A 282,017-nucleotide genomic window follows, 5' to 3' on the forward strand; every position below is an offset into this window, starting at 1 on the left:
GGTAAAGCAACAGATGTGCATGCATTCAGACTGAGGTGCCCTGTGAAGGGACATGGGGGATTGAACTTATTAACATGAAACTTAGTTTACAGCTGTGCCACTAGCGGTACCCTGATAAAATGTGACATGTCAGATGCACCCATGGAAACAACACATTTCCAAACCCTGGTGTCCTCCTTGACAGCTCACGTTCACCTGCATGACTCCTCAATCTGTTGTATCTCTCTTTGCAGATGGAAAGCCACGGAGCAGCAGGAATAGTGCCCAAGAGCTGGAAGAGTTGCTGTCAGCTCTTGTTTCAGCATTGGGCTTGTGTCAGAGTGCAGTCACCCTGGGGAACTGCATTTCCTCAGGGAAAGAAGCAATTAGCATAGCATCTCTGCAGCTGTAAGGGAAAACAGACTATGTCCTGAGGTCAGTCTCTCCCCAGAAGTTCCCATCACAGGCCCTGAAACAGTAGAAGAGAAAAGGCTCTTTTGGGCACTGAGGGCAAGGGGCTGCTCTGAAGGATCTGTTCCCAGCTGAACAACCCCAAGGCCCACAGAGAGGGAAAACATGCTCAGAACATGCTAAAATCTTCAGCTGAGCTTGCAACGCAGTCCAGAGTGAGTGAGTTGCATGTGAGTGAGTGAGTTCCTCACACGTGCATGTGCTGTGCAGGGAGGGAAATACAGGAAATACCACAGTGTGAAAGTGTGTGCCAGCAAGAAGACCAAGCTGAGGAAAGGGGCAGCAAGCCATTACCCTGGGGAAGAAAAGGGGCATGGGGATGAAAACAGGCAGAAAAGCCACAACAAGGCAGCACTGTGTGGAAAAGAGATCTCTTGGAAGAAGTCCTTAATGACAAAGGAGAGGAATAAAGCTGCTTACTCTTTAAAGATGCCTTTCTGAGGGTGCAAGAGCTATCCATCCCTCTGAATAAGAGAGCAGGCAGGGGAGACAGGAAACCAGCATGGTTTGGCAAGGACCTGCTGGTCAAACTGGGAGAAAAGAAGGGCAAGTACAGACAGTAGAAGCAAGGGTGTATCAACTGGGAAGAATACAAGGATGCTGTCTGGACTTGCAGAGATGGGATTAGGAAAGTCAAGGCACAGATGGAACTGAACACGGTGAGGGATGTTAAAAGCAAGAAGGAGGTACATAGGTGAGAAGAGGCAGGCCAAAGAGAGTGTACCTTTTCTGAGAAATGGGAAAAACAACTGGCTACAACAGATACAGAGAAGGCTGAGGTAATCAGTGAGTACTTTGCCTCAGTCTTCACTGACAGCCAGGTTTTTCACATCCCTGAACATCACATCCCTGAACCTGAACCTCTAGGTGGGAAATGGGGGAGCAAACTGCCCCCCACTGTAAGGATAGAGCAAGTCCAAGACCAGCACATGAGAATGAATGTGTATAAGTCCATGGGGCCAGATGCATACATCCCAGAGTCCTAAGAGAGCTGCCTGCTGTGGTTGCTGAGTATCTGAAAAGTTGTGGCTATCAGGAAAAGTCCCTGGGGACTAGAAAAAGGAAAACATCACTCCTGTTTACAAGAAAGGGAGGAAGGATGACCTGGGAAACTACAGGCCAGTGAGCCTCACCACTGTGCCCTCTGCTCCTGGGTGACAAGCAGGAGGGCAGAGCTTTGGGACAAGGGCTGAGTGTGTATGTTTGAGGGTGATCTCCTAGGAGACTTTCCCCAGGCTTGGGTGTTGCCCAAGGAAACATGAGCTAGTTTCTGCACTACTTCACTCCCAAGCTCATCAGCAGAGAGGGCTCTCCTGAGCAAACTTCTCAGGTGGGTTTTACTCCAGAAGCCAGAAGGCTTCTGCACATGTATCTGCCAGTGTCCTCAGCATCCTCAAGTCCTGCACAGCCTTCTGTAGCCCTGGTCACAGGACAGCAGACTTGATCTCCTTACAGTGATTAATAACTACCCTCCAGATGCCTTGAGGTAACATTGAGCCTTCCTACAGGGTCAGATCCAGCACTAGAACTCATGTAGGTGAGCAAGGGGAGAATCACCACTCCACTACCCTGGGCTCAGACCTGCTGCTACCCCAGCACCCTGCATCTGCCCACTTGCAGTGCAAGGGGATGCTTCAACACCAGCCAAACTACCTTGTCTGCAAAAAGCAGAAGGACACCTGAGTGAATGAAGCACCAGCACTGGAGTCATTGATGGCTCAGAACATCAGCACAGCTCTTTGGAAATAGCACAAGGGGGTAGAAGGGGGACAGGGAGGTCAAGTAAGTGTTTTTGACATTCCTTTCTTAATAATGTATGAAGGAAAATACCCTGAAATAACAGCCAAGATTGGCGGTGGTTCTGTGGCACTCACCAACTTCTCCTCCTGGTCCTCCACACCGATAGCAGCTGCAGGCAACGGGTCAGCAGCTTGGTCATGGTGGCTTCGGAGCCAGCAAGCTCAGCAGAGATGCTGGACTTCTAGGAAAGTAGAATGTTTAGTTTAGCAATGTCTTTCATTTTGGAGGGGTCAGGGTCTTCTGGTCCAGGCTCTGGATGCAGGCAAAGGTCCCATGTATCTCCAACTCAGGCAAAAATGTAAACCAGCTCACAAGATGTTGCATAAAGATGCCAAAATGTGAGCTTGGGTACCAGCTCACCATCTGCCTCTAGGTATGTGTAACAACACATTAAATACATCTGCATGTGTTTGCAGATATAACAGTCAGCTAAGTGGTAAGGATGGTACAGAAAAGGTCTGCTTAGGAACAAGAAATGTTAAAAACATGCATCTCCACCTTTGTTACTACCACTGCTTCATATGGAAATAATGCCTTCATTGGTTAGACCAAAAGTGGTCATCACAGATGGTAAAAATAATCAGAGGGTAATAATAAGAAGGTTGCTGTTTATCTTTGTGTGTATTTTTATAGACTTGCCTGTGCTCAGGTGTTCATAGGTTCATAGGTTGCCACGGTATCCCCCTCAAAGGAGAAAAGGAAGAAGAGAATATAGAGAGAGGTGACCAAAATGGCATGGAAAGAGATGGAAAGGATTTGTTGAAAATCTTTTACACCACAGGCCATCTCCTCTGGCTTGTTAGACAAGACTTAACACACTCAAGACTAGAGGAAGCCCAAACAGTCAGCTGTACAGAAGACTAGTGATGCATTTCTGCTTGTCTGTGTCTTATCTCTTCTGGCCCAGAGACAACCTAGCCATCTTCAACTGATTTTTTAACACTGCCAGAAACAGTGCCAAGGAACAACTCATTCCACAGGCTTAGGAGTGACCCAGATGCACAGCCATAGCTTTGCCAACTAGCTTTGGGAAAGATGAGAACCATTGGGTCTCATAGTACGGCATCGGCTACTGCATGATGGTAAGGAAGGTCACCCTCCAGGCAACTGAACCTTTAAATGAAATAAAATGAGACTTTTTGCCTTGATGTGAAAGTCCTGGGGTCCTTGACCATGCCCAGAACAGGCTAGTTGCTGATACCTTAATCCAGCATGGCACTTCTGCCCTTCCACAAGAATCACATGGGAACACAAAAGACAGTTCACTTTTGCCAATGTTTCTATACCCTCTTGCTTTCAGCTGAAGACAAAAGCCTGGGTTTTAACTTCTGTTTAGACAAAGATGCTGCTGCCAGCTTCCAGAAATGTGGCCAGGAATTGGCAATGCACCTGGATGAGGATAGGCTGAAGAGCTGTCCACAAGCATCGCAGTGCAATCTGATGCAGGATGAACTCCTTTGGAAATGCAGCAGCATCAGCCTGTTCAGATCGGAATAAAAGGGAGAGTCTCAGAATGAGTCATATTGGAGAGACCAAACAAGAGATGAGGAGAGTTAAATTTTACCACAGGCATGTCCAACCCGTGACCCATGGGCTGCATGCCACCCAGCACAGCTTGCACTGTGGCTGTCCCTGCACCACACCATCGTGGTGGCAGCTCTCCCTGCCAAGCAGCCCGGCCTGGCCCACAGTGTGCACTTATTGCTCACAACGACCACACAGCGGTGTGCGATTGGCACTGAGCTGAAACCAGGGCACAGAGAGGGTGGAGCGCAGTGCTGACTCAAGTGACAGCATAGTAATTTTATACGTTTTGATACACTGGCTAAACTCAGCCCTGGGAATGGTGAAAAGTGTGTGCTTTCCAGTTTGATACAGGAATTTGAGAACAGGTTTCAAGATGCAAAAAAATCATCCTTTTTTTTTTGTTGTTTATTTGCATCTCCTTTTTCAATTGACATAAATACATTACTTGCAAATCTGCAAATGGAGTGTGTAGAGTTGCAATCAAAAATCAGATTGTGACTCTTTACCTGACTTCTATAAGCTTTCTCTTACCAGAGAGAAATGCCCCTCACTTCATAGCCACATCTTATTCATGTCATCACTTTTTGGCAGTGTGTGCATTTCTGAGCAACTGTTTTCAAGAACAAAGTACAAGAACAGTAAAATTTCATCAAAAATCTCTGACAAATACCTTGAGAGCTCACTAATGGCAACCACTGCCATTGAGCCAGACTGATGCACTAGTTTCACAAAAAAAAGTTACCAAATATCCCACTAGTTTATGTTTTAGTTGCTTTCTTAGTTATATGTTTTAATTTAAAAAGAAAAAAAAATTGTTACTTATATACATTAACTATATATTTTGTGAGCGCTGCACTGAAAGTAATGCTTCCTATTTTATGATGTTGGCCCATAGCATCAGAGGCAGATGTTGGTGGTATGGCAGTAGAGGTTGAACTTTCCCAACAATATGCCATCACATTTTGTGTGATAAACAGCAGTAGTGGGGCAGTCTGACAGAATGGTGCCTGACATGGAAGTGCATATGAAGCAAAAGTATGTCATCATTCCTCTATGCAGAAAAAATGGCATCCACTGACATTCATCAATGCTTGCTGAACATTTCTGGAGACCAAACAGTGGATGTGAACACTGTGAGGGGGTGGGTGGTGTATTTCAGCAGGAGTGACAGCAACAATGGTCACCACCACTGGTGTGGATATTTATGAGTGTGGCATGCAGGCTTTTGTTCATCACTGGTGAAAATGCAGCAGTAATGGTGATGAATGTTGAAACATAGTGTTTTGTAGCTGAGAATCTGCTCTGGTTAATAGTGTTATTGCACTCTATGTATCAGTTGCCTTTTCCATGGATATTATTAGGATGCATTACTTCTGGAGCAACCCTGTGGCCTTAGATGATTCCTCTTCACTCAGTGTAGCCCAGGAAACCCAAAAGGTTGGACAACCACGTCCTAACATCTTTAATGTAGGACTGTAGACATTGCCTCTCTGTGATGGCAAACATCATTTTTTCAGGCTTCTGCTTGAAACCCACACAATCAGAAGAAAAGGCATCAAGGACCATGACAGACACTTATCTATACTGCAGTATTACCTAGGCTAATAACCATCAAAATGACTGCACACTTATGTCTTCTCGTGAAAAAATGCCCTTTATACAAAAAGGTTTTATTGTGAGGCAGCATACGACAGACTGTACACTTTGAGGATGTGATTCTCCTCTAGATGTAGCCAGATCCTCACGGAGGGGAGTTTTGTTCATCCCTCGTATTGCTCCAGGGGCTTTCACTGGTGTCTGGCACTTCCTGCCCCTGGAAACCATTGCTTCTTTTTGCAGCTTGCTTGTGAGTGCTTCCTTTTATGCCTGGCTTAGCCTAACTCCCAGATACAGGGGGGCACTTCCCTTTCTGCCGGGGGACACTTCCACTTTCACACTCTCATGCGCTGGCACACTCTGGTTGCATTTAGATTCCCAGCTTTGCATAGAGAGGAGTTTAAAGATGTGAGATGTCCCCGTGGAAGGTACACCGCATTTCAAGAGGACGCTACTAGCCCTTACAAAAAAAGTAAAAACAACTACATCTTTGTTCCTACCTCTCCGACAGTGTCCCTTTAACAGCACTCAACAGCTGTTAAATGGGATAATCGCCTGTTATCCTCATGTCATTAATTCAAATGCTAATGGCTGTCAGTGCATAAGAGGTTATTCAGCCATCCGGCACCCCAGGTACGCTGTGCATGAGAAGGATGCTGAAGCGATTAAGCTTCCTTCTGGGACTCTAGGAACATTTAAAAGAAATGCTTCCAGATGAACTTGGAGAGGAGATAATGGCCGAGATGGAAAGAGAAACCGGGCAGGGAGGATGCCAGCAGGAAGGATTTGCACATTTTGATCCTCTGAGGTGCTCCATCCATCCCTATGCTGAGAGACCCCGAGCTTGCTTTAGCCTGAGCACAGTCCCCTATGCCAGCAGATTTAGTCAAGGCTGAATTGGATTTCCAACACTTAACCCATGCAGCAGCAGCATTCAGAAAGTCCATGCAAGTCCTAAGTGAATTGCTGTGCTACATGCACACAGTTGCAGCAGTGCAATGCTTGCTATTGACACAGATTAATTCACAGTGAATTTTGTTTCTGCCGCATGTGCCTCACTAGAACCTTCTGTTCAAGGGTGCCCAGATCTCAGACATTGCCCTCACAAGCCTTGCAGATATATATAAATATATAAATATATCTGTTGCTATGACAGTGGTGTGGGTTACAACCATCAATTTTAGCCACACTAAGCTTAAAATGGCAACGGAGTTAACAACTGCTCTGCTTCCTCCTGGGACACGCAGGGCCGGATGCAGGCCGCCAGCTCGCGGGTGCGGCCAGGCCTCTCCTCTGAGGGCTGAGGGCGGCCACCATGCTGCAGCATTCCGTGCAGCCTGCGGGGCTGACCCAGTTTCTCCCTGGAGCTGTCATGGCAACCTGCACGGTTGGGTCTCTCGCTTTACGGAAGCAAGGCCCTGAGAAGTGCGGGGGGACGAGCAGGAGGGGACTCGGCTTTTTTGCTCCTCCTTGGCCTGCCTCAGTAGCGTAGCAAAGAGGCTGCCTCTCCTTTCTCCCATCCCCGAGAACACGAGGCCATTGCCCACCCAGAGCAAACACAGCTGTGAAGGCCGTCAAGCAAAGCGCAAGCACGGCTTAGTCCTCAAAACTCATCAGCCTGAGTGGGAGAGAAAAACGCTCCACACTGTGGGGCAGACACCCAAAAGCAGCTCCTTTGTCATGGAGAGGAGGAAAAAAAAAAAAAAAAAAGCTGGCTGTGAGGTTTGATTTACAAAGGGAAATGTGTGATAGTGTGCCCAGCCTGGATAAGCAATATGAAGCACAAGGAAAACGAGTAGCAGCCAGCAAGTGCCGGAAGGACCCTGGAAGAAGGAAAAAAGGCACCAGTGTGCTCACAGGCAGCGAGAGGTGCAGAAAGCGCATGCTAAGCGGGAGTGCTGGGATGACATTTGAAAAGGGGGAGATTTCAGCAGAGCAGCAGGAAAAGCTTCATGACAGCGAGATGTATTTGCTGGAGCCGTCCCTCAGGAGCAGCCCTGGAAGCCTCATCACTTGGCATCCCAGAAGTGAGCCGGAGGAGAGCTGCAAGTCCTGGAAAGGCCTCAGCCAAAGCTTGCTGAAGTCAACAGCCAGGCGTGCATTAACTGCAGGAGGCTTGGCCCAGAGAGAACTCTACAGCAGGGGTTGAGCCTGCAGAGAAGAGAGGGGCACCAGGAGATGATGGGGTGATGGAGGATCTGGGATGAGTGGCTTCCTCCTCCTGGGAGCTGGGAAGCAAATGGGGATGGGAAAAGAAAGCATCCCTTCTCCTTTAAGACAGCATATTTGCCAATGAGGAGCTGCTCCGCTCTGGCCATGGCACAGAGTCAGGGCTCAGGCTTCTGTTAGCCTGGGCCCCTGGGAAGGCCAGCTGCCAAAAGGAAAAAGAAGGGCAATTTTGCTTTAGTCAGGCGGTAAAGCATGGGTGGGTGGGAAAGAAAACGAGGGAGAGAAGGAGTGAGCGCACACAAGAGAGAAAACACATGCACCATGTACGTCTCTGGATGCTGAACAGCAAGCAGCTAGGCAGGAAGGAGCTTGGATGTGGGGGCAGAGGCAATTGATGCAGGCAGTAGCTATGGCTCCACTTCCCTCCTAACAAGGAACAGCCTTGCCCCCAGAACTATGCTAAAGATGTCCCTGAAGCTCTCTAAGTCACCATCCTCCCCATCCCACCGCAACACCCCTCTCATAGGGAAAATCCTTGCTCGGATTGCCCTTGGGACTGGCACAGCCTCTTAATGCCAGCTTCCCATCCCACATGTGTTCCTCATGCCTCCTCAACAAAGGCACCTGTGCATGAAGGGCAACCACTGAGTCAGGCAGGAGATGGCCAGATGTGGGCAATTAAAAGACTAACCAAGCTGTGTGTACAGAAGCTCTGAACGTGCTTGATGTCTTTGCTGTCCATCACTGCTTTTGCTGCTGTATCCCACTATTTCAGTGTGCTGTCCTGTCCATCCAAACAGCAGAATCCACAGGGCAGGAAATGACAGCCTGCACTATGGCCAAGCCAACAGAAATAAATGGCGTTAAAGTGGAAAGCCTAATTTAAAAGGAAAGCACATGGTGCAGAGGTTACACTTATTTCCAGTCCAAGCATTGCAAACCTAGGGAAACCAGAGTTAAAGTTATGCCTAAAATAAATTCAAATTTGTACAAGTGTGGCAGTGCGGAACCAAGAAGTACAAACAGCCTGAATTCTGCCCTGCAGTGACACATAACCATATGATTGTGATTAAAATGTTTTAGTACTTGTGCTCCTACACCAGATTACCCTGATAAATACGTTTTTTTATATTCCCTTCTCTTGTCCCTGCTCCAGCAAGCCTCTGCCCCAGATAGTGACACCAGCATTGATTTTCCCGCCTGCCAGGAATGGCAATACAAATGGTGGTTCCAGCACATCTGTGATGGAAGCCTGGGCCTCCCATCTCAGAAATCACATCCCTGTTGCTACTGGGCCCCGGGCAGTGGGAGGGGAGCTGAGGCCTGCATCAAGGCTGCTGAGGAAAAGGGAAGGCTTTCCTTCACACCTCACATACTGCTGTATTCTACACCCACATCGTTATTTTACAAGCCCTTAAAACCTGGCTTTTCAAGTGCCGAGAAAATAAAAGGGAGACAAAGAAAAATCATCTGGATAAACAATTATGGCTTTTTGTCAAGGACTCGGGAAATAATCGAGTCCAGATCCGTTCCACGCTCATATTTACATGCAAAATTGTACTTACTGAGCTAGAAAAAAGTCCAATTAGTATCAGGAGCCAGCTGTGCCAGCAGCTGGGTGCATGCAAGCCCAGAGGAACTAAGAGGGGCTTCCCATGCTAGCAGAGGGCAGCGCCTGGCCCCCAGTACCTGCAATGGCCATGTAAGGGCCTCTTCTGCCCCAACTGCCCTCCAGTTTGGTCTGAAATGCCTCTGCAGAAGTCCTATTTAATAGGAGCGTGGGTGGCCTGAATCGTCCCCATGTGTTTAAATATTGGGCATGAAGTTACAGCCATTCCCTTGTTTGCACTTTGGCTGCTGGGCAGCAGGAATACCCTTGGCATTACTCAGAAGCAGACGTATTAATGAGCTGGCAGATATTTCATCGTTTACAGTTTATCATTCTGTAGTTTGCATAAATACACATACGCACACTCTATCTCTGCCTCTTCCTCTGCTGAATTCCTGCAGGTTATTTTAACTGTCCTTTCTCTATCACTTTACAAATGTTTTCTGCTGGGTAGAGGAGCAGGTCTTGTCATCAGCAGGCCTTTTGTATGTTACACGAATCCCAGTGACCGACTGGTGGTATTATTTCCTTGTGACCGGTATGCCTAATGGATGCTAATTGTGAATTGTGAATAATTCTTATTAAATAGAGCGTTAGGGCTTTTACCAGGATTATGTTATAGAGTGGACTCAATGGGAGCCAGCTTGGATGTCATTTTTTGGTGTGTGAATAAAGCAGTTTTTCATCAGAAAAAAAAATGCTTTATTTGCTGACACTGAAGTTTCTTGTGGGAATGCATCACTTTTTTAATTAAATTTTCATCTGGAAGTTTTTTTCAGGTCAAAAAAGGAATTTCTGGTCAAAACCATAGCGGGAAAGAACACACAGGAAGCCAGGCTGTGATCCGAGCCCAGCAGAGCCTCTCAAATCCCAGCGATGGAGCCAGCAGCCGCCCTGCCACGCAGCCACACCTCAACTGGCCGCCCACACCCTGGGCACCAGGAGCATCCCTGAGCAGGAGAGGACCCACTGCCGCAGTGCCGGTTGGGAGAGGATGCCTGCCTTCCCTCCCATACTGGCAAACTGCTTTCAGGTAAAGCATCAGTTGTGCTGTGGTGGCTGCAGTGCCCTCCACCCACCCATCCGCGTGGCACAGCTCAGCTGGGATGCGGGATGTGGGATGTGGTTGTGACCTGCTCCTTGGTTCACCCCAGCCAGCGTACGTCGCAAGCGTTGCAGCTCCTCCAATGCAGCCAAAGGAGAACTGAACGCTGTCAGAAAGGATCAAAATCAGGCCTGGCGCATGTGTGCGTGCGTGCGTGTGTGTGTGTGTGTGTGGTTTCACAACACCTCCCTCTCCACCCCAGCAGCCACACCAGTTTCCTCAAAGAAAAGCAGAACAGTGGAGCACAGACCCAATGCTCTGCCACAATGTATTAAAGCCTTGTTTTTCCCACTGCTTGAAGAACTGACCCAGCCCCCTCAAATGTTCCCAGCATATTTGGATTGTGAGTCAGAGACCACAATGGAGATACTTGCCTGGCTTGACAAAGTTTAAGCATCTCCTGCCAAGTAGTAATCGCTGATTTTTGCTCTGTCACTCTGAAGCCCCACTCCTGCTGCCCAACCCATGCAAACACACAGCCTCATTGAGAAAGCAGGGACTGACTCTTGGGTGCTTATCTGCAGCATCTGCAGCACCTCGCACTGCCTTTGGTGCAGAGCAGGATGGGAACCTGCAGGTAGCCATGGTCAAAGCAAGGAAGAGAGAGCGTAGAAAGGACAGAAGCAACACTGTAAAGCGAGGAAAGCAGGAGGGGCTTCATCTTGGCAGTCAGGGTCTAACATTCAAAATAAAGAGAAATCAAGACCAATTTCCACGGACTGGGCAAGCAGCTCAGTTAGCAAAACATCCTAATGCTGAAGAGCTAATCTATGAGGGGCCACTTGCACTCCATTTGGCGACCACAGGCAGCACTGCAGAAACCTTTGGCATAAAGAAGCAGCCAGGAGCAGGAAGTATTAACTGTGTCATTTGCCATAGATGAAGCCACCTGCTGCCATAAGTTAGCATCCAAAGAAGCAAAATATTTTTGCTGCTCTTTGCCCTGCAGATGCAAGAGGGCTGCAGCTGTGAGTAAGCCTCTCCCCCCAGCCATGTTGGGCTGCGGCGCTGCCACTCATCAAGAAGGCATGCAAGGTCGCTCTGCCTTCCAGCACATTAACCCAGCACTACCCAAAAACTTCATCTTCCCTAGTGTTTTTTCCTCACTGCCGTTTTTTCCTTGCAGCACCAGCAGAAATGCTGCCATCCAGGGACAGAGCTGAGAGCAAACACAATGTGGGGCTGGGCAGATGGGCTCAAGCACATGCCCTGTCCATTCAGTATCTAAAGGGGTTGCTATAAGAAAGAAGAAGACACACACTTAAGCAAGATCTGTTGCAGTAAGACAAGGGGAAATAGCTTCCAACTAAAGCTAGCGAGATTTAGATTGGATATAAGGAAGAAGTTTTTTTACAGTGTGAATGATGAGGTGCTAGAACCGGTTGCCCAGAGAAATGGTGAAAGCCCCATTCTTGGAGGCAGACATTCAAGTCAGGCTGGACAGGGCTCTGAGCAACCTGATCTAGCTGTAGGAGTCCCTGTTCACTGTAGGGAGGTTGGACTAAATGACATCTAAGGGTCTCTTCCAACTCAAACTATTCTATTCCACAAATCTGTGATAAGTCTTTTAATTTTTTTTAAATCAGCTTTTTTCTCTTCTCTTTCTCTGACACCAAAAGACAAGATTCCCCAGAGGTCTCAGTGCTCTGGCAAGGAGGAAATCCCCATGCATCACTCCACAAGGCTTGAGCTGGCAGCACCATGCTGCTCCTTGGTACCCAACTATGGGGCTGTGCTGGGAGGACTGGGGGCTGACAAAACATTCAAACACAATCAAACCCTCCTGCACCACAAAGTGCTGCGTGTGTGTGCTTACTTCTTTGCTTGATTTTCCTTTTCTTTCCACCACAGCTAGAATTAATATTTCTACAGTGGTTCTATGCTCAAACATGCATCAAGAAACTATGCCCATTATCTCCTCATTGCTGGGCCCAGCACAGCAAACAGTGGCTGCCTGTGGTTTCAGACAGCCGGGCTGCCAGGTGGGTGAGATACAGGAGCTTCTGGGCTCTGAGGTGCTTGAGAAGGATGGAGGTGACTTCAGGTGCTCTTCTTCTTGCTCCACAGGAACACTGCTTTCACCTGCTGTGGGAAGCATGGGGGAAGGACACAGGAGCAGCAAGAAGTAAAACTTCAAGATTTTCTCTTTTCCCTAACAGTTACCTTTGCAAAAAATAAAAATAAAAAGAACTATGGAAATGTGAAGGGTGAACAGGTCCAAAAGGATTTCATATAATAAATGCAAACACTGCACTTTGACATCACTCAGCTTTTCAGGAGAGGGTGTGTTTGACTGAAGCCATAGGTGAAGCCACAGACAGAGACTCAGGAACTTTATGATTTCCTTTCCAGCTCCTCCTCAAGCCTGAAGTTTGAGGACTGCTATGTCCTGATGACAAATTTGAGCCTTGTTAAAATGAAGATAAAATGTTAATGACCCACCTTAACCTCCCACACCCCAAGCATGTGCTGCCCTGTGCTGTGCACACATGCTTGACTCTCCCAGCACAGTCCTGTGATACCCAGACCTGGGCTCCACCCCACAGGCTGCCCTATAACACAGGAGAACATCCTGGAGGAGCATAAGAGAAAGCAAAAGAAACTAAGCTGAACTCTGCAATGTGCAGCAACAAGAGGCCAGATCCTAAGCCCTTCCAACTCAGAGGGTTTGCAAAGCCTCTACTGGGCTTTGTCTGAAAACAGTAAAAACAGTGTTAAATACTGTGGCAGCAGGACTGAGTGCAAGCCCACAAAGGGGGACTTTGCCAGGACGGCTACATTGGGAAAGCCACAGAAGTCTGCTTGCTGACCTGATTACTGTGCAAGCTGGTATCATCCATGAGCGACAAAATGTGCCCAAGAAAAACTGCACCAGCTAGTGCTATTGACCAACACCAAGCTGAGTGCTGCAGTACAATAGAAGGATGGGATGTCACCCAGACGGACCTGAGCAATCTGGAAAGGTGGGTTCATGTAAACCTAATAAGATTCAACAAGGCCAAGCGCGAGGTGTTGCACTTAGGTCAGGGAAATTCCATATATATGTACAGACAGGGAGAGGAGCTCCTTGAGAGCAGCCCTGACAAGATGGATTTGGGGGTCCTAGTGGATGGAAAGCTGGACAGGAGCCAGTAGTGTGTTTGCAGCCCAGAAGGTCAACGGTATTGTTGGGCTGCATCAAAAGAGGAGTGGCCAGCAGGGAGAAGGAGGTGATTTTCCCCCTCTGCTCTGCCCTCATAAGGCCCCGTTTGCAGAAGTGTATCCAAACCTGGGGCCCCCAGCACAAGAATGACATAGATCTGTTGAAACAGGTCCAGAGAAGGACCACAAAGATGATCAGAGAGCTAAAGCACCTCTCCCGTGAAGATACACTGAGCAAGCTGGTCTTGTTCAGCCTGTAGAAGAGAAGGCTCCGAGAAGACCTCACTGCAGGCTTCCAGTGTTTAATGGGAGCTTATAAGCAGGAAGGGGAGAGACTTTTTACATGGTCTAATAGTAATAGGACAAGGGGAAATGGCTTTAAACTAAAAAAAGGAAAATTAAAAAACTAAAAGAGGGAAAATTTAGGTGAGATGTTGGGGATAAATTTTTTACTAGAATGGTGGCGAGGTGCTGGCAGAGCTGTCCAGAGAAGCTGTGGGTGCTCCATTCCTGGAGGCACTCACTGCCAGGTTGGATGTGGCCCTGGGCAGCATGATCCACTGGGTGGCAGCCCTGCCCGAAATGGATGGTTGAAACTGGATGGACTTTAACATTCCCTGCAACTCAAGCCATTCTATGATTCTGTGATCAGAGGCATGCCGAAACAGGAGGCAAACAGGTGAACAATCCTGCAAAAGGCCTCAAAGCTCCTTGCACCACAGTTCAAACAAGGCTGAGCCAACCAACCTAGAAGGAGAGCTGTCTTTGCAAAGGGGTCTTCTACAGCCGTCTGCATGAGACCACCCTCATCTGAGCTGAAGGGAAAACCCATCTGTGCAGCCACAGCGAAAGACTGGGCCAGCTTCTGTCAGGGGATGCATTGCATTTTTAGAGCACGCTATTCTGGGCAAAGAGATTTGGAAAGTGTGTCTGGAGGCTGAGCCAGCCTCACAGTGCTGGCTCTGAAAACGCGCAGTTCTTGAAAAAAATGTATTAAAGAAATTTGGATTGTAGTCTGAATGCCAGCAGGTTTCTGTTCTCCCTCCTCAGAGGCAATGCAAACAAGACCAAGCAATGCAAGGGGCATCAAGTGGCCCCGTAACAGCCTTAGCCCAAGGCTTGTGCTAGCTCCCTGAGCCAGAGAGATTCCCCCAGACTGCTCTTGGTGCTGTTTGCAGGAGCAGAGGCTGCAAAGTTCTCTCCCAAGTGGCATCCCCCCACTGAGCCATCAGCAGAGCAGAGAGATGGGCAGCTGCTCCTTAGCCAGCCAAATGACTCCTGTTACAAAATCTGGAAGAGTGATGGAAGCTGAAACCAGAGAAGCTGCAAACAAGGGCTAGCAGCTTCTGGCAACAGAGCAGGAAAGTCTGCCCACCGAGAGAAATGCCGGCACCTGGGAGAGGAGAGTTCTTCAGAGTTGGGTGCTCAGGAAACATGGGTGAGCATAGGCACAGTGTGCAATGAACCACTAGCTCCTTGCATCTGGTATGCAGAAGTGAAGATATCAGGAGCTTGAAACAGCAGACGCACCTTTCTCCTGCCCTACAAACAACAGCAGAAGTCCCCCCTCCAAAAATCCACTGCCAGCATGTCCATCCCCCAGTCATCTGCAGCAACGATACACCCTGACAGATGGGCTTGGCAGATCAGCCTCCCCACCAAAGCGAGTTCTGTATCAGGGGCTAAAGATCAAACCCTATCTCTCTGAACACACCTTTGTTAGTTTTGGCTGCACCTTTTCAGGTATCACCTGCCTCCCCAGGCAAACACTTTCCTGTCCTGATCTCTACCAGCCTGCTGCACTCTTCTGAGAGACAGTTTTGCCCTGTGGGCATCTCTGAGCCCACCACATCCACAGCAAGCAACCAGAGTAGAGGGTTCAGCAAGTGTGGTGCAGGGAGAAAGGGAAGAAGATGGAACCAGGTCTGCTGTCGGGTTGGGGCTGGAAACAGGATGGAAAACTGGCAGCGAAGTCTTGTCACCCCAACAAACAATGCATTCATATGCAGAGCTACGGAGCAAATGATACACCAGTCGTTCATCTGGAGAACAGGTTTCACTAGCCTGGATTAAATGATTACGTTGCCGCAGCATGTGCTGCTTGCTGCTCTGGGAGATAAAGGAAGCAAAGCAAAAGAGAGAGGCCTGACCCCAAAACCCAGCTCCAAACTCCTTTGTACTCCAAAAACTAAGGCCTGCCATCAAGCACCGTGGTGTGGAGCAGGTGCCATTTGAAGGGAAGTGTTGCAGTGCCGATGCACTAATTGACAGTGCAGGGAATAAAGTTTGAATTACAGGAGGCATCTCGTTTGACTCAAGTTACTGCCTCCAGATGTGCAGCAGGCTGAGCCTGTTCCCGAGCTTTCTGCTCCCTGTTCCCACAAAACACACAAAGCTGAAGGGTGAGTGCACTTGAAGTCCAAAAGTGCACATGCAGCAGTGACAGGCTCCACAGAGCCCCCGCTGAGTGACTCCAAGGATATGACTGCAGTCAGCTCCATTCCCAGCTGCGAGCACAAGCCTGGCTGTGGATACTGCTGCACAAGGGGGAAAGGAGTATACAGGAGAAAGTGCAAAGCAACACTCTGTCACTCCCAGGGCACTTAGAATAAGGAAGATTTCCTCTGTAGCAAAAGGTTCCTTGGCTGCCTTTGGCAGCCCTGCCAGCTTCCTCACATCAGTCTTTGGCAATGAAGAAAGGTTCACACCTGCTTAAGGCTCAGACTACACCCACAGCCCCTGGCAGCACCTCCAGAGCCTGCACAGGCAAAAAGAGGATGCCCAAGGAACCAGCATAGCAGCTTTGGGTCCCCCAGGACCCAAATGGGACGAACCCCAGTGCTGGGAGCTGGCAGCATCCTTCCTGCCCCACACTCAGGGGAAGATGCAGCTGCAACATGGGGAGAATGGCAGCAGCCACTGCCCTCTCCCCCACCACGTTTTGCAATGTGAATAGCAGATACTGCTTTCGCATTTGTCTGGCTTTTTTGGAATGGGCAAATCCACATAGAGGCCCTAGTTTGTATACGGGTACAGCCCAAAGGAAACTTTTAGCCCAAGCAGTTACAAGCTGACAGACTTCTCAGCCATCAAAAGTATGGTCTTATCAATGAATAGCATCAGGCTGGCTTAAGCAACAAGATACGTCACCACATACAGTGGCTGTGAACACACATGTGATGTGTCCAGTTAGGCTGGCTCCCACTTGGGCATTTACTCTTGCAACTGATAGGCAATTCTTTAAAAATATAGCCACCAGACACACACAAGGTATACTTAAATCCACCAGCACAACACTGAAGGGGTGTGTTCAATCTCGAATGACTCAGTCTCCCAGTTACAGAAACAAAATTAGCAACCACTCGTAGAAGCCTTAAGTCTGAAATGGGGCTAGATGGCACTGTAAGTTAGTGAATGCTCAAGCCCTTCACCTCAGGAGGTTTCACTTTGGCATTACGATCATGGAAAGCCAGGAAAGCTGGTGCTCTCTGGGGTGTTTTCCAGAGCTGGAGTAGCAGTGTGTGCTGACAGACCAATCCAACACGTTTCCTAGGTGCCAGTTGGAGGCTGTGTCCAATAGTTTAGTCATTCTGTGGAATTTACTTATTTTATTTTTTGAGCAAATAATTCTTGGCTTGCACTCATTTAAACATGTAATATTTATTATAAAACATATGTTTTTCCCCAATACTGAGCCTACAGTTTCCCTGCTTTAATTTATCCCATTTCTCCCGCTTAACCCCTGCCCCCACCCCCGTTGTTCCCATACTGGATGCCTCTACCTCTCCCAGGAGAACAATGTTGAAATGACATTCGCCTCACAGGCCTCCTGGCACATCACCCCTCCTCGCTGGGATCGGCTCTGAGAGGCAGAGAGCCCTCTGGCCCCAAGCCTCGGAATCACTTAAGGATGAACGGCTGAAACGGAGCAAGGCACAGTCACCGAGGTGCCGGCTGCAGCTGCCTTCAGGTTGGGGCACTCAGATCCCTGCAGCCTCCAGACTCCGCATGAGCTCTTACGAGACGGGAATGAGCAAGGAGCCGCTGCAATTGGAAGGGCCAGACCTTCCGCAATCCCCCTGTGCTCCCTCTTCGAGCGAGCACTCCGCGGCTGATGGCAGCCTGCCATGGCAGGGAAAGGCAGCCACGTGCTTGGGGAGGCAGAGGGGGACGTGCCGTCCTGCTCAGCCTCCTGGGCCTGGAGGGGAACGGCTACCTCCTTAGCAGAGACCACATTGCCAGCATCTCCTCCTCCGATGAGTATCTCTCCCCCGTCAGTTAACGAGGGGACCATCCCTCTGAAAAAACTTTTCCCAGCAGTGAATCTCATCGGCTTCCTGACAGGCTGGGTCATTCATGTCTGTGAGTCCGCCTTCCCTGTTCCTCAAGTAACAGATTAGTCACGTACTTTTGCAGTGGCAGCGAATCTGCCAAGTTGCTGGGGAGCAGGGAAGGAGGAGGAGAGAAGCAGCATGATGAGGACAGGCAGGGGAAGGGAAAGAAGAAAACCCATTTTTTCTTCCTCTTCTCTCATGCTCCTTCAGTTCTGAACAGTGCATGCAGAAGCTGCAACACATGCATCGCATACTTTAGGTGAAAGCCAGGCTTGTTGGAGCTGGGAGACCTGGGCATCCCTGCCCCTGCTGTGTTGCTGGACACAAGAATCAATAGCTCTTCTGAGGCTGGGGCCAGATGCATGTCTAAATATGGGTGGCATCTGGCAATGGGGAAAAGATTTCACTCGAGCTCCCATCTTACACGTGACTGACAAATGCCAGACCCCATGAGGGCTGACAAGGCTCAAGCCACACAGCATCCTACTTAGTGGCTGGTCCCTGGGAGAGGAACACATGCATGCAAAAAGGCCCCAAAAATCCAGCTCCTGATTAATACACGGCTGACTGGAATCTGCTGCTTCCTTCTTCCAGCATCTTGCTGGAAAAGCCACCATCAGAACAGCAGGGCATGGATGGAGCCTGCGAGCAGGTCAGCCTGCACCTCAGTGCTGAGTGCTGCCCACGTGGATGTCAAGCTGCCCCTGCCCATGCTGCCAGACAAAAACACCCCAGAAGGTAACAAAGAGAGAGAATCGAAGCAAAAGAGCACCTGAGCAACAGGAAAAAAGAAAAAAAGAAAAAAAAAAAGCAGGCTGTTTCGGGTCATGTGAGGTGTGCACACATTCCCAGACATTCAGTCTGTCCCATGTAGCTCCGGGAAATGCTTAATGGGCAGCACCGCCTGGAGAAGCTGTGCACGGGGCAAAGCAGGGAGCGCCTAGGGGGAGGCAGATGGGCGGGTTTTGGAGACGAAAGTTTGCTGCTGCAGAAACGGATAAGGAAAAGTGCAGGCGGTCCTTGACCTGCTAATAAACAACGTATGCTAACTCTTAATGCCTCTAAAATACACACTGGTTCTGCCAGCCTGTCCAGCACAAAACTAATTGCTGCATGTCAGCACCACAGAACTCCCTTCAGCTGTTCCATGGAAAGAGAAAGCATTGCAGGTCAGGTCCCAGCACCTCATGTGCCAGCAGAGGACACATCCTTGTTATCACAAAAGTGATGTTCTCTCCCTGCATCCCCCACTATAAGGAACACTGCTGAAGGGGATTATTACTGTCTCACAGTAATAACCCATTGATGCAATTTATGCTAAAACGTGTGGCACTGTGGTCTGGTTTTAATGGTAACTGTGGAGGTCCTGACCTAAACAACCACCCTTTATAGTGAAGCAGTGTATTTTGGGAGGATTTTTTTTTTTTTTTTTTTGGTTAGCAGTTTCCAGAACTGCACTAGAATACTGTTTTGCTTAGGTTTTTGCCTCAACATATATTTTTTGCCTGTTTACTTTTCAATCTCAAAGTAAAAATGCAGAGCAGTAACCAGCGCAGCACATACTTAACATGCAACACGTGTTTACCCTTCCAGCTCACCCATGTCTTGTTCCTGTTCTGGGTATTTATTTTTGTCCTGCGAGGGCTCAGATGTTCAGGAAAGATGCCATTTTTAGAATCACTGGACCTCAGGCACTGGAGGTACAAAAACAAGCAGTGTGCTGAGGCACAGGGTGCCAACAACTTTCCTAGGTGGGTGGCTATCTCACAGAGCCAGGAGCACAGAGCCCAGAGCCAGACCTGGGGATAAGCACATCTCTGCGGGATTTTTGTACTCCACAGAGGTGCTTTCCTTACACAAGAGATCATAGAATCATTCAGGTTGGAAAAGACTTCTAAGATCATCTCGTCCAACCACCGACCCATCCCCACCACGCTCACTAACCATGTCCCTCAGTGCCACATCCACACGGTTCTTGAGCACCTCAAGGGACAGTGACTCCATCTCCTCCGTGGGCAGCTGTGCCAGTGCTCCCCACTCTTACTGGGATGGGTCATTGGAGGGAACTCCTTTCCCCCCAGCACTCTTAGCATCTCCCTTGCTGCATGCACTGAGAAGGAGGTGTGTACCACAAACTGAACAAAGCCAAGCGAAAAAGATGGTGCAACCTCTGCTCTGGCCTCTGCTCATTTCACACACAGTGAAAACACAGCACTAAAAACTAAACCACGCTCCTTCAAAAAGCCCTCGGGAGGGTATATTCAATGGCATCTTTTTTTGTTTTTTTTTCTGCTTCTTTCTGATTCTTTTTTCTGTTGGAGTTGACATCTTTTCCTCTTGCTGAACCAGCATTTCCTGACAGCAAACCATTGTCAGAAATTTTCCATCCAGCTCTCAAGTGGATTTCAACACTCAGTGTTTGCACATATGTACGAGAAGAGGTTAATGTCAATCTCAGAAAATTATCTACAGGATGTGCACAAGGGTACCAGCAGTGAGGAGCAGCACATTTGTTTGGAGAAGTGCAGACACTGGCTGCTTTCTTTGCCTTAGAGCTGGTGTCGGCTCTGCTCTGCTCAATTACAGCTGTAATGGTGATCCTCTCTCATGTGTTTACTGCCCAGCTGACCCGTCATTAGGAAAAAATCCTTCCGTGGTGAACACTGCCTTTCGTGACACAGCGAAGCTCCTTTCAAAAGCCCTGGGACGTTCTGATGGTTTTGAAAGAAAACATCTAGGAGAGGAGCGCTGCTCTCTCATAGGCAGCAGCACAGGCTGGCCTCAGAAGGGAAACAAGTGAGGCGGGTACTTGTGAGGGGGACATGGTAACAAATGCAACAGTGAGCTCCTTAATCACAGGCATGATCACTGCCTGTGCTGCCTGAGGACAATTCCCTGTCACAGCTGCGCTCTGAATAGCAGCAACAGGACCGGTCTCCACGTTTGAAGCACTTTAACCAGCAAAATCTCTCCAAAGATAACAATGCACTGGGAGCGTATGCATGCCCAGGCAACGTTTTAAAGAAGTTAAAAAAGAAACATTCCCCACACTGTCACAGAGCTGCCAAGCACGATGCAGCCCAGGGACAGCAGCCTCTGCTTGTGGTGTTGGCACTCTAGAGATGTGGACAAAAACCCCAACTCCTGGGACTTATAAGGGACCGGGAAGGGAAGCAGCCTGTCCCCATTCAGATTTCTGCAGCCGAAGCTGCCTTTACATGCACACTTAGGGGGAGGGGGTCTCAGCACCCCAGCAGTGTGTCCAGGAGACAGCCTTTTCTGAAAGAGACAGCTGATTCATTGCCCTGCAGCCCCAGTAGCAGAGCCTGGACCTGTCTGGCAGCAGCCAGCCGGCATCAGCTGCCTCCTGGAGAAGGAGAGAAAAGAAAAAAGCTTCAAAACGAGAGTGAGCAGAGGAATGGAGGGGGAAAATGACTGGAGGACTGGAAGAGGTGGGTTTGCAGTCTCTGGTTGGGTAACAGGCTAATTCCCTCCTGCTCCTTGCCCTGACTCCATCTAATTACCCTGTTTCCTCTGAGCTGATTGGAAAGCAGCCTTGTGTCTGGAAAAGGCTGTAAGCATCTTATGTGCATCTGTTCCCCCTAATCCCCAGCAACCAGTGCCGGCAGAGGCTGTGGGGGAGCCACACGCAGCTGCTGCCACTGTGCCCCATCACCGTGCCCCATCCCTGTGCCACAGCATGCTTGCTGGGGTTGGGGGCTTCCAGGCAACTGCAGTTGTTCCTCTTCTGCCCATTTCACAACCCAGAGGCCCTCTTTCCTCCTTCCCCTTGCAGGAAAATAAATAAATAAATAAGGTGGCTGGGCTGGAGTGAAGAGAGGGACTCATTTTGCTGAGACCTGCTGCACTTTGGAGCTGTTTAAGCCACTCATTTTCCCCTTGCCCTAATCCCGCATTATCCTTCAGGAATGACGTTCAAGTCCTGAGAGCAAGGGAGGGCAAAAAACTGCTCTCCAGGGCCCTGCATGGTTTGCCCAGGAATTTGGATTGCACTTCTGATGTGCGTCTCTGGAAAGGGGCAGAGGGACAATTAGGCAGCAGTTTGGTAGCATGCAGGCATATTTTCAGCAGGCTCCTATTAGCGGGAGCTAACTCAATGCAAGGAGAGCACGGGGATAAACAGCTCCCTTTGCCAGCAGCAGGATTGTCACATCTGGAGTTTACACAAGTTACGAGGAGTCAGGAGCCACTATTTTGTTTCACTCGCACTGCATCGTAAAACATGTTAGCGCGTTAAGGGTGCTGCAGCACCGACACACGCAGTGTTGCACGCGTGCAAAGGGGACAGCTCTGTCTCACAGCCCCACCTCCTTCACAAGCCATCTGCATCTTGCTCAACTCCCTCAGCTTTGCTCCAACCCCCAGGGTGGGAGGATTTGGGCATCCAGCGAGTTCTGGTTGGGGCCCCACTTCATAATTCCGTGTGACAGCCTGGGGTTTCCTCATGTGGGAAGCCAGCAGGCCCCTGCAGCCAGACGGAACCCCTCAGCCTAACCCACGTGGAGGCCAACTGTTTTAAACCTGTTTCAGAAAGGTTGCCTGCACCTCCGTGGGGCACTTACTTCCAAGCATCTTCCATGTTTAGCCAGCCGGTTTCCTGCTGCTTTGCTTTGGGATTTCTGCAGCTGCAACCACAAGGGCTCCCCCAGGGAGGGCCTCCCCTCTCATCCCTCAGCAACGGCAGAGGTGGTGATCAGTCTTGCGGACTCAGCTGCATCTGCTCTCCATAGGAAGCCCTCATCCTAGCCCTAACAAAGATGATGGCGCCCACTCAATCAGGTGGGGAGATACAGTTGTACACAGGCCGGGCCCATCCTGTCACTCCTCCCTGGACGCAGCTCTCCTTACTGCTTAAATGCTGACTACAGGCAGTCATGGGCTTCTCTGCCAAATTCTGCTCCTGGGATGGTGGCCAAGTTTCCAGCAAGAAGAAAGCTGAAGTCAGTGACATTAGGTATGTTTTAGGTCTTTGGAGCTTCTCACCTGCACAAAACCCGTAATGATGAGCAAGCTAAAACTCATCAGCACCTTTTTTTCCTCATTTTATATCAAGTACCAGCTACCCAAGAGATCTGCTACCTCCCAGCAGCTGCCCTGATGTGGGACATGCCTTCTCTGTTGATTTTGGGTCAGACGTTGGCACAAACTGGCCTCCATTGTCCTTCCCCACCAGCAACTCTAGTCAGAGCTCCTGAGAGGAGACTGAAGAGTGGGAAGCGGGGAAGCCTACACCTTCATTCAGACATAGATGTCCTCAAGCCCCATGTTTGGGTCACAGTCATGAACAGTATTCACAACTGCAAATAGTTTGGGCCAATGGACTTTGGTGAAAAGCTAGACTGGCCTGAGTAAGATAGCAAGCAGGAGCAGAAAAGCCATCTCTTGGCCCATGGCAGGGTTTCTTAAACATTGCACAGAGGTCAAGACCTGGAGGCTATGGTGTGAGAAGCAGGCTGTGAGCAGTTTCCCTACCTCATCTTCCAATCACAGGACAAAGAGCTACCTCTGGGAGACCATCTCAACTTACAGAAGTGCGGGACGGCTCTCAGACTTCCTCATCCATCAGGGAGGAGACACATTGCCCCAAGTCCCAGCAGCACTCACACTGCCCAGGAAGGATGGCATGAAGCAGGGAGAGTCCTCTGCCCTCTCGTGACTGGCTCAAAAAGTGAAGTGAAAGAGAACTATGGGAAACTGCATGGTTGCACTTCGCCTTTAATGCTGTCCTCCCAGTTCACAGTCTTTATTCATGTGTTTTATCATAGAATTTTGTTTTCTATTTTCTCTCAACTTTAAGAGTAAGTTGCACTGTTTTAACTTCTGTTTTGCTAGCATGATGCAGAAGATGCTTTGCATCACTTGAAGTAAAATTAAAACCCCCACAACAAACAAGCCAGCAAACAAAACATGTATCTAAAACCTTCATTTTTAGGTACCTGGTAAGTGGCATAAATACTGGAAGTACTCAGAACCACCAGCAGTTTTCTGTTAATTCAGTCTATAGCACTGTGAAACTGGAGGTGTGCTCGGTCACATCTGTTCTAGAGCTCCAAAGACAACTTTGCTCAGCACTTCGTAAAGCCGGGCCATGGGCACAGGGCCCTAAGAAATCACTGTAGATTCTGACTTGACCTTTTCTTTTCCTCCATTCTTAAAAGAGAGAAAACAAAGTCTGAAGCTTCAGTTTGAAACTGATGTTGTTTGAGGATGGGAAAACGGAAAGAACCAGGGCGTGGCCGCATATTCCCTTCAACTTCCTGAAACCACACTTCTCTGTTGCACGTGCTCTTCTGCTAACCTTTCCTTTCCTGGAGCTTTTCAATCACAGTTAGGGCCAGAGGTTTGTGTTTACAATTCTGATGACAATCTCACTGCTTGCTCCTCAATACCCGGCCAGCATCAGGTAGGACAAATCCAACTGTGCAGCAAGCCAGAATGTCTCTAGCCCCATGGGCATCACAGCCTAGTAAACTAGCCCTTAGAAAAAAGAAAACAAACAAGCTGTTCCTCAAAAGCTCCTCTGGCTTGAACTCTGTCCTCTATTACATCTCTGAATGACCAGAGCTATAGAGGGTAAGTGGGAAGAAAGTTTGGCTTTAATAGATTTCTTCTATTAAGGAGACAGCACAGGTGAGCACTTAACTTACATCAGGACACCTATTACCTGGTATTTCCATGTTGCAACTTGTCAGTTCAGAAGATGGGTCAAGTCAGCAGTGAAGAACTCAGATTTCTCTTAGGCTCAGAGCCATCTCGGATCTCAGAACACTTCAAAACATCTTTCTGCAGAAAATCTTAACCCATCTGAGTGCGGGGAGATGGGAGAAGTTGAAAAGAGAGGGTAGGCTTGGCTGGTCACAGTTAATGAGCAGTCAGCTGACCATTCCCAGCAACTCTGAAGCTGTGTCTACAGAGCAGAGTTGTGATAACTGAGACAGCTTTGCACAAACTCTTTCAGATGGAAGAGTAGTCAAGCTACAGCAACACAAACTGGCATTGGCACTCTTTCCTCGTGGAGGCAAGGGGAGGTAAACCACTTGCACCCTAATGCCACAGCAAGGAAGTTCATTTCAGGCTACTTTGAGAATTGCTGTTTTGCTGCACTCAGAGCTGTTGGGTCCTGTGGCAATATCCTCCAAGCTATGAAAACAAGTGAGAGAAAAACCAAAGACAAGCTAGGTATCCAAATACTTTTGGAAATGCAGGTTTTCAGGGCTAGAAAATAATTCCTATCAATTACTTGCAGAACTAGGAGGAGATCATATATACACAGTCATCTACACTTCCCATAGGAAGGATATATAGCAAAACTGACCACAACTGAGGAGCTGTGGCTGATGGTCCTGTGCTTTATGTAGAAGTTTGCAATCAGATCTTCAATGTCTCACATTTTTTGAGACTCTTTCCAAATCCAAATCTTATTTCCAATAAGTTTTTGAATGAAAAAGGCTTCACAATGCATGCACAGACACAATGATTCTCAAAACTGCTAAAGGAATAAATTCACTGTATCCAAATCAGTGCTCTGCATATGGCCCAGTGCTCCCAGTCAAAGTGTATGAAATAAAACAACAGTTATTATATTTTCTGTCTGAGCTAAGCATGAAGAGTCCCTCCATTTTCTACTCTGTTTTCAGTTATGTCCCATCTTTCCAGGATGAAAACATAGTGATTATTCAGGTTTTGGATACTGAGCAGATGTATTCTGACACTCTTCTCTGGGGAAGGAGTGCAGCTTCATAAAAATGGTCAGTGAGAGCAGCATCAGCACAGTCACAGCCCAGTGAAGGGAATTCCTTATCATCCATTCCCTCTGCACTGATTGACCCTGGTTAGCAATGGCTGATTTTAATTGTCCACACTCTTAAGGTAGGATCAAATCCCCTTAACTGCATTAGAAATCCTTCTCTCTAATTTCTGCAGCTGAATTTACAGCTTTCTTCATGATTCTTTGTTTTTGTTTTTGTTTTTATCTTTCAGTCTTGTATTCTTTGAACTAAGTCATATACTGCAGACCACACCTGGGGAAAATCTGTAGATGCCTCTCTTGGCTAGGGGGAAACCTGAGCTAACTTGGAAGATGGCCTTAATTCTAAGTTTCCCTCCAGAAGTCCCTTCTAACCTACATTTCTTTGAGACTAAGGCATTATACTAGATGACCAAAAGCAGAGCCAAATTTGCATGAAAATGACCTGATCCAGATTTTGGCTGGGGTATCTGATACCCCTATCAGGCTGGAGATGCATTACTTTAGGGCACATCAACTCAACTGAGATCTGCTGTCTCCTTTGGGGCTATCGATATTCAGCCAGGTGACCACGCTTGAAGATTTTAGCTGAAAGATCTTGTCCATAGCTACTATTAAGTAAGTTGGCAGAAGAGCAATGTAAGCCTCCATTTTCCCAGTTCCAAGATCTCTTCTTTAGCCACAGGTTCTGGGAGGGGAGGGGAGAGGAGAGGAGGGGAAAGGAAAGAGGAAAGGAAATAGGAAAGAGGAAAGGAAAGAGGAAAGGAAAGAGGAAAGGAAAGAGGAAAGGGAAGGGAAGGGAAGGGAAGGGAAGGGAAGGGAAGGGAAGGGAAGGGAAGGGAAGGGAAGGGAAGGGAAGGGAAGGGAAGGGAAGGGAAGGGAAGGGAAGGGAAGGGAAGGGAAAAGGAAAGGAGATACTTAAGCTGGAAAGATAAAGTAATGACATTGTAATGACATTGCAAATACTTGAGAACTTCAACTAATCTTCTGAAATGGGAAAATGTAGATGAGAAATTTCTATAGCAGATAACAAACTGCTTTACAAATGACAGATGGAGAGCATACCACAAACATTGCAGACTACCCAACTGAGGAACTGAGTAACACAGACCCTGCACTTTTCCATATGAGCTGCTGCAAATGATTCAGTCGATCATTAGCACAACAGAAATCTAGGTGTTCATTCTGGCTGTAGCTAATTCTGCTATGACTTATATTTGAATGCTTTTACAGTATCTTTCACACCAGGGTGTGGGGGCTCCCAGGCAGTAAGAGATACAATGAGATAAAAGGGCAATTTGAAGGCTGTTTGACATTTCATCCTTACTTCTTCTTGTCTTGCCTTGGTAGGTTTAAAACCTAATCTTTTTACTAATTAAATACACATGAATATTCTGTTGTCTGCACAATGAATATATAATTAGACTCAGGAGAAAGATTACATGTTCTCTAGCTGATGCTAACACTTCAGCATAAAGGTACCTGTGATAAATGAATCCTATGAGCTTCTGCTGTTCAAGATCCATTCAGGACCACTTTTCCTCCTTAGAAACATAGAAAAATCTCTTAAATAAATCATACTAGGCAGGGACCTTTCTCTAGTTCACAAACTGAAGAAGCATAGCTGCTGCTTTATGCTCACAATGTGCATACTTTAGAAGTATGCTACCACTCAGTGCTATTATTTGCTATATCTCATAAATATCACACTCCTGTTATTTTCCTCTCCTTGGCATTCTTTCCACTGTTTTCAGGTTGGTGGTTTTGGTTTCGTTGATTTTTAACAGAGGTTACCCTCTCAGCTCTCACATGATAATGCCTTTCTTTTCTCCTGTGTGGTTCGACCAGCCTAAACTACTAGGTAAATATTGTGGGGAACTGCCCCTTAAATACCAAGTTTGTCTTATGCTTTTCATGAAGGTCTCTATTTCTTTAAACTGTAGATGGTCTCTTTAGTCAGAATGGAGACAAACCTGTTGTAGTGAAACAAGAAAAATGAAGAAAAATCCCCTCAGGATATTTCCTGTGGTAAAATGGGGTCAGCAATATTTCAGGACAGTTCCAGACAAATTCAAAACCAGATCTTCCGTGAGGTTCAGTGAACTCTGCAAATTGTGTTTCCTCCATAACCCCAAACCAGGCAACTTGAACTCGATTTTGGAATCAGTAGTGGGATGCTGACACTTGGTAGTTGTGAAGAAGGTTGAGTTTTCTTAAGATGTGGCTTTTTTTCAGAGCAAAGTTTGCTTTAAAAACAAACAAAAAAAAACAACAGTGGACTAGCTACTGAAAATCAGCTGATATGAACTGGTGTTGAATAAAGATTTAGAGAAGGAAAGGAAAAGATTTTCCTGAGGTCAAGACAAAACAAGAGAGATGAAGCCTCACCGTCAGAAGTACTGATACATTACTAGCATTACCCTCAAGTTAGTGCAGTGTAATCTTGATGTGAAAAAGCAGTTTTCAACATAGATCACCTTCACCACGAAAAACAACCCTCCAGTCAGAAGTGCAGTTTTCCAGACTTCATCTCTGTAAACTCAAGAATGCAGACATTTTACTCATTTGTGGGGGAACAAACCTCAGTTCACCACATTCATTCATGTCAAAATACTGGCTGGATCAAACCCAGAAAGTGTTGGGGTAACACTGCAGTTCACACAATGTTTGGCTATTGGTCTATGGGTTCTAACTGCTTAAGTAACACCCTTCAACAGCAGATGAAGGATTTTTGTTTGTTTGGTTTTTTTAAGGAATTTACACAGTTGATAAAATATGTCTTCTGCTGTCCAAGGTTGACATGAGCTTGGGTTTAAATAGGAAACTCTGAAGTTGAGAAAGGGGTCAAGAAGGAAGCATGGGTGTCCTTTACAGCCTCAGACAAGGCAGCTTGGAAAGCACTGAGATGAAACAAGTATTTCAGCTACAGAGCATTGTCCTCAGGTCTCATCTTACGTGAACTAAACCAAAATAAAACCCCTAGCCCTGGTGTAGCCACTCCATGCCACTCACCCTCTGCTGCTTTCAGGGATTTGGTGATTGCAGGTACCGACTTGCATCCTCCTGTGCATCCAGGAGCCTTCATTCACTTTTCCTGAAGTCCTTTCCTTTTGGGAAGGAAAACCCAAAGTGCCTGCCTGTCAAGATGAAATCATACCACATATCTCAGACAGAGCTGCTGAAGCAGATTGCTAAACTTAATTACCAGTTCCAAGGGCTGAGGTTGTGAATGACAGGTCAATTCATGCAGTGAGTTAGCAAAGATTGCTGATAAATGCTTTCTAATTGAAAGGATGATAAAACACCTATTAGTCACTGAGAATCTTGAAGGATGAGTTAGTCCTGGGGATTTCTTATTCCATGAAGTTCAAGAAGTGCTAATCTCATCAGCACTCTGCCATCGTTTCCTACCCACCTCGTCACTCACATGGTTCAGGAAGGATGGTGATACTGCAGGGGGCTGCCCGGTCACTGCTCACTCACTCCTATTAAGGAGAGAAATGGAAATAGGCAGGAGCAGCATGGCTGAGGTCTATTGTACTCTGGAGGATATCTGACATTTTTGTGAGCTGGGAAAACAACAAAGAATAAAAATAGCCTCTCCCATAAAGCTCCCTTGGAAAACTGACTGTATTAACAACATATTGTGTCCTCTTCACACAGCATCTTTTAGCCCAAGGACTGTGCAAGCTAGTGGGCATTAGGAGGCCTACCTCCAGCTGTAGCAGCAATCTGCTGTACGTGAGCAGTTTGGAACTGGAAGGCTGGACTTTGCACTAGAAAGATCACTACATAGGTGCATGTGCCTTTTTCTGCTGACTGGGGCAATAGGACAATAACTCTGGCAGTAGGACATGGCAAACATGCAGGAAGAGAAACAATCCTGAAATGTCTCGGTGGGAAAGGCCTTGAGCATAGCTCTGACCCAGGAGTCACCTTTCTGCAGCACTAAGTGACACAACACTTGCTGCTGGGAATGCATGAAAACAGCCACCACCCATGAGCAGAAACCTACATTGCCTTGTTTCCATGCTGAGTGACGCTGAGTGCATTTCTGACCTCTGTTTCTCTTTCCCTTCTTGCTCTTTTTGCTGGCCTTTTTGTACCACGAGAGCTTCAGACTGAGGTTGTGTCTCACCGCATATTTGCATGTGTACGGTGCACAATGGGGCACAGTCTGAGCTTAAGCTTCTGGATACTGCTGTCATGTAAATACAAACTCACACCACTTGTGCACGCACCAGATAGCTGACACATAGCCACACTAGCACTAAGATTGGGACAGGGCCAAGCAAGACATGTCACAGAGCATGCATGAAGCGCAGCATTGTCACAGATGGGAGTCAGACCATTTTAAAGTCCTTAAACAGCAGACATCACCTTAGCTATTAGGATGCTTTATTCTTCCCTTTCTCTCCCTCTAACATATACACACTTTTCACTATATGGTATTTAGTTTGTACATCCTGGAGCCCAAGGTTTTCCAGGGGGTTTCAGCTCTCCTGAAATTGTGCTTAACACGTTTAACTGGTGACAGATTTACTGGCCCTACATCTACAGAAAATCCTCTACACACAGAAAAAGAGCATTTTTTGGAAAATGAGTGTTCCAGGTTGGAAGATCTAACCAGACATTGGCACAAGGAGAGAGATAAAATAGTTCAATTAATTGAAGTGTGAAGGTTGTCTAATGACAGCATGATTAGCAATGCTTTTATTTATGGACTCAAATAGTGTATAAACTTATAAAACTCTTAGAATCTTTTTCTTTCAGACCCCCAGACTCTCCTCAGCCCAGGTCATTCTTGGTCAGCCAGCCCTTGCTGTACTCAGTATGATTTGCCACAAGCCAAAAGCCTCGGGCTATGATAGTAGATACTGTGACTGAAGTGCACAAGGCAAATCAGATCAGCAGCTCTGCCAGTACATCTTAGAGATGTAACCTGCAGAAAAAGGACAGTGATAGGCAACTGTGGGCAAAAAATTCTTTCAGCAGTTGGATCCAAGTGACATTATAGTGACTACGACATTACACTTGAAACAAGCTGTCTAATTTAGTGCCTTGCCACAGACGAAGGTCATCCCATGCCACTTGCTTTACAGTGCACATCTTAGGCTTGTCCTCCATACACTCCCCACACGTTATAATTATGTACCAAATATAGGTGGGTGCTACTATGTATACATTTTAATTGATGTGATCTCTAAGAGTACTGTCTCTGCTTTGCAGGTACCTATGCTGGTATAAAACTGCCTTTTGATGATGAAGTACGTTATCTTTCTAACTTGTGAATAAGCCTTGCCCCATAGAAACATATAAACTGTCAGATTCATGCTCTCACGGCAAGATTTTATATAAGACATTTGGAATAGTACCCCTGTTGATGTAGGCCAGTCTGTACTTGCTATGGTCGCACAGAATTTTAACGTGGGCTCCAGTGAGGGCTGCCCAGCCATTCTCACACATAGTCTTGGCATATCTCTATGAAGCAGAAGTTCTTCTCCTTCCCTCCACACTCATCATCAGTGAGCATCCTTCTGATCAAAGACTGTTGTCAAATCCCAGAGAAGAGCAAAGGCTTCCTTTGCTCTGCCCTTCCCTGTGTTGCAGTGCATAGTTTAGGCATTTGGTCCTACAACAATTTATCAGGCTGCATTGCAAATCACATCAGGCAAACCGATCCTTTTCTAATTTTCTTTTTTAAATAAAAACACCTTTCCTTCTCCAGGGTGTTGCTGCTGTTTTTTTTCTTGAAACACTTTCTCAAGCCAGCTGCAGCTGCAGCCTCCGTCTCAACAAACCACAGCTTGAATTAGCATCCATTCAAACAAATAAGACAGATATCCCAAGTTTTACGTTTCATGCCTACTGCAAAGCTGAGCAGATGTGAAGCATGTTTACAAATGCAGAGACATTTTGGGAGTCACCCTGTTTGATGTCTGGGCTTGTTTTGTACACACTTCCTATATTGCTGCAAGTTCTTGAAGGAGGATCCTTCCATGGTGACTTTACTAAATGAAATAAAATGAGGCCTCCTTCTGTTTGAGCCAAAGGGAACTTGGCCTCAAGCTTTCTTTGCAGTTGCATGATAGCTCTTCATCTTATATCTTACTGTGTCATCAGTAATTAGACATGTACAGGAAATCAATCTCAACAGGGATGTAAGAGTCAAAACCTGCCAGTAAGCGTTAGATAACAATTCTTTTTAAACACAAGCTCTTCAGATGGATGCTTATTAGTGAAACACAGTGCCTGAGCCAAACTCCTAGATAACCTGACAATTATTAATTTTGTGCAAAGTAATAATCCTAAGCAGTTTCGGTGACCATCAGGGAAGAGACCACTAAGATAAAACTTGGCTATGGCTCCTCTAGGCTGAGAAGTATGAAAATGCAGCAAGACAATTGCTAGGAGGGATGCCAATATAAAAACAAGCTCTTAACTGAAATTTAGGCCTGGAAAATGAATGTCAGCTTGGACAGAACTGTTCCTGTCAGCCTGGAGATTCAGGATGTACTTATCCTGTACGAAGCACAAGGGTTGCATTCAGGGCACATTTACTCTGATTCTTTGCATCAAAAAGCTTTCTCAGGTACGTATTGTAGCTAAGATTTCCCACCCAAGCCCACAGGAAAACACAGTAAAGTAGAGATAATTTGTGTTCATAGTTGTACTTCCATTCCTCAAGTCTGACTCTACAAATACTCACAAGTATGCAGATCAAATGCTGAGCTGCCGGGAGGGAGCATCACTCCACTGGTTGAATGCCTACACACACAACATCGGGTTCAAGTACAGATGATGTAAACTGAAGATGATATGTTTAAGTCAGCAGTTAGGCCTCCTGATGCTGACCCTAAATATCAGTTTACAGGTAGAGCATGCCCTCATAAATCCCAGCAGATCACAGAATCATAGACTGGGTTGGGAAGGGACCTCAAAGCCCATCCAGTTACATACACCTGCCATGACAGGGCTGCCACCCAGCAGCTCAGGCTGCCCAGGGCCCCATCCAACTTGGTCTTGAACACCTCCAGGGATGAGGCATCACAGCTTCTCTGGGCATCTTTCTTGTGCTGGGGACCCCAAGCCTGCAGGAATTGCTACAGGTGAGGCCTCACGAGGGCAGGGTAGAGAAGTATCCACTGAATCAGAGACAATTTACAGCAAGCCAAATCTGCCCTTTTTTCTTCCACCTGCAGCCCATTAATCCATAAAATCTGGAATACAATGAAGACTCATTGCAATTTATTATTAGATTTAAAAAGTCTTGCAGATTGCTGGATTACTTTCAGGGGCTATGCTAGGGAGCTTGCTCCAGCAGCAGTTCTTGAGCTGTAGTCAGCAAACCAAGACTGAAAAAACAAAGAACCCACAAATCAAGTCCCAGAGGACACCAGCTACTTTCATTGCTTCTGACAGTAAGGTAGTTTTAGCCATGCATTCATCTGGGCATGTGTCCGTAGTGATTTTATAACTGGAAAGAACCTAGTAGATATGTTGAATTGGGGTACTGCCAGTAGCTATTGCTTTCAAGACCTTTACACACTGAGATGAGAAGAATGTGTCCGTGAAATAGATACTGGACCATGTGTGTTTGTGCATGTGTGTGTCAGCTTCAGAACCAGAAAGATCTGAATGAGTTAGGTCTGTAAACTTAGCTCTCTTTGGGAAAAGTCTTCCTTCAGAAATCTACTACTTATTTAGAAATCAGCTCCCCATTTCGTATACTATGTCATTCCAGCAAGCAGTGAGATCAGCGTATGGCACAAACGAGAAATAAAATAGCAAGATCATCCCAGAGATCTACAGAAGGCTTAATAAACTGCTTAACATTCACGAATAGCAGTGCATGGGTACTTGGATACATCTTCATGCTTGCTCACAACAGTTTTCACTTAATGAATTATTTAGGCAAAGGTCTTCTATAACCCAGAAAGAGGCACTGGAAGACACTCTGAAAACAAACGGACATCGGAGTGCTCTCCCTCTCTCTTTCCATCTTTTCAAGGAGGAAAGAGGTCCTAGCCCTCATCCAGCCATGGCAGCTGAGATCAGCTGGGAGGCGCCTGCAGCCAGCGCTGCGTTTGACCCCTCCAAGTCCAGCAGTGAGGATTTCTCAGATGAGTGCTCCTGTGCTGGAGCTTGCTCCCCTTGGCAGCTGCTCAGACCTTGAGTCTAATGACCTTCAGGTCACCATGCAAGCCTCATTCATTTTGTTTAACATTCGATTAACCGTTTCTGGGTTTCTCCTGTAATTTAATCCAAGATCGAGGCCACCATGGCAATTGGAAGTCAGAAAAAAAACTTATAATTTTTTTCTACAGAATGCAGCATGACAGCACAATAAATAGCATTTGCTCAGCACAATCTAAAACAAAAAGCAATGCTGAAATGCATGCAACAAAACAAATCCTGAAATTGACAGCCTAAAAACACTGTCAGGGGTCTGCAAAAAGTTGGCTGGCCCTACTCTAATCCTGGCAAAGAAACAGCACAGAACAGAGATACAGCAAAGGGCCAAATGAAAATGAACAATTAGTCTTTTTTGTAGGAACACCTGTTACGCTAAGGATGCCATAAATGTTTTTCTATTTCTTTTCTCTCTGAGCAGTTGCTAGAGCTGCTACAGAGATATTTTGCAATTTCAAGTGCAAAAGGAGGTGGTTTGTCTGGCAGTCAAGATGTGTCTCTCGTTATGAAAGAGTGAAGAGTCTTGTGTTGGCATGCATATACCAGCTACTCCCTCATGTGATCCTTGGTGCTGCAGTTCACCTATTCTCCATTTTTCTTCCAGGTCAGGACTTTGTCCTAAAGTCCAAACTAGTTGCCCAGGGCTTCAGATGCTCCCTAACCACAAACAAACTGCATCAAGGAATGAGACTAGCCAAAGACTCATGTACTAGTTCCTAATAACAAAGTTACTAATCATGCTCCAGCTCCGTGTCTCTATCTCCTTCATAACTTGGTATGTACCTGCAGAACTACATGGGTTTCCAAGCAGCTGCAGAAGGAGGAGAAGAAGGAGAAGGACGAGAAGGATGAGAGGTTTGTTGATCTTTCCCAATGATACTTAGAATTCACATGTACCACAGCAGTGCAGGATTTGCTTTCAGAGTCAACAAGGCTGGAGCACATTGCATTTACTCAAAGATAAGAAGGAGGATAATTTGACGCTTTACCCGAATTTGCAGTAATGCAGTTGAGGTTCATGAGTCATGATGGTAAACGCTGCAATGTACAAAAGACTCCTAATTCAAAGTCTTCTCTGTAAGAACTTTTCCTGCCTCAAAGAGAGCATTATGGATCTCCTAGGTAGATCTTAGATAGCAGAAACCTACATTATTGCAAAAATCACTGAGATCTCTGTGGTCAAATCGTGTCCACTTACTGGGCAAACAACAAAACACAGGATCAAACATGTTCATACTCAATGGGCTGGGCCTGCTGAGACCAAGGAAAAGGAAAAACCAAGTACTACACTTTTTGTGCCTCACCCATACAAAAGGACAAACTACTGCATTAATAGCTCCTATTAACACAACAATTAATATTGTGTGCATTGGGTTTTCAGCTGATAAGTTTTTCAGTTTGATCCCTGGTAAGGTGAGATAGCATTTAGTACACACACAGTATATGTTTTGGGGAGCCCATATAAAACAATGCACATTCAAAACCAAGATCTGCATCCATATTTTGTAGCTAATTTGCAGACCTCATTTTCATTAATAGTCTTGGAAAATAATAGGAGGGCAAATCAAAAATTTCCTATTCTGTATGATGGAAGTCCCACTTAGGTAATTATCTGTGCTATTCTCCCACAAAAAAAGATGCTAGGAATACAAATAATTTTACCCAGCTGAATGCAAGTGTATACCCCTGCTTTGAGGCAGCATTTCCAGGCAGACATCAAAAGGTTTAAATGAAGAACAGAAGCCATCAATGAATGTGAGAATGAGTAGGCACGCAGCTGTTGAGAAAATGGGAGGAGAGGAGGAAACAATTCAGCAGGAGCATGTAGTGGAAATTTGAGTGATTCATGGGAGTAGCAACTTTCACTCAATCCAGCCATCAAAATACACTCTTGGTGCCCACAGCACAGTGGGTCTGTGCTTACAGGAGGTGTCTTGGCATTCACGTGGCAGAGGTGAGCACAGAGCACCTTGGCATGCCTGGAACTTCTCCCTGTTCATCTGATCATAGAATCATAGAGTTGCTCAGGTTGGAAAAGACATTCAAGATCATCAAGTCCAACCACAACCAAACCATATTAACCAAATGCTAACAACCCACTGCTAAATCATGTCCCTGAGCACCACATCCAGATGGATTTTACATACATTCAGGGATGGTGACTCAACCACCTCCCTGGGAAGCCTATTCCAGTGCTTAATAACCCTTTACGTAAATCAGCTTTTCCTTACATCCAAACTAAACCTCCCCTGGCACAACTTGAGGCCACTTCCCCTTGTCCTGTCACCTGCCGCCAGTGATAAGAGACCAACCCTGCTCTCATTGCAATCACCTTTCAGGTGTTTGAAGAGAGCAATAAGGTCTCCCCTCAGCCTCCTCTTCCTCAGACTAAACAGCCCCAGTTCCTTCAGCTGCTCCACATAGGACATATTCTCCAGGCCCTTCACAAGCCTTGTTGCCCTTCTTTGGACCTGCTCCATCACTTCCATGTCCTTTCTGTACTGAGGTGCCCAAAACTGAACATAGTACTTGAGGTGTGTCCTCACCAGCGCCATTGGTTTTCTTGGCCCACTGGGCACATTGCTGGCTCATATTTAGCTGACTGTCCATCAATACACCAAGGTTCCCTTCTGTCAGGAAGCTTTCCAGCCATTCCTTCCTAAGCCTGTAGAGTTGTTGCCTGGGGTTGTTGCGACTGAAATGCAGGACCCAACCCTTGGCCCTGTTGAATCTCATACAGTTCACCTTGGCCCAATGATTAAGTCTATCCAGGCCCCTCTGTGGTGCCTTTCTAACCTCCAGCAGGTACACTCCCTTCCTGCTTGGTGACTGCAGACTTAACTGAGGGTGCACTCAACCTCCTCATCAAGATCACTGATAAAGATATTGAATTCACCAACATAGCAGCAGGACCCACAGGTAGAAATTCTGCATTGCTCCCAAGGGCTGCCTGCATCTTTTTGCTTCAGGGCTAGTCAACACAGGTTGTGCTCCCACAGTGCACAGCCACAGTGGGATCTGGGCCTCTGTGTTGTTCCAAATATGATTTTCTTTAATCTTCTGGCAGAAGTATGGCAGTGGGAAGGACAGAGAGGGAAGAGGAGATCACAGAGCATGTAAGCACCCAGAGGTATCACTCATCACCAGGGAATCCCCCAAATATTTTCCAGAAAAACTAGCCAGCTCTTTGGAGCTTTGGAGCATCTTTTAGCCCACTATTGTTTATATTAAGGATTCAGCATGACCTCTTTTAATTCTCTTAATAATATCTTTCATTCACTTTCCACACCTAGTCATGCTCTGAAATCAGACTGACCTTTGTAAACATGTATCACTCTCTTCCTGGAAAAGCCTGACATTATTTCCTAGTAATAACCGGAGAATCCTTGTGGAAGAAGCCAATTAAGCAATAAAGCACAATAAAATACAAACTATTATGCTGACATAATAATTCACACCTACAGTTTTGCTACTAGATTCACACCTGCAGTGTTATGTAAAGGCAAAAGCCAGGAACTATTAAAACAAGCCAGCCAGTTTATTATTACAATATAATTTGTGCCTAGGGATACACTGCAGAAATTTATAAAATATTGATATGTATTTTTATTTGAGTGTGAAAAAAAAAAAGGATTTTAAAAGGGAAATAATCGAGTGGTTTAAGAGTAAAATCAGGTGTAGCTCGATCCATTTAAAACTATACAAGGCAAAATGGTGAAATGCAGCCTGTGGGCTGGGAGTCTGGAAGAAGGGAGAAAGGGAGCAGATGAGGTGATACCATGGTGTTTTGTATCTGCTCTGTGGCCCACTCTGGCAGAGGTGGTACTCGGCTGATCTGAGCTGAAGGATCTCATTGAAGCCAACAGACATATTATGTACACTGAAATAGCTGCTGGGCTGGAAGCAGTTTGATGGAAAATACTAAGTGCTTAGTCACAGTATCTAGCGTACGTTCACTTTGAAATGTCCCCCAGTGATAGCTATCATAATGATACTCCCTTACCTAGATTAGTTACAAAGCAATTAGTCTCCATCGTCCATTCTTGCTCTGTGAATAGTTTCAGCTGAGTTGAATGCATGGGACAAGGTACTATTCAGCTGTGTCAGCAGCTGGCCTTCCCATCCTAAAGCAAGTCCAAACAAGGAAGAATTTAAGTGAACAAATACAGAGACGATCAGGGCTCCTTCTCTTATCCCCAGTTCTTCAGAAAACAAGAAAATGCTGTTGGCTTGCCCTCAACGCATGAGCAAGGCTCGACTTTCACTTTTCTCTTGGTGTTGACCCTAATTAAATAAGATACAGAATATGAATGAGGCAGCTGAGTGTTAATACGGATACTTGGAACATACCTTAGCCGTCTAAAATGGCAAGACAGAGAGCAGAAGCAGCCTGCTGCTGCTCTAACATCTCTTAGGTACTGGGGAGCATGGTGGAGTTGCCATGCCAGAGTTTGTTGTTTGTGCAACACACCTGTAAGTCAGTGCCTGAAGCCAACTGTGGTCTTGCAGGCAAAATAAGGTACCCATTCTCACACAATGCCTCAGAAAGCAGAGGTATTAGTGATGACTCCTTTGACAGGCTGGGCCCTAACTAATGAGCCCCATAGCTTCTGTGTATCCTCCCAGGCCGGTCCCGCCTGAGGCTGGTTGCCTCTGCTTGGCTACTGCATCTACCTCCTGCCTGACCTCCCTGTGTTCTCTTTCCCCATCTGCCTAATGAGCTGCCACAAAAATAACCTTTCCCTCCTGCTGCTCCAGCCTTGTCCCCAGGTGCCCTGGGAAGCGAGGCACACACCAGCTCTGCTGTACCTTTGCTGGTAACACTTTAACAGCAAGCAGACAGGGAGGCAGGGGAGAGGTCAGGGTGGTCCCCACGCATCTCCTCTGCTGACCATGTCCACCTCTCCAGCGTGCCCCCTGCTACAGCTGCAGTGTTGCAGAACTGTAACGCCGGCCCTGGTAGTAACCCTGCCCTTGCCTGAGCAGGGCAGGGCCTGCAGGGGCATGAAGGCTGCAGGTGGGCCCCTCAGAGATCCCAGGCCTCACCAGGTGCCTCCGTCTGTCCCCAGGCTAAAACATCTGGGCCCACCTCTCCCGCAAGGAGCTGAGCACAAACAGAAGAACGTGGTGGGAACCCCACAGGTTGCAACCCACAGTGCTGCTTGGGATTATGCCGATTAGCTCAGAAAACCCTTCCCTGCTGGGATTTCTATAGAGACTCGTGGCCTCAGCCTCCACCTGGGTTGATGCTATCCAACTGCTTCAGCAACAGCGTCCAGGAACAGACCAACGGCTTTGGGTGTAAGGCTGTGAGGGGAAGAAAAAGAAGGCAAAAAGCAGTGGAAGCAGAGAGTTTGAGAAGAGTCTGGAGCACGCCCAGGGATTGTATTAAAATGCAAAAAGGTGAAAATGGCTCAGATCTTTTTTAATTTGTACTCTACCTGTTTATGGGAATCCTCGAAAACTCATCACGACCAGAAGTGGGAGTATTTCATGCCTCTGAAAATAGAAGAAGAAAAGCAAACTCTTCTTTCTCTGCCTTTTCTGTGAAATGACATCCCTGTAGAAGCACGCTGTTTAATAACTATGTTATTAAACTACCAGACATACACACAACTCTAAAACCTAGAGATACAGAGAGGGGGGGGAGCACGCTATTTTTTTAGAGAAGCCATCTGTAAAAATGTGGCAAGGGGAAAAAAAAGAAAAGAAAAAAAATAAAAAAGACAGAAAGACAGATTTTATATTAGGACCAGATGTGGAAAGGGGTGTGTGGGGGGGTGGAAATTAGGTCTGTGCCAGCCAGCGTCAAGCAGGGTTTTTATGCTTGGTCTTCAGAGCTGAGGCTGCAGCATGCCGTGCCACATGCTGGTATCAGTCAGTCTGAGGGCTACGGCGTATTAGCAGCACAGGGCTCTTGCCAGCAGAGAGCAGGGAGCTGGTAAACTAACAGCAGCACTTCTCTCTGCGTAGCGCTCGTAACCTTTCGGACAGTTAGTGAAAGGCAGTTCAAACTCCGCTGCAGTCCAAACTTCAAGCCCATTGAAAGGCTTGCTCTGGCCCCTGTCCAAAGTCCAGTGTTTTATTACCAGGCTCATGTCTTCTCGTCCCTGTTCTTCTATTATCCACTTATTTTCTTAGCTTTTTAAGAGAGAAAAAAAATAATAAAGCATCCTTACAGTATACAGCTATCTTAACAAATTCTGGTACACGCCGTGGACCTCTTTAATTGATTCCACATCCAAAGCACAAGACTTTGGGCTATTTTTGTTGTTCAGAGCTGTACATTGGCCAACATCCTCTGCATATAATTAACCCCCTATTTCCATGGAATCTCTGCATTAACTTATTACAGGCTCAGCTAGTAATGAACTCCCCAGAGAAGTCCACATACAAACACTGGCCATTGGCTTCATTGCTCACATGTATTAAACAAAAATTAATCTCATCTATTTGGTTATTCATTTGGTGTTTTTAAATTGGAGGCATTTTTCTGCTTCGTTTGATGCACACAAAGAAAGAGGGATCTGGCTACTGAACTTTATCCAGAAACATCCATGTGTGGAGCAGATTAATGGGAACTTTTCATACCCATAATAGCTTTACAGCAGCAAAGTAGAACACGCAGTTCTCCCTGGGTGACTATAATGCTCTGGGAGACAGGGAAAACAAATGTGGCTAGAAGATAGTGATGTTTTGCTCATCAAGCACTGCGTAGTTTAGACATCATTAAAGTGACATGTTTAGAACCGAGTCTGGTCGGAAACTCAGCTACCTTTTTTTTTTTTTAATGCCTTATTATTTATTTATTTATCTATCTATTTATTTTTGTGGCTCTCGGAAGCTTTTGGACACTGAATGAAAAAGAAGGATGTGACAGATACAGATGTCCCAGAGCAGCTGCTGGTATCAAGTGACCAATGGTAAAATGGTAAAAGGGAACTGAGAGGAGGGCTAGTAAGGAAAAGCAGCCACAGCAGCAGGGCTAACCGATTCCTCCTCTACCTGCTTCCCTTTGGAAGTTAGGCTTTCTAAATAAAGAGATCAGAACAGCTATTTTTATACCACCTACAACTTAACACGTAGGGACTACCTGGCTGGGACTCAAGAGACCAAGGTCCTTCTCTGGGCTTTGCAATGACCACAGATAAGTCACTGTACAGCTGTGTGCCTCAGTTTCCCCATTGTTAAGTTGCTGTAACAATAACTGCATCCCCTGGAAAATGCTGTGAGAACTACCAAGGGAAACGTCTGTAGGAGGATAATGCTAAATTAACTCTTTTCTACCCTGCCTCCTTCCCACGTCATCAAATCTGGCCTCAAAATAGGAGTGGCTCTTGGGTTTTGGGGTTACCAAATGTACCATAAGTGGTGATCGTGTGGGTGGCAATGAATTTATCAGCTTGCATGCCATTGTCCATGCTGTTCTCACACTACCAGAGAACATTTGCATTGCAGAGATCTTTCCTCTTCCTGCAGCTTTTGACAGCATGCTTCCTTGTACCATATGGGCATCTCTAGTGCATTAGACTTGCATGGAACTGCCCTGAATGGATGTCGTGGGGCCTCCTGGGCTCCTCACTGCCACAGCCAGAGGAGCTGTTTCTTGGTGTAATTTACTTATCACATTCATGTACGAAGGTCAGTAGAACTATGCCAAGGAGCTTCTTCAACTTGAGAAAGACCAAATTCACAGTCTATATTTAGTGGTCAGTACTAGTCTAATTTGTCACCTAAGGCTGCAGCATAGAGGACTTGCCTTTTCTGCAAACATTTCCTCCCTGCTTCTTGTGCAATTTCCGTTCAATTCAGAAAAATCTCATTACTTGAAAAGGCATTTATGCAAATTTTCAGTTGTCAGTAGAGGCCCACAGTCCTATTTAAGTCATCTCCTTGTATGTAAGATTGTTGTTGTTGTAGGATCTTCTGGAAGAAGACCTTTAAGGATCTTCCTGGCCCAGACAAGTGGTCCCCGTCTTGCTAGTCAAAGATAGAACTCATCAGAGATCAGAACCTTGAGCTGACCTCAAGGGTGGTTTGAGCAATCTGGGGAACAAAAGCAGAGTGGAGTGATAGGGGCTACATATAGCCCTGCTGCTGTCCAACCTAGCTGTGACAGGGCATGCAGACCAAACTCCAACACCCTTACACTTGCAAAGAGAAGTGATAAGGTCAAGGAAGCTGCAGTGCTGCCATTTTCAGGGTGAGCTTTCCAGGCTCATGTGGCAACGTGGGGACTTGTTCAGGTGGTTAAAGTTTGGGACAGCAATTCCCAGTCTGTAAGCACCAGAGCCAGCTGGATTAAAGCCTACATGCCACAAAGCCTCTGACGACCATGCAGCAGTCGCCTTTGACAAGCAGGGGCAGGTGGGCCGAGAGGACAGCAAATGCAGTTGCCCAGCTCATTCTCTGAAGCATCGCACCCTGCCTGCCCCTACCTTTCCTGCCAGCATCTCCTGTGTGTTGTGGGGCCAGAGCAGGAGCCAGCTGTTCCCCTGACTGCTCATCTCTCCATAGTTTTCCTTCAGACTGACAGACTAATGACAGGACCATAAGTGGACATCTCACGCCTTCTGTGAGGTTATAGGGCAGGCTTTGTTTGTCTCACAGAGGTCTCCGTTCACTTCTGAATGCCTCCCACCACCAACTGGCCAGCACCTCCTGCCAAACAAGCAGAAGAGCAGGAAGCAAAGGGTGTCCAGAAAACGGAAACCGGGCTGGAGAGCACAACACAATAGCAAGCAGGGAGGTGCCTGGGGCCCACCCATTTTTTCAGAGCAGTTTCTCAAGTTCCTGTGCCATCAGTATTTAGCCAGGCAACGAGTTCATCTCACCAGCTGAATCAGCAAGCACCTCCACTTAAACTGCACTGCTGGTACACTCTGAGCTCCCATGCAGCTGCTACTAGGACATCAGCACTGCTCAGGCACAGCTGGAAACTCACTGGCTCAGGGACTGACTGAAGCTGTGCAAATGTGCAGTAAAGCACATGGCTGATACAGCTGCTGCAGGGCTGACTCAGTTTCTCCAGCAGAGCCACCCCACTCGCTCTTTTCCAGATCCAAAGCATCCCTGTCTGGTAACAGCAAGCAGAGAACAGCTATGTTCAGCCTAAGGCACAGCAAGAAGACAAAGCAAAGCAGAACTGGCACTTCTGTTTATTGCATCAAAGTCAACATTGGAAGGACATTGCTGTAGCTGGCAGTAAGCAGCACAAGATGGTTTCTTCAGGCAAACAAATTGACTGAACGTATCCAGGCCCGTGTTCATTACCAGCGTGGAGACAAAGCTGGTGGGATTCTTGTGGTGCTGAAGTGTTTGGCTTGGTACAAGTACACATTCTCACATACGAGTTTTTTTTTACTGAAGTACAACAAACAGTATGAGAACTGTGGCCGTAAGAGCAGGATTGTATCTAATCCTTATGTTCTGTTAAAATTCCCATGAGAACAACAGTGTGATTGTCCATTCTTCAGTATTTACTAATGCTTCTAAGATACTGGGAAGAATTTCATAAATCACCCATTTTCCTAACTTTGCAAAGCAGATGAAATAAAATCTTAAAAATTACAAGATGTGCAACGACCAGAGAAGGTCTTAATGAAGCATCAGTTAAATAACCAGCCAGCAGAATGCAGCACAAGGTTTTTTCAAAGGAAACTCAATAGCAGAGCATTGCTGAGGATGTGATGAATGAAGACGGCTGCGTTGTCTTTAAGGAAGGATTTTGCTTCCACTGAAGTCAATTAGACCCTAGGGGAGAGATTTAAGGAATTCATTTCTCATTCAACCTGAAGTCTTTTCAAAGCAACTTGCATATCCAACCCGATACCCAAAACCTCCAGCTCAAGCACCTAAAACTTAGACCTCCTGCAGCTGACACACATGTTCAGGCCTCCCCAGCCAAGTTAAGGGGAGCCCAGTGGATGATCATCTGCTCTGTTTCCTACTTCTGTAAACCACTCTTGGATCTGGAGGGAGCAAGTGGTGACCATCACACATCTGACCCAGGCATCTCACGATCTTCATCTGTTTTTAGCAAGATATCAATCAATCTGAAATCAAAAAGTGCTCTAAGACAGTTCTGATAAATTGCTAGGGCCCAGTAATTGGTATAAATCACCTTCGCTGTTTAAATTCAGGAAATAAAGAAAGAAAATCAATCTATGGTAAAAGCAGGTGATGCTGTCTCAGGAAAGACTAGAACTTCCTGATTCTTAAAACATTTAACAGATCAGGTTTTTAAAACCCGATCTCTCTGTGTCAAAAATGTAAATTTACAGCAGACCCAGGTACTTTTCCAAAGGTTTCTCCATGCACTCGCAAAGCCTCACACTGACACAATGAGCAAGTTCTACCAGCTCAACAAATAACACGATCTTTAAAGCGAGATACTCAGGCCAACCCAGGCTCCGTGAACATTTACTTCGCTCTTGGTTTATTTTGGTCTGGCTTAAAATTGACTTCAAAATCAGTTATTCTTGTTTAAAACAAAGTTGTCCATCCATGACTTTGTAATAATTTTAAACTTTGTTTTCGGTCATGGAAAGCAACTTTCCCACATAGCAGAGAACAGGACAAGTTTTAATTCACACCCTTATTTATTTTAGAATTCCTGTGTGGAGCTGTTCTTATTTTGGAATAAAAATAAAAGCACTCGTGCACAGACTTAAGTAATGAGGGAATCAGAGCCCATATAATTATTTCCAAGCATTTTGTGTGTACACCAGCATTGAATCAGAATGCCTGTTCTGAATACCATTTCTGATGGACTGACATAACGCACTGTAACAAATTCTTTGAGAATTAAAACCAAAACAAACAGGTATTATGAGGAAAAAACATTGCCACATGAGGGCATGCTTCTTCTCTTTCTAAAGCTTGTCTTTCAGTCTTGGATATTTGAGGCAAGTTATATCTCAAGACCTAGTTTTAGGAAGAAGAAAACTCAGTTATTAAACATGATTCACTAAGTTTCTTAGGTATGAATTAAGTGCAAAATTATCACAAACTTTGAGAATAATTTCTTTCTTTATTATTTTTTTTTAGAACAGAGAAGATGAGTTATCTGGATGCATTTCAGTGTGTAGTACTCAAGTTTTGTACTGTTTGGTTCCCTGCAATAACCATAGGAAACAAAAACAAAAAGCTACAAAGGGTATCAATTTCACCTTTTGTCCAATGGGAATTGTTTTAAACCTGTCTGGACCTGCCTCTTCCCTGCCACCATCATCTTTGAGTAAGCACACCCACAGTGTCTTCAAATCACAAGATCAGTGCCAAACCTGCACATCACCACTGAGGAGTCTTAAGGAGACTCCTCAAATTCCACTGCTACCTTTTAGGGAAAACTCTCTGCTTTTTAAGCAAAATAAAAGTCCCTCTTTAAGGCAAAACTGCCACCATCAGGCTTTTGGATCCATGGGCTGCCAAGACATTTGCTGTAACAGCTCAGAAATTAATTAGACTGTACTGATGAGGCAAGGAGAGATTTAATCTCTCCATCCAGAGTGCTGCACAAGACCAGGGAGGATCCTCAAGGTTGCCAACTTTCTACAGTCCTGAAAGCAGGGTTTTGGGCCCATGGTGGAATACAGAGATAAACTAAGAAACAACAGCACACAAGCCTTTGAGTCACTAGAAGTAATTCTTCTTCCAGTGAGTCACAGTATCTGCACATCCTTTCTTCCTGGAAACTCAGAGTACTTAAATATGCAATACCTCACTTGAGTATCATGCCTGTATCACAGATGATTCTTCAAAACATGAGGGATGTCCCACAGTCTCACTGCTCTAGTCGGTGTCCATGATGTTCAACACACTACAGGCCTCGGCCTTGGCATTATTTGTTAAATTCAAATGGAACAATTTCTAGTAGCTTCCAGGGGAGTGAGGTCATGCATTCAGTTTCAGATACCTGACATTCATCTGACCTGGGCTCAGCCATTCCTGCCTGAGGAACAGGAGGTCCTGGAGAATTCATCTGTAGATTAATATAGGGAACCAGGAAGCTGCAGAGGCTGCAGCTATGACAGCACACAGCTTTGCAATTTTGGCAGTCTGAGATTGTGCTGACTAAGTTGTTAGCACTGATAATAAGAGCCAGCTTATGGGGGAATCTTTCTTCAGCTTCTCCCTTTATCCCAGAGCTGGAAATCCACCACACTTGTCTTTCATCACCATGCCTATGCTCCCAGATGATTTCATGTGGCCACACAAAAAACAAATGAAACATGAATGCTCCAGTGCTTGTGGAAACAGGTGCAGGAAAACCCAGAGGTAGATGGATAAACAACTGATAGAAGGATTTTAATCCGGTGACCTGGACAGTATTGACTTCATTGATATTTTTGTTGTTGTGAACGTGTTTCTATTATAAAATTGAAAGATGCCAGGCTTTACGGCTTCATCAAAAAATATCAAAGGAGAACATGCTGTGATGTTGGATGGGAGTACCAGTCATCATTCCAGGTTAAGAGTGAATACAGTTTTGTTCATTTGAGATTTTAACCCAGAGCAATCTTTAATTTATGCATCAGTATCAAAGTAACTGGATATTTATAAGCATCCATGGGGCTGGATATGTTGTTTCTTCAGAGACAAAGAAACAACAACCCTGGCAGTTTAGGGAGGCCACCCCAGCTGATGCTGGGCCTGCCCACGGAGGCTGTGAAGGGGCCTCCCAGCTCTGCACCAGGCCCATGTAGGCAAGAGCATGGGTGTGAGCTGACCCTGACTTATTCAGGCCGATGCTGCCCTTTTTCAGGCAGCCTTGGCGGGGTGTCAGCAGGGGCACGGCACTCCCCTGTCAGAGGCTGGGGCGGTTCGCAGGCAAGAGTAAACAAGCAAGGAGATCTCAGAGTGATTTCAGTAGAGGGAATGTTCTTCTTTGTCCTGGTTAGGCAGGACAAGGACTTCGGGTATCTCCTGCCCAGCAAGGTGCCTGCCACCTGGCACAAAACTCCTTCCTAGGGTGCAGATATCCTCCTTCCAAGGCCTGTGGCAGCTAAGGAACCAGCGTCCCCAATGGGCACCGACAGGGCTGCCGAGAGAAGCCTCTGAAGTGGCTCACACTGCTCCTCCTCCAGGCAGAGCAACTCGTCACTACACTGATATGTTGCAAAATTTCCAAGCAACTGATGGCATCCATGTTCCCGCAGTGTTTTAACCAGCCCTTCCTTCAGTGGGTGGCACTCCAGCTTGCAGGACACTATGGAGGCATATATCCAGGCATTCGGAGATCTCTCTTGCTTTTACTTAATCTTGGGAGATTCCCTGATGACTAAAGAGGATGGGAAATCACAAGATCCTGAAGGTTTTAAAGGCAAAGCTTTGTCAGGAGCTGGGTGCTGATACCTTTCACATGCCTGCAAACCCAGCCATACCCTAGGGCACAGCACAGGTGGGTTACACCAGCTCACAGGATGAGTATGCCTTTACAGAGCCATCACCATCAGGAGGATCAAAACAACAGTCTTTATATAAAGCCCCAACTTCCTGATGCACCTTCACCACCAGTGCTGGAAGTGCTGACAAACAAGCTTCATCTCGTTCAGATTCTGCGGCCATGGTGAGACCTCCTCCCTGGCTGCAGGAGAGCCAACCACCAACCATCCACAACCTGGCTGCATCGTGGACTCCCATGAAAGACTTCACCTTGCCATCACAGAGGCACAAGAGCATGTTTTGTTTGCCTGGTGGATGTGGCACAGTGGCAACAAGCACCCAGCTTGAGATAGCCGCCATTTGCCAAGCATAGGTGAGGCAAAGCCCTGGCAAATGAGTACATAAATGCAAGGCACAGACAGAAAGCCAAATGTACGCCTCATGTTCTATGGAGAACCAGAAGGCAAAAATCACCTAGTTATACAAATGCTTGGCTTTCCATGCACTCAGAGCTAAGCATGGGTTCTTGCCTCAGACAAGGGACAACTGTGTCCAGGCTATGCAGAGGAGAATCCCTCTTTGATTGGGGAAGAACACAGGGAGCAGGCACACGGGTAACAGCACATGGCAGCAATCATGAGAGTGGCAAACAGCCATCCCGACTGGTCCAGCAGCTGCAGAGGGGAAAAAAAAGGAAAGAGCGAGAGAGAGATGGAGTGGAGGAGGAGGGGAGAAAGTTTTAAAGACAGATTGAAAGCAGTCTCTCAAACAAGTCAAAACTCACAGAGACGTATACACTCTTCCACTGAGGAAAAAAGTCCCAATCAAGCAGAAGGCAAACAAATAAAAAAGGAATAAAGGACAAGTAGGAAGCTGCAGTCAGTCAGCTTCATACATATTTAACAGGGACATTCATCCAAATAGAGGCCTGCCTGTAGTGCACTGGAAGCAAGTCTGCTGCTCAGGAGGGACACTGAGGAAGCCTCATTCACAGCCAGCACAGGGCTGAAAGGCAGGGAATGGCTCACTGCAGTCAGATAGGTCAAGGAAAAAGCAGTCCTCATGCAAATGGAGGAGATGATGAGGCAGCCTCTGCTTCTGTGCTGGTGAGATGCTAGGGAAAGGACATGCTCTCCAATCCCAAACTAGCGGGACAGGAGAGACCATGGCCTGCTTTGCAGAGGAAAATCCACTCCTGGCACAGGCTGCAGGGGCTGCAGTGCTTCTGCCTATAGAGATGGAGAGGCTGAGCTGTATCCCAAAACACAGCATAATTATCCAGGCTGTACAGCCCTCAAAAATGCTACAGCTTTATATTCTCAGTGCAGTAGCGTGGCAGAATCGATGCCTCTGCAAAGGCATGTCCTGTATCAGAGCAGCTCCACTGGCAGCCCTCGACAACCCCTCAGCACAGTACATCACCCAACAGATTTATTAATAGATTGGGATTGCCCCTATCAGTACAAAGATGGGAAAACTACCTTGGGAAATGTCACTGTGGGATTTCCCCTGCCTATTGTCTTCCAGGAGCATTCCTATGAAACACAAAGACAATTCCTACCAAGATGAATTTCCTCTCGGGCCAGCACAGCCTGTAATAGGAGTTCTGCAACCCCAGCTACGTCCTCACTGACACCTGCTCAGCCTCAGAGCCCTCCAGGGATTTGCCAAACACGACTGGCTGAACTTTCCAGCAGGGCAGAGGAAAACAGGCAGCCTCATCTTATGGGAATTGCTAAGGCCCTGTTGACACGGCTCATGGTGTTTCCAGAGCAGACTTACCTCTCTTTGAGATGCGGAGGCTCCCGGTGGGGCAGGAACAATGGTTTCAGTGCACCCTGTCACCTATGGCAACCAAGCATCAGCCAGCCAAGGAAAGGCTCTCACCTGGCAGATGGGAAGCAGAACGCAGCTGAAGGAAAAGGGGAGCACACCTACAGTGCGTGACAGTAGTACGTGATGTGTTCCAGAGATACAAGAAAATGACGGTTATGAAACAGGAGAGGGAAAAAAAAAAGTTAAAAAAAAAAGTTGCTTGGCTGACGTCCAGGGGGAAAGGTTCATTTCTGTCATCAGACTTCATGGTTGAGTCTAAGTCTCTCATCCCGAGGAGAGAGCAAAACCAAAGGCAGCCCCACCTTCCCTCCCTGAGTGCGTGCCATCTGCCTCAGCCTGACCTGAGGCTGGTGGTTGTCCTGAGCTGCCATTGTAGCTGGGTTTAAGGCAAGCAGCAGCAGCCCAGTAATTACTGCATCATGCAGGGAATCAGAAGTACTTTTGCCTCAGGCACCACGGTAAGCTCAACGGGAACCCATTTTCATGCGTCAGATGTATTACATGGATGCCACACATCCCATTTGGCAACTACCTCAACTTTTGCAAGCTTCTGGACAAAGGGACTCCCAAACTCTCAGGATCTGGCACAGTGCTCGTCGACTTGAATTTAGACTTACATTCTTGGCCAGGAGCCCTGACAGAATGCTGCGAAGGAAGTGTCCTCGTCCCTCTCCCTCCTTCCCCTCCTGCCCCAAAACTGAAGGCACATTGAATCGCTCTTCTTCACAGGCCAGGAGGACTCTTCTCCTGGAACAAAACCCTCCACATGGGGAGCTCCACTGCTCCTGCAGCGGAGCCAAAACACATCACAAAATCCCGCTGATTTCACCAGGATTTCGTTCAGTAAGAAAACCAGGAAAACAAAGAGTTCCAGCAGTGTTGAAACATTTCTTTTCAGCATATTTCCAGCACAACATAGCTTCTAGGTTTTCTCTCTTTTTTTTTTTTAAACTTCAACACTGCTGTCATTTTAATGTTGTGTCATTTTAATGTTGTGTGTATGCGTTGTATCTGGTAAGCTGCAAAACCCCAAATCAAAACTTGCGATTGACCCAAAGGAAACAGAGGAGTTGGGAATAAAAACACAGGATATATTTTAAAATATGGCAGCTCAAATTCTGGAAAGTAGAAATCTACACAACTACAGAACTGAAGTTGAAACTGAAATTTCATCATCTGCACAAATGTTACTGGTCTCAATCCGTGAACTCTGCTGGTGGGGATAAGCCTTTGCTACTAGGTAGGATGTGAAAAGTGTTGTATTGTGCACAGTGCTGTTATGAAAGTGTTATAACTCCAGTCAGGGGTTCTAGATGCTCAGCATCTAGAATCTGAAATTAAAAAATTAAATAATAATAATAATAAAGAATCTTTTCACCAATAGAAGTATTTAACCAGGGGAAAAGCTATGTTTACATCAGGATTTACAGTTTCAGGACTTAGATAATTCTAAATGACATCTCTCAGCATGACCATGTGACATCCCCTCTAGACCATGTGACTTTACAGAATGGTGAAATGATTTCAGCATCCTGTGTTCTCACGTGCATGGACATAGTTCCGTTGCTCTTACGGACTTGAATTAAGGCAAGATTTGGTCCATTATATCCATAGCCCAAACTGCAAATTGCAAATCCTTAGAGGATAGGGGAAAAAGAGAAACTGACGCAAGAACACTGAGGTTAAAGATGCAAGAAAAGCTAATAATATTGATAGAAGCTATGTTATGTGTTAACTTAGATCTAAATGAAGTATTTGAACTTCAGATACCTGCTGGGTTAAGTACTCTGTAGGAATCATAAAGCTGAGCACTAAAAGAAAACCACTTTGGAGGAAGCAGCAACTTCAAATCTGCAGAAGGCAGCTTTACATTCCAACTGCAGTCAGAGAGCAAAGAATACTATACTTAAGCAGAAATTGCAGGAAGCACGTGGGAGGCAATAGCCATCCTCCACACTAGGGTTTAATGGAGGACAGTGACTGGTTCGGGGAAATCTCTGCTCCGCAGCAGGACTTACCACCAAGGGGCACCCTGCTTTCCGAGGGCTTGCAGCCAGTCTAGGGGTGAGCCCCCTGGAATCGCAGGGATGGACTCAAAATTAGAGCAGCCAGAAATAAAACACAAGATCTTGGACCTAATACAATAGACTTTGAAGGTTATAGAAGAGTCATAGGGATCAGATGTCACCCAGTGATTGGGGGAGGGTGGGATAATATCAAAGAGAAGGCAGGCTAGCTATGTTAAGAGGAAGAAAACTCCTTCAATTAAACCCTGAACCTATGAGTCAGAAGCTCTAGTTTATACACTTGGCACAGCTGAAAACTTCCTGTGACATCTTCAGCAAATCTGCCTTGCTCCAGGATACCACAGGATAACAGTCTAGATGGCCCAAAGCTTTAAATCAACTGAAGTTCATATACTGCTTGGAGCTCCTGAGGTGGGAAGCACTCTTAGCACTCTTACCTCAGAACCCAGCAGTGAAACCCTCCTGCTGCCCATCTGCTGCACACAGTGCAGGCACTCCCAGTAGGACATCATACGCAGCAGTGCTCACACTGATGTTAGCACATGCTTTAGCACTCGCTGCTTAGAGCCATTAACAACAATAGCCCAGCACACCCCTTCCTCCTTGGCTTCCTGTCCCTTACAACTAGCTGTATACCACCACACTCTTCATGAACGGGAACTGTTCCTATCATAACACCAGGTATATCCAAGTTAACAGGAAAAAATGGATTTGTTACCGGGTGCTGTGAGAAAGGGAGAGGATGGTGATGGACAGCTTTGGCAGCTATGTAAATGGTGCCAGGTGTGGCAATTATTTTCACTACCCCCCTGTCAAATAAAAAAACAGATCTATGGGGATTCCTAGTTGGAGAAGACTCTTAGACACGTTGTTGGCTCTTACCTTGAACCAACATCGTATGCAGTTCATCACAGGCCATGACGGAAATTTTATCAGCATCAGCAGCAACAGGAGTAGCAGAATATCCTCTGTGGAATAAATAAACCACCAAAAAAACCCTGCTGTTTACCTCAAGTAACAACCTCAGTTGTTCTCCAGTTTCTACCTTCCAGATGGGATTCTTTGCTCTAAGCTGAAGCGACCATGATCAGAGTTTTGGCAGGCAGTAGTACAGCATCCAGATGTATTTGACAGAAGTAAAAACCTATGTAAGCCCTACGTTTCTTGTCTGAAAGTCACCACCCCAAAATAGCTTGTGATCAAGTTATTTTTATTTAGAGAAGAGCCTGTGCCTTGAGTTTGGATGCTAGTCCAGATTCCAGCAGAGTTTTGGACTGTTGTTAAGGTAGGATGCTTCATTCTGGCCCAGTTCAGAAACAGAACGGCCAGCAAGGATGACCAAGTATTCTTGCTTGCTCTGGTTTGCCTGTGTACATGTCAAGGAATCTCCAGCAGTTCTGTGTTTTCAGATCTGGAAAACCTGCAAGGATTCCAGGATCTCTTAACAACACCCACATGTTTTCATCCTGATCCTTCCCATTTCTCCCATTTCTGAATGAACACTTGAGCACATGAGCACTCTTTGCCCCAACTTAAACATTTTATTGTAACTTGCTGGTTCAGCTTTAACCATAGTGGCGTTCATGTAATAATTAATAACAATTTCTTATAAGAACTCCATTACTAAATCTGGATAATAACAAACTCTTGTCACCTGAACTTTTGCCACATGAGATACGTGACCCAGGAGGTCAGGCTGGCACAGCTCCACATACATCATTTCAGTCACCCACGTAAGAAACAAGCACTTTACATATATTTTAAACACAAGATTTATACAAAATATCCAAGTACATATTCACCCCCCAAAAAACAAACCCCAAAACAGCAGAAACATTGCCTGTTTCAGAAGATGTACCCAGCCCCACACACACACCTTGCCCATCTTCAGGCCTGCAGGAGGCAATGCAGGAGCTGACTGGGGCTGTGGACACACTCTGTAGGACAGGCTGAGGTCTTCTTTTCTCCTTTCTCTCCTTTCCAAAACTCACAGTAATGTGAATGTTCTCTCTTTAAGGTAATGCAGTATCAGCTGGGTTAAATAATGCCACCTTTATCACTACTTACATCTATCTGACAGACTTCTCTTGACAGATCAGGAAGACTTAGGACTACGTTTTCTAACAGCAGAGCGATGGGTATGGCAGCCATCAGCAGAGGGTTGGTAGCAAGCATCTGGAATGGCTGTAAGATCTCCAGCCAGCTCAGCTGTTTGAAAATAAATGTCTGTCCACAGCCCTGTGGAACTGAGCTGATACATCTTCAGACATCCCTTACATCAATCTCCAGTAAGCTCAAGAGATTTATGATAAACACTTGCTCTTTCCTTAACCTCCAAAACCTTTTCCACCTGCTGAATAACATAAAATTCTTTCCCCTCACCCAGCCTGTTCAATATCTATATAAAGCCTGTAGAGAAGATTCAGTGGCACTGTGGACTGATTTGTCAGCAGTACACATATGACACCCATCTCTACATCTTCACCTCCCATACAAATAACACCGTTACCCAGCTCTACAAGGGCTTGGCCGAGATCAGCAAATGAATGAAGAGAAGCTGGCAGAAGCTGAATTGCTGCAAGAGCCTGGGTTGAAGTTGGTACAGGAAAGCGTTTCACATTTCTGTGTCATTCATTCTCCATCACTGGCATTGAGGCAAATGGAGATTTAATGTTTATCTGAACTCATTCCTTCTAGAAATCCCAACAGCTGTTGTTCCAAATACCTCTGTTCTTCACTGCTATTTCTGATCAGATGACTTGCTAGACTGAACTCCCTCCTAATGCTTCATTCACAATGCGTTTAGAAATGATGCTCCATACAAAAACGTGTCAGTCCATTTACTCAGCAACAAAAGACCTCCAAGCAAGTTCAAACTCTGATCTTTGCTCTGCTCACTGCTTAGTCCTAAAGGCTTTATTTTCAAAGCTTTCAACACCTTAGCAATAATTGGTGTAAAGACAACCACAGCTATGTTGAAATCTTACAGTCACATTGCTGTGTGACACAATAAATACCCAATTTGAAGAATAGGTGCAATAGGGACAGATTCTCTAGTGCCTAAGACACAACTGCAAAATCCTGACTACCTGCAGGGGAAAACCACAGATCTCAAAAGCCTGGAACAAAAGAGAAAACTCCAGTTTTTCAACCCAGGCTCCCCTCCTCTGCTCTAACTGTACCAAAACCACCAGTACTAACAAGTAATCCATGTCTGACAGATGTGTTGAAGTCTGATTTCCAAGGGCCCACTCCAGTTCAGCTTCAGTGTCACCTGGTAAAAGGTGATCTGAACTGACAGCCCCAGGATGTCTCTGGCACAAAAAAGCCCTCTCTTGTACCTACCTAGCCCTTCTTTTTAAAACATTCTTGGAACTTCCATTTGAAATCTCAATTATTTTGCCAAATTCAGACAAAACAGACCAGCAGGCCCACACATTTGGGGAGCTTAAGGGCACAATAGAACCACATACACAGACAGACTCACACACAGAGCATGAATTCAGACTCATTGTTTTACTGGGAAACAAAACCATTGGCAAAACTAGCAAGTCCCTCAAGTAGGATGTAGGAGAGGAAAAGTGAGAGAAACGCTGAAGATGCTTTGTGTTCATTTTTGTAAGCTTGCAAAGTCATCTGAGGCACACAGATAAAGGTATCTAGGAGCATCTTATGAGTCAGTGCCTTCCGATCCACCAGCGACAGACAGGCAGTCACAACCTAGAGAATCACACAAATGTTTTCCAACGAGCCACTGCAATATCCCAGATTTTTCCTCCTAAAGCAAATACAAAAGCTGTTTTTCAATTATATGAGATGCAACCCAAGTCAGCAAGTGCAGGAGATGCCACTGAAATGCACCTGAATCTAACTCAGTGCTACATGGGATGTGAGGAAGTCACATTTCCATGTTACTCTGAGTTACCTGACCACTGCTCAGTTGCAATATGCCTGTGTTTAAATTGCCTGGCAAGGGTGGTAAAGCAGAAGAACTTCAAGAGAACCAACAAGCAGAATGCTGTCATTCAGAGTGGATGCTCTGAAAACGCAGAATCCCCCCAACACATCCAGTATTGCATGATTCCTCCTGTTGGTTTCATTTGGAAGGAAAAGCATGAGTGTGTGTGCAGGAATAGTGTTCAGATACAGTACAACAGGCTCGTAATCCATCCTGTTTTCTTCAGCACAAAAAAAAACCAAGCTCTGAAGAATACACGAAGAAATTTATTTCTGGCAGCAACTGGCAATAGCTTGTGCACTTCAAATGGTTAAAGGTGTGCAAAGGTTGAAAAGCTCAGAAGTCTTGCCAAGGATGATACAACTGATGAATTTGTGAAGCTCACATTCCTGTGAATTTTTCACCACAGCAACCATTCAACAGGACATCCGTCTAAGTCTGCTCAGAACTTTGGGCTCAACTGACAAGAAGGAAGTTCCCAGGCAAATTGTCTGAAGAAAAAACTTGGAGTGACCAAAGAGGCCCAACCAAAGCCTGTGCCACTGTGGGGTTATATCTCACCAGGCTCTCACGATGATTGATCTCAGCAGAAACATTTGTGTTGGCACACAGTGCCAGTGAGTCAGCATTTTTAAGTTACAACCGAGAAAACAAGTTAAAAAAAAAAAAAAAAGAAAAAGAAAAGAAAGAAAGAAAAAATGAAATACTGGTTTCATTATTTGGTAAGGCAACTAGCACATCATAGTGTGAGAGCTCACTGCCATCTAACCTCCTCCCTGTTCTCACCTAAAAGTTTGCCTTATAAAGTTTTCCTAAGCTGACAGCCCATGAACCAAAAAGTGCACTGCATCTCTGTCTCGTATCCTCTGTCCTGCTCACACATGTGCTCACCCAACAGCAGGCACTCAGAGCGAAACAAGATTGCATTCCCCCAGTCTGGAGCGTGAGCACAGCCTGGGGTGGGGCTATCAGAGGATCAGCTCTTAATAAGGTGTCCAATTTATAGTCTAGCAGGGTGAGGAGCAACTGCCTTTCACAATGAATAGCTCTTCTGTCTTACCATCTCCTGAGGCTGGCTGCCCGGCCAGCCTGCCTCATCCTTTTCTCTCTCTCTCTCTCCCACAGATGTTGCTTTTTCACAAACATTTTGCTGTTTCCCAGGCTGGAAATATAATGAGGAAGGAAAACAAGAAGAATCCACCCGTATCTGGTTGGAGACTGCAAACTGCTGCTAAATGCACAAACTATCTGCTAGCTTAATAGGAAATAAACCCCTGGCATTTGCTTATTCCAAGAGGGCTGAATTTCAACCTACAGTCGTGCTCCCGGGGAGTGCCTGCATGCCAAGAGACGTCTGTATAAGGAGCGGTCTGTACAGCAGCCCCGGACGTGTGGGACAGCAGGCACCGAGGCGTGCGGCTGCTGGGGAGAGCAGGGCGGCAGCAGCGCGGGAGATAAGCAGAGGGATGCGATGCCTTCTGCTAGGGAGAGGCTAATTCTCTCCCACTAAAGTGTGGCTGGTTACACCGCGGGAGTGCGAAGTTAAGAAAGCAACCCTTTCAAGTGCTGTTTTCTACATACGCTGCCCCGAGATGTACCAACCACGTTATCTGCGGTGTCGACTTTTTTTCTCCTCGTGCATCAGCATGGCCACAAACGTTTGTTTTCTCCACGGGGAGCTGAGGTTCATCAGACGGAGCTAGATAGCTGCAGGGCAACCAAACCAAGAAGCTGGGCAACCTCAGCAGGGGCTGGCAGGCAGGGAGCTGGCTGAGGCCGCAGCCTCCAGCGTCCCTCTCGCATCCCTCCCGTCCCCAGCCGTCCCTGCCGGCCGGCGGCACCCCGTAGCACCCTCTGGTGGCACTCGGCTGCCGGCGGGGCTGGCTCGCACGCCGGGCTTCATCCTCCTCTTCCTCCGCGGAACACCTGCTGCGGTGGGGAAGTGCTGGGGAAATGCCTGAGAGCGAAGAGCGAGCGAGTTTAGGGCTGGAGTTGCGTCGCACCTCTTGGCATCTGTAAATGTAAAATAAGCCATCATCTCGAGATAACAACCTGTCAGGCTGCTGGATTGAGCAGGGAGTTTCTGCTGCATCCCCAAAATAATTCATGAAATGAATGTGTGTTACGTATTGCTGTGAGCAGGATCCAGATTATGAGAGAGAGAAGGAGAGAGAGATGTTATTGCAGCATTGCAATAAGCAGTCTGAATAATCTCCACAAACCCTACGTGGCATTTTGAAGAAACATCCTGACTTACCACTTAGCAGAAGAGACCTGAGAGTGGTTGCAGGGAGAATTAGTGCTTTGGTTCTGCAAAGACTTGTGGCTCAGCTCAGCATGTATTCCTCCTTTCTCCAATCTCCAAAGTGATTGCCTGTCCAGAACTCACCCCGTGCCAAGAGACTTGCAGCACAGCCTCCTGCACCCCCCAGAGATACATCCAGTGGATTTATTTTCCATGCCGATGGTCTGACCTGACCTCTCACAAAGCATAAATCCACAGCACCGTGCATGTGAGAACTACAGTAATTGCAAGCATGCTCCTAGACACCAATAGTACCTTTTGTCCCTACACCGGTGCCGCTTTACATGGAAAGACTCTTTCCATCTGCATCACTTAAGCAAAAATAAAATACATCTCCACCTGAAAACTCACCATCATTCTGTTTCCACCCTTGTCAAAGAGCAGTGAAAGGTGATACCAGCAGCCACCTGATCAGCCTTTGTCAGGGTAGGGGGCATCTGGCTCCCGTAAGGCTTTTTATAAAAGCAGTCTGTTTCCAGGGCCATTGGCTCTTCTGCAGCAGGACGCTTTTTTTTTCTGCAGCTGCTGAACTCCTGAAGATCATGAAAAAAGAAGAAGCAGGGAGTGTGCACTCGACTTCCTGGAAAAAGACACGCAAACAGACCTGATGGCCTCCTGCAAATACAGCCCATCCTCACTGGGAGCTGCAGCTCGTCCCAGCACTGCAGGCTCAGCAGAGGTGGTTAGCAGCCCACAGCTGGCCAGGGAGCCTGTGAGTCCGAGCGGTGGAGTGCACAGTGTTTCCAATTACCAGCTTGCTCAAAAGCTACTCTGTGGGCTGTGAGAAACACTGAGTGTCTATAGCTGCTGGTCCCAGCTGTTTGGGGGGGCTGCCGTTCTACCCTCATCCATCCTCATGGATTCAATGCAAGGGATGGAGAGTACAAAAGGATGAGCTAAGCTGGAGGACCCATTATGCCACTGGAGAAAAAAAAAAAAGAAAATAGGATGTCAACAACTTCTATAGTCCTAATTGTTTCTCCTCAAACAGATTGTTAGCTTATGTGAATCAGAGTAGCTCTGCTGAGTAACTCAAAGAACGGAAAGGGGGAGGGGAATAGCCTTGGGTTCAGAAGGACACAATGTAGGCCTTCATCCACAGCAACCCCCTCACCTTCTGGCTCCTGAGTCACATTAACTTGTTGCCACCACCAGGAGATAGTGTCGGTGAGAGACAAAGAGACACGGGGTGGGAAACAGTAAGGCTTCCCACCTGGGGAAGCCTGGCCTCTCCTCCCTCTCTCCCTAGCACCTCTTCTTTGCCCTGCTGCTAAGCTCTGTCATGAAAGGGAGGCACATAAAACAAATGTGATTACAAGACAGAAACAGCTATTTTCTGAGCCAGATTCCCTCCCTGATCTGGTCCGTCTTACAGCCATGTGCACCCTGGACTAGATACAAAGGAACAGGTATAAAGAAAACATGACTGTTTCTTTCAGCATCAGTGCTAGCTTGAGATGTTCATCAAACAGCAGCCTTGTGAAACACTGGGAAATCCCACAGTGAGCGAAGAGAAGAAAGCTGTGCTTTAATTTCAGCAAAACACTGCACGCAGACAAAGAACAGGCAGTGAGTGAGTGAGTGGTGCAAACGCACCCAGTTGGATTTCTCCACTGGACCTTCAAGAGAAAAAGAGGTAGAACATTGAGCACAAAGGGCAGCCTGAGTTCTCCAAACACAAAATCAGGACAAGCCAAATCCTGTCCAATTGCACAACATTAAAGGGTGATTCTGTGCTCTCTTACTTTATGTTAAGGCAACAGCAATGTTCTGACCTGCAGTGATTTATGTGTAGTAAATTCATGCTCATAAACAAGTGAGAGGAACCAAAATCTCATGCCCTAATCCTTCCAAGTAAAACCAAACTCTTCACGGGCATAAAACATTTAGCTAAGCTTTCTGTGAAGGAGGTAATGTTTATCCTTATTTGAATCCAATAAAAAGACCAAAACAGAAGAGACAATGCTCAAAGAGTTCTTCTGCTTTACACATGCAAGCAATGCCACAAAAACTAATTAATTGCTTCACATCCTTTGCTAACCTTAATTAATTTAGCCTGATGTCTCTGCAGCTGGACAAGTGTTATCATCCCCACTAAAAACATAAGCAAGCTGAGTAAGACAGGGCAGGCCTTGTTTTTCTAAGTAGCATCTAATTTTTTGTGCACTTTTGTGTACAGGCAGCTTCTGTTAATTTTGGCTGGAGCTTTAAGAGATTAATATATGTGCAGGGCAGATTCTGGATACCTTTTGCTGGAGGGCTAAAATTAAAGCCCGAGCTTGAAAATGTTCACCAAAAAGACTTACCCACGGCCAGGCAAGACAGGAAATCTGTTGCAGGATCAGGAAAATAAGCCAAGTCTTCAGATTCCTTGGGGCTTGTCTCCACAAGAAATGTAGGGAAGCACTGTAAAAGTACAGCACAACAGCAGCTGACTCCCCAGGTGGACCTTTTGGTGCTCTCTGCTTTCAAAGAGCAGATTTTAACCCCTCTGTAAAGTCATTCCTCGCACACAGACCCAGCTCTCACTGCTGAATACCGTGTCTCATTGCCACTTTCTAAACTGAAAGGTGGTGGTGACAAGAGAAGGATGTGGTGACTCAGGAGGCAGCAATAAGAAAGCCCAGGGTGAAGTTTCAGTTTGGTTTCAGTGGAAAAGTTCCCTGTGAAGATACTTCCAGTCTGCAATCGACAGAGAAGCAGCTCACCTGAGTTTCACAGAGGGGTAAGCCACCTCACGCTGAGTGTACAAAAAGGTTATGCCTACCCCTATCTTTAGGGCAGACATAGATGAGCCAAGTCGCTGCCCCCAATAAGCAGGAGCACGGTGTCAGCCAGAGGAGGAGCTGTGTGGTTTCATGCTACAAATGAGCAGCAGGTTGCTCTGCAATCATCTCACTAGAGATAATCTAACAAAGTCCACGCAGGGGGCTGGGCTACAGATGCACATCCTCCCAAGATAATGTGCTGGTGGAAGAGGTTATCCTCTGTGCCTGTGGTTACAATCCCTTCAGATCTGCTTTGCTGAACTGTGCTTGAATGCTTCTTATATTTTCTCAGCCAGAACAGGGGCAGGTTAGCAGAGACACACAGTTTGTGTTTACAGCATCCCCCTCTATGCACGAGAGGAAATTCTCACCCCACAGCCTGGACTGAAGAAGCTGGAACCTCCAGCACTGGGCAAGAGCCAGTGACTGTGGCTTCTGCCACAGCATGCATGTGTATCTGCTGCCTACGTGCATGATGGCAGCATACAAGGTGTCCATGCTCTGCCTTGTCACACGCTGGCTTTCATGTGGAGATAAGCCTGCTGCTAATGCATCCAACTTGGCTAACATTTTAAATGCAGCAGGCTTAGCTTTGCTATTATTTAAATTCTCAGATCAGTGTGATACAGCTTCACTGGCAAAAATCAGCATAGAGGTGGTCTGCCAAAAGTGATGGGTCCAAAGGAAGATTTTCAACACATCCCAAGCTGGACTAGGTGAACGATGACCAGGACTCCTGGGTGTCAGCCCACCTGCATGGAGAGCAATCATGGTTTGTGCCAGCTGAGCATATCAGCCATTACAGAGGCAGGCAGAAGATCACTTTATGGCTGTGGACCTGAGAAAAGTAGCAACACCACAACAGACATAACACAGAGACATATGTTTTTCACTTCTGGTTATGCACACACAATCAGAATTAGAATCACCAAGGCTGGAAAAGACCTCCAAGATCATCCAGTCCAACCATCCACCTACCACCAATATTAACCCGCTAAACAAGGTCCCCCAGTACATCTAAATGTTTCTTGAACACCTCCAGGGATGGTGACTCCACCGCCTCTCTAGGCAGCCCATTCCAGTGTCCAACCATTCTTTTGCAGGATTTCTTCCTAACATCTACCAGTTTGGGCTGAAGCAGAGAGCTGCAGCATTGCTGCCCCTCATCCCTCCGACACCTGCAGAGATTTACACCTGCAATCCCAATCCTGAGTCAAGAGTTGACATAGCTTTGCACTGAAGACTTTGTTGAGTACTTCTGGGTTAAGAAAAAGCAAAAATCACTTATTTTAAGTGGATCGTTTCACAGGCCTTGTTTAAAGGCAGCTAAGCAGACAGCCAAAGAAGCAGTAACTGGGCAAGCACAGAAGGAACCGCACCAGCAAAGCTGCCTGGCTCAGCTGTAAGCTAGAGTACACCTAACTGCAGCCCAGCTCCATCAGGATTTTCCAATGCATGTGGATTTGTTTTCTCTTTTTCTTTTTTTTTTCTTTAGGTTTTCTAAGGACACAAGGTTTATGCAATTGCTCTGCCTTCCTGCAACCCCTTCCATACCTTCTGCCAAATCTCAGGTAAATCTGAAAGGGTTTGAGCATATCCCTTTAAACTGGCCTACTAGTTTTAGTGGGATGCAGAGGGTGCTGAGTTGATGAACTGGACACTTAACCTAGGAAGGAAAGAAGCCTCCATCAGTTTGATTACTCACACATAGCTTGCTTTAACTCTGACTTAAAAACTTTGGGCATGTAGACTTCAGTGTATGTTTGTGTTTTAAAATTCAGCATCCTCTCTGAGGTTCCTTCTGGAAGCTGCTGAGATGTCGTTAACTCCATTTATTTATTTCTGTATCAGACTATGATGAGATTAATTTTTCTGAACAACACAAGTATTACAAGCATCTTTAAGCACACAAAAAGTTATATTTACTTCAGTGCAAGGATTCAGATATACCATTTGCACTATATAATGCCTGATACCTGTATTTATATTGCTTAAATGTGTTTTCTGGCGGGAAGTCAAGACAAAGATGAATTCCATCTAACGTGAGAGGAAAGAAATAACTTGCCATCTAGATAGGTTATTCACTGATCCATAAATCAGAGAGAAGAACCGTGTATACTGTATTCCCGCCTATTCCCACAGCCTCCTTCTTGTCATCACGGAGGTCTTTAGTATCTTGAAATACAGCTTGACAATAAAAATTAATTGAAAGTGCACTAGAATCATTGACTTTCGCAGTTTCACAGTTTGCCCATCCTTAAATAACGCTGGTTATAAAATCCTGTTTGTGCTATAATTCCTTGGCTCTCTGCCACATAGCATGTACAGAAATCGGCAGTGTGTGCAGCAGGGACTTAGCCGGCTGTATGAGTGCACATAATGGACTTTCGTCTTTAGCTCAGCAGCAAAATACTGACTCAGATCTAGAGACTGGTTATAGTCCCAGTGGTGTTTACTCCATGTAATTAACAATATCAAGTGTGTTGTCTTTTGGGTAGTCTGATTGTTTCCATATGCACAAGTACCTTCGATGAATGCACACAGGGCAAGAGGCAGACAACACTCAAAGCGCACACAGCGCTGCGGGAAGCACATATGTTTTAAATATATTATCTCTGCAATTAAAAGGAGATTATAAATTGGTCATATAAATCTTCAAGAACAGGGTCAGCGGGGAAAGGAAAAGATCTCCTGTCTAAGGAGGCACTACAGCTAGGTAAGAGCTTGCTCTGCAGGTCCCGCCATGGGGCAGATATTTCCCCACTAGTGAGTGGCGTGGGTGGGTGTCTCAGGCCAAGCAGGGAAGCTTGCTCCTGAGCTGGGGCACGTTGCTGCGGGCAGAAAGCTGCTGGTGCTGTGCTGGGGCCCAGAGGAAGATCAGCCGTGTTTGCGGCAGGGCGTGCCTGGGAATGCTGCGCAACATTAATCTTAGGGGCAGGTACTTGTTGAAATTCCAGTTACAGAGGGAGATGTCTGAGGCAGAGCTGGGCCTTGCCTTCACAGCTGTAAGAGGTGAGCTTTTTTACCTCGGGGTAATGTTTCTGACCTATCCCAAGGTGAAAAGCGGCGAAGCCAAGGAACTGCAGCTCTCTGCAAGGCAAAGGAGGCAAGGTCAGGGACCTAACTGGGGTGTACTGCTGGAGGAGCCTACTTCACCACAGCAGCAGCCATTACAGCAAGGTTATAAGAAGAGAGCGAGAAAGACAGGCCCTAACATCTGTTTGGAAATTTAAGGCACAGAGGGTGATTTGTCTGATTTTTGCCTCTTGTTCTCACTCTCCTTTCTGACGTACACCTGCACTGCCCCATCCTCCCTGACAGCCAGCAGCACTGCTGGAGGACACGGGAAGGAGGAGAAGCTGGCACAGCCATTCCTGCTGCAGCCTGGCTGCTCTGGTACCATGCCACCCCTCAGGCTCTCCTTGGGGTGCTCCCAGCTCCACTCCCAGGCAGGGACACACCAGGCCTCACTTGTAATGGCAGCGTGCCTCACACTTCAGGGAATGCTGTTCTAGGCTCTACCCTCTTGTGTCTGTCTCTAGGGCTGTCTGAAGAAAGGCAGTTTTAGGTAACTGCCTCAGGCACCTGGCCTGAGAGCAGCCCAGGCTGTGTGCTGTCCCTCAAGGAGCCTCTAGGCTCACAGTCACTGTGGTGGTCACAGCCGACGGAGGGAAAGCCCACTGCATTCGTCTGGACTAATAAAACCATCACCAGGGAGCAAAAAGGCCTCGGTGCATCTTTGTACTCCCACCCCTGCAGGTGGGCAGCTTTTCCTCACGACAAAAACGAGTTCATGGCAGGCTGAAATACCAGAGGAAGGTCTGAGTGCCATCCACGTGTCAGGCAATGCTGCCAGTTCAATGCTGGTCACATGCAGCACAGCACAGGGTCATTTAAACCCTATGTAATTAATACCTAAATGTGTTTCAAGGCATTTCTATGGGTGAAACATTGCTTTAAATGAGAAGTGTGAACATTTAGTTTGAATTTAATAATTAAAAACGTGAATGTACTACATGTTCAGTATCTAGAACACTGCTACATGCACATTTGTGGAGAGACCACCTGGAAAACCATGGTGATGGAAATAATCTACTGCTTCTGTGTCATGATATTTTGAGTCATTATTAATCTATTACTCCATTATTTTTGTTAATTTGGTCCAGTTCTGAAGATTTGGGGTGACAATAAACACTAAGTCCCCTCTCTCCACGGATGCAAGCATGTGTGTACCATGTGCTGAAGCACTTACAAGAGCAGAGCAGAAGTATGTATCAAGTCCAAACTTGAAAACAGGTGGTTTTAAGTTATATAAGCACAAAGAGCAGAGAACATTTTTTATTTATTTATTTGTTTTCCACATGGTGTCTTGGTTCAGCAGCCTTGGGGCCGTGGGCACCTCTTTGGGGATGGGCCATGCACACTGCATTGCCCAGGGCCCCCACTGCCTTGTGAGGAGGCTGGGGATGTGTGGGGAGCCTCAGTGGCAGGGCCAAGCAAAGTGGGGCACGGAGGCTCGCACCTGCCCCTGAACAGAGTGAAATCCCTCTGCACTGCCTGCGGGGAAAGGGAGTGTTGCTTGCAGAGTAACAGATGGGTGCTGTGAGCAGTCGCCGGGATACAGAGCTGGTCATGGTCTTCCTCCTCTTACTCACCCACCTGCCCACCATGGGCGGGAGGGGATTTTGCAATATCTGGGGAAAGGGATGAGCCCTGGGAGGATAAGAGTGGGAGCAGAATGGCGGGGTTACATAAAGGAGGTGGGCGAGGAGAGCAGGGCAGTCAGACAGGAGCACCGAGGCTAATCCAAGGGGATGGCAGAATGAGTGTCAGGGAGGGAGCAAAGTGCACACCCAGCTTTCCATGCACCCACCAGGGGAGGAGTGAGGGGGGCCAGCCCTATGCTGCGCATGGTGCGGGTGCGTGAAAGGCCTGGGTGAAAGTAGCACCATCACCACACACACAGTGCCTGCACTTCTGCTGCTTGCTAGGAGACAGCACACGGCTCGGTGGCTACGGGCGTATGGAGCCTTGCTAAATGAAGGGAGGCTCCTGCTGCCCTGCTGGTTGCTGCTATGCTCTCTGAGGGAGGAGGAGGAGATGGAGGAGGAGGAGGGAGGGATGTGAAAGTGGGTCAGGAATGTAACCAGAGTCTGCCCCCCTTGTTGCAGGCACAGGCAGCGCTGCCTTAGCGATGGAAAGCAGGCATTTCACTGTTGATGTTCCACAGTCATACGGCTGACGGTTACTAGGGGACCCTGAAGGATGTGTTTCCCTGTGACCCTTTGAGAAGAAAAACTTAGTTGCCGTAGTAACCAAGTTTGGCTTGGATGCAATGATGCAGTAAATATCATAGGTGAGCCTCGCTTGTGGAGGAGGAGAAAGCTGGAGCTGCACGGGCTGCCTAACTCTTGTAGTCAGATCAGGAAACATTTGAAAAACATCCCAACAAACGGTATTAGTTGAGTTCAAGGCTTACATTGCCTGCTGCAGTAAAATGCTCAGATTTTATCCCCCACGTACTGTAAACTACTGGGGAAACAGAGATAGAAATTAACTGCCTTAATGTTGTAGCAGAAGGTGCAAAGCTCACCCACAGCTCTGCAGCAGCACAGCTCCTCTGTAGAATTGGGATGCAAGTGAGTTTTTTTTCATGGCCTTACTTTTTGAAAGTGAAGGGATGCAAAAGAAGATAAATACTAACTGAAAACGTAATTTTGCATCCATCTTCTTTTCAGTATTGCTACTTTAGATTAACAACTTTTGGTATTGTTACTTGGTTTAACAGAGAGAATTAATCGACTCTGCTCCTGCAGGAAATTCTCAATAGAAACAAAATAGTTTCAAAGTGGAAAACAAACTAAAAGAGCAAGCAAAAAATAATTCAGCATGAGGCCCAGTCACACAGCACTCGTCTCTATTCCCTCCAGCTTTTGTTGTCTGATTTCCATCTTCCTCTTGTAGAGAAACAGAAACATTTATTCACCAGGGTGGGGAAGTGCTGTTCAGAGAGAGAATTAAGAACTGAAAAGAAATACGAAGGGCAGATACTGTGAGACATCATTTTCTTCTTTAGCTTTTTTTCCAGAGCTGTTTTTCCTAAAGCATCGGTCCAAAGAAAATCCAGGTTGCTGTATTTGGGACCAATTCTGCTTGCAGCCTGAGCATCAGCAGGAGAAGGCTGAGCAGTCAGACCCACATCAGGAGGCCATGCAATAGCAGATAGGTATGCATCCAGTTCATGGAGGAGGGTATGCGTGTACATTTCTATGGGAACAAGGTTACTGAAGTAAACTGCACAACTACTCCTTTGTTACTCCTTTGAATTATTTGTCAAGGAGGTACTGCTATAAATAAAACAAACATCCCCTCAGCCTCGTTCATCTCTGAAGGCTATTCACTTTTTAAAAGTGAATCTTACTGTTTCGCTTTTTATGTGAGATAATGTGTGATGTTCATTTCCCAAATCATGTGCTGCTAGAAACTAAATGTAATACTTAAAGTTTTGTAGAAGTAAGCTAACGATGGTAAAATATAGCTTGTCTATTGTAACATTACTCCTACTTCAAAAAAAAAAAAAAAAAAAAGGTAGGAAGGGATAATGATTTAAGTGCTGTGGGGCACAAAGCTCTTAAAAAAAATCAATGGCCGACCTGGGTGGTACATCCTAGATGAATGTAGCCCATTGCCTCCAGAAATGGAAAATATTTAGACAATTTTATCCACAGTTTTAAGATCAGTAATTGCTTTGGTATTTTATGCTTATTTTTTGTGGACGAACATTACTTGGTTTTGTGAGCTCTCCTGGCAGTGGACACAGTCTTTCAAGCCACCTGCTTGCACAGGCCCCTGCCTCCTCAGGGGCCTGGCACAGGGATCTGGTCACAGGGATCCCATGAGGGTCCCTTGTTACTGGATGAAAATGCAAGGTTAGAAAGTTTCCTGTTCAGGCACTGTAATAGGAAGTCTCAATGGTCACACCTATAATCAGCAAATTTCCATGTGAGTTGAGGCAACTTAAGAGCTGGGAAAACTAAACATGACTGAGAAGTGCTTGTCTTAGCAACCATTCCTTCACTTTCTGGTAAGGAGCATCTGATTTTGTTGTTATGTTGGGCCTTTTTAATGCCCCTCTGGACAGGCAAAGGGCATGCTGAGCCTTATGGAAACAGCCTTGAGAAAATCCTCCTGCACTCAAATGGGATCGCTTTGCTATCCACTCCCTGCACTTCTTTCTGTAGGGATGCATGATACCATGTGAGGATGGAGGTGTGGCCAGCAAGTTGCTGCTTTCTAGCTATTCTTGGCTCCAGCAAAGGCCTTTCAATTCAAGGGTAAATGGCAGGGACCTTGACACTGCTTTAAATCTGTGTTGCTGCCTTAGCAGTCCCCAGAAGGATCAGATAATACAGCAAGATGTGGCACATAGTGTAGGTATAACAGAGAATTAGACTTCTGGAAGCAATTTGATTGTGGCATTTGAGACCCATCCTTTACTGCCAAACTGTGTGTATGAGCCTCGTCCACCATGGGAGGCTTGTTAAATGCAAAAGTTTGGAAAGGAAATATGGAGAAGTTCCAGCTCTGCTACCCGAGTCTGTCTGCAGAAGTATTTTTGCTTTGTTTTTGCTTTTTACATGAAAAGAAAAAAAAAAAAAAAACAGGAGGAAGAAAAACCTAATTAAAGAGGCGTTTTTCTAGTTGTGTTCAGTCAAGTCCTGATGTCTATTAGAGGACAAATAAGATGTATGAAGTTTTACCAACTCACATTAACAGCGTGCTTGGTTATATTTATTTACTCCATAAGTTTTTGCACTTTTTGAGTCCGGAAACCATCATTTACAACGCGATAAATATTAATGACAGTAACAAAAGTTGTTAGCTTGTCTTGTTTCCACCTTGCAGGGGAATCATTGTTCATCCTACTACAACGCCTCACTGGTTTCGGGAAAGTTAGAGATCGGGCCCTATTAAGACAGATTTAAAGATTTGGCCACATTGCTATTTTTGGAGCTTTATTTCCTTGGTTAATATCTTGTTTTTACCAGAAGGACTTGCAGAAACTTCTTTGTAAACAAGATGAAACAATAGCAGCAAAGGTATGATTCCACACCAGGCTGAGTAGGGACCTCAAAGCCTATTACCATTTTAATGATGGCATTGTTAAACAAAGTAGTCTCACGACGCAATCGTTTACTTCATTAAGAAAAGCACGCTGTTAGCTGAGTGCCTTACCTTTAGCTACCAAAATACGGTAGTGCCTGCCTTTCTTCTGAAACTCACTCATATAGTTTTAAAGCTGTTTGCAGCTGAGGATCGTCAGCCACTCACTGTACTTACAAAACAGGTTTAAAAGCAGACACGGTTAACAGGATGTGACAGAGACTCCCTTCAGAGCACTATGAGACACATCCCTGTTCTTTTCTAATACCTTTGAAAGCGTCTGTTAGAGCTTGCGATGCAACAGCTCTCCTCTAAGCCTGAGTTCAACTCCAAGTTTTCAGAAAGGTATATTCCACGTGCATCTAACTCAGAATTATTTCAATGAACTTTTGCTTATCAGCTCTGAAAAGATGTGTTAAAACCAGTCTGACGACTTTTTTTTTTTTTTTTTTTTTTGTAACACCATGTGCTGGAGGGCCTTGAGAAAACAGTTTTGAAACAATATCAGAGCTGAACTACCGAAATGCTTTGAACAAGAAGAATGTTCATTAAACATATTTCCATGATTTTTGTCGTGTCCCAAACAACAGAAGTCAGGCATTTAATGATTTATGGCCCTTCTTCCAGTGAGATGCTTAGAAGAAGCACAGAAGATTTGCATCTTGCAAGTAAGAACATGGTGGACTTAAAATGTTTAACCTACCCTATTTTTTTTCAAAACTTGAGTCGTGAATGTACTGGATCCCATTTCAAAATATGCATATTGAAGTCTTAATCACCCACCCAGCTCCCCTTATCTTAATTCGCTAATTCAGCCGACACCCACGGGAGAGGCTTTGCAGTGACTGGACCACGGGAAATGCAGGGTTTTTGTACTTCATCAGAAACAGTCAGTGTGTTACAATCCTCCTTTCTCCGAGGCCCCATTAACTAGAACTCCTTGAAGTGAAATTCGGTTTCGTTGCCCAAGGTTGTACTCTTTCCCACAAAAGGGCTGAGCTTCAGGTCACGGGGCTGTGCATGGGTCCTCCCGCCCCAGCCCAGAGCAAAGGCGGGCAGCTGACAGATCAGCTCCTCTGCAGCCACCTGGCAGGGCTTGCTCTGCTGTGTGGGCTTGAGGAGGAAAGCTGTGGATGCATACAGGCTTTGCAAAGCATGCTGGCATCTTGTTTCCTCCTTTCCAAATGCAGATTTTTCAGTACTTCTCAGCACCACCTACTTTGACACGTAGCGAAGCACTTCAGGTCAGAATGGGTTATTCAGCACTGGTGAAAAACAGTCTCACTCTACATGGCTTCTGAAAAATCAGAACGGAACGGCATAAAGTGGTAGAACGGGATTTCAAGGAAATCACTGATGTCATTCTTCATGATATATATGCATCCTAACACACACACACAAAAAAAAATGATGCAAACAAGTAGTAGCATCATGTTAGAGCATGGGGAACTGGGTTTGATTTAGCCTGAAACATATAAGCTCAGGACAAAAACAATTAATTTGCTGAAGGTGAAGGGTCTTCCATTGTCAGTAGGATAAGATTAAAAAAAAAATCAAGATATTGAAAGAATTGTACATCTTGCAAACATACAGGGCCAAACTCTGGCAGTGCGCATGAATCACTGGGGATGCTTCCTGAAGAAGTAGCTACTCAGTAGGGAATGGTAAATGTAGAAGATTAGAAGATTCTTTATGTTCAGGGTCGTGTTTTGAAGAGCTGCTGCTGCTGCTTCCTCATGGGCATTCCCAGGAGTTATGTCTAGGTCTGCTTCGGTAAGTGGAGAATAGATGGATCCTGGTACTGACAGGACCATTTACACATGTCTTGGTATTTTCTTTGAAGTCTTAGGTAATAGCAAACAAGAGTCTCTGCAGAGATGACTTTTGCAACACAGGAAACACCTGTACACCCTCCTCAAATTATTTCTCTGCGTAACAAACGCACACCAGCTCTGCTGTTTCACAGGGCCTTCTCACCCCCAAAGCTGGGGTCAGGAGCTACCTCAAGAAAAAAAACCTGGACAAGGCAAAATCTTCCCCCTAAAACCTCCCCTCCTCCTCTCACCTCCCACTCTGTTTTAAGTTCTGGCTCCTTGCTTTTTTCCTGCGTATGCCTCAACCCCCAGCTTGCTCTCATAAAAGCATCAATCCATCATTCCCTATATTTCTCTATGTATTCCTGAGTGTCCAAGGAATGGCAGATTCTTCTTTATTACCAGCGTGCATAGAGTCCAGCTACAATCTGGTTTGCATTCAGAAGCTGTAAAAGTAGAAGTGTATCAGCCAGTGATGCGACTTCTGTAATTTCTAATTTATTTTTTTTCTTTTAACATGGTCGTAGGGCTGACAGCTCTTCCTCCTTTAATGACAGCCTGTTCTATTTCCTGTGCTGAAATGAGCTCTATTGATATAAGCAGGCTGGGAGCTGGGAGAGGCAGCTCTTGTTCCTGGCCTTTCTACATCTCGTTGATTAGTTCCCTTCTCACTGCTTCAGTTCCTTCAGCTTCAGAATGGGGCTCACAAAACGGTCCTTTCTGTTACAACGTACTTTGCGATTCATCGTGAAGAATATGACACAAAATTAGGCTGCAGTAGAGGTTGCAGAAGTACTACGCACCATTGCTGCTGCATGGGGGAGTTCTGCCACATTATAACAGTATACAGAAAGCAGCAAAACCTTTTTCACAGTTTGCATCTTCTACTCTTCAACCTGGCAGGGGTACAATAGCATCTCAGATAAGAAAATGCTTGCGTGGTGTGATATCATTTCTGTGGTCTTCTTAAGATCTTGTCGGGATCCTGGCAGAAGTGAGGATCAGATATTTTAATAAGGGAAGAAAAGAAAAAAGGGATTTCTCTTTTAACCAATTATTAACCTTAAGACAGCCTGTATTTATGAGGAGGTAGTTAAATGCCTTCAGCATAATATCTCTTCCCTTGATCTGTGAAATCAGGGTGGTTTCTAATCATTTACTTGTTGATATTTTATTACAAAGTGCTACCTTTCTTTCTTTCCTTCTTTCTTTCTTTCTTTCTTTCTTTCTTTCTTTCTTTCTTTCTTTCTTTCTTTCTTTCTTTCTTTCTTTCTTTCTTTCTTTCTTTCTTTCTTTCTTTCTTTCTTTCTTTCTTTCTTTCTTTCTTTCTTTCTTTCTTTCTCTCTTTCTCTCTTTCTCTCTTTCTCTCTTTCTCTCTTTCTCTCTTTCTTTCTCTCTTTCTTTCTTTCTCTCTTTTTTTCTTTCTTCTTCTTTCTTTCTTTCTTTCTTTCTTCTTTCTTTCTTTCTTTCTTTCTTTCTTTCTTTCTTTCTTTCTTTCTTTCTTTCTTTCTTTCTTTCTTTCTTTTCTTTCTTTCTTTCTTTCTTTCTTTCTTTCTTTCTTTCTTTCTTTCTTTCTTTCTTTCTTTCTTTCTTTCTTCTTTCTTCCTTTCTTTCTTTTTCTTTTTCTTTCTCTTTCTCTCTTTCTTTCTCTCTTTCTCTCTCTCTTTCTCTCTTTTTGCAGAAAGCTGATAGAAAGTGAACTATGTGGTTCTGGAATTCCTTACAGCTGGGTATGTCAGCATTTCTGTAACTTCATGTTTTTTTCAGAGCAGGAGCAAGAAGCTATTCTTGGAGGATGTAGCTGATGTTAAGTAATTCAGAAACAGTTTTGTGGGTATTTAGGCCTCTCAGCCACACTGCCTGATTTTCTTGCTGATGAACATGCCCAACTTGACACTGAGTTTGTTTCGAGAGAAACTCAAGAGCAGCTTAGTGTGAAAATCCATCCAATTAAAAATAAATTAATTATTTGCACTGAATCGTGGGCCAATACCAAGGCTGTGGTCCTTAATCTGCGATCTCAATTTACCAACTGACAGCTTTCATTTTGTTTTTAACGTAACTCAAGTGCACATGCAGAGTTTGGGTTGGCACTTCTCTGGAAAAAAAAAAGCCATCACATTGCATCTTCACCCTCCCTTAAGCCACTGCCCAAAATAAAAAGTTCTCCACCGAAGCAGCAGGCTGTATGAGCTTTGCAATAGTTGTATGCGTTGTATGTTTGCTAATCTGAAACTAAGCCTCTTCATCCTTACACCACTTTGTCCCCAGGTCCAGTGAGGGCCTTGAGCTGGGTCAGACACTCATTTTCCAAAGAATGCCCTGGAAAGCGCCGTGTGGGTGATATTACCGTTCTGCATATTCCTACAATGGAACAGTGTGTCTGTGTAGTGGGACTGGGAATTTTGCTTTGGAGGGTTAATGCAAATGCCAAATGATAAATAAAATGCTGCAATGAAAAATAGGCCCTAAAGAATGGAAAGTGTTGTAATAAGACAACATTTATCTTTCTAACTGTAGGCCCTCTGAAGTCTGCAGAAGGGGTTTATGGGTGAGACATGACCAGCAGAGAGCATGCAGGATCATCGTTAAGAGCAGATCACCAGAGTTCTGCAGAGACTCTGTCACAAAATACAGGGCTATTTAACATTCAGGTTAATAACTCATAGAACCTTGTGATATTCAGAAGCATTTGGCAAACATCTCCTAATATTACTGCATTGTTTAAAGATGTGTGCAGGTCACATCTGCAAGGATATGTCTTTTACCTGGCATTTTTTATATGCAATATTTTTAATGACTCTTTTTGCTGTTATCTGCACACTGCATCCTTCTCGTTGTACTGGGAAGGAGTATTCCATCCCCAGACAGCTGACTCCATCCTCTATTTTTATTTTTGCATAATAGTGAAAAGTCATTTTAGGAGACCATTTTGTTATCCCACTTCCAAGTCCTTATCATAGATGCCTGATAATCAAATAAAACCTTACTAACCATATTCATCTAGAAATTATCTACATAAATAGTTCTTAACTCGTGTCACTCTTCTTTAAATTTCAACCTCTTTCTCCTTTGCATTATTTGCATGAAGGCTTTTTGTTTCATGCGCTCAGTTAATTGCAGTGGCCTCCATCACTTTTCCCAACTATTCAGAATCCGCTGGGAAGAATTTAGCTTGTTTTCTTAGCAGTAGTTTTTCAAGTGTTTCAACATGCTGCAGCCCATTTGACAAACTGCAGAGGACTCTCGGAGAATATTTCGTACCAAGTTTCACTTTTGAACTAACTTCCTGGTACTATTCAGACAATTGGTAAATAGATTTGCTCTGGAATTTTTCCACAAATTTTCAAGGTGCAGTTCTTTTACATCCCAATTTTTTTTATTTTTATTTTTTCACTTTAATGTTTGAGTGCTGATTAAGCCTTTCCTGGGAGGGTTTCCTGAGTCAAAGCTGACTCATACGATATCCCAGGAGCCTGGGCAGTTACCTGGGTTGTGGAGTAGTGTTTCCATTCATTTTCATTCCATTTCCATCAGAGATCTCACAGCTAGTTGTAAGCATTATGCCGTTATTATTTTTTTTTAATGAAATGACGGGAGAGATTTAAATTGGATAAAAGGAAAAACTTTTTTACAATAAGGGTGGTGAAGAGTGGGTTGCCCGGTGAGGTGGTGGATGCCCCATTCTTGAAGACATTCAGGGTCAGGCTGGATGGGGCTCTGAGCAACCCGTTGTAGCTATAGGTGTCCCTGTTCACTGCAGAGGAGTTGGTCCTTAAGATGGTCTTCCAACTCAAATGATTTTATGAGTCTATGACTATAGTTTTGCATCTAACCCATACTTGTGAACTTACATGTCAGGGTTGCTCAGCAGCCATAGAAGTAGTGAATGTGTTCAGCATCTCTGAAAATCAGGTTGTGTAGGTGCCTAGAGAAGGTAGAATCAGATATCTAACTGCTGTCACCCTATCTGGAAAAGAAAATGGCTGGCCTTTCTAATTAATTGAATATGGCTGAAGTATTGGTTCCCACCAGACGTGGAACATATGACCTAGTGGATCTCTTGCTCATTTGGATATGGTAGCTCTGCTACATGCACTTATGATGTCCAGCAAATGTCATGCTTTTTCTGTTTCAGAGCTAAAATGTGGTTGCTAAATTCTGTAGTCCGATTTTCAACATATTTGTTCCATTTTCTAAATTCTACAAAAGTTAGTGCTATGTTATGTAGAATCTGGGTTGGCAGTATGAGTTGTGACATGACATATTCTGCTGAATCTGAAACCTCAGTTTAGGGCCTCCTAATTACATGAAGTTCCCTCTTCTCACATAGCCCTGGGATAATTGGGTGGTATGGCAGCCTAAAGCCTTCGGGATGCTAAAATAATAATACATTAACCCTATAAACATATTCTTGCTTTGATGTTATCACCACTAGCTGCTAGAGGAATAATTACAGTTCCCTTGTGATCAACTTTCATATGATAAGTGTGATAGCAAGGATAAAACGGATGAAAAAATTGCAAGACACTTGGCATGTTTTTAATTCATAGGAAGAGTGGACATCAATTCACAGAAACTGATGTGGAGGATGCCGTGTAATGAAATCTTTTGGTCCCATTACTGCAGGCAAATGGAGCTTGTGCTCAGTGGTGGGGAGCAGCCACAGGAACTGGTTGTGGCTCTCTGGCTGAGATAAGTTTATGCTGTTCCCTTTGGCAAATCATTGTCTTTTAAATTCCCCAATGCTTTGTTCAAAGTACAGCTGTGTTTCAATAATAACTTATTTCTGTATAATTCCAGTTCAGTGGTTTTTATTATATATGCTGCTAACATTTTCACACGAGTACTCCAGCTGTACACCAGTTCTCTGCAGTCAGCACTAACCCAAAATCATGCCAGGAACTGTCTCTGTTAGTTTCCGTGTTACTAAACTTTCATATGCTGAACACCACTCTCATCTCATTTTCTCTTCATTCCACTGTTGTCTTGGCTTTCCAAACCTCTGCTTTTTCTTCATGTTTAGCCCCAATTTGCTGCCACCAGGTTTTGCTGTAGCTGTCTACACACGACGTTACCCAAGTACCAAGCTTTTAAAGAACTGTCTATTTACAGATACGAAATCTTGAGCCTTCTCTTTCTTTTCCAGTATGATTGGGTAATGTGGTGTTCATAACAGAATGGGACTAATGATATCAGCTCTATTTAATCACCATATGCAAGTAGGTGTATAGTGTATACTTCCTCTGCTTTGCTGTGTCAGTAACCGAGCGTCTAGACCAGAAACATCATCTGCAGATCTGTCTTTAAGATTAAGCCAAGAAAAAAGTTCAGACTGTGGTGAATTGTGTCCATTGGCTGATGGACTGAGAGTTTAACAAAAACAAGTGTTTCTGGTGATGCGGTCTGTGCCCAGAGAACGATAGGCTAGATCTTCTGAGGTGAATCATTCCTCCAGTTATAGCAGAAACCACAGTTCAGAATGCATCTCTTTATCTGTTCTTTATTACATGTAACTATAATCACGGCAAAGCCTCAATAAGTATAAGTTTGAAATAAACAGGAAAAGAAAAGAAGGATTACTTCTCAGTTTGAGAGACCTTCAATGCAACTTCCTTGCCATAGGCATGTATATATGTAGGATAAGCAATTGTGGAGGAAACTGGTGTCCTTCACCAGTTTTCACCTGATGGTATTTTTATACCTGGACCACTGCTTAGAAAGTACGATAGAGAATTCATCACATTCATTTTTGGGTATTTTAATTCAGGCTTTGCATCCATGTCTCTAGAGGTAGAAAGCCAGTGCTGTAATCCCCTGTGCTACCAGTGTTCTCCTCAGTGCTTCTCTTAGGTTGCCTTCTGTATAACACTTAATCTAGTGAAGTTAGGCTCCAACCTCAGGCCTTATCTTGTTTGTTTCTTTGCATTTGAAATTTTTTTCAAGTAAATGTACTATTTCAGACTGCTCATTTGCACTCCAAGATGCACTTTCAGCTACTTCGGAGAGGGAAATGACATACATAGAGCAAACCAGCTTAATCAAACCAATCCAGAAGGTCAAAGTGAACTGTGTACATCAGATACCTAATTTTAAGAACTGAGTGCTTTAAAGTACAAAATTTCATGAACAGAGTTCATAAAATTTTAAGAGAAAGCTTTATTTGCAGTTGCCATTGAAACAAATGTAATAACCAGTGAATTTAGAGAACCACAGCGGTCTATTATCAGTTCACAACAGGTTGCAGGAAAAATTTTTGCGTGACTTAGGATTTCAGGATGTTCTTACAGACACTGATCTCCAGTAATTTAATCCTTTGTTGTAGGAACACAGACCAATGATTGTAAGCTGAAACTGTGGACTTCAAATGTCTTCTGCCCTTCCTATCCACTCAGAGTTCTCTTGAGGACGACACAGATGTCTGTGCACCACGCTTAGAAAACATTTCTTTCAGGAGTCGAGATTTCCATTCAGTGAATCATTTCAGGTAACGACTCTGTTACGCTCATTTTAATAATAGTGGTTTGGGGTTTTTTTCATTTTCAAGTTTCAGTTTAGATAGAACAGAGTCCCATCTGACCACCAAAGTCATTGAAAGTGGGGAGGGGGAAAGATGCTTAGTAGCTTATCTACCCAATCTACCCTCTACCAAATCTTCCCTCCCTCATTAAGAGAGATTTCACCTTATTTGTATCTCACCAAAGGAAACAGGAATGTGAACTTATTATCTATAATACAAGTTGAAGACCAAAATGAAGAAAAAAAAAGTTTTGAGAATAGTTTTGTCTTGATTATCCTTTGTTTAAAAATCAAGACAATTGAATGAAAAATGAAAGTAAAAGTGTCAATCTTAGGACTCAAATCCTTTCATCCACATTTTCTTAATATTCAGATCCTTTGCAAGTACTGAGTCTTCATTTCATGGCTAAGTGTTTTTCCTACTTGAATGCTCCAGAAATGATTGAAACCATTTTTCTATCTTAGGCCTCTCTGGTCCACAAACCAGTGTTGCTCTGACATGAGAAAACCTTCTGCTGACAGTTTTTGTAGTAGCCATGAAGCATGATTTCATTGTAGCAGCAGAAGAATTATTTTTACCCATCTTAATCCTGTTTTTGCTAAGGACAGTCTAATTGTGTGTGTGAGGGTAACTGTTCTGATGAGTGTAGAGCTCTACCAGCGTAGTTACATCTTTGTGTGCTGCAGCAGAGGTATATCTGCCCTAGTTATAATTTACATCATCAATATTGCGCTTTTGCCAATATAGCTTATCTTATCGTTGACTGAATGCCAATGAAAGCGTAGCTCTGCGCGCATAACTGTGAACATTAGCCTCTTTTGGTAGTGTAGCTCAGTTTTAACACCAGCTGCAAATCATACCCCTTTGTACATCTGCCTCATCTAAGTAGGCCTGCACAACTTTACAGCAGAGACCTGGCCCGAGGCAATTTTGCCTCTGGTTTAAGGAGGCACAAATTTAAGCACAAATATAAGTAGGTACAAAGCACAAGGGGCCCTTTTCATGCTCATTTACAGGACAGTTTCTTCTGCTTCCCCCTGATTTTTTGTTCACTGCATCCTCTGGTCATTTTTTCCCTGGTCACTGTGTTCCTCTCTTCTCTTCACCAAATCCTGTCATTGCAGCCTCCCCCAAGTTTCATTAATCTCTGCCCTTGAAAGTTGTCCTGCTTTTTCCCTCCCTGCAGGGTAACTGCTCCCTTGCATACTTTTTTCATGACTGCTGCCTCACTTCCTATTTCTTCACCTCTCTGCTGCTTCCTGGCCCTCTCTGTCTGTTTTCTCCTGCTTTGTGGGCGCATCTCAAAGCACTGTCTACCGTATTTCCCCTGGGCTGTTTGGGGTTTCCTTCTTCCCCACACAGCTTTCTACTTGCAGCCTTTCAGCTATATTTAGCTATGGCTTGAAGTTAAAAAAATAAAAATGTAGGCTGAAGCAATCAAGGAAAACATCCTAACAGCGACATCTGCAAGAGTATGGACCAAGCTCCGGAGGGAAGCTGCTGAATACTCCATATTTGAGAGTACTTAAAACTAAACTAAGATGGTATTGTAAACTACGTTGCGTAGAGCAATACAGTGGCAGCCACATGGAATGAACAGCAGGTATTCTTCATTTTAGCAGGGGGTTGAACTTGATGATGCACAGAGGCCTTTTCCAACCCCTACGATTCTATGATCTGCCTATAAAAGCAACAGATAGTAAATAATGCTTTAGGTGGATGTTGCCACCTTCCTTCAGCCCCTCGTGTCTCTGCCAGTGCTAGGGCACCTTTTGAACAATTACGCATGAAGATATGGGCATTTATTTTGTTTGTCAGATGTTTCAGAATCAGCTCTCTGTAGCAAACTGGACACAGGGAAACACACAGCTGGCTCACTACTTGCCTTCACTAGGGAAAATAATCACATTTAAACTAATAATCAGTGAGGTGTGAGAGGCTGGGTGGTCAATAAGATTGAAATATGTCATGCTTACTACCAGAGCACAAACTGGGCATTAAACGCTAACTTATTTTTGCACACGTGTGTTTTTTGCATTACCTGGCAGCAAACACTTCTCAGCAGCAACGCAGAGTTTTAAATGAAGCAGAAGTACTGCAGTGGGTGGCTTTGCTTACTGTTGTTCTTTTTCCCACTCCATCTCTACACGCAGCACGTGGGCTATACAACTTGTTTCTGAGGCTGTACAGTAGTGATCAGAGAACTGTTTGAGTCTATAAATGTCAAACATCTGCTTGTTAGTTTGTCATGCTACAGCTTTGAGCAGTTCAGGCAATAAGTAGGCTGTGCTGTTCCAAAGTTTGCTAGGTAATTAAGTATGCACAGGTAGATTTGACTTGGCTTTGTCCATTTAAAACACACTACTTTTTTTAAAATCATCCTTTTCTTGAGAATTTCAGTTATTAAAATTGAAATTACCTTCTCTTCTGCTCCTGCTGTTGTTTTCAGTGACAGGGATCAAGGACAGGCTAGTTGCCTGCATATCACTTTAGCCCGTCTCTTCTGTTACCATCTTTACATAGGATATAAATCTTAAAGTTTCCTGAAAGAATGGGTTGCAGTAGATGATCTTCCCCTGAAAGGATTTAGAAATGTTGACTATTGCTAAAATGGCTTTGTGGAACACTTTATGTAACTTTTTATGCCCTGAAAAGCAGGACTGGGGAAGGGACTAGTTCATCAAGCTGGTCCAGTCCTGGGGCTGCTCTGCATTGCATCTGCCAGAGACTCCCGCAGTCAAAAAGTAGAGGACATAGGACAGCAACTGAAGCAGCCAAAGGCTCCCACCAGTCCTACAATATGCCCTACATTCAGTGGTACACGGAGGAAAAAGCAGTCTGGGTTTCATCTTGGCTTTGTGTTTCCAGATGAGTCCTCGGGCAAGAGGTGTTCTTAGTTGGGTAGGTGAGTCAGCTGCAGGTCTGCTTCACACTGCTCGAAAGGCTTGAAGCAAGCAGGGAGCAAACACTTAACATTCAAGCTCTTCTTTAAAAGCAGTGGGAATGGCTTAGTACCTGAAAAAACCACACTAGGATTCTGAGGGAAAGATGAGTCCTATTTCCAGCCCTGCAACTGCTATCCTGTTGAGATGTGAGGCAAACTGCTTAAACACTGTACTACCTTGGGCTTTCTTTCCCTCGCTAAAGGCTAATAGTAGGATAAATTAGCACTGAAGCAGGGGCCTTGACTTTCAGATCATCCAAAGCTGCTCTTGGAGATATGGGTGGGGTGGCTGCAGGAGCAAGTTCCTCCGCTCTGCCCGTATCTCCCTGGCTGCAGGATTTTCAGAGGCCAGGACAGCTGAGCGTGGTGGTGCATCACATTTACCCACATACGGAAAATGGGGATGTTGTGTGATATCGTGTCATCTGACAAATGCTGTGAGAACGTCTGCTGCTGGTACTACGTGGTGTGCCATCTTCTGATGTTTTCCTCTGCTGGAATTTATCAAACTTGGCCTTCCAAGCATTTTGTAGGAAGTATGTTTAATTGAACTTCCTACTTTTTTTTTTTTCTGGCTGGTTACCCTGCCTGTATGGTGGTCACACTTGACAGTTCTGCTTTTATCCTCAAGGAGATTTTGATCCAAGAAACCTATGTTTCACTTAGAGAAGAAACCCCTCAAAACCAAAACAAAGCCCCAAGCCCAGAGGAGACCCAACAGTGGCATGTGTATTCATTACAAGAAATACTCGGTTGAAATGTAAAGGAAATTTGAGCATTTCTTTCGGTCTTAAGGTTTATAAAGACTTATTTCTCAAAGCCCTCAGGGCAGCATTCTCTGCTCCTCTGAGTACGCTTTTCCCTGTGTTATGATGTCAGCTGAATTCTGCCTCCAGGCAGGAACGGGGCTGTTAGGATGGGGGCAAGGGGACGAGGGGACGCCAGTTTTGCTGCACCGGATGCTGTGCAGGCTGTGCAGGCGTAAGCTGGAGCAGCAGACAGGGCCTCCGATACTGGTAATCTCCTGTGTAGTTGGGCAGGGACAGGAGCTGGCCTCGCCCAGCTTTTGGATGCAGCCTGGAAGCTGAGGCCTGCTCTGACTCCTTCAAGCGTGTACCTTGGCTAGTAAAAAGTGACTTACACAAAGCTGTTTTGGCTGAGAGTGATAACTAAGCACTGCAAGAAATTAAATTCAGAAAAGCAGAAGACAGTGGCAATGTTTAACAAGAGTGGAAGAAAACTGACGTTCTAGTTTATCTTTACGTCCTCTTTTAATGCCAATGTTTGCTTTGGTCTCTTTGCTTTAAGACATCACTGTATCCTCAAGCTGTGGCCTTCACGTTTGCTATATATCCTGCTTGTCTTCTCTCTTCCATCACCTTTAATCACCATCTCTGATATTTGAACTGTGGGTAGGGGAAGAGTTGTCCTTCTCTTAGGACTGCAGCAGGTGACATTTCTGTCATCAATACGGCTATATCACTCAGTGAGTGTTTTTAATGAAGCTAATAATAAGCAAAATACCATCACTGAACAATTTCTGGAGTCCGCACTGTTGTTAATGGTATATAACAACACAGTGTAGGAGTAGAGAGGTGTGTGAGGATGTGTAGGAGATGGAGAAAGTCTTCTTGCTCCCTATCATGCTTACCATCCCTGCTGAGAATTGCTGTCACGATATCCAAAAAGTGTGCACTCTTAGGAAAACAGCGACTTGGTACTTTGGCTGCACAAATAGGGAAGGTGGGATGAAACACAGAATGCAGATGGAAGGAAGCACGAAATGAAAGGGTTATCTGTACCATTTTAGCAACGCAGTAACATTTGAGGGAGTCGTTTTACTCATAAAAGTGGTTTCTATTAGGTAAAAGTTGTATCTACTTTCCCTTTCACTGGAATGAAAAAATGAAAACATTTGCTCGAGATTTCACATGCAGTCTGAGACCGCAGTGGGTTTTGACTTCTGTAATGGTTCATAAAAGTTCAAATGATGGAAAGTTTGAAAACTGTGTTTTAATTTCTCTTGCGCAGCGATAGCCCAGACTTAATTCCTAAGCTGTTAAAGACATAGAACTTTAGACTCTTTCATAAACTTTGACAGTTATTTTTTCCCCAGTTATTACATAACTTTTTAATTTACAGCATTAACATAACATGCACTGATTAACTCTTCATTATTACATTCATTTTTTCTGCAGAAGAAGAGGTGCTTATAACATAAAAATACGTGTGATTTAAAAATCCATCATATCTTTTCCCCGAGCACTGAAATCCTATTTTTCTTTCCAGCGAGAGATTTACAATACCTACATTATTTGCATTTCCATGCTTCTAGGGCAGATTTGAAACGCTGAAGTGAACACAGATCCAGTTTCCCTGGCCAGCCCTCCCGTGCAGGGTCTGCCTGAGCACTGCAAAGGTAGGAAATGCGGCAAGGGTGGGTCAGAGGTGGCCTCAAGCTCCACAAGGAGTGTTCCAGAGGTTTTATCCACAGGTGAACTAGCTGTGAGTTGCCAGCCTTTAAAGAACACTGGTTTAAACGACAGCAATATATGCAAATATCCGTGCAAACAAGGCCTGAGGTTGTGAACTCTGGGCCTAACCTACGGCTGTTTTGTGTGAATGCACATTTGAGCTGAAACCAGTTTTCTAGTGTGCACATATACGTTCTGAGGGCCAAGCTTGCAACGGACAACTGTTCAGTTCTGGGTTTAATTTGATGCCTGAAAGCAAAGATACTCAAATAAAGATGCAAGCCATCCGCAGTGCTGTTAGATTTACCCACAGCTTTATCACTGCAGGTTGGTAGCTGGAATAGGGACAGGGATGAAGAGGGTGAAGGCACCTTGCAGTGAATTTATGTTTAATGATTCCCCTTCATTGGTTTTGTCTGTTTATTTGTCTTTGCAACGTAAGTACCTCACAGCAAAACAATTGCACTTTCTAATGCCTACTGTCTGGTGGGGTAAGCTTCATGCAGCTGTTCTGTAAGTTGTCAAGTTAGGCTTTGACTATCTGTTGGCACTGAAATTTGCACACAAAACTCACAGGTAGTGCTGCACAAAGCCCAGCTGGCAGCAGCTCAGCTTGCAGACACCACCACAGTGAAGATCCATGAGGTAAAGCTGAAGTTCAGTGTTCTGAATACACCTGCGTGCCTTCCACGTTTGCAGTTTTGGCATTTCCAGATCACCCGAGCAGCAGATGTTTTACTCAGAGTCTGAAAGTGAGGACGGTTATCCCTGCCACAAAGTGCAGCTCATGTCTTTGGCAACGGGCTCTGCGTATTCCCGACATGTGCACCTTTATGTGGGATGGGCAGAGTTAAGATGAACTTAACACTGATGCCCTGCAGGAAAAAGAGCTGGCACCTGGGATGCGTCTCCTTTTCCATGTGAATCCCTCTCCATGTGAATCCCCTTGCAGACTGGAGCTAGGCTACCAGGTCTCTGGCACAAACCAGGTGCCCCCAGGCCACGCCTGGGCTCCCTTCGCAGCCAGCCAGTGACTTCAGGTCCCACCTCCCAAATAGCAGCGCTAAGAGGCCTGGCTTTATTAGCTTAGAAATAGCATAAATAACCATTTCCTTGAAGAGAAAGCCAGCTCCTCATTGAGGCACTCCGGCACTCCTCACAACTAGTTTTATTTGACTTTTTTTTTCTCTCCCATCGAGCTCTCAGGATGGAGAGTTTACACACTGTGAGTGCATAAAACTAAAGTATTTGCCACGCAGCCCTGGGCTGACTTTGCAGGGAGATCCCTGTGACAACCCGTCTCCATCACCTGTTGAATCTTCCAGCTCGGTACCAGTAACAGAGGGGACGCGCTGCGTGCGTGCACTCTGTAACCAGATGTATTGCAAACTTGGATACCCCCCCCCCCTTCGTTCCTGCACTGAGGTTTTGTTTCCTCCTTAGAGACTCCTGGCCCCCGCGGGGACCCAAAAACGTGCAGGACGAGCGTTTTCTGATGCAAAAAGTGAAAAAAACGGGGGCCGTGCCCGGGAGCTGCCAGGAGGCGGCTGTCACCTGGCGAGCCGCGGGGCCGCGGAGCGGGGAGGCCCCGCCGAGAGCCGCGTGGCGGCGGCTCCCCCCCCCTCCCCGGGACACCCCGCGGGCCGGGATGGGATGCTCCGCGCCCCGGGCGGCGACGGCGGCGCGTCCCCGGGAGGGATCCGACCGCCACGTGATGCGGTCCTTATCGGGCCGCGCGGGGCAGCGCGGGGGCGGGCCGGGGGCGGGAGCGGCCGCGCAGCGCGGCGCGGCGGGGTCCCGAAGCGCGCCCATCGCTCCCCTGCGGGGAGGCGCGGAGGACGGGAAGTTAGCGCGGAGTTGATGAACTTTGCACATCCCCAGAAACGCCATTTTGATTCCTTTTTCCGGAACAAGTTGGTGGCTCACCCGGCGGGCGCGCTGCCCCCGGCGCCCATCCCGGCGGCATGTCGCGGCGCAAGCAGCCCAGCCCCAGCAAAGTGCGCCGTAAGTAACGCGGGCCCCGCTGCTCCCTCAGCTGCGAGGAGGCGAGAGCAGAGGAGGCGAGAGGACAGGAGGAGAGGACAGGAGGAAAATAAACTTTTTTTTTTAGGGTTTTTTTTTTTTTTTTTTTTTCCTCCTCCCCTCCTTCGGGCGTGCGGGGGGCTGGGGTGCGAGCAGCTCGCGGTGGTGCGAATGGGAAGCGCTTGTCGGGGGGGGAAGGAAAAGTTTCCTCTTAGAAAAAAAAAAAGGGGAGGAAAAAAGTTTGGCTGCCAGCGGTGGAGATGATGATGAGTTCGTGCAGCCTCCCTCTTCCCTTCCCCCGCTCCTCCCTCTCCTCTCCTCCCTCCGCGGCTCCTGGCTTTTTTTTTTTTTTTTTTCCCCTTCCCTGTTGCAGACTTTCTACCAACCAGCGGCACCGGCCGCGGCGTTCTGCCTTCGGGACCTGATGCTCATCCATATTAAACCGTCTGAGCTCAGGAATCCGGCCAGATCATCCCCCCCTCCCGCTGCAAAGTTTATTTTTAACCAGCCAACGCCGCAATTGGGATGGGGCTGCGAGGAAGCCACCTCTCGTAGCCCGGCGCCGGCAGCCCCCGGCCCGCAGCCCTTTAACTTCTCCCCGGGGCCCGCCCGGAGGCCGCAGCGAGGAGGCCGGGATGCAGGCGGCCCTCCGCAGGTACCGCATCCCCCCCCCAACAACTTTCCGTCCCCCTGCTCCCCCACCCCCCCGCCCTTCTCCCTCCTCCTCCTCTCGCTCTCTTTTCTCCTTCTTTTTTATATATTTTTTTTCCTCCTCTCTCCCCCCCCCCCCTCCCCAGCGGGGACGTGCGTGTCCTTTCCCCTCCCTGGGAGAGGGACGCGGGGAGGAGAGGAGGGTGTCCCCCCGCCCTCCGCTGCCTTTGTGCGGAGCGGGGCCGCATCCTAGCCGGGGTGGGGGGGGTGCCCTTCCTCCGGCCCAACCCGAGACAAAGTTTTGGGGCAGCCCCCCCCCTCCGCCCTCCCACGGTGTCCCCGCAGCCACGCGTTGTGGGACACGGGGGGGGGGGGGTCCCGTGCCGAGCCCCGGCGAGGGGGGGCCGCGCTGTTGTCGGGCAGAGTAGGGCCGCGGGCAGCGAGATGCTGCAACTGGGTTGGTTTTTTTTTTCGTCGAGCAGAGGAGGGAGGGCGGTGGATTGAACTTTGTCATGTCGCAGATAAGTTTCCTCTGGCTTCTTCTCCCTGTGCTTCTCCCTCCGCCTCCCCTCTGCACGCACGAGGCTCTATTTTTTTTTTAATCCTTTCCGTAGTTTTTATTTCTTCTCTAAACTTTCCCTCGTCCCACCTCTCAGCTGCACCCTGGTGGGGGGAGCAGAGTCCTCCTCAGACCACCAGGCCCAGCCGCTGATGCCCCGCTGCTGCACGGAGCTGCCAGCATCCTGCCCGCAGCAAGCTGAACTCGGGGAGAAGGGGGAAAAAGCAGTCCCATCCCAACTCCTTCTTTTCACCTGGTGTAGATAAGCACCTCACCATGCTCGGTGTTGAGAACGGAATCCCACGGCCGAGTTTGGGGCAGCATGCAGTTGGTGTGCGCTGCCATTCCAGTGCTCTGCCTTGGGGGAAAAAAAAAATCTGCTTATTAACAACAGGAGCAGTTGCTAACTAATGCCGTCTTGTCACCCTGCAGCGCGCAGCACACAGCTGTTAGGGTGGCTGAGGCTCTCGCGTCGAGGGCTGAAACGAGCCCTGCGTTTTGTTACCGCAGTTCCTGTTTTCCGCCGGGTCAGTGTGAGCGAGAGGGATGCAGTGACTCAGGGTCAGGCCAGCCATATTTGTTTTAGGTTCTAATTTTCCCTTTGAAGACTTAGGGGTATACAGTCTTCTCTTGGTGTGCCTGCATAATGCCTGTTTGCCGTAACGGGAGTTAGGTACATCCAGGGAAGAATGGGCCCTTTTGTTTGTTAGAAACCCAGGAACAGCGGGAGCCCTTCATCCCCGTCAGCCCAGGGAGCAGGGCTGCCCTCACCTGCTGGTGGGATGCAGCCCCTTGGTTGCCCCACCTTCCTGCTGCTGGCATCCCAGCCCTGGGCGGCACTGCCTTGGTGGTTGGAAACACACCGTCCTTTGGGTACAGCATAGCAAACTTCTACTTCACAGGAAGCTGGTAGTTGTCAAACTGTTGTTTGTCCGTCAGTAGTGACTGTTTTCCTAGCCCGTTTCCCATCGCCTTCGATAACTAGTGACCCTAAAAAATACGTGTTTTAAGGTGGAAAATAGCAGGTTGTCTGCTGGCTTTTTCTTTTTTTTTTTTGCCCTCACCCAGAGCTGGGCTTTGCGGGTGTTGGAGCAGTGGAACATCGTGCTCTGACTCAGCTCCTGCAGGTTGTGCAGCCGTCCTTAATACCTTGCAACACACGCTGCCCCTCTGCCCTTCGTGTTGTGATTCTGAGGGTGCAGGAGCGGCCTGACATTTCAAAACTGGGCAAGCCAAGTGTCTTAATGATCTTTGAGTAATATCCATAATCTTCTTCGGTACCAAAGGCAAGTGCAGTGTTTCCCAAGGCAAACAGACACCGCCGTGCTTCTCTCCGTCCTTTAGGATGTTATCAGTTCGTCTGCATTGGAGTTGCGCTGCAACTGTAACAATAGCTTGGCTTCAGCCAGCAGAAGTTTCTTCTTGGGCAGAAATACAGCTTGGATTGCTTTCAGTCAGATTTCTTATTTAAGTATAACCTGTCCGTGTACTTACGTTGTATAGATTAAAAACGTATAGATAAATCCCTTTCGTTATATTCATTATCCCTTGTAAAAGTAGGTGGTGCTTAGAAGGTCATAGGATAAGTGTTGCTAAGCAGCTAAACAGAAGGATGCTAAAATTAACCTGAGTGTTTTTGTAAGGGATTCACTTTTTAAGTTGAGGTGTTTTTTTTGATTGACTTCAAATACGAATTTTTTATAGTAAAACACGGAACAGAAATTACTTAGAAGAAAGCTTTCCAAAGGACTGTGTCGAGCAGTCAGGTTGCCCAAGTGCAGAAGTAATTCCACCCTCCTCCAGTATGCCTAAATGTGACCAGGATTGGGCTCTCTCTGCCCTTTGCAAATGTCCTTGTGGAGTTATCTGCTGCGCACTTCTCCAGGAGCATCTGATGCATGTTGGATAGCAGCCTGCAGGGACTGCGAAGGCTCCCCAGGAACGGGCAGAAAACAAGTAAATCCTGTTAGGCTCAACTCTTATGTGTGTGCAGAAAAAGCCCCTTTTACCATTTTGATGGATGATGCCTGAGTTTGGAAATCTGTTTTAGGTGTACGCTCTTGCAACGTGTGAAATCATGCCTGCCGCTTCCAGTGCAATAAAGGCTGTCGTAAAACGAGCGCGCAGTTGGGCCGTGCTAGCAGTGTGAGCCAGCCACCTTACCGGCGTGGTGCTTTCTGTCTTGGACGTGACTGTCCTTGCAGGGGGACGGCAGCGCAGCGGCGGTGGGAAGGCCTGTAGCTCCGTGTCTTTTTCCTTTGCTTCCTTTTTGAATCTGAGCGAAACGTGGGATTGCAGCTTTAAAATGCACTTTCTTCAAGAGCGTTCGGGACATTGGAAAGGAGCCAGGGGTTGTTTCACGTTCCTCTGAGCGCTGCTTCGTCGTGGATGTGGTGCGCAAGTACCCTGTAACTCTTTGGAGAAGCATCTGGAGGAGCAAATTTAGAAGCATTGCTACAGGCAGGGCTTGGGTACCCTCAAGTGCATCACCAGAGAGCAGTGTTTCCAAAAAGTGAGCTGCCTGTGTAAGGTTGAGAAGGGCCTGGGGCTTGCAGAGCTTTGCCAGGTCAGGTTTGGTTATCAGTGTTCGATTACAAATGAAAATAGGTGAGGTTGGGATGGGAAGCGCTGGTCTGGCTCTGGGGTACTTCTGAACAGGAATTTCAGGAGCACAAGTTGCCTCTTTGCTTTTCAGTGCAAGAACTCTGGTGGCTCGCCTTTGATGTCTGCCAGCTGTGGCATTTTCCCACCTGAAGTCCTTCCCTCCCCTCTGGCTGTCCCTATTGCTGCCCTCAGGGCCATGGACATGGCTGTGAGTGTGGGCCCATAGTACCAGAGCATCCCATTCTCCTTCCTCTTCATGTTTCACTCCCGGCAGGGTGACAGAACTTGCTCAGAGCTCCTGCTAATGCTTTGCGATGAAATGTTACAAGTGCCATTAATTGCCAGTTGGGGCATATGCTGTGGACTCGCGTTGGATGGCTGGTTTGCCTTGTGCTGCTCTCTTGCGACAGTGGGAAAGGGTCAGAACGAGCAAAAGGGCCCGGACAAAAGGGAGAAGGAAGAGTCAGCTCACAGCTGTGTCACAGATACTTGCTGCAGTCAGAGATGAATTGTCCGGTGTAACTGAGCAACACCTGGACCTGTGCTTCCTTTAGAAATGACACAGGTGCTCTGCTGTATCCTGTTGTGTTTTGTTGTTGTTTTTTTAATAGTGGTATTTCTGCTTTCAGGTTGGCCAGCCTAGCAATCAATAAAGGTGGCTGCCTTTGAATAGGTGCTTTACACAAAAGAAGGAGTTGATGGGTGGAGACTGTTTATTCAGAGTGATTCAACTAAGTACTGCTAAGGGACTCTGAATGCCTCTTTAAAGATGCAGAGAAAGGCAGCTGTTTTAACAGCAGGATTCACCTGAGGAGCCCTGGCCATACACGGAGATGCTAGAGCAAGGGAAAAGAAAAGCTGCCAGAATCCCCCAGGGGCGTTGTTAGGCTCCTGGGATGAAACTGGTATTCCAAGGACCATTATGGAAAGAGGCCTTTAAAGCCTTGATCGCCTTCTTTTGCTGCACCTGGAATGCAACTTAGAAATTCCATCGTTTTCCTGCATCTAACCATCCTTGGCAAAAAAAAAAAAAAAATCATTTTGTGTTTAATTTTTCTAATCTCGTATGTTTGACGTTAGGTTCTCGATAGATCCTTTTGCCTTTGAAGTAGGCATCCCCTGGTCCTGGTGTCCGATGTTTCTGTGAAGATCAGTTTTCACAAGGGATGTTACTTTGTGTAGAGCCCTCAGAAAGCGTTGGGCGAGCTGCTTTCACCCTGTGGCCGAAGGACGTGATAGTGCAAGTGCCGTTGACTTGGAAAAATGAAATTCTGACTTTTTTAAGTGTAAGGTTAAGAGCTTTAGAGATGTCTTCTATGCTGGTGTGCATGGATGACTTGCTAATTTGCCTGTGAAAATAAATGTAGTTTTGTGGTTAATAATGGAGGTGTCAGTCCCTGGTAGATGTAATACTTCTCCAGTTGTCATCTTCTGGTGGAGATTTTAACAGGTGCTGTAGCACATCCCTTGGTACAGGACAAACTTACCTGTAGCTGTTGTAGGGTTGTCAGCATCATCCATCCTTCGAAAACAGGATGATCAACCACTGACAGACTTTCCTTTTTGTTAATTCAGGTGTATGCCTGCTCCCTGAAGATGAGGGGAGCAGAGTGCTCATGTTGAAGCACGGCTGCCTTTGCTTTTATCGCGTGCGATTAGCTGGTTTGAGCGAGAGCCCCTGTGAGTCCCGTTCCATACAGCAGGTGATGTCAGTGTGCAGATGTGTCAGTGCCTGGGAGTGTTCTGCTCTGAGTACTTGCATCACAGCAATAAATTCCATTCCTGTGTTGAGGCCGTGCTCCTTCACACTGCTATTGCTGCTGCTTGGACAAGGGAGAACTGCTTTGTATTTTGCACATTAAGCAGCAGTACTTCCTTTTAATTCCTTTAGGGAGCAACGTCACTTTTAATTTGGACCACTTGCAGCTTTGGGCAGGGGAAAGAGCCTAGTTTAAGTTCCTTGTTCACTACAGCGATCATCAGATTAAATTCACTCTCTCTCAGCAGATGTGAAGCACCAGGACGTGAATACCAGTGTGCTGTTCTTCCTCTGGGTGTGCGTTTCTTTTTCTGATGGTGATGCAGTTGTGTGTGTACTGAGGACAACAGGTGGCTGTGGCATCCTGTGCATTGCTTGCCAGCTTTGTCCCCTCCTTACCTCCAATTCAGATATCCTGAATTGATGTTCTCATCAATAACTCATAGTGTAATACTTTTGCATTCTATAGGTCATGATGCTTTTGGACAGGAGGAAGGAAAGCAGCAGGTGGGGGATTACTTTTCAGGTGAAACGTTGCAGGACCAGAGGGTGGAACTGCAAGCTGTGAGAGAGATGTAGCTGTGTTACTAAAGGCTCCCTTTTATGAGTTTAAACTGTGCTTTCCAGGGGAAGAAGGGTGAGTGCAAAGCCAGGTGTTTCTCAATGAAGATGCAACTTACGTCTTGCATTTAGTTGACTTGGAGGATGTATTTCTTTGGTCTCTTTTTCTAACAGCTGCAGATATCAATGGTTCTTCCTTATCAGGTGTTCCAACCTGGTGTCAGTAAATCTTACCCATTTTCAAGTAAGATTCAAAACTGTGGTCCTAGGCTGCTTGTGGAACAGGTCTCAGAGCCATTCTCAATCTCTGCTTTCAAAGCTTGTGGAACATGTAAGCCCTTTAAATCTAGTGACTGAGGATTTTTCATGGTTCCCAAGGAAGTTAAAAAAAAAAAAAAAGAAAGATGGGGGTAAGTGTTAAGGTTTCTCATCTGAAACGCTCAATGGTCAGCAAAAGAAAGTTGAGGTGTTGGTAGAACCTACAATGGGGCCAAGCTGAACACAGGTTGTGTCTCATGCTGGCTGCTTGGACGTGTTTAATAAATCAATAGATGTGTAAATAGCATGTAGAGGTGGAAAAAGTGGCTCCATTTAAATTGACAGCAAAATTATTTCAGATGTTACTGAGTGAAGATTTTACATGTGATATATATGGCTGAAAGCTCTTGAGCATTCATAGTATGAAAGATTCCAGGAAGCTTTAAAAATCTGAAACACTAGTAGTGCCTTTGTATGTTTCTGGTGCTCAAAATTCCTACAGGTGTACTTAGAAAATCAGTGCATCTATTTTAGGACCTTGTTTGATAACAACAAACTGACTTTGAGCTATAATAACCTATTGGATGAGACTCTATCTTGTGTTTGAATGTCACTGAAATAGCATGGGTATTGGCATTCCTATTCTAAATTGTAGAGGCTATTCTTTAGCTGATGTGAATGCATTCCCTCTGATGGGAGGGAGGAGACTTGTCCTTCCCAGGCCTATCCTTCACCCCAGGAATAGGGGAATGCAGAGAATTTTCCCTGAGGATGGCTCCGGGGCAGATGGCCCCTTGCATGTTTTGGGGGCAGAGTTTTTATTTACGCCTTTGCGTAACTCTGGATCTCCATAGGAAAAGATGTGGGTCAGTAGATTTGGAACGGCACAGGCTCGCCTGGGACTGCGGTTGGCCCAATGGCCAACGTGTGCTGGTGCCTGCCTGGGGTCAGCCGGGAGCCTCAAGTGACCCCGTGCAGGAGGAGCTGCTGATGCCTGGCTTGTGACCGGCTGCGTTGGCAGCCCTTCTTGCCAGCACCGCCTCAGCCGTGTGACTTGCATGCACTAAGTGCTTCTGTTGGTGTGCTCACTGGCTTTCTTTTCAGAGTGGTCGCTAAAAGGCATTCGGGCCAAAAATGATTTACGTTGGGCAAGAAGGTGTCAGCACCCTGTACAAACTGCACACCTTATTTGCTGCCCAGCGGCTGATTCAGCCCCGGCTCAGTGTACTAGGAAAATCCAGGCTGCTGATTTAAAAACTCCCACTATTTCTGGTAATGGATGTTTATGTGAGGTGCCTGGTCCAGAGACCCACAAAGTGAGCGGGAGGTGGTCTTTGTTTAACTGCCGGTATACAGATGCCAAGTGTTATGCTTTGATTTCCTACACTGTAAACTCTTCGGGGCAGGGATCAGCATTCAATTACCGAGTTTTGAAAAGCCACCTAACACACTGTGGAACTGACCTGCTCGGCACTACCTCAGTATAAATGTTTAATTGTAACTATCTTCTTACTCCGCAGCGGAGGCTTTCCAGATATCAACGTTGAGGCATGCTGGGAAGCTGCACTGCTGCTGTGAGGTGTCTGCCTGCAGACAGAGAGCTTTGGCTGCAAGGCAGAATTCAGAACGCTGTCATCATTAAATGCCTGGATTGCATGAGGGACAAAGATTCAGGATCGTTTTCTAGGTGATAGCACACATATATATTCAGGAGATGGTGTGTTGATTGGTTTACAAGCAGAAATGCTCTTCAGTTTAATACTTGTCTTAAAGCATCATGGTCAGACCACATCTTTCTCTTTTATTTTAGCTGTAGGTCTGTATGTAGAAATGGCAAATGTTAGGATTCTGGAATGCACAAATTAGAAAAAGAAACTGGGAATAGAAAGGAATCACCCCCTCATCGTGTTCCCAAGAGTGAAATGAAGCGCGGTTGCTGGCTCTTGCCATTCAGAAAGTAATCTAATTCTCCTGCCTTGAGTGACTTGCGTTGTAGCTTTAAACTGGATTCTTAAGTCACCCCAACGGTGATGTATGTATCATTTGTTATGTTTATACAACATGAAAGCATATGGAGTAATGGAAACGGCTAGAAATTAGACCTCCAGAGAAGACTCCCATTTTAATCGGGTTACTTACTTGGATTAAACCAACCCAAATGTAAAACATGTGGCCCGTGCACTAAACTAGTTGTGTTTTCAGCACGCTGGGGGTTCGTCCGGGCGATGTGGGTGCGTTGTAGTAGTCTGCTGCTGTCAGCTTTGTCAGAGCACTTTGGTGTTGCTAAGGTTGGAATAAGCTGATGTCAGATTTTTGTCCGCAGCACATAGCAAGTAGAGGTCAAACACTTGCACAGCCGGTGATACTATGACTTGTGAAGAATGTACGCAGCAGGTCGCTTTTCAAAACATCTTTTGAAAGCAGCCTCTGAGAGCCGTGCCATGCGTAAGAGACATGCATCTTCGTCTGGCCTCAGCAAATGGATGCATCCTATCACATTGGGCTGCTGAGCATGTTTAGTCATGTTACTGTAATAAGCTCTGGGAACAGGAATGGGTTTTGCCCTGCTGCACTTCGTGAAGATTTGAATGCATTTGACTGATTTGTTCCAGAGGAACTCGTGCTGGTATCTGCTGTGTGTGCTTGGGGTGCGTGAGGGGAAGGTGATGATTTGGTTTCTTGGCTGAAGAAGGTTTCTTAGCTGTGCTTAGTTGCACCTCTTCTAAGGAATAATAACTTAAGAAATTGTAAGTGACACCTAGAGTTGTTTCTGGAGATGATGGTGTACATGCCTGCTCGGTTTTGAGGTGCCCCTTTGCCCAGGCAAACCAATGATTGGGGTCCCTCCTCTTGCTTCCAGCTGTACCCTTTAGACATCCCTTCTTGTCCTGTCCCAAGGAACCATCCTCCACCATGCACAAATAAAGCATTTGCTGTGCAGGGGCTTAGCATCTTTTTCTTCCATCGTAACACAGCTCAGCCTAGTGGCTTTCCAGGTATTCTTAAAATTTGCTGGTGTGCGTGTACGTCGGAGGCAAGTGTGGATCATGCCAAGCCCTGATCCTGCAGACACTTCAAACATAGATATAACTCTACTTAAGGAGGTTGTTCCATTTAAGTCAAAATACTGGCATGGGTGAAGCGAAGGGAAGTGTTTCAGGACTGGGGCCTGTGTTTAACTTGCAGAAAAAGTATTCATGACACAAGCCAGAATCTTTAACCCATGTGAGCTGCAGCTCTGAGCGCGTCTCTCTGGCTTCAGTTTCTGACCTACTTGAGAAAGCACTGCTCAGCTCGAGGCAGTGTGGCTGCTCCTGTGGGCTGAGAGGGGCCGGCTTGGAGGTAACACGGCGACGGCAGTGGCTCTGAGCTCTGGCTCCATCCACACGCGGTGCTTGCAAGAGTTAAAGCTGAGTGCTCGGGCAGCTCATGTGTTCTCTGTGTGTGCATACTTTCCTAATCTTGACATGGGGTCTGAGCTGCAGGCTCCGAGGGCGTGTGTGAATTTGGCTGCCACCTTTCTTCTCCCCGAATCTGGCTGCGGCTCAGCGCAGGGATGCTCCCCGCTGCTGGGATGGCTGGCTGCTGAAATCCTGTGCCCGTGGGGTCAGCCGGGCCAAAGAGTGCCCTGGCACAGCTTACGCTGCCTTCGCAGGGAGTGGCAGAGGGAAGGAGAAGGGCTGCAGCGTGGCCCCTTTGCTGCTGCTGGAAGATGGCTTGCACACATGTCGCGCTCTTGGGCGAGCTCTGCTGCTCTGCTGTCAGCGTTTGGCTGGAGAACAGCTGCCTCTGAGGATGGGGTCTGGTTTAAGACAGGGCAACAGCTGTACGATGCGGGGCTCTGGGAAGAGTGGAGAGAGAAAGAGCATGCATTTCTCTCCTTTAAGTGGCAAAGTCCTAAGGGCAATATGGGCCTTGGCTATCCGGGAAGGACTGCCGTTCCTTCACCTCACAGTGTGGCTGTCAGAAGTCACCAACTGCTTCTGGACCAGAGACTGGAAATGAAAGCCTCTCTTTTTTTCACTTAGGTCTCCTCAGAGAGGCAGCCAGTGGCCACCTCGCCCCACCCTGCAGACATGTGTGTGGGTGGGAGGGGGGCAGCCAGCAGGAGGGAACATCACCAAAAGGCAGAGCAGCACCTTGGCTCGCCGCCACCAACAGGAGCAGCAGCAGCTGCCGGGATGGCCCCCGGAGCCTCACTGATGTCAGCAGAACCAGCGCTCCTTAAAGCCTGAACTGCATGCGGGGGGCCGGGGGGCACAGCTGGGAGCTGCAGTAAGAGGAGAAGGCAGGGCGTAGAAAACATAACTGCTTTTATTTATTTATTTCTTGCTCTCGGAAACAGACCTCTGTTTTCTATAGGGATGGAAACGTTTTGGATGAGCAAGAGTTAGGAGAAATGCGGAGAACAAGTTAGCAAAAGCGAGGAGCAGAAAGGAAAAACAGTGTTAAGGTTTGTGTGTGTCTGCAGTGTGCCTGTTTGCTTGCTTTTTCTTTTAAGAGAAACATGGCTGGGCACAGTTGGGTGCTGTTGGATAAATCCATCGGTGCCTTTTCCTTCTCTCCATCCCATGTTGTCTCTGAGAAGTTGCCATACTGTGGCATGTGATCATACTGTCAAACATTATACTGTGTTGGAGAATTATCTGGCTTGCCTTGGGATGCTGAATGAGATACGGCAGGTTGCAGTCCTGCCTGTGCTCTCTTTCCCTCCTGCCATTACTCTGAGCAGGGGAGGGGAGTGCACATCAATCATGCTGCTGTTGGCAGCTCCCTTCCTCTCCTCTTTGCTGTTGCAGAGATGGCACCCGCACCACTGTGTGGTTTACTGAAGCTGTCTTTCCTCATGCATTAATAGCAGGAGTCCCTGATGGTGAAAGGCTCTGTGTGTGGGGGCTGTGGAGCAGTCTGACCTCTCTGATGTGGGATTCATGGTGCAGAATTTCCTGTGATGGGCGAAGTGAATGCAAGTTCCTCTTGGGCCACGGATGACTCCTTCCAATTTAATGTTCCCAAAGTCACAACGTGTGGCTTGAAATGCTGAGGGAACAGGATACCAGCTTTTCCAGAACTGTGCCGCTCGATCGCAGAACGAGGTTGGACTGGACATGAAACTGGATTCCAGGGTGACGTGGTGATTGCTGTCTTTGTCGGCTTTGCTTCTTCCCACAGTTGGGGAGTTGATTTTCCCAGTAGGGCTGTGCCAGCTCAGCCTTGCTGCTCACATTGTGGTGTTACCCCTGTGCAGAAGTAGTATTTGAATGGCTTACAAGGGCTGTGCGGTGACAAGGGTAAGCCAGCCTATCCGGGCTTGTTGCAGAGCTGAATGTGCAAAAAGCTGTCTCCATCAAGGCCAAAGTAATAATAAGTTGCAGAGAGTCTGTCTTGAAAAACAAACAGCGTAGCACAGGTGTTTGGGAAGGACTTTGTGCTCTTTCATATGGCCGATGCTCTTTGTTAACTCAGGTTAACTTACCAGTTGGATTAACATTTCCTATGTCATTTAGGTATTCTTGGAGTAATTAGCAGAAATGACACAGGGTCACAACAGTTCTATGAGACAGAATAAGCTTCTGCTTGTGTTCTTTTCAATCCAAACAATAGCACAAAAACACATTTAATGAAGGTGACAGAGACAGTAACAGAGTCAGCAAAAGAACGCAAATGCTCTGCATGCAGTCCTGTGTCTTCACCATTAGATCACGCTTCGTGTCTAGGCAGATGAACCCATATAAAACCCCTGGTTCACAAACAGATGACTTTCAAGTACTACAGCGTGGTAAAATACAGCTAGGGCTAATATATTTGCTCTGACTTTCATCTTGAGTGCCTGGTGGAACACCTGTAAGTATTTACATTTTAACATGAGCTTTTGTGCTTGTGAAAGCAGACGGTTTGACAGCAATGACCTCTCGCACAAAAGCTTGAATAAGTGATGAACTTCCAACAAATCCATGACCTGAACTCTGCTGGGTGCATATTGAAGGCGACAAGTTAATATGGCCTGCAGTCGTACCAACAAGAGGCCTGGCTTTGTGCTGGACTCTTCTGATGGAGGTGGTCTGTAGACGTGTCTCTCACTACTATCCATGCCCGGAGTCCTTCACGTAAGTTCTGAAGAATAAGAGTGCCTGAACTCACTGCCTAGGTGAGGGCCTTAGGCAAATGTTTGCTATAGAAATGACCTCAGTGTTTCTGGAGGTTTCTCATCCTGCTGCTTGCTCTGGCCTCGGGTGAAGGGCTTGGTTAGTGTAGGTGAGAAGACAGAAGGGTGGATGTATCTTGTACTTCCCATGTGTTACACCTCAGAGTTTGCTGTGCTTGAACCCAGTTGAGTTGAACTTCAGTTATGAGCAGCTCTGGTGCTGGACTCTGCTGCAAGTGTGGTAACCTCTGGCCGTCAAACAGGGAAGACAGCCGTGGTATGGTAACCTCTGAATTCATCCTGACCTGAATCATGCTGAAGCTGCGGTTCCAGCGACGTTTCGCCAGCTCTGCCCTGTCCTGGAATGAGCAGTTCCTGGTAGCTGCTTCTCCACTGGAACTTTGGGTCAGAGCAGGGAATGTCTCTTTGAGCTGGTGCTGCTGCTGGAAGAAATGCCTCTGGATCTTTGGCTGAAGGTTTTTCAGTCCTGTGCAGTAAGTCATGCTGCATTTTTTTCACCTGCAGAATTGAAAACGGGAGAGAATCCTGTTTGTGTCTAAGAACAAGTCAGGCCAGAATCCCTTCTAGCTCAGGATGCCAAGTGATGTGGATTTATCAAGATAGAGTGTGGCAAAGGGACACCTGTTGTTGCTGTTTTCCTGGCTTCTGGAATCTTGAGCCAGTTAATTTTTACAGAAGTTCAGTATTTGGGCTCAAGAATTGAACCTGCACAGACACTGGGTGGTAAGCTCTGCACTTTAGCTACGTGCTTTGTTGGAGAAGAGGTAAAAACCCAACTTTCTAAACCTATCATTGGATGTTTCCGCTTGATACCATTTAAGGCAGTGGGAAGTGGTGAGTGATGGATCACTGCTGACCTTCTCCGTGCCTTTCAGGACTGTGTGGATCTTTGTTGTATCACCTCAGAGGCCTTCCTCCCATGCTGGAGTCTCCGTCTGAGTGTCAGTGATTATGCAGAAGCTGTTCCCTACTCTTGATTACATTGTTCACTTGTGAAAGCTATGGTTTGCCTTGTTAACATCTATCACAGACACATGCCAAACGTACTTTATTTGCCTACATATTTATTTCTGTAAGACATATACTTGGACAGGCTTGAAGATTTACAGGTGCTGCCAGGATTCTTCAGCAGTTTTTTGGGGGAAGCGTTCTCAGTACTGGCGCGTTACAGACAGGAGATGCCGACTGCTGAGGGTGTTTGAAGATCTGGCTCAGTTGCTCCCATCCTGATCACTTGAGAGCTGCTTATTTAGATGGCGCTTTGCTCTCTGCCTTCCTCCCCACATACACTCCTGGTTTGTAAGAGAAGTGTCCCTGCATTCCTCCACTAAATATCTTTTTACTCCTACAGATGGCAGCCTGAAGCGTATCCTGCACATCTGAAACACTAGTGAGTGGAATTCACCCAGAGACAAGGGCATCAGTCCTTGCCAGCTGTGGGGGTATTTCTTTGAGCTCTGCCCAAACCAAGTGGTACTGCCACCAAAAGTTAGCCTGCTTTCCTTGTCCAAATGGTGCACTGCTTACCCGGCATGGTAGCTCGGATTCATCCATCTGTATGGTCTCAGCAGCTGTCAGAGGAATTGCTTTGCGCTCCTTGAAGTGAAATACTTATTGCTATATTTCCATTCTAGTCGTATCCCCTTCTTTTGATGATCTCCCAACCCACTTGTCCACCTGTAGAATTGCTGTGTGTTGCTGAACCTGCCCGTTTTAACTTTCTGCACCCAGAAGAATTTTGCATCAACACTAACTGTGCTGGTGGTGTTTGCGTACGCTAGATCGCTGCCAGGGCACTTCGCAGATGGGTGCCTACACTACTTCTGAAATGCAGCCACTTCTCAAGTGGAAAGTAAAAAAGGAGAGGTTGAGATCAGGTCATGCTAACCCTTTTCTCTGTGTAAAGTGCTGCACATTCTTCTGGACTGACATAGCCTGAAAGGGAACCACGGCCTTTAAAGTTCTACCTTTCTTAACCTGCGTACCAAATTATGCGTGCTACTTGTTTTGTGTTTAGTTTGTGAAAAGACTTTATTCCAGTTTGCCAGAACTGGGAATGCCATTGCAGGTAATATGAATGATCACGATAGCGATTTCAAACCTTTTAGTAAATAAAGCATCTCACAGCCAGAAATCAAATTTGTCTAGGTTTCATATTCCCTTTATTAAGCATCTAAAGACTTATGAAATACAGCAGTCTTATAAGAAACCCTATTCATCATGTGATGCTGGCTTATAATGATAATCTTTTCATGTCGCTGTATATAAAACCATTCTAACAAGCTGTTGAGCACTTAGTCCTGTGTACTCTGTGGGCACTGTGATTTACGTTGTGTTTTGAAGTAGCTAGCATATCTGTTCAGAGAAGGGAGCATGGGGCTGTCCTTTTAAGCTATCAGGCTGTGTTTGTAGCTCTGACTGTTGAATTCAGAGCTAGTCTGGTAGTTCTCTGCTGCTGCTGTATGCATTTAGTATCTGACATTTAAATGTAGTATCCAAAGGGTCACATAAGAATCAAGGAACTGTAGCGTGGCATATACTTTGCAAGGCCCCCTCTGCTCTTGGGTGTTAAATGTGGAAAATCTAAATGCTAATATGAAGTCATTGTGTATTTCTGCACAGGAGAGCACATACATGTTGCTTTGATTAGAGTTATTTCCTTAGAATCGTAGAATCATTCAGGTTAGAAAAGACAGTAAGATCATCTAACCCAACCATAACCCATCACCACCATGCCTTCTAACCCATGTCCTTCAGTGCCACGTCTGTGTGTTTCTTGAACATCTCCAGGGATGGTGACTCCACTTCTTAATTGTCTATTTCTTAGAGTACGTATCTTAAATGTTAAAGGTCTTAAATAGCTAAAATACATCACTAGGCTAAGAGGCTGATAGGCATTCTTTTGCTTGTCCCTCTGCCTCCCAAAAGAAGGTTTCACCTGGATCAACAGATTCAAAATGATCATGCAACTAACATTAAAAAGGTCAATGCTCAAACCATCGAAATGGCCACAGGGGCAGGAGGAAAAGTGGAAGGACCAAGGGGAATGTTTTTTGCCAGTGCATCTTTACTGGGGTTTCAGATCAACCTTAGATGAACCAGAAAGCGTTGCTTGCTAGGATGGATCTGGAATCCATGCAGCTCTGCTGCTGGGTTGATTAATTCCTGCTCACAGGGCCTAATCCAGGCTCTGCTCCATGGGTGGGGGATCATTAGCTATGTCTGTTGTATTTGTCTTGGTCTATAGGAACTGCACCTGCTCGTTTCTCTTGCTGGGCTTAAATCTTTAGTGGCTTGGAGTTGCAGTGTGGAAAGAACTGCACAGTTCTTTAAAAAAAAAATATCTGGAAGGTGCTTCATTTTTAACTTTAGTATATTCTTATCTTCATTGTGGCTTCCAGCTTCACTGAGGGTAAATGTGAACATCCACTCCATGGTTGCTATCAGGTCATAGGCAGCTTTGTACCATGGTATCATAAAGTACTGAAGAGTCGTAGGCTTATGTGAAATACAGTCACTTTCCCCTGTCTTGCCCACTTCTCTTTTCCCACTTGGCCCTGTCTTTCAGGTACATTGTGGTATTTGCCTTCAAAGATTGCATTTAACACCGCTTGTGTTTAACGCTTCCCCCCCCCACACACCACTTCAAGGCAAGTGTTCTTCCAGGTATGTGACTACAAACAATGCAGAGGGAACAATCTCAGCAGAGATCTGTGCCTGATGCTTGTTATCTCTTTGAAGCTGCCTTTTTCTTAGGACTTTTGATATTTAGGTATTTCCTCCCATCTTTCCCTTTCCTGGTGCATCTTTGCTGGGATAACTAAACTAGCGTTGTCAAATTAGTGACCTCAGAATTATTTTCTTGGAAACCTGAATGCGTGTTTGACATCATAGCATGAAGAAGCGATTTGTACTTTACAGCAAAACCAGCTTAAGGAGGGGTTTCTGTTTTTGCTTTCTGTAATTTATCTCCTCACCTCTGGCTGTTCGTTCCTGCCCATGTGTTACTTCAGCTTGCATCCTCTTCAGAGGTGCTGATACAAGTGTTTGTGGGCTTTCCTCTGGAAGTGAAATCACGGAAATGGTCTGAGTCGACAGTCCTCTTCCATTTTTTCTGTCTTACAGCAGTCACGCCCTGCAAACTTTTGTTTTGGTTGCTAAAAGGAAAGCAAACTGTAGGCTTTCCCAGTATGGGAATGAGCAGCTGGAGAAAGGGGAAGAGCTTCTGGGAGGTGCTTACCCTTAGTGCAGGAATCACAAAACTACATGCTGTTTGCATAAATAGGCTTGAGAGTTTCAGCTGTGAAGCTGGTCTCTTCTTCCCACTTCACCCCACGTTGATGCCAAAGCTCTTTACTGCATTAGCTGTGCAAAAATTCTGTTGTTTCTGTAAGTTGTGTTGTCTTCAGCTGTTCTTTCTGCTACCAGAGTAATTTCCATCTTAAGAGAGTATCTTTCTTAATTACGCTTGATATTGTGTAAGGAAATCGTGTTTCATCATGTCAGACTATGGTCCAGGTTTTGTTCTGGCTGAGCTGGTACAAATCTCACACACCTTTGCCAACATCAGTGCAGTGTCTTTAGTGGGGGAAGTCAGTTTGTGCAGAGTATCAGGAGCAGAGGTATCACTCACTGCAGAGAGATTGTACCAGCGAAGCTGAATTAACGCTAAGGACTGACAGAGATTTTATCAGCGTGCCCAAACTTCTCTTACGAGGAATACATTTATGTTAAAGGCCAACTAAATGCTGCAACAGCACATTTCCAAGAAAACTATCATATTGCGAATGATCGTGGACTGTGAAGGGGCTTTGTGGTGTATACGCGCTGGATATGGGCTCAGTCAGCGGCTGTCATCAGTCCCAAACAGTCCATTTGTTTTCAGATTTCTGAAGTTACAACTTTTTCAGGGAGTAGCATGTAAAACAGGACGACCTGCAGAAAGCTCAAACTCCAGCCAAGAGACACCTCCTTTTTGCGTCTACGTGTTGCAGCTGTCTATCTCTTGGCAGCAGGCAGCGTGGTGTAGAATGTGATGTTTCAGCGCTGAAGCATGAAAGAGTGAATTAAGGAGTTCAGGACTTGAAGTGGTTTTCTTCTCCAGGGAATTTCAGTCTTCATCATGGCTTAATTATTCGGAGACTATTTGCAGAGGTGTTTATTTCTTTCAGAAATTCCTTATGCTCAAAATACAAGAAACTGAGACAGGTCACTAACTCTTTTCTCAGTTGTTCTATAGTTTGGAAGTCAGATGAATTGTAGTCAGTTGCATTGATACCCAGCTGGGAGGAAATATGAAAAAGAGGATGTGTGTATTTCTTAAGAGAGGAAGAAAGTGGAGGCTGAACATTTTATCAGTGAAATAAGACTCGTGTATAAGCCAAATATCATTTTGGTTTGGGAATGTCAGCGCAGGTAATATTTCAGTATTGATCACACCGTTTCTGTACAAACTATGGGTAGCATCATAACACCTTTAATCTCCCCTAGTTACACCTGGAAAAGCAAAGATATTTGAAAAATGAGCCAACATAGGTTCCCTCAGTCTGACAAGGTGACACCAGGAGCACTTGAGTTGCAGGGCATGTAGGTGTCCAAGCGGAATGGCACAGGAGAGGTGGGATGACCCACTGCAAGGTTTTCCGTTGAGAACCGTTTTTTGTACATGGTGTCAGTTAGGTGGCTGTTAATGGAATGCTGCAAGGACATGGTGTCCAAGGAGTCAGTGCCCACCACTCCTACAGAAAGGGCTGGAGGAACAGCCACCATCCGTGGCAGTGTGTAATCTCACACCGAGCCCTTACTTTTTGCCTAGGCTTTTTGTTTTTCCAGGCTTGCCTGGGATACTCTCCTTTTGGTTCGGAGAGGTACAGTTACCTGCCTGCACTGGCTGCTCTGCGTAGGCAGGCAGAGGCCGCTGGTTGTGCTGCCCTTGTGCTGGCCAGGATCGCACATCTCTGCTGTGAAGATTGGCGCTCAGTCTCCATGAAGCCTGTAAGTCACCTCGGGGAGAGGAGGAGGATGAACACCTGGAGCCTGGGGCCTGCCTGTTAGGTTGCACTTCCCTTGCGCAGTGCAGGGCCGGCTGGCCATGTTCTTGCAGCAAATGGAGGAAGTGGTGCTGGCAGTGGCCCTCACGCTGGATCTCCTTGTGCTGGGGGAGGCTGGATGCGGGTCACATACAGCAAGGCAGAGACAGCAGGAAAAACCCATATCTGTAGGGGCAACAGGTGGAGTGACACCATCTTTCCAGAACACTTGATCGTGGAGGGACAGAGATTGTTTCTGCGGGCAGGCAGCGGGGAAAGTACCACGGGAAAGAGCCGGGGAAGGATGGAGGGGGCCGGCCTCTGCTCTGCCTGCTTGCTGACTAAACAGTTATGTCAGCTGGCAGTCGGAGCAGCCTGGGGATTTGTGATAGCTCCTGGAGGGTGGGGGCGGCTGTGCGGGGGGAAGGGAGGGGAAGGGAGGGGCTGGCCGTGCTGTAGCAGCCGCTGCTCCCGCCTGCTCTGGCTTGGGGGACGGAGGCCTGGCTGCGGGCCCCGCTGGGAAGCTTTCACAGCCTGCCCGAGCAACAGGGAGCGTGCTTGTTGAAACTGTCGCAGCATCTCAGAGAACGGCCTGCCACAAAGTGCGGGAGGGCCTTCCAGCCGTGCCTGCTTTGTTGAACACGCAAGTCTCACGCGGTGCCAGGAGCCCAGTGAGCTGGATGCTGCTGCCAGGTGCTGGGGCAGCACTGTGGGATGGAGCAGCCCCTGCATCTCCCTGCCGTGCTCACAGCAGTCCCAAGTAGTGGTGTCGGGACTGTGTCAAAGTGCTACCTGCTGTCCTGCCGCAAGGACAGCCCTCCCCGTGTGAGCTGCTGGAAAGTGGACTGTGAATCCTGGCTGCCATTCAAGCTGAGTGTTTCCTTCCGTGGCCTTGAAGGCAGATGGAGTCCAGGCTAGCCTTTGGGCAGAGCAGGAGGCATTTATATAATGATTCCTGCAGGTTGCTGGTGTTTAAATCCCATTTTTCTGTTCTTGTTTTGTTTTCCATAAATCGGGTGTTGTAAAACTGGAATAGCCTTGGAGCAGCTGTGGCTTTTCACCCGTGTGCTTCCCTCCTCCTCCCCCCACTAGGAGTAAGTGAAGGACGGGTTGCATGTGAATTACCTCTGTGCCTACCTAACTTCTCCTGTCCCAGCAGCAAAAGACAGAGAGGGCCCCTGTCCTGACAGGCAGAAAGGGTGTGTGTCTCAATTGTGTGAGGTCAGCTGAGTTAGCTGAACACAGTAGAAAAACACGGAGCTCTCTTGATGCTCCTTAAGGTATAGAGTAGCGAGTCTGAAGCCGTGCTTATGGCTGTGTGAGACCAGCTAACATGTTACCCTGCATCTTAATGAACATTAAGGTGGATTTTTAGAAATGTTAATCTGACTCAACTGAGCTAACACAACGGTAGTTCTGAGCAAACCTGTCTTGCCCACGTGGACAAGCTTGCTTAAGTTAGCAGGACAAGCACTACTCTTTCTAATGGCCCAGTTAAGATGATTTAAGATGATTTGCCTTTTCTTTTTTTTTTTCTTCCACAAAGGTGAGCACACCATGCAAGATGAGCAAAGGCCGTAGGAAAGTGTTCATATTTGCGATGTTGAAATCTATGGATCTAAACCGGGAGATGCTTTGTTTTGCCTTTATGCAGCTCTCATCACCTTGGTGCAGTTCTCACTTGGGTGTGTTGTGCCTGGCACTCCTTCACAGCACACCTGAATGCTATTCTATGCATGAGTTAAATGGTAGCATGATTGCATTGTGCCTTGCAATGCTTTGCTGAGCGGCCTTACAGATGAGCAGGGCAGCTGCTTCTGTAAGGAGCTTACTGGTAGTTTGTTCAGAACTATTTAGGTGTTTGCTAGTCAGTGTGGCAAGGGTAGAAGGCACTAAAATACTTATGTGACACCTCAGTCTTTCTTCTTTTAAATGTTCCACTTATGACGAACCAGAAGAACAAGCGCGTGATGAGAGAGTATTAAAATTGATAAAATTTGAACCCCTAAACATCTAGCTCTTTTTCCTGCTCGTAGTAGGTTAAAAGGCTTGGTTTTGTTTTGGTTTTATTTTCCAGCAGGGGAAAAAAATCTCCTGGAGATAGGAAACCATTCAGAAGTTACTATTAAGCCAGCTGTGTATTGTCTGGTTTTTAAAGCAGTCAGGTGGATCCGTGGTTCTATGAAAGTGGAATGATTTTGAAAATGAGGGGTATGTAGCTGCTTGAGTACTTAGACACAGGGTCTGAAATGCTGAATAACCGCAGTTCCTGCTAACTTCACAAATGCTTCTGGAAACGGCTCTTGATGCTCTGGGTACAAAGCACTACAAGTGCAGGTAAATAGTTCTCTAAAATATATTGGCATGCTGAGAAAACTTCAGTGAGTGCTACTTGGAAGCTGAACACTAGACTTTTCGTGGCTCAGTTTAAATAGGTGCGTTTTCGAACTTCTGTGTGTACAAGAAAGGGGAGCAGGAGGGCAAGTGAAAAAAAAAATCGGAGGAAAGACCTCACTGCTGTTTTGGGAGACGTGCCTGACCTCTTTAGCCTTGTGCGTTTGTCTGTGGTTTTCAGCCAAAGGCTCCCACTTGGAGAGAGGCTCGCTTCTTGTGCTGAACTATTTTTTGACGCAGTGAATGAATGCAATATGTTAACGCTCCTGTAAGCCCCAGAATTGCTTGGCTGCCCCTTGCCCTGCCTGCCTCATACTGGCTGAAAAGGTACCATTGTTTGTTCTGCAAACAGAGGGTGATGTTTGTTTCCAAGGTGACTGTGGCTCTGTTGCTGCCCTCTAGTACAAAATTAAAATGGCTTTAAACACCTGAGAGCATCCCTCTGTCACTAGAGATGGTGGGAAGGAGGAAAGGGCTTTTTGGTATTGATCTCTGGGCTGTTTATTAGAATGAAAACAAAGAAAATGTCAATTAGCTAAGAAGTGGCGATTTGTGAGTTTGATTTGTATTACAAAATGTTATCCATAAATAGTACAAAGATACAGCCATTGAAACACCTGTTACTTCTGAGGATGCCAGTGAATGTAAGATCTCTCAAACATACCGGTCAAATGTAAGTTGTCATTTCAGTAGGAATATTCTGCTTTTTCAGTTGTTTAAATCAGAGGATATTTTGGAGACATTGCTCAATTGAAGATGTGTCAGCTTCCTAAAAGGAAAACTGGAAGAGAGCATTAGCAGTTCTGCTAGACTTGTGGATTTTCAGTTTTGGGAGATGGTTATTTGGCAATAATATATATATCTCCAGAGAGAAGCTCCCAGCAGTCAGTTCTTTCATTGCTTTTGTGCGTTCTTGGATTCCATCATTCTACGTTTATGATACTCTGAATAGCACCTTGCTTTTTAGCATCTAGGTGGATGGATATAGAGGCATTTTAGCGTGCTCACCCCATACTGCCTGCTGATCTACTGATATATCTGATTAGTATCGGGGGGAGTAAGTTATGGGGGAAAAAAAGAAACCACTTTTTTTAATTGGTCACGGATGCTGCTAGCAGAACTTTGCCTTCCTCTCCATCAGGTTTAGTACAGTTCATGCACAGGTTTCAGTAAACATTAACTACTTTTATCAGGGCTCACAGCATGCTGAACGGTTAGCAAAGAGCATGTACTGAGCGGGACAGAGAAAACGAACGAGTCCAAGGTCAAAAGGATGGTAGATTTTTCCTTCGTTAAAGTACGTGGTGGAGAAGGTTGACAGTACTTTGTGTTAAAAGTAGGTCTGTGTAAGAAACCTGGTTCTTGTCCTTCAGCTTTTGTCTGAGTGAAGGCAGATGGGCGTTCTGCGAGGAAGATGCGCATCATCAGTATTTCTGTGCTCTAGTGGGATCCTCAGAGGATGTCAGCTTTCTTTACGCGCATACTCAAGGCATTGTGAACTCTTCATGCCCTGGATCAATCCCGAGCAAAGTATGATCTCTGCTATCACTGTCATATCTTTATATAGGCCTGCTCCTGCCCAGCGTCCTCAAAACTTGCACTGACTTCAGCAGTGCTCACAAGTGTCAGGAGATTGTGATTTTTTTCTCCTCCCTGCCTGCATGAAGGAGTTGTTCAAAGCCATCCTGATTAGAAGACCCTTGTTGTGTCACTGGGCTACACTGGAAAGAGCCTGACCCCATCCACTCATCTCCTATCTTTTAGCATTGATATGATAAGCATTGATATGATCCCCTCTTAATCTCCTCCAGGTCTCCCAGACTTTCCTGATACGGGAGATGCTCCAGGCCCTGTCTTGGTGGCCCTCCACTGGATCTCTCTAGAGGTTCCCTGTCTTTCTGGAGCTGAGGAGCCCAGATGTGGACACAGTACTCCAGATATGGCCTCAGCAGGGCAGAGTAGAGGAAGAAAAACACTTCTCTTGACATATTGGCAAATTCTGAAGTTATTTTTAATTGTGCAAATGAACGTATCCTGTCCCTCCTAACTCCAGTCAAATAACGTTTTGCAAAAGAAAGAGGCAGCAGCATTCACCTGCGCGTTTCCTAGAAGATAAAATCATTGCAAGGTTGTACTCACTGGAAAAACACGGATTTCCTCAAATGACACATCAAACACAAAAGAAATCCAAACCGCCTGTGAGTGATCTGACAGTAGTTTGAGAAACACCCTCAGCTGCATGCCCCTCAAATAAGAAACGTGTGCGCACAGTTAAAAATCTCATCTTTGTGGTGACACAGATGATTCAGTGCAGGAAGCGAGAGGAATCTCATTCAGCAGCTAAGCATCTGTGGGGCGGGGGTGTGAGGTTCATGGTGTTCAGCACACCCGACTAGAAAGCTTCAGGCTCCTTTCTCTCCTGAATTTTCTGCTCATTTCAATCAGGGCTGCTACCTGGAGCGTCGGTGTGAGAGGCAAATCCTTTCTTCGTTCTACTTGGATCAACTGAGAGAGTGAAGACAAGAAGGGAGTCTGTAGCCATTGCTTTTTTTAATTTTAACTGTAGGTATTAGCAGTGCCTTGTGTCGGGAGGTGCGGGGTGGGCAGGTCAGTGGATGGAGATCACCGCTGCCTCACCGCCTGTGTCCCATGTCCCGCACCTGTCCTGTACTAGAGGTGATGGAGGGAGAGGAGCTGTGGGTGAGGGCTTGCAATTGCTGCCTCTTCAGAGATGCTCTCGTTCATCTAAATATAAAATATGGACTGTGGTTTTGGTCTTAAATATTTGTGGGATTTCAGCAAACCACTACAAAGTAAACAGCAGCTTAAAGTGACACATTTAAGGCAGGATTTCTTTTTTATTTTTCTTTTATAAGGTGATGTGGACACTTGTATCCTGTGACTCAGTGTTCAGATTGAAGATGTTTTTTAAAATTGAGAAATTCTTTATTTGTCTCCTGTTCTCAAAATTCCCTTAAAGAGTTTCACGTTTTTTCAGGAGGCTGGTATGTAATTTTCTTTTTAACTCCACTGATGTTCTTTCACAGCTTTCCAGGTGTTTTCTTCTCCCTTTCCGAATAGCACAAAAACTCTCCCTTCCTTTCTTAATAAGCAGGTCGTGTGTGGTACTGGCAGCTTTTGTGAAAGTCTGTGAAGAGAAACTGAATTGTATGTGCAAGGTGATTGTCCCCCCTGTACTCAGCACTGGTGAGGCTGCATTTCAAGTACTGTGTTCGGTTTTGGGCCCCTCACTACAAGAAAGACCACATTGAGGCCCTGGAGTGTGTCCAGAGAAGGGCTGTGAGGGGTCTGGAGTACAAGGCTTATAGGGAGCAGCTGAGGGAGCTGGGATTGTTTAGGCTGGAGAAGAGGATGCTCAGGGGAGACCTTATCACTCTGTACAGTTCCCTGAAAGGAGATTGTCGTGAGGTGGAGGTCAGCCTCTTTTTTTAGGTCACAGTGATAGGATGTGAGGTGATGGCCAGGGAAGGTTCAGGTTGGATATCAGGAAGAAGGAGTGGTGAGGTGCTGACACAAGCTGCCCTGGGAGGTGGTTGAGTCACTGTCACTAGAGATGTCCAAGAAACACGTGGATGTAGCACCAAGAGCCATGGTTAGTGGGTATGATGGTGATGGGTTGGGTTAATGGTTGGACTAGGTCATCTTAGTGGACTTTTCCAACCTTAATGTTTCCATGATCTATGAATTGAATTCTAAAATATATTTAATGGAACGTGTGTGAACTTTTGCCTTGTCTGGAAATTTTTTGAGGAGTAAAGCAGGAAAGACAATTTTTAGATTGCTTTAATGCCTCTGCAAGACATTTGCAGCTACGTAGCTGCTGTAGGTCCTCAACTGATAATGAGCACTAATGGACTGGCAGTTTTATTGAGATTATTTATGCAAATACAGCACAATGTTTATTGCAGAAGCAATTATTTACAATTCTCAGTTGGTAAACCAAGGCATTACCATTCATCTCTGGTGCCTTGATACCCTGCAGAAAGCCCACTCAGTTTTCTCTGCTGTAGCTGGCTGGGTGTGCTCCCGGCTTTTGTTCCTCGTTTCCAACAGACTCAGAGGTTTTGTCTGCTCGTATCGCAGAGGCACAGGAAGGGCTTGCTCTTGATGAACCACTCATCCTGTTTTTAGAAAAAGAAAAAAAAATGTTCTGTGGAAAAACACATGTATTGTCAGTGCCACAGTCCTGTTTCATGAAAGGATCTCAAAGAATGGTCAGGTACACTGTGGGCAGGAAGAATTACACATGTCCCTTCCTAGATACCCTCGCAGAGTCTCCAGTGCATTCTCTTAAATCCCTGATGTACAGTGTCCTTTGGGTAGTATCATGCAGGGACTCACTCTGTCAACCTTTAACCCAAACTTTCTGTGGTCTGTCCTTTAACTGAGCCTTTCAGGGGTGGGAAAGACATCTCTTTACCCTGTAACAACCATGCTCAGGTTCAACTTACTACAAAACTTTTGTCTTCCAGTAAGACGTGAGACATTTGCACTCGGTGCTGTGCAAATGCTCACAGAAAATATGATAGATGCCTCACCATAGCCTTGGGGCAGCCAAGAGTGATGGGTGAGACGTTTCTCATTTTTTATCAGTGTGATGGCAGGCCTCAGCTCATTTCTCCTCTTAAAGAAACTCTCATTGGCCTTCCCACTGAACTTCAGTTGCGATCTGTGATTTTGGGTTGTTTTTTAGCGGCCAGTCTCAGTAGAAAAGAGGTTGTATGTATTTATTAGGTACTTTTCAATTTAGGAATACTTTTATGTTTGCTTCTGCCCTACTCTGCAGCAGGACCTGTGCACTCACAGGCCCTGTCTGTACCCAAGGAATATTCTGGGACTTCGGGAGTACACCCAGAGCCCGCGTCTGGCAGCCCTCTGGCCAGGAGTGTTGTGAAGTGGGAAGTGTAAGGTGTATGTTCCTGTAGGAGCCTGGTCAGGGCTGCCACCCTGGTGGGGTTTCTCCATCCTGTGGCTTGTTGATATACACCAAGTGTGGGTTGTTGTCTGGGTGCATCCTCTAGGTGGGCCGCATGGGGCCATGATGAGGTGGCAGGGGGCCCTGCAAAGTTCCCCTGCCAAAGAACCTTGTTTGTTTCAGCCTTGCAGCTCTGGTGGTGGGTCCTACATTCAAAGCACTAGCAACTTCCTCCTTAGGACGCAGACTCTTGAAATTTTTATTAAAGGGATTGTCTGTGCTGACATTTAGCTAGCACCAGATGTTGGCTTTTCGTTACCAGTGTGGAGGTGGCATAGCTAATAAAGGCGAGGGTAAGACTTGTGTGAAGCTGTCAGATGTGGCTTTGTGTGCTGCAGCCTGCGTGATGTCTGTCGCGTCTTCATGGGCCAGTGTTCTACAAGAGGACTGGTCTTTCTCTTCTTCCTTTTCTTTGGCACTCTTGACTGGCCAAGTGTTTTCCAAGCACTTGTCTTTTTCAGGTGACAGTGCTTATTTGTTACATGCTAGCTAACACAGTCAGGGTACAAAGGTAGCTCAGTGGCAGTTTGTCTTATTCCTTGTATTTTGATGCTTCTTCTGCACATAACTTTCCGGTAGATCATACTTCTCCCTGTCAACCTCTTTTTACCATCCCCTCGCTCAGAAAATGTCTGCAACCAATTGTTTCCTTTGCAGAGCTTAAAGCCCCTAGACGGAGGCTTTCCCAGCTTTATGAATGCACCGTTTGTTGCTGAGGGCACAACTGTTCGATATAACTGGCTGCATCCCACTCTGCTTTGGACCAGCATGCACTACAGCCAGTCTGTGCATAAAACAGATTTTTGTGTTAAATGGCACCATTTTGTCCACAGCAGCCGTCTGTCTGTCTTTTGTGTGTGCGCGTGTGAGTCTTGCAGCTTTCGAATGCAAAATGTATAAAGAGCAGTGGTTTTGCAGAAATACGTGTTGCTCAGTGACTGTGCACTGCCGTTCGAAGGCTTATTTTTCTTAGGGAGTTCCTGATGAGTGATATTTCTTCCTTATTTTGTGTAGGCGGACCAAGGCAAAAACAAGTTTTTAAATGTTTTATGAAAAGGATACAGAGCGTAACGTTACAGATGTAGTTGTGTTATCGGGGCACTCTCAGTCATAACTTCAGTGGAAGTGCATTTAGCACACTAAATGTTTATGTGCTTATTTATGTTTGCTCTGTTTCATCAGGCTGCTGTATTTCCCCTCCCACCCCGTTTCTTATTTTGCTGGGGACTGTGTATAGATATAGAGACTTGTGCTTCACTTGTGTGCTTTACTTATGTCTAGGCAATGGCATCTGATGTGAAACCGGGCGCTTCTCTTTGCTGCTCTCCCCAATTACTCCCTGCCTAAGGTCAGTGTAGCCCGGCCCTTTGCTGTACTGTGACTGGGGTAGCTGGAGGGGCTGCGTGGCAACAAGCTTCATCGCAGCCACACAGGAGGCTGTGTGAGGCTCTGGCCCCAGCATCTAAATCACAGCTCAGTCCACTCACTCGGCTTGCTGCCTCTGTCTCAGTGCTTGGCAATTCTCCTTAGAAGCACAGTGCCCTCTTCTCATCTCTCTGCTCGCTTACCTGTTGAGTGCCTCCAACATACAAGAACACTTCCAAAGCAGCCCCACCACCTCAGAACTCACCTGCTTGTACTATGTTGAAATCCTTCCTCTGCTCCTTCTTCACTGTATTTAGTAAGCAGGGGAAACTAGTAGCACCCACTTGTAAGAAGGTGGTAGTGCAGAAGATGATTCCCCACCTCACCTTCTTTTGGATTCCCGTTAGCATTGGGCAGGCTTGCCGGAAACATAATAATCCCCCCACCAAAAAGAAGTATGTACAACTTCACAGCCCACCCTCACAGTGTTCCTCTGTGTATGCACTGCTCACGTAATGTTACCCACGGGATGCGGGTGGGAGGAGGCAATTCTCTTTCATGTGACTGCAGCACAGTTGAGAATTGCAGCAGGCTTCAGGCGCTCGCGTGACCAAAGGGATAGATCCAGTGGGTTTCTAGTAACTGGTGGGGAACTTCTCAGGCACATCTCCATGTCTCAGCTTCTTGGTGGACCCCGTAGAAGGATGCAGATCTGCTCCTCTGTGTGACTGCTCATTTGTTAGGAGCTGGCAAGTGCACAGTGCGCAGAGACAAAGGCTGTCCTGGCCTGAAAAGCCCCCAGAGACAAGCTGTGTAGTAAACACACCTGTAAAGCAGTGTTTGAATTACAGGCTGCCTGCGGCTCACGCACTTGCACTCCATCTCTTCCCCTTGCCCCTTACTGCCTTAAAAAGGGATGGCAAAAGAGCCTGATAAAATGCAGCAAGTGCTAAACTGTTGATATGATTAAAAGAAGAAAAAAGAAAAGTCTTAGCCGAAGCATATGTCTGCAGCACTTTAATCTTTTATGGATTGCATACTTGCTGTGGGAGTGGAAGGGGATGTTGCAGGCTTACTTTCAATGCACGCAGAAATATTTCCCACAGCACGAGAGCTCCCTGGAAAACATGTGAAACTACTGACTGGAAACCAGGACGTTTCTTGTGCCCAGCACTCACTGCTCTGAGGGATTTGCTGTGCTCTGAAGGTCGTTTAATCATCTCTCTTCTTCATTGGTTTCCTTCAGTGCATTCACGCATGCTGCTGCTGCGATTGAGCTGTGCATATGCTGCTGAGCTTTTAGGGGTCCATGTTTCTGACCCATGTTTTTGCCCCTGGTTCTTTTGTTCCTGTGCTCCTGCAGTGAATGCATCTGTTGCTTAAAATGGCTACTGAGCAAGCCCACGTTCTTGCCATCGGTCAGAAAGCGTTCAGCCCGTGTCAAACCCCCTGCAGAGCTTTGAGTTGATGCCTGTGTTGCTTAGCAGGTAGATGGCTGATCTTTGGGCTGTCCATTAACCCTGTGGGTACTGCACACAATGAAAACATAAATTTGCTGCAGTGGTGAGAGCGTCTCCTGGTGCTGCCACCCCCACACCAGCTCTGGTTAGATTTTCAGGGCATGCTGACTTCTGAGCGTGTGGTTTGGGGTTTTCTCTGCTTTGCTTCCCCACCCCCTTATCGCTTTGCATAGTTTTTATTTTTGAGGTGCTACAGGAGCAGTGATGAACAGGCTCCGGTGGGCTGGCGGTGTTGCAGGGTTGGTCAGGTTGCTCCTGTTCCCTGTCATAAAGAAGCTGTATGTCCAGGATCAGCTTGTGTCAGGCTCAGCATTTTGTTTTCTGGCATCCCCTTCCCGTGGGCTGGTGTTTGTGCTGGAGCGTGACAGGGTGTGAAAGGTGTTGGAGCAGAGAAGGGGCTGCAGCTTGGCTCCAGCTGCCAACAGAAAAGCAAACCAACAAAACGAGAGTTAAACGGAACATACCATAGAACAGGTTAGGCAGGACTCTGAAGCCAGATACGAACCTTCTCCTGCGCTTTGAGGCATCTTTAGTCCACCCTCCTCCCTCTGCCCTTTCAGGATTTTTCTCCCCCCTGTTATGAAATAGGCCTTTGCGGGCTCGGCTGGATCGCCGGCAGGCGGGGAGCTGCAGCACTCGTTCGCTTGCTGCCAGCTGTTTCTGAAGGAGTGGGTGCATTTGTCTGTGCCCATCATCCCATGTGCACAGCACAGCACGCTCCCGACTGCGCATCGTGCCCTCCGCCTGGCTGCCTTGCCGTCCTGAAGCACTGGGGGTTGCAAAGAGGAGATGGAGAGTGCGGGCGGGTGGAGTTGGCTGGGCTGATACTCCCCGCAGTTAATCATTACTCGGAGTATAACCTGTTCCTGTTTTCTAGAGGTTTCACTGCCACCCGTGGCCAGGAGCACGAGGCTATGTGACAGAGTACTTTCTGAGCAGTGAGCTCGGTGTCCGATGCGCAACATCAGTCCTTCTGTAACATGTTTATGCCTAGTCTTTCAGTAAACATACCATATATAGCTCAGCTTGTGCTTGTTGTAACACCCTGCTGCAAGGCGACTTCACTGGTACCACACAGATTCCTTCGCTCCTGGTAACCAGCTGGCAAATAGGATGCCAGCATGTGTAATGTAAATACGTCCCACCAGTGACTTTTTTTGCCCATAGTGCATGACACGTGTTTCAGATCACAACAGCCTCAAGTCTGGCACTTTGAGAAATGACAGGGGTTACATGGGAGTTATCAAAGGATGGGCCGAGTCCTGTGCGTGTGTTGTTGCAGAGTGAAGATGCTGCTTTTGCCTTAAATGTCATACAAGGCTCATATTTATGAATCATGGTTCAGGGACTCCTTTTGAGGCTTTTTCCTTTCTCCCTCTGTGTTTCAGATACCTGTTGCCTCCTAGGTGATGCTTAAGCTACGATCCATTGGGAGCTTTCTCTTTTCGTTCTAGCATCTTTCAAGGAATTTCTCCCCTTCCTCTTTCTCTGTGCCCTCCTTTTGCTTACCTGGTGCCGGCAGCGTACTCAGCACAGCAGAGAATGTGAGAAGCAGCACTCAGGCTGCATTCACAGCTTTCTTCATCAGCTGTTACATATGGATTGCCTTCTGCTTTGTTTCTTTTTTCTTAACATTGTGAAATGACTTTAGTGTTGTTCTGACTCCTCCTGAAGTGGTTTGGGAAAAGGAGATGAAGCCTGTCAACCTAGACTGGGGTAGGTTTTGTTTGCCTTTCTGTGCTTTCTGCTTCTTTCCCTGGACTGTGAGATGACTGCAGTAGTGAGGACCCCAGGTAACCTTGCACAGGGCTTTCTGTCCCTGCCCAGTGGCAGCTCTTAGCGCCTGGCTCCAGCAACTTAGTGCCTGATGATGCTTCGTACATCGGAGATGGTTTCTCGGTCAGAGAGAGTGCCAGTTAGCTGCAGGTGGGAACAGGGAGGTTTTCCCCTGGTGGCCTTCTCCTTATTTAGCTCGCAGAAGAGTTTGCAGTGGGGGAATGTTTAGGTGTTACGTAAATGGACAGGACATGCATTTCTCTGACTCGTCTCTCATTGGCCTCGTCAGAGTGAATTATGTCTGACTGCTTGGCAGTTAATTGGACGATCCTTCCCATTTCCTAAGCTGATAAGCCCCTCACTGTCTGCCTCAATCAGGCTTCTTTGTTTGAGAAGTTACTAATGCTGCAGAAGAAGAGAATAACAACTTTCCTATGTACTGTAACCAAGTGATGGGCTCTGATCGTTGAACTGCTGTGCTAGTCTGTGAAGATTCTCCATATTTCTTCAGCAGCGTCCTTTCATAAGAATCATTTGTACTGCAACTCCAGTGGGGGTTGGCAGGCAGTGAAAAGTAGGCACAGCTGGTGTATTTACTACCAGACTTGTCACTTCTTGAAAGAATTGTGTTCGTGTTTAAGGTATCCTGTGAGCAGCTTTGTTCTGGCAGATCCTGGTAGCTGTGCCTGTCGGGATCGGGACTCAGAAATGGCTCCCTTTTGTGACAGACCCTTCAGATGAGGACCGTCTTCCTGATGTGTCTGGACGGTGCCTAGCTAAGAGTGGGTGTTGCCAGAAGGTGAGTAATAAATGGTGATTAATCGTCTCTACTCTGTGGATGAGTTAGTATGAAAAAGCACTTGGCTAAGAGCTGTGATTCACCAAGCTCATCAGACTTAACCGTGCAGGAGAGTGTACTGTACCATCCCAAAGGCCTAATTCTTGTGTCTCTGATGGTGTTTCGTGTTGACTACCACAGATTTACTACATCTGACGCGGGAAAAAGCATGTCTCCTTTTGTATCCTGAGTCATGTGATATCCATATAACAGGTTGCAAATGAATGGAACTATATACTGAAAGTAGGCATCCTTTTGTTGGATTGTTTAGCAAAGGCATGATTACGAACCTTGCAGGTGTGCATCCTCGTGTTTGTGCCATTGAGTCTGTGATACAAATATACAAAAAAGATGCAAAGATACCAATCGGTGTGAAATTGTATGCTGAAGTTGAAAAGTCGTTTGATTCTGTGGGACCCCATTCATTCTTTACTGTCAAATCTGTAAATAAATAGAAAATGCAAAGCTGTAGTGATTGCTAAAATAGTTTCCATTCTGAGTTTTCATATTGATTTGAGCAATGCGTTGCAGCATCTGTTTGATCATAGTTACTTCTAAAGCCTTTTGAAAGCAGGATTAATCACAGAAAACTTCCTTCATCCCCCATCCTTTGGCTGTTTCTGGCAGCTTTCAGGGACCTGAGCACACAAAGGGAGTATTGGAGGATTTGGAGGAAACTGGAAGAACTGGGGATTTTTGTTCTTTCTTTTCTTCCTTTAAAAAAAAAAAAAAAAAAAAAGCACCAAAAAAACTAAAGCTTTCCAAGAGAGAGGATGTAAGAGTACGCAGAGAAAATAAATATTTGTGCATTGCATTGTGAACCTGCATTTGCAGGTACGCTTTGACCTCAGGAAGTGACCACCTGTTTACTTTCTGTTGTAACTAACTCTGCACTCTTTGCACTGTTGAGCCCCAGCACAGTAGTAGTGTAGCTGGAGGAAGAGAAGGGGATTCATGCAGCTGCCAGTGATGCTCAGTGATAATTCATCCATTGGGTCAAAGAAATGCAAGTACCACAGTGAGCTGAACATGGCGCCTGGTCAGCAGGGCAAGATCTTGTGGAGAGACTAAGAGAGACAGGAGTTTAGAATGATTGTATGTCCCACCAGTGGTGGTTGGGTCCCTGTCCCCTCCTGCCATGGACTTGTCATGGAGGTGGTGAGGAAAGAGCAGGAAGAGGTAACCCTGTCCTGAAAGAGATGAAAAGAAAAAGCTGGAAAACAAGTGGCTTCTTACCCAAAAATTCTTGGAAAGAAAGATGCTGTGTGTGTAGTACTTAATGCAAATTGCCCCCTCTGTGCACGGAAATGCAAACTGGCTCAGTGGCTTATCAGAGGGCAAGTCAGGATGCTGAAGTGCCATCGTTGCAGCAGTGAACTGAGAGAATTTGGGAGGCAGTCTAACTTCCTTAAAGAGTTATGGGAACAGCAGGGACAGAGAAGTTGAAAATACGTGTAGCTTCAAAATTAGGGCAACTTGAAAATGATTTAACTGTTGGGCCTGTAATGATCTGTGCTCATGAATGTATAGGACCTTAAGCACAGAAAGTATTGGGATGAGTCTGGAAAGGGTCCATGTGTAAGGAATGTAGTTATTCTGGCTTCTGAGATCGCTTTTTGTGTAGACAGCATGGAAAATGATTACAAAAACAAGTATTGCAAGACACTTAGTGAGATGGGAAACTGGAAGTGCTAAAGCTGTGTCTCTTAGAATGGAGTGATTGTGTGAGAAATGCAGCTTTTTTCTACTTTGCTTTTCAAGCAAACATTTTTTGACTTGTGAACAACCAGGAATAGAGTTTGTCCAGTGGATTTAAAGTCAGCAAATCCAGAAATGTGCTGAATATCTCTCTTGACTTCTGGGATGAAGGGCTAGGACAGCAACTGGACTTGAGGGAAACGGTATCCCTAATATTTGCCGGCATTTCCACCATTGTAGTTCAAGACTTCATTTCACATTTTGAGAGGATGTCAAGCTGTCAGCTTTCACTGGTTTGGGATGGGGGTGTCTGGGACTGACCAGACCAGTTTGTAGAGAGCTTAGTCAGCTTTCTAATTTCAAAGTATATATAAGTTTGGGACAGTAATGCTGCTAAGTTCCTCTGCAAGAAAGAAGCTGGGCTGCCACAAGTATTTTCTGTCAGAGATCACTGGGCATCTTTATTCTAAGCTTTGTTTTCACTTGCATGCAACCCTACTAAGCTTTAACCAGTTGTACTGGAACACCACATTTCAGGTGTTTAGCTTCAGGCCACATTTGTTTTGGTTGAAAGAAAAATAAGTAATAAAACTACTACGAATAATAATAAAAAAAACCAACGTTCAGCCATTTCTAAGTATGCAACTAAGGGAAAATAACTTCAGGTTTTAAATTCTTTTTCATGTCCTCTCTTTTCTTATTGGAATTAAAAACAAACCTACGCTACCCTAAAAAAAGGGGTGAGGGTGGGTGAGAGGTGAGTCTGACCATTTTTTCTAGTCCTCAAAGTTCTACCGCAGGAGTACTGAGATTTGGGAAGGGGGTGGAAGGTTGCAGGTACAGCTGTTGATGGAATAAGCTGGTGGAGGTGTCAGCAGCAGTGCTTACTCTGGCGTGTTCTGTTCTTGATGTCTGTCGCAATACGTGTGGGGAAAAAGCCTGCACATGATCTCATGAGAGCCAAGCATCCTCTTGTCCCTCTGACTCCAGACTGGAGTGAGCTGGATCAGCTCTGTGAACACATGAGTTGGCAAAGCAGTCCCACATCTTGATGTAGCAATTTAGCAGCCTTGTGTACCTGTGTATCTGTGTGCTGTTTCACTAGCAAACGACGTGGTGAATGCCCAAATATTTTGCCAAAGCTACGACACAGAGTTATTGAACTTCTGCGTGGGGTTTGCTGGTGTCAGACAAAAAAAGCTGTTCTGTTGGATGTATTGAACTTTGTATTTTAACTTTGTTCCGTGTGGAGTAAGGGTAGCTTGAAAGCTTCCTGGCAAGATTTGCATACCTTGCCAAACACACTTAAATTAAAACAAAGTCCCAGAAGTTCATAAATACCTGGGTACATAGTGCATGGTCCCCTTGCAAACCACAGCTTGCACAGGGACCTTAATAAGGCAGCGCCTGTTTGAAGCTCCTGTGGAAGCTAATGGGTCTCCTCAGTAGAAGGGGCCTATTAGTATCAATCCAAGACTGAGGTGTTGATTTGTAACGAGCCCTGAAGTGCGATTTGCAATGGCCTGCCTGCATCTCAGAGAGCTCATAATGCAAGAGAAAAGCAGAGGAAGGCTGCAGCACTGCTCACCTTCACTTCCATTCAGGGGAAGCTGCAGTAGCAGAAGGGAGCACACCACAGCTGGAGCTCCAGAGTGGGTGTTCCTGGGCTGTGTATGCAGAGAATGAGATATCAACAGTGCTGGGACTATAAAAATATGCATATGAAAACGAAATTAGAAGTTACTGCAAAGCTGCATTTGCAGGTACCATAGCAAGGACATTTCTTGAAACCAACTCTGAAAGGTTTTGCAGCAGAGGGTATTTCAGGACACTCCCTGACCTGTTTCATTTTCTTAAGTGTTACAATAGCCCCAGGTTTCCATCATTGAGGCTAACAATTAGTAAAACATTTCAGGATATATATATATATATATATTTATTTTTTTGCTTTGATGATACACAGTATGTATGTGTGGTGTGTTTTTAATATACACTTCAAAAAATAAGTCATTTTTTTGCTTGGTTGTGGAAGCAGAGACTGTGGAAATAGTGTTTTGTAAGGTCTTTAGCAAGACACTTGGCTGAGGATATTCATTCGTGTTAAGCACCAAGGAGCAATACTGAACAGCTCTGCTCTCTTCTGTCTTGAGAAGCTCATCAAAACGAAAGAAAAATCACTTTTATTGTTTGCTTCCCAAGAGAGAAAAGATGGAGTTAGAAAAGGGATTGAACAGGGATTTGTATTCCTTTTCTCACAGGCTCCCCTTTCCCCAAAACCCAGCACTCCTCCCCTGTGGTGCTGCCTGCACTATTACCGTGCTGCCAGTTTTAGGGGCGAATTTACATGGTCATTTTTTGAAAAGTGCTGCAGTCTCAATCTCTGGTACTCCACCAGGTGGAAGCAGATGTGTAGGATGTTTGTGTTTGTAAATCTGAGGTTGTGCGGAGTGGATTTCTGTGAGAGCAGCATCCATGGAAAGGGAAAGAGAGTGTCTTCCTTGGCGTGCTGCTGTCAATAAAGCAAAAGCTTGCAGTTAACCACCGGCTCGGTTCGTTGGTGGTTTTTGTCGATGCGGTAGGCTGGGTGACATTGCATTAGCCAATTCTGATGGATGGTTAGAGATCAGTTGCCTGGTTGTTCTGAGTGACAGTAGGGAGCAGGCCGTCAGGAGGGAGAATCGGATAGGAAGTGGTTTCTTAGAGCTGGTGTTGTGCTGGTGCTAACAGAAGTTCTGGTCTGCTAGCCACCAGCGCACTTCTCTGACCTGCTGGAGCACAGCTGTGGCTCATGCTGCACTGGTCCCTTCCTGCCGCCTTCCTGATAACCACCTTGCATCCGGGTGTATCACCGCTCATGCAAAAAATGGCAACTATTGGAGTCTGTAGGGGGTGGGCGGTGGCATCCCTTTGTATTCAGCCCTCGGGAGGCTTCCACTGTGAAGGCGTCTTTATCTAGAGAAGTGCTAATGTGCGCCTTCATTTGTTTCTGTTAAGGGACGGGTGGGGGTGGGTAGGGGGAGTCCACGCTCCAGCAGGAAGCTGTAGGTAGCTCCGGATTAATCTGAAAGCATCCCTTGGCCTGCAGTCATTTGGAAAGAGTCTGTGCTACCCTGGTTTGCATGCATACTGCTGCAAGTTCTTGGTCTGTTCCAGTACGGTTCTTATTGTTGTTTTCCTGCTGATGTGTTAAATTAACTAAAACTGCCTAAACTAAATTGGATAAAATTAATGTCACTGTGTGACTGATTGTGCTCCCGATAACTTAAGCTTCACATGCAGGGCAAAGCCTGGACAATAAGTTGTGTTGAATCATTGGCTTAAATCGTTTCCTCACTGACATGTGTGCTTCAAGCTCGGCTTAATTCTGAATGTGGTGCAGTAACAAATTGCCCAAAAGCTAAGCCTTCCCTTCCAGCTGTACTAGTGAAGGTATTTGCATTTTCAGCCCTGAGTTGCAAAACCCAGCCCTGTGTGTGTACTCTGTGCATGTTCAGACAAAAATAAAATGGAGAAAGAAAGAACTGAAGGAAACCATCAGTTAAGGCCCAGTGGGAACTGAGGGTCAGGATCACTGTGAATTAGTCAGTTCACCAGAGAATATGATAATACAGGGAAATGACAGAATTACAGTAAGATTTTCTTATTATAATTTTCATTAGTAGCAGAAACTTTAAAAATAAAAGGAGAGTGGGAGAAAGCATGGGAGCAGATGTGGACAGGAGGGGAAATCACAGGATCACAGAGTCATGGAGGTTGGAAGGGACCTCTGCAGATCGTGTAGTCCAACCCTCCTGCTACATGACCAAGTCCTGCTTGGAAATGTAGAGCGTGATGGTTCAGGAGAGCTGGTTCATTGTGTTTTGTCTTTAAAACTTCTTTCTGTCTTGAGGAGGAGAGACAGACACCAGCCGTGTGAAATCTGATTTCTTAATGCTGTTTTGGATAAAGCAAAATAATTCTTGTCCCTCCTCTTGCCTGGATGACTGAGAACTTAAGCAGGGAATGCTGCGCCTGCAGAAAAGTGACTGTAATCTTGGATCTGTAAGTGATACGCAGCCTTTGTTGTTATTTTTAATGAATTAAAGCAGTGCAGAAATCTGCACAGACAAACATTTGGTCCTCCTGTACCTCAGCGCAGTAACTATAATGCAGAAACAGCTGATAGTCACGTCTCCAGCCCTGCACAGCGTTATGACTTGCTACCTACATTCCATGTTTAGCTTTGAGCGATCGGATGGTGCAAGCAATGTGAGCTAGCAGTGCCTGAGGACACGCAGCCAGGCAGCATGTCCTTGCACCGTGCAGCTTTAGTTTCTTTTCTCCGCTTCTGTCCCATCCACTTACAGTGATGCACTGTGCAGTAAAGGCCACTCTCTGGAGGTGGTTAACTGCCGGAGCAGGAGCATGTGTGCCATTCCCACTGTGCTGCATGTTAAGGTTCCAAGGCTCCAAGGTTTGTAAATATTTTTTCTAAACTACCTGAGAACTCCAGGTGAGCAGTTTGCCCTGCTCACCATTCTGTAGCTCTGGTTGAGATGTGAAGTGTCACATGGTGGCAGCCTGTTCCAGTATTGTTACTGATGTAGCATAACGAAGCATGAGTTGTTTTTTGGGGGGGATAACTTCGTCTTTGTGCACTGGGACAGGGTCATTTACAGCTGCTCATGAACAAACAAAAATGTGGAAAATGCAGTTCAGATCAGCCCTGAGAACTCTGAGGGAGGCTGAGGGTGGAGATATTCAGGACTTTTGTTTGTTTTGTGCTTAGTACTGCACAAAAGGTACACCCAGTCCTTGATCTGGGAGAGATTGGATAGACAAGCAGTAAAATGACTGACAGACCGCCTGGGACTGCCCTTACTCTCTTGCTCCCCTCTTCCAGGGATGCCATAGAAGAGATGCAGTGCAGACATTTTAATTGTGGTCGTTTGTTTTATGGTGGACTTATTTTCACTGGGTAAATTGGAGAGCTGAACTGCAGGTAGAACTTGAGATGTTAAGGGAAGTTCTTTATGACAGAGGGGCTGCAAACGAGCTCCGAGCTGGAGGGAAGGGAGTGAGGGGAAGAGGGTGGAGGGACTCTGCAGATGGAACTGGCTGAGAGTTTGTTCCACGACATCTTTTCATCTTTCCCTGGTACTGCTGCACCGCAGGAATAGAGTTACAGACAACATTCTTGCTCAGGTCTCTCATCCTGCACTCAAATAGAGGGTGTAATTTGACGATGCTTCAGCTACCCTGTTTGAAGGCTGTTGGTGAAATATATTTGCGTGCACGTACAGAGAAAAAAAAAGAAAGAAAGAAAAAAAAGCCACCACACCACAAATCCTAAACCAGTGCGACCAATTCCATGATCCCAGATCACTACTAGGCACGAGGGAAAAGGGTACAGCAGGAGCTGAGGGGTTAAGCGAGGACTGGCTGTCCGTCCTTCTGAATGACAGCCATAGCTTACATCAGGTTAAATCAGTCTGTGCTCTGAAGACTGAGGCAAAGCAGAATGGATTAAAAACGGTTTTCCACATCCAGCCTTGAGGTTCCTTGCAGCTGTAGTTCTAAATCAGCTTGTGAGGGCACATGTATCGCTGTTCATCTCTCTTAGCAGCAAGATGGGGTGTGAGGCATCTTCTCCCAGGGCAGTTCTGGCAGTCAGCACTGGGTAAAGTTTTCCTTCCCTAGTACTTCTGTATCCACAAGTTCCACGAGTTGATTTTAGCCTGGGTTTGCCTGCTGTCCTTTTCCCCTGGTACGGGCTGAGGAGCAGCAAGGTCTGCTGTGCCACGCGGGAGCTATCTCATGCTGTGCTGGGCTGGCTGGCACAGGGCTTCTCGTTCAGCCAAGGTTATCTCTCTGCTGACCTTGTAGCAGAGCTCAGCCTCTCTGTGGCACGGTAACTGTGAACATGAGGGGCTTTCAAAGAGGCCACAAAGGCTGATTGTTCTTTCTTCCTTGTGTAAAAGCTGTAGTTCATTTGCATCCCCACTCTGAAGTAGGAAAGAAGGCGACACAGTCTTAAGTTCGAAGATTGTGAGGAAGTCCCATCAAAAGATTCTTATTTTCTAAAATCCACTGTGGAGACTTCCTAAACTCAACATGACAGGAGGCTGCCGTGCCACAGCTCGCCTTAGATGTCTGCTTTTCGTGCTGTACCTTGTTGGCTGTTTGCTCACAGAGCTCTGATAGCTTGCCGCAAGTGATACATGGCATCTGATTTCTTCTAGCTGCCGACTTTCCTACTGGAATGTCTTTGCCTTGGTTGTAATTGGTTCAGTTTACTGAACTAAATATGTTTGCATGCTTTTGGGATGAAGAGGGACTTCTGTTCGCTGTGTAACAGAATGAGGCGTGGGGATTAACAGGGGGGAGAGGGAGGAGTTGTGTGGGTTTTCTTTTTTTCCTGGAGGCATCAGGCTCCTCCTGTCGCAAGGGAGAGCATAGTACATCGAACCTAAAGACCTTTAAAGTACATGCTGAAATGGATGCTGGGAAGATACAGTACAGCGCTTGGGCACAACTCCAAGGCTCTCAAGGCAAGCAATATTTAAACAAGCTGAACAGCCCCTTTAGGCAAGCAGCAGGAAATCCAGTGCTGAGCTTTGTGTTGTTGCGTGGTCAGCAGAAGATAAAAGCTCAGGCTATGCAGCTGGGGTTCCCTCCTATCACTGGATGGCAAACTGTTAGGAAAAGATAAAAGGGCAGAAACAAATGGGGTCGTCTTATGGAAAAGCATTCCTTCATATTTTAAGCTGTCACAGTACTTTTAAATTTATGGTGCCTGAGTAGTCAGAACTTACACTGTCACTAGCAATGACAGTGTGTGCTGGAGCTTCTACATCAGCTGGCAGGTGAAAGGTGAATTCAGCCCTCGGTTTCACCGGAGATAAATGTTTAACGTGGGCAGGATGGAGATACGCATAGGTGCCTTGCTGCAAGCTGGAGCCTCCCACAGCCCTTCCAGGTCCCTCTTTTGGCAGCTTACCCCTCCATTGGGCACTATTTTAACAATGAGGAAAACAAATCTAACTGAATGAGATTACTATTTCAAGTCTTCTAATCACTATTTACTGTATTCCTTCCCTCCATCCCTCCTCCTTTTTCCTGCATCACAGCACGGGTGTCTTGGGAAAGAAAATGCTTCAGAGCATTTGTTACCAATTTAGCAGCAAGTACGTGCTCAAATTTGGGATTTCTGAGATCTGTGTGTGCCATATGTAGGCAAAACGTAACCTTTGTTAGTTCCAGTAGAAAGGAGCAAACACAAATTTGCTGTACTTTAGTGTTTCTTTAATCTAGTAAGACTTACATTTGTGCAGCCTTTTCGTTTTGGTAGGACAGTTAACTGTCCTCCCTGGGGTTCCTAATTGCTTATCATGGAGTAATCAGCCTCCTGGGTATATGAAGGGATGAAACACTGCCAAGATGGAGCCCCTGACTTCCCCCAGAAGTCTGATAACCCTCCCAACTACTGAACCCTTGTGGGAGCTTGCTTACTTTAAAGACCTTGTTATTTCAAACATTATCCCTGTTTTAGCAGGTTTAGGAAGTTTTATAGGGGTTTATTTACTTAGGAACCTCTGAACTTGTCAACTTCCATATTTTTAATGTCAGATCTGCATTGAATAATGTTTGGAGTTCATTGTGAAATATGCTGAACACGTTGCTGCTTCTTCTGTTTAAAAAAGTGTCTACCCCTATAGTCTCCGTGTCATTCAAGACCCTAATAGATGAGGGAAGGCCCCCTTTATGTCTTCAGCTGTCAGTAAGTCTGGCTGGCGAAATCTTCCAGCTTCAGAAACCCTCTTTGAAGTTCAAATGAACGAACAAGTGAAACAAATCTGGTGACTACCTTCTAGTTTTTGGTAGAATTACACTTCCACATTACCATGTGTGAAATGAGTGGGTAGGCTGAGGAACGTTTTTCACCTTACAATGAAAAATTATTTATTCAGCTGGTGGGGTTGTTTGGTTTCTTCTTTAGTTTCTCGTTTAAAATACACAGTTATCTCCTCCACAGGTGAGACTGCTGCTAATTCCTCGAATTCTTCCCCTGTACCTCTTAATATGTAAGATTTGAGCTCCAGAATGCTTATGAAACTTAGTGCAAAGCAGTAATGTCTGAACTGGTGAGGAAAAATAGCTCCTGCTATTTAGTATCTGAGTGGAAGTATGAATTGAAATTTTCTGTCATTGAGATGTTCTTTGCCCTTTACTTTCACTCGGAATTAAAATCTATTACATATGAAGTTTGGACTTTGGGTAGAAATACATTTTTTGCCTTTAAATTGTTGTATCCTATTCAAAGAACCACATCTGATGATCTTTTCTTCTTTTGTGTCTCTCTTAAAACTCCGTTGGTATTATTCACCTCTTGTTGTGGAGTAGATCCTAAGTGACCTCAACAGAATTAGTGCAAGTGTATACAAGGGCTGCTCAAGAGGTAATGCCTCCTGTTTGATGATGTAGGCCCGCAACATCAGAGGCAGATGTGGTCACATGGCAGTAGAGGCTGAACCTTCCCATCAGTATTCTGTTAAATGTTGTTGCCGTGTGACAGTTGTGAGCAGAGGGGCAGTCTGACAAAATGGCGTCTGACGTGGAAGTACGTAAGAAGCAAAGATGTGTTATCGAATTCCTCCTTGTGGGAAAAAAATGGCATTCATTGACAGTCATTGGTGCTTGCTGAATGTTGGTGGAGATCAATCAGTGGGAGTGAGCGCAGTGCTGAAGTGCACTACCCACTGCCTCAGTGGGGATGGAGACAGTCACCTCTACTGGTGCAGATGTTTACGAGTGTGGCATGCAGGCTCTTGTTTATTGCTGGTGAAAATGCAGAGGTAACAGTGGTGACTGTGTTGAAATACAGTGTTTTGTAGCTGAGGATGTGCCCTATCAAGCAGTGTTATTGTACTCTTCATATTGGTTGTAATTTACATGGAAAGAAATAGGAGGCACTACTTCTGGTGCAGCATACTGCCACAGTATGGACTGGCTTAAAACTGAAAAGCAAGGTGATTTCAGTCTTTGAAAGTAACTGTGTGGGTGTGTATGTATATATATGACTGAGAAGATGTTCACATGGGAACATCCCTCATGAAAATAAGTATGAATTTCGATATCATGGGTCCTGTTATAAGCCTTTAATGTCGCTTTGCTGTGTGTGCATATCTGAGATAGATTAGTCAAGGTTCCTCTTAGCAAACTGTTGCTATTCTGCTGCAGAAGTTGAGATGGCTGTGAGTGGATGCACAGGTCATTTTTGATCTGTTTTGTGTGTGTGTGTGCTTGGTTGTTTTGGGTTTTGCCAGAAACTGGAGTCGATAATCCTTATGGTTCCCTTCCAACTTGGGATAGTGTTCTGTATAGATTCTGTGTTTTCCGTTGTGGCTAACATTTGCAACTGCTGCACAATCGAGTTGAACTTTTCATAATTTGTACTACTTCGTTTGAGATTAATGTTTTGAGGTATGCGATATTATCTGTCAGAGGGAGTGAACAAAAGGAAATGAACGGCCCTTTTCATGCGTGAGTTGTGGAAAGAATTGTCTGTATCATCTGTTTGATGGCAATGTGTGAAGTAGTGGAACTGTTTTTTTGGAAGAGGAGGATGGTTTTGGACCAGCAGCAGACATTTTTGGCTGGAAGAACAGCAACTTGAAACTTCACTTACCGAAGAAACCTGCTCGCAGTTTTGTCCGTTTTCTTTTTTTCCCCTCCGCTTTCCTGAAATAAACTTCCTGCAATTCTTTGTGGTGTGCAGGTGTCCACTCCACTTTACTCAGAGTGACTTGAGCAGCCTGCCAGACGGCTGAGGGCTGCACCTAAAATTCTGCCTATGGGGCCGTGTGCTGTAGTGATGGTGACAGTTACAGTGGGTACCTTTTAAAACCTACAGGCTGCAGCATCTCCCATGGTCTGAACAACTGAGAACTGTGCTTCAGTAGGACTTCCCATAATAGAAAAACAGAAGGCTGCAGAGGCTGTAAGCTGCGGCCTAATCCTTGTGGCTGTTGTGCCGAGGAGCTTCAAAACTTGTCTGGATGGATCTGGAAGCTCGTTTCAGAGTAGAGGGTCAGTCTTGCTAGTATTTGCAGTCATTAACATTGGTGGATGTTTGTTCGTTTACTTGTGTTTTTCTCTGAGCGTGTAAGAGGATTGTGGCCTTGCCACCAGAATGCTCCTGTTCAGGGAACTTAAGACTGTTCCCGCTGACGAGCTTTGAAGATCAGCAGGCGTTTCCTCATGGTTTACTGCATTGTTGGAGGAGCCCATTGCTGCAGAAGTCTTCAGGCCTGTCCGCCCGACTCTAGGCATTCCTCACCCCACCAGCACGTGGATTATGCTGTTTGCAGACTGTCTAAGCTCCATGATGACCTCCCTGGATTCCTCATGAGCTTTTGCAAGGCCAGGCCTGTGTACTTTGTAAAATCTTTCTAAAATCCTTTTGAAATGCCTGCTAGGCTTTTAAAGTCCCAGAGCAAAAACTATGTGGCAAGGAACGTAGAAGATCAGCAGCTGGATGTGGTTGTGGATTGAAGGGGATTTGTGTTTGTGTGAATGTAGGCAGTTCTTAGTTTTGAATGCATCTTTTTCAGGTCAGATGGAGAGAGGCCTTTTCTAAGGGAGCTTCTTGTACTCATCTGATAAAGGAAAGACATTGCAGAACTGGATTCCTGTGCTCTTTTTTAGCATATGTGTTGCAGTCTATGAAAATTAAGAGATGCTGTTTCGTTTTGTCAGTGTGCAGGAAACACCTCCCACAGGTTAGTTTCGGTGTATTTATTTCAAAATAGAAAGAAAACTCATACTGAAGAGTGCTATTGACAAGTAGCATTGTTGATTAAAATTCCCCTGGTGGCTCTTCTGTGTGGGTCTCAGCTTGGGGATGCTTTGCCTGTTTGCCAGCACCATCTACCGCTGTAATTAATTTACCTAACACAAACAAAAAACAAACACTGGCTTTCAGAATGCAGAGCTCTCCAGACAATGCTGAAGGAAGGCTATCTGCCCAGCTGCTGTAAGCCAGTGTGAGTGCTCACAAGGCTGCAGCAACTTGTTCATCAGCAGCGGGGGAGATGCGTTTTTCTCAAGGCCGGGTTATTCCTTCACCATGAGGAAGCGATAAACTCCAGTTTGAGAGATTTGTGGTACTCCAGCATCTATGGCAAATATCTGATTAGAACGCTCCATGTAAATTTGAACAGCTAGCTTGTTATCTCTTAGTTCTGGTTCAGAACTATAGGAGAATGGCAATTGATGGTCATCTAAATTTAGTATCACGTGGAGATGACATAGGTGGTGCATATCTGTTTCTGGTCATTAGCAGACTGTACGAGTTGGTTGACTTGACTGTTGTGCCTTGTGCAGTGCGGGCAGGATTGTGGCTTTGGCTTGTGGGTCTGTGTGAGGTCTGCCTGGTGTGGAGATACGAGCATGAAGCAGTGCTGCAGGTTATCTTGCTCACAAAAGGCTGTGCAGCTGTTTTGGATGTTGTACTGGAAGTTGACGTTAAGAGTGCCTTTTAAGGTGGACAGAAGAGTGAGCGTTGCGCAGAGTATTTCAGAATCCCTTTTCTCCAGCACTTCTCTCTTTCCTCCCTGTGGCATGCAGTTCCCTCTCCTACAACGTCAAGCTAAAACTCTCTAAAAATCTCTTACTGTGTGTGTGTTTCTGAACATTTTAAATTGACCTACGGATGTGTTGTTTATTTGTTTGGAGAGTGTGATAGAGGGAATAATTCTCATGCTGACCAGAAACAGAAGACGGGAAGATAAGGATGTTAACAAGGTGGAGTAGAAAAGGAGGTGTTTGTTTAGAAGAAGCCTGGTCTCCAAAGCCTGCAGAGCAGAGGAACCCTGCTGATAACACAGATGAAATAGTCTGCCTCTTTCCTAACTTTAGAGGAATGGAGCTTTGTAATAAATGGCTGCCATGTGGCAGCTGTCTCCCAGCTTCGTGAGCCTGGCAGTAGTTAATCCTGTCAGCAAGTCATGCTCCCTGGAAAAGAGCAGCCAGGGGAGCTGCAGACTCTTGAATCATTCTCCCTGCAGAACATTGGCGTGTTGAATCCCTTTCTGCTTAAAATGAGTTTGGTAATTTGGTGGAGACCCTCATCTTTAAGTAGCACTGGAGTACAGCTGCGTTGGCTTTTAAAGAAAATGTTAGAGGCGCGTCGAGATGTGATTTTTTTTTCCCACTTCAGGAAAAAAAAAAAGCCATTTTTGTTTGGGAGGATATGTGTTCCTGGCTATAAAACATGCTGTTTTGTAAAGATGGGATGCTCTGTGTTGATATTGCCATGCATTAAGAAGTTACAGGTTGAGCATCTGGGATCATGAATATCCTCAAGAGCCTGAGACTTTAAAATATAAAAACACTTACCTTAATTTTCTTTTTTGTTTTGTCGAGCATCTAAAGTTTCTACCCTTTCTACACAACTAGAACTTTCACTGAAAATAAATCAGTGATTCTTGTGCAGTAATGTAATACCATCGTATTTTCACAAGGCTCGTGATAAAGTCTTAATGGCTGACACCACCACCACCACCAGGAGAAGAGTTTTAGTAACTGTCATTTATTTTTTTGTGCATTGCATTGCATTGCTGCACTATCCTGTGAGGTGTGCAGTACTTGGTCGTGCTGCCTGGTAGGGTGCTGCGCGCAGACGGCGCTGCCATCACCTGCAAAGGATGCCCTCATCTGGGGCTCTACAGCGTGCAAACCAGTGCTGTCTCCTTTGGTGAGTGAAGCACTCTTTAAATGCATCTCTGGAGGAAGAGGATCACAGGCAGCATGGCACGCAAGATGCGGGGCCCTAGCACAGGAGATTTTCTGTCTTCCTCTGCCTGCTTCATCCTGCCTCTCAGTAATCCCTTCCAAACCTGTCCTGCTGCATGCATGCAGCTCAAGCTATGTGTGAAGAACAAGCAAAAGGCAGCAAAATGCTTGCTCGTTTCTCCCATCCCATCCTCCAGAGATTTGCCTGGGACCTTTGCCCACAGCCCTGAGTCTGGAGCTGCCCTGGGCCAAGCTGCAGAGTTGCAGGCCCCCCTCCTGACCCAACAGCTGCAGGCACCGATTGCCAGCGAGCGGCACAGCCGCATAGCTTCATGGCTTTTCTTCCTCTCACTGCTGTTGTTCCTTCTTGTTTCCACGATGCAGCGAGGAAGAACAACCAGACTGATTGTCTTCCTGCAGGGTGGGTGCCTGGGCATCTGCACAGCCAGTTGGTAAGGCATAGAAGCCCCTGTTTTTTAAGTGACACCGGGGGCTATTGATTGCAGGCTCGAGCTGTGCTGCTGCTGCACAGATGCTTGCTCTTGGCCCACCTTAAAAGGAGAAGATATCCCTTGGTTCAGACAGGCTGTGTATTGCTGGGGATGCCAGCATCTCCCGGCAGAACCGAGTGTCCCACTTCACCCACACTGCATCCTGCAGCCTTTTCTTCTCCAGAGCTGAAAAAGACACTGCAGCTTGCCTTGGCTGGAGAGGAAGTGGCTTTTCTTCTCTCTCATACTGAAATGTTTTCCGTCTGTGTTTTCCCAAGTGCAGTTTGTCTCAGGCTCTGGGACAGGCATCGCATTCCCTCAGTGCAGTGCTCACTTAGCCGCCTAGGTGATGGCACATCAATGGATAGCTTTTTTTTCTTTCCTTCCTCCAAGGTATTAAATTCTCTGGGTTTGTGATTCTTCCCCTCGGCGCAAGGCAGAAAATTGAAAGAAACCACAGGGCTTTCTACTTGCTGTGTTTCACATTGTTTCCTCTCTTTACCTCCCTTGCCCCTCTGAGGCAGCAGCAGCAGTGAGGTTTTGCTTCCCTAGGAGCTGCAGCGGGGGCTCAGGCCCAGCTCCCACCTCAGCAGGGAGCCTTCAGGGCTGGGCTGTGCAGCTCTGCGGCCCCTGGCTCTGAGGAACGTGGTCCTGGACTCTGAGGCTCTCCCACACCGTGTGCCACAGTGTCCCTTCACACAGCAGTATGTGGCCAGTCCCAGTCTGAGGGAAAGCCTCAGCAGCCAGGCTGTTGGAAAAGGCTCATCCATCTGGGGAGAGACCCCATGCCCCGACGAGGCATGCCACTGTCCCGTAGTCTGCCAGCCCAGGGGGACACGGAGAGACTTTCTCGGGTCGCCACTTCATTTAAGGCAAATAAACTGGAATAGAAGCCAAGAAACACATCAACTTCCTGGAACTCTGCGAGCCGTCCACACAGCTGTCCTAGCTTGCCGAACACATGCAAAGCAGAGCTTATAAGGACAGACAGTATTGCTTTTGTGTCCCTCCTCGGCACACGGGGAGGGAGCAGGGGCAAGGCGCACTGGGTAATGCTGAACCTCTGTCTTGATCAATGTGCCCCCTTTTGCCAGAATGAGCTGGGGGGACCGGATACCTTCCCCAGAAACCTCCTGCACCCTGATGGCTGCAGGGGGAGCTGGCAAGATGAGGATGGAGGGGAGTTTGTATGTGGAGGGATATGTGCTTAGAACTGCTGGCTTTTACTTTGCTGTTTTCCCAGCTTCATTTTTTCACATGTGTCTCAAATCAGCTCTTGCGGCCCCAGGTTCATTTAACTATCTTGAAATCTCAGTGTTCCTTTTTGTCTGAACACGTTCTTGAGACTGACTGCAGTTTGGTGACAAAGGCTTCCTGGAGGGCCAGGTGCTAACCCACAAGCTGATAGGAGGGATGAGGATGAGGAACAGCTTTTAGATAGATCTCTGATATGAGGGAGGAGGGATGAGGTTAGAAAATCTCAATATTCATCAAGAGCTGGTCAGTTGTGTGATGTTGCTGTCCTGGGAGCAGTGATGCCAGGTGGGAGCTCAGCTTGGACCAGACCTTCAGATGTGCAAAGCGTGTTGGTAGTGAATAAGGCTTTCCCATCAGGGGATGGGGCTGTTAGATTTTGGTTTCGCTCTCAGCAATGCAGCAGTGTGTGCTTTGCTTCTCCTTTCTAGCCTAGCGAGACCGCAGGCTGCTGTGGTCCCCACTGCAAGCAGGAACAGATGGGAGTGTGCTTGCTCTTCAAGTTAGCAAACTGCAGGGCCAAGAAGACAGGTGTGAATGGATCTTACGTTAACACTGCCTGTTTTCTCCTTGTGTTGCTGTAAGCTCATTGAACAATGCAGGAAAATTCCATCCAGGAAGCCCCTGCTTTTCCAGCACAGCATCTCACTGTTACATGAGTACAGCTTCCTCATTTTCCCTGTGACTTATCAGCATCGAACCAGGGCATCATGGTGATTCAGAGTTGTAGTTTGCTTAAGGCAGTAGCAAAGTTCAAATTCCGGGATCTTTTATGGAGAGATGTTTTTGGTCATCCAAGCCAAAGTCCTGAGGACCACTAATGGTCCATAGATCATGGGAACACAGATTTCAAAACTCACAGAAAAATTGAATGCACCCACATATCCCGCCACGTCCACAAGGGAATAAAACTGAAGAATTAAACAACTTTGAGTGTTCAGAATCTAGGCTGTTAGGTGTGTTACCAAAAGTGCACCGAGTATTCCATAAATGCAGAGCTCTTCTTGTTCTTATTTGCCCTGCCCTGCCCCTAAAGCAGGTGGTGCTCCCCAGCTCTTCTTTAAGGCATGGCGGTGAGTGTGTGCTTCACTTGTTTCATCGTCTGTGTGTATCTGTTGGTGTGTGTGTTAAATTAGAAGCAGCATCTGGATGTGGTGGATCTGTAGAATTCTTTTGCAGAATAAAATATTGCGCACATACTAGCACGGGTAAAACAGCTGTATCCGTAAGAACCCCAAGAAGTCATCACAAGATGAGTGGTCTGTCTTCTAGTGCCCAGAGAGTGCATGTCCTGAGGTGCTGCTCCTTTGGTTTGGTGTCTGAGGTTTTGTTTGTTGTTGGGTTTTGGTGTTTTTTGGTGTTTTTTTTTTTTTTTCTTTGTTTTGTTTTTTTTTTTAACCCCAGAAGGAAATTTGAGTTAGAGGTACAAGTTCAAAAGCTTTGGGGTAGTATCCTTATTGCCTTCTTTTTCTGGATGCTTAGCAAACAACCGACCAGCAGCTATTCCCATGCCACTGTTTTTTTTTTATGCTTGTCTTCCTTTCCCCATAGGCTGCTCTGTACTGGTGCTCCAGCAGTGGTGACAGTGAGGTGACGCTGCCAATATATTTCTCTACCGCTGTGGTGCCGAGTCAGCACCAACACTTCAGTAGCAAGGGCACAGTTGATATTAAAAAGGTCAGTTGGGAAAACTTTTTTCTTTTGGTTTTCCTTTGCCTCGAGGCAGTGGCTTTCAATAGTATTAACCCCTTTTTCTTCCCACACAACGTGTTTTCATCCTCTTTCCTTCCTGACAGCTTTGAAGCCAAAAAGTAGTTTGTGTGGCTGTGCGTATCTCCTGGGGTGGGAGTGAGCCTTTGTGCTTGGGAGAATCGCTGTGTGCTCTGGGAAGGAAATCTGCTCCTCTGGTGGGAGCTCAGTACAAGACCAGTGCATCAGAAACATTTCTGAAAGTGGTGTAGTGATTCTTAGGTATTATAATCTCAAGGGTAAACCATAAACTTTTGTTTATTCAAATGCAGTCTCTCTCTTTGAAGTTCTGTTCGTGTCTAAATTTGTATACTAGGAAGGTCTGGCCTTCATTTAAATTATCCTTCAATATTTTTTTCTGCCACTGAGAAAAACAAAAAAACAAAACAAAACCCACCACCACCAACAACAAAAAAAACCAGTGGGAAAGCTCTGAGTAAAGATAATAGCGTTGCTAAGATGGAAATGATGAAGAAGGCTCAGGATTCCTGTTTGGGCCTCACAGGAAAACATGGTTTGAAATGCATGTGTGTGGGGGGTGCATTCCTAAAGCCATCATTTGTTTCCCCTGTTTCTGTTCCTCCCACTGTGTTCTGTGCTGTGTACTACGGCATGTTTAATGAAACTAATAAAAGTATCTGGCTGAGAGTGTTAATCTTTCTCTGGCCCAATTAGTGCATGGCTTCCAATTTAACATTGATGTGAACATTTTTTTTTAAGGCAGAACAATGAGTAACTTTGTGCTGCACACCAGGTTTTCCCCCTCCTTGCCTGTATTGTGTGTTTCTTCCTACCTATTCCAAAGGGAGAGTTCCTGAGCAGGGATGGGAGCAAACTGGAGCAGGGACTGGTACCAGCTCCAGGCTAGTGTGGCCACCTCTCACTGGCACATCAAGTGACCATGACTCTGAAGTCTCATCATCTCTTCTCCTTTCTTCTTCCTTCCCCTGTGGCCTGTGCTGGCCTCTGTTCTCCTTTTTCCTTCATCTGTGATGCTCATTGCTAGAAGGAGAAACAGCTGAAACAGTTGACAGTGGTCTTTAAAGAAAAAAAATTAAATATAAACAAGTACACATAAGCAGAGGGGGGAAGTAGCTGCTGATGGACTCAGCTTTAGCATGCAGTGGAGTCACACTGTATCCCAGAGGAGGAAATAGGTCTAGCAAGTGTCTTCCTGTACAGACTGAATGGGAAGCAACAAGGCTTTTTTTTTTTTTTTTTTTTTTTTTGAGCCCACTGTTTCTCAGCATGTGCGGCATCAGGGTGGGCCTCCAGCAGGAGGAGGAGCTCAAGGCCCCACAGCCTTCTGTGTGGGATTGCAGCTTCCCAGTTTCATGGCTTCAGAAACATCACCAAGTGGAGGGAGCCAGGTCTCTTTCTGCGACCATGGAAAGAAGGCTGTTGGGACTTTGTTTTGTCTGTTGCCCCTCACGTGTATCCCCTCTGCTTTCATAAGACTGCGATGCTGGGGGAGGGTCTCCAGAATAGATGACTTGAATGCTTGTGCCTAGTTCCCTGTTTGCAACCTGAGGCCATGCTGTTTGCCAGCCTCTTTCCTGTTTGTATCTCTTTCCTGGAGGTCTTTGTTCTCTTCTGGGGAAAGGGAGGAAGGAGGCTCCATTGGTGGTGACCTCCAAGCTGGGGTGTTGTAGACTCCTGAGGGCAGGGCCTCAGGGCATCCCTGCTGATCGCTGCCTGTATGACTCCCTGGATCTCAGAGGTGCTGTGGAAAAAAACATTTCCTTGTCCTCTGTGATGCATTTCTTAAAAAAAAAAAAAAAAAAAAAAAAGCTGCAAGAGAAACCTCTCAGTATTCTCTTGCCTGAAGGCTTTCTGCCATGGGTTTTCCCACAGGAAGGAGTGATTTGGCCCAGTATCCTTATTGTTTCTATATCCTATTGCAAATAGAAAGTTATGCTTCTGAAATCAGTGCATCCTGCTCATGTGGTTATCTTTGTTTAAGTGGTGCATTTTTGCTTCGTGCAAGAAAATGGAAAATACATATGTGAATAAAAGCATGTGACAATAATCCTATTTTTGCACATTCTGAATTTAAGTCTTTCACCTGCTTAAAGTTAAGAAGTGTTGAATCTTCAGAGTTACGCTGTAGAGTAACTTTTTCCAGGACATAACAGTGGTAACAGTAATGTTACAGGTATTGACTGAAAGAGGAAAGGATGAGTCTACTTGAGAAGGAGGAGTTGGTTTTTGTTGATTTGTTTGCTTGCTTGTTTTTATGTAGAAAAGCACTTATTTGCATTGTTTTAATAGTAACCCTTCTAAATAATACAAACTGGTCATTGTTCTTAGTGGTACTAAGCAGATACAGCAAGCAACTTGGAAGTGACTCTTTAGTAGTTCTCTTCAAGATTAAATCACTTATTTTCTTTTTAACTACTTATGTGGTAAAAAGAAGCGACTGTGTTACTCTTAAACGACTTCTTTTAAAGACCCTATCAAGTAAGCAGCTCTTTTGTTCAAGAAAGGAGGAGGATGGATGCTTGGCCTCTTGAATCAAGCCGTCCCTGTCATCACAGGGAATGCTAGTGTTTTGCTTAGCAGAAAAGCATACAAAAATAACATTAGAAGCGTTATCTTGAATTGTCAGGACAGCATCAAAATAGTCTTGCTTTCTGAAGATTCAGACTGAAAATGGTGTTTGAAGAAGCTGATTTTATCTGGAGCCTTAGACTGTGGCCTCAGTCAGGTCACACATGTTTCATCTCTAGACTGTGCTGGCTCATGGTGTCAAACCGCTGGTGTGCTGCTCTTGAGAGGGACAGCAGTTTGACTTGGGGAGCTTGAGTCTGCTGCTTTTCCTTGTGCTGAGTAAAACAAGGAACCGCATGACACAAGTGAAGAGGGCAAAAGCTGGGCTCTTTGTCTGCCTTTCGTTGTGCACTTCAGAATGTCAGTAGTTGGGATACCATCATTTCTTGTTTGCATGCACTGTTCAAAAAGCATTTGAAGATACATTTTGTGATTGATTTGCATGTCATCCTTGAGAATTTGTTATTTAAAAGGAAGAAACCCCATTAACCACAAATTGACAGTGATGGCCTCTGCTTTCTGAAAAAAGGAAAATCTGCATTAAATCTGCTGGATGCGATTTGGAAGCCTGAGGTGATCAAATGTCCAGAGTGTGTTAATTTTCAAATTGAGGTTATAAGAGCGTGCTTCTCCAATAAAAAGGTATCGATATTTACAGCGTTATGAATCATCTTCTTCAGAGGCTACGACCGCGGGTGCCGTGAAGAGAGAACTCCTCTCTTTGTTAGGTGTTGATGATTCACCACCACCTCTGTCAGTGTTGTTCAACTGCACTGTCATTCCCTGGCCAGAGCAGGCATCCCTCCTGAAACCCCAAGGATCACATGATAAGGTTGTGGTCTTAGAAAAGGGTGTGGAGAAATTCTGTCAGCAGATATGGTGGTTGCTTGTCTTCTGTTCATCTGAAAGCCTTGGGCAGTGGGTGTAAGGAATGTGCCAAATGGCCCCAGAAACCTCAGTAGTCATTTCTGCACTGCTGGAAGGAAGAAGGTTGCCCTGAATTCATCTATCGGTGTAAACATTAATCCTCCAGGAAGAGAAGTTGGGGGGTGGGATGGTTGTGAGTGAAACTGAATGACTTACTGAATCTTCAGCAGCTGAGTACTCTTCCATCTTCTTTACCATTGTGTCATGACTGTAAGTGGCACGCTGGCTTGCTCAGTCCTTTGTTCCCTCCTCCTTTTTTTTGTGGTTAAATACTGGGGACCAAGCTGAGTAAGGGTTTCATTGCTTTGTTTGTTCAGGTTTCACTGCTGGCAGCAGCAGCAGCAGCAGCATCTCCCACCCCTGTGCCAGGGCTTGACTGCATTAACTCTGTTGATGTGCTTCCACCATCAAACCTACATACGCACCAATAGTGCTCTCAAAAAAAAAAAAAAAAAGGAACTGTAGTCTCTGATAAAACAGCTTCCAGCAAAACTTATCTCTTTCTCTTTTTTCCATCTCCCTCACATAGTGCTAGAGGGTGCTACTGAAGAAGAGGCTGAAGAGCCTGATGCTACTAAACCTACTACACTAAGTGAGGAGACCAGCAAGCAAGACGAGAGCGTCAGTCAATCAGGGGATAGCAATGAAGGTAACTGGTCTGACTAGCTTTGAGTGACTCTTTAATTTGGGGCATTGATTAAAGCTTGTCGAAATATTTCTTACCCAATCCATAACCCTTATCTGTGTGAAGGGTATAATATACATTGAGCAGAGGCATTGGTGCATGCATTTCTTTGCTCATCCCTTTGTCTGCGTGAAGTATATAAAATACACTGAGCAGAAGCATGGGCACATAAATACTCAGCTACCACTGGAGGCTTCCAAACTAAGATTTTCTTGGCTCCAGGTAACTTGGCAGCACATTTCTTAGCCTCAAAAAGCACCTGTTTGTAGTGCTCAAACTTATCTTCCAAAGGCAGTATTATACAGAGATCAAATGTTCACAGGCAGACATGTTTCTCCTTGTTCACCCTCACATCCTTTTGTGTTAGAATGACTCACACACACATGAAGCTTCTAGGCTGTCCGTCTGAGATGACAGAGTTACAGGCTTGCAGGGTGTTCTTACTTGGTTGGCAGAATCTTTTTTGGAGTAAGGAATGTTTAGTTTGAAAGCATTTTCCTTTTTAACTTCTTAAGGGGAAAGTGGAGGACCTTACCTATGTGTTTGACAAACTGTGTGCAGAATGTGATGGAGAAATCTGAATCTGAACAGCTTTGTCTGCAGGGCAGCGTTAGTCATGGCTGTAACATATACTCTATGGACTGATATGAGTTGGTAGAACAAAAAGGAAAAAAAATTGTATCGCTGCCAGCTGTGACTGTAAAAATGTGTATTAGGGGATTTGAAGTTGGATTTTTTTCAAATTTAGCTTTTTACTTCTACAGAGCTGACTTAAGCTATGCTAGGCAGAGAAACCAGTATACCATGCTGTATTACTAATGCCTCAGTTGTGCAGTTCTGCTTAAAGTACATGCTTGCTTGGATGGTGGCATTTGCCAGAGCATTCATTCATCAGTACTGCTCTGATAGTTCGTTGTGATTGCAAGGTAACTGCAATTAAGTCCAGATAACCTGAGTGTTCTTTAAGAAGAAATCTGCACCTTGTCCTGCACAGTCCAATAGGGGAAACTTTCACTATTACAAGAAAAACTTCAATTATTATGAACTGTTGTCCATGAAATCAGACAGTGTGATGTGAGTTGCAGGCAGCTGAAAATACCTTGGGGTTTCCTTTGTTTTGATTTGGGTTTGGGTTTTTTTGGTTTAATTTTGAAGATGGCCTAGCAACTCTTATGTGTGTTTTTTTCTTTTTAATTCCAGAGAAGCAGCTGGAAACTTTAAACAGTTACAGGGTGTCACCAAGTTCACCGAACAGTTCCGACGGAGCAGACTTGTCCTCCATTGATGCCATGATGTCAGCAGTGATGAATGTGGGGAAGATAGCTGAAAATGGGGGGAGCTCTCAGACTGTCAAATCTCCCTCGAAGTCTCCTGCACCAAATCGGATTGGTAGGAGGAACCAGGTTTGTAAACCCAAGTACGGGGAGATGATGGGAAGTCGAACAGCTGCATGGGAAATGATAAGGTGTAGTTATGTCTCATTGGTGGTTTTGTCTTTTTGTTCACTCAATGAGTTTGTTTAGCCTCTGTCATTGCTTCTTTATGCACATTTCCTGATGGGCCTTCAGAACTTAACTTTGAGAAACTGGGGATGGAAGGGCTCTGCTTGCTTGGGCTCACGTCATGCAGTGATGATCTACCAGCTGACACCAGCAGTGGCAAAATCAAAATTACCACTTCTTTCCTGCTACGTGTTCTGGCATTTCCATGACTTGTTGAAAGGGACAGTTTGTTTCATTAACCTAGGAGAAAAGAAGTATCCGGAACTGAAGTAGTTCAGTGAGGGATGGCCTGGCAGGAAGGTTTGACAGGGGGCTGTGGGGCTTAGCTCAGTTGTTGAGAGGGTCCCTTCATCAGATATTGCTCCTGCAGAAGATCTGTGTGATTTAAGGTTAGAGGTGGTGCTAGAACAAAACGTCCATGAAGGCACTCGGCTCTCACAGTTGTACTGTAAGGTGCTTTTATTTTTTGTTAATGAAGGTGTGAAGAACTGTTGCAGAATGTTTTGTATAAATCTTGCAAGAAAATCTATGTAGCTTTTATGAGGCTTTTTCCATTTACCAGTTGATGGCACCATTTGATAGCTGTATTGATCTGGAGAAGCGAGAGAGCCAGTTCAGACTGTGATTATTAGATATCCACGTTTCTCTTCCTGCTGAGTTAAGCCTTACTAAGGAAGGTATTGCAGAACAGAAGTACCCCAGATCCCTGTGTCCATTTGAGTTGAGCACAGAGAATCTGTAAATGAATCGAGATGTAATGGGGATCAGAAGGGTTGAGTAGGCCATCACATGACTCATATGATGATCGTGTAGTAGTTATTAATAACTTGCAGAGTAGCTGTCCAGTTGACTTACTTATGACTTGTCTTGAATTTTCTTGCTTAAAATGAGTTAAAAGTTATTAGAAATAAATGAACATAGGAATTTTTAATTGAAGAGCCTGGGCTGTATATGGGCAACTGTGTCTGTGGGATCATAGTGTCTAGCATCTGACTTTGTGGTTTATTTGCAGTGTTCTCTGTTAAGGGCTGCCCCCAGTTCCTTGATGTCACCATGTGAAGTACAGACTGGAGTTCAGATGAGACTCAGTGGCAGTGCTATTGCACAGCTGTCCACTGGTACACCATGTGGCTTGGCTTCAGGAAAGTTTATTAGTGTTAGTGACCTTTATTCCACCTGATACTTCGATGGGCATCGAATCAAAGGAAGCTCGAGAGTAAATGTGACAGGATTAAGAGGGATTCTTATGGTGTAAAAATAAATAAATACGTTGAAAACATAGTAAATAGCCTATTTGTTATTAGGCTGAAAGATTGTTATCGCCAGAGGGGCAAATGGCTACGTTGCTGAAGTATTAGAAGTGAGATGTGAAATAATAAGTGGGTACCAATCTGTTTAACAACATCTAATACAGTGAATTTCCTTTTTCAGTATAGCAGCATGAAAGCACTGACTTGTTTTAGTGTGTAGCAGCACACAGATCTCTGATTCTGGTCAGAATGTGCCCCTGATTTTAGTTGCAAGGATAATAACAGTTAGCTAGTTTTCTGGGTCTGACTGCTGTTTCTTGGCAGCGAAACACTTAGCTCTGAACCTTTGTCCCAAGTCTATGGTTCTCTTTATAATGCTGACTTTATCTTGGCTCTAGTCTTCCTATAGTCTAATAAACATGTTCTCTCATCAACCTGCATCCATTTTAACTTCTCATTTCCTTTGCTCTATAAGAGAATAAAAAAAAAAAAGGTGACAAAGTGAGCTGGAGAAAAGCAGCCCTCATGCACAATTCCCAAATCATTTGCCATCAGTTGAATGCAGAGCAGTCTTGCCAGGTTGACTAGAAAGAGAGTAGGTTACAAATGAACTGTTAATTTTATCTTTCAGTTCAGGAAGTGTGTTTTCCCCAGCCTGGCTCCAGTGGGGTAGCTGAGTGCTGCGTTGTACGTTTGTGAGTGGAGGTGCTTTTGCAGCAGGGATGCTAATGTATTTTGTCCTGGATGGAGTCAGTTGACAGCGTTCCTCTTCTAGCTACCCTTGATTTGCTTGAGCTGTGTTACGGTATGCAGCATGTACCCTGGGTGACCACTGGAGAAAGTTTGGGTTTTAGTTAATAATAAACTCCAGATTCAATACTAATCAGCTCTGGCAGAGCTATAGTGTGTTTCTGATCTTTGCTTCAAGGTGAACCAGCAATTACTCTACCTGCTGTTAATTTGCTTATTTGAGGAGCAGGCAGTTGAGAAGGCAGGCTCTGAAACCATTGATTGCATCGCATAGAACTGTATCACTCATTTAAAGGGGGGCCAAAAAAAAAAAGGTAGTAGGTTGATAATTTCACATAAATACCCTGGGGATTAAACACGATCTGAACTGTCAGCACAGCTGCAGGGATTTTCCTCGCAGCACAGTGTGTTTGTTCTCTGTCCTGAGCCAACTTTAACAGGATTGCAGTATAATTGGAGCTGAACACTACTCCACAGACTGGTTGCATGTAGTAAAATTAAAGTCGTATCAGTGGGATGGAATGTGTGTGTGTGAATTGTATGTGTGTGTGGGCCATGGGGATAAAGTTTTAATTTTCTTGGGGTGTTCAGACTTGGTAATGGCAGCCTTTCTTGCTTGCTTTCTAATGTTTTGTGAGTAATAGGAAATTGGGCCCTGCCCCATGTGCGTGGCCTACAGTGATTAACTGTGGGATGGAGAGCCCTGAAGTACAGTTAGAAAGCTGTATACAAGAGAAACAAGAGGGGGGGGTTGGGAGAGCCTAATGTTTGCTGATACTTCTAGGAGGGAGGTCACTTGCTTTGTTTACTTGAGACAAAATGAGAAAATAGCTCTGCATCCACATCCACAAGTCACTGGGGTTAATGGAAAAGTATCATGACCCCAGTTTTGAAAATGTAAAGTTAGATTTCAGCCAGGAACTCTCTATAGAGTGTTTCCTCAGATCGTGTTGAGGAATATTGGGTTATTAAATTGAAAAAAAAAAGAATCAGAACAACAACAAACCTTTTCTAACACTGTGTCGGTGTCTATCCTCCTGAAATGCCTCAGGATTGATGACAGAGTCCTGGGCCAGTCATTGTCGTGCTCATAAATGCTTGTGTTGGACAGTCTGAAAGTGGTCCTTTCTCAGCTGATAGCTTTTAGGACAGCAAAGGGGGAAAAAATTGTTTGGAAAGAGGAAACACAGATATATATGCATCAGCTTCCTCCTGTTTCTGACTAAAGAGCTACTTAGGTTTGGTGGGTTTTGTTGTTGTTGTTGTTTGGGTTTTTTTTGCTTGTTCTCACGAATGCTACCTAAAATAGCCAGAGAAGAGGTTCAGTAGAGTGCATCCTTTTAGCATAAATATTATAGCTTCCCATCAGTCACGCAGAGATGGTTTTTGTATTCTCATCACCATGAGTTTAGGTAACAGGCAGCAAAACTCTAGCTGGTAAATATGTGCATAATTCTACAGAAAACGGACGTTTCATTTTCAGTGCCAGACCTTCTTGCTTTGAGTCATACAGGCTTTGGTTCAGAAGCCACATCTGGTAAAAATGAGTGTATGTCATTCAGTAGCCATCCTTGCAGACAACTCAGGCAGATGCCTTTGGTTTCTGTGAGAGTGCCATTCCATCCTCGGCTGAAGAGTGGTGGCTTTCCCCAGTGTCTCAAGGGCATACTTAAATCAGGCTGAGCAATCTGGGTCGGGTTGGCTGCATTGTTTGCACTCATGATTTGCCCATGGTTACTCCTGCTTCTCACCTGGGTGGAGAATAACCGGGTTCATAATGTATTCTTTTGGAGTCACGTAGGCGCCCACATTGTCACCTCTTTCTTGCTATGAACTCATCAGATCTTGCAAGCTTAAGAAGGGTTGGGCCTGGCCAGTGTGCCTGGATGGGATGCTTCCAGGAGAAACACAGGATGCTCAAGGAAGTCGTGCTGGTGATTCAGTAAATGCTGCTCTTCCTTCTGAGTCAGAGCTCTGAGAAAAGGGCACTGGCCTAGCAACCTGCCATCGAGGTGGGGTGGAAAACCCAAAGTCCTTAAGACTTGTGCTTCCTAAAGATCTTTTTGGAAGATTAGTTGCATTTGCCAGCATATTCTGGCAGGATTCCAGCCTGGGTAATTGCTTTCTGCGCACCTAAATTCCTCCTGGCAGTTTGAGCTGGTTGCAGTAATTGCCTTCACTTCCTGTCCTAAACTGCTACTGCTGAGTATCTGTGTGCTGTTAAAACAGCTGCTGTTCTTCTGTTTTGGTTGAAATGGCCCCTATTTATAAATTCAGAAGTTTCTGAAACTTCCCTGAGGGATCTACCGGGATGATAAATGCACATACAAGTTGTTCTGTTAGCAGTGGCCTTTTCTATTGGAGATGGCTTGTACTTTTTCCATCCACAGCAGTAACAGCTTTCCAGTTCTTTAATATCTGCATTCCTTCTGATTTTTTGTTTGGTTTCTTCGCAGGAAACAAAAGAAGAGAAGTCTTCCTATACCTGTCCTCTGTGTGAAAAGATTTGCACTACACAGCACCAGCTAACTATGCACATTCGTCAGGTATGCAGAGTACAAGCTCTCGATTCCCTGTTTTATTAAGAGTTGCTAGTATGCATTTTGCAGTGGTGAAAAACAATTCCACGTGCAAATCAGAAATGTTTGCTTTTCACAATTGTTTTGCCTTTATTTAAGTTTTCCCCTGGTATTAAAAAAAAAGGAAAACCACCAACCAGAAGGTGGATAATTCTTCTCTCTTTCTCTCCTTTCCTTCCCCTCCCTATTCCCCCAGTGGCTCAAAGAAGGATGTGTGTCCTGTTCTGCAGTTTAAGGTATCCTAAGGATCCGGAAAACCACTTCTATCATGAAGCATAAGTCCTGTTTTGTTATCCTGCTTCAATACAGTTCCTTTTAGTGTTCATGCAAATTAAGAAGCAGGAAGAAACAACCTTAAAATCACCTCAGTGTTAAAGAGCCTCTCTGTCCTTTACAGGGTACAGCAGTTTTGAGAGGCAGAATTTAAAATACCCATTTCAAGTATATGATGCTCTTTATTTTTGTCAGATACAGGCCTTGTCTTGCTCCTCTTGAAACATGTATGTGTGTATTATGAGGAGCTTTGGCTTTTTCTATGTCAGAAAGTTCTCCTTGGGATGTTAAAGTTGTGGTTCACCACTGTGAGTCCACTTGATACTCATTACTTCAGTTTTCCCTTCTGTATAACTGTTACTTTTTTTTTTCCTTATTCTCCATTTGGTTTTGGTTTTGGGGTTTTTGGGTTTTTTTTTGTATGTGAAAAAAATGTTCACTTCTTTAAATGCAAGTAAGAAATAATGGTACGTTCAATACAGTAGCCATAGCCATGTTTTGCCCTGGAAAACAGAACCATTTTGCTTCTGTTTTCTTACCAGTTACTTTGAAATTAATGTATTTGAAGAGTATTTGTTTTCATGTGTCTTCCGACATCAAGTTCTTCATTACATTCTCTTTCTTTTTTCCCTCTGATCGCTCACCCTACCCAAAACCTCTACATAGCTTAACATGTTCCAAGTGTCACTTGTTGGAAATGCTGTTGCTGGATGTCTTCCTGTCCTGTTCTGCTACACACCCAGTGAAAGTGCAGTGTGTGGTGGGCATTCCAGGCTGTGCACAGCAGCTGCACTAAGGAGTTAAAAGCAAAGGGAGGGGGCGGAGTTAAGGGGGAGGGCTGGAGAAGATAATTGTATACAGGGCACACCTTAATATAAGGTGTTGTGTCAAGTGGCTCTCTAAAGCTGCTTTTAAGATGTTTACAGTTCTCTCTGATACTGTACTCACACTTGATAAGAGTCATTTAATGAAAGAAAATCATTGCTTTCTTCAGCATAACACTGACACTGGAGGGACAGACCATTCCTGCAGCATCTGTGGAAAGTCTCTGAGCTCTGCGAGCTCCCTTGATCGCCACATGCTGGTGCACTCAGGTGAAAGGCCTTATAAATGTTCAGTGTGTGGACAGTCCTTCACCACCAATGGAAACATGCACAGGTGAGTGCTGATCATGACCCACAAGTTTGGAAAGCATTACAGGAAAGGGGGCTGGGTTCATTTCCTTGGAAGGACTTTGAAGCTGACTAAAGACCCTTACTTGGGCAGAAAACATGGACACTGATATATAAAGTATGGTGTGAAACAAACTCACACACACTCTACAGCTGCTAGGATGATTATGTTGTGGGAGGAGCAAAGTGAAGAAAGAGCTTCTAGTTCTCCTCACATAGTAGTTGTTGTGGATATCCAGAAATATTGCTTTTTTGGTTTTATTATAATTATTACTTTGACAAACAATTTGGATTTCTCTTTAAGGATAAAAATATATAGCCAAGCTGTAAAAGAACTTCTAATTTTGTAACTTCAGAGTAGCAGTTGCAAATGGTTGTACTGGGGCATCTGTGATGGTGGTGGATATTAAGCAGTGAAGTATCCAAGTGGTGCTGTGAAAATACCTCTTCAGAATAATCAATCTTATTTATAAATGCATACATCAGTACTTGCTTGCACTGTAGGCAAGGTACTGAACTACAGATACAGGAGATTGTCTGTGACCAGAGTATCCCAAGGTATTTCACGTAGTTTCCTTCATAGGGATGTAACAGTATTTACAGTGGTCAACTACAGAAACAATGTAAAATCACATAGAATCATAGAATATCTGACTTTGCCATGGACCCATAAGGGTTGTCACGAACTCCTGGCTCCACAGAGGAGTCAAACAGAATTTACTGGATAGTTACAGTTATACTAACTGTAACACAATTACATTTACAGTTAAGCTAACTGTAACTCAGCTCAGGGACAGCACTATGAAATAAAACATAATTTTATAGGATGAAGAAAGTATGGATTTGTGTTTACTACTCTAGCAACGCCTAGAGCATCCAGGTTGGGACCATCCCACTGGCTGGTGCTTTCTTGCTCCATGGAAAGATTGCCCCCTGTCCTGCTGGGAGCACATTTCTGAAACCACTCTGGAATCATAGAATCAGTGAAGTTGGAAAAGACCCCTAAGGTCATCTAGTCCAAACATCCACCCACCACCAATATTGCCCACCAAACCGTGTCCCTAAGTACCACATCTGCACGTTTCCTTTAACACCTCCAGGGTCTCCACCACTTCTCTGGATTACCTATTCCAATGCCTCCTCATTCTTTGTATGGTCCTTTCCCTCTCTCATCTCCCAGATCAGTATTCATTTATTTGCATGGGTGCAGCACCTCAGAACTGATTAAGAGTTTGTGAATTCCCATGTAGCTTTTGTCCCCTTGTCAAAGAGTTTACAACCTACAAAATGGACTGAATAGAATTGATGGAGGAGAAAACATTAAATGAGAAAGGGAAGACATGAAGATGCTCAGAAGAGGTACTGGTTTGGGGCATTGAATAAATAAATCTGACTCAACTGAGTCAGTGGTGAGCTACATTTCCCAAACTGAGTCATTCAGCAGGAAGACAGGGCAGTTTCTGACTTGCAGCTGATGCCAGTATTGGCACCAGAAGGTGAATTTGAGCACCAAGACCCTTATGTTGGATACCACTGTGTCCTGTTCCTCACTAGGCTACCTGCTGAAGGGTTGCAGGTTTTGTTTAGCTTTTTGCTCACTACGCATCTCCTCGTAGTCTCCAGAAGCAGGGAGACTTCCTGTGGGACTTCACTCCAGGCTTGCCAGATGTTGATGTAGTATCCTTTGCTTATCAAGGTTTCCCTGTATAGCAACCCTTATCGTGCTTTAGCAGTAAATCTGCCAGACTGAGTGACTTGCCCAAAAGAAGTAACTGTAGATCAAAACCTTCTGTTGACAAGGTTCTTCATTTAAAATTTTGCCTCTTAATGAGGTGTTGCCTGAAGTTGCCAGGATAGAGTGCTCTGTTTACTGCCTGTGCTAGGAAGGACCTAAATTGTGCAAGGATTCCTGTTGCAAGCTCTTTCCATCTGACAGGTGTCAGTTCCTATCTGCTCTGTGAAACTCTTCTAAATAGCAGCTAATAGATGCCCAGACCAGCAGAGAACAGGATTTCTAATGTCCCTCTCCAGAGTCACACAAAGAGTGGAGTTGGAGAGAGAGAATTCGTGAGTTTAACAGAAAGCTGTGAAAGTTCTGATGAAGAATCAGCGGAGCTTGAACGTTCCCATGTAGTGCCATTTTTGCATGAAATGTGCTCAGTGCCTGGGACTGGAGTGAGGAAGAATTTAGTCTGCTGAGATCTGAACGGGAAAACATCCTCTTTTCTCTTTTCCCCACCACGCTTTGTTCTGGCTCTTACTTAACTGTCTATACCGTCTTTTTAAACTGGACTTTTAAAATACCGTTTAGGGGAAAAAATCCAACAGATTAATTTCGTCAGGGGCAGTGCTGTGCCATAGGAGTGCTTGCTTCTTTTCTGGGAGGATGATATTTCGGATCCATTTTTCCACCTCTAGCAGCCAGGCCGTTAGACATACAGCAGAGCAGCGGAGGAGGGGAGAAAAGTTCCAGTTGTTTTTTCGCGGTTAGAAAGTATCAGTGCCACAATCTTCACAGAAAGTTATTTTTCTTCCCCCTCCCTTTATTGAGTGAAGGGAGAAAAAAACTTCCTTAGCTGTCATTTGTTGCTTTTTTGCATCACAGGGAGGCTATGTTGCAATACCTAGTTTTTGTCAAATGAGAACACTATTTTCTCTGCCTTCATCTAGCTGTGCCTGGGGTGTTGCATGTACTCTTTACCTGTTAAATTGATGCTGCCCTTCCTGACTCCCACAATACAACCAAACACTTCATTTGTAAATGAGTCAGAGCCTCTCACACAAGGTCCAGTTTCTTTTTGTTGTGCTCCTTGGCTCCTTGTCAACAAGTCGAGTTGAATGGGTACTGCAAATAGAGGGGTGGAGAAGGAAGGTTCTCCTGTGCAGCACCATTCAGTAAAAGAGTTTAAAACCTGTTTCCTTTTCTGACCGGGGTGACTCTTGGCCAGGATTTTCAACAAGGAACTGTGAGCTCAGGGCATCTCAGAAAGCTCTCTTATAGCTGCCAGCCTGATCCAGAGTGACCTGAACCTCCAATGGGGACGCTTGCAGTTGGAGAGAGCAAGGATCTCTGGAGAGTGCTCAATGTATAGCGTGAAAAACTGATTCTCTCATTCCTTTAAATGTGCTGTCAGCCTATAGCTGCCTCCATCTCAGTGCTGCCACTCGCGTTTGAGGAGAGTAGTTGCAGTCTGCTATGGTAACAGATCATCCATGTCTGGGATCTGTACCAAAAATGCGATTTGCTGAGAAGAAGTACAACTGGAGAGGACGCTGCCTTTTTTACACAAGTTTCTTAAGCTGGAGTTTTCATAAGCTGGAAGGGGCAAGCCTTGTAGTGTCAGGGCCTGATGTGGGGCTTGGATGGCTTGTTTTCTTGGGGCTTTTAGGAATTCAGAGGAAGGGGTTAGATCATAGTAATTTTTAGTTCTAAATTCCTGTAACTGGAGTGGCACTGTGATCTGAACATAAGAAAATCTGTAGTACAGAGCATGCTAATCCTCTCACTTCTCCACTAGAGAGACAGACTCTGCAGCTTTGTCTCGTTCACAGTAAATTAAAGCTGAATACTCTCAGATCTCTAGCAGGAGCATAAACTCTATGGAGAGAAGGCGTGTATGTATAAATTGTTTTCTGTGACTCTGAGAAGTCTGGGGATTTCCGAAGAAGTGTCTGAAATCAATAGCTTGCAGTTACTGAAGGCTTTCCATCTGTACTGCCACTGTAGCTCTTTCAGGAGTTTATCTGTGAATCACGCCAACTCTGAGGAGTTCTTTTGGGTCTAGACTGTGCCAACAAGTAGGAAATTGCAAGCTTCTTGTTGTGTTTCCACCACTGCGTGTCCCCAGAATGTGAGCAGATGAGTTAGTCTGCTGCTGTGGGTTTTGATGGTGGTGGTGGTGATTCCTAAGGTTTAGCAATGGGCCTTAAGATAGAGAAGGAGACTTTGCTTGACTTACTCTGCTGCATTCCAGTAGAACATGCATCAGTCTTCAGGGAGAAGAGTGATGCCTCCACTTGCTCCAGATGGGTTTCCTTCAGGGTAGGAGGCACTGCCAACAGCTCTTTTTCCATTTCCGTAACTAAGGATGGTCTGTACCTATCACTTTAAAATCAGATTTCCATCCCTGCCAAAGACACGTTCTCCACGCAACTTGGAAACGTTAATAGGATACAAATGCCAGAAGAGAGGCGAGAAATGACCTTCCTGCCAGTTTCCAGTGGGTAGCAATTACAGGCTCCATGGCAAGTTTGAAAAGAGTTCAGGGATAATACATTTATTTCAACCACAACTTCCAGAGTTTGGTAACTAAGCTGCAGCATCCAGGGCTGGTGTTCGCCAGGCTGCCTGTACATCTGATAATGCAAACTCACTGAAGTGTTCTGTATGAAACCTGAATGCCACCGCTATTGACTTCTGTCCTGGCAAAATTCTCCATAGTGGCATTTTCCTCACGTCCTCCTCGTCAACTGTTTATGTACTGTCTCGAGAGCAGGTCTCCAAGTTTGGAGAAATTTTCTTTTTTTTTTTTTTTTTGGCACATGCAAAACAGCACATGCAACAACCACATGCAGAAGTCTTTGAAAATCAAATTGGAAGATCTGGATTGCAGAAGCTATGCTTTGAAGCATGCTTACAAAGGGTCCTATCAAAGAAGGTATTTCTTCTTTTAATTAAGAAGGCACTTTCTTTCTCAGTCTTATTCTCAGCGTTAGATAATTTTCCCAAACTTCTCTTTTTTAACATTGTGTCAAGAGAAAAACAGCTGGCTTTGGTATTGGTGCTTGGTACTGCTCTGCTGTTGAAGTTTTTTTGTACAACACCTCATGTGTATGCACATGTTGCAGAGTGTGTTTGGTTTTTTTGTTTTGTTTTGTTTTGTTTTTGAGAAAAATGGGAAATGCATGTGCTGGAGGGGAACCTGTGAGTGTTGATCATAGAATCATAGGGGTTGGAAGAGACCTCAAGAGATCATCGAGTCTAACCCCCCTGCCAAAGCAGGTTCTGTTTTAGCCAGCCTCCTTCACTGTCAAGGGAGGACTGTAATATGCCGTTTGGAAGATGAATGTTATATCCCCATAAAGGTACAGGCATTGAGATTCATAAATGTTCATGATTTCCCACCTCTCTTTAGCAAGGCTCTGTCTTTTACGGACAGGCACGCATACAGGCTGCCTGTGAGATCTCAAATATCCAGTACACAGAGTGTCTTCAAGATCTGCCTAAATCCATCCTCTCCCTGTGTTCCACCTGTAAGTTTCTCCTATGTTGTTTATGACTCTGGCTTGCTTCCAGTAACCTCTGTGTGTACCTTTGTGCACCTTCGTGGGGTGCAGTGCAGTAACAGCTGCCCAGCCTCGAAGTACAAATAGGATCACTGCAGTGTAGCACATGCATGCAGTCTGGCATTTGCTTAAGATGGAGATTTTTGGAGGTCAAGCCAAATGGGGTGGTGAACTGTTCTTGTTGTTTTATTTTTTTCAGAAGGGAGCTGTCTTATTACAATGTTGTTTGTTTTCTGGCGCACAGGTGGCCAGTTGGAAATTTGGTGTTAAATTTTTGGTAGCTGTGGAAGGTGGAACACATAAAATCTTGAAGTTAAAAACGAGTGCCCAAGGAACTCGCCACGCTGAAAGTGCCTGACACTTCACATGTGTGAAAAGGCCCTTGTTTATTGTCTTGCACAATGGAAATGTCTCTTTGGTCATCTCCTGAGGAGCTTTTATTTCAGCGCTCTTAAATACGAAGAAGCAGGATGTATTACAGGCTTTCAAATCCATCCCTTGTATGTGGGGGATGATTTAACCGCTGTCAGCATGCTAGTAAAAGATAAGCTTCAGCAAATACAAGTGCCCTAATTCTCAAGCAGGGATAACTAACACAAAGGACTAATTGCAGCTTCTAGTAATTGATAACCGGAGCTGTAGAAGACAAGTGAGATATGATACCTGTTTTAGTTTACTGTGCAGTTAAAAATTGTTTCTTACATTTTCATTAATTCATTTTGTAAATAAAAGTGGGGAAATGGAGAGAAATGTTTTTGGTCTCTCCTGTCAGCAGGGTTGTCCAGAGCAAATGTTTGGTACCCTGCTGGGACCTCTGTGTTATGAAGAAGGCAAGGATTTTTCAACATCGAAATCTAGCAGTAGGAGTGTTTCTCTGCTGAGTACATTGATAATCTTTGTAAAGATTAGACATAAACCATTATTTAATTCACATGATGCATAAATAGGATGCTCCAAAAAAAAAAAAGGGGGCATATCTTCAGCTGTAAGCCAACCTAAAGGAGCTCTTGTGTCACAGTACCACTGTGAGCCGTGGGAGCTGTAAGGAGATGCTATGATTTCAGACATGTTAAACACTGCTTGTAGCCTTGGACAGTATCCCCCTTCAGTTATCATTAAAGACCAGCAAAGGAAGTGAACACAAAAACAGTAATGTTGAGATCTGATTAGAATCAAGTGAGGCAAGGAAGTGCGGAGTTAAGATTTATATGCTAACCTTAATTAGCTCTATTGTTCTTGAGAGCTGGAGCATACACAATGAGGAACATTATACTTGCATCTCCACAGTTCTTCAGTACCTAAACATAAGAAAGAATTCACTGCGCTTTTCAGCCCTAGATTTTGTGTGTGCTGCCTTTCATTAATATCTAAATCTGTACTTGTACTTTGTAAGGTTGTGGATTTTTAGGCTTTAGTTTTCTGCAGACAAAGAGGGGGCGCTGCCCTCGGTGGTAAGTTGAGGTCTGTGGTCTGAGTGGTGCTTGGGGAGAAGGTGGTCTGACATCAGAGTAATGCCACCCTCCTCACGGGCAGTAACATAAATCTCCATGTAACAGAGTGCATTCAGCATAGCTTAGTGCTGCTTTGTTAACCATGTCACAGTTCAAACGAGCACAAACCACTTGACAGATTAGACACTAGTTGCAGAGCACATGGCTGCACGAGGCCTTGATCTTTCCGCATTAGTACCCTTTCAGGAACATCACCTCCTCCAAAGGTTTAGCATTCTCAGGGATGCTACCTCCTCTTATCACCTTGAGGAGTTACAGAATAAATAGAAGCTTTAGCTCTGCAAGCACTGGAAAATCCAGGCAGTCTCAGCAACCAGTCAGTCCTTTGCCACAAGCCTTACAGTAACGTGAGGCTTACGGAGATGGGAGCTCTCAAGGTTGTCTGGTTGATATTTCAGCTGGTGGCTTGTCTTACAACCTGTGTACTTCATTTTGAGTGATTCCACGTAGTAAATGCTGGCTGCTGAGAAAGTTTGCTGGGAAAGTTTATATGCTAAGGTCATCTTTGCTTAGCCTGTTGCATGTGCACGTCAGAAATAACTTGCATCGCTTCCCTAATGAGTGTGTGCTCAGTGTTGTCTGAAAAGACTCCTGGGCCAGGTACAAAGAGAAGGAGGAAAAAGTCAGTCTCACACTGCATTTGTGGTTTCTGTCGTTCCACCTTTAATGTATACCTTCCAGCTTTACCTTTTCTCCCCCCAAGTATCCAACCTGCTCAACCTGTTCTAGCTCAGCATGCTGCAACCAGCATACTGCAGTATGTATCCCCTCGTGGGGTCAGTGGGTATTTTTGCCTGTCTCTTTTTTCCCCTCTTTTAAAGATACTCCATTCATAGTGGACCATCAGCATTTGGGGAAGTTTCTATAGCTTTAAAAAATAATCTTAGCCCGGGCCCTTTTGTGCTCATGTTTTTGAGCAGTAATGCTCACCTGCATGATGCACGGCTTTGGCAAAGACATGATCAGGTGCTTGTGCCATGGTGCACACAGGCATACAAACACTGCTTTCTCTTTCTCAAAGTCATCAACAAATGTGCTGTATTTGTCAGGCTGCTCTTCTAGCTGAAGCTTTCTAGCACTCGCTGTGATTTCTAGTGATTCAGCATCAGCTCTCCAGTGCTTTGTGTGGAAAGTTGTCCTAGATTCCCCATGTTCTGCAGCAGTTTCTGCTGATTCCTCTAAAGCAGTGCAAGTTGTGCAGGGACTTCTGTTTCCAGCTGTTGTGCTTGTCTAAAGTAGAGCTGTGGAACGAGATGAGAAACCTTTTCCTGGTGCTGTGAGATCACCGCTGGTGAGGAAGGAGGGCCACGTGTTCAGGAACAGGAGAGGAAATGGGCTAAACACGTGAAGCCTGATGTGCTGGGGTGTCGTCCTCAGCACTACAAGTTTGCACAGCTCCTGCGTGCCCCGATAACCCTCACTTCCTTGCCCCTTGAGCTGCATGGTGACTGCTGATACCAGGGTAATGTGGAGACCCTGCTTGAACAGAGATGTGCCTCTGTTATCTCGTGCAGCTTCCTTGTTTGCAAGCGTGCGTGCCGGGGGAGGTACTAAACTCCATCTGCGCGGTGTCCCCAGCAGTGCTGTGGCCATCTATTTTTTCCTCCTTGAGCTGTGTGACGCAGCAAGTTGTTCTCTGCTGTGTGCCATCAGGATTGCTCAACAGTGGAGTGTGACAGGGCAGCAACTGCGGGAGGGCTCTGCCTGTTTCTGGGAAGTCACCGAGGCTTGTGTTTGCTTGGCTGTTCAAGGGGTGCGGTCTGGGGGGAGGCAGGGTGTACCTGGGACTTCTCCAACCCTGTTTGCTCTTAGGACAAAGCTTTTGCTCCTTCTGACATCCCTTCTTTAATTTTCTTTTTTTTTTTTTCCCCTGATGCTATAATTTAATACAGCTCCAATTGTTCTTACCATCTAATCACACTTGTTTCCTTTTAACGTGTAGTTTAAAATCAACTCTGCAGTTACTGACTAAGCTTTTAGACCATCATAACTAAAGGAGGTCCCTGAAAACCACACATTTCCAAAAAAGATGAAAGAAAACAGTGGTTCAGAATGTCCCAGGCCAGGTTTTTGGTACACTTTCTAAAGCCTTATTCCTGCTTAGCTTTACTATTGTTAATAAACTTTGGTCTCCAAGCTTGAAGAAGCACGGGGGCCTCAGAGGGATCTCGTTTAATACTTATTAAAGAGTTTCTTATGGCTTAGAAGTCTCCATGCGCTGTTTGGCAATGCTGATTTAGGTCTGCTCTGAATTTAATGCAGGCTGCAGGCAGTTGGGTGCAGTGATACTGGGAAGCTCATGCTGCATTTCTCGCCTCTTTTGACCTCACTTGTGCAAGGTTCGATGTGAAGGGCAAATGGATGCTTTCTTTTGCTATCCTTTGGTAAGCTTTGCTTCACAGGCATGCTTTGAATCACTTCCCTGTCTCGGCATCATCAGGCAAATATGTCTCCCTGTTTTCCTTTGAGGTGCTCTGACAACACTTCTGGTAGAGAACAGGAGTGACTTTGAGCCAGGCTGGGAGTGCTGTTGTATCAATCTCAGCCTGTTCTGACTTGCTGATTCTGCATAGCAAGTAGTTGCTTAAATATCTGTGAATACAGCATAGTTATTCAGAAATGGTACCTCCCCCCCACACACTCTTTGGATTTGTAGATTGGTATCTTACCTCTCATGCATGCAGGCAGCTTGCCTTTATTCATGGCAAAGCAAAATTTTATTCTAGGGTAGAAATACAAAATGCTTTGTGTACACATAGGTGTATCATATATCCTTAGGTGTCATGGATTGGCAGCTGCGTGGCACTGGTTAACTTTGCAGACCGTCCTGGTAGTGCTGAAAAAGGATTTCTAGGCTGTCATGTGAACGTAACCACAGGTGCACGTGGGTAATCTCAGCGCAGCTAAATAATAATGCTCACGTCACCCTGATGATGCTGCCTGCCACCCCGCTGCGAGGCTGGCTCTGATTTGCTTCATTGCACACGAGAATGGATGGCCTAGACGGCCCAGAAGGCAGCACAGAGGCCGCCGAAGGCATGTCAGTGCAGCCTCATGGGATGCATCACTTCCCAGGGGTGCTGAGGGGACTGCTGCTGCATGGGGAGGCTCGTGGGGCCCTGCTAGCCCTGATAGACAGGGTGCTCACAACGCTGGGGCTGCTGTGGGGATAAGGAGCTGCGCCGCGAGATTGCAGGCCCATGAGCGTGTGCTGGAGCATCTCCTGCTTGCAGGCGTGCGGCTGAAATGAGTCAGTGCTTCCTGAGCCGATCCTCCCCGGGACCTGCGTGCCCCACCCGGCTCTGCTGATGGAATCGCTTGTGTTGCAAGGGCTCCCTCCCTTAGCACTGCGCCTGGTCCTTTACCGCACGTTAGCGTTCGCTGCTGGTTGAGAGTAGATTGCTTGGTGGTACTTGAAATCTGTTTTGAGTTAGAAGAAGGTATTTCCCAAATGGTTGAGCTTTCAGTATTGGCATGTCTTTTGATTTGCTCTGAAGTGTGCATGCATGTCTGAGGGCTTTTGGGGTCATTTTTGTTGTTTTGAGGATAAAAATAGCAAAGGAGCCAAGAAGAGAAGGCAAACAGAAACTCATCCAAGTACAAATCAGGTCTGATTTGCAAAATTACCTGCGTCTTTCTGGTTCCTGTGATTACCACTGGCAAGAGCTGAGTGAATTGCTCTCTTAAGTGGCTGCTGTTTGTAATTAACACTGGAAATACATTGTCGATACAGACTCTCTACATGTTTTAACAAACAAACAACTGACTAAACTTTTTAACCCAAGGGTATAATGTTTCTGTACTTTTAACTTATGTTCCAGTCATGTTCACGAGACACAAAGGAGAGGGTTAGCAGCAGTGTATTAAGTGATTGCTCCTAGAAATGCTGCTGCCTTGCTTTCTGTTCGTTTAGGATTTAATTCTCATGTATGTGAAACGGCAGAAGCTTCAAAGAGGAGTTCCTGTGTTTTCCTGCATTTCTAGACCATTTGGGCTGAAGTAAGATTTGTTAAGCAGAACAAAACAACACTGACAAAGGTGACATGGCACAGAAATTGCTCAGAAGAGACATCAGTGTAATTTTGAACTCTGTCTTCTCTTATTCTCTGAGCCTGAAGAGCGTGGCAGTCCAAATTTCAACCTGCTTGCCTGCATCCTCCACTCTTGTTGGTTCTGATATAGTAGCACAAAACTGAAACTTAGACAAAAGATAATTTTCTTTTTTATTTTTTAACAAAGGTGATTGCTCATCTGTTGAATGGTAAATATGCTCTTTACTGGACATCACAGAAAATACGTTGTTATGATTCTTCAGAGAGTATTTACTGTTACTTGAAATACAGTGAGTGAAAGATCTCAGGGAAGATAACAGTGGAAGAGGCCAAGCAATTAGATCAGCTAAACTGTACTTTGGACATCTGACCGGTTCAGTCCTTCCCAGGCTGGCTTGGTGAACTTGAGCAACTCTTTACTCTGGGGAATAAAAAAATTGCTATTATACTTTAAATAAAAATAGTCTTATGTTTTACATAAGGTAAAGCATAGGAGGCATTGGTTTTTATATTCGATTTCTGAGCGGTTGGAGTGTCTTTAGATAAGCATCAGATGTGTGAGAATCATCCCCTAGATTCTGATACCGGACTGCTCAAAAGTCACGAGGGAGATGAGGAACCGCAGTGTGCAACAGTGTGTAGGGTACATCTAGTGGTAAAGTGGAGAAACTTAGAATAATATGTGGGATATGAAGCCAGAACCTGAACTTGATACTGTCAGATGATCGCTCTGGTCTGATAATGCCCAGATTCATTGGCCTCCCCACTGCGTTTTCACAGGAGTGGAGATGTGAGAGAGGAGGAGGGTGTTTATACATGCACTGGATCCTGTGCTCAAGAATTAATCTTGATTTAGATGCTGGGACTTTCCCAACCGGGCCCCGCTGAAATTGCTTGCTGCTCCCCTCTGGACACGCTGCTCCTTCTAATCAGACCTACCTGGCATAAACCTCTTGACTGAAAGCCAGCAGCGCTTGCACTGCCGTGGTTAGAAGGGAGAGGCCTTAACTGCGGTCCCTGCTCGTGGGCTGCACATCCACACCTTCCTTCCACATCTTTCTTTTGCCTTGGTCTCTGGGGCAGGCAGACCCTTTCTTTAGGGATGTGGTGCACATAGCAGCCGTGAAAACCTGGGGTGTGGTGATGGTGTGATTTTTCTCACTGGAGACTGAGATGAGGGATTCCCACACATGCTGTGGGATGTTTCCTCCCTAGGAGCCAGAGAGGTGCTGGTGGGGTTCTGTGCATGCAAAGCAGGAGCTCCTGGTTTCGTTTGCAATTCAGCGGGACCTGAAGCTGGGAGCAGCTGCGTTGTGCAGTTGCCTCTTTCAGGATGCTTTGACTCCTCGTTCTAGCCTTGAGCCAGCCAGTCAAAACCTTCCCACGTTCTGGTTTTGGCATTGGAGCTGTGGGCTGCCCTGTTTTGAGACTTCCAGAAGGCTTATATGATCAACATGCAAATCCCCTCTGCATTAAGAAAATACAGCAACCGTTTTTGGAGATGCTGTAAAGATTGGGATGTGACCAATAGAAACTGCCTATCAGTTCATTAGGACACATGCTCTTTTTTTCCCCTTGCTGTGAGTCACCTCCCTTAGGCACCAATCCAACACCACCCAGGGGGGAAAAAAAGGACTAAGGCACTTGAGCTCTGCATGTGTTTGTTTTCACAAAAGTCTCTTCTTCGGTGAAAAGCACTGAAGTATTCACTTGCCACTGTTCTGGTCCAATATGCACCCTTCCAAAGTCATGCTTTGCATTACAGTGTTGGGACAAAGAGTTTTTCTGCCCATTTGCTTTTTCAGAAGCTAGGGGAATTCTGGTGCAACTGTCATCTTAGTCATTCTGTTCACATGACATCGGAGGGAAGAAGAAAGTTGTGGCACACGAGGGGAAGTGGAAGGTGATCCTCCCAGGGAGGATGAAATGAAACGCAGTGAAGCGGTTGAAAAATATGATTTTTCTGGGCGGGCTGACTGGCACACAGTCATAGCACAGTTGGATCCTCTTGGCTCACCTGTGAAATTCTTTTTGTGAGGGGGAGGGAACAGATTATGAGAACTTTTTCACATGCAGCTGTGCTGTGAAAAGCAGAGCGTGTAGCAAGTTATCTGCATTTTTTGCGTAGCAATTCTTAAGCATGAAAAGTTCAGTTCAGAGGTGAATCAGACCTTGTTTGGAAAAGATTTAATTTTCTCTTGCTGTTTCAGGATAATTCTTTGCAAATTTTTCTGGCTATGTGTCTGGACTCATTCTAAATAGAGTTCTACCACTTCGTCTGAGATAATACTCAAAGCCAGCTCGCTTGTAGTACTGGGCAGTCTGTTTAGCACAGTTTTTTTCTCTCCTTCATTTCATCTCGTGAGCCGTAGTAACATTTCAGTGTTCCACCCTCAGTATTTTCTAAGTGTGTGTGCACGTGTATTTGTGCCAAGGAGACTAGTAACCACCAGTTGAAGTGCAGTTTTCTGGGCTCTGCACCATCCTGAGCTTGTCTGCTGCCCTTGGGTTGCTCTGCAGGATGGCTCAGAGCCACAGTTTGTCTGTTTAAAGGAGAAAAGCAAAGTTCCATCAGTTGTGGCCCTGGATCTCTCTTGAGTCGAGGTGGTGGTCACTCAGTGCTCTGGCAAGCGTTACTGTAACAGAGGTCTGTGGCTGAATGTGGGCATCTCCATGCATGTCCTTTCTTGCATTCCATTCTCACTTAAAAGTGCTGAGTGTTTATCATTTTTTCTTTTCTAGATTTGATGAATGTCATCTCATTTTCCTTTATCAATGTAGACGCTGAAAGCCAGGCTGACTTACAAGCGTGGCTTTCATATTCGAAGTATGCCAGTGTTGTCGGGCCAAAATATGTTCTTATAGTCACAGTGGGAAAATAACTTCTAAGCACAGCTTTGTTCCTGTTCTCCTTGTGTCTTGGCAGGCTAAACAGTGAAGTTGAGCGTTTTCGGTGTTAAATGTAAGATCCAATCAAGGCAAACTCTTGTAAAGAAGGATAAGGGATATGGCAACACAAATACTTCCATTACCTCCCACCTTTAATTTTAGTTGGGAAACTTTTAAAGTAAAAGGAGCCTTGGTGAAGGGAGCATTTAACAGAAAGGTTATGGATGTGACTTGGCATCTGCTACGGTTCAGCCGAAGTTGGGTGATAAATGCTTTCTGGAGGCAGAATGACATCCATGTTACAAAGTAAAAGAGAGAGATGAAGATTGTCTCTATCCTTTGTACTGCTTGGCTTTATCTTCCTGCTTATCTTGGGCTGTAGCTCTAGTAATCTTTTTCCTCTCCACCCTTGACTTGATGTAGTGAAACTTGCTTAACCTGTCAAAGGAATAAACCTGCTCACTGTAATGTGGACAGGTTATGACTCTCCTCGAGAACTCTGGAAAATGCTGCTTTCGTTTCAGATTTTTCTCCTCATGATTGTCTGCAGAGAGCTATCGTGGTGTCTGTGATATCTGACCTACACAGTCAAAGTCAAAGGTGCAGTCAGGGTGTCTTCCTGTTTATAGCTCAATAGCTCAGGCTGCTTCCTTTCAAATATGCAAAACCAAAACATGAAGGGATTACCATGTTCCTTGCTGTGGGTATGGATTGTGCTTGTGCTTTCCGGGCATGGCAGAAGTGTGCATGGGTACACAGGAGGGAAAACTGCAGCTGAGGGCAGCTCATGGCTTCAGCACCACGTGTAGCTAAGCCCAGTCACTGCACTGCTGCACCCACATTAACAAGCCCTACCTTATTAGCAGTCATTTTATTGCAGACGTGGCTGGACTGCTTTGGGGACTTGCAGGAGCCAGCGTGTTTGTGTGGATTGTGTCAAGGCAAGCAGAGGTGCCAGGATGGGCTTGCAGTTATCTGCAATTAGCAGCAGTTTCTGCTGTTGGTACAGAAACTGTGGATGAGCCATTGCACCCCCCTCCCATAGGTGCAGCTTCATCAGAACAGGCAGAGAGAAGCAGATGGACAAAGAGCAGGGGAAAATAACTTAGCCCTAAGGAAGCTATTTTCAATGGGTATCTGCTAACAGGAATTCTCTCCAACAGAGAGGAGACTTTAGAAAATAGAAACAAGAAGTCCCACACTTTATGTATAGCAGTTTTTTTTTTGGTTGTCGTTTGTTTTCTGACTGATTGGGATTTAGCTTGGTGGCTTTCGTTCTCTTTCTCTCTGAAAGTAACTGGACAGCTCATTCTGGCTAGATATCAGCCAAGCTGACATCAGGGTAAGCACACAGACCATGTGTATGTCTGTCTGTCTCTCTCTGGAGTAGGGGACAGACAGGCACATGCAAGAGGAAGAATTTAATCAAAACTGAAAAGCAATCTTTACCAGAAAGAAGGAAGTAATAATAGTAATTAAAAAAAAAAAGGCCAACAAACCACATTTCAGGTATTATTTTGCCTCTTGAACTGGGTACTGCCTTTTTTTGGCCTGTTGTTTCCCATTGCTTTTCAAGCGTATCGGCAACCATTGTAGGCAGTTCTCTCTTACCAGTCTGCTGGGAACATCTGCATGCAGATGCTCTCTTCTTGAGCCTCCAACAGTTTAAGCAGCCCGCAGCATCCTTCCCGTTTTATGTGGCCCGTGAGAGTTAACCTAGGAGCCAAATTTGATGCCCCAGAATGCTGGGGGTAGGTGAGTAGTGCAGGCACTGGCTGAACAGCCGTTTTAATCTTGCAGCAGTTCTGCTGTATTTGGGGGTTTTGAATGGAGGCTGTTCCTGCATAACACCCTCAGGAAGACGGCTGTAGTTTGAGACAGTAATGTTACCTTTTCTTAAAAGGTTCAAGGATTATGAAAGTATTGTGCTGGGAGACACTCATCTGGCAGCTTCTGCCCGTGGGTCAGTTTGGTCCAGTGCGTTATCTTGTAGCATCACTCTGTTGGCATCCAAAACTAAAATTGATTTTATGTCATAACGCCTAGGGAGCTGTGAGGACATATGAGAGTCATCTAGATTACAACATTCCCTCATGTTTGAACATGATGGTTTGCAGTCAAGTGAAATGGCACTGTCCTGAGCTGGGCTGGTGTGGCTTCTGAAGGAGCGTGCCCAGATGCCATTAATACAGTCTACCTTGCACTGCTTTGAAGTCATACAGAGGCACAAATGTCACTTCTTTCTTGCTCTCCCAGTTGTAACCGCTAGAAGTGAAAATTTCCATTGCGTATTGGAATGAAGGAACCTAAGTTTGGTTTCTGTCAAAAGCACTTGACTGCTATCAGTTCGAAGCAAAAAACCCTACATCCGTTTTTAAAAAAGTACTAGTTAAGTGTTGAGTACTCAGAAAAAGAAAGGTGGAGTAATACATGTCATCGAACTGAAGAGAACTGAGTGGGAGCATCTTCCTTGGGTTGCAAACTTGGCAAAGTAAGGGGCAAGTGGACGAAGTGCACAGACAGTGGTGAGATTCCTTCCTTGGCCATTTTGTCCCTTGGGTTTACACACTGCACCAAAGAAATGCGCTGGGTGTCTCAGTCACTCTGCTGGGGTTGGATTGAGAACGTCCTGCAGTGATGTACTTCTAACCTGGAACGATGTAAGCGGAGCCTTGTTTTCCTTTCCAGTGTCATTGCGGCAATAAGTATTCTTTGTCCTGGGGACGTGGGTTTGGGAGCACATTTTAGCAGTACAGTTTCGCAAGCCATTCTTGCTACAGTTTCACAGTGTTACCAGTGTTATTCTGACTTCACTTGTGCAGTTGAAATGTGAAGGGCCTGGGAATGTTAGGGGATGGATGCGGGTGCAGGCAGTAGTGAGGTGGTGGCCCACAGCCCCACGCACTCATGGGTGCTGTGAAGAGCCCACACTGGGTCATGACCTGGTCGTATTTCAGGACTATCAGGAGTGTTGTACAGTTCATGTGATCTCTGCTGGGATCATTGAAAGGCAAAGCGTGGAAGTGGTGTTGGTGTTCAAATTGCTGCAGACTTCCCACCCCGATTTGCCCACTGACAGCATCATCTTCCCCTTCCTGCTCAGGCACATGAAGATTCACGAGAAGGATCCAAACAGCACGGCGAGCACAACCCCCCCATCTCCACTGAAGCGCAAGCGATTGTCTTCAAAACGCAAGTTCAGTCAAGATGCTGAGATGGACAGGGAGGAAAGGACACCTGCAAAAAAGGTTCGTTAGCAGGCGTGAAGCAGACAGCTTTCCTGGCTGCCTCCTGTGCCTTTGGCCATTGTGCTCATGGAGCCAGTGCAGGAATATTAACATTTGTTCTCATTACAGCCCCGTTCGATTTAAGACACCTCTGCTTTTCCTCTATAGCCAACAGCACTGTTTGAAATGGAAAATGTATTTCTGATTTCAGAGATTGAAAGAATTATTTTTAGTATTATTCTTTATTGTTTAAATTTCAAGTTTTGCATGTTGATTGCATATATGCCTATTGATTGAATGTATTAGCTAATGTTGGATGAGAAGACAACCAACTATTCTTTCTTTTTTCTTTTTCCCTGTTTTATTTCCTGTTTAATTTATAGTATTCTTGCAGGGTGGTGATTTGAGCTTCAAAAGAAGTGTTTACTTAAGAAACAACTTAAGTGCATTTTTGTTATGACTGGAGAAAAAAAAATCTATAGTATGTTTCCCTTCTGCAGTAGCATAATCCTGCATTATTCGAGTTGCAAGAGCAACCAGAAAATATTTATGCGAAGGCTAGACATTTCCATTAGGGTTTTGTTTATGAAATATTTTACTGCATTTCAGTCATTTGTCCAAAACGTGTGGTGGCTGCCAAAATTAACTGGACCCTTTCTACTTAGTCTCTAAATGGCAAACTGGTAGCAGCTCCATGTAGCTTAGTATCCTTGTTTCCGTGCATGCTTTTCCTCCCTGTAATCAGAAGAGGGCTATAGAAAACATGTAGAAGTTCATTGCTTTTCCATGGACCACTTGAGTTAGCAGTTGGCAGTATTTCAGTGGCATAAATAATTTAGGCTGACAGCTTGCCTGGCTCTCTGAAGGAGGAGGAATGCTGGTTCAGTGGTATATAAACATACAGGTTTATAAGTTGTTCGGTTGCAGTTTCTGATGTATCTGTGACTTAGCTGCACGCTTCATCTTTTGTTGATGAACCTCCTTTCTGCCATGCATATTCTCACATGCGCCACCTCTCACACTCTGTGTTGCCTGAATGAGCAGTTCCTGGTCACCTGCAGCAAAGTTACAGATGGAACCCACTGCTTTGCTTTTAAGAGGGGGACTTTGAATGGGTTGCATGTTTGGTTTGTTGCTTGAAATTCAGTCTAGTGTGGTTTTATCCCTCTCTCTGTAGGTAGTCGAGGATGGTCAGTATGAAGGGGATAGGAAGGAAGACGACGCTTACCATTGTCCAGTATGTTTCAAAGACTTCTTTTGCAAGTATGCGCTGGAGTCCCACATGGAGACACATCCAGATAACTCACTGAGGTAAGAAGTGGGCTTGAGAGCATTTCTGGTTGCCAGATGGTTTGAGAGAGCTTGCTGGGGAGGAGAGAGAGACCCAGCATCGTGCAGACCTCTGCACTATTAACTGGCCCCCATTCTGTTTTTAAACTGGTTTTGAATCTTTCTGCCTCATCTTTTGTCACCAGGGTGCTAGTAGGTTTTTTTATTTTCTCATTTTTTCTCAAATACAGGAAATCTTGGCAGTTTGTAGCTGGGAGTGTTTTTAGGAGAAGTTAAAGCACCCCTTCCTTCCCTCAAACTTGTCACAGTTGTTGTGTAAAATGGCAAAAGGTCAACATAGCAGAATTTTAACAAGTGAAACTAAAGATGCTTAAAACAGGATGCAAAGCTAGATAAATCCAGTCAGGTACCAACCTATGAGGCTCTTCTGCCTGAGGTTTTGTTGTTTGTCGTGGGAGTGAGTGAAGATAAATGAGTTTCTGGTTCCAAACTTTCTGGAGAGTGTGTTGTGTTTTTTTTTCTATTGAGGTTAGGGAATGTTTTGGATTTTGGCTTAAATCAGCACCTCTTAACAAGGAAAAATTAGCTATTAATTGTTTGGGAAGGTGCTTGGGGTTTGTGTTTTGGTTCAAGTAATTGCTCCTGGGATTTCTGATACTTCTTTATTTCCTTTTTTTTTTTTTAATAGAAAAGAAGTAGAGCCAGATAACATTAAGATACAAAGTCTAGTTTAAACGTAGAAAATCTGCTATTTTTCCCTAAGCAAGTTATCTATTTGCAAAAACTTCTCAGTGCTTCAAGCTTATTTAGGACATTGGACACTCGAGTGATCTTTTCAGAAGGTTGTATTATTTGACATTTTGAAGTGTCAACATTCTTTCCTGAAGACATTGTCTAAATAGAATGGGATGGAGCAGAGCTGGGATTCATTATTTATTTATTCATTTCATCAGAAAACATGGGTGAATATGTCTAGAACCATTTTTTTTTTCTTTTAAAGGCGTTGTAAGTGTTGTAATTGATGTGGAGAGGATTTGGAATGCTCTTTCTTAAACTTAGTCCAGCAAGTAATAGTTACTTAAATGGAGTTTGCTGCTTCTGAAGCAAATCAAGTAAATTCACATTACAGAGCAAAATTGAAACAGTTGATCTCTAATCCCCACCAGAAGATCTCTGAGATAACTTTGCCATACGCTTTATACTTTAGCAAAAGTGGCTGTGTTATTAGGCTTGACCTGATATTAACCTCACTTCAAAGTTTCTACAGAGATACAAGCTCTTTGCTGGGCTATATGCCATGAAGCTCAGTGGACAGGAGGGTTCTCTGGCTTTGGGTGATGGATAAAAGATAACATAATGGACACCCTTCAAACTTGGCAGCTTTACAGTCTGTTGCTGCAAGGCAGAAGGACACTGGCTGTACAATCATCCGCTTCATATATCCCTTCATGTAGCTCTTTCCCTAGGATTAGGAGACTTGCTTTTGGGTAACATTCTCCTGACATGGATTTTGCTACCCATAATTGCGTCAAACAACAGAGGCTAAAATGTTACTAAAATGTCCCTAAATCAAAGGCACAATTGTCATGCTCTGTGGGCACGAGTTAAGGGTGGTGCTGAATCCTTATGGGCTTGTCTAGACAGTGGCAGAGGGGCTTTTGTCAAATGTTTGCTTTAACAATTTAAGACAAGTCAGTAGAGATAGGGCAAGACAAGGAAGCTATGGTTCTCCCTGGTCAGCTAACACATTCAAATTCAACTTGCCCTACCTATCTGGCTTAAAACACACCTTTTGTCCTCGTCTAGACTAGTCAGATATCACTGTCTGCTTGGCCCAACCTGGCACAAAATCCTCTGGTTAGCAGAGCAGTCTGGGTTGCTGTTCAGGTGACTATTTCATCCAGCAGGAGGTGAGTTGGAATCTTAGGCAGACAGTACCCTGGTTCCCAATGTTCTGCAGGACTGTTGGCAGGATTCAACAAAATGTGCCGATTGTGGTATGCCATTTTCACCCCTGAGTTAACGTGAGTGACTGAAACGATTCCTTTTGTGAGCCACAGAAGTGTCTTTTTAAGTGAAGGAGTTGAAGAAAAAGAGAAAATGCTGCCAGTATAATAGAGCAGGGGGCATGTGTGTGTGGGTGCGTTTGTGGCAGGGGAGCAAACTGCAAAGTGGTAGAAGGCATTCATCCCATCCTGGTATTTCCTTATTGTAGAGGACGAGGAGGAAGAACTCTACTTCAACAAAGTTCAAACAAACAAAAAAGGAGAGCAGCTGTGTTAAGAGCAAAGGGCAGGGAGCAGAACACGCTCAGTCTCTTTTTATAGCCAGCACTGTAAAATTCGAGTCACTTGATCAGGACTTCTGTGCAGCAGGTATCAGATGTTGTGCATCCTCAGGCCAGATGCTCTGGCTCTGGCAGTTGGTTTGCAGCTACTGCTGTGGGCAGCCCTGCACAGACTGTTTTGTCACAACCAAGAAATAAGCGATGCTCTGTCAGCCTCACCATGCCTTTCTTTGTAAACTGTGGGGCAAGCAGGCCGTGGCCATGCTGTTGGGTAAGTACAGCCTCTCTCTTTCCCTCCAGCATCAGCCTGTCCCGTCCCCCCCATTAAGGAATGGAAGAGGTGAGGCGTTCTGGCAGCCCCTGGGTCTTTGCCCTTCCACATACTGTCAGATGAGCAACTTAAAATCAGGGGGTTAGCTGTTCAAAGCTGGATGAAAAGCCTTGTTCTCCCGAGGAGCACTTTTTCATGCAGAGCCACGAGCTGGGAGCACCTCATTGTTTACTTGCAGCAAAATAAACAATGCTTAATCCATCGATTGTGTGAGAGAGGCTCCCGCTTGGGAGAGTCTCTCCCAGTTATGTAAAATCCCAGATCGGACATCTTTGTCTTCTAATTACGGTAAGAACTGTCCTGCTGTGGGGAGCCAGAATAGGGCCCTTTGTCCCACCACAGTGGGCTGTGGCCCTGCGCATCCTGCACGCATCACCCCCTGGCCAGCCCCTGTCCTTTCGAAGCCGCAAGACCTGCTCCCTAACTAGTGACAGGAACTGGTCCCAGCGAAGCTGCCTGCTCCCTGCATCCCCATTAGCTATGGGAGGGGGAACAGCCGTGCTTTCTGCCCCCCCATCCCCATTCCTGTGCCTCCCTACCTGGATTATTTAAAGCCGGCAGCCATTTCCCTGCAGCCAGGGCCTTGGGACACCTTTTTTTTTTTTGGGGGGGGGGGAGGGGGTTATATCTGAGCATTGATATAATTAGCAGAGCGCTGAAATGCTGCACAGCCAATAGGGAAAATGAGAAACCTCACAGAGGAGGGTAACTCCTCTGGAAACTTTTGTGGCCGAGGGTTGCTGTCAGACGTGGCAGCGTGCTTCTAAAGGTTGCCTGACAGGCAGCTCTGAGCAACAGCAGCAGCCCAGGCTGAGGAGATGGGAGGATTTCCTGAGGAGAAGCCTCTCGAGGCACTCTGTGAGGTTTCCCTTCTTTCCTTTGGCAAGTACAATGGAACAGGCTTAAAGTAAAACGTGTGGCTTTTTAAAAAGTACATGCACTGTAAAATTCCTCTGTTGGGTTTCTCAGTAACTGGAGCATACCCTTTTTATTTTCTCTCCCTCTCCTGCAGGAGGCTTTTTGCAGTACTCTCTGTACCAACAGCTAAGGCTTTTTAGTTTCTCCTTTCTCCCAGCAGCAGCAAGACATTTATTGTGCTTCTCGTGGCCCTGCATCTTTCCGAGCAGGGGAGGAGGGAGGTGGTGATAACGTGGCAGTCACCACCTTTCACAGAGGCATGTTTCAGCATTAGTTCTCAGCAAGGACAGTTTGTACAGTTTAAAACGTGGTAAAAGCCAGTGTCTTTATCAGTGTAATATGCCCTTTTTGATCTTGTTTGTTTCTGCATGTCACTGCTTTCAGTTACGGGGTTTATTTTTTTCCATGTGTTTTCATAGGAGCTGAGCAGACAAGATGGGATAAAAAAATAGTAAAGGCATTACAAGTTGTGAAATGCACTATCTCCCTCAGGCCCTGAACTGACCTAGAGACCAGTACCAGTAGATGCCTGTGTCCGTGAATGGATTCAGGGTAGATGAAGTTTTCTGACCTTTTACAGAGCATGTCCAAACAGTGATATAATACATTAAGCATTGTAACTTGCCAAATCCCAGGCACATTTTCACTAGGACAGCAAAAGCAGTTCTCTTGCCCCAGGATAATGTACTTCTGTAAAACTTCCAAGAAGCCAAAGAAAGAAAACTGAAGGCCATTCACTATCTACCTTGTTCTTCAAACTAGCTAACCCAAGTTTTGCTGAAACTTGTGAAGTCAGGTGGGCTAGAGGTTGAGCACCACCTTGGAAAGCTGTTGTTTTGAACAGCTAGATCAGTTAAAGTCGTAGCAACAGAAATGCTCAGGACTTGGAACGAAATATGTCAGGACACCCTGACCATTGGTGTTTGTTGTCATCTACCTCCAGTTTTGCCAGGGTAACCTGAGCTTGTGTTTCTGAAAAAGCTCCCGGGTAGGAAATGCTGCTGTTGTGTCTTGATGTTATGTGGCTTCCCTCTCAAGGAAAGCGTGCAGCTTAAATGCTGTAAAGAAGGAGCCCCTGGACTGTGTGGGTGAATTGTTTCAGTTTGTGATTCAGTCACTTTGCTCACCAGACTCCCCATCCGCCAACAGATTGCTATTCAGTGCACAGTGTCAAGTAATGAGATGCTGCAAGGTACCTAGACCTTCATCCCTATGTTAGTCACTTTAACTAATGCATGCAAGCAGTGTAAGTCAAAATCAAGTGGATTTTGAGTCAAAACTATTCCAGCTACTTAGAATATTACATTTGTTGCCCAGGTACTGTTTTTTACAACAGTTCTCTACATTAGTTTGGGGGATATGAAGTAACCAGGAGAACAAAACAGTTAGTTTAAAAGCAAACTGAGGTAATTTCAGTCATTACCACCAGTAGAAAACACTACTGCAATAGAAAGTTGTATGTGTGTAGAGTAGCAGTGTGGTTGAGTGAAAGTATAATGTACAGAATGTAAAAGGAAAAAAATAAATAAATAACCCAACAGGAACAGCCCCTTAAGTTTCATTCCTGTTTCTGCCAATGCCTACTTGAGCAACTTCAGGAATTTACTTTCTCTCCTTATATAGTAAGGAGTAATCCTGCTGAGTTAATTTTTGTGAAGCGTGCTGCTTTCTACGCGTGGTCAGCATTTTGTAGGAAAAGGGTGTTAGAGACATTGCAAAATTGAAAGAGTGAATGTGTTTGAAAAGCAAATGTATTTTTTGTTGCCTGTGTGCCACTGCTGCAGGTTTGTGGTGGGGAAAGTAAGTTTCTTCCTAGCAGTGCTACTAGAAGCAGCCAGTAGTCTTCACGTGACATTGTAAAATGCTGTACTTCTTTTCTGTCTCTGTCACAGCTGTTGGTGTGCACATAGATAAGCCTCCTTTCTTGTTAGTGCTTCAGAATAGTAAACTTGTGTTCTTTCAGTGCAGATTGATAATGCTGAGGTTGTTGCATGCTACACAACTGTTGAGTATGGAGAGAGGGAAAAGACACTCCAGCACAGACATGCTCGTGGACTCTTTGACCTTTGGTTTTGGCACGCTCTAGCCCCGATGCTTCCCTTCTTAGTCATTGCTCTCACTGCTAGAGTTACCAAATACTGACAGAGTCTACCAAACCTCTTGCAGCCAAGGATAGAGGTGCCCAAGGGTCAGTTGTATGGCAGTGCTGGCTGGGCCAGCTCCCCTGTTCTGTGTGTTCAGCTGCTTGCTAGGTGTCTGATAGAAGCTAGGAACTGAATCCTGATCACAGTTATCAGAATGTTCAGTGTAGGAGCAATTCCACGAACCAGCTGTTAGCACTGAAATCCAGCTCTGGTAAATGCTAGGACCAAAAGTATACAATGGTACAATGCAATTCTTACTGCCCAGAAGGCAAAGGAGAGGACATGCAAGAAAGCTGGTGATTGCTTCTTTTACTAAGCCAATAAAAAAGGGAAGTAGAATCAGTGGGCTGAGCATCTGTCTCTGTGCTGACTTGCAAAAGCAGACCAGAACTGCGCTTTAAGTACTTTCTGAAGTTTCTGTTCAGAGAAGAAAGAATGGAAAACATCAGAAGAGCAGCACAAATCAACTCCATCCTAGAAGTGGTCAGCTCACACCAGGGAGCTCATTGTGCCAGGAGATTGAGAGTCAGGAGCAGGCGGGTAAAAATACCAGATAGTGAATGGACACAGGGAGCGAGGCTCTCACGCGGAGCTGCACGGCTTGTCACATGGCGCTGAATATCTTAGCTCAGGTACCAAAATAGAAAGTGGGTAAAATGCAAAGCCTGACTGCAGAGGAAAGCTTCTCGTAAAAGGGAATACAGGAGGGAAGGAGGGCTGAGCCAGAATGGGTTATTAGCATGCCTGTCTGATCCTGGTGTCCAGGGTATGTTTATACACACGCTCTGTCTAAGTACTGGCTGCTGCTTCTTGTGTTAACAGCCATGTCTGCATGCTGAGCATAGCTTACCTGTGAATGCAGATAAGGGCACGCGTGTTCTGTCCAGATTGGGCTGCACCTATTTGTGCACTCTTCTGTCATCAGTAGATGGTTGTAGGATAGATGAGTGCCTGCCGATGTGTTTCTTCTTATGTTACTTGGTGAAAAGTGTTTAATTTTCTTTTTTTCCCCCCCCTTTTTTTTTAAGGTAACTTGATAGGCATGTGTAGAGCTTTTTTGTTTGTTTTTGAAAAGTACATTAGAAGGCAGGAAGAGCTCTTCTTTCCCCCAAAAAGAGCACCAGGAGACCCATTTGAATTTGCACGTACAAATAACTTTAATTCTGGATGCTGTGCAGCCTGGAATTTTGGTAGCTGCGGAGGATTGCGCGGTGCAGGCTTCCTTTTTCCAGGTACACCTGCCCTATTTGTGCACCCTTCATTGTTCTGTACGTTGATCTTGAGCTATCACTCTGTGATTCTGTCCAGCTACTTTCTTGACTCTTCTGCTTTTTAAAGCTTTGACCTTTAGTAAATGGAAAGGTCATTATGGAAAAATGAACTACTTTGAGCAAGGGTCTGCAGGCCATCTCCAGTTTTCCCCGTTTATTCTTAGTTGTATGCTTATTCTGTTGAAATAAATGGGAGAGTAAGCTCCTGTTCCACTGGGGCTGAGATACTAAAGCGCAGCACTGTTGAGTTGTTGCTAGTGCGTGCACTTCATTACAGTGTTAGGAAGAAGTGAGCTCTTTTTTTGTTTTTATTTGCTTTTTCCTGATTTTCACTGAAAGGGTCTCCTGTGCATCTCCCCAGCCTCCCTGCGTACTGTGCAGTCTCAGTGCTGACCCCCAGCAGAGGCTGGGCTCCTATGGGGTTTGCCTCTGTTTGTTTAGTGCTGGCAGAAGGAGGAGGTGCTCAGTGAGGGGGAGATGGGAGAGCCACAGGTCCCTTGGGTGTGGTGCCCAGGGGACCTGTAGGGATCCCCAGGGAAGACAGGAGCAGTGCCCACGGTGCTGCTGCTTTTCCATCACTCGTGCAGCAAGTGGGGGAGATTAGTGCAGCTGTTGGATGTTATTTCCCAGGGCCCTGGTGTGGAGGCCAGGAAGGGTTTTTCGCCCAAAAAGAGATGAGTATCTGGACTTGGGCGGGGTTACACGGGAGCTGAAACCAATTTGCTCTCTGTCATCTCCCTCCCTTTGCTTTGCCCTAAACAAAGTGAGAGATTGAGAAATTCTTTCCTGAAGGGGAATACTCCTGCAACTTGCTGGTTTTTCTTCAGAGGGGGTGAAGGTCCTTCTATTTAAAATGATCCTTTCTCCATCCTCTTGTTCTTATCCTTCACATGTTAAAAGTGGTGAAGCTGGGGGGCTGCTCCCATCCATGCAGCAGACAGGAGTCAGCTGGATGCGAGTGCCCATCCTGCTCTGGTGCCTGGTTGTTCTGATTTTAGATTAGGATTGCGTTTTCTTTGCTCAGAAGGAGACCCATGCTAATGCAGGACAGAAAGGGTGGTAATAACATCAAGAGTGGAAATCTATGTAGGGTATGTATTAGGGATTTAAGTGGGAGGAGTTGGGCGATTTAATAACCTAACTGTGTATTAATGGATTCTGTCTCAGGATATGTTTCATCCTTGCTTTGTTTTGTTTTCCTTGCTTCTGTTTGTGGCTGTTGCTAAAGAGCACAGCCAGGAAAGAAACAGAAAGGTACCTTCTTGTTTTCATTAATGCCCAGAAACTAACAGGGGTTTTACTTGTTAGTGCCCACAGTGTGGGCAGCACAGTGCTACTGAGCTGCATGGGTGAAAACTTCAGGTTCCTTTTGTCATAAGTGTAGCAAATTCTGGTTTTTCTTTTGAACAAGCTGCACAAGCGAATGACTGTTTCTTAAGGTATATTAAAATGCTTTTATATTCCAAACAGCATTACATATTTCAAGAATGTTAACTTACTTTAATAGGAAGCTTTTTAATGCTGTGTTTTCACATAGAGATCTTGTAAGTGCAATGGTGTGGTATCACAGAATCATAGGAGGTGGAAGGGACATCTGGAGATCATCCAGTCCAACCCTGCATCTAAAGCGGGTTCCCTACAGTAGGTCACACAGGAAGGCATCCAAGCGAGTGTTGAGTACCTCTAGAGAAGACCCCACAACCATTCTGGGCAGCCTGTTACAGTGCTGTGTCACCCTCAAAGCAAAGAAGTTCTTTATCATATTTATATGTAACTTTCTGTGTTGCAGCTTTTGTCTGCTGATCCTTGTCCTGTCACTGCACACCACTGAAAAGAGCCTGGTCTCATCCATTTGGCTCCTGAGCTTTAGGTATTTATAAACAGCGATGAGATCCCCTCTCAGCCTTCCCTTCTTCAGGCTGAACAGCCCCAGGTCTCTCAGCCTTTCCTTATAAGGGAGATGCTCCAGGCCCCTCATCATCTTCACGGCACTCCACTGGACTCTCTAAAGAAATGTCCTGTCTTTCTTGAACCAAGTATCCCAGAACTGGACATGGTACTCCAGATGTGGCCTCAGAAGGGCAGAGTAGAGAGGAAAGATCACCTCCCTCAACCTGCTGGCCATGCTCTATTTAATGCACCCTAGGATACCATTGGCCTTCTGGGCTGCAAGGGCACAGTGGTGGCTCATGGCCAACCAGAACACCCAGGTCCTTCTCCTCAGAGCTCCTTAGTAATAATTAAACTCACCTGGTGTGATAGGTGGACTGAGCACCAAGGTCAGCCTGGTCTTTGTACTGTCACTGCACTGTATTTAGCAGTTGATTTCTTGCCCACTCACTTTGTGCACCTCTACCAGCGAACCAGAGCTGTAGTGCTCAGCTGGCTTTGTCGAGGTGTGAGTGTCTCCATTACATAAGGACTACTGTGGAGGGTGCTCAATGTAAAGCAGTCTAAGTTGCTAACAACAGTTTTTCTGTTTTTGCTTACAGTGAATCTCTTTTTAGAACCAAATGGCCTTCTTCCCTGTGTTCTCTGATTGTATTTGTAGAAAAATGGAGAGCAGTGTGGCCAAGACTAGCAATCATGTGATAACACAGCAGCTTTCATTTACTACATCTGGAGACTTACCTTGCAAGTGCAGTGCTTTTAACTGTGCTCAGGTGTTGAGCTATTGCACTGCCTATTCTGCTGAGAATCTGTTCCCATCTCTGCTCTCTGCAGTCACACCATCCGTGTTTGACTTGGCATTATGCTGGGACAGACTTGTGAAACTTTAAGGAGAGAGGGTTCATTTTGTTTTGTCTTTAAGCTCATCACGAGCAAAGTATTACCATATGGCTCAGCTGCCTTATTTGATATGCTGGTCTTTTTGGACTTTGCAGATAAATATTACATTTTTAAAAAGAAATTTAAGCAAGATGAAAAATAATGTTCATATTATGTGAGATTCCTTTCCCTTTTGCTTCTTCAACTGTGTTTATGGATTTAAAAGCATCGTAGGTATTGTCGTTGCTTAAAGATGGAAAACAGTACCGATGTCAAAACAAGCAAATTAATTTCTTTCAAAAAAAAAAAATTAAAATTGCCAGTTAATGCCTTATTACACATGGCAGCATGCTCCACTTTAAATTAACACAAACGTTACTCAGCGCCACGTGATGATTGCCTTAACTAGTTTTGAAGCTCCATACCTCTGAGTTTTCCTTGAAGGTGGTACACAGCCATACCTACATCAGCAGCACTCGCTGTGTTCAAACCCAAGAGACTTGGGTTCCCTTAGTACTCGTAGGAAAAGTAATTTAATTACACAAAGGAGAAAAAATATATAGAAGAAAAAAAAGGTGGGTGTCATTGTTTGAATGAGCTGTGTCTTGAAAGCTGTAGCCCCACTGGAGGCACTGAGTTGAGGCAGCACACTGACAGGCCTGACTTACCTGGGTGTTATTTTATTCAGCCGGGAGCTTGAATTTGACCAAATGGGAAAAGAATTTAATCCTTTTCCAGATTTTTGGTTTTGCTTGAGAAAAACACAGAAGATTGCTTAATTCTGTGCATTATAGAAGAGAGAAGGGACGTAACACATTTTTTTTATGAGTAGGGGTTTTGTTTTAGGGGAGGAGGGAGGGAGGTTTCTTTTGCATGAAAACACCATTTTTACATTGCAGATTTTTACTCCTGAGGCATAACAGTTGATACAGGTGTACCACGAAGGACTTTCTCATGCGCAGCTTTTGATGGGAGCCCCAAATAAACCAGTACTTGAAATCAGTCTGTCACACAGTTGGTGGATGTGAGAGGGTAGGGGAGCGTGAGACATGTGAGGCAATCACATGGGCTGCCCAGAGAAGCTGTGGTGCCCCATCCCTGGAAATGCTCAAGGCCAGGTTGGATGGGGCCCTGGGCAGCATGAGCTCCTGGGGGGCAGCCCTGCCCACGGCATGGGGCTGGAACTGAATGCTGAGCCATGCCATGATTCTGTGGCTCACTTAGCCCAAATCTCAGGGGTCCGGCAGCAGACCCCGGCTCTCCCTGTGGCCCTGCAGTCCTGTCAGCAGTAGCTTTCTCTGCCCAGTCAAACATGAAGAGATGCAGCCATTGGATTTTGTTGCTGGTCCCAGGGAGGTCAGGCATACTGGGGACTCCCAGAGCTGCCTCGGGGCAACCAAGGAGAGGGTGAGGATTTGCATGCCTTCACAGAGCAGCCGGGCCTGCAAGTCCTCGCTGTCCATGGGCTGAGATAACCAGGAGGAGTGTGCCAGAAGCACCGCTGGTTTTCACGCCAGGCTTTTTCATCGCCTCTAAAAGAGCATTTGTTCCAGTATCTTGTGAGTTCTGGAGTGACTGTTACAAGCCTGTAATGCCCTCCTTTCCCCATTGGGTTTGGTGGTTGGGTGTTTTTGTTTTTGCCAAAGATGAAAGCTGTGCATCACGGATAGGTACTGCCAAGTGAGCTGGAAGAGAGCCACAAGTCCTGGTGCTGGAGGAGCGCTGTGCATCGGCATTCCCTCGCTTGTCACATTTAGCAGATCTCTTTAAGTAAACACCCGCTTTGTAAATGACTGTGGTTCTCTATTTAATGGAATGCCAGCACTATGCTGGCAATAATTATAAAGGTGAGATAAAACAGATTAAACCTTCAGTGCATAATATTTATGCCTCAGCCTTCTGGGTACCATGATAACACAGGCAGTGGTACATATACTTCACACTTGTTTCTTTCACCACTCAGAGACTATGAGTCCAATTGTTCTGCGAGTAACTTGGTTATCTCTTCATTTTCAGGGAATAAAAAAGGTCTGTGGAAGTTTATGTAGTGATAAAAGGAACAACAATGGGAGTTCGTTAAGGACAGGACAGGGAGGGGGTTGTTTCAGGGTTTTGTCAGAAGTCATTTCTAATTGCAGGATGTTTTTTTAATGAGTAGGCACATGTCCTTTTCCTCGATGGGAGGGCAAAGACAGCTTGGGGAGATGTGAGAAACTGCTAGTGCGAATAACACTCTCAACAACAGAGTCTGCTTCACATTCCCTGCTAGTAGCTTCTGCAGAACTTGTTTTTTGGTCACAAGCAGGAGCTGTAACCATAGGGAACAGTTTTAAGTGAAACTGTGTGTCATTTGTTGGATTCGGAGTGGATATAATCTGTCATAGTTCAGAGCTCAAACACCAGATATTTAAAGGTGATAACATTGTTGACATGTCAGCGAAATGTTGCTGTGTTCTCCTTACAACCTCTAGCATAGCTGCATTTCCAGCACCTTTTGTTGTCTAATGCTCATCTGCTGTACCTAAGAAACTTACGATTGACTGAATTTGGGAATAGAACTGAAATAAAACAAATCATAACCTAAGGTGACAGATCAGAAAAGATATTGCTTCTGCATTTTTCAGAAGGCACACTGGCTGTCAAGGAGGTATATGAGTGTGAGAATGTCAGAAGTGCTGAGCCTGTTTCAGGCCTCCCTCCCGACCTTTTCCCCTCCAAGGAGCAGACTTTTTTCTTTTGAAGAAAGTATATTTCTCGTAACAGCTTTGAGAAGAATCAGTGGAAGTTTATGGAAAAGCAGTGCAGTATAAACATTTGGAGAAAAATTCATACACAGGTGTTTGAATGGTGGGCAGTAGCATGTCTTAAGCTGTAGTTAAAAAGGTGTTATCTGTACATTTGCAGCTGTGTGCTGTGTAGGTTTAACCTTTCCACGTCATTGATGTTTTGTAATTTTCTTTTAAATTGTTATCTTAACAGCACCTTTTAGTAAAAATTCAGGAAAAAAAAATTGTATTGAAATACTTGGACCACGGGAAGGTTGTCAGAAAGCTGCATTCTCAGCTTCTACTACGTCTGCCCACGTGTGACATTCATTTGCTATATTCTTTGAACTTCTGGTAAACTTAACCACCAGGTACTGGTAGAAAGTGGCTGTGATTGAAATGGCCTTTCTGTGGTGATAGATTTTTGACATGCCGCGACTTCGTTCTGCATTTAACAGATTTTTAGTATCATGGGACGAGAGGAAGGAGGCTGGACTAATGTGAGAAGAATGCTAGTCCTTATGCTTGAAGCGGTCAGTAAGTCATTTTTATTTTATTCTTTTCCTTTCCAGGTGTGACATCTGTTGTATTACCTTTCGTACTCATCGGGGCTTACTGCGCCATAATGCAGTTATCCATAAGCAGCTTCCCAGAGATCCCACTGGAAAGCCTTTCATTCAGAACAACCCTTCAATTCCAGCAGGCTTCCACGACTTGGGATTCACAGACTTCTCCTGTAGGAAGTTCCCCCGCATTTCTCAGGTATGCTTTGCTCTTAGGAGGTTAAGGTACCCTCTGATACAGCGTGTTATCTTCTGAACGTATTGAAAGATGTGACCTACCAGAGGCAAGACACAACCTATTTTGTGGAACCCACATTGCTACTGTCTGCCTAGGATTCAGACACTTCCTTTTCCTTCTTTTCATTCTCTTTCTCCCTTTCCCTATCCCTTTCTGTTGTTTTTTCCATTTTCCAAAGAGCATTTGGCCTTTTTTTTTTCCAGTATTTCAGAGGTGTGAAGATCTATAAAATTATTTTAAACAAAAATGTTGATAGTGCTAAATCCATGCCCCTCCCTCTCATCCTTCCTCAAACAATCATTTAACACTAAGAACATCTAATGCTAGCTGGGTAGCATTTAAATATTTAAACATAGCATTTGGATTCACAGTTGTTTTCAGGTATAAAATCTATTTGTGTGTTTAGTATTTTTCTTGGAAGAATAAATGTAATCAGACTCCTTAATCAAAAGTCTGACTCGTTTTGCCTCCTCATTTTGTTAATTGGATTTTGAGGGATGTTCTTTTTGGTTGCTTTTGTTGTTGGTGGTTAGCCTTTTTGGATTTTTTTTTCCCCCTTGTAGTTTCTTTGTAGTAAAAGAGTTGAAGGAAGCAGTCTTACTGCCCATCTTTCTGAAGTTAGCTGGGTAGTCCTCTGAGGCTCCTGTCGTGTCAGTGAACAGAGAGAGCTTTGTGGAAGGGCAGATTAGGGTGGAGAAGTATTTTAGGGACTGAACAACCCTCTGAAGAGATTTGCCTCTACAGGGAGGGAACCTCTGGAGAATCAGCCCCTAATCTAGATGCACCACTTAGCTGGCTGAAAGGCTTCTCTGAACTCCAGAAGAGAGGGTGAAGGTGGTTTGGTTTTGCAGTAACACATGATTGCTTTGCGAGTTGGAGTTGTCTACTCTAAGTGTTTTTGCGTGTCTTTCAGGTCTGGTGTGAAACAAATTTGCGAAGGTGCATCAGTGAATTCCATCGGTTTATTTGCGAGACATGTAACAAGGCGTTCCCCATGCTTTCGGCGCTCAAACTGCACACAGAAACTCACGTGATGGATCAGGGAAGAGACAAGCACAAGCTACAGGCCACATCCCTACCCAGTGAGAACCCAGACCAGAAAGCCTTCATGGCATCCTTGGGCCTCCAGCACACCAAAGACATCAAACCTGTCAAGCAGGAGGACGATACGCAAGATGAGGTCCAAGAAATGCGGCTCAGAGCACTGAAGAGTAACCTACCTCAGGAACCCGGCAGCACTGGCCTGCTCAGCCTCTCTCCTCTGGAAGCTGCCTCTATGGGAGGGTCATTTTCAGTCCTCCCACCCACAAAGGAGAACATAAAGCTCCTCTCGCTGCAGCCTTTTCAGAAGGGTTTTATCATCCAGCCTGACAGCAGTATTGTGGTAAAACCCATCTCCAATGAATCTGCGATCGAGTTGGCAGACATTCAGCAGATCTTGAAGATGGCTTCTTCCGCTCCTCCTCAGATCAGTCTTCCTCCACTTTCTAAGGCACCTTCTGTCCCCGTGCAGTCCATTTTCAAGCATATGCCACCACTGAAGCCAAAGCCTTTGGTAACGCCCCGGACAGTTGTCGCAACTTCTACACCTCCTCCTCTTATCAGTGCCCAGCAAGCCTCCCCTGGCTGCATCAGCCCAAGCCTCCCACCGCCTCCTCTGAGGCTGATCAAGAACTCGGTGGAGACCTCCTCCAACTCTCACCTCTCCCAGCCAGGAGCCAAATCAAGTCCTTCCTCGCAGCTGCTCCTCCAACCCAAAGTAGAGCCTTTAACCCAACATGAGATGAAGACACAACTGGAGCAGGACAGCATTATTGAAGCTCTCCTGCCTCTGAATATGGAAGCCAAGATCAAGCAGGAGGTGACAGAAGGGGACCTCAAAGCCATCATTGCAGGGGCAGCAAACAAGAAAGCCCCAACAATGAGGAAAGTCTTGTACCCCTGCCGTTTCTGTGACCAGGTGTTTGCCTTCTCTGGTGTCCTGAGAGCTCATATCCGTTCTCACTTGGGTATTTCCCCATACCAGTGCAACATCTGTGACTACATAGCAGCTGACAAGGCGGCGCTGATCCGGCACCTGCGGACACACAGTGGGGAGAGGCCTTACATTTGTAAGATCTGCCACTACCCGTTCACAGTTAAAGCCAACTGCGAGAGGCACCTGCGAAAGAAGCACCTCAAAGTGACCAGGAAGGATATAGAGAAGAACATAGAGTATGTCACCAGCAATGCTGCAGAGATGGTGGATGCCTTCTGTTCCCCAGACACAGTGTGCAAGCTGTGTGGCGAGGATCTGAAGCATTACCGGGCGCTCCGCATCCACATGAGGACTCACAGTGGCTGCCAGAAGAAGAAGCCGTTTGAGTGCAAGGAGTGTGGCACAGCCTTTTCAGCCAAGAGGAACTGCATTCACCATATCCTGAAGCAGCATTTGCATGTGCAGGAAAGGGAGATTGAGAATTACATCCTGGTGGTGGACTGCAGTGCTCAGGAGAGCCACGCAGATGCTCCTTTATTGGAGGACAGCACTTACATGGACTGCAAGCCCATCACGCCTTTCCTAGAGCCACAGAATGGCTTCTTGCTTGGGACACCATCTCATGTTCCCATCAAACTTGAACCTACGGGCAATTTCCCGATGGATTTTGATGAGCCATTGGATTTCTCTCAGAAGAGCAAAAACTTGAGTGCTGTGCAAGTGAAGCAGGAGAACCTGTTTGTCTCTTCTCCCCTGTCCTTCTATGACTGTTCCATGGAGCCCATTGACCTGTCCATCCCCAAAGTCCTGAAGAGGGATAATGATATCCCAGGTGAGGCCAGGAATCAAGAGCTGGCTTCTTCTGTGATCATTGATAATGCCTATAACTGTCAGCAGTGTCCTCTGGCCTTTGGTGCCAATGGGAACGCAGAGCAAAACAGGGCTGTCAGGCATCCCCAGCCACTGAAGGGTTCGTTGCATTTGACTGTCCCAATCATTTCCCCAGCTCTCCTTGGCAATTCTGCCTTGCTGAGACCCTTGAGGCCTAAACCACCACCACAACCTCTCTTGCCAAAGCCTCCAGTAACTAAAGAGCTGCCGCCGCTGGCTTCCATCGCACAGATCATTTCATCTGTGTCTTCTGCTCCTGCTTTGCTGAAAACGGAGGCTGCAGATGCCAGTCCCAAGGCAGCGAGCAGCTCCACTGGGTGCGACAAATCAGGGAATGCCAAAGCAAAAATGACAATCGTGACCACCGTTCAGAGGGACTCCAGCCTTCCCAGTGACATGACTCAGGCCTGTGATCCCGAGCCGTCTCCCGTCGCTGACACTGGGTTGACTAAGAAAAGAGGCAGAAAGAAAGGAACAAAAAACAAGCCCAAACTGAGCAGCAGCGTGGATCTGGAGTCAAGCGGGGAGTTTGCCAGCATAGAGAAGATGCTGGCTACCACAGACACTAATAAATTTAGCCCGTTTCTACAGTCCACTGACAATTTCAAGGAAGATAGCGGCCAAAATGGAACAAGTGAGGATGAGAAAGAAGCTGCTGAAGATAAGCTGCTGAGAGGGAAGATGAATGCTTACTCAGACTGCCCACAAAAAATCTCCTGTCCATACTGTCCCCGGGTCTTTTCGTGGGCAAGTTCCCTACAGCGGCACATGCTCGCTCACACAGGTAAGAGCGCTTTGTCCTTCAGGTGGATTGTTGTGCCTGAGGATTTGCTTCACTGAAGGGTCTCCCCATGGAGGAGTCTTCCTTTCTTGTCTTCCCTCTGATGTCCGAATCGTATTCTTTTTATTTATTTATTTTTGCTCAGTCTCAGCTGTTGCTGTTGCATTGTGGTGGTGTTAAATTTTTTAGTAATGCAGTAATCTCCGTGGCTTTGAGTATCAAGGGGGCAAATTAAGCTGCTAAAACCTGATGGACTTCATTGGCATAACTTCGCATACATGGAAAAAGAATTTGGCTTCAGATTTTCTATTATTACTGTTTCGTTTGGACAGTGAACATGTGTTGAATATTTAATTGTGCCTTACACAGTTTGTTTGGTTTCTTCCAGGGACTGTTTGTCAACTTTAGTAATGATAAAAATATGCTATAACAGTGAGAGCAAATAAATGTGAAACTATGTCAGTGAGAGAAAATAGTGCAGCATTTAGCATTTTTATTTGACATATTTTATTTATAGGGCTTTTATTTGACAGAAAGAAGGAGGATATGAGAAATAGCATCATAGTTACGTAGTAGTAGTTTCCCTCTAAGAAATGTTTCTTCTTGGTGTTAGACAACTAAAGGTGGGCTGATGCCCTGAGGCACGGAGTTATGCGGAACCTGTAATATGCCACTGTGCAAGTAGCCTGAAGAGGTGAAGAGTTAGCTAAGAGGTGTAAAGGGAATTTGAGCTGTGGAGCAGTCCCTCTACAGTTTGCTTTTGGTGACGTGAAGACGTAACTTGAAGGTATCCATGCAACAGTGAGGTTATTGTTTTCTGTCCTGCACAGGCCAAATTCTATCATCTTATTAAGCATACAGGTTGCTTTCAGAGGTGGAGTGCTCTTTATTCTTATCAATTGTTTTCTAACACCCTGCCTTCCAAAAATAATATATAGTTACCAAGGAACTTTTCATGAGACAGAAAACAGAGAGGCTTTGCCCAGACTGAGGGGGTTGACCTGCTTGTTGATGGCGGACTTCCAAGGTAGCAGCACTGCTGTAAAACCTTAATGAAGAAAGGAAAACACGCTTGTGGTAAAACCTGTCTCCCCTACCATCGCTGGGCTTGTAAAGGAATGCCATCCTTTTGAAAGCAGTCCCCACAGGGAAAACAAGCAACTGCAGTGGGAGCTAGGTTGTGTCCTCAGTGCAGGTCCAGGACTTGGGTGATACCACAGCACTGGCACTGATCAGATCCATCAGGTGCACCCTGCTTGTAGTGAGAGCTCTTTCTAATGATGATCAGAGCAGTGCTGAAGGAGACTTGGTGCTGGAGAATGACGCTTCTAACTAATGTACTTTTGGATGACACTAGTTCTGTTTCTGAACAGCTCCCCTCTAATGACAATGTACGTACAGCTTACAGGAAGGGAAAAGGAAAGGTGAGATGGGAAGGCAGAGGAGGTTTAGGCCAGGAAGTTGGTTCCAAAGCAAGTGCTAGGATGCACTGGGATTGAGTGGGCCCCGTGTTTTTGTGCTGGCTCTCAGGTGCTGGTGGCATGGGCAGAATTTGGCAACTGCTGGATTTGTGTCCTGCACAGGTTTCTGTTGGAGACAGCTACTGTGTTGTAGTGCGACACACTTCTGTCCCCACCTATCACACAAGCAGTGACTTGTTAAGTTAGCTCTGCTTTTGAAAAGGAGTTGAGGAAGGATTTGGATCTCTGATCTTACTGTAAAGAGAAAAAGGGAACTTTATTGTCTGAACTTGGTGGCTGCTCCCTGACTCGGAGAGCGAAGAGATCAAGATAACTTGATGTGAATAAGAGAGGTGTTGTGCTCCCAAAATATGTACGTTGGGCATCTGGTCTGTAGTGAATCAGGGAATGGCCTGGGTTGGAAAGGACCTCAGAGATCATCTAGTTCCAGCTCCCCTGCCGTGGTCAGGGTTGCCAGCCACTAAACCAGATGCTAGATCAGGCTGTCCAGGGAGGATTTCATAGAATGACAGCAGTGAAGCTGATCGTGCTCCTAGATCACTGTAGTACATTGCTATCAGAAGAGCAGTGCAGTCACTTGAGCAAAGTGGTGCAACTAGCACCATCCGCTTGAATGGAAATTGCTCATGGAAAAATGTGTCTAAGTGATCTGAGCTAATGAGTGGGCATGACTGAGGAAAAGGTACTTCATTTTGAGCATTTAAGTGGTATTGATACTAGCAGTTTTAAACCTCTGTCCATTTACAGTCATGAAAAGATTTTTGCAAGCATGCCCATCCTTCATGTTCAGTAGAATTTCAACACGAAGAACTTCTTCCATGCAGCATCAAGATTATTTTTGCTTTTTGTGAAAGGGCACAAATGCACGTGCTACCAGTAACCCATATCCTTCACACAGCCAGAATTCTCTGGTGAAAGCCTTCGTGCTGCTCAGTCTTGCCTCAACACTGCTGTGCATTTTTTACTTGCAGAAGCATTTCCCTGGGAAGTGTACATCTTCTTCGTTGGTTTTTATTGTAATGCAAAACTCACAAGTGGGGCTCTGGGAATTTGGCACAGCTTGTTTTTAGACAGTGTTTAGCACTGTACCTGTGTTCTGTTTGAACATGCTTGAACACTTGCTTTTAATGCTTTCTTTCTCTTGATGTTGTCTTCTTTAATTTTCTCTTCTGTGTTCAACTCGGTTTACCTTTCTTTCTTGCTCTTCTCTCCAACTCTTGACTTTTTTCATTCTCTGAGCAGCAAAAAAAGATGTACCCTGCAGATTATGCAGTTAATTTTTCTCCTTTTATGGTGCATGAATCAAACTGGGTTCTGTACCAAATGAAAATAATGGTCTGTGGCCATTAGTTACAGATAACCTAGATGTGTTTGCGGAGAATCACTCGAGGTTGTTCTCAGAGCAGTGCTACCAGATCATATTTGGCCCAGCACTACTATTTGTAAGAGGTGAGATACAATAGCAGCGGTGGTTCTTTTTTGGTTTTTGTTTTTTTCTGTGATTTTGTTCTGTTCTTGGTTAGTTGTTTTTTTTTGTGTGTAGGGGGGGGTTATATTTTTTTTGCAGATAAGCTGTTGCTTGCCAAGCATTCAGAATATCACGGAAATTAAACGGACAGGAAGATATCTATAAACAACAATTTAATTTGTTAATAGAATACAGTTATGCCTAACCTGTGAACCTGAACATTTCCTATTGATGGGAGGATACGAGTTGTAAACAAGGGTCAGAGGGGGTTTTATTCCTTGCTTTTACGACTTGAGTCAGAGTGAATCTGCAGACATCTTTACTTTGCAGAGTCAGTCCTCCCCATGGCAATAGTGTGCTTCAGCTGCTACAACAATGGCAGGAGATGCATTGATTAAGCAATGGCCTTTTGATATACTGTGATTGCTCAGATGACCTTCAATTTCTAAAGAGACTGCCTTCAAATGACTGGCTTCCATGAGGTGTCCAGCCTCGAGTAGTCTCACTGGGCTGCTAACTGAGTTTTGCAGTCAGTTCTGAGCCAATTTACAGCTGCAGATGTATTTTAATCCAAGTCAGGATCGTTCATATGGAGATAAAGAAAGAAATAAAATTGTGTTTAAACGGCAACTGCTGAGATGACCCTCCAGTGAGTAAGCATATTTTATCAGAAGAGCAGGTGCCACTGAGGGACAGTATGGGAAGCAAGGAATACTGCTCATTTGAGTTATCTTCATTGTGCCTTTAAAAGGTGAGTTTTGTGTAAAGCAGTCCAGTTTCTGTTTGGGAATAGGAGTGTAACTTGGGGTGGGGGAGCTGGAGTTTGTGAAGTAAGCAGGATTTTTGTTTGAGTTCTGAGACCTCCGAATAGGATGTTTGTATGGACGGAAGATCTTATCTATTGTAGATTCTGGTCTGTATTACAAATATTTGGTTGATACGAAAGCTTTAAAATCTGAAGATATGAGAAAATTGTGACCTGAGATGCAGGTTTAGTTTCAAGCAATTAATCCCCAGCTAATCCTGTCATTGCATGCTTGAAAAGAAATGTGAAAAGAATTAGGCTATCGTGAAGCAGAAAGATTTCTGCTGAACTTTGAAGTTCTGTTTTGTATTTGCATTGTGAAAGGAGCCAAATAAAAGTGCAGAAAGTGGTATTTGTAGCCATAAATTTCTGGCTGATTTAACAGGCATCTACAAAGAAAAAGTGAGTAACTTGAAAGCCTACAAAAAACAGTGCCTTGATGCTTCTAAAATGTTGTGTTGACACAGTGAAGAGAAAGGAATAACTGAAGTGTAATGTCTGCAAGATGTGGGGAGTCCCTCATTCAGGTTGAGGTGTTAATTAGAACTGAACCAACCTGTGGCAGATTAAAGTGAGGGAAGTACCCACAGTGTCGTATCAAAGAGAGGCTGTGATTGGTCTGGGGGTGGTGGATATGAGGAGGAAGGTGTGGCAGGAGCTGGTCTTCTTTTACTTGTAACCATCCTTGCTATCTCCTTCTCCATCACAGAGACGTCTTGTAGGACCACTTTCCACATTCCACTGCATGAGCCTGGCTTTTCTTCCTGCTCTTCCTGAACTCAGTCTCTTCCCTTCTCTTAGTCATTTAGATGAATTACAGAGATGAAAAACTTCCACCTGCAGGAAATTAATTGGACTTTCTATAGGACTTTATACGACTGAAGTCTATGAGATCAAGTGCCCAGTGGCTTTGATGGAAGTTTTGTCAAATTCAGATACAGACATCTCAAGGTAACTTCTTGTTGAGGAGCTTGCAGTGAGGATGTTGAGGATGTTTGACTGGGGAAATTAGGGGTTTTTTTTCCACTGAAACAGATTTGGTTGTGACAGGCTGGTATTAGAGATAACTGACAAGGTGACTTGAGAATGAAAGGTAGAGAGAGAGCAGTAAAGGAGGAAAAGCAAACCAGAAAACAAAAAAAAACTAAACCAAACCAAAACAAAAACAAAAAAAAAAAAAAAAGCCAACAGCAAGCCATACCAAATTTAATAGAATTTGCACAGATTCTGCCATTTGCTCCCTGGGGAGAAATTGGTTTATCCCCAAGCCCAAGGAGAAGGATGCTGGATCTCACAACAGCACAAGCACTTTTCAGATAGAACAGCGAGACCAGGTTGTGCCGGTTGGGCTGAGCACTGCAGAAAAGCAAAGCATAAAGATGAAAGGAACAGAATCATAGAATATCCAGAGTTGGAAGTGACCCGTTAGGATCATCAAATCCAATTCCTGATGCCCTGCTGTGTTAGAGCAGTGGTCCATGCAGGCGAACGTTCTGTCTCCAGTGGCATCACTAGGATCTGCTGTTTAGGGTGAGCTCATGGGCCTGGCCACTTCCTGCAGTCTGTCCCTCTTACACTGCCAGCATCCACAACTGCTGCACTAGGGCTGCGTGTTATAGGGCATGTCGCTGCCTGCTCCCTTTAGAACTTGATTCTGGACCAGCTGTCTCTCAGGCTCTTCAGTTGCTTTCTGAACCTTCTGATGCTGTCTGCCTCCAGTTTCACGTGGTGTCAAGCTCCAGAAGTTCACTACCTGCTGTGTAAAGAAATATTTTTTAAATCCATTTTAAGCCGATCCCCTGCTAGTTTCAGAGAGCCTCCCTTCATTCCAACATTGCAGGATTTGGTGAATTGCAGTTCTGTGTTTGCTCTCTCTGCTGCAGATCTCAATCATAATCACCCCCTTCTCTCTTCCAAAATGAGGATCCTGGCCTTTCTGGTGTCATCCCATTGTTTGGATCATGTTCACTTTGTATCTTCTGCAGCCCAGCTATGTCCCTGTGCTGAGGCCAGAACTGCACGCACAACCTGTAATGAGGGCACACCAGGCCTGCACACAGCAGCAAAGGGATGCCCTTTGTTTTGCTCTCAACACCCTTGCTTGCAGTATACAAGTATATGCAATATACAATATATGCAGGTGTTTCACGGCTTCATACTGGCTGCTGATGCAGGGTAAGGCAGTGGTCCTGGAGAGCTGCAAGCAGTGGTTCCTCGTTTCTGCATGCCAGTGCCACTTTCAGCATCATGAAGGCATGCTTTAGATGTTTTTTTCCTGAGCTTTTTTTACCTTAAAATTTGTCTGCGCTGATGTTCACCTGTCATCTTGTCCACTCAATTCTGTGAATTTTTCTGTGAAGGAAATGGGATTGTCAGAGCACAGGAGGCTTTACTGTAGGCAGGTGAGTGGCATTTAGCAAGAAGGGGTGAACTGGCATCAAACTATGGGTGAGTGCAGTAGCTTAGTGTTTGGCTATGCTGACCATAGATGCAGGAAGGAAGCTCAACAGGTTGGTACATGTCCCTTGCCTGAGAAGCTCTTGAACAAAAGAGATGTATCTCCAGGAGAAACAGGGCAGCTCTGTGTCGCGGGGAGAGCTGTTGAAACAGCAAATCTAAAAGCAGCAAGACATTTGTTTGGAAATGTCTGCTGTCTTCAGAGCCTCTCATCCTTTCTTTCCCTTGTAATCGGCACGTTGTGTTGCAGTGATTCAGATGCAGTCACACAAGTCTCAGTACTAGTCTGGCAGTAAAATCTGTCATGCTAGAGACATGTTGCGACGTGATTTGCTCTTGCTTGCCATGAAGGACGAAGATGTCTCGTTGCCACGTTAACAGCCCGTAACCCTGCCGGGCTGTAGCACATTACCCAGGGTGTCATGTGAGCTGGTTCAGCCTATGCAGGCAACAGATGGTTGCAGCATGAGAGGGGAAGACTCATGTTATAACATGATCCCCTAGTAGAACAAAAGTGTGCAGAAAGGGCTCTGAAAGTGCTCACCTCTGTGATCTTTCCAGCAGAGTGAAGTAAAAATGCTCTAATGGGATCTGCTGGAAACTGTAGTCGGAGGGATGCTAAGGCAGCTGAGCTGATTGATGAGGTGACGAGGAAAGGGTTTCTAAAGCCACTCAGACAAGTGTGAGCATGACACGTAGGATGTGCAGGACACTTACGGAAGGTAAATGTTGCTCTTAGCACTTGTGCAGCCAGTGCTGGGCTGGTCAGAGTGGTTTGACCTGCCCCTGGCAGACAGAGCCTTGGGCCACGGTTGGATAACACAAAGCACGTCTCAGCCATACTGGCTCAACCTGTTCCCAGCTGTTCATCCCCATGTCTGTAACTGACCTAGCTGTCCAAAAAGATGAAAAGGGCAGGGGGAGGAACCGGCAGTCCTGAGATCAGTTCTCAGATCCAGTTCCTGAAAGAGTGTGTTGATGCAGCAGAGTGATGGAGCTGGCAGCGTCTCCTGGGAGAACTGGATGGATGCTGCTGAAATTGGCCTTGCCATCAAATGCTTTTTGTCTTCAGACAGCAGCTTTAAAAAGCAAGGGAGGCGTCCAGCTCCTATGCTGGTAGCATTACCGTGAGCACTTCATAGCATGGCTTAGTGTTCTTAACAAGCTTCACCAGCTGGTGTTTAATCTCAGGCCAGAATCATTCAGCATCTTCGGACATGTGGTCTCACTCCATTGCGCAAGAAAAATGGATTTTGTAATCACTGGAAGTAAATTATAATTTGAAACTGTGGCTTGGTTGAAAAGGGGGGGCATTTCTCATTTTGTACTGGCTTTAAAAGGTGGGCAAGTGGCATGGTTGGGGCTCACAGGAGAAGCCTTTCAGTGGCTGTATCTGCAAGGGGGTCACAGTCCAGATTGCTGCACAGTGTGCTGAAAGGGAGACGTTTGTGTGGTGTTTGGTCAGCTCTAAATGGAGCAGAGAGGAAAGCTTTAAGATGAGGTGTAAGACAGGAAGCGCAATTCAATAGAGTGTCACTGGGAACAGGTTTATAGAGGGTTTCTTTTGGTCTTGTTTGAAAACAAAACAAAAAACAGGATGGTGGTTTTGAATAGGAGTCGAAGATGAGGAATCTGTGCGAGTTTGTGCGTATCCTTGCTTCGCAGAGCAGAAGGGAGCAGCATGACAGCAGGGCCTGAAACATCTCATGCAGGAGGGGCAGCTTGTGGGGCTCAGAGCGGGGCAGGCTGCTGCAGCTGCCCGTTGGAGCAACTCAATGAATCGTCCCCTTTCATCACATTAAGCCAGCCCTGCCCTCACTTCCGTAGGGCTTTCCGAAGGCTCCTTTCTTGCAACCAAGTGCAGTTGATGGAGGAGAGATGTTTGGATGGGCATGGGGTGAGAGATCATCTGTTACACAATGCATAAAGATACTTTCCTAAGAAAAGGTCCCATTCTTAGAGAGGCCTGCTCCTGATGTGAGGGATTCAAAAACAACTACTCTGTGCTAACTAGGCAAATATTTACAAAGTTAGTATGCTCAACAGTTAATTTTCTGATTAGCGTTTAAGCAGAATTCATCTTTGCTCTAGAAATCTGCCACTCCGTGATCCCTCCAGAAATCATGTGAGCCCTGGTTATGGTGGAGGACTTGTTTTTCCAAGCTGTCGTCGCTGTCCGTACCTCTGAACTACATTTGTCGTTATTTCCTAGAGGACAAAGGGCTTGAAACTGCAGTTTCAGTGTCAGGCAAAGTTTAACAGCCACTCTGGAGCTGTAGCTTACGGCAGGGCAAGAATTGCTTGGCAGAGGAGTGAGTGGCAAACGGAGGAGACACTGAAGTTGGTCTGAATGGCAGAGCAGTTGTGTGGAAGATACTGAGGAGGTGACATGTAACTCACTGAATGTGTTGCCAGCTCGGCATAAAAACTCCTTTCTGATGGACAGGAGAATTCACTGTGAACCAAAAGTCTCTGGGCCTTTTTCCTCCAGTTCAGTGCAGATTTCCACTTGCTAAGTGCTGTCAGAACTAGTCCTGAGTGCCTTTGTTTGTGGTGGTGACTTGAACTGTTCACGTGAAGGTCCTGGAGGGGACTGTAGGTTGTGTCAAAGGCAAACAGCCTGGTGCTACTCTCCAGGGTTTTAGTTCTTTTCCGGACACGGATCCTTTCCTTTTTCCCCAGATGTACACACATTCCCTACACTTTAAAAAAAAAGTCATCTGTCTTTTGATGTTTTCATTTCAAGAGTCATGCGGCTGACAGCTGAAGCTCCCTCAACTGTGGGCTACTTAAGTATTTAACCTTGGGTGCGATGTAATGTGATGTAGTGAAGGTGGCAGAATGGGCGCTTACAATGAAAACGGACAAAGGTAGCCCCCGTGTCTTTGCAAGTTGACTCCACTGGTTGAAAAGATACTCTCCAAGGTGCGGGCCTAAGTGGGAGCAGCGTTGTGTGAGCAGTACCAAACTTACTGGGCTGCTTCCACCTAGTGGTGGCTGCGTCTGTTGCGAATCGAGAAAAAAAATCTGAGGTTATTTCAGTTAACGTAGGGAAATTAGTAAATCGGTAGTGCCAATTGCTTGTCCAACATTTATTTCCAGCGCTCTGTCTGCTCTGCTTTTGAGCTTAATTTGTGTGATGGGTTTTCTGACACTTCTATGGGGATGTCAGGAATGTTTGGCAATAAACACTTGCTTTAAAGTCGCAAAATTGTTTCCACAACAACACCCTGTTTTATCTAATAACACCTTAGCATCTCAAGCTCTCTACTCTATTCCGCTGTAGTTCCAGAGGAAAGACATACACGGGAAAGCAGAATCAAACCAGCGGCCTCCCCGCCTTGATCTGTATCTGCTCTTTTATCTGAAACTTTCCATGTTCAGTGCCTCTCTGGACAATTGTGTTTGTATGTACAGGAAAGCAGTTTACTTCTCATTCTCTTTCTTGCCATCTATAAAAGATGAAGTGGACTGTTCTGACTGGGCTGACTAAAACGTTCAGCTTGAATTGTAAACAGACTTCATCAAAACACTTTTCTTGCAACTGAAGGAAAAAAATGATCTTGGCTACAAGTATATAGTGGTTTCTTTCATGCAGGAGGGAAAGTTTTTGCATTCTCAGATGGAGACCTTGAGGTTTTGCTTATGAATATATCTCCTGAGAAGTTTGTTTCTTTCCCAGACATTGAAGAGGTAGCAGCTGAGCTGCAACTTCTCCTTGCCTTCCTCTTCAGGGCCTCACCTCCCTGCTGACATCCTCCCTCCCTTACATCTGCCACAGTCTTCAGCTTTGTGTCATAGCTGACTCCATCAAACCTTGAAACCTTTGTGTCCTTACCTCAGAGGGGCAGCTCAAACTGTGCTCCTCTGGGACAAGGCCACGTGCTCGGCTCCCACCTGTCTCCTAAAACTGAGGTTTAGCAGTACCTAAACTGAAGTGCAGACGCTGAGAAGGTGGCAGTGGGCAGGGGCCTTGGCAAGGGCAGCTCTGCTCTTGTCTTCTCCAGTTGTAACTATCTGTGGGATAACAAGCAGACTGGAGAGCATTTTCAGCATTAGTAAGAGACAGAAACGGCAGGCCTTTCCCTTGTACCCTGCCTCAAATGGACGTGGCTGCACAGCATGATGTATCAATGAAATCATGGATCCACCAATTCTGGAAACAAGAGTGACCCATTTGAGAGGAGCTCAGGCCCTTTGGAGGAGCGTGTGCCCAGATCTGAAGGCTTGGTTAGAATCCTTCCCCCTGTATCATACAGCGTTCAGTGTAGGCAGCAAGGTTTTCTGCAAGGATGCCTGTAAACAAGTTAAAAGCAGCAGTGTTGGCCTTGCAGGAGGAGCCCCACGCCAGGCACCACTGAGGCCATCCTCATGCCAGTCCTCTCCCACACACCTGCCTGCGCTGCTCTTCCAGTTTGTCTGCAGCAGAGCGGGCTGGTTCTTACCCACTCCCAGAGCCAGGTTTTGTGCAAAGCAGGTTGCTTTTTCACCAGCTGTGAAACCAACCGCGCAGCTTGGGGGTAACCACAGAGTAGCTCGGCTAGTCAGGAGCTGACATTTTGTGATATGCATGTAGTTTCATAAGGAGCCTGTGAAGCTCTTCCCTGACAAGAAAGGCAGCAGGTCTCGTTGGTGCAGGTGGAAAGGAAGAGCGTGCACACAAACCCATACACACCTTAGGATATTCCTGGTCAAGTCCATAACTGAATTTTGGAAGCATTCATTCTGTAGCGGTGAGCCAGTTTTGGAAGAGAAAGTGTATATATCCATGCTGTCATTGTCTCAGGTCTTTTTCCTTTCTGAATGCTGATGGTTAAGCTTTATATTCTTCATGTCATCCTCATCCCTTAGACTGTGCTGGCAAGGCAATATCACCTGCTCTACAGAGCCAGTCTCTCTTCCACATGAAAATGTGATTGTGGGACAGCTTCACAAGAAGGGAAGTACAAGTGGGAAGGGCACAGAAGGGAGATAAAAGGGAGACGGAGTTTGAATACAATTAATTGAACTATTTCCTCCTGAAGGAAAAAAATAATATGTCGTGCAAATGCTTAAAGCACTGCAAGGAAAAGTTAGGGGGAAAAAAGGGAAAAGTGGAAAATGATGCACAATATGCAGCACGTTGAACTTAAAAGTTGACAAGGCTTTTGTGTTTGGGGGTTTTAAAACAAAACATTCTGGTTTTGGCCTTCTTTGGTTCTTACTTCCCTCCTGGAATGCTTCTGGTTCATATTCCTCTTCTGGACATTTCTTCTGATAGTCTCTGTCTGAAGAACCGTGTCTGCTGCCTTGTGTTTGGGCAGCAAGTTACAGTGTGGCTCTTAGTGTGACGGAAGAGAAGCTCCTTCCATCCTGGTCTTTTCATGCTCATACTTCTCTCCATCCTAATACTTTCCTGTGCTATTCCTCAGTAAAGCCCTCCTTCTCGTTCTGCCTTACACACAGTTCCTCACAGGGGTGTTTCCTTAACGTCACACGTGGAACTCATCTTGCTGAGGATGAGCATCAGCGTTGGGATGCAGCAGCCATTCAGGTGCTTTCCGTGGACGTTGTTTGAAAATCTCTTGAGCTTCGTCCCACTTTGCCAGTTTTGTCTTTTCATCCGTTGTTCACAAATACTTGCTGTTGACAGCAGCAGCCAAAGGCTACTGGATGAGGAAAATCCTCTGTAGTTTCCCTTCCTTTTTGTCTTTGGAGCAGTGATTGTGGGGTCACTTCGTTCCCGTGCACCCCAAATCCGCATTTCACCCCAAATTTGCACTGGGGTGAAAAAGACCCTGCTTGCTATGTGGTGTGTGAATGTTAGCACCACTAAAGTTGGAGCAAGAGTGGGTGGCCACGGCCAAGGACAGGAACCCTTTCAGCAGCAGCGTGGAGTCACGTCTCTTGTCATTAATCCTTCCTTTCATCCAAACTCTTGGGCTAAGCTGAAGCATTTCCAGTGAGACACAGATGTGCTGTTTCAGTCCCCGGAATGCCATGTGTGGAAGAAGGCAGCAGGCCAGGAGCCCACAGGAGTGCTTCCTCTGTTTTGTTTTGTTTTGTTTTGTTTTGTTTTGTTTTTTAAAACATTTCCCCTGTACAGACATGGCCTGGATTTGGGTTCTGTTTTCACTTCCTTGCCTGCAACATCAGCCACAAGACCCTGCTGCCTGCTCGTAACCAAGAATGCTTTGTGTGCCCCCTGCTTCTCATCCACGCCCGTCTTGCGTTTCTCCAGGTTGTAAAGCAGTGCTGCTCCTTAGTTACTACACTTTGAGATTTCAGCTGGGTTTTTAGAAATGGCCTCCTGATGTTTGTAATAACTTTGTTTAAATTTTATACCTTCGTTTATCCAAGCAAGAAGCAATGAGTCAAAACGCAGAATTCAAATGCAAATGTGTAGGGCACTTGCAGGTGACCTTTTTTTTTCCCAGATGCCCACATTCTCAATCTCTCCAACATTATACACCCATTAGGGCACAGTCGTAGGGCATAGTTGCATGTTTTAATGGGTAGATAAGCATTTTAATGGGTAGATGAGTGATTAACTTTGTTGAAAGCCTTTGTGTAAACCAGTCTATATAAACTGATTGGTTTTGATTAAAATGCAAGATTTTTTTGTTGTTGTTTTTTGACTCTTTTCCTCCACTCTGCCCCACCCAGAGTTCCCCACAAAAGGAAATGTGTCAAGGATTATGCTTTATTAAGTGATAGTTCACAGTCTGGAAATGCTGCTTAGCTTTGACATTTGTTTAATGGCCATTGATTATCAGTTGCAATTGGACTGGATGATCTCGGAGGACTTTTCCAGCCTTGGTGATTCTGTGGTGATACTTTGAGGTTGATGCAAGTTACATTGCAAGGCTACATTTGAACTTCAGTTTGCCTGTCAACTACCTTCATACTCTCTGTGATTACTTCTTGCTTTCAAAAATTCCAAAATTACAGAAGAAAGAGGTAGGGGAGGACTTCACACAAGGAAAGTTTTGACTTCCCTTGTTAAGTTCATGTCTGGAACAGTTGCTGGAAGGTGGCACATGGGATGCAGTTACATGCCATGCAGCGTCCTCAGCATGAGCATCCACGTTCAGTCCTGCTTATTTCCACTTTAGTTACAGTGTTTGGAGCTTGGAGGAGATAACAGGTCTGCCCCTTTGTTTGCCTTACTTATTTTATGTTGTTTGTAATGGGACAGACTGGTAGGGGAACAGAGAATGTCATTGAGGTGGACATCTTAATGTTCTGTTTTCAGGTGAAATCCAGGTGATTTCAAAGACCCATGTGTGGACAGACTTCAGCAAGTTTTGCTTAAATGATACATACCCAGTTTGTTAACTGCCCTCTGCACTGTCACCTGTGGTAGCCTTTGACATGTAATTGTACCAGTTGAGGCCTTACATTCCCTTTGGAAAACGTTTCCCACTGCTTACAATTTACCAGTTAGAGTAACATGAGGATGTGTATTACTTGGGTCTATATCCATATTCTGTACACATGTATACAGATAACATCCATGTGTGTGGTGCAGTAGCAGTAGTGACCTGAACTTCTCTTCAGTGTTGCAGCATTTGTATTCTCTGGTAAAAGCAATTGCATCTCACCTCAAGAAGTTGCTAAGGATGTGAGTTTATTTTGGAAAGTAAAGCATTTTGTAACAGATTTTTAACCATCTTTCTGATTGGCTCTGTGGTGTTTTGATCTCTTTTCAGCTGTAAGTTACTGGCCTGGGTGACAGATAGGAGGAGTCAGATGTTGGGACACTTGATCAGCAGCACTGCTTATGGGTCTGTGAAGCCTCGCCGCTGGTACTTGTGAGCTAGTGGAGAGTGTCCCACTGAAAGCTTCTCTCTGTTTGCTTGCAGACAGCCAGTGTGATGTGGAGACACCTGCTACAGGGGGTGAAGTCTTGGACCTGACATCCTGCGAGAAGGAACAGCCAGAGGAAGTCACCGAGCTACCAGGGAGCGAGTGCAGCCCCAAGGAGGAACAAAAGGCTGACTCCCCTCCAGCAGAAGAGGATGCCGAAGAGAAAGCAGATGAATATGAAGAGGGCCCTGAGGAAGATTCTGTAAGTAACAAAAGTCTTGACCTCAATTTTGCCAGCAAATTAATGGACTTCAAGCTGGCAGAGAGTGACCAGAGCGCAGGCAGCAGTTCTCAGACTGAAAGGAAACATGCCTGTGATGTTTGTGGCAAAACCTTCAAGTTTGCTGGCACTCTTAGCCGTCACAAAAAGGCCCACATTCGTGAGGACAGAAAGGATGAAAGGAGCAGTGAGGATGAAAGCAAAAGTATCCAGGATGATGCAGGAGCTCCCTCGATGCAGGACTCCGGTCTTGAGCAGGAAGAGTCTCCGATGGACTTGAAGGTAGTGGAGTCTCCTCTGGACTGTGAGGCAACAGGAAAGGAGAATGAAGAGAGCGAAAGCATCTCTGAGGGGGAAGGCACAGAGAGAAAGTCCACTGAGAAGAGCAGTGATGACAAAATACCAAAGACTGATGAGGCTAAGAGTACTGCAAAAGCAGATAAAAGAAAGAAAGTCTGTACTGTGTGCAACAAGCGTTTCTGGTCTCTGCAAGATTTGACGCGACATATGCGGTCTCATACAGGTAAGAGGAGATTTCAGTGCAGAGCAGATTGTGAGCACATCTGCCACCTCAATGATGTATGTGCTCTGCAGGTGCACAATGACTGCTAGTGCATGAAATTGGAGACACTGCTTTTAGTCCTGCAGGTAGCTGCAAAGCGTCATCTCTTCCCCAGTCTGCCATACTGCGCACAGAGCCTATTGTAGGAGCAGAAATAGTCCCACCACCACCTTATCTTCAGATCCCAAACAGTTTTCCCCCGTGTTCGCTTACAGTGTTTGGAGGTTAGGACAGATGTGCAGATCTCCACACATTCCAGCTTCTCACTCCCTTCCCATCGTGTGTGTGGCTATACCTCTCCCCAGTATTTTGATGAGCAGTGGAAAAACACTGCAGTTTGTAATACCATTTCTGAGTGAAAGTTTAGAGAGAGCATATGGTTTTCTCTGATTATCTGGTCCCGGTATTGGTTTTATGCTGGTGATGTGCGTGACCTTCTGCTTGAGTGAAAAGCACAGCTGCAGTTTGCATTCTGCTCTTCCTTGGGCAGAGAATGTGGAATACAGGTAGTAAAATCTTTGATTACTAATTAAAGCACTAGGGATTGCTTTATGCAGTACATTTCAGCAGTGTATTGCAAAGGAGATGATGTCATGAGCCAGCTCAAGAATGAATTACTCGTGCATCCTCGTTAACGATGTGTTTTACCTCTCAGTGGGCTGTTCTGATGTGGGAAAACGAAGCAGTTGGACATTTCGTGTTTTTTGAAATGCTTTTTGCTGAAGACAGTCTCTTTGTCACCAACTTTGGTTACAAAATATTTGTGTGGTAATTGAAAAGGATGCTTAATAAACTCCACCAAAGACCAGTGCCTTAACCAAACTTTTAACCTTTGCAGTTGACTTCTCAAGTGCAAAGATGAACAGTTTTCATCCAGCATTGAGGACTCAAAGCTTGAGTGAAACAAGGGATGGTTCCCGCTCTTGTGGCTATTTTTCATACTAATTCAGATTATGATATCTAAAATGCTGACCGTTAGACCTAAATGATATACTGTTGTGTGCCTGTGATTCCTATACTGTGTGTCCTAAGATACACAGACCATATCGATACGTCAGGTTTTTTTGCTGTTGGTTTCTCCTTCTTATTTGACACTGCATCAGCAGCATCCCAAGGCACATGCTCTCTATAGCTCCTCAAAAGGAGGTTATAGCGAGGTAGGGGTTGGCCTCTTCTCTCAGGTAATAGTGATAGGATGAGTGGTAATGGCCTTACGCTGCACCAGGGGAGGTTCAGGTTGGATACCGAGAAAAAATTTATTCTCATAAAGAATGGTGAGGCACTGGAACGGGCTGCCCATAGGTGTGGTGAAGTCACAGTCCCTGGAGGTATTCAGGAAACGTGTGGATGTGGCACTGATGGACGTGGTTAGTGGGCATGGTGGGGATGGGTTGGTGGCCAGACTAGATGGTCTTAGTGGGCTTTTCCAACCTTTGTTATTTTATGATTCTGTGTTTTTCATTTGGTCAGTAAGCACCGACCACTGCTAACAGACACCTCCAGTGTCCCTGTGAATGCCTAAGAAATCTGGCTTTTTTATCTGTTCTTTCCATTTTGAAACAGCAGTGCTGTCCTTCTGCTTCACAAAAAAAAGTAGTAGTTGTTCTGTAAAGAGCAGTTCACGACAGCTTCTCTTTGATTTATGTAAATAAATACGTGTAAATCTGCCAGTATCTAGGAGAAGGAGATGTTTTCTTAGGTTCAGTTTGGTTCCATTTTTAAGCCCTACTAACCACAGGTCTCTGGGCAGTGCCCTCTATCTCAAATCTGCTCTCTCTCTCCATATAGTGGGGCCTGTAACTTGGAGCCCCCGTGGTGGGCTGCTGTAGATGGGATGCTGACAAGCACGTGGGGCTCATAGTCTTCCCTCCTTCATGCAGGGCCAAAAGTGAATATAAGAGTGCTGCTACCTTGTGCTTTTAAACTGTGTGACGATGGAGATGATATGAGGAGGTGGGATGAAGAACCCACCTAGTAGGGTCGCTGCCTCCAGCCAAGTGGAGGAAAGGGAAAATCAGATTTATCGTACTGCGTAGGTTTGATAACCTGGCACATCAGAACCACAAGGAATATAAGGCTGTACTGGACACCAGTGCACGGTGTAATTCAATCTCATCAAATTATGAAGGGGCAGAACCCATCTGTATTTCTGGAGTGACAGGGGCCTTTATGCCTGCTTGCATACCATGATAGTACGGAGGCAAAAAGCCTGCATAGAAGGAACACCGAAGTTCGATGAAGGGTACTGAGCTTCCAGTGTGGAGCATCTTAAGCTGCTGCTTGAAACAAGAGGGAGGTGTGTCTGTGACCTGGCAGCTGACCTCGTGTTTTCATTCTCTTCCAGGAGAGAGACCGTACAAGTGTCAAACCTGTGAACGGACCTTCACTCTGAAGCACAGCCTGGTTCGTCACCAGCGCATACACCAGAAAGTCAAAAATACTCGAAACCACGGGAAGGAGAGCGACAAGGAGGAGACCCAGTCGAGGTGTGGGGAAGACAGCGAAAATGAGTCTAGCCACAGTGGCACCAACCCCATCTCAGAAAACGAGTGCGACTCCACAGGGGCTGTTGGCAGCCACTCATCCAGCACCAGAAGCCGAAAGGAGTCCCTGGCCAGCACGGCCAAGGACGTGCCCTGTGAAGAGGAGAGGCCGAGCGGGCAAGGAGCCGGTGCCAGCCTCGTGGAGCCTGCCAAGAGCGCACAGAAGCAGCCCACAGTAGACCAGGAGCCTCGGGGTAGCTCCGAGCTTGAGAGACCGTCGGGTTTCATTCAAGACTTGCTGGAGATGCACAGCAAAAAGTCTCCCATGAATCACATTCTTGCCTCTGCAGACAGCACGCCTCAGCTCTTGGGGGTAGAGTGACTTGCGAGGAGGTTGGGTCTGTCCCAGCACACAAACTGAAGCCAGCAGAGCAAGGTTTCCGGGGTCTCGTTTCAGAAGAGTGACCTACAGCTGTGGGGAGAGTATGGCAGACTGGATGCAGTGCCATATGCCTTTCAGTATAATAATGCAAGAGACTACAGTGTATACTGATTTGAGTGCCTTACTACTTTATTAGATCTTTTGGTATCGTAGATTTTTTTTTTTTTTCAAAAATGATTTTTTTTTAATATTTTAATGAATTATTTGGAGAGGACCTTTTTCATTTAAGCATTAATGTTACCTTTTGTATTGGTGTGTGTGAGCTTGGTCTTGTATATCTGATAGTCTCTGTGTTTGTTCTCTGAGCTGGAAACGGGGCAGTGGGGTGGGAGGCCCTTGGATACCGCAGCCAATAACTGGAAGCAATTTATGTGAATTTCATTCGGGACAGCGAGAGGAAACGCAGACGAGATGTCGAGTTCTTGTTTTCTCAGTAGATGTTCTCGCGTTTGCCACACGGTGGAGCACTAAGCCTGTTCCAAGCATTAACAGCGTGGCAGCCGAAGGTGTTCAAAGTGGTTGGAGCCAAAAGCAGGAAGCACGAAGAATTTCAACCTCATACTTGTTTCCACTTTTCAGCGTTTAGAAATGGTGTTCTTAGATACTAGGGTTTTTCTTCTGGCCGTCGTGGACTGAGTGCGTATACAGAGAAGAGTTACATAGCAACGTAACCTATGGAAATTTATGCACCCGCTGTTATATATGTTTGATTTGCTTCAGTATATTATTATTATTATTTTATAATTATTTTATAAATTCATCAGTTTGCTCGTCTCTGCAGTCAGCAGAAACCAATGGGCAATATTTGCCCACGCAGACATGTAACGCAGCTTGGATCCCCTCTTTACGTGTTTTGACTTCAAGCTTTCACCGACTCCTCCTCCTATGTTGCAGCTCTTCTACTGTACTTTAATCGAAACCCTTCCTCTGACCGAGAGTCAGTCGGAGGCCAGCAGGTTGTCATCACAGCCGTGGTCCCTTCGGAGCAAAGTGACTCAGTCTTCCAGTCGAAAGCGAGCAAGAGAGAAATGCGAGCCTTACCGTCATCTTGCCACTGTCATGTTCTGGAGCAAGGAAATACTACTGGTGATGAAACTACGGATATAAGACACGTTCAAAAGAAATAAATTAAAAATTAAAAAAATAATAATAAAATAAAATTAAAAAAAAAAAGAAAGAAAGAAAGAAAGTAATTCTTCCTGAGATTTTGGGGTTGATGCTTGAAGACTTGAGGTGTGTGTCTAAATTTCATATCAGTAACTTAACCCCTTTGATGCTGGGAGCTGGAATTTCTCCGGACGGCTCCCGTTGCCGGCAACAGGCGCCGCTCCAGCCGCCACTATTGAAGGGGTTAAGAGAAATGTCTCCTACTGTAGCTGCGCGCTTTCGGGAGCGGGCAGCGTTTTTGTTGTCGTTGTTCTTGTTGTTGTTGTTTGTTAATTGTCCTTCAGTCATGACCTCTGGGACAGACAGAGCCATAATAGCGATGCCGGAGCCTCACTGTGCTACGCCACCACTCAGCCCCAACCCGCACTGTGATCTCCCCGCCCTGCAGATCCGCTTTTCCCGCTTTCATCAGACATGGAGGACGTGGGCCTCGCACCCATGCTATATTATATAATATATATCTATATATAGCTATATCTATATTAAAAATTCTCCGAAAGTTTCTGGAGACCGAAATGTAACTGTCTGGAATTCAAAGGAAGAGAAACTTTCTCGAGTAATATTCTCGCAAATAGAATAAGAAAATAAATGGTTTGAGGTATATGTGATTTCTATTTTTTGTTGGTTGGTTGTTTTTAAAATAGGGATGTTTGAACCCATTCAGAAACGAAGCTAACGCCAAGGAGTCAGTCAGAACCAATGATTCACTAAGAGCTCTACCCAGGTGCATTCTACTTAATTAAAACCAGTTCACGCATCCCTTAAATTGTTATTGCTATTATAATTATAATAATAATTATTATTATTATTTGGGGTATTTTTTGTTGTTTTTTTGGTTCTTGTCGTTTGTTATTTTGGTTTTTTTTTTTTTGTTTATTCGTTTCATTTGGGGTTTTTGTTGTTGTTGTTGTTGCTGTTGTTTTGTTGGGGGTTTTGTTTGTTTTTTGTTTTACTTTTTGCAACTCTCCACACTAAACTGCGCAATACTGTGGGGGAGAAGCCATTACTAAACTATATGCTGCAGAACGATGTAGCACGTAATGAATTCCCAGCAGCCTGCCGGGACATCTGCTAGCAATAATCACTATTGAGTTAAAGCTTTATTTAGCCTTTATCTGTATCCTAGTAGAGTTTAAGGTCTTGCCACATCTTATTGACATTTTTATTAGTTGAGTTTGACTGAGAACTGTTGCCGTTGTTGGGTTTATTTTTTGTTTCCCCTCCTCCCCCCAATATTAAACTGTGAAATTTATAATGTGTTTAAACTATGGGTGAATCTTAGGCTTTAGTTTTGCATGTTCAGCTAATTTGTCTCTATACGATTTTTGTTTGGATCTTTTTATTTTATTATTTTTTTTTCCTCTCTCAGGGCTTTTACGAAACAAACAAACAAACAAAAAGGATCTTCTGAAATTCTTTTGCCTGAGTTGCAATGGACTTAACGTGGAGATAATTCAATCACTACATTGAGCACTTGACTGTGAAAGCGCAAAATGAAATAAAGGAAAAAAAAAATAAAAAAAAAATAAAAAAACCTCACAAAAATAACAAAAAAAAAAAGCCAACCTTGTTTGAGGCGATTCTGAAATAACTTTTCGGGGCTTACGTGAGTCTGATTCCATTTTCAGAATGATTCGTAATTTCCTCTCTCCTCTGTGTGTCTCCTTTCTCTCTTCTCTCCCCACGAAGGAAGGTTAATCCTAGTGATTTCATCCCATGCAGGAAACAGTAATAAATGTGTAGAATTCATATTTTTCTAAAGGGAACTTAAACTGCTGCTACGAATTGTGTACAAGACTGGTTTATGCCACATGAACAGAGAATCACACGTTTGTTTTGGTACTTTTATTCCTCTTTTTATTCAGTTGTACAGTACTTCCAAATTCAAAATAAAAGTTGTTCTGTATCAAACCGTCTAAGCAATAAAATGTTATATTTAAAAATTACAGGTTCCAAAATGGACGTGGCTCTTCTTGTGAGTTTGTTGGTGCTTGGTTTTGAGCTGGAGGGCCAAAACTCTTCAAAATGGTGCTCTGCTTTGCGGGCATGCTCTTAAAATAGCAACTGGAAACAGAAGAGATGATGTTGGTGCTGATTTTGCCGTGCAGGTGCTGGGCTGGAGTGGCGCGGCCTTCCCTTAGCTGCGGCCACACCTGCACGTCCCAACAGCGTGGCATGGCGATGGAGAGGTGCCGAGCTCTTTTCTACGTAAATGTAGGAGGTTTCTGCCATCCTGCTTTTGGTTTTGCATGAGTGTTTATGGCTGTGAAGTCCTCAGGATGTACGGGGAAGCCACGTGCGATTGTCAAAAAAACAAAAAAGAGAAATCCTTTGTTGTAGCTTGTCAGAGCCGCCTTAGCTGCATTTCATGTGCTTTCATATAAATAAAGTGCATTTCACAGGACAGTGAGCCAAAGAATCGTTTGAGTTGCGTATCCAGTTCCGGAGGCCAGGGAAGTACAGAGCAGCTGAGCACCTGCGTCTCCTTAACTCCTGGTGGGATGAGTCTTTCTGGTGGAGAAGGGAACCAGAGTCAAAGTTAGAGATGTAGCAATGGGCACTGCATGCCCTGCTCCTGCCTTCCTTCCTCCAGCCTCTGGCACCCTCACGGCAGCAGTTACAGCTCCCCATGCACAGTGCTCTGAGGGGGGGGACCTGATTCCTCACCACCAAACACAACAGGGCACTGCACCAGAAAGGAAATCTGGTGAGGCACGGCTCCTAGGTGTGACAGAGAGAAGGGAACAAGATTTCTGAGGGAAGAAAATGGCAGAAAATCTAGTTCCCAATGCACCTCAGGGGCAGCAGCCCCATGCTCACTGTGGGGTGCAGAGCCCTCTGCCACCACTGGGCAGCCCACCCCACGGGCAGGGGGCCGTGGGCTGTAGGCCACGGGAGGGATGGGTGTGCTGCTCTGAGGTGACTGTCCCAAAGCAGGACATGGAGCCTGGCCCGAGGCTCTGGCCTTTCTCAACATGGCCAACCTGGCGTCTTGCCTCAGCTGAGGGCTTTTAGTGGGGATGTGATTTTAGCTGAGTGAAACCTCCCTTCCCAGCAGTACCAGACACTGGTGGCACGTGCCTTCAGTCCCATGAAAAGCTGCAGACTTGTTTTCTTAGGACTTACTGGAAGACCGTGGGGGCATAGTAAGAGGAGAAGAGCTTGAGAGCAGAATAATTCAATGTTTTAAGGATCTGCCCCCAAATTTACCAGGTGCAAGGGCTGCAGCTAGATCAGCCCCAGGTGCTGCCAGGGCCCATCAGCAGTCCCTATTTATGGAAGTAGGTGTGGTCTCCTTCCTGTAGCAGCATGGGGAATGCTGTACTGTGTTCTAGATCATGTTCTGAGTTGACTTTCACAAAGAAATTCTGCATCTTCTGAAGTCTGTGAAGGAGACTGAAAGCTTGTGAAGGAGACAACTCACTCTACGGCTAAGCTCCTGTGACTGAGGGGCTTCCTGCCAGATACAAGGCCTTAGGCTCTCCCCAGAGCCCCTCTACCCCCTCGCTGCTGTCTAGTATCTGTCATCTCAATGCTCAGCAGATGCAGCAAGGAACCTAGGTCACCGTTTGTGCTTCTGGGAGCCATGCAGCTCCTTTGATAATGTCCCATGGAGCAAGGAGGCCTCCAGCTGCCAGGATCTGAGAACTGAGAGGCCAGCACAGAGACATCAGGACATCAATCTGTTCTGGGATAGCCTGGAGGGCGCAGGATGAAGGAGGCTGCTGCACTGAATGGAATTTTTACCTATGTGCTGTGGGAATGTGTCTGCCTTGCTGCTGTTGGCTTTCTGTAACCTCAGGTAAGTGACACTTAAATATATATATGTACATAATGGTGTTGAGGGGGTGCCTAACAGAGGAGGAAGCTGAGTTGAATTCTCTGGGGAAGTGAAACATGGCAGAAAGCCTTGCGGCAATCCTCTGAACAGCAGGAGCTAGAAACAGCTTCCTCCTTTGCTTTGCTTGCTTATTTTTCCTCTGCCAGATCTGCCTCTTGGTAAAGCTGCTAGTAATGCATGAGGAAACCCTGTATGATGGTCATTTGCAATGTGCTATTGTGAAATCACTTGAGCTCCTCTGATGCCTTTCAGCAAGGGGTTTTGAAGTAATTTACAAATGTAAGTTGTCAGTACACTGGAAGTGAGAGAGACACTTGCTGGAGAAATGGCTTCTTGTTGTTGAAGGCCCGACCTGTGCTCGTGTTCTCAGGGCCAGTGGTTAATGTGGTTGAGGCCATTGCTGCTGTGGGCCGACTCCCAAGTAGGCAATTTTTTGCTTGTAGCTGTGCTAGTAGTATGCTGTGGGAAAGCTGGGACAAAGTGTGCCTTGCAGTAGGGCCACCAAGTGTTCTAGCTGACAGTTGGGAGTGGCAGCAACAAGGGGAACAACAAAACATGCTCATTTGTGGTGTTGCGCTCACAAAAAGAGTTCTTAGTGTGTGTGTGTACACAGAACTGGCAGCTTTATATTTATATTTACTTACCTTAGGGTGATGACAATGCTAGTTGTGAGATATAGGTTTGCTTTAACCAATGAGCACTACGTGCTTGTAAATCAAGGATTGCTGTGTGTGACCAAGACCTGGTTTCGTCAGTTGTTGGGGGGTTGGACTCTGTGATCTCTAGAGGTCCCTTCCAACCCTACAGTTCTGTGACTCATGATGCTAACATGACTAAAGCGTCACCATTTGAGGTTACATATATCAGGTCAGTTAGGCTCTGCAGACGGAATAAACCAAAGCACAGAGCTGTCTGTGCAGATACAGCAACGCATTGCAAACCTGCACCACAACACAGCTGGTTTAACTTTGATCTCCTGCCCAGATTGTTATCTGCCAGTATCTCACAGAGCTAAAACCACAGCAGCCTTCAAGCACATCTACATTAAACACTGAGAATGCACTGAGCTGGTCAGAAAAAGCTGCCAGGGTCAAGGGATGAAAGAAAGGAATGGATCTGGAGAAGTGAGCAACTCGTGTATTGAATGGATTTCTAGCATTGATGCGGAGCTGCCCACTGCTTTAATGCATTTGGCACTGCTTTGGATGAATGTACCTCTTTCAGAAATGTTTTTTCTGAACTAAAGCATTCTCTTCAGCAGTTGTACAACACCTACTTAAGAATGAAGGCACTTAATTTCAGCACTTAATTGAAAGTGATAGCAGCACCTCCCAGGGTTCCTTGTGGCAGTTTCATGGAGCAGCTGGGGATGTCTCTGCAGTTTGTCACCAGATCCCTGCACAGAGCAGAGCTCATGAGGCAGCCTCACCTGCTGTGAGACAGAATAACTCAGCCCAATTTCATTGTGTAGCAATGCAGCTGCTGTGCAATACTCTTATCCTCACCTTCCAGGTGCAGAAGGGCAATAGGGTGTTACAGGGTCACAACCCATCATACTTGCTATGCTGGAAAGGAGCTGGTCCCTGTGTGGCATGGCTTGCAAAATACAGAACAAATCAAACTGGGTTTTGTCGTTCTGAAAGACCAAGAATGCTCTAAGGCAAACAGTAGCTTTAGTAAAAGTGTAATGTATCACAGTTAGGGGTGTTAGGGAATTTATACTTCCATTATCTCTTGCTTCAGTGATAGCATTGGCCATGCTGTATGCAGTCAAGAGGTAATAAGTCAGAGGATGTTAATTAATCATAGCTTTTTCTTCCTAATGGATGCCTGCAAAGAGTGCTTTGAGACTTCCTTTCTTGTTAAGATTCCTGCTAAGTGAACCAACAGAGCAGTTGGCTCTTTCTGCCCCTTGAAAACATCCAAGTTTCCTATGAAAGTGTCAGAGTAGTGTACTTTTGTTTCACAATGTTAATTAAAAAGCATGAACTTGGGAAACCAGAGCGTGCTCTGTGCTCATGTGTTGAGCTGAACAGATGATGAGCAATGAGGAAAGAGGTTAAATTTCAGCTTTCCCTTGTCAGTTACCTGAGTGAATGCTCTGACACTGGAAAGGTACTGCACTGTGCTTAATATAAATGTATAATCAAGACAAGAAACATGAAGGGAAAGAGGAGGACAGGCTACTGGAATGACTGCATGACTGGTGTGGAGAATAGATACCAGCAGGAGATTTAAAGAAAACTAGATCTCCTCAGAGTAAGAAAGACAGACTTCAGCTGTGGGAGTTAGTTAGTTACTTCTAACTGCCAGAGAATGTAAGTCAGAACGAGAACTTGGAAGCAGGTAACTTACTTGTTCACAAACATGGAGTCTCGCTCTATCCTTTGTTTCCCTTAGAACTGCTTGTCTGATGTGTGAACTCAGACAAAATGAACGTAGTGGTATGAGAGGCAGCTGGATGCAAGAGGCAGCAGGGAAATCATTTTAGAATCAAGGCTATTGGAAAGCATCTATGCTTTTTTTTGTACAAGGTTGCTCCTCTGCCAAGCACAAGCCAAGTTATCCCTCTGCAGTCTTAACTTTGGGGGTGAAAAGTCAGCCTCTCACTACCTAACAGTAGGTGAGAAACAGAACAGGAGAGCCCAAGTGCCAGTTCTGGAAGTGGCTACTGCATCTCAGAAGCAGGGGCCAAGCACAGATGCTACTATTACTTGTGTCTAGGCATTAAGATCCATCAAATACACTCTGAAAGTGATTGAAGAAAGAAAAAGCTTGCTTCGCAATCGCCCTTTGATTATCAGTTCTATTCACCCTCGACTTTGTAGGAAGGCAGTGGTTCCCAGCATCTCACCCTACAGGGACAGGAGGTGTACAGTAAGTGGATGACCACACTCTTCTGCTACAGAGACCTCCATTAACACAGGCACCCAGCACTTCACAACAGTGCAGGAAACAGCACTGGAGTGATTACAGGGCCTGAATGACTTGCAGCTAGCAAAGCAAAGGATGAGCAAGAAAACAGATTTTGATACTGACAGCTTTGTCACAGCATTAGTGAGAATCAATACCTACACAGAAGCTGTAATAAAGTAGAGGGTTAATCAAACTTGCATTGCTTACTAGTTTGCCCTTTTCCAGGAAGTCTTACCCTCTCTGCCTATATGCAGTATCCCTCCCTCAGCTGGTATTTTCAGTACTGCTGCCTGCAGTGTTAGCTTACCTAATGGCTGATGCAGCTACAGGGACTGGGCCTCGTTACCACCCTGTGCTTCAGCTGCCTTTAATCACCTTAACTGATCTTTTCCTATAGCTTATTCCATGCAGTTTTTAACTGATTAAAGAATGACTTTCTCAGGGACTCCCAGTCTTCTTCAGAAGGAATCTTAATTCTAACATCTGTCTATAGTTCAGAATGCCAAAGATACTTCCTTGCCCTTCTTCCAAATGGATTTGCAGAGCAGCTTTTCAAGTACAGCCTGTTTCCGTTCTTCTTGAGCATTTGCTACTAGAGGTCAGTTAGCAAGAAGAGAGCACCCAAGTACCACTCAGGCTTTTTGGTGCCATACTCATGCTTTATTAAAAAAAAAAAAACAACAAAAAAAAACACAGCTACAAGACGCTAAGAAAACTTCAAGTTTACAAAATAGCTGCAGCCACTTGAAGAGATCTGATCTCACTCCTAAATGAGAACATCACCTGCTGGTTAACTTAACAATTCAGTTGCAGTACATCATCTGAACTTAATCATCGAAAACAATCAGTCATTCTTAAGCTCTGTTGATTGTGTGTAAAAGAACAATAATCTGTATCACTTTGATTAAAAAAATTCCCTGGGGAAAATTTAAGTTACATGGAAAAGTGTGAGAGGAAAACTTAAGCCCACCTTTCAGCTCCTACAGAATCTGGATGAGCACACATTCATTCTGGCTTTGCTCCCCTTGTAAGTTAATCGCAATTCCTCTGCGTATTTAAGAGAAGCATTACTGAAGCTGCTCAGCTCTTCCCAGTGAGGGAAAGGAACTGATAGAACATGAATCTGTATAGTTGCCATCGCACTACATCAGTGCTGTGTCTTACTAGCTCCATGGAAGCATGCTGTGCAGGTGTCGAGTAGCTCGAAAACACTCCTGAAACAGCCCTTGGGCACTCCTATGAGGTAGGTGCTGTCCTTCCCTCAGAGAAGGAAGAGCAGACTTAACTGCTGCCTAGCACACCAGGCACACTGAAAAACATGACAACTAGCCCACATTAACTGATTTCCCCACTATTTCCCCAAATTCAGAGCTTTCAAATGCCATAGTTTAGCACCATGCGTACCAGGAATAAAAACAGTGAATGATGCTTTAGATTGCATCCATTCCAAGACACTCAGCCTACCTGAACTCAGGTATTGAGCCCACCTGTTTCCAAATAAGCTCAAGTGGGGCCATCATTACTACCATGTTTCACTCAGCTCCACAGCCTACAACAGAACTATTTTGTACACAAAAGAATTAAGCTGTCTCAATTATTATCTCTCTCATATTGGATGATACTGGGAAAACCTTTTCACAGTACAGAAGACTACAAGTATCAAATGCAATTCAGATGACTCCCTCACAAAGTTTAGCTCTTAGTGATGCAACAGAACCTGGATATCAGAAGCTGCTGTCCTGTCTTCTAATCCTTTGCTTTTTCTCTTGGAGTCCCACTTTACCTAGAGCAATTCTCATCAAGTCATTATCAAGGAGTTTCTATCAAGGAGTTTCCAATCTTGAAATCTTGGGAGAAGTTGAGTGCAGTTTAAGATTACCCATTCCCAGAAGCTGGGGGACAAATCAGAAAACCCACTTTGATTTCAGCTGAGATGCATAATCCTCCAAAAGGAACAAGAGGTAAAATAAGAGTATATCAGTCCCTACAATAGCTATAGATTTTTACCATATCAACTATTTATTACATGAACATTTTGCTGAACCAGTGCAAGACTGAATACTGACTCATAAACCTGCCACAGAGGCATCACAAAAGGCAATTTTTTTCTATGCTATTTTAGTCAGCTGTTAGAAAGTTACTCAGTTTGCAAAGAGATCCATAGGATCATTCAGCAATCTTCCCTATTAAAACAATTCTGCTTGGACTGGCATAGTGCAAAGTTGATGGAAGTATGACTGGGGGTTGTTCTTCCCATTGTAGTTCCCACACAGAGATGAGTCAAGAACATCTCCGCAATTCACTCTGGCATTCTGTATAGTAATCCAGTGTGAGTACATCAGGCAGCCTCAGAGCTTATGTACCTCCAACATACTACAGGATTTGTACGTATTGCTCAACTCTTGTTGGCTTAGCTCAGTCCCTACAAAACAAGTACGGATCCAAAAGCACTTTTGCATGTGATTTCTTTCCCCTTCCTGATCCTCATCTCAAATCGGTGCCTTTCCCTGAACCAAACCAGCTCCCAGATAACCTTCAGACACAAAGAACTGCTACTTGAGAAGGCTCAAATTGTTTCCATCTCAATTGCAAACTGCTTTATCAGCTTTCCTCCCCCTCCACCCCTTAAAATTACAAGTCCAGATCAACAGCTGCATCCCTGCTAGTTGTGTGAATTGTGCCTACCACAAGAAATCCCACCTTGACCACATACAACTTTCCTGGTGGAAGTACTGAAGTAATATGTAGTTAATGGAAATACTGTTTCTAATGGGAAAGCCAGGGTGATCAAAAGCTTAACTCAGACCAACCTGACAACTCAAAATTAAAACTCAAACTGTAAAGGCTGAACGTAACAATTGGTCACTTAAAAAGACTGTCTGAAGCCAAGAGCTTCTCATATTCAGTTTCAAGTGCAAGGAATACACCCACAGTCTTTGCCCCACATAAAGCTTGAAGAAAATCCCACGTGTTTTGATAGAGACAGCATTTGAGTCTTTGTGAGAGTACCAAGAACGTACTGGAAAGTTGTTCTAGCTTACTCCAAATTTCTCGGGTAAACACTGCAGAGGTACCACTACATAGAGAACACCTAAACTGTCAGAATGACTCGATAACCATTTAACAAGTTGGGTATAAAAAAAATTTATGTAGCAATATCAATTCAGCACACAAATTCCATGCTTCACAAGTTCTGCTGCTGTGTAAGAGTTGTCCTAACATCTATGCAGATAAGTTCAGATGTTTAAGTCACTGCATACCCAGGTCAAAACAGCAGCAAAATGTCTACACCACTACAAGCAGCTATACCCAATTGTGCCTTTAGAATGCTAACTATGCAGAAATCCAGACGATGAGTGCCTGGAACAGGACTGGCCACACAAACCTGGGTCTGTGTGTGCAATAGAGAACAGGTTACCAAGAAGAAAAACGTATACAGATTCTGATACAGACAGGATACGATCAAGACAAGTCTCTAGACATTCAGATTATGGGGAGGGGAAGAAGTATTTCTGAGTATACAGATGACAAGCCAGCATTTAAAAGAACTCTAAAGGCACATTTCAGGTAGCATGGTTCTGTTAAGACCAACTGCTTACACACGCAGGCACAAGTCTTAATTGGCTCCCCCCAACAATTACTTAATAAAAAGAGAAGTGCATTTTCAGTAATATCAACACCATTCAGTTAAACTGTTCAGTCCAAATGTTTAGCAGTATTTTCCTTATGCTGATACGGACTCTGCACTACTCCAATCCAAAAAACCCAACAGGCATGATTAGTAAAGGTTCAACTGTTGCACTAGTTAACATTTACTCATCAGAGCCTGCTGATCTCTTCTGTGCCCTCTTGCGGGGCAACCTCCTTGGTGAAGCTTTATCTGAAAGAAGAAAAGCAGATGCATTAGCTGTCTCATCTACTTCATGTCAGTTGTTACACAACACTGCCCTTGTAGCAAGATGCATGATGAAAAAAGCCAGCTCAAGCATCTCAATGCTTTAAAAAAAGCACAGAATATTAGAAGATACTTGCAACACAAACAGCAACAAAAATAACATTTCTGTTCTGTAACGTGCAATTCTGGAGTGGGTTACTAAACCATCCATTACTGTACCAAAAAAGCCACACTCTCCTGATGGATCTGCATGCTCTGCTGTTTTAGAGCAAAAGTTTCATGCTCAATAATTACACTTGCAGAGAGTTGATGAATGATTTACTACTGGTTTTAGTTTACCTGCCTGAAGAAGGTGATAGACCCTCCCTTTACATAGCTCTGCCTTACATGAAATATTTCTGCATTCATAAATGAACAGAAGTGTTCAGCTGTGAAAAGAATCCCACCAGTGCAGAAGCCATCCACACTGAATTATGTGGGTATTTCTTTATAATCACACATTCCACACAGGGAAGCCACCAGCAGCCATCATAAGCAATCAGAACACTGATGCATCTTCAACAGAAGAGGCATGAACCTCTGAGCATCCCAAAGGCATTTTTCATTCTAGTGCTAAGTCCTATTTTAACCTAACTAGGAATTAAAGACAATCACAGTTAAAATCTTAACCCTCAGTTTTCCTAGCCTTCAGGTACTGAGAGATGAACCTACTTCAGCTTAAAGGAGGATAAACACTGACAAGATGAAGCTATTTCAAGACAGCTTGCTCTTCAAAGAGGTCTATCATCCAGAGCTTGTACTCCTTGCTAGACTGAGACTTTCTAAGCCTAGATTTTTATACTGTTATTCCATTGTCTCATGTGGAAAATACAAGAAAACTGTCATTTTCCAGGTGAAAAACGAGTCCTAATACCCATGTAATATTAGTACAGTTAAAAAGGGATAAGGAATCAAAAAACTTGATTTATAACCACCTGTCACAACTTGTCAAAACCTAGGACCTGAAGGCCTTCTATACTAAATGAAACAGAGTAAGATCACCCAAAAACCCTTATCAAAACTGGAGCACTTGTAAAATAAAGGTAGTTGCTGCAAAGGGAAGAGCTTCTTTGTTTTAGAATGTGCTTTGTTTGAAGTGAGACTGACTCACCTCAGACCAACCAGCAACAGCCTACTAGTGATAGGGAGTTTATGTGGATTAAAAAAGACCCAGGAAGAGAGATCTGCCTATAAAGCTATTATACTCCAAATTGAGGCTCATTCCTCCTTCAGCAACAGCTTGACACTACACCAAGGCAGAACACTACATCATAGGTAAAGGGGGTCTGGCAACTGTTAGAGCAATACTTCAACAGTACACCACTACAACATAACCAAAGATTTTACATACTTGTACCATATTAATATCTCAAAGCATATAAACTTCTATACATATAAAATGTTTGAATGGTTTTATGCATCTGTTCTGCAAACTTTTACTGCTCATGCCACACCACCAGTGATCGCATGCAGGAAGAAGGGTTTCTATCCATGCCTAATTATCACACTGACAATACATTCAGAGCTTCCACTCTTTAGCACTCAAATTTGCCTCACCTCTTCTACTCTGCACTGAAGCCATGGGAAAGCAGTAACAAAAGAAACAGAAAGAAGTTAGAAAAACTCAAACAAATACATTTTAAAGAAATCAGATACTAGCTTTGTTTTGGACATTTCAGAGCAAAAATTGAGTCATTCTGGACACAAAGAACACAAATTCCAAGTTTAACTTGTCTTTATGAATACTCCCCTGCAGTCCTTATTAGAACTTCAGTCTCTAGGTAAGCTTCCAATCAACTTACAGAAGCTTTCAGGTATTTTGCTGTTTTCTTGTGATCCATATGTCACTGCTGAAAAAGAGGCTATGAAGTGTGAAAACAGCCACTGAGTGCCATTACTGTTATCAACCAGACAACTCTGTTCTGTATAGGAACAGGCTGTTAACAATGTAATCATTAAGCCCAGTGCTTTAGACTGTTTCTTATTCCCTAGAACTTGTGTTTGTTCTAGGAAATCAATATTAGGCAAACTGTTTGATTGCTTAATTTTGTGGCACAGGCTACTTACTTATTTGATTTAAAGTTTCCTGGGGAATCCAGCTCATATCAACATCATTCTGATTTGATGTTCCCATCTCAACTTTCTGTACTGGTCTTTTTCTCTGAAAATTCAAGGAAAAGTTTTTTTTTTTTTTGCATTCAACAGTGTTCCAACAGCACAAACATTACAAGTGATCAATAGTTCTTTAATAAAGAAATTGCAACTGTTTCACTAAGAGGCAAACGTAGGGTTAGTCAATAAGTGATGCTGTTACCCATTTAGCAATTTATTTGCCTTGATTTGGTGTTAACACTCTTAAGGCTTCACAATAGCTATTCTACGCAGATATTAAGACTCATGCACGCCTAGACAAGTTCTTTACACCTTGTTATGAAAAAGTAGCTGTCAATAGCCCAAGCTAGATATTGTTATGCTTAATTAGATTGGCACAGCATTCTTTTATATAACACTGAAGAACAGAGTCTGAGTAATTGTAGTAATTCCATAGGAAGCTTCATAAAATTGCATTAAGGACTGGACAGCCATTTTCCCCAGAGTTGAAACTTAAAAGCCAGCAGGGGGAAGTCTACCTAGCAAGCTTTTTGTCAGCAGCTGCACACATCCAGAGACTGGAAGGGAAGAAAAGCTTTACATTCAGCCATTCCAGTATCACGATAAAGATCAGTCATAAAGAGTGCCAGGCAAGAAACCCACCAAGCCTTCAGTTCTTATTTTAAAGCTTCTATAGATCTGCCCAGTAATCTTTACAATCTTAATTCTGAAAGTATGTCTTCTGAAGTTCTACCTGTACCTCTGAACACTAGAAGCAATTACTACTTCTCCTTCCTCCCTGACAGTGAGGCCTCGTGTTACTACCTACACAGACAACACCCCACTTACCTTCCTAGATTCTAGTAACTGATGCAGGCCAACAATAACAAGTAGACCAAGTCCAGCAAGGAACATGTACATGAAGATCCTTTAAAAAATTTAAAGATGTTCAGTTAATGACTTTTAATGTTTAAGGAAATGTATAAATAGAGACAGAAACTAGAACTAGCTTCAGCCACATTCCCATTTGATCTTTCCCAACCCATACTGTAGGTGGGGGGGGAAAAATGAACCTGCAACTTAGGTGTTTACAATTAAGTGATTATTCTGACTTTTATTTCAGAAACCAATTCTAACTTTAATGCTGAACAACAGAACATTTGAAGAATGCTATACAAGCTGAAAAAGCATATGCACGATTACTGAAATTTAGTACCTGCAGTAATTCTTTCAAAATACCATGGTTCAAGATGCTGGGATGTATGTTTGTTTGACTGCATTAACACTTGGAAAAGCATTAGTGAATTATTTATTCACCTATGCTGTTCTCTTCTGCAAATACAATTTCATACAATGGTTACTTTTGGTTGAGTTTTTCTTAATGGTTCTTAGTGTGGGGGAATAAGCTCATATTTTCAGTCAAGACTGCAACAGACAAATGCCTTCTACACCACCAGCAACACACAGCAGACCTAACATTCAATAAATCAAAGGTATGAGCTATTTTCATCACCCCCTCCCTCATCAATAACTTTAGTACACCAACTAGACATTTATCTTCTGCCTCCTTACGTTTCTCCATCCAGTCCATCTTCCTTTTCAATAATCGTAACCGTTTGATTGAAGACAGCATCTTGAAACACATTACCCTATAAAAAGAAGTTTCCACATTTCAAATTGTTTCCTTCAACACATACACAGCTTCTAGCTCTTCCCACGTTCTTGGGAAAACTCAAAAAGGAAGCTAATGCTGCATTGTTCATTTGCTCATGAAGTCAAGTCTGCACGTGGGATTCAGGCAGTTAAGTTTGTTAACAAAGCCTAATCTGAAAAACAAAGTGAAATTCAAGTTTCACTGTAAGCTTTTTTTTTAAATAAATGATTATAGCCGACTGCTACACAATGGAAGAGCATTCCAGCTTCCATTGCTAATGTAACTGTAACATAAACAGCATAAAATGTACCTATACTGGGAAGTAGACAGCATGCCAACGCATCTACTGATGTGCTTAAAGACTTCAAAGGCATTTGCGGCCTGAAGAAATATTAACTTGACTAAGCAGTTCCTTCCTGACGTTGCCACATCAGCTAAAAACACTGAAATGAATTACAATATCATGCTTACATTTGCATCTCTGTAGTTGAGATTGATAACTAATCCAAAAGGACGGCCACCCATAGGCTCAGCAGGGATGAAAGAGTACTCAAATGTAGCTTGTCTCTGCGGAGGAACTACTGTATTCAGAGGGAGAGCTGTGAAGTTCTGGATATAAAACTGGTAATCTTGAGGGTACCGGAATGAAGCATCAAGAGACTCAACAATGAAGTCTTCTGTACCCTTATTGGTGAAGCCTACCAGGAATTTCACTATGTTGTTTGCTGGAAAATCTGAAACAAGAATATTCAACTATTAAAAACTCCCATACTGCATACAGAGTCCCTGTTTCTGGAGTCAGACCCTTTTTTAATTTTTTAAGGGCCTCACTGTTTTAATTGATAAACTCTAAGCACAGTAAAGAAAATGGTTGACTGGAACAGGACTCTTACCTTCACCTTTGACAAATAATATTGTTGTATCAGCACTAGGTGAGGCTTTAGGTTCTCCTGACAAGTCTTCTTCCTCTTTTTCTTCTGTCTAAGACAAAAGACTTTTTTGAAAAATCCTACAGAGAACAGTGAAGGCAAAGACCCATGCTTGTTTTATGAGAATCCCACATAGTATCACTGTGTCAAACCACACACTGTCAAGCATTAGTACCAACTCCTGCCACTGCAGAATTAGCACTAAGTCTGTTCTCCTTCTAGACTTGATCTGCATGGTTTTTAGCATTATTCTTCTCTAATTGAGTGACTAAACTCAGCTGCCTTTGGCTGTATTTAAAGTTTTCTTACCAGAAAGCAAGAATAAACTTTTCACCCAGGGGTGGAAGGAAAAGACTAGAATTTAAGTATTAATCATTCACATCACTAAGCTATTTCTGCTTAGAAATCATGGATAGCCATAAGACAAATGAGAATTATTTTCACTACAGTCAAGAGTGTATTCAACTTTAAGAAGTACCATGTTCCCTTGGAAACAGATTCCTGGAGCAAAGAGTTTATGAATTCACTTGTTCAAGCTCACCTTTGTGATGACTTTTTAATTTGGCAATTAAAATCCTTAAGGGCATATTTCCAAAAGAGGAGATCAAGGAGTCACCACCTTCTCCATCAAATGAAAACAAGGTTGTTTCCATTTTCATCTGTCTGCTGAACCAACTCATTTGAAATTAGTGGCACCATTTGATTTCACAGCTAGAACAACCATATGAAGCAGAATCTAGCCTACTGGATCAGCTGTGCATGCACCATTTGGTTGGGAATCCCTGAACCAGAACTGAAGTCAAGAAGCCAGGCTCAAGGTGCTATGCAAAACTACCTGGCTTCAGTAACATATAAAACAAACTGCCAAAAAAGGATCCCATTTTCTACCTTGCTTAAGTTGCATACTGCTTGTTTTAATTACATTTGCAAGGTTACTTAATGAATTCTATCAGTAGAGAATAACTAGCAAATCCTCCACCGCTTAGCAAAGCTGGCCAGCCATGAGCTCACAAACAGCAATAAGGCTAACAGAATCACAGAACAGTTACTGGGTCTTTATTGGTACCATGCAAGCCTTCTCCCTCCCAGTCATGCCCTTCAAGCAGAACAGGAGACTCTGAAACAGCTACTTAGAAATATCAATGCTATTAAACAAAGCACTTAAGTTCAACTAGGCATCTTCAAGCACTTTTAGTCACTCTTACTTATGAAAAAACATTCATGTACAATTACCAAGTCTGTAGGCTCATCTTCTTCAACTTCAGCTTCATCATCTTCATCTTCAACTACTGTATCTTCCACGGCTTCCTCATCTTCTGTAGCATCTTGAGCTGCAGCTAATAAACCTGAACCTACAGAAGATGCAAGCACAAAAGCTTTTTAGTACCTTCTTAACCAACAGAAAACTGATATGGTATACAGAAGGCAACCAGGTTGCCATTAAAGCTATTAAAATACATTGTTTTTTATCATTACAAACGTAAAATCTAAAGTGATTGCTGTTATGGGTAATGTAACTTTGGGAGTTACATTTCTTTTAAGACCAGCAAGCTTAGTAAATGATTAACTGCCCTTTTCATCTGCTGGTATCAGGACACTACACTTCCACACTTTCAAAGGTAATCATAAAGCAATTTCACGTTAAGCTTTCAGACCTAGGAAAGCGTTTTAATGTAATCTTGATATATGAGTATATTAATGTGCTCAACAGAACTGGCCTGCCCATCAGAAAAGAAACCTGACCTAGAACTGGATAAGCGCAGTCAAGCAGTTCATTTCTTTGGTGCTGTGTCGTACGACCAAATACTGAGCAAGGCAGACAGGGCTGAATCCAACAGCAGCCACAAGACAGATTTCTCTCTGTATTTATAACACACGTCAGGCACAGAACTTTTACTAACACTGAGAAAAATGTAGGTTTAAGAAGAGCAGCGAGGCAGTGGCACAGGCTGCCTGGGGGGTGGTGGAGTCACCATCCCTGGAGGCACTCAAGAACTGTGCAGATGTGGCACTGTGGTTAGCAGGCACGGTGGCTGCACTAGACGATCCCACAGGCCTTCTCCAAGCTCCGTGATCGCGTCGTACAGGAGATTAGAGAGTTCTGTCGGTTCTTGCGTTCCAAAAACGAAAGAGCAGAAATGAATGGACGACGGAATTGCGCAAGCCTGGAGCAGCTCACTGCCCTGAGTACACGCGTTAAACAAATACTTCAGAAGCTTTCACGTGGAATAAAACCCCTTGCCCAGCACCAAGGGCTTCGGGATTACGGGTAACGGTCGGAAAACGATCAAATAAAACCCCCTCCCTTAAACTCCTTAGGAGTACACTGGAAAGTCTTTGCCCGACCACACGCAACGATCCAATGACTCGGAGTAACGCGTTATTTAAGCCCATAGGGCTGAACGGGACACGGCGAGCGGCGGCGCCCTGAAGGACCCGGCGGGGGAGGGCCGCGTGCAGCCGTTACCGCCCCCACCAACGGCGCTTCCCTTCCTCTCCCTGCTCCTTACCCGTGCCGCTACCCCGGAGCAACAGAGCGGCGGGAAAGACGAGTAGGACGAGCAGCAGCAGGCGCGGCACACTCCTCATGGCGGCGGCAGGCCGGCAGCCCAGCGCCTGGCGCTGCGGGCGTTCTAAATGGCGGCCGCCTCCAGCAGGGACCGCCCCGCCCCGCGCCGCAGCGGACGTGGCTCCGCCGAGGAGGAGCGGCGCGGTCACGTGAGCTTAGCACACGTCGCCCCTCCGCACGCGGTCCGCGCGCCTGCGCGGTTCTGCTCGTGCGCATGCGCTGGTCGGCCGGCTCGCCGCGCTTCACGCAGCCGCTTTCGATCTCTGGGCCCTCAGTGCGCATGCCCGGCCTCTCGCTAGAGTGATGCGACGTCGGCGTGAAGTTTACCCGTCCCTCTTGCTTTAGATTATCTGATATTTGGTGGTTTCACTGAAGAAGCTTCTCAGGGCGATATCTTTGAGGGCGATACGTCGTTCGAGAAGATCTTTCCTTAAAGAAAACATAAAGTGTTTCAAGCCCTTCCCAGATTCCCCAATCAAACAGTGAAATGCCAAGCCCTAAAACAGCCCCCACGCTTCCTCTTTCCATCGGAGCAACGTCAGGGTGCAATCAAACAGAAGCAATGTTTAATTGCGTTCAGTGTTTTGCAGTAATTGGAGTTTGTCATACGTGCATGTGCGGCATTCTGCAGGGGCGGTGGTAGATGGCATCTCCCTCTGAATTTTGATTGAATCCACTCCGAACCTGCAAATTAAAAGCAACAGCAACAAACAGGGCCTTTTTATGTGGTTTTTATCTCACTCTTACTTTAAGCATGCCAGCAATACAACATTCAGTATCGGCTGAAGCATGATTACAAAAACCAGAGGCCATCCACTGCTATGGATGTATTTCTGTCAGAAATACCCTCTCAGCAGCAGAACTTTGCATTCTGCAGAGATTTCTGTGCTGTTTAGCATCACCTTTGGCCGAATGTGACTGACTTAAGCAGTCATGGCTTTTTGAAGAAGTAGCTGAATGTTTTTGCTAGGGGGAAATAAATGAGCAAATGCCAGCAGGCTACAGAAGGCGTTCTGCTTAGCACGGCCTGGTTTGAAACATCCTGTATCTTTTAAGCAGTGGCTACCTGTATTTTACGTTTCCTTTCCATTCAACTTAAATGATCCTGCTCTTACTAATTAACCTGTGCAGTGCTCTCACTGAATGCACATGTGGTGGGAGCAGAGAAAGGAGTTAACAGAAAGAGCACGTGAAAATAAGTGAGACACTGTGACCCACGTAGTGGAGGTGCTAACTCACGGCCTGAACCAGTGATTGAGCACCTGGTGGGAAGGCAGGGCCAACCCAGGGGAGCTCAGGTGCATGCAGTGTACCTGAGTGACTAGAACGGATGCAGCCAGGATCCACCCTTTCCAAAACCTTATTTAAGGGTTGGCTATGAAGACAAGGATACTTCAATGCAGGTCCCTGTTTTCTTGAGACCTTCTAATTGTAAGTGGCTTTTTTTTCTTTTGTTTCTGTATCTACAGCTGTTGCACTGAGGCTTGTTCTCATTTGTTGTAGCCTGGGATTGTGTCAGCCTGCTATTGTTGCTGTACTTTCTATTATGTTACAACTGATGTTAGTGAAACGCTGTCTCACACAGTCTGCAGTACTGTAGTAGGGCTACAATCTATTGGGCTGCAATTTTGTGTTAAGTCCTCTATCCCCAGTGAACAATGTATAACTTTAAAAAAGTAAAAAGTAGAAAGACTAAATGAATAATTAAAGCAAGATGTGGGTGTTGTTGATCTCTTTTTTGAGGGGAACAGACTATACTGGGGGGTATTCACATACACTGTAGGAAATAAGACCTATTAGCTGAAGTCATGTGACTTAGCTTTAATTTATAGATCTGTCTATAACTTGTTTCTTGTGAATTTGGGAGACAACTTCCATTCAAGTCTCTTTGTTGTTTTCCTTTCTTACAGTTTCCCTGAGGAGTTTTTGCACTGTGATAGGTTCAAATCTGCGACTTGATTCAATTTTCAGTGTGCTGCCCAGCCAAATTGTGTTCTAGTTGTAATGGAAGTTCCTTACTGCTAGCTTAATTGGTATCAACAAAAGCAGTCCTGTGCTTCCAAAATAATTGTGTTGAGGATTATTTATCTTCTGTAGTTTAAAGAAGCAGTATGGCATTGAGAGATTTATTTCCTATTAAATACTACAGGACTTTTCAAAATGACTGTGTGGTAGATATTAATTATGGATTCCAGTAAGGATTGTCCACTTTTACCTACAAAGGTGGTGCAACTGAAGGATAAACTTATTTGATGAGAGCAGAGAATACTAGTATTGCAAGCCTTAGGTCTAGGAGTCCTGTCTGCTGCTTCCAGCTGGGGAACATTACAGAACACAGAACTCTTTAATGAAATCTGTTAAGTTTTAGACTGACTTGCACAGGTTCTTTGAAAGTCAGTACTTCCTCTATTTTATCATTTCTGGGAAATATAAAATTAGTTATTGTATTACAGTGAAACTGTACCAAATACATGCAGATTCCCTAATTAATCTGAAAAAAATATCTCTAAAGAGCTACCTGATACAAATAAATGGAGAGCTGATGTGTTCCATGAACGTGACTAACTTAGATGTGTTTCTGAGAAATGGGAAAATAATACAGCAATCTAGATTAAATTTGTTATTGTTAACCATGATGCTTGGGAACTAGATGAGGGATTGCCATGCTCTACAGTGCAATGCAGGCACACTAGAGAACTCTTTATTTACCAGCTTCAGCTATCCATTTTTTCCCTTCTGGCAGGAAATAACAGTAGTTGATGGTTCAATGCCACAACTGCCACTTTACTCTGTTGTATACTGTATATTGGAAGAGTTGAGGCATAGATTATATATTTCTGTATTCTTTTTTTCCAGAAGGATGATAATTTTTAATTCCATTATATGAGGAACAAATTTTAATTCTCTTGCTCAATGCATGGTCAAGCACACATTTGTAGAACAATAGATATGAGCAATAGCTAGATCAGTAAAACTGCTTTGATATCATAGAATGATAGTGTCATAGAATCACAGAATGGTTTGGGTTGAAAGGAACACTAAAGATCATCTAGTTTAAATCTGCCTTGCCATGGGCAGGAACACCACCCTCTAAACAAGGTTGCCTAAAGACATTTCCAGTCTAGACTCAAACATTTCCAGGGATGGGACATCCAAAACTTCTCTGGACAACCTGTTCCAGTACCTCACCACCCTTACAGTGAAGAATTTCTTCCTTGTATCTAATGTAAATCTTCCCACTTATAAATTGTTACCCCTTGTCCTATTGCTACACTCATTCTAGCTTTCTTGTCATTTACTATCGGTAGTAAAAGGCTGCTACAAAGCTTCCCTGGAGCCTAGTAACTCAAACCTTATGGGAAGTTATTCAGCCATTTTCTCATGTGATTCTGCCTTTAAAATAAAAATTGGAAAGTGATTGGATCCAATACAGTTGAGAGAGATACATACATGCATGTGTATATAAATAATGCATCTGTATTGGGAAGGGGTTGTACTATTCAACTCTACTGCCTTCATCCTACTTGCCTTTGGAGATTTCAGAATGTCTGACATAAGGAGATCATTAACAGGATTTAGTTCTTGTGTGAATTTCAATCTCATCACGACAGCTGTGTTTTAACCTCCTCTTCCATTAGGAAAATATTGTACCAAATGTAGGTGGAAATACAGCAAGTGATTGTTATTCAAGAATTGACTTTGTCTTAGATCTACTGCTTGAGATCAGAAAAAGCTCACATGATCTAGAAGTGTATTGACTCTAAGAGATACAGTACACTGCTTATGTATGTGCACAACTCAATTGCCAGCTTGTTTTCAAAAAGTGTATCAGTGCACATCTACCTGTGCAGGCTATTCAAAGGTTCTGTACCTTCAATTCCATGTTTCTCAGTTTGTCGTGAAGTTTGTCATTTTCTCCTCTAAGACTGCTGCATTCCTCTTCCTTCATCTGCAGTTGTTTTTTTTACTTTTTTAATCTTGAAAAATAAAATTACATATGATTAGTGGGGGAGGGGAGGGGGAAATCTGTCACAAATGGAAAGCACAGAAGGCAGGGGATGGTTTCTGAATTGCTGGGAGTTTCTGCAGCCCTTTATAGCAGTTCACAGAACTGCCATGTGAGGAGCTGGCCTTTGATACTTCCTTAGGGTGAGAAGCTGCTTGCACAGCACTAGCTACTGAGTGTCACCTCAGTGTAAAGATTATCGTTCATATCATCAGAAGTTTTATGTGGTCTTGTATGTCTTTACGTATGTCCAAGGAGCATATGATGAATCAAACACAGAAGGAAATGCAGCCTTTGTGACAGAAGCTGTATGGCACCCAGATACCTATCACAAGTATTTCTACGGTTTTTATTTGCTTGTCTGTTTTTCTTCATGTGTAGTCCCTACACCTTGCTTTGAAGCTTTTTTTTCCCCTTGTAAGCTTCACATATGACTCATCTAATCACATCAGTTTTGTACTGTTCTTATCATTTTGATTAGCTGCTCCGGAATCCTATGCAGAAATGTGCCATGACAGGAAAAAAAAAAATCAATTTCTCCACCAGTCATTGAACTTACCTGTCTCTCTGAAGTGGGTTCTTTCATTCTGTGATGTAACTAGGGTGCAGGATGGGCCTTATTTTTGGTGGCTGCCACCATCAATGGGGCTATGCCATGAAGTCTGGCTTTGCAGAAATAGCATGAGAAGTGTGCCATAGCTTGGCTTCTTAGTTTATGATACAGCATAGGAACCAGTGGTTTCCTCTGGTTTTGATATTGTAGTGATTTTTTTTCTTCCTCTATGTGAAGGAGTATTTCACATTGCACACTACTGATTTGCCCACCATTCATTAGGGGGAGATGCAGCCTTTATGAACATTGAAGAGAGAAATATCCTCCTCACTGAAGAGAAGGGTGCTGCACTGTGATGTGAGATGAGGAAAGCACAAAGTTGGGAAGTCCTGACTTCTGAAGGCTTCCCCAAATTGAATCAAATCATTTGTTTTAGTTATGACACACTAGTAAAGACAATGTGATCAACTAACCTAAATAACTTTATTAATAAACTTTTATTTTAAGATATTATGTGTGCAACATTTTGAAGAAAATTCAACTTGAAACTCAAATTGTTTTTGTGTTTCTGGTGGTACCAGACTAAGGATTTATAGTGTCGCTTTATTATTTACTATTTCTTTTAGATTGGTTTTGACCAAACTGGAAATGCCAGAGAGGTTAACAGCAAAATTATGAATTAAATTCATACTTCTTAATGCAAATCAAACAAATTGGTGGTTATGAGAGATTACTTGTATTAGAGCCTAGGCAGCGTAGTGACTTAAGGTACCAGCATTCCCTTTTGCACAAGTTGAACGGGTATCGTGAAAGACTTCAGGAATGGAAATGAGTTTGATGTAGTTCTTCCTAGCCAGATGGAATAGCTGGCTAGTTCAACAAGACTAAGTGCCAGGTCCTGCACTTTGGTCACAACCACCCCATGCTTTGCTACAGGCTTGGGGCTGAGTGGCTGAGAAGCTGCACAGAGGAAAAGAATCTGGGGGTGTTAGTTGACAGCCAGCTGAACATGGGCCAGCAGTGTGCCCAAGTGGCCAAGAAGGCCAACGGTATCCTGGCTTGTATCAGAAGTAGTGTAATTAGTGGGAGCAGGGAGGTGCTCATCCTCTGTACTCAGCTCTGATCAGGCCGCATACTGAGCATTGTGATCAGTTTTGGGCCCCTCACTACAAGTGACATCAATGCCTTGGTGTGTGTCCAGAGAAGCAATGAAGCTGGTGAGGGGTCTGGAGCACAAGACTTACCTAGAGTGGCTGAGGGAACTGGGCTTCTTTCTTCTGGAGAGGAGAAAGCTCAGGGGAGACCTTATGGCTCTGTTTAGTTACCTGAAGGGAGATTGCAGTGTGGTGGGGGGTTGGCCTCTTCTCCCACATAACTAGCAATAGGACTGGAGGGAATGGCTTCAAGTTGCACCAGGTTGGATGTTAGGAAAAAAAAATATCTGAAAGAGTGGTTAGGTGCTGGAATGGGCTGCGCAGGCAGGTGTTTGAGTCACTGTCCCTGGAGGTACACAAGATATTGTACTAAGGGACATGATTTAGTGGGAAAATATTGGTGGTAGGTAGATGGTTGGTCTCGATGATCTTGGAGGTTTTTTCCAACCCTGGTGATTCTATGATACAACAACAGAGGAGTTGGAACTAGCTGATCTTTAAGATTCCTTACAACCAAAGCCTATCTATGGTTATGTGATTCTATTAAGATAATGAACAGTTTCAGTTGTTACCAACTTTCTTAACAACATGATTATATCAGTACATGCCAAACTGGCATTCCAAGAGAAAAAGTTACGGAAGTCTGTAAGGTGGTGTCTGATATGCACTGTACTGGTATTAAGCTGAGTTCCCAAGGTGAGTCAGTGGGTCAGATAACACAAGATTAATATGAAGACCACTGTGACAATGGTTAGAACCTTATAAGAATGGAAAGTCTGTAGACACCTATGTTATTCTGTCAGTCCTTTACTTCTTCATGGAGAAGAAACTCCTTACCTTAATATTCCTGCCGAGCAAATACATGCTGGTTATCTCCTAAAGGATTGGTATACACCCTATGATACTTTGCATCTTCAAGCATGTGATTCTCATTCACTTGAATCACTACAAGCATTTCTTGAATCATCATGGAATTGTTTGAATTGGAAGGGACCTTTAGAAGTCATCTCTTCTAACTCCCCTGCAGTGAACAGGGATACATACAGCTAGATCAGGCTGCTCAGAATCCCATCCATCCTGATCTTCAGTGTCTACCACCTCTCTGGGCAGCCTGTTCTAGTACTTCACTACCCATAACATTAAAATTTCTTTTTTCCTTATATCTAGTCTAAATCTCCCTTATCTTAGTTTGAAACCATTCCCCCTTGGCCTATCACAACAGACCCTGCTAAAGAGTCTGTTCCCTTCTTTCTTACAGTCCCTCTTTAGATAATGAAAGGCTACTATCAGATCTTCCTGGGGCCTTCTCCAAGCTGATCAGACCTAACTCTCAACCCATCCACGTAGGGGAGGTGTTCCATCCCTTGGATGATTTTTGTGGCCCTCCTCTGGATGTACTCCAACAGGTCCACATCTCTCCTGTACTGGGGATGCCACATCTGGACTCAGTACTGTAGTTGAGGTCTCACCAGTTTGGAGAAGATGAGCAGGATCACCTTCCTTGACCTGCTGGCCACATTTCTCTTGATGCAGCCCAGGATACAGTTGGCATTCTTGGCTGTGAGGGCACATTGCTGACTCATGTCCAGCTTGCCATCCACCAGTATCCTCAAGTCCTACTCAGCAGGACTGTGCTCTGTCCCTCTCTCCTCCAGCTTGTATTGATAGTGGAGCTTGCTGAAACCTAGGTGTAAGACCTTGCACTTGGCTATGTTGAACCCCAGGAGGTTTTCCTGGGTCTACCGCTTGAACCTTTCTAGGTTTCTCTGGAGAATCAATTCTTTATGATCTTCCCAATTAAGTGTATATTGTAAGTGCAAACAAATATTCTAATTTTGGCTTACACTATAGTGAAACTTTTCAGAAGTGGCTAATCTAACAAGTTTATGCCTAGAGTCATAGATTTATCTATGCTTTTTTCTGAAAAAAAAAAATTATTAATGCTTTTTTTTCTGAATTGCTCCTGAAGTGACCTACGAATCTGGTATTTAAATCTCCATAGACATTATTGTGATAGACATAATATTGGTTTATATAATTTTCTAATACTGGACAAAATCAAAATCAAACAAGCAATAATTTGAAGACTGCATGGAAAGTGTAATGGAAGCACTGTGAACAGAATAAATAGCTTTCATAATCAGTCCAGTAAAGAGGATTACTAAGAATTCTGTTTGTGGACTACTGTTTCTTTCTTTATCAGCTGGACAGACCCATTTCTACATTCCCCCAGGAATTCAGAAAGATCTACCTTTTTCTGCAAGGTTTTCTTTTCACAGGTAAGGTTCTTCACTTTTTCTTGCAGTTTAGTAATTGTTCCATTAATTGTGTTATATTCAGTGGTAGAAAGATGATCTCTGTCCTAGAGAGAGAAAAATGGGGAAGCATTAATAATGTTTGAACGGATGGAGAACAAAAACTTAAGAAAGGCAGTGATAAACTCTTTGCTTTGAGTTATCTGAGTAACAGTAGTGTCTTGACTGAGATCAACTATGATGAATGGTAAAGGGAATTATTAGAATAAACAGGAACAGTCCAGCCTTAAGATTCAGAGCCACCAATAATATTTCAGAGTTAAGTTTGTATTTATTTCATTTTCTTTTTTAGTATTAAAATACAGACTACATTATGAAACCTAGTATAGCATGTGCTTGAAAGAAAACTTCTGAGTTTCTACCAAGATGTGTTTAGAAATGTTATGGGAAGGGAATTTAATACTAGGCCAGTGTCATTTGCCATATATGGTGAAAAATTATATCCAAAGCTTAGTGTGGAGAGTGCTGTATATGCAGTTAGTAACTCTATTCATTTTAGGTTCTTAATGATGCTTACAGTGCTGTGTTAGTCTCAATTATACCTTAGCTATCTGTGATTCTGTCTTCTATCTTTTCCCATCTGGCAGTTTCAAGCTGCAGGATGTGGTTTTGTTTTTGGTCTTTCACCCTCTGTTGCTGCAGCTTTTGGTTTTCTCTTCTGAAGTCACAGATCTGCATTTTATTTATCTCAGGGTGGGTTTTTTTTTTAATTCTGACTTCAGGACTCTAAGCTGAGCATCTGCCTTGTTATGCTTGGATACTTGCTGTCTTTCTACCATCCTTTTCTACTTGGAATTTTGTTTGCATGGATGGAAGACTTTTCTCTCTTTTCTCCTTTTCTTCTCTTAGCATATGTAGAACTGAAGTTACAATGTTGACCTCACGTTTCATCTTTTTTCTGAGATGCTGTAATTCTCCTATCTTTCTGTCCTTCCTGCATATGGTACAATCCATCTTCAAACACTGTCTCCTATTTGCGTTCCTCAGTTCTACTTCATGCTTTATTTGAAGGACATAATGTTTCAGTTCATCTATGTGCTTCTGAAGGGCCTTTTCTTCAGACTCCACCTTGAGACATCTGATAGCACAGAATAAAGCTTCTTGCATGACTAGAAGCCAACACCAAACCTCATTTCTCTCCTTTTTAACTTCATCTTTTGCTTCCCTTTGGTCTTCAGTATTCTTTTTAATCTTGTTTACATTTTCTTCCAAATACTGTTGCAGTTCTGTTTTTAACTCTTTAAGATCAACAATCTGTATTGGCTCTTTCTTCTGATTCCCCTTCGTCTTCTCGCTCACATCTTCTATACCAGCCTTTGCTTCCTCAAGCATCAGTTTTTCCCTGTCTTTAATCTCTTCTAAAAACATAACGCACTGAAGACTTGATCTGGATTTGCTCTTGCTGAGCTTGCTCTAGCTCTTTGATGTCCGCAGTGAAGTTTCTAGCTCTCTCACAAAATGATAGCTTTTCCAAATGGTGATTGGAGTGTTTTGTTCCACACATATCTAAGGATGCTTTACAAGGACTTGGACAGGGGCTTCCTTTTGTAGGAGTGGAGAAAATCCCTTTATTTCTTATGCTTCCTTGCATATATTCTTCTCTGGACACAAGTGATGTCTTGGAATGCTGGAGCTCCTCATCAGCTTTAGGCATTTTCTGGGGAAGACAACCACATTCTGTCATCAACTAATTAGAAAAAAATCACGTCAACTTGACAGTTATCTATTTAGGGAAAGCAAGACAGTGACAGAGTAAACTTGAGTCAGCTTCACCCTTACTGTGCTACAGTACTACTAGAATTCTGTTATTCTAATATTAAAAAGCAAAGAGACAATGCTCATAGTTCTGCTTATTCAAACTATTTCCTTACTGACATCTTTATACATCAAAAAATTTCCACAGAAAAGTCTGTGTAGACCAGCATTATAAATAATGAAGGATCCCACCTTTCTACAGTACTTGCATCAAGCTCTAGTGGAGAGTCTAAGGAGTGTCACTGCCAGATTTTGGCCCAATTACTGTACTCTCTTACCTTAAAGCATGAATTAAAACAAAGCAAAAAAAATCAACCAAGAAATGAAAATTAAATGATTGGTCAAAATGCTTGATGATTGGAAATAAAGAACATGAGCTGTTTAAAGCAGTAAGAATGTCTTGCAGTATAATCATTTGTCATCTAAAGACCTTTTTTTAAAATTAAGCAGAACTCAATTTTAAAAACATTTTTTTAAATTAAACATCATCTGAATGGGAACTTCGGTGAACGTGCAGTGTCCTGTACATTCAGAACTCAGTCCCTGAGGGCCACCCCTGGGCTTTCAACTGGTTTATCGATGATCTAGACAATGGAATCAAGTGCACTCTCAGCTAATTTGCGTACAGCATCAGTCTGAGAGGTGCAGCTGATGTGACAGAAGGAAAGGATGCCATCTAAAGGGACCTGGACAAGCTTGAGAAGTGGGCCCATGTGAGTCTAATGAAGTCCAACAAAGCCAAGTGCAGTGTTGCGCTTGGGTTGGGACAATGAGCAATATCTGTGCAGACTGGGATAACTCACTGAGAGCAGCCCTCCGGAGAAGGACTTAGGGGGTTCTGGCAGATAAAAAGCTTGCAGTGAGCCAACAGGGTGTGTGTGCAGCTTGAAAGGCCTAATGAATTTTGACCTATGTCAAAAGAGAGGTGGCCAGCAGGGTGAGACTGTCCCCTTCTATCCTTCTGAAGCCCCATCTGGAGTGCTACATTCAAGACATGTAGCTCTTGGAAGAGGGCCACAAAGATGATTAGGGGGAGGGAGTACCTCTTCAACAAAGAAAGGCTGAAGAGCTGGGCTTGCTCAGCCAGGAAAAGGGAAGATTCTTGAAAGGCCATATTGTCCCTTCAGTACTTAAAGGAAGCTTGAAAATAAAATGGAGATCTACGTTTTACGTGGTCTGATAATGATAGGACAAGGGGGAATTATTGTAAACTAAAAGAGAGGAATTTGGATTAGATACTGGGGGGAAATATTTTACTCAGAGGGTGGTGGGGCACTGGAGCTGTCCTGGAGTTGTCGTCCATGCCTGGAGGTGTTCAAGGACAGGTTGGATGGGGTCCTGACCAGTCAGATCTAGTGGGTGGAATCCCTCATCACAGTCAAGTTGAACGTTGGCAATCTTTAAGGTTTTTTCCAGCCCAAGCATTCTGTGATTCTACAATTCTATGACTCTAATTCAAGGTGCAACTCCAACAACTGCATTCAATATTCTTAATGCCTCACTTTCATATTACACATCTGGAAAGCCCTATGCTCACATATAAGATACTACAGTACATGCTATTTCAAGTACCATTTTGAGAATGGTATTGTCATCATTCAAGACTCCACTGAAACAGCAGGAAATCTTACCATTGCTTCTTCTTGACTAGAAGTTTTGTTATGTGTTCAGATTATCCAGTCCAGGAAACTGTTTCTTAGTATCAAAACTTGGATATATCTCAGAGACTTATGTGGATGTGTGAGAAAATAAGACACATTTTTTATAGGAGAGTCATTAAGAATGCAATCCAACAATGACTCCCCCTTTTCTATGTATGGCTTTTCATAAGGATCTAGAAGGGGCATAAGTGATAATTGTTCTGACTGTGAAACCTCTTTTCTTACAGATTCTTGTAATTCTTTTTTATCAGTATATTCTCCAGTTATGCTTTCTTCTTGCCAGACCATTATTCTCCTTCAATATGCTTGTTCTTCTCTGCCTATGGATTCCTTCTCTAGGAAAACCATTGTGTCCACACCTGAAGACTCCTTCCAGCTGGCCACACAGAAAGGTGTATTGCATCTGTGACTTATGGTTGTTTTCTGGGAAGCATCTTGAAATTTTATAAGAAAGTCAATTCTTTTTTCTATATAACTGTTTCAATGAATATTCATGAAAATAATATAGCTATGAAGAAATATTCTGGAACTTAACATGATGCACAGATCACTTTTGATCAGGAGCCACCTAGCCAATACATAATGCAACTACATCATGTTCACTGCAGCACTGAAGAACTGTATTACTTAGTCTGAATTTCCAATATGTGTGTGCTTCTTTGATTTATAGCAAACTATGTATAAAGTTGAAATATAGCCTACCATACCAGCTAATCAAACTATGCAAATATTCTGCATGAGATGGAGGAGATCCTGGCCTCCTGCTGTGTTTACGTACAAAGAGAATAAAAGTAAAGGGACTGCAAAAAGCAGAGCAGCATTGATCTTAAAGTCCATGACAGCATGAATATGATTTTTTTGACAGTTGCATACCAATCTTTCATATGCCACTGCAGTGAAGTCAAAGATCCTGTGCTCAGCTGAACCAGCTGAGGTCAAATCTCAAGAACAGGCCATTTGCTTTGTAGTTATTCCCTCACAGCATGCTGTCTTGTGACAGCTTATTGTGATCATGGGCAAGAGGACAATTCACAGCTTGGAAGACATCGGAAGGACTCAGCTATTTGGGAAGTACTTCTCATTGCATTGATGGAGTTGAAGGGAAATTTGTCAGTTACAGCAGCTGCATGTAAGTGAACTGAATGCTGCCCTTATGTTTCTTCTCTGCATGATTCCTGTTCAGCAGGGATGAAGATATTCTATTATTTCCTATTCAGGGATGTTTTTTATATGAATGACCAAATGTTAAGTCCCATGGCTATACACTTTCCCATTCCTCTTCTTGTTCTGTACACTGTTTTTCCACCTTCACTCATGCAACACCAGTAAGTTTTAAGTAGCAGATCTCAAAACCAAGTGTGGACTATTGATTTCATCAGTCCAAATCTGTGAGACAACACTGCCTATGAAATACAAAGTACTGCCCTTGGATGCTTTGACAAGGGAGAGGAGCATGATAAGATAATGATTTTTATCTAGTGCATGGCTTGAATCCCTCTCATGTTAAACGTCACCAACTGAAACATACCACGTGTTACATTTTCCGTGGTGGAGCGATGAATACAGGTATACCTATGTCAGGTATTCCCTGACATATGTTGGAAATATAATACTGCACAGAGGAAGCAGTCCATGAGATTTCTAGAATGTGTGGAAGATAGCTTCCTGACACAGCTGGTGCAAGAACCTACCAGGGGAGGTGCCTTGCTAGACCTACTTTTCACTAACAGGGAAGGACTAGTAGGAGATGTGAAGGTTGGGGATTGTCTTGGCCAGAGTGACCATGAAATGGTGGAGTTTGCTATTCTTGGTGATGTCAAGAGGGTGACTAGCAAAACTACTACCTTGGACTTCCGGAGGGCAGACTTTGACCTGTTCAGGACACTTGTTGCAAAGGTCCCTTGGGACTTGCTCCTGAGGGGTAAAGGGGTCCAGGAAGCCTGGATGCTCCTCAAGATGGAAATCTTAAAGGCACAAGAGCAGGCTGTCCCGGAGTCCCATAAGTTGAGCCAGAGGGGAAAAAGACCAGCGTGGATGAACTGGGAACTTTTGTTGAGACTCCGAGAGAAAAAGAGAGTCTATGTCCTCTGGAAGATGGGACAGGCTACTTGGGGTGACTACAGAGAACTGGCCAAGATTTGCAGGCAGAAAGTTGGAAATGCAAAAGCCCAGCTTGAACTTAGACTGGCTACTGCTGTAAAGGAGAACAGGAAATCCTTCTACAAATATATTAACAGCAAGAGAAGAACTAAGGAGAATTTCTCTCCTTTACTTGATGCGGCAGGGAATATAACCACACAGGATAAGGAAAAGGCTGAGGTTCTCAATGCCTTCTTCACATCTGTCTTTAATAGACAGAGCAGTTGTCCACACGGTACTTGCCCTGACCTGGAAGTCCGGGACGGGGCGCATAATGCACCCCCTGTGATCCAAGCAGAGACGGTCAGAGACCTGCTCCTCCATCTGAACTGCCACAAGTCCATGGGGCCAGATGGGATCCACCCAAGAGTGCTGAGGGAGCTAGCAGAGGTGATTGCCGAGCCACTTTCTGCCATCTATCAGAATTCCTGGTTATTTGGAGAGGTCCCACAAGATTGGAGGCTTGCCAACGTGACTCCCATCTACAAGAAAGGCCGTAAGGAAGACCCAGGGAACTACAGGCCTGTCAGCCTGACCTCGGTATCAGGGAAAGTTATGGAGCAGATGATCTTGAGGGAGATCACATGGCACGTGCATGGCAACCAGGGGATCAGACCCAGCCAGCACGGGTTCACAAAGGGCAGGTCATGCTTGTCCAACCTCATCTCCTTCTATGACTGGGTGACCGGACAGGTAGATGAGGGAAAGGCTGTTGATGTAGTCTACCTGGACTTCAGCAAGGCCTTTGACACGGTCTCCCACAGTATTCTCCTGGGGAAACTGGCAGCCCGTGGTGTGGACAGGTTCACTCTTCTCTGGGTGAAGAACTGGCTGGAGGGCCGTGCCCAGAGGGTAGTGGTTAATGGAGTTAAGTCCAGCTGGCATCCTGTTACGAGTGGTTTCCCCCAGGGGTCGGTATTGGGGCCCATCTTGTTTAATATCTTTATTGATGACCTAGACGAGGGGATTGAGTGTACCCTCAGTAAGTTTGCAGATGACACCAAGTTGGGAGGATGTGTCAAACTGCCTGAGGGTAGGGAGGCCCTTCAGAGGGATTTGGATAGGCTGAACAGCTGGGCTGAGCTCAATGGGATGAGGTTCAATAAGGCCAAGTGCCGGGTCCTGCACTTTGGCCACAATAACCCCATGCAATGCAGAACGGCTTGAAGACCCGAAAAGGACCTGGGGGTGTTGGTTGATGCTCGGCTTAACGTGAGCCGGCAGTGTGCCCAGGTGGCCAAGAAGGCCAACAGCATCCTGGCCTGTATTAGAAATAGTGTAGCCAGCAGGAGCAGGGAGGTGATCATCCCCCTGTACTCAGCTCTGGTACGGCCGCACCTCGAGTACTGTGTTCAGTTTTGGGCCCCTCACTACAAGAAGGACATTGAGGCCCTGGAGCGTGTTCAGAGAAGGGCAACAAAACTGGTGAGGGGTCTGGAGCACAAGTCTTATGAGGAGCGGCTGAGGGAGCTGGGATTGTTTAGTCTGGAGAAGAGGAGGCTCAGAGGAGACCTTATTGCACTCTACCACTTCCTGAAGGGGGGTTGTGGTGAGGAGGGGGTGGGCCTCTTCTCCCTGATAAATAACGACAGGATGAGAGGGAATGGCCACAAGTTGTGCCGGGGAAGATTTAGATTAGACCTGAGGAGACATTTTTTCTCTGAAAGAGTGGTCAGGCACTGGAATGGCCTGCCTAGGGAGGTGGTTGAGGCACCATCCCTAGCGCTGTTCAAGAAGCATTTAGATGAGGTGCTAAGGGATTTGATTTAGTAGTTCAGTGGGTAGGGATGGTGACAGGAGGATGGTTGGACTAGATGATCTTGTAGGTCCTTTCCAACCCAATGTATCTATGAACCTTCATGAAGCTGGCAGTCACTTTCTTCTCTTCCCTTTGTGTTCTGCATTTTGTCCTACGAGTACAAAAGCTGAATTGTTTAGTAGCCCTCTAGTCTTTCATGGGCAAAGCAATTCTAAAGCCACAGTTATTCCAGAGCCTCTGGTACAGCTTCTGTACCCAGTTTCTCAGCTTCCTGTAAATCAGATATATCCTTATCATATAAAACAGGCAGCGTTGAGTACTTTCTGCATCCTTTTTGCACCTCCAAGAGCAAAAAATGTGACCCCATCTTTTGGAAACATAACTTAATGCACTCATAGGCAGAGTAAGGGAAGACAGTATTGTTTCAGGAGAAGCATGGAGATGGAGATGTAGTGCTCTCAGACGAGTACATAAGCTCATGTCTAGAGATTAGGGATGCTAATTGATAAAACTCTGTCACCTCTTTTCATGTGTGCTGTCACACGGTGACTGGCACAAGGAACTGCTATGATATTCCACCTTTCCTGCTAACATGTACACTGCTCAGTAAGGAGTGGTGGGCCTGAAATCCTTATTTTTTTTTTACTGAGTACCTGCAAGGGAATGTTAAAAATAAGTCATCTCTTTAGCAAGATTTAAGACTGAGGGTCATCCTCCTATTCCCCTAAGGGAATAACTGTAGGGTATGATTGTCTGACTCCATCCTTCTGATCTTGCTGGATGCAGTCTATTTAGACAGTTAAGTGGCCTTCCTCTCCTCTTTCATTACATTCTAAATGCTAATGCATTTATCTTTCTTTCTTGGTGTGTGAGCACTAGAAAAATGAAAAACTGCATCTCTAAGGGATAAGGAGAGTCACCCAAAACCATACTGCAGCTCACCCTGTAATAGACCAGAGTGGACCAATTAGTCCAAGTGAGCAAGGAAGCAAGCTTAGCTTTCATAATGTACGTGTAAAAGGCATCGTAAGTGCCTAGTGACCCCTTTCCTGTGAGTAGTTTGTAGAAGAGTTTGTGCCTGTTTCTATCTGTGTGCTTACAGCTGGGTAGAGGAAGAACAGGCTGCAGTCTTCTGTGACTGCAGAGAATGTGGTGTGGAAACCTGGAGCAAAGAAGGAATAAATGAATATAGGAATCTTCTGGCAGCATTACATTTCAAATAGTCTGCTGTTGTTACAATAAAGAGGAATAGTTACTTAAAGCACAAAATTTACTAGGCAGTGAAATAAGCATACAGGATAGTGCATTCTCTGCAGCTTTACCTATAGGAACTAAGAGTCTTCTAGATCAAGTCAACAGGTGATCTTAATCCAACTTCTGTTGCATGTGGCTGTGCGCTGGGGAGAAAAAGCACACAGCATGCTGAGATAGATCTAGCTTCTCAGAAGTGGAGGCTCAGGTGAGGGCAAGTCATGCTAGTGGAGTGACAACTAGAACTAAGCTGGAAGAACATGTCTTTCAGTGTGTGACAGAGCCACTGGCTCATCTGCCTGTCTCATAATGAAGCATGAACCCTGCACTGCTTTCACTGCATTCTTTTCATGGCTAAATAAAGAATGCAATATGTAGCATTGCATTCACTCCCAAAGATGATAGTTAACAGTGAGGTCCTCAGTGTAGTCACCTGTTTCTGTTCAGCATTTGTTTAATCATTGTACAGTGAAATATGATAACTTCCATATGGTACAATGCAATAAGAAATAACAGAGCAGTTTACTTTCATAAGGAATCTACCATTCTTCCAGACCTCCCTAGTGACAAGGCAGGGAATTGACTTGGGTGTATTGACAGCTGTGAAGAGTGATGTGTCCTCCAGTGTAACTCCTCCTCTAGCTGAAACCACCAGTGTCCAAGCAGGACAGTGGCACGTTCATAGGCAGTCAGGCCTTGTATGTCTGTCTACAGTGAATGTAGCTCTTTGGAAAGCAGTTGTCCTGTTTGTTCAGACTGGCTCTGTTCTGTAGATAGCAGTAACATAGAATCACAGAATGGTTTTGGTTGGAAGAGACCTCAAAGCTCACCCACTCAAAGCTCCAGCCCTGTGCTGTGGGCAGCTCCGTGTCATCATACACTCTCCTTAAAGACAGATTTCCTCACTCATAATATTTTCTGTTCCCTGATGTAGCCAACATTAGCGTTTAAGCTGAGCCACGTGTGAGGGTTACCTGGGCCGCATTAGGCCTAAGATAAGTGGTTGCCTTTCAATCTGTCAGTCTGGGATGCACAGGAGAAATAAGCCAAAGAGGTACCAAGTTCCTAGAACCATGGATTGGAAGGGACCTCAAAGCCCATCTCATTCCAGCCCTATGCCATGGGCAGGGCTGCTTCCCAGCAGCTCATGCTGCCCAGGGCCCCATCCAACCTGGCCTTGTGCCCCTCCAGGGATGGGGCACCACAGCTTCCCTAGGCAGCCTGTGCCACTGCCTCACCACAGTAACAGCAAAAATCTCCCTCTGGCATCTAATCTAAACCTCCCTTTTACTTTAAAGCCATTCCCCTTTGTCCTGTCACTATTCAACTGTGTAAAAAGTCTTTCCCCTCCTGTTTTTCAGCACCCTTCTCTTCCGTATTCTGCCTTACCAGCTGACCCTTAAAAGACCGCTTTTACAAGATCTGCTATTACATATCAGGTAATAAGAGCACTGCACCCACTTCTGTTGTCTTACTCCCGTGCAACGTGCCGATCTGCTCCTACACCACCAACCTTCAGCGCGCTGGGCCTTGCAGCGACCATTAACAGCAGTTAAGTGTCCATCTGTGCTACAGGGCGCTGGAGGACGCACTACTTCCTCACACTGCATTACGCGGCACTGCTGCACCAATGGCTCCGCCCTCGCCACGCGCCGCTCTGCCTTCTGACGTCAGACGCACGTTCGCACTCGATGCTTTTTGTCCCCGTGCAGCCGCCGTAGGGACGCTCGGCAGTGCCGCGCGGACATGGAGTACCGCGCCGAGGCGATGAGGCAGGCCGTGCCCGGGCAGTTCGATGACGCGGAGTGCTCTGACAGGTATGCGGGCACGTGGCGGCGTGAGGCGAGGCCGGGTGGCACCGCTGGAGCCGTTTCGGTGCTGGTCAGAGCCGTGCTGAAGGCCGTGATCTCCTTTCGGGCAGTTGTAGTTCCCTGGGTCCTCCTCTTCTCCAGCCTTCCCGTAAGCCTTGTGCTCCGGACCCTTCTCGTCCCTGCACGCTGTAGGGCCTCCGTGTCTTTCTTGTAGTGAGGGGCCCGACGCTGAACACAGCACTCGCAGCGTTCGGTATTTCACAGACAGGTGAGGTGACAAGCGTCTCCTGGAGAGCTAACATCCCAACATTGCTTGCTGGGTTAGGTATGCTTAATCTTTTTAAACCATAACGACTACTTATAGCTAAGATGAATCTGCATTTGTTCAAAGTGACCTTACAGAAGATGCAGAAACGGTCCAGGAAGATGAGTTTGCTGAGAATTACCAGTCAAGTTTGTACAGAGGAGTCAACACAAACGAAGGAGATAATGATGATGAGAACACTGATGAAGAGGAAGATGATGATGATAACTGGGACTGGGATGATGAGATGGGGAGACTCGTGAAGTGCCACACCTTTGCTGCTGGATGCAATCCACAGGTATGCTGATGGTTATTCTGTGAGCACCAACAGTGTCCAAAAGCAGATGGGGACTAACCCAGAGGTTTTGTTCTCTTTTAGTACTAAGTTGATCATCAGTTCTACTGGAAATCTGCTATTGAGAGAGTCCTATTTCCTTGCATCTGTTGTTGTGCCATGCTGTTTGCATAGTCAAAGCTGCACTTGGCTTCTTTGTCTCAGATCTTTTTGTTGGACTCTGTGTCTGCAGTTTTCCTTCTGGTCCCTTACTTTCTCAACCTTTTGTCCTTTGCTCGCCACAATCTCTGCTGATGTTACTTTTCTTCCTGGAATTTGTCCTCTGTGATTTTTGAACGTCATCCCCACTCTTCCCACTGAATGTTATGTCAGTATCTGTCACATCCATGGATTATATTTTGGACTGCACTGTTTAACACCGACAGGAGGCTAGGTACCACGGAGTCACTGAATCTACCTCTTCAGCAGGACAGGACAGGGAGGGGGAAGAAACAAAAGATAAATAGATAAAGTAAGAGCCTTAAGATAAGAAGAGTTTAATAAAAGAAAAAAAGCAAAGGCTATCTAGAAGCAAAATAAGAAACAGTTATTCTCAGCTTCCCATCAACAAGCAGTGTTCAGCCACTCTTGGGAAGCAGGACCTCCGTAAGTATAGCAGTTGGTCAGAAAGACAAACACTTTGACACTGAAAGTAGAATGTCACATAGCATGGAATGTCCTTGTTGGTTTATGACAGCCGTTCTGGATGTGTCCCAGCCCTAACCTGCTGGCCACTGGAGTTAGTCTTGATGCTGTGCCTGAGCTGCTCAGCATTAGCCAAAACACTGGTGCAGCATCAACACTGTTAGAGCTACGCATACAAAGCACAGCACTGCATGTGCTTCTGTGGGAGCCATACCCAACTCTATCTAGTACCAGCAATAATACAAGTGGAGGAATAATACAAGTGCTGGAAGTGGATAGATTTAGATTGTGTGTTGTTGGTTTAGAAACTTTGGTATTGTGCAGAATGCAAGGCCTGTGAAAGTGAGAGAATTAGAATCCTTTGCCCTCTCAGTTTGGCCAGTAGAGGTTCAAAATCTGTTATTGATACCAGCCTAACAGAATAGTTAAAATAATTGAGAGTGGTGCTGAAGGTGGTGTATCTGTCTGACTCAAAGCACCTGTGTATGTACTCTTGCTTATTAGCACTTCTTGCTGTCCAGTGTTGGTGAAAGAGTGTCCAGATACTGTGTTTAAAAGAATACCATTTGTAAGAAAAGATGCCATCTTGGGAAGTTCTTTCAGTTCTTTATCTTGTCATGTTTTGTTCTTGTTTCTGTCCGTTACTCCGTTCTATTTTGAAGATGAAAAAGTGTTAATATGAGAGCTTTGCAACTGATCTCTGACTAAAAGTATTACTGGATTGGGGCACATTTTGGAAAACGTTTCCTCACTCATTCTGGTCTTCTGTTAAGAGCTATAGGCAGAGGCACTTGAGCTGACATTTCCAATGGTATTGTCTGTATTTGAAGGGAGTGTTTAGAGAAGGCAACTTACATTAACAAATCCTTTGTTTCAGGCAAATAGACAGACCCCTAATTGCTATTCATCAAAAATGTCTACCCCTACAGACAAGGCTTTGAGGAAATTTGAACATAAAATTAATTTAGGTGAGTATAATTGGGTTGTCTTCTTTTAAGAAAACATATACCACGCTATGAGGTGGTCAGGCTAATTCTGCTCGCTTTAAGCCAGAACTTACTGGAATGGCAGCTGGCTGTTGCCAGATAGATTATAAAGGGCTTTTGTGTACTTGGAGTTGTCCTTAGTCCTTGTTAACCAGTGGTTGCATCTTTTTTTCCATCCCTTCAGCGCCAGAGGATTCTCTTTCTCTTTACTTCCCCTGGTTACACAAAGCATTTCTTCCATTGCCTCTCTGTAGGAGCGAGTTGTTTGGGCTGAAGGAGAATAACAGCTTCCTGCTGCAGTGCTCTGGTCATTTTCTAAGGTGCTACTGCAGCTCAGTTTTTTTAGTTGAGTGTGGTTCCCTGTGGTATTAGTGTGTTACTTCATACAGTGCTTATCTGATAGGTAGAGGTTTTGTGATAAGAATTTCTCTCCTTTCTTGTGTACTTGTTTACCATGTGATGAAAACAGCTGCTTTGCTCAGCGTGTTAAGACAAGTTGTAGCTGTGATCAGGGCTTTTCAATGGAGCTGTAAACAATTGCATTTCCTTCATAATTAAGTGATTCTGAAGTGAAGGCTGAAAAGAGTGGTACTGGTACATGTGGCCAAACATGGCAGTTTTACATAGTTAAGTCAAACACCATTTTGAGTATGCTGTGGGAACAGAATCCTGGAGACTGCTGTGTGCTCTGACATTGGATTGTGGTAAGTGAAGGGCAAGCAAGTTTAATGGTAAAATGTCATCCAAATAACATTACTTCTGGTTGGCATTGCATCCACAAGCTCATGGGACTACTATTGTTGTTGTTAGATTGTAGTCCTACTATGGAGTGTAGTCAGAGGTGATAACTAGGTAAACTAGTGTTTAACTATGTTTCTGTGGCAAGCTTCTATCTTTCATGTACCCAATTGGCTTGCTATACAGTGATCCATCCATGTTTGAACATTGTGCTGTGGTATATTGACTGTCAGGAAAATTGCAGAGGCAGTTCCCAGTGGAAAAAAATTTCTTCTCCATATCTTATGTGTTTTTCAGATAAGCTGACCTTTGATGACTCTGTTATAAACCGAGTCACAGAGAAGTCTAGGCAGAAGGAAGCAGACATGTGAGTACTACCCCTGTCTCTATATTCATTGACATCATTTGAACTCAGAAGAGTTCTTACTGTCCCCTAGTTTGATCCTGAAACTTGAATAAATTTATTAAGGAAAAGAAAAATAAGCAAGCAGTCAGCACGCAGTTTGCACCTTGATCTTAAACTCTTTTTCATTTCCAGATCAGTTCCTTAAGTAATTCCAGCATTGTGATCTTTCCTTGAAGTGGAGACAAGAAATTATTTGTGATGTAGAGGGGAACTGATGCTTTTGGGTTTCTTGTTTTGTTTTTTTCCTGCCTGCAGGAGAAACTTTTGCTGTTGTATGTTGCTTTGTATGTTGTATGAACTGAAAGCCTTCTGTTTTGAGACTGTCATCTTCTCTTTGAATCAGAATGGCATTTTACTTTGGTAAAGTATGTGTGGGTTAATACTGGTTTACTTTCTCTAGGTACCGAGTCAAAGATAAGTCAGACAGAGCAACAGTAGAACAAGTAAGTCCTTGGTGCATCAAATTTCTCCTTTGCCTGGAATAAATAATCTGGAATCTTGAAATCGATGATGAAACAGCTGATGTAGGAAAAATCTTGCCTTGGAATTCAGTTTCCTTTCTTTCCTAAAGAAGCTTGTTGTTCCTTTGTTTCTCGTACAGAAGTTCTGCTTGCTCCCATAACCATCTTGGAGCTCATTTTTGTGCTTACCATCATGATTTGATGGCATATGCAATGCAGAATTCTATTTTAAGCACTTATTGATTTCCAAGCATCAAACAGAAAATGCTGGGTTTGCTCTCTTTCCTTTTTTTCTTAAGGAAGGCTGAGCTATTACTGGCCCAAGGCCATATAGCTGCTCTATTTTAAGTTGTGAAAGCTATACCTTATTTTACCATCTAGTGCAGCTGTGAGTGGGAAATCATTCTCTTAAGTCTGTTGTGGAGCTAGCTCAAGGACATACACTTGTTCTAATTCGTATTTTTTTTTAATGAATTGGAAGTATCATTCTAAAATCATGGCAAAATTCAGTGTGGCAGCAGTTTGAATTATTGTTTGATCCTTAAGAATAGTCTGCCTTTGGTCCTTCAGTATAGTACTAAGAAGGGGCTGTAGAAGTAGTAAACTTAATTCTCTCTGTAGAGGGCACTTGTGCTGACTGTTTTTTGTTGAACGTGAGGTGTTGGACCCAAGGACCCGAATGATTCTGTTCAAGATGCTGAGTAGAGGTGTCATATCAGAAATCAATGGCTGCATCAGCACAGGGAAAGAAGTAAGTGTTGTTACAAATGACGTGATAGTCTCTCCCAGCAAGCCAGGTAAGATATGTATTGAAATGTTTAGTTTTACTGCTATTATTTTTATTTGTTGGTCAGTAGGAAGTTATTTGAGGATGCAACTTATGTTAGAGGAAATGAAGTTATCTAGGGATTTCTCAGAATACTTAAATCTTCCATTCATCCTGTGTTGCAAGAGGAATTTTTTTTACAAACTCTATATGTATGTACAGTATTAAACAGTGCCTGAAAGACACTCAAATGCAAGTTGTTCTTTCTTCATACAATATTAATGCGTACGAATTGCATCAGTTCTGCATCTCTCCAGGGTTGGGAGTATCTAATGATGTAACAAAATGTTGTTGAAAATACCATTAAACTTCAGTTGTTCTACAAAACTAGCGTGTTTGTGCGCTATTATCAAGTTATATGGCAGATAATTAAAACCAGACCAGAGTTTTCCAAGTAAATAAATGGGTTTTAGAATGCCTTCTCTCTAGGCTGATCTGGGTTTCTTCCAGGTCCTTGGATGCTGATTAGAGGCTTAGTTCTGTGTAGTGGTGTCAACATGAGGTATCTGGGATGTGTGCTTTAGGGCTTAAGTAGTTCCCAAGTTCCAGTTATCTTATGCTTGTTTCACTTTCAAAATACGGATGGTGTGGAATTCTCTTTTGTTCCTTCTGTTCTGTGTGCATGCTCACACCCTTGCTCCATCTTAGGTACTTGTTTGTAAGCTGTCTCTGGTAGAAAGAGATTGCAATTGCATAACGTCTTACAAACTCAGCTGGGTGCCACGTGGGGGCTGAAGTGCAGAGTTTTCCCTGGTATTTTCCATAATGTCAGAAGAAGAAAAAAAGATTGTGTCAACTTAAGGCTTTTCTTCAGCGATGTTTCTTCTGTTTTGAATCCAATAGGCTAACGTGTACCATGCCAGAACTGCAAATGGAGAGAATAGAGCAATAAAGATTTACAAAACCTCTATTTTGATGTTCAAGGATCGGGATAAGTATGTGAGCGGTGAATTCAGGTGAGCTGGAGCTCAGCCTCATTTTGCTGAGCAAGAGAGGTTATTTGAAAGGTGGTTAAATGACTGGCACTAAAACTGCATTGATTGGCTATGGGTCCTCTTTATCTCTTTTTTGTTGATGTATTTTAAGGTTTCGTCATGGGTATTGTAAAGGCAACCCGAGAAAAATGGTGAGGACGTGGGCTGAAAAAGAAATGAGGAATTTAATAAGGTGATTCTTCCAGTTTTTATTTCATCATGTAAGATAACAAATTGACATTGTAGCAATAGAAGAGCATCTCCTATGTCATTGATGTTACTGTACTTTATGGTTTCTGGGGTATTCGGAAAAGTGTCTTAATCTTCCTTGTGGGATGGAAGAGAAGGAAGAAAAGATGAAATAAAGATACTTTTCTGTCTGGCTGTTCATACTCTGAGCTCTTTGATGTATATACTCTCTGACTTGACTGACAAGTGAGGAGGAGCTAGAAACAGCTGCTGCTGAGTAACAGCACACTGTGTAATACAGTTTAATCCTAGATTAACAGTGCAGAGGTTCTTTGTCTGACCCAGGGATGCTTAGAGAAGGATCAGTGCAGAATGATGATGTGTGTTTTTGCATTCATTTTTCAGTTACTTTTCCTATCTATGAGCTCCTTGAGCAGAGGAGCTCTTATGGTGTCTGATGTTTAAAGCAACAGAGCTACTGTAAGCACTAATGCAATGCAAATAGTAGTTTGTATTTGTTTTCTTTATGGTTTTGCTCTTGTATTGCAGGTTGAATACAGCACAGATACCTTGCCCAGAGCCAATTATGCTAAGAAGTCATGTGCTTCTCATGGGCTTTATTGGTAAAGGTGATAGGTATGTATCCTTGAAAATCAAAATGATTCTTCTTATTGGTCGTTTTCCTCAAGAGTTTATTAAAAACCAACCAACCCTTTGTGCTTATGTACTCTTTCTTTTTGGCCTCTGAAATTAACATGTTGCTCTGCTATGTGCATACAGCCTGTAGAGTACCCATATCTTTGCCAGCTACTGCAGGAGAAAATCTATGTGATTCTGAAACGTTAGCTATGACCAAAATAACCAGAGAAAAAGGGCTAGAAAGGCTTCTTAATTTCCTGTGAAGGTAGACCTTCATTTTGTAGTGCAAATGTTAATGTAACATAGCTCAACTTAGCTCATGTTGGAAACAGAGCTACAGTATCTTTGGCAAGCACATATCAAGCTTTGCTGCCTTTCATGCTGATCTGCTTGACGCAGGCCCTGAGTGAAAGGGTTGGGTACAGCAATTAACATATTTGCAGCTGGTAAGAGAAGAAAAGGATTCACTTTCTATTATTTCTGTTGCAATTTTAAGGCCTGCTCCTCTGCTGAAGAATGCTCAGTTATCTGACTCGAAAGTCCGGGAGCTGTACCCACAAATCATCCAGTACATGAGAAGAATGTACCAGGATGCCAGACTTGTTCACGCCGATCTCAGTGAATTCAACATGCTGTATGTTTTTAAACTTTGAGTTGTGACATCTAAAATGTACTCGTTGGCAACCTCTTTGTGCAAGTTTAGAGAGTGCTAACTGCCTGTAATGGAGGGTGGAGTCCTTTTTGTGACTTTTCTATTTAATTACCTAGCTTTTAACCCAACCCCACACCGCTGTGGCTCTAGTGTGTGAGGTGCATGCTTGAGAAATAGGTTAAGTTTGTTTGCTGGTTCATAAGACTGAAACACACTTTGTTCCCTGTTCCTCAGTAATCTCCCTCATAAAAGCACTGGAATCAGTGCAGCCCTGCATGTTTACCCCCAGGTACCACAGTGGGGATGTGTACATCATTGATGTGTCTCAGGCAGTGGAGCATGACCACCCACATGCACTGGAGTTTCTACGGAAGGATTGTGCCAATGTTAATGGTGAGCGTGCTGCACTTGAGTGCTTGTTCTGATAGATGTTCTTGTGTCACTGCTTTTTGTGTGTTTGTTTTTAAGAAGTTGAACTGTATTCTTTTTTTGTATTTTTTGGATTACATATAACTGGTTGTAGAAGCTGTCTGCTCCTCTTTCTAGGTTGTTTAGGGTTGTTCAAAGTGCTGCCTTCTGTGCCAAGTTCAGCAGATAGTGCAGCCTATTTTGCTAGAAATCATCTGAATCTCAGATTTACAGTAGAAAGAAGTCGGATTGGTAGTCTGTAGCAGCACACACCCGGGTCTTAACTTCCCTTGCATTTGAAGGATTATGCAAACATACTGATGTGTCCTTTTGTGATTACAATCCACAGCTGGAATTCCTCAGTTGGCAAGAAGTGTGTCACAAAGTTTCTTCCACTTATTTGTCAGGTCAGCTTAGATGATGAAGGCATAGAGTAATTTATTAAAGGTCACAGACTTGACATAGTACTTTGATTAACAGGATACCTTTACGGTACTTTCAGTTTAAAAATGTTCATGGAGGCAAACTTATGTTATACAAAGATGTTCTCTTAGGCTGTTTTTGTGCCTGAGAGCATGAATTCTGTTGCAGCAGGCTGATTTCCCCTCCCTCCCTTTCTTTTCTAATGATCTTTTCCAATTGTACAGGGACATTTGAAAGTCTGAAGAAATGGTGTACACTTTGATGCTGTGTATTTGTTGATACTCAGTATGCTAATTGTTTCATTTTCCTTTTTAATTCATGGCCCTCTCCATTACTCCCTTCTGACTCAGATATTTGCACCCTTGCTCATTTTTTCATGCTTTTTGGCTTGTTTTCCCTAAATGCTCCCCATTGCCTCACCAACTTGCACTGTTCTTGGTGGTTTCTTTTCTTTTTTTTCTGACACTGCAGCATTCTCTATGTAGTTCTCCTGCGGAGACTGTAAGAGACACCTTCTAGCTGTGGGCATTGTGAAGACTTGTGGTTCTATGAGCACGGAGAGCTGCCACCAAACTAAATATTTTTGTTGTTTGTTCTGTGATTAATTTCTCATGGGGGAGATGTCTTCTGAGAACATGAGTAGGGAGCACTTACTAAGCAGTCTTAAGTGTGTTTCATTGCTGTTTTTCAGTACTGAAGCGAAACCTCAGAAGTCACACAGAATCACTTATCACTTAAATCATTTATATTTGAATCGAGAAAGCCATTCTGAGCATAGTAACTGAGAAAAAATCTGATCTGTTTGTGTGTCCCATGCATCTTTCTGTTCAGGTGGATTGTAAGCAGGCTGTACTGTTTCAGGGAATATTTCAGATGCTCTTTGGCAGAAGTTTGAGGTCTACATTCCTTATTATTTGAAAACTCTTTTTCACCTCAGCCATTACAAATACTTACATCTATCTTGTTTTATTTTACTTCCTCCTCTTTATCCCCTACTCCGTTCAGTGTGGCTGCTACTGAAGTTGATTTGACTTTATATTTACTCACTTTGGTTCTTCTTTCAGTATTTATTGCTGTAGGAAGATGGTGTTGTAACTATCACTGCTACGTATGTTGCACAACACTTACAGGTTTTGTCTGTGCCCTTGATTTCTGATAGGCTTTTTCCAGAAACACAATGTTGCAGTGATGACTGTGAGGGAGCTGTTTGAGTTTATTACCGATCCTTCAATCACAAGTGAGAACATCGATGACTATCTGGCAAAGGTAAGATTGCACGGCATTGTTGCTAACGTAGGTAGACCTGAACAATAAACTCAGATCTAGTTCAAATCCCTTCATTTTGTTTGCTCTATACCCTGCTGTTGAAGTTGTCTGGTAAATGAGATGCTACGTGAGCCGAGTGAAGAAGGGAATAACTCAGAGCAGCATTATTCCAAAGTAGTCTTACTAGCCAAATATAGTGACTGGTGGGATGTGCTCATTCTAGGAAGAGGTAAACTTGCTCCATGCTGCTAGCACACATTTTGTGTGTGGCAGCCAATCCTCCCCTCCTACGTAGTTAAATGTTTCTTTAAAAAAGGAGGAAGGAAAATTAAAAACAGATAAACCAAAACCTCACAAACGAGCCAAAAATGGTGATCCAAATACCACTATGGCATGGGGGTTTCCCAATGCTGAGTTCTTTCCCTCATACTGAAGGCTGAGTGAAGTAGGGCTGTACTTTATCATTCCCCTTTACTCGCTCTCCTCTGACTCACTCAATGTGCCTGACAGTGAGAGCATATTCTAGGACTAGGCACTGCTCACTGTGTTCCCCTTCCTGTTCTCTCCTATAGCAATGCTAGACCTGCTATAATTTGGTCTAGAAGGAGCCACAAGGTTGATTTCCTCCAATTAATAAAGCAGATCTTCAGCTCCAAGTGTTCTTTGCAGAAATATCGCTTACCATTAGGTGTCGCTCAAGGCATTGCCATAGGGAAGGCTGAGGAGTTTCCTGAGACCAAAGTACAGGGAGAAGTACAGATGGGAATAGTTAGTTGGATTAAACGATGTGATTCCGAAGAGTGATAACTGTATTGTTTTATATTTCTTTAGGCAATGGAAATAGCATCAAAAAGAACAGAGGAGGAAAGATCCAGTCAAGATAAAGTGGATGAGGAAGTAAGTGAGGATTTTTGTTCCTGCTATGATATGAAAATTAGCCTGTCTTCTTCTGAACAATGAAAACTGTTCTGTTTTATTTGGCAGAATGCACAGTTGATAAACAAAACATTGTGATACTGATATATATCTGAACTAGTTGAGATATGAAGAATAGAGGGGTGCATCATGTAAAAGCTTAACTGACACTGATCAGATGTTAGAAGGCAGATACTCAGTTACCGAAACTGGTATGTTTGAGCTAGGTCCCTTGATGCATCTTACTGAGTGCTTCTGGCTCTAGGAGGGCCGACTGAAGACTTTTGTTTCCAGAGATACCTTGAGCATACAAATCCTTTTGAATTAGTGGGTGAGATGCTAGTTCTTTGTTATAAGTGCTCTTTAGCAAATAGCTTATTCCTTTGCATATGTGAAGGTACTGTCCTGTAAGAAAGATGGTTAAGTAATAAGTTCAAATTCCCTCTCAGACTTCTCGCTGTAGCTAGGCTAGCTTGTACCACTTCACTCAGAGAAGAATAGAGGTGGTTTAGAGCATGCTCTTTAGAGACAGGGTCTGTGCTGTCTGAGAAGAATTTGGAAGGATCAGAGGCATTCCTGTGTGGCTGCTAGTAGTGATACTAATGTAGGAGCCTTATTAATGATGAGCTACAGCAGTACATAGGTTGCATGTTAAAAATCTACTCCATAAAAGATAAATAGTAATAACCTGCAATTCAGATGGTGGTGTGTGACTGTTGTGTTTGTTCTGAGCTTCTTTCTCTAAGCTATGAAATCCCTCTTGATTGTTCCTTTAGTAATGCATAATTAGTAGGGAAGAACATCATGAAACTATATATCAATAAATCTGTTTTCCCTTCACTTTCCTAGGTGTTTAAGAAGGCTTATATACCTCGAACTTTGACTGAGGTTAAAAACTATGAGAGAGATGTGGATATAATGATGAAATTGAAAGAAGAGGATTTGGCCTTGTGTGTTCAGCAAGATAATGTGAGTGTGTATGTGTGTCTGTATGTGCATCTGTGTGTGAGAAATTCTGAGGTGCTGCAAAAAATAAAAGGAGGGAATATTTTTCTTAGTAAAACCTGTTAGCAACAAACAAAAATGGAAGCCTTGTTGCCGTGGTGTGGAGTACTTAAACTAATGTCATGCTTAACACTTTCTCGTTAGTACAGATGCTTGCATTGCTATCTCTTTGAGACACCCATTTTCCTTGGGTAGAAAGATTTAAGACTTACATTTTGGTAAAATAATTTTCTTTCTGTGTCTCTGGGTGTAGATTCTCTACCAGACTGTGACAGGATTGAAGAAGGATTTGTCTGGTGTTCAGAAGGTGAGAGGGCCTCTTTGAAATCCTTCATTTTAGCCATTTTCATTAAAATATTTAAAGGAATACAGAGAATGCCTCGTCTTGCCAGCTGTGACTGGGGAAGAAGCCTTTTGTCTATGGAGTGACCATTTCTGCCCACAATCTGGCACCTGGAAATACAAATCTGGGCAGATAGCAGGCTGTGGTGCAGTTTCCAGTGTTGTTTAAAATTATGTTTTGCAGTGTAGATGCTTGTGTTTGCTCTAAAGCCTAAGTACAGGGTCCCTAAGGTAGATTCTGGTGTGATCCAGCTGTAATTAAAAATTGGCTTTCATCTGTGTTAGCAAATTGCTGTATAGCTTATGGAAATCAGTTTGGAAGTGCCAATGCCTATATGCTATGAGCCCTAACCTAAAAGTTCCTGTGTTGTACATTATGGATATCCTGTTCTTAGTTTGAATTAACTTCTTTTTGGTGCTTCTTGAGACTGAACAATGGCTGTAGTAGTAGAGATGACACAAGTTTGCTCAAGGGCTTCTTTGCAGGATATTACAGATCTTCTTTTTATGTATTTACTCCTTGGCTTCAGAGTTTGGGTTTGAGATAAACTTCTTCTTGATACATCTTGCAGATTCCTGCACTTCTAGAAAAGAAGACAGATGAGTCAAGAACAGGTTCTGATGATGATGATGGTGGCAGCTCAGAGGACTCTGATTCCAGCTATAAAGAATCTCGGCATCCCAAAGATCTTCCTGCTGCAGTTATTATGGATAAAAAGGTCAGTTGTCCAGGAATTGTACGTTTTTCCTACATCTGCCCATGTGGCAGGAAGAATCTACACCTAGTCTGTCCTACCTCTAATCTCAAACAGCTGTGGGTTTTTTCCTGCTCTGAGGAGTGAAAGTAGAGAAAGCAAATTTCATTATTGATGCTTTATTAATGGTGTTTTTGTGTAGGAGAACATTATAACATAGCATTCTCTAGCCTAAACAAAGCTAGAAGAGAGCTTTAGGGCTATGCAAAGCTGAGCTTAGTGGCGCCTGGGCTGATCTTCAGTCCCTCTGGCTACACTTCTAGGCTTTGGTGTGCTGGTTGGTGGATGTGGCTCCTGGTTAACCACCCTTTGTCCATGAAACTGTAACCACCTTGATCTGTGCAACTGGAGGCTTGGTGGCAGTGCTTGTACGACAGTGGCTTTGTCATAGTGTTAGTACAGACTGACTAGCATTGCTGCAGGCACGAGACTGAAAGCAAGTGTGCAAGGGAAATAATATGTTTTTCAGGTTTTATTTTCCAAACTATAGAACAAGTATCCTGAGTATTTGTGATACTCTCCTATGGAGCATCACTCATGGCTGAGAGCCTTGTGGCAGCTTTTTAGCTGCTGTGGAAAAGAAAGATGAAACTTGCTTGGTTTAAGATATTAAGAGTTGTGGGGTTATGCTTGTTAGGTTTGTGGGTTTATTTTTTTCTTCCTTAGAAAAGATAGTAAATATCAAATCCATGAAATGAAATGGCAGTGTTCTTTTTGTACCAGTTCAGAGCTTCTGCCCTTCAGATATGAAGCAGGGCGGCCTTGGTCTCAACCTTACGGATAAGCCTTGACTGTCTGGCAGAAATTCCAGAGTATTTCAGTCACATAGCACTCTTTCTTGCCAATCCTGATGATGATCTGGTTGCTTGGAGTTACCAGAAGCTAGTGGGTCAGTATTTTTGTTTGGTGTGTTAAAACACATCCTACTGTAGCCCTATGGGTAGCAGAAAACTTGGATCAGGCTTTCTATTGTCATCTTTGCTATAAATAGCATGGGTTGAGTACCTCTTGTTGCTTTTCTTCAAAGGTTGCATGAAAGCCAGGTTTTAACTAGTTTGAATTCTGTACAGTTGTTATTAGTGTGCAATTCCACCCCCACATTATACTTCCTTTTTCCTTTGCTCTCCCCTCTCCCAAAGTTATTTTCATTATACCCGCATTTCTGATGTGATGCATTAATTGACTTAATGTAAAGATTGATAGTCCTGCTCACAACCTCTTATTCCTTCTGGCTTTGAATGAACAGTGTTTTGGTTCTTTATAGGAGAGAAAAAAGATGGTTAAAGAAGCCCAAAGAGAGAAGAGAAAAACCAAAATCCCAAAGCATGTGAAGAAGCGGAGAGAAAAGACTGCAAAAATGAAGAAGGGCAAATAAAATCAGCTTTGCCTTGGGACGTGGACTGATTGGTTTCTGGTTAACGAGTCCCCTTCTTTTATAATTAAAAATCCTTTATTTACATACATACAGTGCTAACTGTGAGGGTGATTATTCGAACAGAATTTATGCCGTGGCTTTAGCAACAGGAAAGAATGAATTTAACACATTTGTGCTTTTTAAAATCCTTTTTGCGTGCACGTTCAGCCTGTTGTTAAACTCACACTGATTTGTTTGCAGGGCCTTACTCTCCTGCCTTACACTGCGTGTGTGCTGGCTCATTTTTGTTCCAGAGTGTTGATTTGATTCAAACAGATTCTTGGAGGAGGAGGAACAACAAAGGTGGAAAAAAGGCCTGTGCTTCTGTGCTGTGAGGCAGCAGCTTCAGCCTGCAGAGGACAGCTAGCTTTTGCAGTTATCTGCAGGTAACCTTGCTGCTTCCCTGTGCTTTCACCACCTTTTGATGTTATCTTGCTGAAAGCTGAGCTTCATGATTTGGGGTGTTGTCCTTGTTCATTGATCATCTTTTCCTGCAGTCTATGGTTTCAGCTCAGAAAAGGGCTCAAATTTCAGTAAAAATCTTGATTTTTTTGTTTCCCTATTTTAGGGGTGGAGTTGATGCCCCGGGGATTACGTTACAGGACACGCATTTGATGATAGAAGAAGGCTGTTACCCATTAGCAGGCATCAAGCAGCGATGGGTTGGGTGCAAAAGGTTTTGTGTACTGTGCTATTGAGTCATGTTGTATTGGTCATTCTTCTCTGCTGACAAAATGACAGCTATGGTGTATCAGCACAAGAAAGTGATGGGAGAAGGCTGATGGTGTTGGCAGGGAGCTGTGTCCCATCTGTTGCTTTCCTCTAGCAAGGGGCTGTGCACTGGGCACACTCAGTGTGTTTTGTGAAGAGGGCCTAGCCTGAGTGGATCTCTGACAGCCTCTGCAGACTCTTTAAGTTAAAGTAGGCCACCAGTGGACTTCTCTGCTTGAAAACTGGTTCACGGCTGGCTGTGAGCCTGGGGTTGCAAGGTGCAGCCCCATTTTCTTTGGAACTGAGTGCCCTGAAGATGAGGGTAAATTCTGGATGTTGGTGTTGGTTCTGGAAGGTACTCACCCAGAGTGTGTGCCCCACTGAGGGCTTTTGCCTTCCTTACCTGAAGAAGCACTTCAGAAAATGGAAGCTGCTGTGACCAGGGCTTGAGGGAAGAGGAACTGTCCCAGCTCACATGGCCTTGTCCCCCCCCATTAGGCTGTGTTGCACAGCCTAATCAAGTTTTCCCAGCTCTGACTGTCTTATAACATGAAGGTAGGCCCGAATCAGCTGCTTAGGAGCATTGCTTGCAGCTGTGTGCAGCAGGACTACCTGAGAAGGCTTTACAAAGCTGACTGCCTTGGGTGCTTTTCTCTAGGTATGTAGTCAAGGTATTTGCAAAGCATCTGTGAAGGAACATGCCAGAAGAGCCTGTGTTTTGCAAGTGCAGGTGACCTGAGGATAACTTGCAGCTGTGGCTATGCGTTTGTTGAGGTGGGCTGTGAGAGCAGTTCATATGCCCTGGCTATAGCAGGCTTGAGGTGTGGAGAAGTGAGGCAGTCCACAGGCACTGGGTGGGCCAGGAGCTCTTTGGGCAAGAGCCATGAGGAGAGCAACCTTTCTGGTGAACCCTGTAGCAGGAAATAAGTCATTAAAGATACGTTAGGGCCATAGTTACCTAAAGATATCAGTCTGGTAGTAGGTGGGGTAGATGGGGAAGGCATGTATTTGTTTGTGCTAAAGAAAAAGCTTTGAAGTTCAAAGTAGGAATAGAATATTCAGTTATGCTTTATGGACATCCATGTCTGATGAGGTAGGGTCTTTTTTCCTGAATAATAGGATCTGAAGAGGCCTGCCTGCTTTGCATTTGCCATAGCAACATGTTCACAGCATTCCCTGTCACTGTTATCTGTGCAGGTGGAGTATTGCTAGGGCACAAATGCCAGTACCTCCTATAAGAAGAAATGGACTGCAAGCAGCTCAAAGTAATGCTGCTGCTTTATGCTTCCTCCTCCCCTGTCTTACTGAGGTTACTGATAGTGCTCTGGGGGTCTGCAGTGGGAAGTATCGTGCCCCTGTAGCGCAGCTTGAGCAGACAGACTGTGCAGGGTTGGCCGTGGGGTAACTGGTGGGCTGTGACTGCTGCAGATGGCTTAGATGGGTTACAGCAGTGCTGAGGCTGATGTGATAACTATCCCTTAGGCAGTGGGAATTCCTTTCTGTTGACTGCAGATCTGTTTCTCTTTCACTCTATTGCTCACAGGGTTTTTGAGTGTCAAAATGTAGCATCCAGATGAGTTTCTTTTCTTCCCCTTTTGAATGAAAACATCTGCACTGCTGTCATGACTTGAACTCAGGCTGCTTTGTCACCGTGGCTTTGGGAATGCTTCTGTAAGCAGGCTATATATTGTCTGACATGTTTGTCAAAGTATGCATGTTCTGTTATCTGCAAAAATGGATGGCAGCCCCGTCATGTCAGGCAATCAGTGTGAGTTTTTACAGCTGGAAAAGCAACAATATGGCTAACTGTGAACTACTTTAACTCTCTTTCTGGCTGAAATATAAAGACTAAATATCTGAAGTACCACCTATGGAAATCAAAATACCTGCATGTAAAATTTTCAATTGGGAAACCAGGTACACTAATCTCAGAGAGGATTACAGCCTTGTCTGGGGGAAGTATAGTGAACAGGATGCAAAAAGCAGCATGTCTGACCAAATCCTAAGGCTGCTGTTTAGTTCTGGTCAGAACCCACAGGGCATGCTTCTGTCCCCTGGCCTGGTGCTGTGTGTGACATCAGCTACCACGTGAGGAGGAGGAGGTGGTGGCAACATCACCCAGAGGTTGAAAATCAGCTCTCCAATCTGAGGTGTCTTTAATGTGTTTAACTTCGTATTTTTAAACAGACTGAACATGAGAAAAGAGTTGGATTCTCAGACACGAGTCACATACTTGGAAAGATGCATTTCTTGGAATTTGCAGCTGGAAGGCTTAGTGATATCTGAAAGCATACGTGCATACAACAAAAGTATTTACAACTGTACTATCAAAGACAAAAGCATGAAATAAGCAATCAGGGCCAGCATAGAGCATTCTGGAGCAGTCTCATCTGCCAGTTACTGAGCCTCAGTGGGAGGGGAGGAGTAGGAAGGAGATGCTCTCAGCAGGTGTCTTCTGTTCCATAAAAGTTGATCTGCAAGGTGTCCGAGTTTACTTCACTCTCTTTTCTGCACTCTGTCCATCTTTCTAAAATGCTGTGTGGCCAATTTACCCTCTGAGCTGTTGTCCTCAGACTGCACCTCAGTTCTGAGGACTGTACATGTCCCCTTCAGTCTGATATTGATTTGTTACTTCTCCCACACTGTGGGTCTTGCAGTATGTAGCAATAGAAGGATTGGGAGGTGGAGGCTGTGTAGAGACTGTGGCTGCCCCGTGGTGAAGCCAGTAGAACCAGCTTTGTATGTAAGGAGTGGCTGCTTAGAGGACCTTCGTTTCAGTTTTGTGCTGAAATATTTTTACTAAACAATGCAAAACTAGCTGTGGCAGGTCTCTGGAGCTCAGGCACACGCTTGCTTTTGGCATGTGCTCAGGCAAGAGTCCACAGTGATGGTCCCTCAAGATATGGAATAATCGAGGCTGCTGTTTTCTGAGGACCAGCAGCCTTTGTTCACAGCCAGCTGCAGTGCTATTGATGTACAGCTGCAGAGGCAGGAAAAGGTTTCCACAAAGGAAAAGGTTTCCATTTCATTGCTTTGTTTAGGAATGGGATGTTGTAAGCATGAGGCACTGAGAGAGCATATCCTTAAACCTGTAGGATGCTCCCTGGAAATGGTGGCAGAGTGATGAGAGACCACAGGGGCTGGGAAGTGCATAGGGGTCCTCTGTCCGTGTACATGGAATTGCCTGTGTCCATTTCTTTACAGGGAAAGCATTTGGACGTTCAGTGAGTGAGGAAGCGCTCGGAAATAGTGTTGTCACTTTTAATGAACTTGAAAATGTTGTTTGGTAAGGAGCACGACAGATGGTTTAAATACAGTAAGCTGAATGAGAGGTCGTTTCTGAGTTTCTATGGCATTGCTGTAAAAGAAATAAATACATAAATCTGTAACTCGCTATTTTTGCAATTGTAATTTTTTCCTTCCAAAACACCAGTAGACTTTGGCAGCAGAACCACTGATCTCTACCTGAGTGTCTCGTGACTTCCCTGGTCTTGACGTGATCTTATTTTCCTCATGCTCATTTTCATATCCTCTAGAGGGAGAAGTAAGTTGCTCAGACTGTTGGAAGGTCTGCTAAGAATGTGTTGCTGTATGAACAGTGCTAATGATGTTCCTGTAAATTCTGATGGATCTGTACGTGGCACCGAAGCTTTTTAGTTCTCCTGAATTTTTAGTTCATGGGCAAAGTGTTACGCTCTCAGAGGTGGCAGGGGCATAATTTGTTCTGGGCCAGTCAGGGATCCAGCTGGTATTAGTGGTATGGTATTAATGGTGGATTTAGGATGAGATAGCAGGCAGTGCATGACAGGTGAATCTAAAACATCCTAAGGATACCACTGCAGCTGCTTGAACTTGGGGGTGTTAACTCCAATCTCATATAATAGAATAGACAGTAACTGCTTTCCCATAGGAACTAGCTGTGAGCATGGTTTGAGTAGTTGACAGCTGTTGTTTTTCTTCCCTTAACAATTGTTTATTTTCAAAGGGCAGAAATAAGGACAAACTTGGCCTTTCTTCGTGGCATGCAACAACCCGCCTCTGATCTCTGCAGCCTGTGTGGACCTGTAAGCTCTCTAAGCAAGAACCTGAGCATTAGATCTAGCCTACAGCACTGGATTTGAGATGCTCTCTAACCTTAGCCTGGAGATCCACATCTGCTTTGTAGCTCTCAGAGGCCATGAGGCTGGGATTGGTCATCAGGACAGGCTGCTAGCGGTGTTGCTTGGTGTTTGATTTTTGTTGTGTTTTCTGGTTTTGGATTGGTGGGCTTTTTTAGTTGTGTTAAGATATCTGGTTATGTTGGGCTGCTGCAGAGCAGGATGACAGATGTGCCGTGACCCTTCTCCTTGTATTAGTGCTGGGCTCGGGGAGCATTGCGGGTGGAGAATGGAAAGCTTGGCCCGTGTCTAACTTCTGGAAGATACTTGAAGCCAAAGGGTTTACTCGGCACCCCTTCTCTTAAGCCTTGCTTTTCACCTCCCTTTACCTAATCTGACCCCTTGCAGCATGACATGAGCACTGTGCTTGAGGCAGGGAGATGTTGTAGACCATTACCAGCACTTTGACTGGGGATATTGACAGCAAGTCTGAAAAGATTTTTTAAGCATTCTTCTCATTTGGTGTTTGTAAGGTACGTGAGTTTAAGTTATATTGGTTAAGGTTGCTTTTGGCCTATAAATAGTTAAAGCAGGTTGGAGTCCAGGTTTGGACAGGAAGGACTGGGTAAGCAGGCTTCTCACTAGGTCTGATGAGGATGAAGTGTTGAGGTGAGGTCAGATATGTAAAGTTTTTTTTAAATAATGTTTCCTCTGAGGTGGTAAGCATTCCAGTTTTGGTGTGTGTGCTACCCCTGATTTTTGGGGATATGTAGATCTTGCAGAGCTGTGAGTTGGCAGGACTAGATGAAGGAGATGCTAAGTGAAAATGCATAGCACAGGGTTTGACTGTCGCTGTTTAAAAGACAAATTCTCTCTTATTTGTGTGCTTAGGGTAAGATGTTGCTGTTGATGCTCTTATGCTACTGGTTAGAATAGAAACCTGAGAAGCTGTTTGTCCTCACCAAGCTTCTCATTCTGTATTCCTCTGATGTGCGTGAGCTTGCGGAGTGTGAGTTTGCATGCATTGCAGAGTGTTAGGTCTCTTTGGCTACAAATCAGCCTCGATGTGGACTTGAGAGCTACTACTATGGATGGTAGACCTCAGGTTTATCAAATATTTGGGCCCTTGAGGGAATGTAAGGAGGCAAAATTGTAATGCATGAAAACACACTGTTTGTATAACTTGTTTTGCTATAATAGTGGTGAATATGAAAAATAGTCATTCTTTGGAGGTGTTGATGGCTCAAATGATGCAGAAAATCTGGATGAGAAAAGCTAGCAAGGAAAAGAGCAGTTGAAGAGTAGGGGCTGTCATGTGGTGGTTCTCCAGCACCTTCTACACTATCCCGTGTTCTGGACAGTGTCACTAATCTGTCTGCAAATTGTCCTTCCTTGACTGCACCTTTCCATCACCATAGACTGAACACAAATTATGTAAGACACAAACAGAAGAAATACTAGGGAGAGCAGGAGATGCTTTTCAGGGCAGTTTTGACTTGTTTGAGAAGCCACTCCCTGTGGGGCTATGTGGCTGAGGTGGCAGATTTGCAGTGACTTGCCTCTGTGATCCTAGGAGCATCGGTGCAACACAGAGTGCTATTCATTGTTGAGGATTGATAGGGACCAGACCAAGGGCTTAATCCTGCTAGAAATTTGATTCCTGGTGCAACTGATGGAGCTGAGAGATGGGAGGATTAAAACAGAGCTGAAGAATTGCTATCTGAGCAGGGACGAGGGATGAGTTTCTTGAAGATGTCACACTTGTCATGTTCTATTATGTTAGTACTAGTGCAAGGGAAGGCAAGTAGTTCCTTCAGAGTTGTTTTTAAGAAACTTAAAAGATAGCAATTCTGAAGTGTGAGTTATGTGGCTTTATTTTGCTAGTTATCATTACTACTTACAGCATAGAAAAGGACTATGAAGGAAGAAAATACCCTGCTTATAATGTTATCTTTAAATCTCTAATTGATACACTTCAGCATTATATACATCATAGATGATGTATATAAGTTGTGAGATCATCGCAGAGAAAAGCCAGCCTATGTATTTTGTTTATTGTACCTCAGTCAACCAAACTCTACGCTACAATAGAGCTACTTCTCTTTTATTTATTGTTACTAATCAGTTATTGTAGGGAGCCACAAAACAAGTTGAATTTGTCTTCATTTGTGTCTTTCCAAGTATTTAGATTAATTAAAAACTTTAAGATATTTTTGTGCTGAGGGACATAGTTATGTGGGGAAGTATGGATGGTAGGTAGACGGTTGGCCTAGGTGATCTTGGGGGTCTCTTCTAACCTTGGTGATTCTATGATTAGCAAGCCTTTGTCAGGTGTGTTGTATGAGCTGATTTCCCCTCCCACTGGTGTGCCAGGAACTCCCTCTCATCTTTTCATTTGGGGAAACCAGTAGCAGTGCCCAAAGACGCTACTGCTAAGTGACTTCCACTTAAAGAAAAACGTAACGTCAGCTTTCTGTGACCAGCCCTTGTAATTGGTGGACTCCCTGTAAAAGAGCCAGAGTACCCTGTGGCTGCCTTTGTATTGCACTGTGCAGAATTAAAGGATTCCTGTTTGTATTGGATCAACGATACCTGTACTGTTTGCTTTGAAGCATGTTTAATGAGTGCATTTTATTGATGGTGAGCCTGGGTGTGCACTGTTCTCTCGCTTTGTGATGCTGGAAGTATTAGAGATGGGAGCTGAGAGTAATGAAATGGGTTTGGAGGTGAGGCTTAAGTGAAAAGAAAACATATTTTCATCAAGGCTTGAAAGTACCTCTTGTTGGCACGGAATTCTGGGCAGCCAGGAGAAACTATCCCATGGTTTGTGCAGAAGGGAATGAGGATAAGTGGGAGAGAGGAAATAATCTGCCACAAGTAGGATGCTTCAACATAAAGGCACAGTTTGCACGGAGCTGTCAGTGTGCACTGTGCTATCAGCCACATGTGCCTTGGGTAAAAATGCATGATAAGGGCACGTTCAGACTTGAGCCAGCTCCTTGCTTCTTTTTGCTATCTCATAGATATGTCAGTCAGGACAATGAAGAGATGTAAGTTCCCTGACCAGTGTGACAGCTCTTGCAAAAGCCTCAGGATGGTGATGTCTTCTGGTAGCTTGCTTCGTGCATAAGGGGCAGCACAGGCAAAAGATGAAAAGATTTCAGTGGGAAGGAAGCAAATAACAAGCACATCAAAACAAGCTTGTTAGGAGTGGTTCCACCATAGCAGCTCAGGGAGCAATTGTTTGCTGATGTAACGGAGTCCACCAGAAGTGTGCTTGGGCAGCATGATACGCTGCTTATTTATGCTGTAAAGACTCCCAGGGTAGCTGTAGCCTTGCATCTCAAGGGAGGTTTTGGTTGGGTATTAGGAAAAATTTATTCTCAAAGAGTGGTGAGGCAGTGGCACAGCTGCCCAGGGAGGTGTGGTGTCACTGTCCCTGGAGGTGCTCAAGAACCGTGTGGATGTGGCACTGAGGTACATGGTTACTGGGCATGATGGGGATGGTTCAAAGGTGAATTTAGAGATCTTTTCTAACCTTAATTTTTCTGTAATCACACAGCACCTCCCAAGCTTACAGGGTCTGGCTGCACAAGACGTGGTGGTTGAGTTACATGTGCTTTGGGTGGGTCTATGGTACTCCCGAAAGTCTGCATTCATACAGTTTTTGGCCATTTGACCATGATGCTGTATTTGTGTGTTTAAAAGAAGCTGCAGAGTGCTTCCAGCCTTTGCCAATAATAAGACCCAAAATCAAAATCTGAGTGAAGCAAATGGCTGGGTGGCATGGGGAAGAGCAGTCACATGGGTGGGGCTGCAAAGTGACCTGTGGAAGAGGGTACTCACAGGCCCAGTTCAGGAGCTGCCAGCGTTTTTGGAGAGGTAAAGGAGGTATTTAGAGGAGGATGGATGGATTGACTGATGTCTGGAATTCCCTTCTCAAGGGGAGGACTTACTACTCCTGCAGTCGGGAGATGGACAACTGCAAAGGAAGCGCTTCCTCTGCTGTTTCAAACTGGGGACTCTTCCACATCCCTCTTGTATGAGTTTCACTGCATCTTACAAATGCTACTGGCCAAATTCTGTTCTCAGTTACACCCATGCAGCCTTCCTGAAGTCAGCAGTTGTCTGTTTTGCAACCGTCGCCTGATGCAATAACTTGAGGGCTGCGTATCTGAAAGGTCTGAGCCATGCTTGCACTCTCAGCTCCATGACAGCAAACGACATCTGACGTGAAATTGTTGCTACCTGAGTAATTGGTGAGGAATAACTGAGGTCAGTGGCATTGCACAGCAGTAGCTCATAGTGCTGGGCCAGGGGTGTTCCTCCTCCTCCAGTACCTGTAAGCGCAGTGGGGCCCAAGACAGGCTGACCCTGGCTCTCCCTTGGGTTGGAATGCCATTTTCCCACATCAGACACTCCTTGCGCTAATTACACCCTTCTTAGACTCGCCCTTCAGCAATTGTCTAAGCCCTGCCTCAAGCTGACATCACTGGAAAGTCCAATAAAAATACAGCAAGCTTTCAAACCATCCCAGGAAAGCAGAATGGTGTATTATTAGTAGTAGTATTTCAATGCAGCTGTTCGCTGCTGATTTGCTTAGCCTTATCGCATAGTAGGAAGAGTTTGGGTTCCCTCTTGGCAAATGGCCTCCAGCAGTGGCAAAGGCCTCGTCTCTTCTTCAGTGATGTGCTCAGCTCAGAGCACTTTGCAGAGGCTTCTTTCTTTGCTACTCTTTAACTCCTCTGCCCAGTATCAAATGCTTTCTTTTGGAGGCCCCATCCTGAGTTTCTCAAACCTCAAGATACCATCCATCCCTATAAGTCACTGATTGTCATCTTTGTTGTTCCTCAGACGTATGATGTACATCACCAGTGTGCAACTGGCGCTGATGAGTTGATGGTCGGACTCGATGACCCTAGTGGTCTTTTCCAAACTCGATGATTCTGTGATCTGTAGTCCCTTTTATTTTTTTATTTTTATTTCAAGGTTGATCACCTCTTGAGGACCACAAATGCGTTTACAGGATTTGCATTTGCTCAGGAAGAAGGGAAAGTAAATGAAAACTTGCTGTTTACATGCTAATTGTTTTTTTAATAATACAACTTCAGACAATTCCATTAATTCTGTGAGGACAGGATTATCAGAATTATTGTTGGGTTTTTTTTTACTTGCTATAGGTGAAGCTGAAAAATTGGACCTGAATCAGAGCAAGCCGCCTTTGTTTTTCCCCCATTATGATCTTGTCTTAACTGGCATACAGCTCATCCCATGACATCAGAGGAGGTTTGTTTTTCCAAAAAAGTTCTCGGTTTGCATGGAAACATTAGTACAGAAAATAACTTTCCGACTAAATAATAAGAAAGGAAACTACTTGGGCACATACAGCCAGCAAAGGTAATTGGAAATTTTTGCAGGCCAGGATTCCTGTTCTGTAACACCTGATGATGGAAGCATGAGGCTTTGCAGTTGTAAACATAATTTCTTTCCACCCTGCTTGGCAGTCGTATTCATTTTTTGGGTGTAACCCTTTCATATGCACAGCTGCGTGGCCCATTCCCACAGCCAGGCATGCTGGGTAAACCTTTTGATCTCGCATTCTGGCCTTCTCTTGCTTGCATTGTGTTTATTACAGCTTCGTAAAACTCCTCCAGCCCAGGGTGTGATGGGTGATCCTCGAGGAGCTGCCCTCCCTCCAGATCTCTCTGATTACACGGAGCTGATGGTTTCTCCCTGACAGGTGCAGGCAAGCTGATCCAGAAGACAGAACAAGTCGTTTTCATAAAGCACAGCTCACCTGGGGTTGCCTCTCTGCTGCTGTGCTCAGGTCAGGAGAACAGGGGCTATGTGTGACTTCCAAAGCTTTGACTCCCAGTTTTGTCTCTGGTACCGTCACCATTTTGAATCCAAAATTGCTGGCCTTCTGTTTGCTCTTGTTCTTTGGTACCAACAATGGCTGTTCCTGTGGTAGGAACAAGGATCACAGACTGGAGCAGGCCTTGGAATGTGTCTTTATCTTTTTGTTTCTTTGGAGTTTTGCTATGTTTTATTTATTTTTTCTTCTTTTAGGATACTGATGCTCAGTGTGCAGCAGGCTGTGCGGGAGGTGCTTTCTTTAAAATCAAGCTATTTGCACACTGCAGGCTCTGGCTGGGATAAATCCCTATGTCATGCTCTGCATGCAGGAGGTAGTGCTGTGCTGTCCCACAGCTCCCCGGCCCTTGGCTGGCAGGTGGTGTGCAAGAGTTCTGCCTGTTTGTGAAGCACCACAAGTAAAAACAACTGCCCGTGTTTTGCTCTAAGTATGATTTTGCTCCCTGCAGATCATGGTGTGTTGCCCTGCTGTTGCAGCGTGGCTGTGATGGAGTGGAGCTGATGCTCTGGAAAGATGAATGCCCTTCTCCATTTCTTGCCGTTTGATACTGGGGAAACTTTAGTTTTTCAGGTGCTGCACGTGTGCTTGGACCAGTTTCATGGAAGTGTCAGAGCTGTGGTGCAGGACACTGAGCTCTGGTACCGTTTCCCATTTGTGCATGTGTATTGCCAAGTGTAAGTCTGCGATAAGATGACACAAAGCCATTCTCTGCACGTGTGATTCATGAAGCGATGTGAAAAGCCCCTTTTTAAAAAAATTAAATAAAAACTCTTGAAAGTATATGCAAGGGAGCATGATGCTTTCTGTGTTTCTGGGTATGCGTGCATCAACTGAAGCTGCACCTCTCAGAAATACGTGGTGGATTATTTCTCTTCTTGCGAGGGAGGAAAAAACAAATCATGTTGCTAATCCACCGTGTGATGCCTGAGGAGTTGGGATCGAATCTCTCCCTGAGAGGCGATGATATACAAAGCCTGTGCGTCAGCTCAGCTACTTTTTAATCTCTGTTCTGTGATTTGTCCGTGCTCAGCAGCTTTCTTCTGGCTGCAGCAGGAGCCAGCGCGGCGCTGGGGGCAGAGGCGTCACCCAAGCTGCCTCTGCTGACGAAACCCAAGCTGCTGCCCGAGTGTTCCTGTCCTGCGTGCTGCTGGGTGAGCCCACTGTGCAGCTGGGGCCAATCTGGGTGTCTGCAAGGGATTTATGGTGCTCGGAGCTGCAGCTGCTTCGTGTACCGTTGCAGCTCCAGCACCGCTGCTGTCAGCTGTCACCACCAGCAGTGTGGCTGAGAATAAAGTTGAAGAAAAAGAGATCATTTTTCTTATGGCACTTCTTGGTAGCTTTTTTCCATTAATTTTTTTATTAAAAGATGGAGGGGTCTAACTGTCCAGCACATCTGAGCTGCTCTCTTTCCTAGTGGTTTCCTTCTGGGAGTGAGTTACTAAGAGCTGACAGGAGGAATCACAGGGGGCTGCTGTGCTAAAGCCCATGCAAGGAATTCCATACTATGAATACAAAAATCTGTTCTTGTGAGAGCTCAGGCCCGGATCAACAGGGGAAATTCATTAGGCTGTGTTTGATCCTGATGATTTGAAGGCAGTAGTGATAGTGATGTCAGAACAGGAATCCTGTCTCCTTTCCCCCCTGCTTACACATAGTTACCTGGAATGCACCAAGAGGTTGTGGTGAGGTGGGGGTCGGCCTCTTCTCCTAGGTGACAGCAGTAGGGCCAGAGGGAAGGGCCTCAAATTATGCCAGGGGAGGTTCAGTTTGGTATTAGGAAAAACTTCTTCTCAGAAAGAAGTGGTGAGGCACTGGCACAGGCTGCATGGGGAGGTGGTGGAGGCACCGTTCCTGAAGGTGTTCAAGAACTGTGTGGATGTGGCACTGAGGGACATGGGTTAGCAATTGGACTTGGTGATCTCTTCCAACCTTAATGATTCTGTGATTCTATAACTGTGAACTGGGAAGGTTTAAGCCATTGTGCTATTTCAAAGCAGTACTTGGTATCAACATTACCAAGGTTCCTGAAAGTTTTACTGAACAAAAACTCGAATACGATTAGTTAGTTGATAAAGAGATGTTGTCTATGACCAGTATCATAGGAAGATACGGGCTGAATATTAAATGAATCAATGAATATTAAAGCAGGGGTTAATGCCCATTTTCTCTGTGTAGAGATGCACTGATCTTGTTGATGCTGATTTGAAGTGAATTATAAAAACAACTATCTTTAGAGTCTCATAAAAAATAAACTAATGCAAAATGAAGTTGGAAAAGTACCATATTTCCTGATTTTAACGAAAACAGATGGTATTTTCCAACTCTTAAATCACTGTAAGAAAAATACCATTTTTGTCTCTTTCACTGAAAATGTGCCCTAAGTGTACTCCTCTTTCCAACCACAATCTATTAATGCAAACCTCGTGAGTGTAGTATGTGGGGTGTATCTATCTATGAATGCTTAGGCAATTAAAGAATAAATAAATCCCTTTTGACGTTTTCTTTGGCTGAAATTTGAAGGCAATGAAAACAATAATAATGTATTTACAGAATCCAATGGTCTTGAAACAAATATGGAAGTGTCCTAAAAGAGAAAAACGTCTGTGATTGTGTAGCAGTTAGTGTGAGAGGATTCGTGTTTTTTGAAATGAAGTAGTAGATCTCAAATAACTAACAAATCTATATTTGTGCAGGGAGGTGTATCACACCATAGCAGTTATTTGTGACCCAATAAATGCGTGTGGGCATGCGATTAATGCTAGGATGTATGTTCGCAAACCCTGAGTAGTCGGGAGGAGGATGTGTGGAATCTGCATGTCTCTTGCATATCTCTTGGGTGTGAATGTGCTTCTGACCTTCCCTAAATCTGATGACCTTTCCATACCAGGAAGGCCCGTCTCTTGTGTGTGGACACTGTGCAGGCGCTGAGCACTTTAAGTCTTGTAGGAGAAGAGCATTCTTTACAGGAACTTGAAACATATTTCATCTGTAGTTCTGTGTCTGGTACCTCACGCAGCTATTGCTGGGGGTTGAGCAAGCAGTCCCAAAGGATTAATGCTTTCAGGGTGGCAAAGACCAGTTCTCTTCAGTAAGAGGGCTGGCTGCAGCACATGCCAGCCACCCCTCTGCTCAACTCAATTGCTGTTTGCTGGAGCTATATTTACAGAATCAGTTAAGAGGGGCAATGAATGATTGGAGCAGTTTAAACCTCTCGTCTTGGGTGAGAATGAATCCTCCAGGAGCAGCACGTGGAGTTCTATGGAAAGCTTCATCAGACTCAGAGGTGATGTGGAGCAGTGGATGCAGGTTTGCCTTCTAACTTAAGTCAACAGTTGGATATGTTATAATTTATAAGATTCGTAGGCACTCTGATGCCTACATTCCATTGTCCCTTGCATCCACTATAGCCATAAATACCTGCATGATGTAATTACTAAAGTCAGTTAAAGGGAAGATTATTGCTATTGTAATTAACTACTGAAAATGAAGAAGCCTCCATTGATTGCTATGAGAAACATCAGCCCTTGGGGAAGGTAAAATGGATACCAAGTATGGCCATGGAGGGAAGTCGTTGGTGGAGTCTCACACAAGTCTCAGCTGTTCTCTATACCCATACATGATCTGGGAGAGAGTCAGCAGTGAGGTGAGAAAAATCATCAGAGGATGCTTAGGGATGAGGAGATTGAGGGTCGACTGCAAGGGGCTGCAGAAGCACTTTGTGACACTGACTGAATGAGGAAATAGCTGATAAAATACAGTGCAGATAGGTGAGGCATCTGATAAGGAACTGGGGAAACAATCCCAATTTTATATATTATTTATATAATTTTATATATTGCAATTTCAAAAGTCACTGTCACTCATCTTCTTAGTTCATAGGTACTGGGGTCTGCCTTGGGCATGGGGAAAGGGATCAGCCTGAGACATGAAGCAAGTATATAAAATTAATCTCTTAATGCATCCCCTTCCATGCCGGTTGATGCTGGTACCTTCATATTGGATTGAACCATGGTCTGTGTTTGGAGAACCAAAGAAAATGTGGTGTCCTCTTTTTTGTAATGGTTTTTGGTTTACATATGGATAGTGGAGGTTTCAGGTGCTAACAAGCATTTTGACATCACCGTTAGTTCTTTGTATTGCCAGGGTGCACTGCCATTTCTTCTGCTTTGCCACAGGCAGTTCATTCATTGCCTGCAGTGATAATCATTGACCATTCACTAGGTTTAAGTTCTAGAATCTGTGACATAACATTTCTGCAGACATGGACTTGTTTCCCTTGTAGGCCACCTTTTACCCAAATGGCAGAGGGCTTATGCAGAGCTCAGTGGAATTTGTTCTCATTTTTGGAGGACGCAGAGCATTGGAAGATCGCGTGCCCATCCATATGGGTTGTTCATTTCATATTGCCATGCCAGAAGAAGACAATGTGGGGAGCATGCCTTTAAAACAAGAGTTGCTTAGAGAAAGTATTTATGGCACCTCTTTTCATTAGCATGTTTCTTGTTTTGAAGATTGCATGAGCGTGGTGGGGGGGAGCAAGGAACTGGATATGTTCCTGTGGCTCCTGCAGGCAACTGATGGATCTCTGCAAGATGAAGTTCAGCTGGGGCACAAAGGACCTGATGAGAAAATGGCTCAGCATGTTCCCTGACCAGGCTTTCAGGTGAGAATATGTGTGAAATAACTGAGGAAATCCAGCAGGTGCTGGGAGCTGCTGCTTGCTCCAGTGGGGAAAAAGCGGCAACGGGATTTGGGTTGTAAGAATATAGTGTCTGCAGCAGATTAGGGTGAGTTTTAAAAGCATGGTTGTCCATAAAAAGTAATACAAAAGTGAAGATAAGCATCTTCACAAGCAAAATCTAGGTGTTACAGTGATGGTGTGGGTTTTCCCTCTTTCCCCTTCACCTTCTGCTTCGCTTGTAATCTCAATGGGCAGGGAACAATGTCCAGCTTGTTTTTATTGTGTTGTTATTTAGTGCTTACTATTGATATTGTTTGCTTAGACAATATTGTCTTTTCGGGTAGAAGATACTGCCTATGAAAAAGCACACAGTAATAAAAATAGGGGAACTGTAAATGTGGCTTGGCCTGCTCCTCAGCTGCTGTAAATTACCATGTGCACAGCAACTGCCTGATAAAGTACTGCCTCGCTACGTGGCAGAATAAATGATATGTATAAGCAAGTTTCTGAGGAGGTACAAATGAATCATAAAATGGTTTTGTTTGGAAGGACCTTAAAGTTGAGCTCCAGCCCACTGCTGTGGGCAGGGTTGCCACCCACTAGATCAGGCTGCCCAGAGCTCCATCCAGCCTGAAGTTGGATGGATAAAGTTAAAACGATGCAATGCTCACATGCCTTGTGATGGGAATGGTAGCTTGGGAGCAAGGCAAGACTGAAAGTTGGGCACACCTGAGAAAAGCTTGGAGTTGGCAGGAAGCATCAATAGGCATGTAACACCATCAAAGGACACACACTGACTGTTGGTGCTCCTTGGCACTGAGCAAGGAATACCGTGTTGGCTGTCCTTTGTGTTGGGCATTGAACCTGTTCCTGAGCTTCCGGCCTTTTTTTCCTTGCCGTGGTATGCTAATGAAAGCCCTGGCCTGGCTCTTTCATCTCATCCCATGCTTTGCTTTGTTGTTGTGGGGTAAGAGCAAGGGAGGGGGCTGAAGAAAAAGAGATAAAGCAGGTTTGTTTATGGCTGAGTCAGAGGACAGTCAGGTGGAGTGCTTTCCTCCTAACCTAACAGCTGCATTAATCACTGGCACTGCAGCTACTCCCACTGATGGCCAGAAAAGGGCCTGGGTTTCTCACACCTTTGCTGATACCAAAGGAGTTCTCTGCAAAGGCTTCCTCTTAGCAGGTACAATTATAGTGTTTTAATAGGCATGCAAGATGTGGAAAGATTTTTAATTACTGTGCACTAAACAGAGCTTAACCTCAGCAGGAACATTTGTTCTGTGTAATTTCAGATTAAATGGAGTGATTTTGTACTAGCAGTGAGGTAATCAGAGCATCACTGGGCAGCTGGATAAGAATGACTGATTCTGCAAAGGCATTATAATCTCATTGTGGCATTGTGTATACTAACGTGGTACTTGCTGAGGGGCAGTCAATTCAATATGGTCTAGTTAAAATCATGGGTCCAAGTTGCAGAAGCCTTTGACTGTACGTGCTCAAACACTTGCATGTCAGGATCGTAAATAAGACGTGTGTGCCTATGTAGGGAAGGGATGAATAATCCCGCAACCAAAACCTGCTCTGATTTTGGAGTAACAACCTCAGTTCCTCGATGAGAGCATGGAGGACATCACTGGCTGTCTCTGTCCTTGTGCCGTGGGGCCTTGCTTAGAAAGGGAGAAACAGTATTTTGATACACAGAAAGGTTCCCCTTCTTTTCCATTGGTGTACTTTAAGTTGAGATTTCCCTGGTGAACCATTCACCCCAGCAGAGTGAAGTTCAGCACTTTCCCCTTTAGACTTCTCCACAACTCTCTGAGCATCTATCTCCCAGATCCTGCAATAACAAGCAGAGAATTTCTAAAGCACCTGCATGAGTTACTACAAAGCCAAGGGAAAACAAACAGGGCTTCTGCTCCTAAATTACTATGGCATCTTTGAAAAACCTGCTCTTAGATCAATTTAAAAAAAAGAAAAAAAGTGGAAGGGTAAGAGTGATAGATTACTCATTTATCTGAGTATTGAATGAGAATAGGGGAAAGGAGGGGTAAAAGTTCACAAAAGCCTTAACTCTTTACTTCAGTCCTTCTGATCACAGAGATGTCCCCACTGTTAGGTCCACAGTATCTGAACCCTTTCATGGGGACCTTAGGAAGAATAGCTGGGGTTGGAAGGGACCATAATGACCATCTAGTTCCCACCTCCCTGCCATGGGCAGGGACATCTCCCGTTAGATCGGGCTGCCCAGAGCCCTGTCCTACCTGGCCTTGAAGGGATGGGGCACCCATAGCTTCTTCAGGCAATCTGTTCCACTGCCTCTCCTCTGGTGTCTACCTAGTTTCTTCCTAATATCTAATCTAAATCTACTGCATTTTAGTTTAAAACTCTTGTCACATTATTACACTCTCTGATGAGGGATTCCTCTCTAGCCTTCCTGTAGGCCCCCTTCAGGTACTGGAAGGCTGCTGTTAAGTTTCCCTGGAGCCTTCTCCAGACTGAACAACCCCACCTCTCTCAGCCTGTCCTTGTAGGATTGATACTTCAGGCCTCTGAGCATACTCATAGCTTTCCATTAGGCTTTTTCCATGTCCTTCATGTGCTGGGGACCCCAGAGCTCCAGCTGAGGTCTCACAAGAGCAGAGCACAGGAGAACAATCACCTTGCTATGCTGGCCATGATGCTTTTGATGCTGCATAAGATACGGTTGGCTTTCTGGGCTTCAAGCACATGTGCAAGCTCGTATTGAGCTTCTTACCAACCAGCATCTCCAAGTCCTCCTCAAGGCTGCTCTGAATCCATTCTCTGCCCAGCCTGTACTTGTATTTGGGATTGCCCCTGCCCTGGCAGCTTCTCCTGGGCTGCTGCAAGACTGAGCAGGTAGCAAGCTCTAAGGGACTGTGAGCTCTTACTGCCTTTTCCCCAGGGTATGTCTACAGTGACAGGTCACAGTTTCTGTCTCTTTAGGTGCTCTTTGTCCTCATACCTCTGCTATGAGCAGTGGCATGTTCAGTTGCCTCTAACCTTAGAGCTTCCTTACCATGCCCATTGTGGGGTCTCTTGCCAGTACCTGCATGCTCAGTGGTACAACAGGTTGCAGTGGTTTCCTCATCCTCAACTCCTTGGATTGACCTTGACCTTTGCTCTTCAGCATGGCTTAGGCTTCCCATTTTGGCACATATCCTTGGCTTTTCTCTTTGTCTAACACGTGTTTACTAGAGCCAGTTTGATGTCTACAATATATACGTCACCCAGACTTCAGAGTGTCTGTTTATCTGACTGCCTCGTGCACCTGCTCTTTTTTCTGACCCTCCCTCAAAAATGTTATTTCCCTTCAATCATCACAAGTCCCACAGGTGGCTGCACCCTCTGCTCCTACCCATCTGTATTACAGCAGGCATGCCTGATAAGGAAAGAGAGCATTTCCTCGTGTTTAGAGAGTGAAAAATGCTTAGTTTCCACACGTGGTTGGCTGTGTAGATGATTTTCAGCCTTTATTGTGGTCTGCAGCTTGCTAGACCCATAAAAATAGTACCTCGTGTTCTCTGTGTGGCTGACTGCTAATTACTTGCAACTATCGCTTACGGAACAAATCCAGGCAGCCCTCCAGACTACATGTTGCTACCTGTGACATTGAGCAAATCATTTCAAATTCATTGATGGGAAGGGGGATGGGAGAGTGGGAGCCACCTGCCTTCCCGCACCCATCACAAAGTGCTAGGACAGCCTTGTGGGAGCTGGAACCTGCATTAAGAATCGGAGAGGCACACTCTCCTACTCCAGAACCAAGGGTGTGCCCTTCGTAAAGCTCAGATCCTGTAAGACTTTGAAAATGGGAAACAGTTTGTCCTAGGTGTGCCTAACTTAAATGTTGACGCAGCTTCTTGGGAAGCTGAAGGCTAAAACTGTTGACTGTTCTGAACCACTGCTGGATAGAGAGGGATAGAGTTAGATGAGCAGCAAGTCTGGGCCAAATCTGGAGCCTCTGTGCCCTTTTCTGTGTTGAATTTGCTCACCTCAACTTTCTTCAATTTTTACATTCAAGTACCCTTTGCTTCCATATTTACACACCTTGTACCTCCTAGGCAGGCTGCAGGAGTTCTGGGGGGTGGGGCAGGGGCTTCCACTGTTTCTTTACTCCCATCTCATCTCTTCTTATTAGCAAGAAGAGTGAGAACTGAGATTGTTTTCATGTTGTTTCTTTTTTTTTGTTGGTTGATGCTCGGCTGAACGTGAGTCAAAGTGTGCCCAGGCTGCATGGTTGTACAAACTGAGGTTATGTGTCAGTCACTGAAATTACTCTCCAGTCCTTTTGCATCTCAGAATGCCTTGGTGTGCAGCCATGCAGAAGGGGAAGCACTGAAAATGGACTCTGCTGTATGGTAATACATTTTAGTCGAGGCTTAAATATAAGAATACCTAACTGATGCCAGACAGTACCTCATCTTGTGATAAGTCTTCCCAGGTGCTATAGGCATGGAGTGAAAGACGGAATTCCTTTCTTTTTATTAATGAGAGGAGATTGGGTCAGACAGTTCCCTCCACACCACTCTTTACCAACAGGGGTTTGGCTGTGCACCAGCAGTGAGCTGTTTCCAGCTCATGTCGGAGCTCAGAAGAGACAGGAGTTTACCTCCCACTAAAGGGATGATGAATGCAAGCGAAAATCCTGCTTCTTTAGGTTAGAGCCTTTTTATTGCAAAGGGACCATATTGCCAGAGGAACACAGTGAGGACTTCTGGCTTGTGGCCATGCCCCATCTCACCCCTCCTCTTCTCAGGAGGTGAGCTTGGCAAGAGATGACTTTCCAGTATGCCAGGGCTCCGTTGGGTTGTATTGGCTGCCCAGGGCTGTGAGGGAAGGATGCAAAATATGGTTGTTTTCAGCTGTGGCAGCTCCTTTGGGATGAAGGATGCCCAGAAAATTCATAACCACAGATCTGTTGTTAGCTGCAGCAAGATGAAAGGCATGTTTAATGAAATAAATATATTCCAGCATTACACGTGCAAGTCAGGAGAAAGACAGCATGCATATTACTGCATTGCCTAATTGTTTGTATACATTATTCTATGTGCAGGGGATCAAATGTTTTTTATTTATGCTATGCTAATTATAGGTCTCCAAACGGGGCTGTCTGGCTGTGAGCCAAACAGTGGGGCTGTAATATGCTTTGGTATATTCCTGTGGTTTTCCCTTTTATTGAAAGACCTTTTTTGCGTGTGTACTGTTTCCCAAGGTGAGATGCAGGACACAATTGTAGAGCTGTGGTAGCTGGTATGATTTAAGGGTGAGGGGGAAACAAGATTTGTGAGACTAAAAATCTTCTATCAGATTGAACAACACAGCTGAAAACTTTCTGAGCTTTGCACCACAGCATCCTTCTATCTTGTCTTTTTCCAACTTAATCAGCTGGCCCAATGCAAGATACCACTTCTCACAGCAAGTCTCCTGCTCTGCCCATAGCTGGATAAGACTGAAGTGTTCCTGCACTGCTTACAATTCTGGGGATAGGTTGAAGTTAGGATACCAAGATCTAAAATGAGCCTTTGAAACTGATTTTTCCTCTTAACCGCATTTCTGTACGGTCATCTGAAGTAGGATTGGGACTGCCCTTCTTTCTAAGAGCTGCTCTAACTCAGCCACAGAACACTACTTTGATTGTAGATTAGATTTACAAGGTGAGATTATAGAGTCTGCTCTGCACCAGGGACCAATTATATTAACAAAGCTGTTCCTGCTGGCTTTAATGAGTTCATCTCTGTGAAAAACAGAGAGCTGTTTTTTGACTATGCAGGTTAGAATACGATTTAGAAAATGTTCTCTCTGTTACATCTCTTGCAGCTGCCTTGCCCTGCCATATCCAACCTGGCTTTCCTGAGGGGCGATGGTTTGCTGATCTCTTGACAGTGTTTGCAGGTTTTTACAGATGAGGGGAAGGAGTGGAAAGCAGCTCCTTGCTCAGTGCAGACTGGAATGGCTGCAAGCTGCAGGGCTGGCAATCCCCACCTGGATGAGCAGTCTGCTCCCTTTTGCTGGGTGCACAAACTGTGTGTTTGCAGCTCACCCTAGCACCCCAGCCAGGTCTCAGCTTTCTGTAAAACTGCTGTTTCAGGTGGCTATAAAGTCTGCTCTCGACCGTGTGTCTCTCCATGCTTTCTTTCCTCCTGGAATTCTGAACTGCACTGTTTTTTTGCTACCAAGTTTTGTACTGCACCTATGGAGTTGAAATCTTTCTTTTGGGGTGAAACTGTCTTCTGCTAAGTGAATATTAGAGAAAAGCATGAGCATTTTATGCATAAATATGCTGTTTTGTTTCTTTACATGGAGCAGTTTTTGGCCCTCTTCTTGCAGGTATGGAAAGGAGAGCTGATGCCGATGGGTTGGGAAGAGCAGCTCTGTCTTTCATACACTTTTTTCAAATCCTTTAAAGAGCAACTAAACATATTCTTTTAAGAGAAATTAGCCAGAAATTGTAGAAGAAAATCAGCTCTTTCTGGTAAATTCATCAGTCCTACCTCCCTTCACTGCTCACTCGAAATGCAACTCTGCTCAAGTCAGGCTCCCTTCCTGCCACACTGCCCCTGAAACACTCTCCTCTCCAGATTTTCCTTGTTCTCTGCATGGTTTGGAGTCTGCTGCCACAACAGTTGATGGCCTGTGTGACCTCTTCTCCCTGCACCTCCTCACACATTCCTTCCTTATCTATCTTTCGCTCTGCTACAGATTCCCTCCTGACCATAGACCATTCATGTTTACAGATCCCAACTTTATGCCTTCTAACAAAGCTGGCTTTCATCCTGACACTGAGTCATATGACTTTCCTTTTTTTCCCCACAAAAACCCTCTGTATATGCACGAAGCCTTTAAACAGTGGCATCTGAAATGTTTTTACATCATTCTCCATGCCTGTCTGCTTATATCATCAGTGTTTTTATTAGGTAGTTATTACACTTTTCTGAATCTGCTCTAGCTGTATTTTGACTAGACTGTGGCGACCTTCAGACCCTCTGCTCTGCCTGTTTATATATCACTGAATACTTTATTGATTGTCAGTAAAAAAGAAAATTCCACACCTTTGAAGTTATTCATATGTGAGGTATAAGAAAAATTTGTAGAGTGAGAAATTGCCACCTCTAAAGTCGATGGAATTCAGCCACAGGACATTTAGGGCATAATTTTACCATGATTATTATCCCCTTTTAGTTCTAGTTTACTACCCCACTTCAACATTTTTTATATGGATCAAATGTTGTCTCTGTAAAGATCTCTCACTATTTTAAGTTGCTTATCACAGTGATTGTGGAGTTCATACAATTTGTTACACAGAGAAACTGTGGTTGCCCCGTCCCCAAGGCCAAGTTGGATGGGGCCCTGGGCAGCCTGATGGTGGGTGGCCAGCCCTGTCTGGGGTGGGGGGTTGGAGCTGGATCCTCTTTATGGTCCCTTCCAACCTAAGCTGTTCTATGATTCTGTGATAGGAAATAGTGGTACGTTTTTGCCTGTTAAATAGACTTGACTTCACTGTAGCTTTATTTTTTTCCAGATGGATTGTGTGGGGCAGCACTTTCTTTTTTCAGGGTGATACTCAGCTTCAAGGAGAGCAAACTCTGAAGCACACTGAACGTGCATTGCCATGATGCCCGTGTCCAAATGCCCTGTGCCATGGCAAACTTCAGACTTGCAAGAAATCCTATTGTTTGTTGATAGGAGAGGCCCCACCTCAGCTGTAATTAAAGCCAAGCTCGTGTCATAAATCTGTTGGCATCCTGAGTGAAGCTGGTGTTCCCTGAGAACGAAGGTTATCTGTTTCTTTTGCTGCTAGTCCTTTGAACTTCCTGTGGTCAGGGATTCCTGGTGTTTTAAACTAGAAGAACAATTATGAAACTGTCCCTGCTCATCTGGACAGGGTTCGTGTCTAATTAACTTTAACAGGAGTCATAATTTTAAAAGCCATTTCTCAAAAGCATTATAACTAAAGACAATTAAGTCTTGAGAGAGAGAGAGAGAGAGACAGGGAGGGGAGAAAAACAGAGGCACTCCTTGGGGCAGGGCACTTCATGAGTATTAAACAGCTGTGACTCATTCCTGCCTCTAGTCCCGGCACAAGTGAGACCTTTTGAATAAGTTCTGCCTGCTAGATAAAAACTTGTTTGCTGGTACAAAAATCCTACAACACGTGTTAGAACAAGCATCTTCATGGGCTGTTCCATTAAAAGCAATTGCACAGAAATTGATTTATTTTTCGATCTGTTGGAGCAGTTTTTTTTTAGTTGTGGATACTTGTCAAAGTCTGCGGAAAGAGGGGAGTAAGGGGAAGGAAATGCAGACCAAAGAATGAATTAATTAACTTGGTTACCCTTGTGGAGCAGGATGTTTTTATTATTATTATGCATGAAATGTATATTAGCATGGAACAAATCCATCAGTCCATTTGACAGGCAAAACCTGATCTTTTGGAGGACTTGTGAAGCTAGCAAGGAGACTGCAGCAGTGACAAACACCAGCATGAGTGGGCCCTTGCTCTGACTTGTGAACTTATTCCAAGATAGTTCTTCACACTGTATTGAAGGCTGGTTCTGAAACCAGGGCTTCTTTCAGAACTGATGCCACAGAGGACAGCATCTTTACATGGGAAGGACCCAGCCTTCCATGGACGCACAGAAAATCAGGTTTAATGGTGGAGGACAGTCAGAAAGCCTCCTGCTGCTCCTACAGGGTGATTCCCACCTTTGCTAGTGACATGAGGTTTCTTGAGGAAACAGTTTTTCCACCACGAAATTGGCACTGAGCAAGGCTAGCTGTAGCAGTGGTCATAAGGGAGCCAGCCAGCCAACACGGTCATGCTGTCATCGCCAGCGTTGATGGAGATGGGCTCTTGGTGGAACAGCACTCAGCAGTCTCACCGTGTGCCCTCAAGGCTGGTTCTGCATCTGTGCAGGGCAGTGAAGGCTTGGCATGCTCCTGCTGAAACCACTCCAGCAGCTGCTTCCACACCAGGGATGTGATATCCTTACAGAGGGCAGGGAGATGGTGGCAGGAAGGGCTGCTGGCGTTGTACACCCACCCTTATGGTGATTGCCGTCTGTTGTGCAGAGTGTGGCTGTGCTGCAACCAAAGGTGCACCTGCAACATGGGTGAACTCCATCAGGCTGCTTTCAATGGAGTTGGCTTGGGTGGCAGTGGCAGCATGATGGTAGCAATCTAACAGCAGCATGTTGCTGGCCCAGTCTGCTCGAGATGTGTTTTTCCTCAAAAATACTGAACAGTTGTGGTATGGCTGCAGGTTCTGCCTTGTGGTGATGTTTTCTCCCCTTGCTGAGAGGTTGAGGATTTCAGCTATTCAGCACTTTATGTCCTCTAGTTCTTTAGGTCCCCTAGATGCCCTGTAGGAGAGTGCTCATCTACTTTAGATGAAGCAACATAGCAAAATGAGTATCTTAGCATGATGAGACTAAAAGCAAACCTACCCCATTGCTGGGCTTCTCAGAAGGTGAACCCTGACCACTTAGGGAAGAAAAATCTGAGTTAGCATGTGGTAGAGTGTCTTGTGTCCTTGAAGCCAGGAACTGGGAATTTTGTGCCCCCTGGGAAGGAGCTGGTTGGCTTTCTCTGTGCAAGAGCCTGGGGCAAACCAGCATGAATGTGGCATGGACACTAAGAGGACCAGGAGTGAAACAGAGTAAACCGCAATGATAGCGTACAAGTGTTCTAAGGATGATGCTTACGGGTTTTACAACATATATTCTGTAAGTGATGAACATGAATTTCAAATGGTGTATTAATTTGCTTGAAGAAGGTGATTTTATGGCCTTTGGAATAAGTAACATTCCATGGCAGGTATGCTGTTTGTGATGTTATCAAACCTCACCGAGGGACTGTGGTGAAAGCTTTGTTACATGAATGAGATGAGGGTGATTGGGAATAGCCTATGTGGATCTCCTGAGATTACATAAGGAATCACAGATGTTGTAGGCCTCGTGGGACATCTAGAGGTCTCTCATCCCACCCCTATCCAAAGCAGAACAGGTTGCCTAGGGCCTTTTCCAATTGGATTTTGAGCATCTCCAACTTGAAAACCCCACGGTCCCCTTGGACACTTACTGCAGTGTTTGCAGATGTGGTAAATTAATTTTCCCTACTGCGATGAAATTTCTCATTGAGCAACATCTTTGTATCCCAACTGGAACGTTCTGGTCTGAACAAATGGATTAGTAGATAAATGAAAAACTGTCTTCTTTGTTGAGCTTGATAGCATTACTTGGAGGCCTTTGCGAGCACAGTTTTTCCAGATTTATTCTGGTATGAATCTGATTTACCACTTTTGTCACTGACATGCAGGTGGAACAAGAACTCACTGTCATCAAATCTGCAGCTGACACCAAAGTGGGGAGAGCCATTGTCATGGACTGCCATTCAGGAACCTGGGCAGCTGGAGAAATGGGCTAACAGGAGCCTTATAAAATTTGCCTGCAGTTTGCTCTGGCAGCAGTGAAGATCAAGAGCTTGATACAGCCTGGGCTATATCAGCAGGAGCACAGATAGTGCATTGAGAGGTGTGATTATGGTGATATCCCCGTCTATTCAGTATTAATTAGGTCCCATTTACAATCTTGCATCTAGATTTCAGCTGTGGTGCAAGAACAAAGTTGATAAACTTGCTGCTGAGCCCCCATAATATTTGGGATTTGGAGATCAGCCCTGTGAGGAAAGACTGATGGACCAGGACTTGTCCAGACAAGGGATGAGAGACATCTTCAAGAGGTTAAGAGCAGCCTCCCGCTACCTACGAGGCAGTTATCAGAGTCACCAAATCTCCTCACAGTGGTACATGGTAGGAAGACAACAGACAATGGGCAAGAGAGGGTCAAATGGGAGATAAAGAGGAACCTTTCACACAAGAAGCAGTGGAACAGGCTGCACAGCAAGGCTGTGGTGGCACCATCCTTGGATGTGTCCAGCTCCAGCACTGAGTAGCTCCCTTCAGGCACAGTGTATTGCACCATTTTCCATACACCAGCACCAGGTGCTTCTGCCTCTCCTTTAAGATCTAGATCGTGGTACCTGTTGTTCTTATCTGCATCAAAGGAGTGCGTTAGCTACAGAAATACAAGAAAACACAGTGTTATAAACAGCTGCTCAGTCCATAATTATTGTTTCACTGCTTTCTCACAGACAAAACTGGCACTTTTTCAAGGATGTGGCCACAGTCTGTCCTGGAGGAGAGGACGTACCTGGTGTGCATCTGGCAGGACTAACTTTGTGATCCTTGTGAGCCCCTTACAACTCAGGCTAGTCTACAATTCTACAATACTTGAGCACATTTAGTTTGCTAAACTGCATGCACAAGGAGGCATTGTTACAGTAAGGTGATCTGGTTTCCTACAATGTCATTTGGAGGTTATTTCCAAGGAATCCACACAGGAAATAAGACCTCAGAGCTGTTGCAACAAGGTTAACTTGAAACTATCCTTTTTCTTCCCTGTTTCCCGTGAACTTCTTTTTATAGATGTTAGCCTCAGTAATCATGCAGAAGATTTGCATTTTTATGGAAACAGCTGACTATGTCCTAAAGCAATCTAAGTGCAATCTAAGTCTTCTTCACAGGAAAGTAGATCTGCAGAGAAAAAGAAGAAATGAAGTTATACTTTTATTTCCTTATGTGTCTGACTTAGAGCTACTCATGTAGAGAAGATACTGTAGATACAGAAAGATGTATCTATCTGATCACTTGGAGAGCAGGGGAGAAATGCAAAGTAGCTTCTTTAGCATCTCATCTCCTATCAGGGCTCTAATCTTCTGGTCTCTATCAGACTTTTATGATTACATGCAGCATAGAAAGAGAAGGCAGAAAATTAATAGTTTTTTTTTTTTAACCATGAGGTTTGTGTAGGTGTCTGGGGAGGAAAGAGAAATGAACCAGCTCTTGAACACTGAGCAACAACACAGGAGCAATAAAAGAGGATCGAGAAGGAAGAGAACATTTCCATTGTAAGTCAGAGTGAAATTTACACATCTGGAGAGCTGTGGTAATCACTGATGGTTCACAGTTCCCAGTGGCTGCCTCATAGTATTCTGGTCTTGCTGATGACAACTGCTCCAGTTTAAAATGGGTTATGGTGCTGTTTGTGCTTTTGTAATGGGGAAGAATACAGTCATCATAAAAGAGCTTCCCATTTTTACATTTCTGTTTAATATGACTCGGTTGGATAGGATAGAATGGTGTCCTCTTTTCACTTCTGAATCATCTTTAGAAAGCTGTAGGTGTGTGTGGCAGGGGGAGGCTGCCTCTTTTTTCGTTCACTTGTAACGCATACTTCACAGTAACAAAATTCCCTGTTATATGATCACAATTAGACTCCTAGGAAACTTTCTTATGTCAAGTTCTACACATTCATAAAGGCTTCCTCAGCACAAAGCAGTTCTTAATGCTGTCCTCGCTGCATAGCCAGATTCCTTTGGTTGTATACCCAACATACTGGTTGGCTTCTATGAGCAAGCACAGCTAGAGCACACAATGCTGTGATAACATCTGAAGTTTGTAGAGTGGGAATCTTGGTAAGGAGGTTTCCAATTCTACCAGAAGATAAATCACCCTCCATAGCCTTGGGGTTTTGGAGAAGAAAATCATCTTGTAAGGATGACATCTCCACTTCTCAGCTGAGAGAAGAACTTCTGGCACAGCGAAGAGCTAAATCTTTATCTTTCCTGTTTGTTATCAAAATAGCTTTAGTATGCCCCACATGAAACAATTAAACAAGCCTGCTTGCAAAAACTAATGCAAACTGAGCTAATTGCCATCCTTTTGTATATATTAGATCAAATTCTCCATCGTCCTCCACAGCCTGCAGCCATTATACTCTGTAAAAGTTCAGCATAGGGGAGATGTGTATGCAAATGTGTTTAAAAAGTCCTACTTTTCTCCATTAAGTTGGTGAAGATATTTAGGATCTTTATGACTGCTCTGATCTGGTATTCCTTCTTACAAGTTACAAGGTATTCCTAATTATGGTGGTAACATTTTAATAAGACTATCAGTGCCTGGAGCCAATGCCATAACCCAGTTGTTTGACATGCTGGGATGACAAGCATATGTTATAATGCTCAGCTTTGCTAATGGAAGATTCACGCTAATGAGGGGAAACCCTGGGTATCTATAGACCTACAGTAGCAGCTCCCATTTGATCCTTCACTCCCATGTCCAGGAATGAGGACATAAGCAGAAGGAAGGGATGGGTCTCAATCACACTCCCCATCCCCTTGGGCTCACAGGTAACTGGGTGCAAATTAGAGCAGCCTTGGTGTGAAATGACTGTGAAGTTTCCTGGAGAGCTTCCCGTCCCATTTGTGGTACTGTGTACAGCCCAGCTGCGCTGTAGTATCTAACATCAAATATCAAACTGAGTGATGAGGGAGGACACACTCTACCAAAAGTTCACGTTTTGTTGCAATAATTCATCCTCATGAATGAATGCATACTGCATGCATATTATGTGGCTTGAATAAATTTTGGACCCACTACTTTCCAATAGCTAGTCAGACATAACCTTGTATTCCTGTCAGCACTATTAAGTACCTTCCTATAAACTTCTCAAGTGCTGGCAAATGTCAGGTGTTGATGAAACGTCATTATAAAGGGAGTTTTTAAAGGAACAGAAATAACACATCATTAAATAATTGACCTTGTACTGTCACTGTTAGGCTTCTCTGCTTGCAGCAACACAAACTCAGGAGCTGGGTAGAAAATGTCGTGTGAACAGTCAGTCATGGTAGGACCCTGGTGGGAAAAGGATGTCACATGCTATTCCCCTTCACCTGAAGCAAAACAGCAAGGCATTCTGAAACTTTTTGTCTGAGTAGTCAGTCAGGTTTGGCAAGGCTGATGCATCCTTCACCACACCCTTTATTTTTGCATGGCAGAAAAAGGATTTTCGTGGTCCTAGGATGCATTTTCCACTTTAATTCAAATACTTTTTTTTTTAACCTTACTAGAAACTGGTAGTGTGATACTGTCTAAATGGAGCACAGCTGGTGTTCAGATACCTGAGAATAACAGCCCTCAGCAGAAAATCCTGTGCTTGGCTAGTTATAGATTGACATGAAGAATGTTGTGTCAGTCATTCCCTACCCTCCTCAAACCCTCCAAACGTTCATTGGAGCATATCTATCTTTTAAAATGGATTGTGCTGCAGGGCATTTTAAATCTGTCCATAATTAGGCAACAGCTGAGTGTATATAAGATATATCTTCTCCTTGACAGAGATATCTTGGAGTAAGTCCTCTGAGCTCTCTAGCTTTGTTATTAATGACATTTCAGGCTGCTGTATGCAGTTGCTGTAGAGGTGTTATTGCTAGTGCCAGCTGGCAAACCTCTTCCCCCATTAAGAAGGAAACTCAGAGTAAAGACTTGGGATTTCTGAGGTCAAGTGAAGTGAGGATGTGGAAATTCCTAGGACTGACCTTCATTTCCTCAGAAACATGGACTTTGAGAGTGCTGCCACTCAGGCTAAGCTGTTGCTTCCCAGGCAGTCTTTGCACAGGAGTAATGATGCACAGCAATCATGCTGCAAAGATAAATAGCCAGATAAATGGCTTGCACGTGCAAACTTGCCTTTGCTACGCAGAACTGTAGGAGGTAGGAACACGGAAGTCACATTCTGTCTTACCATGACGATTTAGTCTTTGGAATTCTAGACCTAGTTTTCATAAGCAACAATAACAAAATCAGTTTGCAGGTCATATTCGTGCTTTGAATGTCAGCTACCATCAGTTATGAGTGTGTTTCAACTACTTCGTATGTATTCTCCATGCAAGGAAGGTATCAAAGAGAGGATGGTATTAAATAAGCTCAAAAGATGGCTTGTGGAACAGTAGGGGATAGCAGCTGCTGTTATAGGCTAATTAGCAAGTCACAGGGAGGAATTCAGTTTATGAATTTACATGTAGTTATCTTCCTGGTATAGACAGAGACAGTCACCTTAGGTAGTACCATGAATAATTAAAAACCCACTACCCAGAATCAGAAGCCTGAAACACAGTTTTTGGCTATATCATTTGGAGTTGGGAAACAATCTTCTACAAAACCTTAAGAGAGAGATAATGCATAGCCCTAGTATTGTGTATAAAGCAGCTTCCCTCTGTTGGCTGATGTGGTGTTCAGACACAACTGTATCATCTTTGCATTCATGGAGTTCCATCCTGCTAATACAGTTCCTGAGGGGGTGAGTTAGGATACAGGCCTGTAGAACAGACCTTAGCTCTTGGTTTAAGAAGCCAGGAGAGCATATTATATCCACTTTGACAGACTTGCTTAAAAACAGACCCCTAAGGCCCAGACAGTTTTCATGCATCCGTGTGTAAAGAAACAAAATTCCACCTTCTGCTAAAGGCATGAGCAAACGCTGCAAATTACTGCATTTCATTCTTCTCTGCATGGAGTTTTCCTTGGGAAGAAAAAGACACCAAGGCTTGCAGGATTTACTGGACATTTGGTCTCAGTAGCACTTTGAAGTATAAGAAAGTCAAGGAACTTGGGATGTGGCCTCAGGTATGTCAGGCCTGGCCCTTCTTAAGAGCAGTGAAGCAATATTGAAGCAGTATCTTCCAAGTTACCACTCCGACGCTTTCCCACAGTGAGTTTTAAGCAATACCCGTGTCACTTGTTATTGTTTCAAGGTAACTGATTCCACCAATTCCTCCCACGGTAGCACCCACAGAAATTTACTTGTTTCAGCAAAATAAAAATATCCGTATTTACTTACTTCTACTGCCTATGCGTGAAAATGGCTCGCATGGGAGCCCTGAGCTGTTACTTATCCTCTCCTCTGAGTTCCAGCAGGGCTAATTGTGCAAGAAGGACCAGCAGAATCCATTTGCTACTTAAGCACATTTTTCAACATGTCCAGGTAACAATGAGTCATTTGGGCCTCTGGGTGTATCACATACATGCTGTCTCCATCACGAATAATGGAGTGTCTCGCTGAGCTGGCACACTAACCCAAGCTGAAACAGGTGGGGCTGATTGGAGGTGGTGCTAAAACTCAGCAAGAAAGCCAAATCACTGTAATACTCTTAGATTTCTAAATAGACATACATATGAACAGATAACTTTCAAAGAGACCTGCTGAAAAAAAAAAAAGCTTACCATTTTTATATTTACTTGCAAGTGCCTGACTCGATGCATCAGCACTGGAAAATCTGACCTTCAGATATGCAAGTGTCACAAATGTAGAGATCTGTGTAGTGAAAACTTCCGACTGTATTTGTTGCTCTTACTCAGCCTTGCTGTTTCTGTATTCTGCTCCCTGATGACTTGGAATGTAATGTCAAATCATCAACTCATGCAAATTTATTCAAAATAACACCCCAAATCTGCATAAGTACATATATCTTTATCAATCAATTGACATATGCACAGCTACTTAATGATTCAATAGTATTATTGGAATAATATTCCAATATGGAAATCGCTGTAGTAGTTCACAGCTAATGGCCAACTTATATTTTGCCACTTTGTAGCACTCCATACAGCCCCAAGGAACATCATCTTTGCTTGGAACAGCTCTTGGCTTCCACTGTGCTGCATCCAACACCACCTACAGCAGCAGGTTAGGTTTCTCATGCTATTTACAGTCGCACTGGAGAAGATTGCTCTCTTTCAGTTGTTTTTTGAATAGTTCAGAAAGCGTTGTCCTTTTATGTGTTTGAGTTGGGACGTGGTTTATCATTCAGATCTAAAATACCAGGAAAATGATTGGTGGAGGAAAGATAGAAAGGGACCCAAGAATTTACTGATGCAGGTGACTTACAAGGTTGGCTGGCTGTACTGCACTTTGGGAGAATACCTTGGCAGATTTATCCATGAGTGACAACTACTTAAAATCCAACCATCCTTCCTCAACTTTCTAACATTGTGGTCAAAGGGCCAGAAGAGCTGATGAAATGCAATTAAGCATGGGCAAGAGATGATTCCAAGCTGGCCCTTGAGACAAACCAGTAGCCGATGGCTGAGAATGAAGGAGCTGATGGCAGAGTGAAGGAATGAAGGACACCCTGCAGCAAACTGCCTTTGCTGACACTCTGCACACACCCAAATGTGTTAGAACAATTTTGTCTCTAGCATCTGACATTTTTTACTTTGTAAAACTAAACTTTCAGGCATCAAGAAAGCCTGCACGGTGAAAATGTTTGTTTAAACATCTGCTTCTGGATACCCTCTTTCACATGGACAAGTACAGGCAGCACATGACACAATTCAAATATTTCATCCATGGCTGTGCAAGTTTCAGGGCTGTTTTAGAAATGCACTGGGCTTGGAATACTGTCAGTGCTCCTGCGTGGGGGACCTCTCTGGTGAGGTCACATCTGGAGTACTCTGTCCAGTTTTGGGCTCCTCAGTTCAAGAAAGACAACATTTCTAGATTGAGACCAGCGGAGGGCCACCAAGATGATGGAACTGGAGCATCTCGCTTGTGAG

At 44.8% G+C, this 282,017-nt stretch overlaps 3 protein-coding genes and 1 long non-coding RNA gene across 7 annotated transcripts; 2 read left to right on the plus strand and 2 right to left on the minus strand.

The window, feature by feature from the left end:
* The first annotated feature begins 83,699 nt into the window (after positions 1 to 83,699).
* Positions 83,700 to 200,561, plus strand: RREB1 (ras responsive element binding protein 1). 2 transcript variants are annotated; one of them, XM_065753411.1, is made up of 11 exons: positions 83,700 to 83,891; positions 137,358 to 137,477; positions 138,714 to 138,916; positions 143,472 to 143,561; positions 144,862 to 145,025; positions 161,881 to 162,025; positions 163,182 to 163,315; positions 176,352 to 176,541; positions 177,494 to 180,233; positions 194,286 to 194,491; positions 197,416 to 197,559. In XM_065753411.1, exons 1-11 carry the CDS (start codon positions 83,852 to 83,854, stop codon positions 197,461 to 197,463), a joined length of 4,080 nt encoding a protein of 1,359 aa, XP_065609483.1. In that variant the 5' UTR covers positions 83,700 to 83,851; the 3' UTR covers positions 197,464 to 197,559. The 2 variants fall into 2 exon arrangements, with proteins under 2 accessions (XP_065609483.1, XP_065609482.1); XM_065753410.1 differs by having other exon boundaries at positions 83,701 to 83,891; positions 194,286 to 195,032; positions 197,416 to 200,561.
* Positions 108,735 to 113,513, minus strand: LOC136058996 (uncharacterized). Its single transcript, XR_010623173.1, has 3 exons — positions 113,277 to 113,513; positions 111,774 to 113,186; positions 108,735 to 109,032 (listed from the first exon to the last, which is right to left on the minus strand). It is a non-coding gene; the product is annotated as an uncharacterized LOC136058996 (long non-coding RNA).
* Positions 200,562 to 201,178: 617 nt separating the features above from the next.
* SSR1 (signal sequence receptor subunit 1) lies at positions 201,179 to 217,198 on the minus strand. 3 transcript variants are annotated; one of them, XM_065753418.1, is made up of 9 exons: positions 217,039 to 217,197; positions 215,762 to 215,880; positions 214,493 to 214,580; positions 214,071 to 214,333; positions 213,518 to 213,594; positions 212,795 to 212,873; positions 211,922 to 212,015; positions 209,737 to 209,800; positions 201,179 to 201,674 (listed from the first exon to the last, which is right to left on the minus strand). In XM_065753418.1, exons 1-9 carry the CDS (start codon positions 217,115 to 217,117, stop codon positions 201,650 to 201,652), a joined length of 888 nt encoding a protein of 295 aa, XP_065609490.1. In that variant the 5' UTR covers positions 217,118 to 217,197; the 3' UTR covers positions 201,179 to 201,649. The 3 variants fall into 3 exon arrangements, with proteins under 3 accessions (XP_065609490.1, XP_065609491.1, XP_065609492.1); XM_065753419.1 differs by lacking the exon at positions 201,179 to 201,674 and having other exon boundaries at positions 209,054 to 209,800; positions 217,039 to 217,196; XM_065753420.1 differs by lacking the exons at positions 201,179 to 201,674; positions 209,737 to 209,800 and adding an exon at positions 211,296 to 211,426 and having other exon boundaries at positions 217,039 to 217,198.
* An 18,208-nt stretch (positions 217,199 to 235,406) lies between these two features.
* On the plus strand, positions 235,407 to 249,471 carry RIOK1 (RIO kinase 1). The gene is made up of 17 exons (XM_065752012.1): positions 235,407 to 235,507; positions 235,893 to 236,103; positions 237,662 to 237,752; positions 238,806 to 238,875; positions 239,315 to 239,357; positions 240,034 to 240,126; positions 241,045 to 241,157; positions 241,288 to 241,368; positions 241,914 to 242,000; positions 242,500 to 242,637; positions 242,945 to 243,048; positions 244,646 to 244,752; positions 245,584 to 245,649; positions 246,517 to 246,636; positions 246,926 to 246,979; positions 247,587 to 247,733; positions 249,034 to 249,471. The coding sequence occupies exons 1-17, from the start codon at positions 235,437 to 235,439 to the stop codon at positions 249,142 to 249,144; spliced, it is 1,707 nt and encodes a 568-aa protein (XP_065608084.1). The 5' UTR covers positions 235,407 to 235,436; the 3' UTR covers positions 249,145 to 249,471.
* Positions 249,472 to 282,017: the final 32,546 nt, after the last annotated feature.

The sequence above is a fragment of the Cyrtonyx montezumae genome, unplaced genomic scaffold, assembly GCF_038088225.1.
Source record: "Cyrtonyx montezumae isolate F1298 unplaced genomic scaffold, pur_monq_1.0 scaffold_8, whole genome shotgun sequence".
Taxonomy (NCBI): Eukaryota; Metazoa; Chordata; class Aves; order Galliformes; family Odontophoridae; genus Cyrtonyx; species Cyrtonyx montezumae.

Coding starts and splice junctions, on each gene's coding strand:
- RREB1 (XM_065753410.1), top strand. CDS start 83,852: ATGTCGCGGCGCAAGCAGCCCAGCCCCAGCAAAGTGCGCC. Junction 145,026..161,880: donor ACCAATGGAAACATGCACAG/GTGAGTGCTGAT, acceptor CTTCCTGCTCAG/GCACATGAAGATTCACGAGA. Junction 163,316..176,351: donor CATCCAGATAACTCACTGAG/GTAAGAAGTGGG, acceptor TTTCCTTTCCAG/GTGTGACATCTGTTGTATTA.
- SSR1 (XM_065753418.1), bottom strand. CDS start 217,117: ATGAGGAGTGTGCCGCGCCTGCTGCTGCTCGTCCTACTCGTCTTTCCC. Junction 214,581..215,761: donor AAGATGAGCCTACAGACTTG/GTAATTGTACAT, acceptor CTTTTGTCTTAG/ACAGAAGAAAAAGAGGAAGA. Junction 213,595..214,070: donor TCAACTACAGAGATGCAAAT/GTAAGCATGATA, acceptor TTCTTTTTATAG/GGTAATGTGTTTCAAGATGC.
- RIOK1 (XM_065752012.1), top strand. CDS start 235,437: ATGGAGTACCGCGCCGAGGCGATGAGGCAGGCCGTGCCCGGGCAGTTC. Junction 246,980..247,586: donor ATTTGTCTGGTGTTCAGAAG/GTGAGAGGGCCT, acceptor TACATCTTGCAG/ATTCCTGCACTTCTAGAAAA. Junction 247,734..249,033: donor CAGTTATTATGGATAAAAAG/GTCAGTTGTCCA, acceptor GGTTCTTTATAG/GAGAGAAAAAAGATGGTTAA.